Source organism: Macaca fascicularis, chromosome 14, assembly GCF_037993035.2.
Source record: "Macaca fascicularis isolate 582-1 chromosome 14, T2T-MFA8v1.1".
In the NCBI taxonomy this organism is placed as follows: Eukaryota; Metazoa; Chordata; class Mammalia; order Primates; family Cercopithecidae; genus Macaca; species Macaca fascicularis.
The window spans coordinates 56,963,709-57,207,501 of NC_088388.1; the positions used below are offsets into that span (position 1 = coordinate 56,963,709).

Genomic DNA, 243,793 nt, shown 5'->3' on the forward strand with positions numbered 1-243,793 from the left:
GTGATGGGGCTAAGTGCAGTGGCTCATACCTGTAATCTCCGTGCTTTGGCAGACTGAGGCAGGAGAATTGCTGGAGCCCAGGAATTCTAGACCAGCCTGGGTGACATGGTGAGACCCCATCTCTGCAAAAAGTAAAAAATTAGCTGGGTGTGGTGGTGCACATCTGTAGTCCTAGCTACTCGGGAGGCTGAGGTGGGAGGATCACTTGAGCCCAGGAGTTCGAGGCTTCAGGGAGCCATTATTACACCACTGCACTCTAGCCTGGGCGACAATCAAGATCTGTCTGAAGAAAGAAAAAAAAAAAAGAAAGAAAGAAAATAGTGATGGAGTGAGGAGGGACTGAAGGAACAGATGGAAATGAATGGGAGCAGCTCCCCAGAGAGGGCCTGGGCCTGCCTTTCTGTCAGGGGAGCTGCCCAGTATAGTGGTTGGGGAGTCAGGTATCCAGGGACCCCCCCAACCCTCTCCTCCCTCTCCTCTCCTCCCCTCTCTTCCCTCCCCTCCCCTCTCTTCTCCCTCCCACCAATCTCATCCTGTCCTGTTTCATCTCCTTTCTTCCTTTTTCTTCTTTTGAGACAGAATCTCCCTCTGTTGCCCAGGCTGGAATGCAGTGATTTGAACATAGCTTACTGTAGCCTTGACCTTCTGGGCTCAAGTGATCTTTCCACCTCAGCCTCTTGAGCAGCTAGGACCACTATGTGGGCCACTATGCCTGGCTAATTTTTTCAAAACTTTTTTTGTAGAGAAGCCGAGGCAGGCGGATCACCTGAGGCCAGGAGTTTGAGACCAGCCTGGCCAACATGGCAAAACCCCATCTCTACTAAAAATACAAAAATTAGCTGGGCGTGGTGGCGCATGCCTGTAATCCCAGCTACCCAGGAGGCTAAGGCATGAGAATTGCTTGAACCTGGGAGACAGAGGTTGCAGTGAGCTGAGATCATACCTTTGCACTTCAGCCTGGGTGTCAGAGTGAGACTCTGTCTGGAAAAAGAAAAATAATTTGTAGAAATAGAGTCTTGCCATGTTACCCAGGCTGGTCTTGAACTCCTGGGCTCAAGTGATCCTCCCACCTTGGCCTCTCGAAGTGTTGGGATTACAGGCGTGAGCCATCATGCCCAGCGGCTGCTACTTTCTTTGTGTCTGTGAGCTCCTTTAATAGAAAACTACAGAATAGAAAATTATTTTCACCTTTCAACTTTAAATTGGTTCTTTTAGGCCAGGCACCATGGCTCACGCCTATAATCCCAACACTTTGGGAGGCCAAGGCAGGTGGATCACTTGAGGTCAGGAGTTTGAGTCAGCCTGGCCAACATGGTGAAACCCTGTCTCTAGTGAAAATACAAAAATTAGCTGGTCGTGGTGGTGCACGCCTGTAATCTCAGCTACTTGGTAGGCTGAGGCAGGAGAATCGCTTGAACCCGGGAGGCGGAGGTTACAGTGAGCTGAGATTGCGCCATTGCACTCCAGCCTGGGTGACAGAGTGAGATTCTGTCATAAACAAATAGGTAGGTAGGTAGGTAGGTAGGTAGGTAGATAGATAGATAGATAGATAGATAGATAGATAGATAGATAGATAGATTCTTTTAAAAATGTAATATATGGCCAGGCATGGTGGCTCACACCTGTAATCCCAGCACTTTGGGAGGCCAAGGTGGGAGGATCGCTTGAGGCCAGGACTTCAATACCAGCTTGGACAACAAAGTGAGACCTCGTCTCTACAAAAAAAAAAAATTTTACTGGGTGTAGTGGCATCCATCTATAATCCCAGCACTTTGGGAGGCTAAGTGGGGAGGATTGCTTGAGCCCAGGAGTTCAGGGCTGCAGTGAGCTATGATGGTGCCATTGCACTTGAGCCTGAGCAACAGAGTAAGACCCTGTCTCTAAAAATAAAAATTAAAAATATAATGTATGCTTTGCAGTACATTCTTAAAGAATGAAAACCTAACTTTCCCAACACTCAGAGATTTCTACTATTAAAATCTTGGTCCTCTCCTTTCTAGGTCTTTCTCTACACATACAGATATACATATTTATATTGTTTTTCTACCAAAGTAAGATTGTACTATACATACTGTTTTTTATTCTATCTTATTTTTAAATTACATTCACTTTTCTAATTCAGTAACTTTTTATTTTAACTAATACTCAGACCATATTCAGATTTTCCCATAGTCTTAGTCCATTCAGAATGCTATAACAAGATACCTTAGGCTACATAATTTGTAAACAACAAAAATGTATTGCTCACAGTTCTGGAAGCTGGAAAGCCCAAGATTTTGTGTTTGGTGGGGGCCTGTTCTTCATAGGTAGGACCTTCTAGCTGTGTCCTCACTTGGCAGTGGGGGCTAACAGGCTCCCTCAAGCTTCTTTCTTTCTTTCCTTTTTTTTTTTTTTTTTTTTTTTTTTTGAGACAGAGTTTTGTGCTCTTGTCTCCCAGGCTGGAGTACAATGGCATGATCTTAGCTCACTGCAACCTCCGCCTTCCAGGTTCAAGAGATTCTCCTGCCTCAGCCTCCCGAGTAGCTGGGATGACAGGCGCCCACCACCACGCCTGGCTAATTTTTATATTTTTAGTAAGGACGGGGTTTCACCGTGTTGGCCAGGCCGGTCTCGAACTTCTGACCTCAGGTGATCCACCCACCTTGGCCTCCGCAAGTGTTGGGATTACAGGTGTGAGCCACCACGCCTGGCCAAAGCTTCTTTCATAAAGACAGCAATCTTGCTGATGAGGACAGAGCCCTGGTGATCTAATCACCTCCCAGAGGCCCCACTTCTTAATACCATCACCTTGGGGTTAGATTTTCACATGAATTTTAATCATGAAGTTTAATTAGCAATCACACTCATAAAAGCTTATCAGGTCCACCTCCCAAATGTGTCATGAATCGTCCTTCTCCTTACTGTCTTGCTGCCTCCAATACAGCCAAAGTCTTGACCCTCTTTTGCCAGAATGCAGCTTTTATTTCTCAGTGCTGCCTCAGGGTGTTCAGTCTCCCAGGCTGCTGAATGAATGAGCTTTCTAGAATAGTTTAATTATGATACTTCTTTCTAAAAGCTCTTTGCTTTTTTACTGAGGAGTAACACAGTAAAGTACACAAATTTTAAACATATAGCTTAATGGATTTCAGCATTTGCATACATTCCCATAACCACCACTCTGATCAAGATGTGGAACATTTCTAGCATCTCAGAAGGTCGCCTGATGCCTCTTCCCAGACATTATCCACATTCCTATCCCAATCACTCTTGTTATCATTTGTTTTTTCTTTTCTCTTATTATTTTTGTAAAGATGAGGTCCTGCTATGTTTCTCAGGCTGGTCTCAATCTCTTGGTCTCAAGCCATCTTCCTGTGCCTTGGCCTCCCAAAGTTTTGGGATTATAGGCCACTGAACCTGGGCTGTTTTACCTTTTTTTGATCCTCATATTAATGAACCACGAAAGCTCTTTATTGATTCTTCTTTCACAGGATAATTCCACCCTTTGACATGACATTCAGAAGCCTTTGTGATCTGGCTTTTACTTCAGTCCTCCACTCGCACCCTGCCCTTTCTGCCATGCCGAAATTGCGTGTAGCTTATCAACATAGTAGGTGCTTCCATTTTTTGCACTTGATATTCTCTTGCCCTCCTCACTTTATTCCTTGGCAAATTCATCCTTCAAAACTCAGCTCCAGGCAGAATCAAGGCCTTCTCTGCACTCTAGAGGCAACGATTGTTATAGGGAGTTGCTTTTATACCCATAACATTTTTCTCCTGTACTGGTGGCTTTGGGCTTTTGGGAGCCCAGGGATGATGGGGCATTTCCCCCCTAATTAGTTAGTTGAATTTCATACAAGTAATTCATGGTCTTTCTAGAAAAATAGGAAAATAGGAAAAAAATCACCCACAATCCTACCACACAGAGATAATAATTGTTTACATATATACCAAAATATATAGGAATACTTTAAAACAAAAAATACATTCACAAAATACTAAATATTTGATCTACTTTAATCTCCTATTATTGTTGTTTAGTTTGTTCCCCCACCACCACGTATTTAAACTATTGCAGAAATGCTGTGATGAATATCCTTATGCCCATATTTTAGTGCAGTTCCTTGATTATTTTGGGGATTCCTAGAAGTAAAAGGGATGAACATTTTTAAGGGCTTTTGATGTGCTTAGCCAAATTGCCCTCCGGAAAGTCTTTAACCTGTGTACACTTCCACTAGGTGAGGGAGAGTGCCTGTTTCCCGCCATTCTTGCCAAACTAAAAAGAAGGAAGATAATCAGTATTTGCAAATCTGATAAGATAAAAATGGTATTGCATTTCTGTTTTAATTTCCATTTCTTGGATTGCTATGGAGCTTGAATATTTTCTCATATATTTAATGGCCATTTAATTCCTATTTCTTTTATGATTCACATGTTCGTGTATTTATTTCATTTTATTTTTAAATTGACAAAAATTATATATATGATGTACAATGTGCTGTTTTTATTTATATATATATCTAGAATGACTAAGTCAAGCTCATTAACATACATTATCTCACATACGTTTTTTGGGGATGAGAATGCTTAAAATCTATTAGCAATTTTCAAGTATGTGATGTATTGTTATTAACTATAGTTGCCATGATGTACAGTAGATCTCTTGAACTTATTTATTCCTCCTATCTCTCTGAAATTTTGTGTTCTTTTGACCAACATCTCCCCAGTCCCTTCATCCCCTAGCCTCTGGTAACCATTTTACCCTCTGTTTCTGTGAGTTCAACTTTTCTAGATTTGGCATATAAGTGAGATCATGTGGTGGTTCTCTTTCTGTGCCTGGCTTATTTCATTTAACATGGTGTCCTCGGGTTCATCCATGTTGTAGGAAGTGACAAGATTTCCTTCTTTTTTATGGCTGAATAGTATTCCATTGTGTGTATGTAAACCACATTTTCTTTTTTTATTCATCTGCTGATAGACACTCAGGTTGACTCCATATCTTGGCTATTACGAATAATGCTGCAATGAACATGGAAGTGGAGATAGCTCTTTGACATACTGATTTCTTATCCTTTGGATATATGCTCAGTAGTGAGATTGCTGGATCATATGATAGTTCTATTTTTAATTTGTTGAGAAACCTCCATGCTGTTTTCCAGAATGACTATACCAATTTATATGCCCATCAGCCTCCACATCCTTTCCAACACTTGTTATCTTTTGTCGTTTTGGTGGTAGCCATTCTAATAGGTGTGAGGTGTTATCTCATTGTAGTTTTGATTTGCATTTCCCTGATGATTAGTGGTGGTGAACATTTTTTTCATATACCTGTTCGCCATTTGTATGTCTTCTTCTGAAAAATGTCTATTCAGGTCCTTTGTCCATTTTTAATTAAGTTGTTTTCATACTATTGAGTTGATTCCTTATATATTTTGGGTATTAACCCCTTAACAGATCAAGCAGTTTTACATTTTATGTAATGCATTTTACCAACTTTTAAAATATTAAGAACAACTCATATATGCTACGTATATTTTTCACAGTTTGTCTTTTAACTTTGTTTTCCACATACCAAAATTTTTAGTAATTTAATGTAGTGAAGTTTATCAGTCTTTTTCTCTTTTTTTTTTTTGAGACTGGGTATCACTGTGTCACCCAAGCCAGAGTGAGGTGGCACGATCACAGCTCACTGCAGCCTTGACCTCCTGGGCTCAAGTGATCCTCCCACCTCAGCCTCCTGAGGAACTGGGTCCTTGGGCGCGTGCCACCACACCTGGCTAATTTTTGTATTTTTTCTGGAAACGAGGTTTTGCCATGTTGCCCAGGCTGGTCTTGAACTCCTGGGCTCAAGTGATCCTCTTGCCTTGGCCTCCCAACGTGTTGGAATTACAGGCATGAGCCACCGCACCCAGCCTTATCTGTCCTTTTTTTTTTTTTTTTTTTTTTTTTTTTTTGAGATGGCGTCTCCCTCTGTCACCCAGGCTGGAGTACAGTGGGGCGATCTCAGCTCACTGCAACCTCTGCCTCTTGGATTCAAGCAATTCTTCTGCCTCAGCCTCCTGAGTAGCTGGGATTACAGGTGCCTGCCACCACACCCAGATAATTTTTGTATCTTTAGTAGCGATGGGGTTTCACCGTGTGGCCACACTGGTCTCAAACTGCTGACCTCAAGAGATTCGTCCACCTCGGCTTCCCAAACTGCTGGGATTACAGGTATGAGCCACCATGCCCGGCCTTAGCAGTCTCTCTTTTTTTTTGGAGACAGTCTCGCTCTGTTGCCCAGGCTGGAATGGAATGGCGTGATCTCAGCTCACTGCAGCCTCCACCTCCTGGGTTCAAGTGATTCTCATGCCTCAGCCTCCTGAGTAGCTGGGATTACAGGCGTCCGCCACCACGCCCACCTAATTTTTGTATTTTTAGTAGAGACAAGGGTTTTACCATGTTGGTCAGGCTGGTGTTGAACTCCTGATCTCAGATGAGCCACCCGCATTGGCTTCCCAGAGTGTTGGGATTACAGGTGTGAGCCACCGCACCTAGTCTTAACAGTCTTTTAGAGAATATTTTTCCTGTGGTGTCATTCTTGGAAAGGTCTGCTTTCACCAATATTAGATAAATATCTAGTATATATTCTTCTAGCTCTTTTATGATGCTACTTTTTTTTTTTACATTTAAACTTTTTGAATTCTGGCACTCTGAATAAAAACAAAAAGATAAAACATTTAAACCTTTACTCAATCTGGAATTTACTCTATTGTGAAGTAATAATCATTAGTAATAATAATAATGTATTAATAATCTGTTTGGGTTACTATAAAGGAATACCTGAGGCTGGGTAATTTATAAAGAAAACGGATTTATTTGGCTCGTGGTTCTGCAGGCTATACAAGAATCATGGTGCCAGCATCCACTTCTGGTGAGGGCTTCAAGAAGCTTCCAGTCATGGTGGAAGGCAATGGGGAGCCAGCATGTCATATGGCAAGAGAGGAACAAGAGAGAGTGGTGGGGTGCGGGGAGTGCCAGGGCTCTTTTAAACAACCAGATCTCACATGAACTCATAGAGTGAGAACACATTCCTTACTGCAAGGACAGCACCCAGGCATTCATGAGGGATGCAATCCCATGATCCAAATACCTCCCAGTAGGTCCAACTCCAACATTGAAGGTCACTTTTTCAACTTGAGATTTGGAGGGAACACACATCCAAACCATATGAAATAGCGAATGTTTTTGAGTGTATACTAGATGCCAGGTACTAATCTGAATGCTTTGCATGTACTGACTTGTTTAATTCTTTCAACAACCTTAGGATGTAGGTACTGTTATTTTCCCTGTTAGTATCATTATAAATTGACTTGCTGAAGGTTGCCCAGCTAGTAAGCAGCAAAGATAAGATACAGGTTAAGATAGTTGAGTCCCACAGTCCCTGCCCTTATCTACTTTGCTAACTTAATTTTTTCTAAAGAATTGTTCTAATGTCATTTGTTAAGGAATCCATTCTTTCCCCACTGTTTTGAAAATGCCAGCTTTAATCATATGCTAACCAGAGCTCTCTGACTGTTCTGGTGCTAGTGCTACACTGTTTTAATTTGTGTAGATTAGGGACTGTAGTAGTATCTCTTTTTTTCTCTTGAGGTGGAGTCTTGCTCTATCGCCCAGGCTGGAGTGCGTGCAACTTGGACAGGAAAAAAAAATGACATAATTTTCATCCATCCCTGATTGAAATTTAATATTTCTTTCTATTTGAATATAGGCAATAAAACACAGTAGTAATGGCAATATCTGTGATTTAGTCACCCATAGAAATCGTGGATATTTCCCTGGATAAACCCTGGGTTAAGAATCTGCTTTACTTTTTTTTTTCTTGAGGCCATTTTATTTTTGTGTCAAATACCTAAGCAATACCTGATACTCAGTAGACGCACAATAAATATTAATTTAGAAAACAACTTATTTCAAAATATGCACAAAAGTCAGGAGAACTGATTCAGTATCTTGGCTATTATGATGATAGCCATTGTTCCCATCTGTATAATGAACTCCATATATTCTTTGTCTGCTTTAAATATTATTAACATTTTGCCAGTCTTATCTATATCCTCCATTCCTGGACATTATATTATTTACCCAATAATATTTCAGGAAGCATATCTAATAAGAACTTTAAAAATCTATAACCACTCTCTCACATTTAACCAAACCAACAGTAATTCCTTAATATCATCTGTTATTAGGCCATATTTAAATGTACTCAGTTGTCTCAATGTTGTCTGGTATTATTTTTTTAAATGGGAAATTGTTGATTTGGGTTATTTGGTCTTATTTGTAAAACTTAAACATTTAAGTCTCATTTAAAGTTGTTCTTGGACATAATTTAAAGTGAGGTATGTGATGGGTAAATTTCTTCAATATGATCAAAGCTCTAAGAGATATTTCTTTTTCACTTGCTCAAAGAGTCTACTCACCTTGTTACATTGGAGGTAAAAATACTTTTTCTGAGAGTTTTATATGCATCTCTGGACTTTAATTGTGTCCTCTGCAAAACTGGAAGAAATTTGGATTTGCGTCTTCTCTGCCTGCTGAGTTTTTTCTTTTTCTTATGCTTAAAAATATGAGAATGTCATAGTGGTAGTCTCTGGTTGTCGATTTTGTAAATCTTTTATATTCAGAGCAAATCCTTCTATTGTTTTTAGATAGCATTTTTTCTATTAAACTTTAAATTATAGATTTGAGGCCATTTGTTCAAAGACTTTCATCATTTGCAGGGTGGTTCTCTGAGCTGCATTCCTTCTTGTGCTTGTCATCTTGTGCATTCTTTGAATCTGTTTCTTTTATTGAAAAATGTATTTTTGTATTTTATGTCTTTTTCTGATTAGCTTTTTCTGTAGCATCACTTCTGTTTTTATTGCATCCGTCAATTCATTGATTTAGTATGGACCTTATGTTTCTATTTCTTTTGCAGCCAGCACTTGCGTAGTCTGTTTCATCGCCTTGAGAATCAATATCAGCCATTCCGTAAATTTGATGACAAATATTTATTGAGAGCTTACTGTGAGGAAGGCATTCCATTACGGGGATTAGCTTTACTTTTCTTTTCTACCGTAAGCTTTTTCTTTGACTGCTTATACTCTTTTCCTATATATTCATTCTTCTCTGTTTACTGATCTTCCTTTCATAGTTTCAAACTATTTTATTTGTATTGTATTTACTGAGATTTGTGACAAGTTCTTTTAAATATACTATTGAGATCCCACTTTAGGTTCGTTATAAAAAGTAAAGGAATTGAGGTATTATGAATTTTGTGATGGCGACTGTAATTAATGATCACCTAATTATAATCCCCCCATTTTAGGAAGTGACTTTGTATAAGGGAAACGAAATTCCAAATTCCCATTTCATTCTTGTTAAGATTAGCTTGAAGGGAGAGCTTCCCATGATGGGATAATCCTCTCCACTAGGACGTGGTTTGTACCATGTGGGCGTATCTCTGGAGAGCTGGCTCATTGATACTAGAGCCTCAGGTAGAGCAGCAGCTGAATGATTGACTCCGGAGAAGTTTCACTGAGTGCTTAGCAAGTGTGAAGCCCTAAGCCAAAGACTATGAAAGACCCAAAAATTCAGAATCCACATGTATATAGTGAACCTTTAATTCTGTGAAAGACATAGACATTTGGGATGAGTGGCAGGAGACAGTGTGTCCATTGGAACTGTGAGCAAGTAGGTGTCCTGCACAGTAAAGCATTGAGGGCTCATCCTGTGGGATAGGAACATGTCTAAGTCACGAGCCTTATCCTCAGAGAGGCCTAAAACACCTACAGCAAAGAGCTAAGGATTAATATCAAAATACAAGTGGATCATGGAGCAGCTTAGAAATATTTCAGGCTGCCTCTGGTATAAACAGAATGATGAGGGTTTAGAGGTAGAAGAACTGACTATAAGCAGAAGTGTTTAAGGAGGCTGCATGGAGAACAAGGGGCATCATCTTGGCCCTTGGCAGGTTGGCAGGATTTGACTTGGCACAGAAGAGGGAAGCTGTTTTATGAAACCAGGTTCATTTGTTCCCATCTGTAGGTTCTGCCCCCTCCACAAGCAGCCACATCTTGGCTCACTCCTCCCCTCCTCCCCATCGTGATGACTATGAGCCTTCTCTTGGAGTGTCTGCCCAGTGGGCCCTTCAGCCTGGGCGCTGCTTTGGTTTGGATGATACTGTCTTCCACTTGTCTTCTTCCAAGGTTAGATAGTGCCCTGACCTCTGGGGCCAGCAGCCTGTGGGGGGGATCTTCCTTCCGATGTCACCAACCTTACCAACTTCTTGAGTATTGATTCCTTCATACCATGCTCAGCCTTCTGGCTCCTTGCTACTTACTCTCTCAGCGTAGACACTGTCCCCTCCCCCTTTCCCCGGACATAGGCTTCCAGGTTGCAATTCCATGAGTGTTTATAACAAGCCTCAGCAGTACACTTTAGGCCTTGCTGTCCTTATGCCCTCTGGCACGTCCTTGTCTGTTGCTCTGTGGACCATGGTCTCTGGTCTAGAAACCATCCCCTGCAGTGGGGAATGATATACATGGGGACCTTAGAAGGGCTTGTAGGAGCTGAGGCTGTGGGAATAAAGTGTGGGCCCTGATTCTGAAGGGACTTGATTCAGTCCTGAAGGGAAACCGTGTATTTTTGGTTTTTAGACACTCTGTAATTTATTTAATCAGACCTTTATTGAGCACATTTAGGTTATCTTCAGTCTCTTTCTGTTAAAATATAACATTAATTATCCATGAATAAACATAATTTAATGTTAATTTTGATAATGCCACTGTTTTGGTGGGAGAGGCAGATAAGCTAGTAGTCTTCAGACAGGGGATATTTTCTAGATCCTTGACTTTCTGTGTCCCCTTTCCAAAGGCTGATCTGTCTGAGAATACAGTTGCACTCAAGGTGTTTCCTTTCTCAATCACTCTTCTCCCACTTTACAAAAGGAAGACATAGTCATTATTAATCTGGAGTCTTGCTATTTGTGTGCCTGATGTGTGAAAGCCTCCAGATTAACAAGCAAAGGAAAAATTAGGACTATTATTAGGAAAGTGAATGACTGTGAGTAGCAAATCCTTTTCTAAGTCAGATGGTTTCCAATTCTTGCTTTCAACAAAATTGAAGACATTGTCAGTTGGTAGATAATTAAAAATAGTTTTTGATTATAGGTCATGACATGATTTTGATTTGTAATTCTAAATATACTGATATTGCTGTATCAAAATTTATTTCACTTCTCCCATTCAAGTACTAACCAGGCCTGATCCTGCTTAACTTTTGAGATCAGACGAGATGGCACATTCAGGGTAGTATGGCTGTAGACTCTCACTTCTGTTTAGTTATTTATATGAACAAAGTTTCTTGGTGCTTACCACTATAAAAATGAAAAATTAATGCATTTTGAATAAAATTTTACTTTTTATGTTTAATAATGGTACCAATTTCTAAACCAATTATGTTTTGATTGTTTGCATATTAACAATAAAGATAATGAAAACCCAATCCAGAAGAATAATTTTCTTTTTTTTTTTTTTAACATTTACAGATTATAGTCAGGTGGCTCGCACCTGTAATCTCAACACTTTGGAAAGGCGAGGCAGGAGAATCACTTGAGGCCAGTAATTCGAGACCAGCCTGGGCAACAAAGCAAGACTCTGTTCCTACAAAAATAAAAAATAGAAAGAATTAGCTGGGCAATGTGATGGGCATCTGTAGTTCTAGCTACTTGGGAGGCTGAGGCAGGAGGATTGCTTGAGCTCAGGAGTTTGAGGCTGCAGTGAGCTATGATTATGCCACTGCACTCCAGCCTGGGTGACACAGCAAGACCCTGCTGGCTCATGCTTGTAATCCTAGCACTTTGGGAGGCCGAGGTGGGTGGATCACGAGGTCAGGAGATCAAGACCATCCTGGCTAACATGGTGAAACCCCATCTCTACTAAAAATATGAAAAATTAGCCAGGTGTGATGGCAGGTGCCTGTAGTCCCAGCTACTCAGGAGGCTGAGGCAGGAGAATGGCGTGAACCCGGGAGGCGGAGCTTGCAGTGAGCCGTGATTACGCCACTGCACTCCAGCCTGGGCAACAGAGCGAGACCCTGCCTCAAAAAAAAAAAAAATATATATATATATGTGTGTGTGTGTGTGTGTGTGTGTATATATATAATAAATAGGATAAAAATGGAGGTTATAATCATAGCAGAATTTAAAAATTTATGCATTTATATGTATATATGTATAATAATAGATATATTGCAGAGAAATATAGGCTGATCAATAAAAGATTTTGAAGCATAAATATGAGGATAAAATTCTGAAGAGGAAATAAAAGAAGAGTTAACAAAAAGGCATAGTATAAAATGTATGTTTTTTAAATAGATGATCCACTATGACATTTAGAGTCCATTGGATCATTTAGATTCATTTAAGAGAGTAATGTTGTATTTAATTTAAAAATGTAAATATTTATTTACATAAATAACAAGCCTCAGCTTGTTATTAAGATGAGTGACTCTGGCCGGGCATGGTGACTCACGCCTATAATTCCTGCACTTTGGGAGGCTGAGGCGGGCAAATCACATGAGGTCAGGAGTTCAAGACTGACATAGTGAAACCCCATCTCTACAAAAAATACAAAAATTAGCCAGGCGTGGTGGCATGTGCCTGTAATCCCAGCTACTCAGGAGGCTGAGGCAGGAAAATCACTTGAACCCAGGAGGCGGAGGTTGCAGTGAGCCGAGATCACACCACTGCGCTCCAGCCTGGGCAATAGAGTGAGACTCCATCTCAAAAAAAAGAGAGAGAGCAAAGAAGAGCTACTCTAATTTTGGAGCCAAAATTTGGGATCCTTAGGCCAGTACAGGATTTTTTGTCCTGATTTTTGAATTTGCTTACATGAGAAGCCTTTATAGAGTCCTAAACATTAAATCAAACTCAATGTATGTATTTACTAAATCACCCTTACTGTAAAGAATTTAACTATATAAACTTTTTGTGGTCTCAGGAAAGGTAGCACGCGTGACACTTTTCTGGTACAGGGAATTACAGGGAATTCTTTGGCTTTCATGATGTCTCCATCATGAAATAAGTGAAAGACTTGAAATAAGTGCTGTGAGATAAGACTGTGAACAGTCCTGAAAAAAATTGATGACAATTTTTTTCCCATTTGGAACATTTGTTTAGCACAGTGAGAGAGACCTGATGTGGTGTTTGCGCAGGGCAGATTGATTGCACTCCAAGAGGAAACCATAAAGGGTTGAGTCGATACCACACAGAAACACGAGGTGGTGGGATGAGCAGTTTTTCCACATTTTAATATTTTCCGTGATGACACTGAAAGCCTTGCCCTTAGAGAACCCTGAGCCATCTAATAATTCATAACTCCAGACTCTTGAGAGGGAGAAATGCAGGTTTGTACCATTAAATAGATGTCCTGGGCCTTTCCTAAGAGAGGCTGGAAAGGAATTGAGGGCAGTCATCGGAATGTCACCAGCACAGCAAGGTAAGGGACATTGCACAGCTTTGATTCCTTGGGGAACAATCTCTTACTGATATCAGTATTTCCAGCTCCTGTTTTTAAAAAAGTCTCAGAAAAGCCTATCTTTTTTTGGGAGGACAGGAGAGAATCCTGTCAAGGAAGTAATGAGTCAGCACAGGGGACCTACTATGTGCCGTTCACAACTTGATACTTTGATAAACGGATTGTCTCAGACAGGAGGAAATCATGACTCAGAGAGATTATGTAAATCACTGAAGATCCAGGATTTGAACCTTTGTTCATTTGATTCCAGATTTCTTTCTACTACTTTGTGACGCCTTCTTGTGCTGAAATCATGGAGAATGGGGGATACTCCGGATTGAACTGGGGAACTCATGGTATCCAGCTAACTGGCCTGAAAACCCAAGTACCCTTGATCTGGAGGTGTTTGGGGAGAGGAAGAATGATGGTTAGAACAGAGGAATTGAGGAGAAAGACACCAGGAGTTGCTCGGACTGTCTCTGTTTCGTGGAAAGGGAATTTTGTGTCATGGCATCTAGTCTGTGGTGGTGGTTTGGAAGAAGTGGGTCCTGAATTCATCTGTTACCAGTTACCCAATGAAGGAAAATGGGAGAAATGTGGTATATGGGATTTTACAAAACACATTTTTCTTTTATTTTTGAGACATGGCCTTCCTCTGTCACCTAGGCTAGAGTGCAGTGGTACAGTCATAACTCACTGCAGCCTCGACACCCCAGGCTCAAACAATCCTCCTGCCTCAGCCTCCTGAGTAGCTTGGAATACAGGTGTGTGCCACCATGCCTGGATAATAAAAAAAATTTTTTTTTTGTAGAGATGAGGTCCCATTATGCTGCTCAGGCTGGCCTTGAACTCTTGAGCTCAAGCGATCCTCCAACCTTGGTCTCCCAAAGTGCTGGGATTACAGGCGTGAGGCACCTGGCCTCACAAAACACGTTTTGTTTGTTTGTTTGTTTCTTAATTTGGACCAACATAGGAGAAATTTTAAATTTTTTTAGGGAAAGGGACTAAAAACAAAAACCCCAAACCTATTACCATCTTCACAACATGTAAGAAGAGACATTTGCAAACCAAAATAATAAGTTAAAAACAAAGAAAATAGGCTAACAAGACAGCAAAGAAAGGACCTACTTATCTATTTTATAGTAAGGTTAGATTTAAGATGTTTTGAATCATGAAAAATGATAGCATAAGTTTCTTGATATTTGTCAGTTTGGAAATTTTTATTTAGTAGTGCAACATTAAGAGAAGTTTGACTGTAGAGCTTGTTTCATGCTTTTTTGTAAAAATCATAGTTACTGTTGGGAGTCCATTTTGACAGATTTTGATGTAAACAGTATCAACAAGCATTGTAATTTCACTCAATATGGAATATTCTGGTAGATGGCAAGAAGGAGAGTGAGAACAGTTCTTAGGCTTTCAGTTCCGTGGCCAGGCCGGGAAGAAAGCCGGAGTAGCAGCTACTGTATGTGACTGGTGAGGGCTGCAGGAAGGGGCTGCAAGGACCTGTCTGCCCATGCTTTCTATATGGGGTGGGGCTAGAGGCTGCATAGCACCCTTCTTGCCCAATATGAAACAAGTAGGAGTCTATTTGAGAGGGATGCTGTGGATGGTAAAAACTTTCATCATGGCCTGGACTGATATTTAGGAGAGTCCCTCTTGTAAAGGAATTATCCTGTTTGGTTCTCCAAAAAGAGATCTACAGGAGAAGGCACAGACAAAGGCCCCATTATTTTCTCCAGGGCAGCTGTTCATTGCGCTGGTGCTGGGAGGGATGTGGGAAGCTTGCCGGACTCAGGCCTAGGTGCTCAGATGTGGGAGTGTTCCTGCTGTTCAGCCCCATTATTTTCTTCTGAGCCTTTCTTGTGGGGACTTTTTGCAAACTGCATTTTCCTCCAAGCAGCAGAATCTTAGCTTCACCTTTTTTGTGGTCTTGGTGCCCTGGAATTTTGGTGAATGCTGAGTGCCTGGGAACAGATAAGCCTGAAAGCACCTTGGGAACTCCCCAAGTCCCCTCTCTTTTGTCCAAGAGAGTGCCTACCTCTGCCTTTCCAGGGGCCATGCTGGGGGAAGTGTGTGTGTTGGCCTCTCTGGAGAAGGGCATGCTAGCTTCCCTGGCCTGTTTACATTAGTCTCATCCTCGCTGCCCTTGATTACAAATGAGGCATTGGGTGGGGGATTTCCCTGCTTCCAGGGAGGTCATCCCTTCCTTTTATCTGTGCTCTCAATTTTTCCACCTGGGGAAGAGCTGCCTTGAAAAAAACAAAAAACAAAAACAAAACAGAAAAAAACCAAAAAACCAAAACTCCCCTTAGCTTAACTCCTTGTCTCATAGACTGCCCAGTAAGTGGATCAGTTCATAATGAGGAAGCAATTCATCTGTCTCCTGAAATTCCCTTCCCCTGGGTTCTCTTAGGCCTTTTCTCATTCTACTGTCTCTGCTGTAGTTGTCAGCACTCCTTCCTAAGAAAACGAACAGTCTTCCCAGCCCAGAGTCTGGTCTGCTTCTGGGCGCTTCTTGAGCTGAGTGTTGATGCAAGGGTTCCTGGACCTTAGGAATGTGTGCCCTGGCACTTTGAGTAGAATGGAAACTCTTTGAGGTTAAGAGCTCCAAGTTTTTTCCTTCCCTCTTCCCCACTCTGTATGTAATGTCTGTGAGAGGAAGGAGGGGTCACTGGGGAGGGTGACCACTGGTGGCCCAGTTTGCTGATGTGGTCACCTCAGAAGGAGGGAAAGCCTGTTGCCCTAAGCATGGGTAAAAAGGTGGCCTCAGACCTCTTTGCTCTTCTGTGGAACCCCCCTGCCCACCTTTTCTTGTTTCGTTGAACAGTCTTGTTATCAGAGCCTCTGAGAGAACTGAGGGATCCTATTTGAAGCTCTTTCTTAAAGGTTACTGGAAAGTATAAGTGAATTTTACTTGGTGGTAACAACCTTTCCACTCTTTTCACAGATTTCACACCCTTTGGAGAGCTTCTTTCTTGGATAATTCAGGTAGGTTTTTACGTTTTGTTTTTTTAAATCAGTGGACCTATTTCCGTACAGTGACTTCTTCAATTCCCCCAGCAAAGATCCTTGTTCGGGTCCCTTGAATTTCCTCCCAGTTCCACTGATGATGCTCCTGGTTTCCCAGGGCTTCCATCTCACTCCCACAGATTCCTGTCTACCTTATCATGTCTCAAGCTTTATTTCAGCTTCTATTAGGCCAAATTAGTATCCATTCTCTCTCTTTCTTCCTCCTCTTTTCTTCACTGGAAAGTTAATGTTTTGCCTTTGGGCTTTTCTTTCTAAGCTAGGTTTCAGTTCAGACCTTGGTGCTGTTCCTGTGTTATATTACTTCAGCATACATCTGTGTTGTAGGCCTAAGAGTGGTCAGTGCTTCTATGTTGCTATGAGATTTTAGCTCCTTATCCTTTTGATCAAGCTTTGTCTTGGTGAGCACTTTTTGTATCCTTTAAGAATTCCTTTCTCGCCCCAAGGTCATGAAGATAGTCCTCCTAAGTTTTCCGTAAATGCTTTCCCTCTTAGATAATATTCTCATTTAGACCTACAATCCTATCTTTAGATCTCAACCACTTTTTAAACTCGAATTCCTTTGTTCACAGCTTGTCCTCAGTTTAGGATTGCATTTTTCCTCTTTTGTTACCCATCTGCTGGCCTTTGCAGTGGTCTCTTCGGTTTCCCTCTGTGCTGTGCCTACCCAACTCCCACAGTTTTCCTCTCTGGCGTAGGTCACAGAGGAAATATTTAGTTAGTCCCTGCCAAACATTCTGGTTGTGTTGTTTTGCTTAAAAAGACATGCAGTAAACTGTTTTGATTCTTGGTCTTAGTGCTGTAGGGCAGATGTTTCTCCTATAACGGAGGTGTTGTGGTCAGTTGGAAGGAGTGGTGGACGCGAGTTCGGAGAATTGGATTCTAATCCCTACAGTGTTACTAGTTTGTGGTGGGATCTTGCACAAGGCACATTTATATGTCTTAATTTTCTTTTGTTAGAGGGGACCTTATTTCATGATGAAGAAGATAGGACTCTCTGGGTATGAGATGGGAATCCAAAGAGTAAGCCTGGAAGATCCAGGAGAGACTAGACAGGCAAGAGGCAGAGAACCATTACCGTGAGCATCCTTAGTGGAATTGGAAGGGAATTCAGATGACTCCAAACAGATAAAAGTAATATATGTAGTCACTTTGAAAAAGTATAAAACATGGTAAGAAAAACTGATGGAAATTCTCTGACAAGGATCACTTTAGGAGATAACTGCCTATCTATCCCTCAGTGTGCTGCGGGTCCACACCTGTTTGCTGTCACCCTTGGGATGTGGGAGGCGTGGCCTTCTGCGGGTTCAGTTCCAGAATTCTTCCTCCCACCTTCCACCTCCTTCATAAACTCAGGAATATTTGAAACTCAGCCCAGATCTTCACCTGGCTTGGATTTCTCCATCATGTGGAGATTGGTCCTTGGAAGTTGTAGCTTCCAGAGACCTTCGCTATTTGCTAACATGTCCAAGCTCTACATTTATTGATTGTTGGTTCTGTACATGGCTATGTTCAAATTCTTGTGTCCTGAGGATGGTATGATTTGGTTCCAGTAAGGAAGGGGAGGGTATGTGGGGGACCCTGTCATCAAGAACTAAGAAATAAAGGGAAACGGCTGGGCGCAGTGGCTCACGCCTTTAATCCCAGCACTTTGGGAGGCTGAGGTGAGCAGATCATGAGGTCAGGAGTTCGAGACCAGCCTGGCCAACAGAGTGACACCCCATCTCTACTAAAAATACAAAAATTAGCCAGGCATGGTGGCGGGCGCCTGTAGTCCCAGCTACTCGGTAGGCTGAGGCAGGAGAATCACTTGTACCTGGGAGGTGGAGGTTGTGGTGAGCCCAGATCGTGCCACTGCACTCCAGCCTGGGCAACAGAGCAAGACTCCATCTCAAAAAGAAAAAGAAATAAAGGGAAACAACTGAGTAGGTGCCCTTTTGGTGTTCCTGAGAGGCAGGCCTTTGAAGAAGAAATAAAATGGTTTAACTTCTGTCTATGTAATCCCCAGCCCTCCTCCCCAAATACACATACTCAGATCGGCAGAGCTACATTTCTTCCTTATCCCTGTACCCTTCTGAAATGACTGAGATTTAATCAGATCTTGCATAGTTTAGACTTTTTTGTTGTTGTTCCAGTGAAAGATTTGCATTGGCTTCTTCCAGTACAGAATGAGTTGGACAAAGACAGTCTCCAAAGTATTTTGCTGCTCTGTGGTCCTTTGTAAAGCAAAAATTCTCCTAAAGAAGTACTGAGGGCCGGACACGGTGGCCCATGCCTGTAATCCCAGCACTTTGGGAGGCTAAGGTGGACAGATCACTTGATCCCAGGAGTTCGAGACCAGCCTGGACAACATGGTGAAACCCCAGCTCTGTAAGAAATGTAAAAATTAGCCAGGTTTGGTGGTGTGTGCCTATAGTCCCATCCACTGGGGAGGCTGGCTAGGTTTGGTGGTGTGTGCCTATAGTCCCATCCACTGGGGAGGCTGAAGTGGGAGGACCACCTGAGCCCAGGGAGGTCGAGACTGCAGTGAGCTAAGATTATGCCACTGCACTCCAGCCTGGGTGACAGAGTGAGACCCTGTCTCAAAAACAACAGCAAAGTAGCCAGGCGCGGTGGCTCACGCCTGTAATCCAGCACTTTGGGAGGCCGAGGTGGGTGGATCATGAGGTCAGGAGTTTGAGACCAGGCTGGCCAACATGGTGAAACTTCATCTCTACTAAAAATACAAAAATTAGCCAGGTATGGTGTCGCATGCCTGTAATCCCAGCTACTTGGAAGGCTGAGACCGGAGAATTGTTTGAACCCAGGGGGTGGAGGTTGCAGTGAACCGAGATTGCACCACTGCACTCCAGCCTGGGCAACAGAGCAAGACTCCGTCTGAGGAAAAAAAAAAAAGAAGAAGTACAGAAGGATGCTTGTCTTTTCAGGGTTAGTGATGAGGATGAAGATCCATGCTCACCGTTGCTGTGCCCAACCCTGGGAGGCTCTCGCTGCTGAAACTTGCTAGAGAAAGTTTTGGAGCTAAGTAGAATAGTTCTGGGCAGAAGAGTTCCATAATTGATTCCGTATACTTTCAAGTAGGAGTTCTCTGTTATTTTGCAATTCTTTATTTATCTTTGAGCCCCTGTGATACTCACCATGGTTTTTTTTTGTTGTTGTTGTTGTTTTTGTTTTTTTTTTTGAGACAGAGGCTGCTCTGTTGCCCAGGCTGAAGTGCAGTAGCGTGATCTTGGCTCACTGCAAGCTCCACCTCCCGGGTTCACACTATTCTCCTGCCTCAGCCTCCCGAGTAGCTGGGACTACAGGTTCCCAGCTAATTTTTTTTTTTTTTTTTTTTTTTTTTTTTTTTTTTTTTTTGAGACGGAGTCTTGCTCTGCCGCCCAGGCTGGAGTGCAGTGGCCAGATCTCAGCTCACTGCAAGCTCCGCCTCCTGGGTTCACGCCATTCTCCTGCCTCAGCCTCCCGAGTAGCTGGGACTACAGGCGCCCGCCACCGCGCCCGGCTAGTTTTTTGTATTTTTTAGTAGAGACGGGGTTTCACCGTGTTAGCCAGGATGGTCTCGATCTCCCGACCTCGTGATCCGCCCGTCTCGGCCTCCCAAAGTGTTGGGATTACAGGCTTGAGCCACCGCGCCCGGCCCCCAGCTAATTTTTGTATTTTTACTAGAGACGGGGCTTCACCGTGTTAGCCAGGCTGGTCTCCAAATCCTGACCTCCTGATCCGCCAACCTTGGCCTCCCAAAGTGCTGCGATTACAGGCGTGAGCCACTGCGCCCGGCCCTATATTCACCATGTTTTTATGTATTCCATAAGCCCTAACTCCATTGTGACCTGCATCCCTGATGAGGATGCCTCCTACTTTCCTGAGACTGTTAGAGCTAGGTGACATAGAACTCTGGGGTAGTTTCTTTTCTTTAGATAGATTGGTACTCCCAGCCAGCCAGCTCGGGAGAACAGGCAGTGAGCATTCCCCATAGGCTCTGTAGATGTGTTCCTTATGAATGTCAACAATGTCTGGTTGAACTAATAGTTTGATCTGGGGCTGGATAAGAGTTGTGAGCCTGTGTCTGGCATTTGGTATTTTCCCCCATTCTTTGATCTTTAGTTGTCCTAGGCAGGTGACCCAACTGGTGTCTGTCACATGATATCCAGTGTGTCCTCCCTGGCACTCCAGTTCTCAGTACTCACGAACCGGTTGGCTTCTGTATCTCTCACCAATCACAGGTAATTGAGGTCTCCCTCAGGTAAGTGTTCTTCAGATCCTACTCACATCCTCTTTAATCCTCATCTTTCCTTCTCTTTCTGTACTTACGATTTTGCTTAATTGCCTCAGGAAACACCCTCCTTATCCCCTTTCCTCTTTGCCTGTGGGATAAAAGCTAGCTTTGATGATAGCTGGTAAAAGTGTGAAACCAAGAATACTTCTGAAAGGACGGTCAGACATTTGGGAATGAAAGTAGATGGTTTGAAGAATCAGTGCCATCACTATTGTTCTTGAGAATGCTTTTAAAAATCCTTCCAGATATCCATCTTTTAATTAACCTCTCCTTCTTCCAGGACCACAGTTTGAAATATGTAAAAATTATTTATTTATTTTTTGAGTCAGAGTCTTGTTGTGTTACCCAGGTTAGAGTGTGGTGGCGCGATCTCAGCTCACTGCAACCTCTGCTTCTGGGCTCAAGTAATTCTCCCACCTCAGCCTCCCAAGTAGCTGGGACCACAGGCATGTACCACCACGCCCAACTAATTTTTGTTTTTTTGTAGAGATGGGTTTTGCCATGTTGCCCAGACTGGTCTTGAACTCCTGGGCTCAATTGATCTGCCCACCTCAGCCTCCCAAAGTGCTGGGGTTATAAGTGTGAGCCACTGTGCCTGGCCAAAAATGATTTAATTTTATTCCTCTTACATTTTGTTTTATTGCTAGTATTTACAGAGGTATTGTTTTGTGTCTTTATTATGTATAAACAGTATTTCAGCCATGTTGTTCGTTAATGAGCTTGTCTGCACATCTGGCTACCATGTCTGGTGTTGTTTCTGTGGAAAACTGTCTTCAACCTGTAAAGGGCGACTGCCTGAGAAAGGAGCTTTTAGTGAAAACACAGTCTGTTCATCCTCTGGCCCCTGCTGGTGATGTTGCTCTAGAAGAGACTGACTCTATTCCCATCATATGAAGAGGAAGAAAAGTGCTTCCAAGGGCTGTCCGGAGCTAGGTCAGGAAAGCTAGGTCTGTTCTCTTTAGTCTCTAGACTAGAGGAGCTGGAATGTGCCATGCCTAACTTTGCCTAAGCTCTTTTCTTTTTCGCACTATGTATCACACTGGGAAATACTTAAGCTTAACACCCAATGAAGTGTTCCACCACTTTGAAAATCATGATGTAATTATGACAGGATCACATTCTTTAAACATACTGTTTAGTGGGGTTAGTGGAATTGTCTCCTCTGATTTTTGACGAGGAAATAATACATTCTTGTTGCGATGCTATATCAGGCCTTAGGATGGAAAGCGTCTAATTTAAAGCTACGGACCTTTCCTGTAGAATGCATATGCTGCTAATCTACGAAAACTACGAAAACTGAAGAGGTCCCAGTGCACTATGTGTAAACTGCAGCATCTCCTTGTGGAATGAACAGTTCAGGAAAATGGAATGACTTTCCAAACTGTACTAGGTTCCAGGTGACTGAAAATTTCCCGTGAGGGTGGGAAAGCTTATCCAGATGTTCTTGCTTGGGGATCAGTGTGTGTCATCCCATTCCAAAGAAGTACAGTCACAGCTGATTTTATCTTTGTCCTTTCTGTGGTGCCCAGGGATGCTCTTTTTGAGTTCATCTTTGGTCTTGTCTCTCTGAGAAAAGCAGCATGCATTTTGATCTAGGTTTAAACAGTTAAAATCTGTGGCCACAGGGTAAGGTGAAACTAATGGCTCTAAGTAGCCAACTTTTTAACCTTTGCTTCATTGGCACCAGGCTGTGAGTAACTGAACTAACCAGCTGCAGACCCTTATTATGCAATTTTGAGGTGAGGATGGGTGAAATCCTAGGGGCTGGGAGACAGACATGTTTGGCTACCAGAGAGATGACATCAGTTCATTTACTGGTGCTGTGGAGAAAGGGGAGATTCCAGGTGCTTAGCCTTCTTCCTGCATGTGGGGGTGTCCAGAGCCACCCTTAATCCTATTAGCAGCCAAGGCCTTTGCTTGGGAAAAACCGTATTTAACTCTGTGTCTATGTGTTGACATAGGGACATGAAGTTGGAAGGCGTCTTGTGTCTTTGGCTTCCCGAACAAAGCTTTGAAGAACAAACAGACATGTGTCTATATGTGTCTCTGTGTGTATTTGGAGGAAGCACAGGCTTCTGGGAGCTGTGGTACTAACAGTAGGACTGGAAAAAGCCTTATGACCTCTGAAGCATGACTGAGGGAATCGAGCTGGGAGGCATTGGAGCCCATCTGCTCACCAGCTTTGTTGGCCTGTCGGATGTTGGGCTCCCCCTCCGGTTCTTCCCTCCTCCCTCAAGATGTGTTAGAAAACGAAGCCTGCTGCCTGGAAAGCAGGTGACACCAAAGCTTATGCTAAGAGGATCCAACGTCACATCCGCGGACCTGCCTTGGCCTCCCTGTGACTGGATTGCTGCGGGTCTCCCTAAGACCCTTGCTCACACTCAAGTGTAGCTGCTGCTTACTGCAAGCCGTCTGGGGCCAGCCCAGGCTTGTTCTGTCGGGGCCTCTCCCCACCACTGTGTTCTCGCCTCCTGTGGGCTTTCACATACGAGGGCCTTACCATCCCTAAGTTGCCAAAGTCTTTGTTCTGAGAACCCAGTGCCTCCCCTTCAGGGCCCAGGAAGCTGTGGGTGAGCTCTTGGTTTCCTTCTCAGCCGGACACTTCTGGGAAACGATCTGCATTCCTTTCTGCCCAACTCTGCCTCTGGGGCTGTGTGGGGTGTGGCTGCCTCATGCCTCTGTGAGGAGGAATGCTAGCGCAGTTCTGCAGTTCCACTGAGACCAGCCATCGAAGGTAACCGGGAGTTTGAAGGTGGAATTCCCTTTTCTTGCAGTCCTGGAGCCAGGAGCTAGCTTTTCATGGATTGTGATGAGGTGTTGGTTCTTTTTTATTTTTATTTGGAGACGGAGTCTTGCTCTGTTGCCAGGCTGGAGTGTAGTGGCGCAGTCTCGGCTGACTACAACCTTCGCCTCCTGGGTGCAAGTGATTCTCCTGCCTCAGCCTCCTGAGTAGCTGGGACTACAAGTGTGCGCCACCATGCCTGGCTAAATTTTTTATTTTTTAGTAGAGACGGGGTTTCACCATGTTGGCCAGGATGGTCTCGATCTCTTGACCTCGTGATCCACCCACCTTGGCCTCTAATAGTGCTGGGATTACAGGCATGAGCCACTGCGCCTAGCCGAGGTGTTGGTTCTTTTAAAAATTTTCCAACTTGCTTTCCTGTCTCCCTGTCACTCTGGAAGGTGGGGGTAAGGGGTAGGAGGAGAGAGAGTAGGCTTAGTTTGCTGTGATCCATCTTTGGCACTGGAGATGGGTGTGGCAGATACCTTTTGTGAGGAAGGAGCGTAGGGGCAGGGGAGAGAATCTGCCTGTTGGTCTTGGTATAACTGGGCGTCTCCGCAGTCTGGCTGTGTTGACTTTCTGGATGATTTGTGAACGCATCCCCTGGCCCCTGAAGCCAATACCATCCTTACCTGGTTTGAAGTCTTTCAGAGTGCACCCAGCATCATCAGCTCCTGCAAGCAGAAAGGGCCTAAGGGAGCATGAACACACACTCGGTAGAAGTTAAGCCTGATTTTTTAAAATTTAAATTTAAATTTTTAGTTTTTTAGGGAGTGAGTGAGCCCTAGAGAATTAAATTTAATTTCTCCATCATTTTTTTAAGGAGACAGGGTCTTGCTATGTTGCCCAGGCTGGTCTTGAACTCCTGGGCTCAAACGATTCTCCTGCCTCAGCCTCCCAAAGTGCTGGGATTACAGGTGTGAGCCACCCCGCTGTGCCCAACCCAGAAGTTGAGCCTGAGAGGGAGGCTCATTGCCCTGTGTCTACCCAAGGATGTGTGTGTGTGTGTCTGGAAGTGGAGAGTAGGAGTGAATGCATCTAATAAACTGGAGAGGATCTGGAGAGACGATGGTGGGGGCTGACTGTGGGGAGCACAAAAGCTGGGACTTTTGCAGAGGTGTGTTTGCTCCCAAGTGGCCAGAAGCCAGGAGTAGTGGAGAAGGTGGGTTTAGGCATGCTAAGTTATGCTTGCATTGCTGAGTACCTTGGGTATGATGGCCAGGAATGCTTTCCTCTGGGAATTGGGCTGATCTCCTGACAACCCTCCCCATTTTATACCCATTACATACTTATGTGATTCTTACCTATTAGGGAGGTCTTGGGGTCGTGTGTTGTAGAGCAGAGGCTCTGGGTCTGAGAATGGGCTGGTCAGCCAGAGGCTCCACCTCCCAGTGTGTTGGCTGCCTCAAGGATGCCATCCTTCTTTGCAGCTGCCAGTCTTCACTGGTGTCTGTGCCTTGGCAGGATGTAGAGCCCTTCTCATGGGTGCTTTGCCTCTTTGGGGTCTTGAGAACAGATGGGCTTAATTTGAAGCAGATCTCCCTCTAGGACCCAGATCTGAAATACATATTAGACGACGACTACTGGTCTTGGCTTTTCTTCCTTATGTGTCTCTTTCTTCCTTTTATCTTCCCACTACTGTCAGGCACTGTGAGCAGCCGTTGCTGTCACACAGGTGGATCAGAACATGAAGAATGGAGCTAAATAGAACTGTCTGCATGCTGCTTTGATGTGCTCAGGCTCAGTTTCAGAGAAAAGGTGGATTGGAGCCTGTGATGGGGGCTCCTTTCCCCCCACCAGAGTGTGTAAAAGCAGGGAGGAACAGGTGGGAAGGCACTTTAGGAGTTGGGAGGGTGTTAATTCCACCTCTTCTCTCCTTCCTCTGTACCCCGCCATTCCCTGTGAGTTGTCAAGGGCTAGAGAGATAACAAAGATCTTGCTTTCCACTATCAGGCAATGCACCCCTCGCTGAATTTTTCAGCTCCACTGACATTGTGAGGCAAATATTATATAAAGCTTATTTTCTGACATGAGGGAATTTATAAGCTATTGGAGAGACAGTATTTGTTAAACAAGTAGAGAATATCCAAGATCTTAACTGTGTTGGTTTATGGATCATCGATATATTTATAGTTCAGAACAAGAAAGTTGTATCTTATACAACCACAGAAAACTTTTCTTGGAGGAGGCAGGATTTTTCTGGTCTTTAAAGTTGGGCCAACTTTGTAGGGAAAAGAGAGGTGTTCACTCCAGTGTCAGGCAATGATCTACCTTGGAAGGGTAGGTGTGGCAGAGTGAGCAGAGCCAGGGACCTGAGCTCTGGAAGTCCTGCCATTACATAGTTGATGTGAAGTGACGCAGTGAAGGTGGAGTTTTGTGGAAATCTCTCTTGTAGATAGATGAAAATAGGATAATTTTGGAGAGGCCAGAGAAAGGCAGTGAGGAAGCCTGCTAAAGGGCATGGCAGGTCAGCAACAGGAGAGAGGAAGGGGGCGAGTCCTAGAGAATATTCCAGAGTAGACGAGGCAGGACTGACATGAAGGATGAACTTGAGGGGAAAGACAGAAGACGCCGACATTTCTGACCTGTGAGAACTGACCAATACTGACATGTTCTGTTTGCGAAGTACTTGGACTTTTCAAAGCACTTTTTCATTCAGCAAAGCGTTGTCTGGGTTCTTAGAGTTCATCTAATCTGGCTCCGTTTTATGGAAGGGGAGGCTGGGGAAGAAAAGGGAAGCGACTATTCCCAGCGCACACAGCTATTCAGTGGTGGAGCGGGACCCGCCATCTAGGCCTCTCCCTCCTAAGACAATTCTAAGACAACAGCAGCACGGAAGAGAGTGTGCAGTTGGCAGAAAGTCTGTCTGGCTGGATAATGTTAGGTGATAAACCAGTCTCTCTGAGAGCTGAGAGAAACTTATCTTACTTTTTGTCCTCCACTCTTTCTTGCCCCATCCCTGTTTTCCATCTCTGCTTCACGTTCTTGTTGTCTGGTCTAATTAACTTCCTCTGTTGGAGCAGCTTCCCCTCTTGGGTAAACTCAGACATAACCACAGCAAAGCAGCGTGGAATCTTCTGTTAGGTCAGTGTTCCCAGAGATGGTGGCAGCACTCAGCCATCCGGGTCAGAAGCTGGAGTCCTTCTGGAGCCTTGCTCACTTCTGCAGCTGGTCACCTCCCGAGTCCTTGTTTCTTACTAAAAGAGTGCTCGGTCCGCCCTGCTTGTCCCCATTCTCACTGCCCCACACGGCGTGTCCTTGAAAGCAGTGACCCCTCACAGAGTGGGTTCTTGTGGTCTGCATCCTGACCCCCAGCTTCCCTGCAGATGCAGCTGCACCGGAGCCCCTGAAGACAAACCAGGGAAGTGCTGCATCCTGTGGGGCAGGAGGCTTTGCTTTGCCCAGGGCTGGGCTCCTGAATGAATTTTGGTGCAGCCTTAACGGCTGAGTTGTGCTGTGGAAGGTGCACAGCTGTGTCCAGACACTCCTGGAAGAGGAAGTTGAGGTCATGAGGCTGAATTAGGCTTTGTGTGCTCCTTCTAGGTTCTCAGCATTTGTCTGGTCCTTTACTTGCTTTAGATCTCTGCCCTAGCCACTGTAGGCAGGAGCAGCTCTCTTCCAAGAGGTTCCCAAGGTAATAAACTTCATAGTCCCCTGAGTTTAGTCTGAATGGCCTTGGCCTTGGGGTCCATCCCAAGTTCCATAGCCAGCAGTTGGGTCCATGTCTCACATTTTCGTCCTTGTCTCCTCTACACAACATTGCCACAGTCCACCCCCGTCCCCCCTCCCCACCTCCAGTCTGGTGCAATAGGGATTTAAGGAGGAAATGGACTACCTGGATAGTAGAGGAAGGAAGTTTGTGGCTGGCAAATTGTTATTTTATTTGGAAAGTCTATCCCATTCTCTCCCGCCACTCAGAGCAGCAGATTAAGTCAGATGTCGTTGAGCTGTCTCTCTTCCTAGCCATCTTGGATAAAATAGAGGTACAGGCTTCACCCTTCAGAAGCTTGCTGAGACAGTCTTATTTACTAACAACAACAAAACAAAAACCACTTCAAGCCCCCAAATCCCAACCACACAAGTCTCTATCTTTGCCTCTGACAACTCTCGTGTCTCTCTGGGTCTTGGACCCTCTGTGACTTAGTTAAAGCAGTGGTAACTTGGTAACTGTCTTGGGAGCATGCAGAGAGAGTCAAGCCTCAGCTTGCCAAATTTTCCCAGAGTATGCACCCCTTCTTCATCTCCTCTGGGCCTTTTTCTTAGAAGAGCTGTGTCATGCTTTACTGATGGTAGATGCTATCTGCATTGGAGATGAGTGGCTATAATCTTTACTGCCTTCGGGAGGACTGTGAAATCGTTGACTTCCTTTATCTGCTTGGGTTTGAGATGAGCTAGCATCTACCAGTTTTAGCCTCTGGAGTCCCATGGCCTCGTAAGAAGGGAGTGTTCTGCTGGCACGAGCTGTGCGGGGGACAGTTGTCCTTGACCCTTTGTTCTTTTCACTCTGCCTTCCTCCTCTCAGTCGTTCACAGCTCAGCCAACCAGCTAAGTGGGGTGTAGACAGTTGTATCACCCCAGGGTAAGGAGCCCCAGACAGGGAGGGAATAAAGGCTTTCTGAATTCTTTCTTTCCTGCACTTTCAAAAGGCTAAGTGGTGCTCAAGTATGTTCCTTCACATCCCTGAGAGTAATGCTCAGGAATTCCCCCAAATTTGCCACTCTGAGACTTCCAAACAAGCTTCCTCCTGTTTCTGTCCTTCGGGATCTTAAATTGCTTTCTACTCTCCCCGCTCCCTCCACATTCCTCTGCTTTTCCTTTCATCATCTTCCCTTCCTTGCATCCTGGGGTCTAATTGATTTCTCTATCGCACAAGTTGTTCAATGTTGATCTCTAAGTGAATGAACATTCATAAGGACCTCTTTTTACACAAAGGCAAACTAGCTGTCTTCCACATAAACATAGGATGGGCCCAGTGCATGTCTTATTTAGGAAAGGTGCTAATCATTGCATAGAATAGGAACTTCTAAGTTCTTAACCTTGGGGAAAAAGAAGATGGTTTAAAAAATGGCATCTCCTGTAGGATGTTGATGTTTATTTAGTATGACTCATCTGTAGATCAGGGCCGCCTTCCATGTTCCTAGGATAAGAACTGGATATTGAAGGGCCACTGCTCTTCTCTCTCCCCAGGTCCTTAGAAGAAGCATCATAGGGTCCCTTTACAGGAGATAAGCTGGTATGTCTGTATCCCAGCAATCCCCAAAGAAGGTGAAATGCGGCATTCCTACCATGTAATGTTTCGGTTATAGCATTTAAGCCTGAGTCCTTGCTCACAACAGCTATCAGATAACAGCTTAGTATAGGAGGTTAAAGATCCACAAAAATTCACTCTGATAGTTAAAAATATCACTGTGATTCTGCTTGTAGTGAACCGTGGTTTGGGGAGATGATGGGTCAGAATTGTTTGGATTCCTGAGCTGTTCTGTATCCTTGATAAAGCTTGGATGGTCAGAGCCCCGACTGGGGGGTTTTGATGTGACTAGCAGGAGGGACAAAGTGCAGGTCAGGCAGGACCCAGCTGTCTCTTCTTTCTGTGAGTGTTCTTTATTCCCCAGAGATGACTCCATGGGGATGAAAGTGGTAGTTTTCTATCTTCCTGTTCTGCAGGAGAACTTACTACAACCTCATGAAATCAGATGTGTTATCTTACTTCTCAGTTTAAGGGGCTCCAAAAGACTTGATTTCCATTTTTTCTTTCAATATATTTGTCTGAAATGTTATTCACGACTCCATTTGCCCCTGGGACTGCAAATATAGTATATGTCCCCTGGAAACACTTTTGTTCTAACCAGAATGGAGGACGGTAGGACATGAATCTCATTTGATCTGGGCCCTGTGTTTTGTCAGCTAAACTCAGAATCACATTTGCTCACCAGTTGACTCATATTGAACCTTTCCTCAGGTCTTTTTCACTAATAACCATCTTTATCCTGTTGTCTTACAGTATTTTTCTAAGCTTCAGTGTAAAATTACATATTTTACCCTTTAAAAATTTCATCTTGCCGTATTTAACCTGTGGTTTCAGTTTGTGGAGGCTTTTCTCTCTGATGATATCTAGTATATTAATTATCCCTCCCAATTAATTTATCATAAGCATATTTGATAATTGTGTCTTATCCAAGTCAGTGATAAAAAGGGTAACCATAATGGGATCTAGAACAAATGGGAAAAGAAAGGAATATTACAGGCTAACATCTCTGATGGATATAGATGCAAAAATCCTTAACAGAACACTAGCAAATAGAATTCAACAGCACACATTGAGTCTAATAAGACAAAGGTCCAGTATCCAGCATCTATAAGTAACTTAAACAAATTTACAAGGAAAAAAAAAATCCCATTTTTAAAAAGTGGGCAAAGTACATGAACAGACACTTTTCAAAAGAAAACATACATGTGGCCAACAAGCATATGAAAAAAAGCTCAGCATCACCGATCATTAGAGAAATGCAAATCAAAACCACGGTGTGATACCATCTCACACCAGTCAGAATGGCTGTTATTAAAAAGGCAAAAAATTACAGGTGCTGGCAAGGTTGTGGAGAAAAAGGAATATTTATGTAGTGTTGGTGGGAGTGTAAATTAGTTCAACCATTGTGGAAGACAGTGTTGCAATTCCTCAAAGACCTAAAAACAGAAATATCATTCCACCCAGCAGTCCCATTACTGGGTATATACCCAAAGGAATATAAATAATTTGATTATAAGATGCCAGGTGCAGTGGCTTATGCCTGTAATTCCAGCACTTTGGGAGGCCGAGGCAGGCAGATCACTTGAGGTCAGGAGTTCAAGACCAGCCTGGCCAACATGGCGAAACCCTGTCTCTACTAAAAATATATATATATAAAATAGCTGTATGCGGAGCTGCGCACCTGTAGTCCTAGCTACTTGGGAGGCTGAGGCAGGAGAATTGCTTGAATCTGAGAAGTGGTGGCTGCAGCGAGCCAAGATTGTGCCACTGCACTCCAGCCTGGGTGACAAAGCAAGAACCTGTCTCCAAAAAAAAAAAAAAATTGTTTGATTATAAAGATACATGCATATGTATGTTCATTCCAACACTATTCACAATAGCAAAGACATGGAATCAACCTAAATGCCCATCACAGTAGACTGGTTAAAGAAAATGTGGTACATATACACCATAGAATACTATGCAGCCATAAAAAAAGAATGAAATCATGTCCTTTGCAGAAACATGGATGGAGCTGGAGGCCACTATCCTTAGCAAACTAATGCAGGAGCAGAAAACCAAATACCACTTGTTCTCACTTATAAGTGGGAGCTAAACATTGAGTACACATGGACACATAGAGGGGAAGAGCAGGCACCAAGGCCTACTTGAGGGTAAAGGGTGGAAGGAGGGAGAGGATCAGGAAAAATACTAATGAGTACTAGGCTTAACACCTGGGTGATGAAATAATCTGTACAACAAGCCCCCATGACACAAGTTTACCTGTATAAGAAACCTGCACATGCACCCCTGAACTTAAAAGTTAAATTTTTTAAAAAAGAGGCTGGGCATGGTGGCTCACACCTGTAATCCCAGCACTTTGGGAGGCCGAGGTGGGCAGATCACGAGGTCAGGAGATCGAGACCATCCTGGCTAACACAGTGAAACCCTGCCTCTACTGAAAATACAAAAAATTAGCTGGGCGTGGTGGCACATGCCTATAGTCTCAGCTACTCGGGAGCCTGAAGCAGGAGAATTGCTTGAACCCAGGAGGCGGAGGTAGCAGTGAGCTGAGATCATGCCACTGCACTCCAGCCTGGGCGACAGAGCGAGACTCCACCTCAAAAAAAAAAAAAAAAAAGCAGAAGAATGAATTTGAACAGTGGCCTCAAGTCAAAAAAAAGAAGAAAAAGGGTTCATGTACCATGATCAAATGGGATTTATCCCTGGGATGCAAGGATGGTATATTACTCCATTCTCATGCTGCTATAAAGAACTGCCCGAGACTGGGTAATTTAGAAAAGAAAGAGGTTTAATTGACTCACAGTTCCACATGTCTTGGAGGCCTCAGGAAACTTACAATCATGGTGGAAGGCACCTCTTCACAGGGTGGCAGGAGAGAGAATGAGTGTAAGCAGGGGAAATGCCAGGCACTTAGAAAACCATCAGATCTCATGAGCTTCACTCACTATCATGAGAACAGGATGGGGGAAATGGCCCCCATGATCTAATCACTTCCCATTGGATCCCTCCCATGACACCTGGGGATTATGGGAACTACAAAATGAGATTTGGGTGGTGACACAGCCAAACCATACCAGATGGCTCAACATATTCAAATCAATAAATGTGATAAAACAGATGGGATGTGCCTAAACTTCTGGGAGTTCCAGAGTTCCTCTTCCTGGTTAATATTGATTCATTTCATAGCACTGTTTGGACCCAGCTGTCCCGAGTTACCAGTCCATCCAGCTGCCAGTGTATCTCTGATTTTTTTTTTTTTTTTTACAAGATCAAGAGAGATTTTTCTGAAGTCCAGATAAATTATGTCCCTGACATTCTTTGCCATATGTATGTGCATATGTGTGTATTTAAATTTATGATATATATTATATACAAATATATATTGTGTAAATATATATGGCTACTGCTTTTTAAGTCCCCAATCTGTTATTTATGGGTCACTTACTAGCTATTGCTGAGTGTTTTACATGTATTATCTATTTTATTCTCTACAATAATTATATAATAACCTCATTAACTAAAAGTAATGATGTTTCTTGATGCAATTTGTACTTAATCTCCAGGGATCAATGCTTCCTTCTCTGAGTTCTTGTCACTTTTTATATATTCTTTTCTGGAGTTTTGCCTATGATATTGATTAAGAAATATTTTTTGGGCCGGGCGCGGTGGCTCAAACCTGTAATCCCAGCACTTTGGGAGGCCGAGACGGGCGGATCACGCGGTCAGGAGATCGAAACCATCCTGGCTAACACGGTGAAACCCTGTCTCTATTAAGAAATACAAAAAACTAGCCTGGCGAGGTGGCGGGCGCCTGTAGTCCCAGCTACTCGGGAGGCTGAGGCCGGAGAATGGCGTGAACCCGGGAGGCGGAGCTTGCAGTGAGCTGAGATCCGGCCACTGCACTCCAGCCTGGGCGACAGAGCGAGACTCTGTCTCAAAAAAAAAAAAAAAAAAAAAAAAAGAAATATTTTTTGAGCACTTGCTATGTACAAAGAAAGTACTGCATTACAGCCTGTTGGAAATTCAAATATGAATATGCTCAGAAGAGATTACATGTAATTAAAAATGTAAGGGAATGAATAATAGCTTGGTGGGGAAAGGAGGAAAAACAAAAGAACAGTCCTGAGTGTGAATGGAATGCCGAAACTAGCCCACCTGCAGAGTTTAGAAGCCATAGGGATGGTACAGTCCACCTTAGATTCTCATCTCAGAGGTAGGTAGAAAGTATCCAGTTGACTGACAGTTTTAAATCCTATCTCAGTACCTTGTTGGAGTGGCTCTGTGAGTTTGAGGTCAAGGAGGCAGGTTTCGGGAAAGAGTCCACTTTTGAAATCTTTTCTTTAAAAAAATGTTGTTAAACGTTCAGTTATAAGATAAATAAATCCTGGGAATCTAATGTACAACATAGTGACTATAGTTAATACTGTATTGTTTACTTGAAATTTGCCAAGAGAGTAAGTCTTAAGTATCCTCACCTCTCCCCATCACATACACAAAATGGTAACTGTGTATGGTAATAATGAATGTGTAAACTTGATTGTGATAATCGTTTCACAGTGTATTAGTATATCTAATTATGCTGTACATCTTTAGTATATATAACTTTTATCAATCATAACTCATAAAGTTGGAAAAAATTGAGAAATTATTTAAAATATGTAGAATATCTATTTTTATATGTATAATTTAAGTGACCCACCACCTAGCTTAAGAAAGAAAACACTACCATTAACTTTAAAATCTCCTGTGTCCTTACCAATAATTGATTTAATTTAAGAAGATAAAGGTATGTTGAATGGTAGAAAAATAGTTCGCAAGTTTGAGACCAGCCTGGGCAACATGGCAAAATCCCATCTCTACAAAACATAAAAAAATTAGCAGGGTGTGGTGGTGCACACCTGTAGTCCCAGCTACTTGGGAGGCTGCAGTGGGAGGATTGCTTCAGCCTGGGAGGCAGAGGTTGCATTGAGCCAAGATCTTGCCACTGTATTCCAGCCTGGGCAATAGAGCCAGACCTTGTCTCAAAAACAAAACAAAACAAAAAAATCTACAATAGCAACAGTGTAGAATATGTAGAATTTAGTAAAAAGGAAAAAAATTGCTAACATGATTATTGCTTGGTATAAATTTCTTTTTCACTTGCATATGTCTTTACATAGTTATAGCTTTATTATGCATAATTAGCATTGTCTCCCATGCTGATAAAGTCTTTGTAATTGCCATTTAAAGTTAGTTTTTTTTTTTTTTTGAGACAGGATCTCCCTGTGTCTCCTGGGCTAGAGTGCAGTGGCGTGATCACTGCTCATTGCAGCCTCTATCTTCTAGGCTCATGTGATCCTCCCACTTCAACCTCCTGTGTAGCTGGGACTACAGGCTTGTACTAATTTTTTTTAAATTTTTTTTTATTTTTAGTAGAGACGAGGTCTCTATGTTGCCCAGACTGGTCTTGAACTCCTGGTCTCAAGAGATCCTCCCACGTTGGCCTCCCAAAGTGCTGGGATTACTGGTGTGAGCCACTGTGCCCAGCTAGTTAAATTTTAAATAAAAAACCTGTGTTGTAAATTCAGAAAGATACAAAAAGATGTACAGTGAAAAGCAAGTTTTCCTCCCACCCTCTTTTCTCCTTAGAACCCATTGCTGCTACCAGTTTGTGGTTTATAGTAGTCTCTTTTAAATTTTTAAAATTTAATTTAGTTATTTTTTTTTTTTTTTGAGGCTGAGTCTCTGTTGCCCAGGCTGGAATGCAGTGACACAATCTCAGCTCATTGCAATGTCTGCCTCCTGGTTTCAGGCAATTCTCGTGCCTCGGCCTCCTAAGTAGCTGGAATTAAGGCATGCGCCATCATGCCTGGCTAATTTTTGTATTTTTAGTAGAGATGGGGTTTCACCATGTTGGCCAGGCTGGTCTCGAACTCCTGACCTCAAGTGATCCACCCACCTGGCCTCCCAAAGTGCTGGGATTACAGACGTTGAGCCACTGCACCCAGCCATAGTCATCTCTTACAATGGCTGCACAATAGTCCATCTAGTGCAGTTTTTCAGACTAAGGGCCATCATCCATTTTTGGGTCAGGAAATCAGTTTAGTGGGGCTGTATATACTTTGTTTTCTTAATTTCCTAATAACATAGATTAGGATTGAAAATAGCAGAGAGCATCACATATAGTAAAGATAGTGTTGTTTTGAGAAACCTTTTTGGTTCAGTGTTTTACACACACGCAGATACACACACCCTCTCACACATGCGTGTGCTAGATTACAATGTAAACTATTCTTTTTTTTTTTTTTTTTTTTTTTTTTTTGAGATGGAGTCTCGCTCTGTCGCCCAGGCTGGAGTGCAGTGGCCGGATCTCAACTCACTGCAAGCTCCGCCTCCTGGGTTTACGCCATTCTCCTGCCTCAGCCTCCTGAGTAGCTGGGACTACAGGCGCCCGCCACCTCGCCCGGCTAGTTTTTTGTATTTTTAGTAGAGACGGGGTTTCACCGTGTTAGCCAGGATGGTCTCGATCTCCTGACCTTGTGATCCGCCCGTCTCGGCCTCCCAAAGTGCTGGGATGTAAACTATTCTTTATTGGGTTGTTGCAGTTTAAAAAAATACTAATCTAGGAATGACTGATATGGAGGTTGTTTCTAATTTTTAAAATTATTATAAATAATGCTGGAAACAGACATTTATTCTGCATACTTAGGAATTTTCTCTTAGGATACTCTCCCTGAGTGAGGCTACTGAGTCAAAGTCTATGAGCATTTTAATTGATGAGTTACTTTCCAAAAGCCATATCCTATTTACTAGTTAATAAATGTCATCTGTGCTTTGTTTAGCATAGGTTATTTTAATTTTAACACAGACTGTTTTCTATGGGTAATATATGTGATATATATCTTTTTAACAGAAAGGGATGATTTATTAATTTTACCCTCAAGTAATATAAAGTGAACATTTCCCTTTTTACGAAATATTCTTCAACAGCAGTGATTCTCATTCTGGAGGCAACTTTTCTTGGGGGTAGGGTAAATACTTGAGTGCTTCCCAAACTTGAGTCAGTCTTACCTACCTTTATTATTTTCTCCTATAACCACGTACTATATGTACTTTTATTTACTTACCTTTAAATTTGGCTTTTTAAAAACTTTTTACTTTTAAATAATTTTAGACTTAGAGAAAAGTTGCAATGGCAGTACAAATTCTCCTAATCTTGTGTAACTACAGTACAGTGATCAAAACTAAAATTGATACTGATATAGACTTAGTTGGGATTTCACCAGTTTTTCCTATGAAACTCCTTTTTCTGTTCCAGGATGGAATCCAGGATCCCATGTTGCATTTAGTTGCTGTGTCTCCTTAGTCTCCTCTAATCTGTGACAGTTCCTCAGTCTGTCCTTGTTTTTCATGACCCAGGCCCTTTTGCGGAGTACTGATCAGGTATTTTGTAGATTATCCCTTAGGTTGGGTTTACTTGATGTTTTCTCATAATTAGATTAAGGTCATGGATTTGGGAAGAGCACCACAGAGGTGAAATGCCCTTCTCAGCGCATGGTATTGGGGCACATGGTGTCAATATGTCTTATTGCATGTAGTGTTAACGTTGATCACTTGATTAAGGTGATATCTGCCAATTTCTCCACTGTGAGGTTAACTATTTCTGCCTTTGTAATTAATAAATATTCTGGGAGAGATACTTTGAGGTTACACAAATATCCCATTTTTCCTTAAACTCTTTTTTTTTTTTTTTTTTTTGAGACAGGGTCTCACTCTGTCACCCAGGCTCTGGAGTGCAGTGGCTTGATCATGGCTCACTGCAGCCTTGACCTCCTGCTGGGCTCAAGTGATCTTCCCACCTCAGCCTCAAAAGTAGCCAGGCCCACAGGTGTGTGCCACCACACCTGGCTAAGTTTTTTATTTTTTGTAGAGTTAGGGGTTTTGCCACATTGCCCAGGCTGGTCTCAAACTCCTGAGCTCAAGCAATCTTCCCGTCTTGGCCTCTCAGATTGTTGGGATTACAGACTTGAGCCACCAAGCCTGGCCTCTCCTTAAACTTCTACCTGCTATAAAACAATACTAAAAGCAGATAGAAAATGTAACTTCTTTAGTGTTGATCTAATAATGAGATTGGTAATAATGAGGTTAGTAGCTGGCTATCTTTGTTCTTCTATACATTAAAATAATATAAAAGTTTTAAAAATTTTAAAAATGTTTGTCCATATACCACTTATAATCATCTTGTATACACACCCCACCTTGGAAACTCTGGACTACTGTGAGGTGTTAAACATCAAGTGGTCTAGGTTCTGTGGTGACATTGTTAATACCCTTTTTAGTTGGATCAATTGGTTGGTTTTATTAGTTCATTCATTTAAAAATTCATTAATTGTACTTGGTACACAGCCCTAAGCTAGAATTCAGAGTTAAGACATAGTTCTGTCTCTAAAGAACATTACGGCTAGCAGGAGAAATAAGCTGAATGAGCCTTGGTGCAGTCACACAAGGCAATGGGGCATGGTTGGCGCTGGAGTGGCAGCCTGTTCTGAGGAGTACTGGGGGTAGGGCTAGAGAATCAGTCTAGCCAGGGAGAATGAGGGGAGCTAGGATTGAGGAGGTCGACATAGTCTGGGCTCACACTTCCCATAGCCTTGCCCAGATCTTACTCTGAGGGGTACTTCTTTCCCAGGCTCAAGGTATTTTCCTGGGTAGATCATAGAAAAGCAGCTTGAGTCCACATTCCTCTTAATCCCCTATCTCTTACCTTTCCCTCCACTTTGCACCTTGCCTCCCCAGTCCTGAAGCTTTTAATCATGATACGTTAAGGTCATTGTTGAACTCAGAGTTGTGAGCCAGCTAAGCTTGGAAAGCCTATTACTATTATTCGAGACAGAGTCTTGCTCTGTTGCCCACTGGTGTGAGTACAGTGGTGTGATCTCGGCTCACTGCAACCTCAACCTTCTGGGTTCAAGTGATTCTCCCACCTTAGCCTCCTGAGTAGCTGGGATTACAGGCGCCTGCCACCATGCCTGGCTAGTTTGTGTATTTTTAGTAGAGACGAGTTTTGCCGTGTTGCCCAGGCTTGTCTCAAACTCCTGACCTCAAGTGATCCGCCCGCCTTGGCCTCCCAAAGTGCTGGGATTATAGGCGTGCGCCACCACACCTGGCCAGAAAGCCTATTCTAGAAGGATAAAATGGTGCTTTCCTAGGGGGTCTAGGGTATTGCTTCCTTGGTCCACTCTTTCCTGGCCCCAAGCCTATGTTTATGTGGCCCAGTGTTAAAATGCTCCGGCTTAATGAGGAACAGCAGTCAGGGGCCTGTGGATTTGAGAGATTTCAGATAATTGGCTCATATATGAACGTTATCACAGAGACTCCAAGAAACTGGAGCAAGCCATGAGTACCTGTGTCGTGAGTACCTGGACGTCGAGCTTTATACGGACGATTGTGAGCTGAGCAGAGGTGAACTAGGGCTGGATGGTTATCAGACTGAAGGAGAGGGGGCACAACCCAGCGTGAAGGTGTGTGGTAGCTGCTTCACCACAGGGCTGTGGGGTCTAGGCGAATTATAGGCTGAATTCCACACTTCTCTGGTTCAGAGTCTTAAGGTCGTCAGGGGTTGGGTGGTGGTGTAGGAGAGGCAGGGAGAATTAGGTCAGGAGTAAGGACCTGGGAAAACTTCCTATCATAAAACACTAGGACTTGAGCACAGAATGGGTATTTCTCTACCTTCCTAGGAAGTCTGCAAGCCAAATTTGTGTGGCAGCGGCCAACACTATGGAGGTCCTGCCAGATGTGACTTTCAGGTGGAGGGGGCCCAGGATTGCCATCTGGAGGGAGATTTGTTTTGTTGATCTGAAGGCCCTCATAGCACCCAGGTAGAGACTGCTTGATTTGCAGTAGACAGATTGTCTTCCAAGAGAACTTAGGTATTGTCAGGTGTTCAGTATCTGCTTTGTAAAGGCAACTCTGTCTCAGACTTAGGGGTAGGGGTGAGTCTGAGCAAGGACCTCAGCAGGAGCCTCAGTTCTCTTCCAAGTACTTCCCAGGCCATATCCTAATTTCTCCATCCTGTAATTTAGTACCTTTCTTCTCTGTCCAGCCCTCCTTAGGCAGGAAGGCTGAATCTCCCATTTTTTGCTTCCAAAAAAGGCTACTTTTCATTGGTGATGGTCCTCTGTCTGACCTCAAAGCCCCAAGCCCGGGGTTCTGCTGAGAGTTGGATAAAGACTGTAGCCCCTGAAAGCAAGAAGTCTTTCTGCTGCTTTGGACTTACTCAGAAAGCAGTAGGTCTGGCTGACTGCAGTAGAACGATGCAGTAGGACAGTCAAGCCGAAGGATGCTTGAACAGCTAGTCCAGCCCTCTCATGTGGAGGAAAAAGCAAAGGCCCTAAGGGAGACAGGGACTTGCCCAGGATTTTACCATTCCAGAAAGCTGGAAGCCAGGACTGGGCTCCAGCCTGCTAGTTGTCTACTACTGAATTTTAAAAGCTTCCCTCCTTAGCACATTGCCATTCACAGGCAGAAGAGGAAAATTATAAAACTCTTAAGGGCTCTTCCATAAACGGCAGCTAGAACCCAGTGTAGGAGGATTGGTGGAGGGGAGCGTGTTTGATTCCCCATTTTGTTTTTTTGGTTTTTTTTTTTTTGAGACACAGTTTTGCTCTGTCACCCTGACTGGAGTGCAGTGATGTGATGATGTCTCACTGCAGCCTTAACCTCCCAGGCTCAAGCGATCCTCCCACCTCAGCCTCCTGAGTAACTGAGACCACAGGCATGTGCCACTATGCCCAGCCAATTTTTAAAAATTATTTGTAGAGATGGGGTTTCCTTATGTTGCCCAGGCTGGTCTTGAACTCCTGGGCTCAAGCAGTTCTCCTGCCCCAGCCTCCCAAAGTGCTGGGATTACAGGTGTGAGCCACTGTACTTGACCTGATCACCCATTAATTTGGTAGAACTGGATGTTTTCAGTGGGAATACCACTGGACCCCAGTCTGGTGGGCATTAGGAACTAGGCTTCCCAGAGTCATTTGAAATTAGACATCTCCTAGGCATTTTAAGATCCAACCAATAATATTGAAACAACAGCCCGTTTTACTTGAATTTCTTTGATCCCAAAGGAGTGACTTTAAAAGACTTACTCTGTTCCTGTGTTTTCAGGTTCAGAATTTCAGTTGTCTTTAAAGAGACAAGAAAGTACTATAAACCCCTCTCGTGACCTAATCTGGAATCCGATCATCATTTACATATATGTATTTTCTTGTGCAATGTAGGGCCATCCATTCAAATTCCCTCACCTTAGAGAGGAAATAGCTGTTTCTGTTGTTTGGAGAGTCTTTTCAATGATTCATTTATCTCACAGGCACTCATTGCACACATTGAATGAAATACTAAAGGGGGGCCGGGTGCAGTGGCTCACGCCTGTAATCCCAGCACTTTGGGAGGCCGAGGCGGATCACGAGGTCAGGAGATCGAGACCATCCTGGCTAACAAGGTGAAACCCCATCTCTACTAAAAAATACAAAAAATTAGCCGGGTGTGGTTGCGGGTGCCTGTAGTCCCAGCTACTCGGGTGGCTGAGGCAGGAGAATGGCATGAAAACGGGAGGTGGAGTTTACAGTGAGCCGAGATCGCACCACTGCACTCCAGCCTGGGCGACAGAGCGAGACTCCGTCTCAAAAACAAAAACAAAAACAAAAAAAAGACTAAAATGGATACACCTCGAGGAGCTCAGGTCTGTAGGGGAGACAGGTGTGCAAGTAACAGTGATAAAGTGATATCAACACTTTAATAAAGGCATCTTTAAACTGCTGTTGATTTGCAGAAGAGACAAACAGATTCTGTCAGGAGATTGAAAAATATTTTATAGAGGAGGTGATAACTGAGTTGGACTTTGAAGGCAGTAAGATTTTGTTAGTGGGGGAAGGAGAGGCATTCAGATAAAGGTAACAGCATGAGCCATAGAGGGAGGGAGAGGAAAATGCAGGCAGTGTTCAAAGAACCAGGCAGTGTCCTGTGGTTGTGCCTGTAATGGGGTGGTTGGTAGCAGGGGAGGTGTGGGCAAGAGATGAAGCCAGAGGATTTCAGATTTGGGTGGGAGCGTAGGCCAGAAGAGGGAACGCTGGACGTATTCACACTGCTGTTGCTGTTGTTTAGACCTTCATTTTTCCTCCAGACCGTAGTGTTGAAAATTCTTTTTAGTAATAGAACCCCTGTTTTCTGAACTTTTTACACCCATCTCCAAATTATAAAATGTAAGACTTTTTTTTTTTTTAAGTAAAAATGTATTTTTTTTACAATCATAGTGGCCTGCACCATGGGGGGGAGAGGAGGCGTTTTGTCCTCGGAGCTGCTGGCCTGAGAGAACCTTGTCATCGTGGGAGCTGGGCCATTCCTACACAGTGCTCTGGCAATGACCTGGTGGTGGTGGAGGCCTGTGAGTGGGCACTAGTAATGGAAGCAGCTATAAAACCCTGGAGGGCAGCCGCAGGAGAGTGACCAGGAAAGTTCTGGGAAACAAACCACAAGGAGACTTTACAGGAATTTTTGGTTGTGCCCACAGGCAAGGCACATGAGGAAAAGAAATGTAATTATAGTTTGTGAGTCTATGAAAAGAGGCAATGAGTGACATGAAATAGCTGCTCTAAGTTTCTTCTTCCTGTTGGACAGGAAGAAATGGGGCTTTATGCATTTTATTCAGCAGATATTTATTGAGTGCCAGCTGTGAGCTGGGCCCTGCACTTAGTGCAGGGAATATTGGTGGTTAGCAAAATAGTCAAAGTTCGTATCCTAAGGAACTCATGAGGGAAGACTGAGATTAAGCAGATAACTGTACGAATGCATAATTACACAGCATGGTGAGTGCTCTGAAGGATAAGTGTGGGAACCTCATTTAGACTGGACGATTGTGAAAGTCAAGAGACAGGAAAGTCAAGGTGAGGCAAGGTGAGTAAGAACTATCCAGGCAAAGACTGCTTGGGAGGGGAGTGTCCCGGCAACGGGAAACAACCTGGCAAAAATATGACACTTCGGGGGAACTAAAAGCAGTTGTATGTGGCCAGTGCACAGTCAGGGAAGGGCAGGAAATGTGCTGAAAGAAGGCAGGAGGAGAATCACGCTGGGCCTTGTAGGTCCTGGTAAGAAGTTAGATTTTATCCTAAGTGTAGTGGGAAGTCAATGAAGTGTGTTAAGCAGGAAATGACCTGATCTGGTGTAAAGAAAGGTGATTCAGACAGCTCTAATGGCTTTGTGAGGGGAGAGTGGAAGCTGGGGCAATTAGGAGGTTTTTGCAATAATTCAGTTGAGAGATGGGTAGCATCAGGGGTGAAGAAAAGTGGACCGATAAAAGATATATTTTGGAAGTAGAATTGTTTGCAGTTGGGAAATGGATTGGATGTGGGGAAAAAGAAAAAGGGAGAGTCGAGGATGTCTCCAAGGTTTCTGGCACACGTATGCTTGCAGGCCTCTCAGCAGACAGCAGAGAGCTATCTAAGGTTGTCAGATCCTTATCCTTCAGAAAGGTCAGGTAGGATTGGTCTGAATCCAGCCTTGCAGAGGCAGTGGCGGGATTCAACTGTCCCTGGCTCTGCCCAGTTCCAGGAGTATGTACACAGTAGCATCACCCAAGCAGGCATTCCAGTTATCTCACTAATGGGGCCCTTCCTTTGTCCCTTCTTCCAGGACAAGGCCCTAAGGAGCCTCCATAACTCCAGCATGCCACTAGGGGGAGCATGGCCCGCATTCTGGGTCTGGTTTGGAGGGCTTTTTAAGTTTGGATTCCTTCAGGAACTGACTTGTATCAGCTCTAGTACTCAGTCCTGACCCCTTGTCCCTCATACTGCTTAAAAGAATGCCTAGCATATGGTAGGTGCTCAATAAGTGTTAATTGGTGTTACTACTGTATTATTAATATTATCTTATTGTAGAAAGGGGTGGAATCACCTCTTCTTTCTCAGGATGGAGACTGGGCAAGTGGAATGTGCATTTTGAGCATCAGGAGGAGAGCAGAGGGATGCCTTTTGGAAAAGGAAGAGGCGGAATTTTAGTGATTTGATGATACTGCGTTTGCCCTTCTATCTTGTCTTTCTTTGTAGACTTGGGATTCTTCAGCTAGGGCTTGCGTAAGGTTGGGGATTTATAGTGGGTGATTAAGTTCACTCCCTTTGAAGCTCTGATTGCTTCACTAAAGCAGTAGTGCCCCCCATTTAGGATTTGTGCCATTCTGTCATTTCCTGTTGGATTTTATAGCACTTCTCCTACCTTAACTTCTGGTATATATTTACCTTTTAAACTCAAGTCAATTAGAATCTTGTTTTGAGAATATTGTGATACGCTGGAAATTAATAAAAAAAAAAAAACCCACGAGATTCTGCATAGGATGCATTACAGATTCTATCAGGCTGGGTGTGGTGGTACACACCTATATTCCCAGCTACTCAGGAGGCCGAGGTGGGAGGATTGCTTGAGCTCAGGAGTTCAAGACCAGCCTGGGCAACATAGTAAGACCTCATGACAATAAATAAATAAATAACATCAGGACCTTTAGCACTGTTTTTGGGAGCAACATTGGAAAATATCCTTCTTAAGCCTCAGTGTCCTCATCCTGGGGAGGGTATTAACTGTCCCAGTGTTTTTTGTTGGTTTTTGGTGAGGAGTTGCTGAGAGGAGCGAAGTTCTTAGTTCAGTGCCTGACTTGAGAGTGCTTTCAAGGACAGCATCTCTTCCGATGTTCAGCCCCAGCCCTGTCAGTAGACTCTGCAGGTGAAAAGGGGAAGTCACGTGACTTGCCCAGTGGCACGTGGCCCATTACTGGTGGAGTCAGGCACTGCCAAGGTCTTCTGACCCCTGGTGCTGTTGCAACCACTGTGCTTAATGTACTCAAGAGAGTTGAAAGGCTTGGGGATTGTTTCTAGGTTTTATTTCCTGGTTCCGTGACCTGGGGCAAGTAATTTTACTTGTTGTAGAATTGTTTTAAAAAAATCTGTTAAATTAGTATAATAATGCCAGCCCTAACTTTCAGACTTGTCATGTCGAACAGATGAGCCAATATTTTGAGAGTAGTTTAGGAAAGTGTAAGGTCATACATAGCTGTGGGGTAGGGCTGGTGCATCGGGACATTTTATATCTCAGAGATGCTGTCTTAAGGTCTTTAGGCTGAAAGGATGGTAGTCAGTGTATCTCACCACAACTTAACAAGGATGCTCCACCATCCCTTGGGATCCCAGTGTTATCTCATAACCGGTTATCAAAAAGTTGACAGTTTTTGAAATCAGGTGGCAATATACTTTAGTGGAAAGGGTGCTGGACTAGGGGGAACTTGGCTGATTTCTTCTCTTAGTTCTTTGACTGCCTAACTGTATAAGTGCAGATCAAATGTTTAATCTCTCTAAGTCTCAGTTTTTCCATCTATAAAATGGCCATAAGGCCAGTATGCTGGCTTACGCCTGTAATTTCGGTATTTTGGGAGGCTGAGGCAGGAGGATTGCATGAAGCCAGGAGTTCAAAACCAGCCTGGGCAACATAGTGAGACCCTGTCTCTATAAAAATAAAAATTAAAAAAGTAGCCAGGCATGGTGGTGCATGCCTGTAGTCCCAGCTACTTCAGAGGCTGAGGCAGGAGGGTCACATGAGCTGAGGAGTTTGATGATGTAGTAAGCTATGATTGCACCACTGCACTCCAGCTTGGGCAACGGAGCAAGATCCTGTCTCTAAAAGAAATTTAAAAAGATAATAAATAAACTTGAAAAAATGGTCATAAAAATATCTGTGCAGTGTATTTCAAAAGGTTATGAGGATCAAACAAAATGATACATGTAAAAAGAATGTTACAAAGCAGAAATGTATGCTGGGGAGGGGGGAGAGGAAGGGGCAGGATGGGGATGGGGATGGGACTAAACTTAGGGGGCTGCCGTGTCCCAGGGACTGTGCTTATTTTCTGACAGGAGCATTATTATTGCTGACTGTGACAGCAGCTCCCATGAAGCCTGTGCCTTAGCTGCAGACCCTGAGCAGGGCAGAGAGACAAGACTGTATTTGTATCAGGTTTGTCATCTGGGTTGTGACTCTCGACTTGCCCAGGATTCTTTCTGGTCCTGACCGAGTGTCTTTGCTCTCCATTTCAGGAAGATGAGAGACTGCTTAGGCGCCACCACTAGTACCATGAGTCCCTGCACTGGTTAAAGCCATCGCCACAACCTGGACAGGCAGCAAGGTAAGCAGGGAGGCCAGTCCAGGCGAGCTCCTGGGATATGAGTGCATTTCCGCCCCAGTTGTGCCCGGAAAAATCCCAAGTGCACAAACAAGTCAAGGCAGCACATCAGGGTCCCTCCTACCCGAGCTCCAGGACCCAGAGGAAGGGCTGGCTTCCCCTCCAAGCGTTTCAGCTAGCTCCCTCCCCCCCGGCAGCGATTCTTCCAAGTTATAAAAAATGAGACACTGGAGGGGAAGAAAACAAGTCCACTCACTGTCTTCTCCCTTCTCCCCTCTGAGCTGTTCAAGCAAGTTCCCAGGAGCAGTTCAGAGCCTCTGTTGGACTGGAAGGGAGGTAGGAGGAGTGGAATGCGTGCAAAAACTGAGCTGATCAAAAGACAGTGCTGTTTCATGGAAGCCTCCCAGAACTGAGAGAGAGAGAGAGAGAGAGAGAGACAGTGAGAAAGAAAGAAAAAGAGAGCGCCCTTGTGCACGCGCTAGGCCAAGAGCGCGCTGGTGTGCGCGCACCCGCCTAGCGAGGACAGGGTCTCCATGACAACTGGCCTGGCCGGCTAGCAGTGCTCTGCTCACTTGGCTGCGAGCAGCGCCGCGAAAGGTCAGAGGAAGGAGCTGTGGGAAGCTCGCAGCAGGTATCGGAGCTTAAGCCAGTGGATTTGGGGGCCGTGGGCTCCCTAGCCGGCTGTGGTGTGAGAATGGAGTGGGCAGGAAAGCAGCGAGACTTTCAGGTAAGGGCAGCTCCGGGCTGGGATCGTTTGGCCTTCTTTCCTGGCCCTTCTCTCCGGCTGTTTTCTGGGAGGCAGGCGAGTGTCTGTAGTCCCTGCTCGGGGTTTGGGGCTCAGGAATGATGTCATGCTCCAACAGTTGGATTCTATTAGCTTAAGGAGGAGGGAAACAGCGAATTTTCTTGACTTTGCAAATCTAGCTGATCTCACTCTTGCTGAATCTGAGGTGTTTAGACTTCACTCTAAAAAGCATCATTTTACTTTTATTTAGCACAAAGGGACAGGATATTTTTACAGGAAGCATCTTTTATGTGGAAGAAACTGAGTTAACATCACTCCCGTGGTGTTTGTAGTTCTTACAGGGAAACTCCAGTGCCTTTTGAGCCACTTGTTCGCCCTAGTGAACACTGTCTGTTTTGTCTCTTGGTGCTGCTATGTCTGACCTGTAATGGAAAAAAAAAAAGCTAATTAAGCTCAGCGAGGAGCCTGTGGTGAGTTCCAAGTTCCTCTAGAGCATTTATTAGGACAGAGGGATGCCTGAGCTGGGGTTTTGCACACTCTCTTCCAGGCAGCTTGGTAAGAATCAAGCTGTCCTCCCACATTAAAAGGTCGACCACAGACTTTCCTAGGAGGTGGGGGAGGGGGTTGGCTTGGGGTTGGGGGGCCTGCAAACAGGTTTCTCATACAGATGTCCCAGAGTGAGCTGTCAGCGGCAGCTGCTAAGAGCTGGGGGACATGAGGCACTGTAGTTGTGCCGGGTGGATTCCTTTGGTTACATTTTGACCAAATCTCAGGGCACGCAGTGTCCACGCTGTGCACTCCTACACTGATTGTCCGAAGTTTTGGTAAAACTTATTCTGACCTGGAGGAGTGGTACGTGGTGAGCTCAGTGTGGCCTAGGAAAGGAGACCTTCCCAGAAAGGCAGTTTCCTAGGTGGTAGGGTAGTGGGGTTGTCAGTAATATTGTTAGGAGGATGAATGCAGCAAACACTCCCTGCAAGGGAGACCCATCAGGGAATGTGCTTCCACTTGAGCCATGTTATGTCTTAAATTCACTTCTTGGCCTCAGGGAACTTTGCAAATGCCTTTGGTTTCTCTGTGGGATGAGGGAACAGCTGCTGTCCTGGCTCTTCGGTTTTTCTTCTTGAACTTTCTGAACAGAATGTCTTTTGTATTCTGGCAAACAATGAGGGGGCATTCTGATTAACTTCGGGTCAGCTTGCCAATGCAAGCACTGGCCATGTCCCCAGTTCTGGCTCCCTAAATGTGTACACGTATGCATCATGGTTGTGGCCTGAGGGTCCCCAAGGGTGAACTCCATGGCCCTGGACCTCAGATGGGCCACTTCTGAAGTTATTCCTCCTTTTGCTACACTCCAGGGATCCTCTGCTTAGTTGAAACCTACATTTTGCTGGAGGGATGTGGCATAATACTGAGCCAGTGGGCCCTTCAGTTGGCAGTGTAAATCCAGAACCTCAGCCTTCTTTTCTACTTGTGTGTGTAGTTGGAGCTCTTCAATTTTACCATCCCCACATGTGTGAAGAGGGCTAGCAGAGACCCAGTTTCAGGAGTTGGTGCTCTTTCTTTTGGTATAGCAGAAAGATGAATGGATTTGGGTTGCTAGACTTGAGTCGATGGCTAGATTCTGTTCCCATAGGGTGGCCACAGGCAAGTATCTTAACTAATAGGAGCTTCAGATTCTTACCTGTGAGATGGAGGTAATGATAAGAACAACTTCACAGGACTGTTGGAAGGAGCCAGTGGGTTAACTTCCGTGAAAATAGTTAGAAACAAGTCACATCCTATCTAATGTAACATGTTGTGAATTGAAGCTTGAGGAATGACCCAGCCCTCCCTGGAAAGTCACTTTGCCTCTCGGTTCTGGTTCTCTCATTTTATAAAGTGCCGTCTTCCTTTCTGCATTTATAAGTAAACATGAGAAAAATCTGAAAAGACTTCTTCAGGATGTTTAAGGAAACAAATGTTGCTTTCCTTGGGTTGGGTCATTTCGTAAGAGTGACGTTCACTGTAGACCTGGAGCCTCATAGACGATCCTGCAGAGAGGACGCTTTCCTTGGTCACCTGACTCATGTGTTTATATATAGTACAGAGGAGAGGTATTCCAAAAGACCCGTCGCTTTTCCTGTGTCCCATAGCTGCCTGTATTTTTGGCACCATACACTTTAGCAGCTGGAAGAGAGGCTATGAGTGCCAGGCCTGTTTCCCTCGTACAGCTGGGTCCTGCTGGGGAGACTCAGCAGTGGGCAAAGAGGTCTTTCTCCTCCATTCTGGGTTTAGAAGGCAGGGTTCTAACTGGGAGAAAGTGTTATTGCTCTGAAAGACTTCTTGGGAGCTGGGCAGGTCTTTCAGGAACTCGTAAGGCTACAGCTTTTGGGGAAAGAAAGGAAACAAGGAAGTGGGAATTCCAAGGGCAGAGATTCTTGATATGCCGTGGGACTGTGCCAAGGAATGGAAGAGCAGGGGAAGGGAGACTCCAGGCAAGGAGAGTCCCAGGTCTGTCCTCAGTGAGTCGATAGGGCGTATGGCATACTAGAGTGCCTCACCCACAGCCCCAGCTTTACTGTGAGGTGGGGAAAACCTGCCAGCCATGTCCTGGAGTGGTGTCTGGGAAGAAGCCCTTGAGCAGACCCATAGTAGGCAGATTAAAAAAAAAAAACAACAAAAATGAAACAAAGCAAGCAGCTCCCCTTCTAGGTGAGTCATGTCACAACAGCCTCTAAGGCCCGAAGGAGAAGCTGCCCACAGCTTAGATTGGGGCTGCAGCTGTTCCCCACTCCCAGCAGTCCGGCTTCCCGAGCTGAGTCACAAATTGGATCTGTCTGTGTTCCTTAAGGATTAAAAAGTAACATTCCTGTTCTCACTCCCTCTTTCCTCCTTCTTCTACTCCCCTTCCTGTACCTTCTCCCCTTGGGCTTCCTCTCTCTAAAATTAGATATCAGTCACCCAGGGAAGATGAAACTTTGAAATACACTGGAGAACAGGCCAAGGGCACCCTTGGTTCTGCTGGTTCAGCCTCTTTCCCTGGAATGAAGGGCGGGGGTACAGATTCAGGAGGGCAATCCAAGTATCATGGCCCCACTGGTAGCCTAGACCCAAGAGAGGCTGTACCCCACTCCCTGCCGCATCTGATTCTAAGAACTGCTTTACAGGAGGTCCACCTAGCACCTCAGGGAGATGGGAGGGTCTGAGGCCTGGACCTTCTGAAGCACCTTCCTGTGGGGCAAGTGGGACTAAAGGATTGAAGAATATGTCTTCCTTCCTGTCACTCCTCTTAGCTGTTAACTATCATTGCCCTGGAAGTGTCCCCATTTCCACTGTTGGGCCTAAGAGAGTGGTCTGAAGCAGCCAAGCCCAGGGAACACATAGTTGAGGCTGGGGGAAGCCTGGCAGCAGCCCTTCCAAGCTCTGGCTTGGCCTTCCTTCTGTGCCTCTGCTTGGGCTTGGGAGGCGGGTGTGTTTAGGGCAGGCTGTGAGGAGGGGAAGGGAAAATCTGCAGGCAGATAATTGAGTTCTTTGAGTTGGAGGGACCGTGGAAAGTGGAGAAGGGGCCAGGAGGGCATGAAACAAAAAAAAAAAACAAAAAAAAAAAAAACAAAAAAAAAAGACCATCTGGCGTAGTCTGCAGAGATTTGTCTTTAAAGCCTGTGGGAAAACTTGCATTAGTGTGAGCCTTCTCCTGGCAGGCGGGGGCTGGGGAGGCTGGGCATTCGTTTCATCCTGGAGGGGAGGTGCTGTGTGTGTCTGTCTCAGTAGGTGGGTCGGGGGAACTACTGGGTGCATCTGTCTTAGGGGAACATGCCACATAATATTGTGCTGATAGAAAAAACCTGAGGTCTCTATTTCTAACCATAGGCCCCAGAAAGTTCGTGTGTGTGTGTGTGTGTGTGTGTGTGTGTGTGTGTGTGTATGTCTTCTGAAGGGAGAGGAGGGTGTTAAATGAGTCTAGACTACCTTATTGAAGAATTTCTGTAAAGACCACTTCTGTTATTTTTTTGGCTCTGATGTAATGAATATACTGTTGTTGGGGAGGCTGTTGAAACTATCAGTATACTCTTCTCATCTAAAACTGCCTGAATGTTACATTTCACTGTCCTTATAAAAGAGTGAATTATTTGCTGTTAGCGTATGAAGCCTTTTTAACCAAAGCAGAACCTATTCCTACAGGCTTGTCGCGAAACCACCACAGTTTCTCAGAGCTCCAGACTCTTCCTCTGTGTGACCTGTCATCACCAAAGGGGTTGTGTGTGAGCTGGAGATGGACTGTAGGAAATCACATAGTGGATGGAGGATTATTTGGAACTGGGAAAAAATGAGATAAACTGAGGGTTACAGGAGACAAGATCTGAGGCAGGAGGAAGGCTACCGGAAGGAAGCAGGAGTGAGGCGCTGGGCAAGGGGCCCTGGCCGGAAGCAGTTCTCAGGAGCAGCAGATGGTGATTGAGGGAAGGGCTGACCTTGGAGGCCTACACAATTTAGCAGAAGGCCAGACTGCCCTCAGGGCACTCAGGGGTACAGTGTTGTGCAGGCCCTCAGAAGCACTGGAGGGGGTAGGGGTGGCTGGCATTGGGGTTAACACCTCTGTGTTTTGCTTTTGGCTCAGAGGCATCTCTGGCGCCCGTCTATGCAGTGTTGGTCTGTTCACCCATTTAGTCAGTGAATACGGAGTGTCTGGGCCAAGATCTGGGAAGGAACACAGGAGTATCAAGTATGGACCTTACTCCTATCTATGTCATATTATAATAGATGTTGTGTTGTAGTTATTTCTTCCCCTCTCTCCCGAACTCTCAGTGTGATTAAGAGAGAAGCAACACAGACCTGCTGCAGTTCTGAGTTTTGATGGTCGGGTTAATGACCATCTCATGCTCTTAGGCTGGGAAAAAGGAGCAGGATCCAAGAGACTGATTTCAAGCACAATTTGAATGAAGGAAGAGAGCCAACTGAAAGACTGGAAATAGGAGGGTGAGGGTTCTAGGCCTGCGTTGAAGCTTCTCTGACAGTGTCAAAGGATGGGGTATGTGGGAGGGAGTCATAGGAAAGGGGAAATGGGAAAGTTGGAAAGAAACGATCAAGTCAGCTATTTTTAAAACTCTAGTTTTGTTTGAGGAACTGATTTTTGGTGTGCTTGTGACTTGGAACACAGGCTACCTTATGGAGTTCTGACAACTGAGTTTTATAGATTGTTTTCAAATGAACTAGCCTGTGGTATGTTTGTTCAACTCTCAGTGACTCTTAGGTACTGAGTGAGTGCATGGTGCTGCCTTAGAGCAATTCTGATGGAATCATTTGCATTTAATGTGAGTATCTGACATGCAGTGCAGTGCAGTGCAGTGATTAAAAGCTATAGCTCAGGGGTCTTAGAGGCCTAACTTTAGAACCTGACCTTGCTGTGTAACCTTGGGTAGGTTATTTAATCTCTGCGTGCATCAGCCTTCTTTGAGGCATCTGTAGAATGGATGTAATAGTACTTGATAGAGTTGTGGTAAGGATTAAATGAAATGATGCATGTAAATAGGCCAGTGCCTGGTGCATAGTAAATGTTCAGTGCTTTCCAGTATATTATTATCAACTTAGAGCAGCATTTTGAAGAGAGTGGGCTGGTGTCTCTCAATCAGGTTGATGTTACTATGCTGGGAACAAACCAGATTCTTCTTTTAGACGTAGCTGCTGGTTGGGCACAGTGGCTGACATCTGTAATTCCGACACTTTGGTAGGCCGGGGTGGGTGGATCACTTGAGGTCAGTGTTCGAGACCAGCCTGGCCAATATGGTAAAAAGCTGTCTCTACTGAAAATACAAAAACTAGCTAGAAATAGTGGTGTGTATCAGTAATCCCAGCTACTGAGTAGGCTGAGGTAGGAGAACAGCTTGAACCTGGGAGGCGGAGGTTGGAGTGAGCTGAGATCACACCACTGCACTCCAGCTTGGGCGACAGAGCAAGACTTCGTCTCAAAAAAAAAAAAAAAAAAAAAAAAAAGAAGTAGCTGCTATTTTGGATCTGGTTCATCTTTCTGTCAAGACCCCAGGTAGTCTGGTCTGGGGTCTGTGCAGTCCTGGGTGTGTAATAATATGAGATTTCCTAATAACACAAGATTTCCTCCCCACTGCACAAAGCTGCTTGTGTTCAGTTCCTGCCACTTGACAGACAGCTCCCCATGTCTTACGGCTGCTGCATCAGGCAGAAGAATCAAAGAAAGGGCACAGGGGGCCATGGGCAAGGTAAGGAGAGAGAGACAGTTGCTTTGGAAAGTCACCAGCAGCCGAGGAGGACTGCCCTTTCAGACCTGACCCTACATGTTAGGAAGGTACTTGAGAGTGTCCTTTAAGAGGAAGGAGTAGGGGCCAATGATATTTTGAGGACACGGCAGCCGCTCACACTGGAGAAGCCAGAAATCCTGAGTCTGAGGTAGTCTTTGTCAACCCAGCTTCAGAGGTTCAACTCTTTCCTCCTGCTGTGGGATGCTCACCCCTCACAGGCAGGGGAGACCAGTCCATCCGGAACTGCTTCTTGCCTGCCCCTTTCCTGCTGGTCAGCCTAGGTGGGGCCCAAGGTCTTTCTCATTGTGGCGTTGGAGGCCCTTCACAAGCTGCTCTCTGTGCTCCAGACCCTGGCCTCTGCTCCGGCCCTCCTTACCCCTGCTTCCACAAGTACTGCCCTTGTACTCTTCCAGACGCAGCTTAGAGCATAGAATAGGCTTTGCAGCCAGCTCTGAGGGTTCATAGTCTGTTTTTTTCCTCTATCTGTGGACTTCTGGTGAGTTCATCTCTGTAAGCCTCAGTGTTTTCATCTGTAAATTGGGAGTGATAATATTACCCACCTCAAAGGGTTACTGTAAGGTTTCAATGAGTTAATTTACATAAGGCACTCGACTTAGTTCTAGACACAGATATGCTCTCTATAAATGTTAGCTTCTGCTGTTGTTAGTAATCCATCCTTCCTGTGAATTTCTTTGCCTACGTATAGCAGTAGAAAGCCCCAGCCAGGGAGTCAGCAGGTCTGAATTTTGGTTCCAGCTCTGTCTCTAACTTGCTGGGACGATCTTGGGAAGTAACTTGATGTCTCTAGGGTTCAGTCTCCTCTTCCAGAAAGTAGAAGGCATGGATTCAGTGTTCTCATTGACATCCTGACTTGACACTTTTTTTTTTTAAGACAAAGTCTTGCTCAGTTGCCCAGGCTGGAGTGCAGTGGCACGATCTTGGCCCACTGCAGCCTCCGCCTCCCGGGTTCAAGCAATTCTCCTGCCTCAGCCTCCTGAGTAGCTGGGACTACAGGCACATGCCACCACGCCCGGCTAATTTTTGTATTTTTAGTAGAGATGGGGTTTCACCATGTTGGCCAGGCTAGTGGCCAACTCCTGACCTCAAGTGGTCTGCCCGCCTCGGCCTCCTAAAATGCTGGGAGTACAGATGTAAGCCACCGTGCCTGGCCCTGACTTGACTTTTCAAATGTGTATATCTTGTGTTTTCAACTAGATTCCTTGAAGTTGTATGAAATCAAGTATAATATTTTGTACTTTTTATTTCCCCAAATGGCCAACATATATAGTTGGTGCTTAAAAAATATTTGGGTAACTTTTCTTTAACCCCATCAACCAGATTCTAGGGAGCATTTTGACTTGGTTGTCACCACTCAGAGGCTGGAATCTTGTTTTCAGATGTATAGAGCAGTACAAGGAGGCCTCAGCCTTTAGAAAGTAAGAAGGTAGGTTTCTCTTGGTGCTCTGGGAAAATTTTGGTCAACAGATATTTGGGGAACTTATTTGTTCTGCTCTGTAGCCTTAGACCAGCTCTTTGAATAAATATTGCCATCACTGTTTCCTTTTCTCAGTGGGGAAAAGTGCCAGTGTTTTCTGAGCAATCCCCTCTCCTTTAGAGTTTAGGGTGAGCCAGTTGATGCCCAGAGACAAATCTGTGTCTTAGGGGAAGAGCCATCCAATAGGAAAGTAATATTTAGAGCCTGGGCTCTGGGGTCAGATTGGGTTCAAATTCTACCTCTGCCATCTGATAGCTCTGTAACTTTAGACAAGTTACTTGTCCCTGCCACAGTTCCTCTTCTGTAAAAGTGAGGCAGTGGTAGCATTATCTCATAGGGTTTTAACAAAACCTAAGTGCTAAATGTAAAGTGCCTAAAATAGTGCTTCCTGCCTCCTTGCTGAATAAAATGTTTGCAGTTATTGTTATGTTTATTATTCTCTTGTAAACCAAGTAGTGTTTATTCCTTTTTTTTTTTTTTTTTTTTTTTTTTGAGACGGGTCTCGCTCTGCCGCCCAGGCTGGAGTGCAGTGGCCGGATCTCAGCTCACTGCAAGCTCCACCTCCCGGGTTCACGCCATTCTCCTGCCTCAGCCTCCCAAGTAGCTGGGACTACAGGCGCCCGCCACCTCGCCCGGCTAGTTTTTTGTATTTTTTAGTAGAGACGGGGTTTCACCGTGTTAGCCAGGATGGTCTCGATCTCCTGACCTCGTGATCCACCCGTCTCGGCCTCCCAAAGTGCTGGGATTACAGGCTTGAGCCACCGCGCCCGGCCTCCTTTTTTTTTTTTTTTTTTTTTTTCTTGAGACAGTCTCGCTGTCGCCCAGGCTGGAATGCAGTGGCACGATCTCGGCTCACTGCAATTTCCACCTCCTGGGTTCAAGTGATTCTCCTGCCTCAGCCTTCCGAGTAGCTGGGACTACAGGTGTGTACCATCACACCTGGCTAATTTTTGTATTTTTAGCATAGATGGGGTTTCGCCATGTTAGGCAAGCTGATCTTGAACTCCTGACCTCAGATGATCCGTGTGCGTAGGCCTCCCAAAGTGCTGGGATTACAGGTGTGAGCCACCGTGCCCGCGCCCCCGCCCCCCGCCGAGAGAGGGTCTTACTCTGTCACACAGGCTAGAGTGCAGTGGTGTGATATTAGCTCACTGCAACTTCTGCCTCCCTGGCTCAGGCGATCCTCCTACCTCAGCCTCTGAAGTAACAAGTGTGTACCACACCTGGCTGATTTGTATAATTTTATTTTTTAGAGAGATGGGGTTTCTTCATGTTGCCCAGGCTGGTCTCGAACTGAGCTCAAGTGATCTGCCTACCTCGGCTTTCCAAAGTGTTGGGATTACAGGCATGAGCTGCTGCACCCAGCCTCAGCAGTGTTGCAGTCTGCCTGTCTGTCTTTTCTCTTCTTTTTTTTCTTCTCTTTTTTTTTTCAAAGTCTTGCCCTGTCACCCAGGCTAGAGTGCAATGGCATGATCTCGGCTCACTGCAACCTCCACCTCCCAGGTTCAAGTGATTCTCTGGTTTCAGCCTCCCAAGTAGCCACGATTACAGGTGCATGCTGCCATGCCTGGCTAATTTTTTGTATTTTAGTAGAGACGGGGTTTCACCATGTTGCTCAGGCTTGTCTTGAACTCCTGAGCTCAGGCATTCCATCTGCCTCGGCCTCCCAAAGTGCTAGGATTACAGGTGTGAGTCACTGTGCCAGGCAGCCGAGTTTCTTTCTTTGTGGCTTGTCTGTTGGGTTTGTTCTGCTGAGAAATGCGAGGCGATATCCCATTCCTCTGTGTCTTGGGCAGACGGTATCAGCAGAGCAGTGGTAAGCATCCCCCAATCAGCATATAGATCGGAGCTCCTGTACCTTGCTTTTGTAAAGAAATTATAAACCAGAGGAGGAATCTGGCTGAATCAAAAGAGCCTCTAGGCTGAGCGGGCCCTCTCTGAGGAGTAATATGTGTTGTATGAACAACAGGGATAGGGACATGGCAGACCCAGTGTCAAAGAGCAGGATGGGAAGTGGGAAGGCTGACGGGAGGGTGAGGGAGACAGACGGCTCTAGATAGTGAAGAGTGGCGAATGTCTCTGGGCATTTATGGCATTGATACCTTTGGCATCAAGGTAAGTTCCTGGTACTTCATCTTCCCAAGAAATAGCCTGATCCCAGCCCCAGGTGAGACTTGCCCCAGCAGTCTCACTCCTCTTTCAGAGGAGTGGTGGATTGGGATGAGGAGGTTCTAATCTGTTTCTAAAGAGAATGAGTAGCTCCTTATCTGCAAGTGTAATTATAAAGAGATTTTCTTTTGCAACTTCAGGGAACAGGAACTTTTGCTGCCAAATTTAGCAATGTGTTTTAAGTCCCTCAAATCTTCTTTGAGTGCTACCAAAGCCCTGAGCTTTGTTGTTATCTCTTGTTGAAATGCATCCTGGAAAGGTCATATCAACAGTGCCAATTTATGGGCTTGCTGAGCCCAGACAGGCCTAGGGCAGAATGGGGAGTTCCTAAGAGTAGAGGCTTCACAAATTTACTCTTTGAGTGAGGCTGTTTACAATGTAAGGTTATTTTTGCTTTAGAAGACCAAACTCTGTAGATGATGGTCAAACATCCTGTTCTTCAGCTTTTTTACTTCTGCAGGCTCCCACAGGCAGGGGCTGAGATTCGACAGTAGCTCCCTGTAGAACCAGGAGAAGCGCAGCCTCAGTGGTGCATAGAGCTCCCAAAACAGTGCCCCATACTCCTTAGTGGAGATAAGTTTCCTTGGCAGAGTTATGCTGGAATCTCCCTCCCATTTAGTTTATTAGCAATTTGTGACCTAATATGTGTTCTGATAGAGTAATTAAAAGATGGTAAAGGCCGAACACAGTAGCTCACACTTGTAATCCTAACACTTTGGGAGGCCGGGGCAGGAGGATTGCTTGAGGCCAGGAGTTTGAAACCAGCCTGGGCAACATAATGAGACCCCATCTCTGCAAAATGAATGAAATTAGCCAAGCATGGTGGCACATGCCTGTAGTCCCAGCTACTTGGGAGGCTGAGGTAGGAGGATTGCTTGAGCCCTGGAGTTCAAGGTTATAGTGAGCTATGATTGTGCCACTACACTCTAGCCTGGGTGACAGAGCAAGATCCTGTCTCTAAAATAATAATAATAATAATAATAAAAAATGGTGAAGACTGAGGACTGTAGACACTACACATGGAACTTTGTACTTATTTGCAAAGACCTTAGGACAAAAAGGTCTGACTTGTGTGTATATACTTTGTCACTTGGCAGAAAGGAATGCCAGTAGGGAAAGGAAATTAAAGAACTTGAATGACCCCAGCAACTATAAAGGAGTATTCTCTGGGTTTGTGCTTCTGTAGTCCCAGCTGCTCAGGAAGCTGAGGCAGGAGACTGCTTGAGCCCATGAGTTTGAGGCTGTCCTGTGCAATAATCACACCTGTGAATACACACTGCACTCCAGCCTGAGCAACATAGCAAGACACTGTCTCTTAAAAAAAAAAAAAAAAAAAAGGAAAAGAGAAAAAGGAGGATGGTACATGAGTGTGAGAAGAAAAAGAAAATAGCTAGGACATCTGAGACAAGGTTGGCAATGGCAGTGACCTTGGTTTGCCATCTGTGGCTTTGACTCTGGCTGCTATGTTCGGGGAATTGAGGCTTTTGAATCTAGAAAGGAAAGACAATACTGAGGTTTCTTATTTTCTCTGCCTCTCTCCAACCTCCTGATTGACTCACCCCTTTGGGGTGAAACATAAATGGAACACGTAGCACTGTCCTTTCTGAGTCCCTGCCTCTCTGCGTTGGAGTCATCACTGATGCTCAGGGTTTACTCTTGGGTTAGCTGTGCTGGGAGAGCCAGTTGTGAAGATACTGGAGGAAAGAAGAGCTATTGGTTTTGTCAACTCAATTCTAATAAGTGCCCAGGGGGAAGTGGCAGGGATCCAGGTTAAAAAGAAAGCAACCAGGGCAGGGTGCAATGGCTCAGGCCTGTAATCCCAGCACTTTGGGAGGCTGAAGTGGGTGGATTACTTGAGGTCAGGAGTTCAAGACCAGCCTAGCCAACATGGTGAAACTTTGTCTCTAAGTACGAAATTAGCAGGGTGTGGTGGCAGGTTGCCTGTAATCCCAGCTGCTTGGGAGGCTGAGACAGGAGAATTACTTGAACCTGGGAGGCGGAGGTTGCAATGTGTGCAGTGAGCCGAGATCGTGCACTCCAGCCTGGGCAACAAGAGCGAAACTCCGTCTTAAAAAAAAAGCAACCGGAAATTGTTGTTTTATTTAAATCTCGTTAAATGGAAATAGAAAAGCCTTTTTAGTTTCTTTCCCACCCGCTCCAGTTGCAGGACCCACAACTGTTTTTTTCCCTCCATTTAGATGTAGGTGCCTATTCTGCTTCTGTGCCCAGAAGGGTTTTGAAAGCAGTGATATCCAGACTTCTTTTCATCTGAAAAACACCGAAGGCCAGATGTCTACATGGCCTTGCAGGAAGAAGCTGAGCTTCTTCTGGAAAGCTGTAGAAACAAAAAAAGAAGGCAGTGGAGACTGCAACACCTGTGCCATCCTCCTGGGTCCCTGATACCCCTTAATGTTTTGTCAGTTGGGGGGTTGGGATGGCTTTTAGTTTTTGGTGTTCCCCAAAAGTCAATCCTCAATCTGTTCTCTTTTTAATTTACAGTCTTTCCCTGGGCTTCCATCTTCTACTGTCACCAGTTAGAGAAAGAGAAGGAGTATCTAACTCTGCCTCTCTTGCTTCAGAAGCTGAATGTATTTATTCATTCAATAAATATTTATTGAGTATTCCTTCTGTTCTAGGTTTTGTTCTGTATGTGAGGAGGTAGGGATAACTAAGACATTGAAGTCCTTGTTGTCATGGAGCTTAACGCATAGTGAGTGGGGAAGCATTTCAGTAAACAAGGAAACAAATCAATAGATGAGATCAAGATAGTGCTGTGAGCTAGGAAGGAAATAATGGTAATGTAACAGAGTAACAGGGACCTGAGAAGTTAGAGAAGGACTCTGAGAATGACATTTGAACTGTGAACTCAAGGATGAGAAGAAGCTGTGACTGTGCAGATTTGGGGAAAGTTCCTTTCTGGAAAAGGGAACAGCAGTCAAAGCTCCTGAGGTAGGAAAGAGCTTGACATGCAGAAAGGACACCTAGGAGGTCATCATTGTTAGAATATACAGAGCAAGGGGGTGTCGGAGTGGAAGATGTGGCACAACTTGGGATAAGGTATGGAAATTTCAGAGGGAGAGAGAGGAACATTGAATCTGATTGAGAAGAATCAGTAAAAGGAGTATGGTGCTAGGTATGGTGGCTCATGCCTGTAACCCCCACGCTTTGGGAGGCTGAGGCGGGAGGATTGCTGGAACCCAGGAGTTTGAAGCTTCAGTGAGCTATGATCATGCCACTCCAGCCTGGGCAACAGAGCAAGACTCTGTCTCAAATAAAAGAATAGAAGAGAAGAGACAGAGCAATACTCTGTCTCAAAGAAGAGAAGAGAAGAGGGAAGGGGGGAAGGGGAAAGGGGGAAGTGTGGGAAAGAAGGGGGAAGAAAGAAGGGGGAAGAAAGGGGAAGAACGAGGAAGAAGGGGAAGAAGGGGGAAGAAAGGGGAAGAAGGGGTAAGGGGTAAGGGGATAAGAATATGAGGAAACAAAAGGGATCTGGAGTGGGCATAGGCAGTACCTGCTTAGCTAAGGAAGTCGAATTAATATAGTCTGCATACTTCTTGGGATCAAGCACTATGTGTTTTTAAATTATCTGCAGATTTTAGGTTTATGGTAAGACTTTAGTGTAATGCTTACTCTGTTCTAAGCATTGTGTTATACTAGGTGTTTTTATTTCATTGTTTTAGTAAATCCTTAGGATGACCTGTGAGTTAATTTGTTGATGTTGTAACATCTACAGGGACGTGGAGTAGCTAACTTGCTTAAGATATAAATCTAAGGCTGTTGATTCCAAGCATGTGTTCTTGCCACACCTCCACTCTGGTTAGTATATCAAATGCAGCTCTTCCGTGGTTATCTAGAACATCTAATGAGTTTTTTCCTTTGAATCATTATGTGTTATTTATGGTCACATTGTGAATGTTTGCAGAATTGAATGAGGTTTTTTAAAGCTTTCTCTGAAAGGGGTACCTGGTTAAATACTGAGAATGTGAGTCCATATAAATAACTGGGGAGGGTGGGGCTGTGGCAAGACTTGGAAGCAGTTAACCTGAATTACATCTCTTCATCTGGGCAGGAAGAAAATGGCCTTTCTCCTTAATGCTCCGTAAGTAGTTAGATGTCTTAGATTGCAGTTCCCCCTATTGTATAAGAAGATGGAATTTACCTTTGGAAAAAATAAGTAATTTGTCAGTAAACTAGTGTTTGTATATAAACCCTGATTTCCTAGTGTACAGATATCTTCTAGCGTCTTCAAGTTTGTTGGAAATGTTTGAGAAAAGAAATGTATCAGGCCACAACTTTCACTTCTTGGAAATTGAACATTGACTAGTTTCTATGGGTTGTTACTTCTTTTTCTTTTTCGAGATGGATTCTCACTCTGTCACCCAAGCTGGAGTGCAGTGGCATGGTCTTGGCTCACTACAATTGCCGCCTCCCTGGTTAAAGCGATTCTCCTGCCTCAGCCTCCCACATAGCTGGGATTACAGGCATGCGCCACCATGCTTAGCTAATTTTTGTATTTTTGTAGAGATGGGGTTTCACCATGTTGGCCAAGCTGGTCTTGAACTCCTGACCTCAGGTGATCTGCCCGCCTTGGCCTCCCAAAGTGCTGGGATTACAGGCATGAGCCACTGAGCCTGGCCCATACTTCTTTTTCTAAAGGTTTGATCCTGTTTGGATTCTATCAGTAGTGAAGGCCCAGGATTCTGAAATGAAAATGTATGCAGTATTTATAAACTCTCATTCGTTGGTGTTCATGAAATCTGTGGTCAGCCTAATCACCCTGCTTAGATGGAATAGTTTGTGAAGGGCAGAGCAGGGTGAAACTGAATTTCAGATTTAGCATAGATTGCTAGAACATAGAGGAAATTTCTTTGGTAAGTCACTGGATTCTGCTTTCCTGTCTCCCCTTCCCAGTTTGTTTCAGTAACACACTTGCTTCTGAAGGAAAGATAATGTACTTGGGAAAGATTCCTTTAGAGGGTATTGTTCAGATGGTCTTCATCACTGATTCACAATGAGCAGACGTTAAATGGTCATCTGCCATGAGCAGGTACACACAGATGGGTTAGAAGGTGAGGCTGGAAAGACTGGCTAAGGTCAGATCTTTAAGGGATTGAACCATCCAGAAAGCGGAGAATCACTTTCCCCAGGAAGCAGAAAGGAAACACAATTGGATATGGTTTGTGGAAAAGAAAGCTAGGAAACCATGTAGAAAATGGAACTGGAATGGGAGGAAACTTGCCTATTTTATTGGCTGTAACTGGAGGGTGATATTCCAGTCCCTCAAAATTCATTTAGAGCAGAAAGTAAGGGAAGTCTCGGGGCGGGTGGGATCAGAGCTCCAGACTGCAGAGCTTTCAGCTTTCTGGAGCCGTAGAGCAGTGGTTTTCAGACTTGACTGTGCATCAAACTCACCTGGAGAGCTTGTTAACCAATTTAGTAGAAATTTTTTGGTAAAAATTTGCATTTTTAACAAGTTCCGAAGTGATGCTGCTACTGTTGGCTGGGAATCCCACTTTGAGAACCACTGCTTAAGAGGCTTGGCAGCTGAGATGCCAATAAGGGTGTGAGGGTCAGATGTTAATTGGCTTGCTTTCTTTTACTGACCCAGAATTTCATGTCTACAAAGCTTTACTTTAGATGTTCTTAGGTGGCTTACTCTTAAACATCAACAAAGCCTGGTAAAGGTCCATGTTCTCAGTGACTCTCTTCACCAAATCCGTATCACTTCTGGATAAGATTTCCAGGTATGTGCTCGTCTTTGAACAGATGCTTGTCTGATTTTTGGAAAATGCCCATCCTGGGCACTTGATTTCATTAGGATTGGTGATATTTATGCCAGGAAAAGCTTCCCTCCTCCTGTCAGCACTGCTTCTGACTGGCAGGGCTGTTTCAGGGACAGCCAGCATGGGCTGCACAGAGTGTGTTCTGTTGATTAGCCAGATTTACACAGGACATGCCTGGGAGATTATCTCTTTACGCCAGGAGTTGAATTTCAAGGGCAAAGTTCACAGTTGGCAGCCGAAAGGCTGAGAACACCTGGAAGAGGGGAACGGTTTCACTTGACTTTCACTTCCCCAGGCCTCAGTGCCTCTTCCCACAGAGGCTGCGTTTTCTCCTTGTTGCTGCCTGAGCAGGTGACCTTGGGATGGTTCCCACAGAGCAGTGTGGCTCCAGGCACTGCCCTTTGTTGTCTACTTCAGCACCTGTGGCTTCAGGTGAGACACTTGCATTAGTCAATGTCAGCTGCCCCCTCCTCCTTGGCATCATTGTTTCTTGAATTCTTTTCTGGGCTTGCTTCTCTCTTTGCAGGGAAGGCCTTCATTTTCCTTCGTAGTCCGTGACTCACAGGTTTTCCCCGAGCTGTCCTTTTCTTACCTTCTTTCATTAGTTCAGTACAACTGTGGAATTCTGTTTCAGTGTGGGAAGGGATATTACGGGCTGCCTGGCACAGTGCTGCCCAACTTAATCTTTGTAAGGCATACTAGATAAAGGGAGACGGCTACCCGTACGTAGCCTGAGACAACCCTCCCGGGGCTTTTGTAGCCTCAGTGTGGTCCCCAGGGTGGAAGGACCACATGGGTGGGTCCACACAGCTGTCGTCTATTTTGGGGGTACTCGCTGGGAACTTGGATTCAGTCCTGGGTGCCTGGGAGTTGAGAGGTGAGAATACGGAGTGCTCAGGGCGGCAGAGTGAGGACTGGGACACGGGCCTTCTCACCTCTGCTGATTTAGGGCCTTGCTGTGTATGTAACATTGAAACTGTGTTTCAGATCAGCAGGCAGGCATCAAGCCGTCTATCTGGCTAACTTTTGTTTAAGATATTTGTTAAAATAACACAAGCAACACTAGGTCTTCTAAAAACTTTTGCAAAATGGGGAATATGTAAGGCAGAATATGAGCATCTTCTATAAACCCATGCCCCAGAAAAATAGTTATTGTTAACAGTTGGGTAGCACCAGATTTTTTATTTATTTGTATTTTTTATTTATATATTTAAACTAACATCCTTGAGCCATAACAGATTCTTTAAATGATACATTTTTATATACATTGTTTTACACAAAAAGTTTATACTCTTAATTTAAAAAAATGGAAAGTAAAAAGTGTTGGTGAGAATGTAGAGAAGTTAGAACCCTCATAGGTTGTTAGTGGGAGTGTTAGCGGTACAGCTGCAGTGGGAAAGTTTGATTATTCTCCAAAAAGCCCCAAATTACCATATGACCCAGCAATTCCACTCCCAGGTATATGCCCAAAATAATTGAAAACAAGGACTCAGATTCTTGCATGCCAGTGTTCATTGCAGCATTATTCACAGCAGCGAGGTGGAAACAACCCAAGAGTTCACTGACTGATGAATAAACAAAGTGTGTAAACAATGCATAAACAAAATGGATGAACACAGTAATGCAAACTGGACTGTTATTCAGCTGTGAAAGGAAGGAAGTTCTGATGCATACTACAATGTAGATAAACCTTGAAAATGCTGCCCTGACTGAAATAAGCCATATACAAAAGCACAAATATTTTGTGATTCTGCTTATATAAAATATCTAGAAAAGGCAAATTCATAGAGATAGGAAAATAGAGGTAAACCAGGAGCTTGGGGAGAGGGGAGAATGGGGAGTTATTGCTTAATCATTGCAGAGTTTCTGTTTGGAAAAATTTGGGAAATAGTGGTGATGGTTGCACAACATTGTGAACATAGTTAATGCCACTGCATTGTACACTCTTAAATGGGGAATTTTATATACTTTACTGCAATTAAAAAATGGAAAGAAAAGATTATACTGTATTGAAAAACGTGTCACTTGTAATTTACCTAGGATATTTTTCCACCTCAGTATGTGCTTTTAAGGAGCAACATTGCGTTTCTTTAGAGAAATATATCATAATTTATTTAATCAAACCCCTTTTGATGGACAATTGAATTGTTTCTCAGTTGTTCCTATTATATGCAGGACTGTAATGAACAGCAGTATCCAGCTGTCTTTGCCCATGTGTCCTAGTACTTGTATTTTATTTCCTTAGGCAAAATTCCTAGAAGGAAAGATTTGCTGATCAAAGGGTGTGCTCATTATAAATGTTAATAAATATTGCCAAACTGCCTCCCAAGAAGTTGCATCAGTGTACTTCTCATCAGCAGTGTATGGAGGTGCCTCTTTCCACCACACCCTGGCCAACATAGGTGTTACACATCTTTTTACTCTTTGCCAATCTGATAGGTGAAAAAAGATTTCTTATTGTTACTTTATTTAGGATGTCTTTAGTTATTAATGAAATTAGCATCTTTTTATCTTTCTGATAGTTGATTTTATTCCTTTGTAAATTTTCTGCTCAAATACCTTGTTAATTTTTCTGTTTGGTCATTATTCTATCTGGTGGACTTGTGAGAGCTTTTACATACATACTACATCAGGACTCTTTGCCATATGTGTTGCTGATAATTTTTCCCCAATAAAAAATTTTTTTTGACTTTGTTTATGCTGATTATTTGCCTTTCACATGTTTTACATTTTTACTTAGGCAAATATTTTCCTTCAAAGCACTTCCGCCCATCCCCCTTCTTGGCTGTGGAGTTGAATTTTCTGTCATATTTGGAAAAATCTTCACTTGTCAGAATCACAAAAAAAAAGTGGTTCATGTTTTCTTTTAGTGTTTTTATGGTTCCAGTTTTTACATTTAAACTGTAATTAATTTTGCTGTAAGGAGAGAAGTAAGAATTAAATTTTCTTCCCCCTTTTTTTTTTTTTTTTTTGTGTGTGTGTGTGATAGCGTTTCACTCTGTTGCCTAGGCTGGAGTGCAGTGGTGTGATCTTGGCTCACTGCAACCTCTGCCTCCTGGGTTCAAGCGATTCTCCTGCCTCAGCCTCCCAAATAGCTGGGATCACAGGCACCCACCATCATACCCAGCTAATTTTTGTGTTTTTGTAGAGATGGTGTTTCACCATGTTTGCCAGGTTGGTCTTGAACTCCTGACCTCAGGTGATCCACCCGCCTTGGCCTCCCAAAGTGCTGGGATTACAGGCATGAGCCACCGTGCCCAGCAGGAATTAAATTTTGTTGATAAGAAAACCTAAGATAACGTTTTTTTCTATTAAAGTTTTTCTTTATGTAAAATTCTTTTCACTTAAGGATGTACCGTAACAATTAAAAACATTTTCTGTGACTTCTGTGACATTTAAAGTAATTTTTTTTTTTTTTTTTTTTTTTTTTTTGTGACAGGGTCTTGCTGTGTAGCCCAGGCTGGAGTGCAGTGGCATGATCTCAGCTCATGCAACCTCCTCCTCCCAGGTTCAAATGATTCTCATGCCTCAGCCTCCCAAGTAAGTGGGACTACAGGCACATGCCACCACACCCGGCTAATTTTTTGTATTTTTAGTAGAGATTGGGTTTCACTAGTTGACCAGGCTGGTCTTGAACTCCTGACCTCAATTGATCCGCCTGTCTTGGCCTCCCAAATTGCTGGGATTACAAGGTGTGAGCCACTGCACCTGGCTTAGAATATTTCTGATTCAGTTTACAAAAAACAAAAAAACAAAAAGCCTTTAGTGAGAGAGGCAGATTAAAAATTTCACCCGAGTCTTCTGATTCCTAATCCTGTTGTTTGTTTGCTTTCTCTTACTCTAAATACGACACAACCAGGTTTCTTTTATTAATGTTTGGGAATAGTTGCATGAATCCTCTTTGCAAAAGTTTCCAGTGCCTCTTATATGCAATTGTATTGACACGCTGGACCTAGATCTTGTGACATAGAAGCCTCTCCCTTAAAAATTCTACCTGCTTTGATGAGCTCACCCTGGCTGAGGTGGCAGCAGGTGGGCAGCTGGTACTGAGGAGAGGCAGTAGGCCAAAGTCTAAGCAGGTATTAAGACCCGGAAAAGGCGTGGCTTTCGGAGAAGAGCAGCTTGAAAGGTGTGAGGAAATGTAGCTGCTTTGCGAACAGATTCAGGAAGGTTTTTGAAGTAAGAGAAGGAAAAGAAATAATGTTTATTGAGTACCTACTTATGTCCCAGACACTAAGCTAGTCAGGTCCCATCTAACTGTATTTTAAAAGGCAGCTTTTAGTGCTGGATCAACCTAGTGTTGCTGTTCCCAAGGGTTGTGAACTTGCGAACTCAGAAAAGGAAAGTTAGAGTTTAGGAGACCGAGAAAAGCAGGATTTAGAGTGCATCATTTCTGCTCCATCAGCCAGGGGCTTAGACAGAATTTTTTTTTTGAGACAGGGTCTTGCTCTGTTGCACGGGCTAGAGTACAGTGACACTGTCACAGCTCACTGCAGCCTCTACCTCCTGGGCTCAAGTGATCCTCCCACTGCAGCCTCTGGAGAAGCTGAGACCATGGACACGAACCACCATGCTTGGCTAATTTTTAAAATTTTTGTAGAAATGGGGCCTTGCCGTGTTGCCCAGGTTGGTCTTGAACTCTTGGGCTCAAGTGATCCTCTTACCTCAGCCTCCCAAAGTGCTGGGATTACGGGTGTGTGCCACTGTGCCTGGACCAGAAATGTTTTTAGTAGTAATAGGCTAAGTAAGGGAGCAGGAGAAACCACTTCCAATCAGCATACATTCATTAGGCCCCTGCAGGACCAGTGCATAGATACATAGCACTTCCTCATGGGACTTAATAGTTTATTGGACAAGGCATATGAAAAGCCAGTATACTGCTTTGCAATTTATGCTACCCTAGATGTTTCACTGGGAGGAGAGGATTAATTGAGTTACTGGTGGGAGGAGAGTGGGGAAAAGGAGAGCATGGTTTCACAGAGGAAATGGTGCTGGTACAGATTTCGAAGGAGGCATAGTTCTTTTATAAGGAGACAGGGCAGGGAGGGGCATTCCAGGTAGAGGGATTTGCGTGCACAAAGACAGGAGTGAAGCTGTAAGTGTAGAGTGTGCAGGGAGGTCCCAGTTGGTCATGTTTGTTGTCCTTGGCAGGGTAAAGTGAGGAATGTCAAGTTAAGACTCCAGAGACAGGTCTCAGGGCTGGCTGTTGAAAGGCTGGGGTCTTCTTGGGTAGTTTTAGTTAGATAGTGGGGGCCTCAGCCTCCTGAGTAGCTGGGTCTACAGGTATGTGCCACCACACTCTGCTAAATCTGCTAATTTTTTTTTTATTGTTTGTAGAGATGGGGCTCTTGTGTTGCCCAGTTTTAGACACTTCTTATTTCTTAACCTGAATTCACTTTTCACATTATGGATTTGTCTGATTGTTTCTTTGGGGTATTGTTCAGGTTCTTCCTCTCTCCCCTGTGTATTCTATAAACTGTAAATTAGATCTAGAGACCTGATTAGATTTAGGTTAAGCATTTTGGGGAGAAAACAACCCTTTGTAAATGATGCAGCAGATCAGAGGCACATGATGTTTGGCTGGCCCATTATTATTGACGCTAAGTTTGATTACTGGTTAAGGTAGGATCAGCTACATTTCTCCATCGTGAAATTATAGTTTTCATTTTGTCACTAGCAGGTAGTCTGTGTGTGACCTTTAGCATTGTTCCCCATTAATCTTGCACTTAAGTTGTTTTGTTGTTAAACTTTTTATTATGGAAAATAACAAGCATAACCAAAGTAGAGAGAATAGATGACCACTGTTGTGTCCGTTATCCAGCTTCAACCGTTATCTGTAACTATTAACTAATAACTATGACTATTAACATGTGAACTAGCTTGTTTCATTTCTATTCTTGTCCACTACTCTTCCTTTTTTACCACTGAATTTTTTGAAGCAAACTCCAGGCATCATACCATTTCATTCATAAATGCTTCAGAATGTATCTCCGAAAGACCTTGCAGAAGTGTATTGGTTGTATGGTATCTGACTAGCAATTTTTAGGTGTGCTGACAAAGGAATGGAGAATACCATAGTTAGGGCTTTTTAGGTAGGTACAGTGGAAGGAGAAAGGAGCTGTGGATTTGAGATTGATCCATGTATGATGAATCATGGATTCCAACCTGGATTGGCAGAAGGAAAGGCCAGGAGGTGGCTGATATACACTAGGAAAAAGGCTCAAGGGAACAGAGGCCTGACCAAGGTCAAAGAGCAGCTGTCAGGTAGTGAATAGTCAAAAGATAGACAGGAAGGGAAATTGTGGTCAGACAGTAGAGGGCAAGGTTTTGAAATGGGTAGTCCAAGGTTCAGGGTTTGTGCAAAAGTATGGGTGACTCAAGTGGAAGTGGAATTGATGTCAGAGAATCAGTTGTGAGATAAGAGTTTTGAGTGGATCCATCCACATAGCTGTTGAAGTTGCCAGGGTGGAGAGAACGCCCTCGGGGAGAGCCTGGTATGTGTTAGGGCAGGAGATGGTGCATGATTCTGTGAAGAGTTTGAAGACGTGGGGTAGTTGCTTTACTGCAGAGCTGGGGCACTGTGGAATCGGTTGAAAGCTCAGCCAGTGGTGGAAGAAGACAAAGTGAGAAAAATGCAAGACACCCATTTTAAACAGTTTTAAATTTATTGTGCTCTGTTGGACATTGCTGCCCATTGGTTGGAGTGGAGGAAATTAATGAGGTAGGGGGTTGATACTGAAGAGGAAAAGAATTGTGATACATAGGTGGGGTTGAAGCAGGAGCCCTTGAGAGGAGACGCAGTGAACCCCTCTTCCTGTTTTATCTCTGAGGGATCCCTTTGCATAGTAACCCCAGTGCTTTTCTGGTTGGGGTTTGTTTTGGTAGGTAGTAGATCTGCGTTGCATTCTTTACACTTCACTTACAGGGTTTGGATGGGTTGAGTAGAGAAGGGGTGGCTGTCCCTGAGTGAAGCAGTGGTCCAGAGAACCCACCCCAACGTTTTCTTGCTGCTGGTGACCACTTGCCTCTTAAACATCTAGAAAGCCCTTGATGCCCAGGACTAGAGGTAGAATGACCCCTTTTCTGAGCACATCATATTCCAAACTTTGTCTCTTAAACTACCAGGGAAGGCATGCATGTCTCCTAGGTAATAACCATGAAACTTATAGGAAAGAAGCACATTGTAGGTTTCAGAGTTTTGGAGAGCTTTGATTTCCAAAAGTCATGGATTTGTAGATGAGCTAGAAATTAAAGCTTGAAATAATTCTTCTTCTCAAAGATAGTGTCTCTTGAAATAATTCTTTGAGAATGATCATCACTGAAGGAGATGAGATTAAAAGGGAGTTGAGAGAAAAGAAGGCCTACCTGGCCAAATGCCAGCATCTCCTAGATTCTGAAGCAAACAGGAGTCTGTGCCCATGGACACTAGATGTGGGATGATTTCTCACTATCTTGCCAGACACCTGTGTTTAAGGGAGTGACTGACCCACACACTTGCTTACATGTTTTTATGAGTTTTAGTGTTGAGAGAAAAGTTCTTCTCTTAGGCTATGTTTAGAGTTCACTTCCTGCTGAGTTTGCCGGTGTGTGTGCAGTAGAAATGCCAGTTCTGGCCTGGCATGATGGCATGTGCCTGTAGTCCCAGCTGCTCAGCAGGCTGAGGCAGGAGGATCGCTTTGCCCAGGAGTTCAAGTCCAGCCTGGGCAACATAGCATGTCCCTGTCTCTTAAAAAAAAAAAAAAAAAAGAGAAAACTGTCAGCTCTGCTTTACGCATTCTTTTCCTGGAGGATGATGGTAGTTATTTACATATGAATATTGCCTTATAGCATATAGCATATTTTCATATACATTGTTTCTTCAGATTTATATCCTGTCTTCTCAGAAGAGAAAATTGATGTGTCTGGCTGCAGTTGACATAAAAACACCCTACTGTACTTTCCATGGCATAGTAGAAGGAATGAGAATTTTGAAATCAGTCCTGGTTTGAATTCTGGCTCCTCCTTTTACTAGCTATATGACTTGGGCCTTGGTTTTTCTGTTTGGTAAAACAGAATTGGTGACATCTACCTCATAGGATTGCGTTAGAGTATTAAATGAATTAACATAATTAACACCTGGGAACAATGCTTGGCACACAGTAGATAACTGGTAAAGTGAGGCCTTAGTCATGTTAATAACATAGAAAAAGAAATAACATCAGCACCAAAGAAAAGAAGAGCAGGCAGCTGTTCAAATCTTGGTTTTTTTGTTGTTCATTTGTTTTCTTTGAGACATTGTCTTGCTCTGTCACCCAGGCCGGAGTGCAGTGGCAGTCACAGATCACTGCAACCTTGCAGCCTCCACCTCCTGGACTCAAGTGATCCTTCCACCTCAGCTTCCTGAGTAGCCAGGACCCCAGATGTGTACCACCATGCCCAGCTAATTTTTAAACTTTTTGTAGAGACGGGGTCTCGCCATGTTGCCCAGCCTGATGTCAAAGTCCTGGTTTCAAGAGACCTCCCACTTCAGCCTCCCAAAGTGCTGGAATTACAGGCGTGAGCCACTGTGCCTGGCCTTCCTAATCCTGTTCATTAACGTGATTGCTATGAATGGCCTTCTCCTTGGCAGTCAACATACCACTTCCTCAAAGGACAAAGTTTTTTAAATGAGTTTTATATTGTAATGAAATGTATGTGGATATGTAAGGCAATATTGAATGATATAATAGTAATTTTTACTTTTTTTAAAGCAAGAAGTATGTTTTATTTATTTATTTATTTATTTATTTATTTATTTATTTATTTATTGTTTTTACCACTACAGCAACAGTTTCCTTGCTATTTTTATAACCAGTGCTTATGCAGTCTTAGTTTTCTATAGCTCTCATAGAGACTGCAGACAAAATGCAAACGTTTTACATGAAATTGCAACTTAGTGAAAACCACTCTGTCAGGAGCTGAGCTAATGACATCTGTGTAGCTTTCAGGTGACCTGCTAGACAATGGAGCCTAAAATACTCAGGGGCATGGATTTATATCATACCCCTTAGACAGTGTTCCTTAAATATCACTTCTTTCGATGGAATTTGTGAAGAGTTGGACAGTAATTCAAGGCCCCAAGTTCTATAATATCTTCTATACTCTATTCTGTATTTCCAACTAAAGGCAGATCCATAGACTTTGGAAAACAGATGAAAGGATTGACTTCCTACCAGCTAGAAATTGGAGCCAAGTTAGAGCCATGTAACTTGTATTCTTGCTTCTATTAGAACATTGTCTTATTTAATCCTTATACTAGCCCTGGGATGGAAGGGGGCTGACCTAACATTTAGTTCTTTCTTAAGTATTGGGTATTGGCCTTTCCTTCCATGTGCAAATGGGAGGCTGGCTCAGTGCTGAGGGACTGGGTGAAGGATTGCATTCCTCCCTTCTCTTCTCCGTCATCTCTTGGGTCACACATGCTAGGCAGGAGTTGCCCTTTGCCTTATTTGTGTGACTGCTCATGATCTGGAAATGACTGATGTCACTCCTAGATAACACCAACCCTGGGCTTCTGAGGAGTGAAGCCCACATTACAAATCATGGGATTATAGTGACCAAGGAGAGGTTCTAGCTAGTAGGAGGTGATTCTTCCTGAAGGTGAAAAACAGCAGGGTGGGCATTTGATTACCTTCATGAAGTGCTCCTTGGTCTGTATCCTCCTTTTTGGTTAGAGGCAGGAAGAGTGAGGGGAATTTCAGCCACAGGAGAATGTGCGTGTGTGTCATTTTATCCTCTTGTGACTTTTCCTCTTTGCAGCAGTGATCCCAGAAAACAGGAAAAACTGCTTTGATCACAATCAGTTTTTAATGTAAAGAAAAGCTGATGATGGTTTTTCATTGACATAGGGCAAATTCAGGATTTGGGGCCTGGGGATGAAGCTGACTGTGCAAGTGCAGGCAACCAGCTCCTTGGATGAGGTCCAAGTCCAAAAGCCTAGGGGTAAAGGTAAAAGAATGGCTTAATTTGAGTGGACACCTGTGGCATCTCAGATGTTGTACCTTCCATTGGCTTTTTAGCAACTACTCTACCATGTGGCAGCTGTGTTAGAGGGAGTGCTATATCCGGAAAGAAGACACGTGCCAGTAGAATATCCATGCTGCGTCATAGGTTGCCACACAGACGTTACTTTCCTGTTTAGTTTTGTATTTGCCTAAACACAGGATTGGCTTATGATTACCCTCTGGCTTACCAGCCCACTTTTCTCACTCTGTTTCTTTTCTTTTTTTTTTGAGAAAGAGTCTTACTCTGTTGCCCAGGCTAAAGTGCAGTGGCACAATCTCAGCTCACTGCAACCTTTGCCTCCTGGGTTCAAGCCATTCTCCTGCCTCAGCCTCCCAAGTAGCTGGGATTACAGGTGTGTGCCACCACACCCAGCTAATTTTTGTATTTTTAGTAGAGACAAGGTTTCACCATGTTGGCCAGGCTGGTCTCGAACTCCTGACCGCCTGCCTCAGCCTCCGTAAGTGCTGGGATTACAGGCGTGACCCACCCACCTAGCCCTCTGTTTCTTCAGCTTCTCATTATCTCACCAATTCTAGAGAAATAGAGTTGCTGGTTGTGTAGGCTAAACTAAGGCCACTGTGATGTCATTGCTTTTGTCTCCTTTGTCACCCCCTTTTTTTTTTGTTTGTTTTTTTGATACTGGGTCTTGCTCTATTGCCAAGGCTGGAGTGTAGTGACACAGTCACCGCTCACTGCAGCCTCAACTTCCTGGGCTCAAGTGATCCTCCTACCTCAGACTCCCAAGTAGCAGGGACCACAGGCATGCACCTCCATGTCCATGCCTGGCTAATTTTATTTTATTTTTTGGTAGAGATGGGGTCTCCCTGTGTTGTCCAGGCTATTGTTCACCTTCTTTATCATAGTTCAATCCTGAGGGTGTTTCCTTGGCCTTCTGAATGTGTATGAAGGATGGGATCTGAAAAGTCTCCTCCTCTGGGGGCTGATCTTATGACAGACTATGAAGTTCTACCCAAGAATCTTTCCTTCGCTCACACTACACCAAGGTTCTGTGGCAGGTTCAGAATCTGTGAAGTGAGAAATGTATTAAAATTTTAAATGGAATTTGAGAACTGTGTAGTTCTGTCTGTACTCTCTGCCCTTCAGTCACAAACAGCTCTCCAGCTGACCTCCTCCCTCTTGCCTTCTTTGTTCTTGTTGCTGGAAATGCCCAACCTGGGTGAAAACCTATAAGCCTTGCTCTTCCTCCCGGCTCTTTGTTCCGGTAGAGCTTTTGTTATACTTCTGTCTATGATATCTCCCTCTTTTTCTGCTTACCTTTTCCCTTATTTCAAGTAAAACTCATCTGCTATTACCAGATAGTCCTTATTTTCTTTTTGTGTAAAATTAACTAACTTTATTGATTTTTCTAATAAAAGAAATACAGGCTCATTGAGGAATATTTGGACAATAACAAAAAATATTAGGAAGAAAGTAAAAGTCACAGACTCCGTCTCCAAAAAAAAAAAAAAAAAAAAAAAAAAGAAAGTAAAAGTCACATAATCCCCTATAGCACAATTATTGTTAACTTTTGGTGTATCTTGTCCTTTGGGATCTTCTTCATATGTGTTGACATATATTGCTTTTTTCCCCCAAAGTGCCATCATTTTGCACTTATATTTTGTAACCTACTTTTCTGACTAATATTACTTGGATGTATTCCACAGACAGTACATATAGAGCTACTCTATAATGTTTAATGCTGCATAGAATGATATTGTATGGATGAATTGTTATTTAGTTAACCAGACAATGGACTTTTGGATTGTTTCTGTTATTAAAAGCTATGTGGGTCAAAGCAGGAGGATTGCTTGAGGCTAGGAGTTTGAGACCAGCCTGGGCAACATAGTGAGATGGTATTTCTAGAAAAAAGTAAAAAATTAGCTGCTGTGGTGCTACATGCCTGTAGTCCCAGCTTTTCAGGAGGCTGAGGTGGGAGGATCACTTGAACCCAGGAGTTGGAGGCTACGTTGAGCTGTGATTGTGCCACTGCACTCCAATCTGGGCAATAGAGCAAGACCCCATCTCTTTTTTTTTTTAAAAAAAGAAGGTAGGTGGTGGAAAATATCTACATATCTGTGTAACTGTGCCTACTTGTATAACTTCAGGATAGTTATTTCTAGAAGTTTCTAAAAATGGAATCACTGGTTCAAAAGGTATGTAATATACTTAAATTACTTAACGTCTTTTTTGTTGTGGTTGTTGTTTTTGTTTTTTTTTGAGACAGAGTCTCGCACTGTTGCCCAGGCTGGAGTGCAGTGGCGTGATCTCAGCTCACTGCAAGCTCCACCTCCCGTGTTCATGCCGTTCTCCTGCCTCAGCCTCCCGAGTAGCTGGGACTACAGGCGCCCGCCACCACGCCTGGCTAATTTTTTTTGTATTTTTAGTAGAGAAGGGATTTCACTGTGTTAGCCAGGGTGATCTCGATCTCCTGACCTCATGTTCTGCCTGCTTCGGCCTCCCTAAGTGCTGGAATTACAGGCATGAGCCACTGCACCTGGTCAACAATATCTTTTAAAACTTGGAAAAGTATATGGAAAAGTAAAAGGTTAATATAACAAAAATCTATGTACCTATCATCGAAATTTCACAAATATTAGCACTGTACCATATTGGCTTCAGATCTGTTACTTAAATTTTTTAAAAATTTGACAAATATGTACTCATGCTTGGAGGCTCAGGAAAAAATATTGGACAAATGTGACTAAAGCTTTCTGCAGTCCTTTCCTCCTCCTGATACTGATAAAAGCCTCGTTACTGTGCATATCTTATCCTTTTACATACATGTGTCCATAAATAATGTATAGTATTATGTTTTAAAATTTAATACACATGGTACTATTCTTGCAGGCAGCCTTTTGCAGGTTGATTTTTTTTCATTCAAGGTCATTTTAAAAAAGTTTTCACATATAAAATCATTCAGTTTAACTGGTGTACAATGCACCATTACATGGCAGTGAGAAATGGTTAAAGTCTTTCTAATTTTTGTAATTTTTCTAATTCCAGATTACGCTCTATTAGTAGTTGTATGTGTTTACCACCAATGTATATAAGTGTTCATTTCCCCTTATTTTTGCTAACACTTGGAGATACCATGCTTCTCAGTATTTTCTAGAATTTTCATTTTCCCAGTTTATCAAAGAGATTGAGCAATATTTTATTTTCTTTGAATTCTCTGTTTATATCGTTTACTTATTTTTCAGTTGGGTTTTTGTCTTTTTCCTTTAGGAGTTCTTAATATATTCTGATTTTTAATTCCTTGTCAGTTATGTGCTTTGTAATTATTTTCATCCTGTCTGTGGCTTATCTTTTAACTTTGTATGGGTTATCCTTGTGAGGATATGTGTGTGTGTGTATTCCTAAATGTTTTCCATAAAAATTGTACTGGTTTACAGAACACCCAACAGTGTGTGAGAGTGCCCAGCTTGCTACACCCTGCCTGACTCTGAGAATAGTTTTATCATCTTTCCCAGTGTGCTAGACAAAAAGTGGTATTGCCCCTTCTTTGGTGCCTTTTCCTAGAACATTCCTACCTCTTTGGTATAGCCAAAAACTGGCTTTTCCCTGAAGATCTTACTTTCCTTGTGACCCTCTCCAGTGAAGCCACCTCACCTCCTCCCAACTCTCGCTCTGAACTCCCGACGTTGCTTCCAAGCCCTGTCTGGCAGCCTTTCCCATGAGAAGTTAGTCCCTCCTCTGCTCACTCTTGGTGCCCTTACCTGCCTATTGACTTCAAGCTAACTGTTAACAACCTTCTTCATATGTCCTCTTTTTGGCAAAATTAGGATTTGAGGATTCATACTGAGAATCCCTCAATGCTCTGGCCTCACAGTCCCTCTGTCCTTCCAACTCTAAGGACTTTGTCTTCATTCCTCTTCGGGTACCTTTGGCTTTATCACTTGGAGCAGTTTCACTTTTAGGATCCTGAACTTGGAGGTTCCCTTCCCTTCCCCAGTCTCCTGTCTGTTTCCACCTCCCACTCCTTCACTGTCCCCTCCAAGAGCTGGCTCTCCAGCTTTTCTCTGCCTGTGTAGCCTCTTAGCCACCCTGGCCACTGCCTACTGATTTTTCTGTTCAGCCTGAACCTCAAAGGTGGGAATTCTCATCCTGCACTTGCTACTTACCTCAGTTCTCTCTCTCCCTTGTCCCTCCTGTGATCATCAGCCCTCGTGGACCACTTGAACAGATTTTTCTGCCATAGCCCCTAGACCTCTGAGTCTTGCTTCATCTTTCAGAAGCATAATCTCTGACCCATCATTCTTTTCTTTTTTTTTTTTTTTTTTTTTTGAGAGGGAGTCTCGCGCTGTCGCCCAGGCTGGAGTGCAGTGGCCGGATCTCAGCTCACTGCAAGCTCCGCCTCCCGGGTTTGCGCCATTCTCCAGCCTCAGCCTCCCTATAGCTGGGACTACAGGCGCCCGCCACCTCGCCCGGCTAGTTTTTTGTATTTTTTAGTAGAGACGGGGTTTCACTGTGTTAGCCAGGATGGTCTCGATCTCCTGACCTCGTGATCCGCCCATCTCGGCCTCCCAAAGTGCTGGGATTACAGGCTTGAGCCACCGTGCCCGGCCCCCCATCATTCTTTTCTCAGAAAACTTCTGTGATTCCCCAGAGAAAAACTAAGATCTCTAATTTGGCTCTCAAAGGCCTCTTAGAGCCGACATGCCTCTGTCTTTCCAACTCTCTTTCTCCCTGGTCTACTTTGAATTAAACTCCCATCAGACTGACAAACACTTTGTTGTCCTTCATACGTCTTCTGCTTTCCTGCCTCCAAGTCCTTGTGCATGTAGTTCCATCTGTCTGGGAATACCGCTGTATTCTTTTGCCATTTGATCTTCTAGGCCTAGCACAAGGGCCACCCTCTCTGTAAAGGGTTCTTGATCCTTTATTTGGAAGTAATCTCCTTCTACCTAAGCTTCAACATTGTATCTCTCTAATGGCATCTCTCTAGTGGCACTTAATTTCATCTTTCTAATGGCACTTAAAATAGTCTTCCTAGTATTTATGAGGTTCATATGTCTATTGTATTCACCCTACAGAGTGGAAGCTTCTTGAGGATGGACCCATATCTGATGCATTTAGTGTCCCAAACAGTGCTAAGCATATTGGCTTATGCATGGTTGGTGTTCGGTGTGTATTAGCTGATTGAATTCATGACTGTAAGTATGAATGGAAGGAGGAAAGATGGCTTCCAGGAACCATACTTAGAATTTCATACTGCCCCCTTCTCCTTTTCTAGCGAGAAAAGAATCAGACTCACAGCTTGACCCAGGCCAACAGAGGAATAGTTCAAGCTCCTGGCCCACATTGCACCTGGGGGAGCCTGAAGCTTGTCCTACTGTGGGAGCAGGAGCCTTGAGTACCAGGAATTTCAATGGGATGTTTTTGGGTTTAGGGAGTTAGGCTGGCTGCATTCCATGCCGTGCAGGGGAGAGGATTTTGGAGTAGCACAGAAAAAGGAAACCCTGGCTGGGCACGGTGGCTCACGCCTGTAATCCCAGCGCTTTGGGAGGCTGAGGCAGGCGGATCACCTGAGGTCAAGAGTTCGAGATCAGCCTGACCAACATGGAGAAACCCCGTCTCTACTGAAAATGCAAAATATTAGCCGGGTGTGGTGGTGCATGCCTGTAATCCCAGCTACTCAGGAGGCTGAGGCAGGAAAATCACTTGAACCCGGGAGGTAGAGGTTGCAGTGAGCCGAGATTGCACCATTGTACTGCAGCCTGGGCAACAAGAATGAAACTCCATCTCAAAAAAAAAAAAAAAAAAAAAAAAAAAGGGAAGAAGAAGGGAACCCTGAACATGCTCTTGGCAGAGGTAGGTGCAAAGGAACTGGAGAGCATGGTAACCCAGAGGGGAGGGTTTTATTTTTACCAAGTCACGCCACTTTCCTTCCTCCATACCTACTAGGGCTGAGCCTCAGTTGAATGTGAGAAAAACACTATGGGTGTGATATTTGCCGCTCTCTCTGCCTTGGGACCTTGAGTCATAGTCTAACTCTTCATCTCAAACAGTCTTGTGTCTCATTCTGTCCAACTACTGTTTGTCCTTTAGAGCCTGGCTCACATTTCCTCTCCTACAGAAGCCCTGTCCAGAGCTACTCTGTGCCCTCCACCACCCCATTGTCCTGTCTTTCTAGTTTGTGTCCCACACTTGCATTGTTTGCTGTTGTGTCTCATCACCCTACATTTGTCTGTGAGCTCCTCACATGCAAGAATCACATCTCATGTTTTGTTCTCTCAGCTGAAACAAAGTGATGATCAATAATTACTGTCAATGTTATTAGGGAGCCTGCTATTGGAACTTGGAAGATTATCAGTAGCAGAAAAACTGAAGTGGAAATGGAAGGATGTGAAAGTAAAACTTAGTCTGGGCTAGTTCTCCAGAATCTGAGTCTGGGGCGGCACTTCCCTTTCATCTTTACCATGGGTTTCTCGAATTCTGGCTTCTGAAGCTCTGCCTTTCAACAGAAATCAGCATTTAGGCAGGTGAGAGAATCAGGTGTTCAGGGTGTGCCCTTCAGTGAAGAAGAGAGAGAGGTGATGGCCGGCACCCCATGCAGCAGTGACTAATGTGGGGTAAACTGGCACCATGCCTCCCGGCCCCCGGGTACATGGGAGCTGTAGGCACACATGGTAGATTGGAGCTGGAAGGATCATTTACCAGCCCTTCCCGGAGCTGGAAACAGGCGGGGAGCAGCAAGCCAATTGGCAGACTTGCCTTTTCTGCCTTAAAGTACTTTGTTTCTGTTGCTAACAACAGACATGGGGAGTATAAATAAAACACAGACACACAGGCACATAGACACATATGTGGAGACTGAATATTTGAGCTGTCAGGGGCAGGGGGGAGGGTGAATGTGGACGGAGACTGAAAATGTGTAGCTAAGCCTCTCAAGATAATGTGCCCTAGGTGTTCTCTCCAGCCTTGGAGATGGGTGTAGTGTAAGGGGTGGTTGTGTGGGAGGCCCCTCTGAAGGCAGTCAATAGGAAGTGATACGGTGTGGATGCCACAGGCTTCAAAGACTAGGTGCTCATTATGGCTGGATGCAGTCCTCATCAGGCAGACTCTTCCGAGCTAGTTGCTGGTGATCCAAGGGCCAATGGCAACTTCTTTCCTTGTATTCTGCCCTTTGTTTAAGGCTTGACTCATTGATCCCCGTTAGTGCTCACATGTGGTGTACTGGTCAGCAGCTGTTGTGGCCTTTCTGGCTGACCTGAGCTGTACAAGCCAGCATGCCTAAATATGTGACTGTTGTTTGGGGTAAGCTCCTGAAGGATGTGAGCTTCTTTAGTAGAGACTGAGACCCGTTCAGCCTCTCTGGAAAAGATGGTCTTAGTAGGAGGCTGAATAGTTCATGCTATAAAAAGCAACAGCTAAGTCACATGTGAGATAAGCTTATTCAGAGACTTGAGTTTCAGGTAGATTACAGGGAGGATGGATGATGAGGAAGACTGTGAGTCTCTACTGCTGGAATTAGAAGTAGGGATGGGTTAGGTGTTCTCTCTTTTTTTCCCCTGGATTGAACATTATATTCCCTGGTATCTAAGATTACATCAAGAGAGCCTCTCCTGGTTCTGGGAAAAATAATAACTGTATTGATGGGAATTTTAGAGCACTCCCAACGTGCGTAGCTTTGAGCACTTGATTCACAGATTCTCTGACACTTGGGATGATCATCTGATGGTGTGGGCGTTTGGAGTAGCTTAGCTGGTCTCTCTTTTCCATCTTACTGGTTTCTTGGACCATGTGTGATAGGCCTAAGGAATGTCCAACAGGAAGTACCCTTGATCCGTATGAATACCATGTCAGTAATAGTTCCAATCTTCTGGAAACAGTGAGACGCCACTCCAGTCTGAGGGTGAGACATGAAAACTATGTGGGCCTTTTCCCCAGTCATTGATATAGCAGCATTTGTCTCCCCTGAGCAGGGGGAAATGAATTAGGATTACCCTCTGGTTTGAGCTTACAAATCTGTCTTAGGATCTTGTTTTTACTCAGGTAGCCCTCTTGGCTATCCAAGGTGGGGTGCCTGGGGGTTGGCGGCACACTGGAAGCTCACAGCAGCTGCTTCTCTCCAGGCACTGTAACTCACTAGCAGTTTAGGATTAGAGGCATGTATCACATGTGAGGCAGGTATCACATGGCATTTGTTACTACAGGAGTTAAAGGACCAAAGTAAACTTAAATGGGTTACCTATTCTTATAATTTAGATGGTATGCAAGATTATACCTATAGTAGTAGCAAGCCCATCCACTCTCTCATAAGCTTTCTTAAATAAGAGAGGGAAAGGTGGAGTTACTTCTATGGTCTGAGAATTGCAGATTACCCTTTTTCCCTGGAGAGGCCTAAGGGTTGGCTCCCATGTGACCCCCATCATCTCTGTAGTCAAGTGGCATTAGGTCTAGGAACCCCTAAGGAGATATTGTCTCTCTGTTCCCTGGCTTAGAGCAGGGATGTGCGTTTTGTGCCTGGCCCTAAGGAGAGGTAGTTGACTATGGCTGTTATTGAGTGAGGCTGGACCCAGCCTAGCTGATAAAATTCTAAAGCAAGATGGGGCAGTCCAAGGTGGTCACAGAGAATGAAGGTTCTTAGAATAGAATATATTCTAAGCCACTAGGCCCTGGTGGCTTCTTTGAAAGACTGGAGTCTTGAGAGGTAAGAAGACCCCATCTAGCTGGGTTTCATGCGCTTCCCTCACCTTACCTCTGCAAGTGTCACAGCAGGCTGCCTGTGATGTCTGGTGGTTGACTCTGCGCCTGCATGGTTCAGCTGAGCAGGGCAGTTCATGTTGAAGCCCCTCCCACCAGTCAGGAGCCTGTAGGACTGTGTTGTTTTCCTTCCTGTGTCCTCAGTGGCTGGGCTAGTGTCTTGCACAAGGCAGGTGCTTGGTCATTGTTTGTGGATTGAATGGCTTCTCAGCCTGAGCTTCAGGGGACCTTGGCCTGGATCTGGGAACATACTAGGAATTGGATAAGCAGAGAGGAAGGAGAGCACTCCAGGCTGCCAGTGATTTGAGCCGAGAAACATGGGGCAGAAATGGACATGTGGACATGTTTGGAGCAGAAGGTATCCTGCCTGGAGAGAGGTAGGGGTGTGTGTGTGTGTGTGTGTGTGTGTGTGTGTGTGTGTGTGTGTGTGTGTGTGTGTCTGTGTGCATATGTGCATGTGCACGTCTGTGTATCTCTGTGTGGGCAGGTCTGAACCAATTAAGGGAACCTGAGTCTGGTGTGATTGGCAGTTAAGGAGCCCAGAAGAATGATATGATGATACTGACATTCCAGGATGCTTAGTCTGTCGCTTATGAGCAGAGAGGACTGGAGGTAGAAGAATAAAGGGGAGCTTGTAATTCAGTAATACCGTTTAACATTTATATAGTGCCTCCTATGGGCTGGCACTGGATAAAGTGCTTTCTGTATAACCAGAGACCATTGCAGTAAACTAGGTATGAGGTGATAAACTGGAGAAACATTTCAAAGAAGACGACATTGTTTCTTCATATTTGGCTATATTTGGCTCTTATTTGGTTAAAGAAGAAATGGCTCCAAGGACGTCTTCCTCCTGGATCCTGCTTCTGGCAGCTCGTCCTTGAGCATGGGACTGTTACCTCGTCTGGTTGGAGCTGCTGAGATTTTGCATACTCCCTGCCAGGAACCGATGTCCTTGGGCCTCGGCTGGGGTGTGTCCCGAACCCAGCCATCTGGAAGGTCAGAGGAATTAGCCACTAGAATGTGCCCATTAGTGGCTTCGAGGGGTTATAACCTGTCAGTGGAATCTGAAGCCCGGGAACTGCCTCTCTCCCAGGGCTTTTCAGAATTGGAACAGCCTGACTGTTCTAGCACTGACTGCTCCCTTATTTGGACAGTAAATTTTCAGGGTGAGATTGGACTTCTTCTTTGTCTTGGGAGAGTTTTTTTTTTTTTTTAAGTATCTGACATTCTTGTCAGTGATTTTCAAGGAGATAACACGGTATCACAGCTATACCTTTCTTCACCTGATTCCTTTCCTTGGTCTCTAGTCCATCCACTTATAAGACCCAGATGGGGGCCAGGTACAGTGGCTTATGTCTGTAATCCCAGTACTTTGGGAGGTCAAGGCGGGCAGATCACTTGAGGTCAGGAGTTCGAAACCACCCTGGCCAACATGGTGAAACCCCGTCTCTGTTGAAAATACAAAAATTAGCCAGGCATGTTGGTGGGCCCCTGTAATCCCGGCTACTCAGGAGGCTGAGGCAGGAGTGTCGCATGAACCTGGGAGGTGGAAGTTGCAGTGAGCCAAGATCGCGCCATTGCACTGCAGCCTAGGCAACAGAACGAGACTCTGTCTCAAAAAAAGGTGAAAATTTAAAAAAAAATGAAAAAAAAAAAAAAGACCTAGATGGGGTTCCTAGACTGCCCACTCAGCTCAGTCTCTCCAGAGAAGCAAGTAACACCATCATGTAGAAAAGAGGCAAGGTGGCTGAGGCTCTGGGGTCAGGCTTCAGGGCCTGGGGGCAACTTCCTGCCCAGCCTTGAGACATATGTCTTGGTTTTGGGGAACTTGCTGTGCCCCTTGACTTGTGGATTTGTAGTTTATCAGCCCAGCTTCATGTGGGGCCAGGATGGGGAGCAGGGCACAGCCAGGAGTTGGGGTGGTGGTGATGAGATGGTGGATGGTAGTGGTGCTACTGAAGGGGAAGAATCTTCTGTGACAATTTTGAGATTTCCTCTCTGTCAGAAGCCCAACTCTGTCAGCTTCTGGCATTCCTTCTGATGGATCCCTGTAACCCTTAGGAAAGTCATTCAGCTAATGGCAGTGACATTGAATTCTAAGGAAGGCAGGAAGGAGAACATGTTTCTGTCAACAAAGATGTGCTTTCACTAGTCAGAACTTGCTGTCAGGCAGCCTTCAGCCCTTCAGGTGATTACTGTGCTTTGGGATTAAAGTGTCCTGCTGTTTCTGGAACAGGCTGCTAGTCATAAAGACAGGTAGGGCTGAAGGGTAGAGGTAGGGTCCCCAGCTGCAGTTGTCAAGAACCCATCGTGAAGGCTGACTGAGTGAAGAAACTGCTGCTGCCCAGACAAGAAAGCACTTTTAGCAGTGGTAAGTCCTTTGCATGCTCTATCTTACTTAATCTGCACAATAGCACTTCATGGTTGGAACTGTTGTCTCCATTTTACAGATGAGGAAACTGAAGCTTAGAAAGGGTAGGCAACGCATCCAAAGCTTCATAGCTGGTAGAGGCCGAGTTTCATACCCAAATATCAAGCTTTTCCCATTGTTTCTTACAGAGGAAACCATGATAAGCCATTATTTTTCATAAATGTTACATTTTAGAATAGTTTCAGATTTACAGAACAGTTGCAAAGATAGTACAGAGAGTTCCCATAGATCCTGCAAGCCATTAAGTTTTTTTTTTTTTTCTCCTTTTCTGGTCCATTTTATGAGAATTCATTGGGGGTGGGGAACAGATTTGGAACGAGGACTTTTTTTCCAGAGATTCCAACTTGGTGATTTTTTTTCAGCAGGATTATTTGAGCGTCCATCAGACTGTATTATTTCTTCCCCAGTTCTGCTCTGCCTCAGCTCTGCTGGACTGGGCTGGGCCTGGCTTTGACATCTAGTTTCAGAGTCAAATGCCCCACTTTCTGACTCTCTCTCAATAGGGTCAGATGGTAATTGGGTTTCAGAGAGTTAGGAAGGCAGGTAGGTGTGGGGAGGATCTTTAGCAGCTGGAGTTCTGGATACTCTTCTGTCTCCGATGGGGCTATGACAGGGGAGTGTTAATATTTTCAGTTGATGTTTGATGGCATGGAGCCAGAGCCCTCCCGAGGGCCAGAGGCAACGTCTCTGCGGCGAGGCCTGTTTGCTTGGATGCCCTCTTGAGTCTGTCCTTGTATGGTGCCAGAGTGGCTCATGGTGGTCGCTGCTGTGGGCCCTGGCCGTGGTCTGCAAGCAGGCAGGCAGGCTGGCTGGCTGGCTGTAGGCAGGAGAATATCCTTAGGTAGCTGGTGTGCTTTGCTTTGGGTCCCAGGCACATTCTCCATTTAAGGGAAAGGGGTCTGCAATCTTCTTGGCTCTGGGTGTGAATGGGCTGGCCTAAAGTCTGTTCATGGCCTTTGCTGGATGTGCTTTTTCAATGAGATCATTCCAGAGTTACATTCCTATGAAATTATATTTCACTGAAGATGTAAAGCTGGATTTGTGTAAAAGCACTGGCACTAAAACTCAGGGCTCAGAGCTGGGCAGAAATGCGAAGAGGGATAAACAGCTTTTCTTTAGAAGGAGGGGAAGGAAAGACAGAAAGAGAGAGAAAACAGTTGTTAAAGGATTTTGCATTGAAAATTGGTGTGCCGTAAGCATACCCAAGGAGTCGGGATTGCCACTCACCCCTGGAAAGGCAGGCTTGATGTTTGTTGTCCCAGCTGCCTCCCACCCCCAGGCGGTTTGGAGGGAGATGCCCTTGAGGCTTCAGTGTGTAAGGTTGCTGGAACGCTGGAGCCGCCCAGGTGTCTCCTGGTCATGGCACTCAAGGCCTATCCCTGCCTTTCTAGCCTCATTTTGCACCATCCCATATCTAATCTAATCTAATTTCTCTTCCTCTCTCTCAGTTTCCTTCTGTCTCATGCACACACCCACACTGTCACACTCACTCTACTATTAGTATGATACATTGCTACTCACAACACTCCTGACACCAAATGTGTGGGGTTTTTTCTCTTGCATTGGCCAACTTGCCAAACTTGCTGGGCACCAACTGGGGTTTCTTACAATTTAATTCAATTTTGACACTACCTGGAGCTAGCATAATCTCCACAGAGTAAGTAGGGACAAGACTGTTCCCACTTCAGATGCTAATCACAAGCCTGGGCCACCCATACTTTTGACCAACTCACTGTAAAGTTGGAGGGATTGGTTCCCACAACCCCCTCCTCAGGTTTGGTAATTTGCTAGAACGGCTCATAGAACTCAGAAAAACAGTTGACTTACTATTAACCCTACTATTAGTATTATGTTACTATTAGTTTATTATTAAGGATACAACCCAGGAACAGCCAAATGGAAGAGATGTATAGGGCAAAGTTTTGGGAGGGGGTGTATGTGTGTGTGTATATGTTTAGAGCTTCCATTCCCTCTCAGGGTGCACCACCCTCCCAGCACCTTGATGTGTTCACCAACCTGGGAGCTCTCTGAATTCAGAAATTTCAGGTATTTATGGAGGTTTCACTATGTCAGCATGCCATGTTTTGAATGTCCCCTCCAAAACTCATGTTGAAATCTGATTGCCATTGTGATGGTATTAAGAGGTAGGACCCTTCAGAGTGGTTGGGCCATGAGGGCCCAATTAATCATGAATGGATTAATGCTGTCATTGCTAGAGTTCATTTCTGATAAAAACAAGTCCGGCCCCCTCCTGCCCTCTCTCTCTTTTGTGTGTGCTGTTGTGCCCTGCTGCCTTTCTGCTATGGGATGATGCAGCAAGAAGGCCTGCCAGAGTCAGTCATCAATCTTAAGACTTCCCAGCCTCTGGAACCGTAAGAAATAAATCGCCACTTCATTAGCATAAATTCAGGTGTAGTAGAGGGACTTGTTATAAATCACAAAGTAGGCTTCTCTCACCCCCATCCCTTGGGAAATGCCAAGGGTTTTTGAAGCTGTGCCCGGAACTGGGAAGAAGGTGCTGTCTCTCTCTCTCTCTCTCTCTCTCTGTGTGTGTGTATATGTGTGTGTGTGTATATGTGTGTGTGTGTGTGTGTGTGTGTGTGTGTGTGTGTGTATATATGTGTGTGTGTGTGTATATTCCTTATATATAGATATATATTCATTATTATATATATGGAATATGTGTGTATATATATTCCTTATCTCACAGTAACACACATGTGCACACACGTGCGCACACACACACTCACAGCCCCTGCATGCTTGTACTGTGAGATTGTATACCCCATACTCTATATGATTCTGCTTTGTATCCCTGTGTACACACTGTTCCCCATAGCATGGAATGAATGTCCTTTTCTCCCCTTGTCTGCTGAGAGCACTCTAGTTGCTCTAAAACCCATTTTAGCTTTGCCTCCTCAGAAATCTTTTGTGCTGCCTGCTGACGGTTACTTTCTGGCACCTTCGTGCTGTCACCATTCCTTGTGCATCCCGCTGCTCCTGCACATTTCATTTGATAAGTTTTCAAGGAAAAGCCTCTAGTACGGGGCTTAGTAAAGGGTAGGTGCTTGTGAAATGATTGTTGAAGAAAGAAACTAAATGAATGAAGAGTTGGATCTAAGTGAAGGTCATGTACTGCAGGCAGGGCAAACTACGGAAAGGTGTCTAACATGGCATAAGTGCCATCAGAGAGGCTAGGAGATGAGTGTCAGACTGGCAGAAAAGGTGGGGTATGTACTTCCCTGTGCACACAAGTGTGGAGTCGTTCGTGGAGTGGCAAGATAGTCTGTGCAGTGGTGCACACCTGTCATCCCATCTACTTGGGAAGGCTGAGGCAGGAGGATCATTTTAGCCAGGAGTTCAGGGCTGCAGTAGCTATAATGATGCCCCTGCACTCCAGCCTGGGTGACAGAGTAAGACCCTGCTTATAAAAAGGTTTTTAAAGTAAATTAGAAAAAAAAAAAAAAAAGAAAGCCCAGTGAGTTCTGGGTTCCATAGACTGACTATAGGGATTAGGTCTGGACTTACTCAAGGTGAGATGAAACTACTTTCTGAGCAGTCTTTGCAAAATGACAGCAGGATAGAAGGAAAAGAGCTGTAGCTTTGGAATTGAGGATTCTGGGTGGTGGTGATTATACTGTTAGTAATGATAACATAGTCCTAACTATGAGCCAGACAGTATACCAGGCACTTTACATATGTTAATTCATTTATCCTTACAATGTCTCTGTGAAGTAATGACTACTAATTGTTGATTTATGAAGATTGCAGAGCAATTCTGGACCTGGTTCTACTCTTACTAATTGAGTGAACTGAGGGCAAGACGCTTAGCCCTACTGAGCCCCAGCCTCCTCTTTTGTGAAACGGAGAAGATACCTTTTGCATTTAATCTTCTTGGGCTTATTGGTAGAAAGTGTTTTTGAAAAGTATACTCTAAAGTACTTTGCATTGAGGAAGAAGGGAAACTTGCAAAGTAATTGTAGTTTAGATACTGGGCTCGTACTTAATGCAGATGCTGCTCTGAGCATGGGCCACATTTGCACTTCACAGCTACACAAGGTGGGCTACTGGCAATCTCTTTGATTAAATGCCAGGATTTGAGCCGCTGTTAAAAAAATAAAGAAGTCTTTTTTTGCCCCTTTCTTTCTTTTTTATGTTTTGTGGAGATGGAGCCTCACTATGTTACCCAGGCTGGTCTTGAACTCCTGGGTTCAGGTGATCTGCCTGCCTCGGCCTCCCACAGTGCTGAGACTACAGTCATGAGCTACCGCACTTGGCCCAATAAATGAGTTTTATTGGAGCCAAATGTATATGTGAAATGTCATAAGGGACAGATTTTTTGTGCTGAACCAGCCCTTCTTCCCCAGCTAGGGAAATAGTGGTAAAGCTGGGCGGTAGGCATTTGCATGGGGGAGGATTAGGATCAGTGTGGGGCCACTGCAGCAGGTGGCAGAAAGCCTGGCTCAGAGCAGAGGCACAGCCGCTGACTGCAGGGTCCCATGAGCAGGGGGTGTGTGACCCCTTTTTTCTAAGATGAGACACTTATGGGAGTTTTTAGAACCACCGGGTGTGGTGGTTCACACCTGTAATCTCAGCACTTTGGGAGGCCGAGGCGGGTGGATTACTTGAGGTCAAGAGTTCGAGACCAGCCTTGTCACTACTAAAAATACAAAAATTGGACGGGAGTGGTGGTATTTGCCTGTAATCCCAGCTACTCAGGAGGCTGAGGCACGAGAATCACTTGAACCTGGGAAGCGGAGGTTGTGGGGAGCTGAGATTGTGCCACTGCACTCCAGCCTGGGTGACAAAATGAGACTCTGTCTCAAAAAAAAAAAAAAAAAAAAAGAGGTTGCTTTACATTGCTGTTACCTTGGCAACGGAGACTGTGTCCCTCAAAGTGGTCCTCTGCTGGCACTAGATACACAAATGTGTCAGCACTTGGGCTTGGCAGCCATTGCTGAGCCAGGCAGTGAGTGATAAGGGGGATAAAGGGGACATAGGGGGAGTGCCTCCAAGAGCTGCAAGGAGGGGCAGTGTGGCCCTTCTAAGCCACATTTCTACAGTATTCTCTGGAGCTTCTTCGAGCCAAGTGGCTTCCTCCATGAGGTTGCAGCTCACAGTGCCTGCAGGCCTGAGGGTTGCCTGGATTGACCATGATGCCTGAGTGTATAATTATAGGTCACTGAACAGAACCCCTAGTCAGCTACATCCCTCAAAAATGCCTAATTGTAGGCTACAAATATGAAAATATACAAGAGCTTAGAAACATGTCATACCTCATTACAGAGAGCAATGGCATGAGTCAGCTGTGACGTGGGTGGCTTTAGTGTGCTTGGTGAGCATGCTGGCAGGTCCAGAAGAGGGCAGGAGGCACATTCCCCAAGCTTCCTGCAGGGAGATTGAGGACTTTGGGAAAAGGGGGAAGTATAAGCTGTGACCATAGCCTAGCCTGCTAGTCATACCTGCAGTTACACAGTTAAAAGAGTCTGCTCACCTGATGGTAGATTTGATTCCTGTTTGGGAATTGTTTCCTGACCAGTTTACAAACCACATTAGAAAATAGCACATTTGGCCAGGCACGGTTGCTCACACCTGTAATGCCAGCATTTTGGGAGGCAGGAGGGTCATTTAAGGCCAGGAGTTTGAGACCAGCCTGGGCAAAATAGCAAAACCCCTATCTCTACAGAAAATTAAAAGACTTAGCTGGCTGTGGTGGCACGCATCTGTAGTCCCAGCTACTCTGGAGGCTGAGGCAAGAGGATCACTTGAGCCCAAGTTTGAGGCTGCAGTGAGCTATTATTGTGTCACTGCACTCCAGCCTGGGAGACAGAGCAAGACCTAGTCTCTCAATAATAAATAAATAAATAAATAAATAAATAAAAGATCCTTGAGGGAAGTGAGGTCATATATAATACCGTATATTACCTAACTGGGCCATACAGATTTTATTGCTGGATTGAGGGAGCCCACTTTGTCTCCGGGTAGGGAGGGGTACTTGAATAAGTGCCCAGCCTGGTTGCTCTGGTCTGGTCTGGCAGTGCTTTCTCACCGAGAGGCCTCTCCCAGCTCAGAAAGAAGCAACAGCTCGATCTAAATCTCTTTCTTTTGTCCCTCCCTGTCCTCCCAACTCCCCTTGGTGTAGATGAGTCTACACACACCCTTGCTGCCAGTGGCTTGCCATTCCTTTTCTGAGTCACCGCCCTTCATTACCAGATCTCTAGTGGTGATAGTAGAAGGAAGGGTTAATCTGTGGCCCTTGGGGTACTCTTTCCTCCCAGTTTTAAACTTTTTAGTCAACTCTAAGAATGTAGGAATCTCAGTATTGAAAGCGACCTTAGGTGCCACCCATGCCCATCTCAAAGGCAAGGGAATGGACTAACCTTATCTGCCTTTACTGTGGTATTCCCAGCAACTGAGTGGAGTGTGGTAGGGGATGCAAAAAATACTTGCGGAATGAGTGAGTCCCTGTAAATAGCAGCAGCTTCACAAGACCATTGTCATTGCCCCGTTTGTTCATTTTTTTGACGAATATTATGTGCCAGTTCCTTTTAAGTTCTGGAATACTGTGATGAACAACATAGTCCTTGTCCTCTGGAACATATTCTGTAATTGAGAAATAAGGAATTAAAAAGAATTTGTAGTCTCCAGATGGAATTTAAGAATTAAAACTTCTTCCTCATTTTGGCCTCTCTGGGTCTCTCATTTTCTGAGGTCTCTTTGGGGGACCCTAGAAAACACATCTAATCCCTTTTTCACACGAGAGCCTTTCCGGATTCCCAAGCCAGCGATCAGCCTCCCCCTCACAGCCTTCTCTTCTCCAGGTAAACCTCGGTTCCTTCCGCCATTTCTCCTGCGACATGCTTCATTTCTGAGTGCCCTCTCCATTCTGCCCACTGTCCTTAGCATGCAGTCCAAACTGACAGTCTGCCCCTCGGCCAGTTTGGAGTCCACAACAGAATACCACCTCCCACACATTCATTTCCAGGGAGTGTTCCAGCCTGGAGCCTCTCCTTACTCTGGGCTCAGGCGATGGGTGAGGGAAAGAGAAGGTCCTGCCTGGACTTGGCCAGACTGAGAGTATCTTCATATTTGGCCAATCCTGGAATTTGAAATTCTTTTCTTTTGTCTCTTCCCTGCCTCCCCACCATCCTTCCCTTGGTATAGACGAATCTACACACAGCCTTGCTGCCAGAGGCTGCCTTTCCTTTTCTGAGTCACTGCCCTTCGTTACCAGGGAAATTAGCATGAAAAAACGAATTGCAGTTCTATAACTGTATTCTTGTCCTCTGTCACATTCTCCACCCCAGCACCCCCACCTAAAATGACAAAAGTTGAGTCCTGTGACATCACAACAGTTGGCTATTGTGTCAACAACTGTGATGTCACCAACACAGGATTATGACTTCAAGGAAGAATGGAGGGAAGGAGTATAGCTGGCAAGAAACCCCATGGGAAAAAAGAAGATATTTCATACAGGTCTTCACCCAGAAAGCCTGAGTTGACCCTCCAGTGGATGGTCTGTCAGTGGAAGCACTCTCTTTGGTTCCTATCGCTCCCTGTCTCTTTGGATTAATGATTTGGCTTATGGACATTGCCCAAGTCTGAGTGTGCGTGGAAAGCCCCTGCTGGCCAGCAGGCTTCTGGGCTGGCTTTGGGTTTTATTCATGAAGTTGGAGCTGAGTAGAGCTTTTCAGGGAGGGAGTTCAGAGGGGAGCCTGGGAGCCTAGGGTGAGGCTGATGCGGTTGTGCAGGCGCCTGGGCTGAGGGATAACTGGTGTGCAGGCACTGCTGTGCAGGCAGAGGGGGTGTTCTACCAGCCACTCTGGGAAGCCTGAGTGTGCTGCCACAGGCCTGAATGTTGACTCCTGCCCACTTCTGGGGCTGGGTTGGGCCTGCCCTGGGAACTCTTCTTGGCTCCATGAACAGAGACTTAAAAACACCTGCTGCAGAGACTCCCAGACTTTCTTAGTTCATGGGCCTTAGTGTTTCAGTAATTTTTTTTTTTTACAGTGTCCATAGCCCAAAAGAAATACCTAAGTTTTCTTTTTTAAGTAGGTTCGTTTGTTTGTTTATTTGTTTGTTTTTGTATGAAGTCTCACTCTGTCACCCAGGCTGGAGTGCAGTTGGCTCTCTGCAACCTCCGCCTCCCGGGTTCAAGTGATCCTCCTGCCTCAGCCTCCCTAGTAGCTGGGACTACAGGTAAGCACCACCACTCCTGGCTAATTTTTTGTATTTTTAGTAAAGATAGGGTTTCATCATGTTGGCCAGGCTGGTCTCAAACTCCTGACCTCAGGTAATCTACCCGCCTTGGCCTCCCAAAGTACTGGGATTACAGCGGTGAGCCACCATGCCTGGCCTTAAGTAGGTTTAAACAATTAAGTATTTATATCCTAACATCTGAGTAGCCATCTGAAAAAAAATGATATACAGAAATTGAAAGGAAAAATATTTATATTCCATTCTTAAATAACCACAATTACTTACTAATGGAATGTACTAGGTACTGCGTAGCATATCAGACCTTGGAATCAGATTGATTAGTGCCATCCTTATTTCCTGTTCCACATGGCTTTTCACATGGTACTGGCTTTTTTTTTTTTTTTTTTTTTTTTTTGAGACGGAGTCTCGCTCTGTCGCCCAGGCTGGAATGCAGTGGCCAGATCTCAGCTCTCTGCAAGCTCCGCCTCCCGGGTTCACGCCATTCTCCTGCCTCAGCCTCCCAAGTAGCTGGGACTACAGGCGCCCGCCACCTCGCCCGGCTAGTTTTTTGTACTTTTTAGTAGAGACGGGGTTTCACTGTGTTAGCTGGGATGGTCTCAATCTCCTGACCTCGTGATCCGCCCGTCTTGGCCTTCCAAAGTGCTGGGACTACAGGCTTGAGCCACCGCGCCCGGCCGGTACTGGCTTTTTATCACAGCAACTGCTGAAAACCCAGCCTCAGAAAGAAATGACGTCATCAAAAAGAATGTAATGCAGTCTGTTGTTGAAGCTGTGAACTCATGGGGTGTTCAACAAATGTTGAGTGTTGCTCTGTTTCCCTCAAAAATTTAAAATATTTAGCAGCATCCCTGTGAGTTCATCATGGTGCTCTGGGGCACCTCAGCACACAGTCTGTGAAGCACAGACCTGAAACTGCCAAGCAGCACTTGCTCTGTTTAAAGGAGGAAGAAGAGGCAAGTTCTGTGGTCATCATGGCCCTTAAAGGAGTTGGGCAGGTGGATGGACAGACTGTCTTTCTCTGCAGTCTCAGCTCTAGCAGACTGCATTGTTAGGGGGAAGGTCTTTGTTTGACCAGGGGCTGTGTGTGTGAATCCCTTTCTCTAGATGGGGAAGAATGATGATAGGCATCTCTTACGCTTATTTGTTGTTGACTCAGAGCCCTCTGAACTAGACGGCTTAAAGAAAAATGGGATTTTTGACAACCAGAATTCAGGGGCCAGGCATTGGACCTTCTGCTAATATCCTTTTCTAATATTTTTTTTTTATATTTTATTTTTTGAGACAGAGTCTCACTTTGTCACTCAGGCTGGAGTACAATGGTGCGATCTCAGCTTACTGCAACCTCTGCCTCCCACATTCAAGCAATTCTCCTGCCTCAACCTCCCGAGTAGCTGGGATTACAGGTGCCCAACACCATGCCCAGCTAATTTTTGTAGTTTTAGTAGAGATGGGGCTTCACCATGTTGGTCAGGCTGGTCTCGAACTCCTGACCTCCCAAAGTGCTGGGATTACCGGTGTGAGCCACCATGCCCGGCCTCTTTTCTAATTCTTTATCCAGATAGAGAGGGGCTGCAGGGGTGTACTTGGGATGGAGGGTGGCTTCCTGCCACAAGATGTGACAGAGACCAAAGGACTAATGTGCTCTGGTATCACTTCTAGAGCCTCATGCCAACCTTTCCAGACTCTGGGTTCTGCTACTTATGAAACGCTAGGCAAATTACTTAACCTTTCAGCCTCAGCTTCTTCATCCATAAAATAGAGATAATGGCATCTATTTCATGTAGTTGTAACTAAGATTACACAAGCTAAATACATGCATAGAACAAGCAGAGCCTGGCTATATAGGTATGCTTTCTTCTCCTACTTCCAAATTTGAGGAAAAAAGGGCTTTCCTCCAAAAGCAAATTGAGCCCTAATGATCTAAGATCTGCAGTTCCACAGTTACCCTCTACTGCTTCTTTTTTCCTTTTTTTTTTTTTTTTGAGACTGATTCTCGCTCTATTGCCCAGGCTGGAGTGCAGTGGCGCAATCTTGGCTCACTGCAACCTCCACCTCCCAGGTTCAAGTGATTCTCGTGCCTCAACCTCCTGAGTAGCTGGGATTACAGGCACCTGCCTTCATGCCCAGCCAATTTTTGTATTTTTAGTAGAGACGGGGGTTTCACTGTGTTGGCCAGGCTGGTCTCGAACTTCTGACCTCAAGTGATCCACCCACCTCGGCCTCCCAAACTGCTGGGATTCCAGGCTTGAGCCACTGCACCTGGCCTCTCAACTGCTTCTTAATAACTTTGCTCTGTGGATCTAATTTTCCCAAATCTGCTGAGCTCTGTGTCCTGCTTGCTATATTAAAACTTTTTAATGAAGTACATCATACAACACGAACATATACATGTATCCAAGTCAACAAATTTTTACAACCGAACCCATGTAACCAACACTCAGATCAAGAAACAGACTATTATCAATATCCCAGAATCTCCCTCCAGTCTTCCTGACTTCTAATAGCATAGATTTATTTTTGGGTTTTGTTGTTTTCTATAAATAGGCTCATCTAGTGTGTATTTTTGGTTTCTGGCTCTTTTATTCAGAATAATGGAGAGATTTATCCATGTTGTGTGTAGCTGTAGATGTTCATTCTCATTGCTGTATAGTAATCATTATGTAAAATACAAAAATTTACCTTCTCTTCTTCTGATTATGAGCATTTGAGTTTTTAGTTTATAGCCATTATGAATGGTGGTGTTATGCACATTCTCATACTTGTCTTTTAATACGCATGTGTATGCGTTTCTGATGGGTATAAAACTAAGAAAGGAATTGCTGGGTCACGGGGTATACCTATATTTAGTTTTAGTTGTGATACCCAGCGTTATTCCAAAGTGGTAGTATTGATTTACACTTCCTCTGTTAGTGTTTGAGAATTCCAGTTGCTTCACATCCTTGCCAACAATAGGTATTTCTTTTTCATTTTATCCATTCCAGTGGGTATGTTAATAGTATCACATCTCAGTTATAATTTGCATTTTGTTGATGACTAATGAAGTTGGATACCTTTTCATATATCTCTTCACAGTTTGGGTATCCTCTCTGGTGAAGTATCTGTTCTGTTCTTTTGCCATTTTTCTTTTGAGTTGTTTTTTATTTATTTGTAGAAGTTCCTCATATATTCTGGATATGAGTTCTTGGTTGGATGGTCTACTGAGCATATTGTCTTACACTCTGTAGGTTTGCTTTTCACTCTCTTTATGGCATTTGTTAAATGAACAAAGTTCTTATTTAATGTAGTCTAATTTGTCAGTGTTTTTCATTATGGTTATCACTTTTTGTTTCCTTCTAAGAAATTTCTACTTGCTCCAAGATCTTGGCTTTTGCTCATGGTTTTTCTTCTACTTGTTTTTTCTTCTGCCTTTATCTCTTCCAATCCTGCAAGACTCAGCCCAGTGTAATTTCCTGTCTCCTCTAGAAATCCTCCCCAGCATCCATCCTTCCACCTGATTAGATGCCTTTCTCCTCTCTCCCAGAGCTCTGTGTTCATACTTCTATCACAGCTCTTGTTACATTGTACCAGAATCTTTACTTATCCATCTCAGACAGGGTGGGGAGCTGCTCAAGGGCAAGGACCAGAGCATGGCACAGCAGCATGGGGGCCTGGCTGGGAAGGTCCCCTCAAGGGGTTCCAGTAAATAGGTAAATGAAATGCCCTCACCTCTCTCTCTTTCTTTAGTTTTCCTATACTACTTCCCAGCCTTTCTTAACCTGTGTCCTCTTTTAATGAACATAAACATCTTTCACACTCTGGGGAGGCAGGGGGGTGGTGCTCTAGATTGAGAGTCAATTACATTACAGTGTTTCGGGGGGGGGGGCTGAGCAGCAGTGTCCAAAACAGTAGGCATCAGGAAAGGAAGGTGCTGGAATTCATTAAGCTCAGAGAAAGTACCTTTGCAGTGTATAATAGGAAAGCCATTATATATATATATATTTTTTTGAGATGGAGTTTCACTCTTGTTGCCTAGGCTCGAGTGCAATGGCGCGATCTTGGCTCACCGCAACCTCTGCTTCCCGGGTTCAAGCGATTCTCCTGCCTCAGCCTCCCGAGTAGCTGGGATTACAGGCATGCGCCACCATGCCTGGCTGTATTTTGTATTTTTAGTAGAGATGAGATTTCTCTGTGTTGGTCAGACTGGTCTCAAACTCCCAACCTCAGGTGATCCACCTGCCTCGGCCTCCCAAAGTGCTGGGATTACAGGCGTGAGCCACTGGGCGCGGTCTTATAAGCTTTTCAGAGAGCAATTTTAGTTGAGTTATTGGACTGAAGCCACTCCTGCCCAGAATCGTTTGGGTTTTCACAGGGGGAGGCCCCCTTTGGAATTTTCTGAGTGGTTGTGGTTGCTGTAAGTGGGTTAGACCCTTCACTGGGAAGGCCAGAGGGGACTAGAGATGGGCCTGGACTGTGGAGCCCAACCGCTGTTCACCCTATCTAGGGAGGGCTGTTCTAGTTACAGGGTACAGCAGGTGTAAAGGCCCTGGAGTAGGAACTCACCTGGTGTGTTTGAGCGCATGGTAAGTGGACAGTGTGGCTAGAGTGGAGAGAGTGAGGGAGAAAGAGTAGTTGAAATGGGGCCAGAGATATAAAAGGGACACAGACAATGGAGGGCTTTATAAGTCCTTGTAAAGATTTGGGCTTTTACTTTTAGTAATGGGAGCTATGGTTTTGAGAGTTTTGAATAGATGGGGTGACAGGAACCATGATGCTGGTAGGGAGTACATGTGATGGGTGTAGCTCATTGAGGATCTGTTCTTAGTGAAATCAGAAGCAGAGGCAGCTAAAAGAGTGAGGATGAGGGAGGAGGTGTTGAAGCTGAGAGCTGGAGGGAAAGCTAAACCCCAGCCCGGAGACTTCCAGTACCACTGGGCTCTGAGTACCCACTGTTCTTTGTAGATGGCTTCTCATTGGTCTTTGTGTTCTCATTATAGAGGTGGGGTAGTCCCCCTAAGCTATCTGTGGTAAAACGGAGGTATTAGGATTTTACCCAGTGCCTTTAGCTTTTATTATTTCCTAGTCTTCCTTGGAGAAGGTGCAGCTTGTGGATGGTAAGTTTCTTCTAGAGCAGAGGAGGCATCTTGCCATCAGTCAAGTTGAGCTCAGCTAGACCAGAGAGTGTGGGAAGGGTGAGAAGGAGGTCAAGACTTAGAGTCAGGAAGAAGTTGACACTTGAACTGGATATTTAAGAAAGAATGCGGGGCAGGGGACACTGAAGATCAAAGGAGTTAGTTGAACAAAAGCTTGGTGGCATGAACATTCCTGGCATGTGCAGGAAATGTCATCCAGTGAGATGTGGCTGGCCAGAGCAAAGGTGCTGCTGTCGGATAGGACTGTGGCCTCTGGATGGTTGCAATTGCAGGACCCACCACGTTCTCCTTGCCAGAGCGAAAGAGGGCAGTGGTTGGTCCCCAGGAACAGGGTTTTTTTTTATGGATCAGGCTTCCAATCTGCCTTCTTTTTCCAAGTGGTGACAAGACATTGGGCAGAGTAGGTGCCATAGTCTTGACAGAGCTAGGATAAGCCACTTGCTGAAAGGCTGAGTTTCCAGAATGGCAGAAACAGCCATGTCTAGGTTTTTAAAACTATGTGAGAAACAACCAGATTTCCTTTGGCCTGGAATTGCCTAACAAGCCCTCACTCCAATTCAGGCTTTCAGGAAGTATTTAAACCCAGCTTTCAACTTCTGCAGGATCTGCACTGAAGTGGAGAAGGACCATCTGGCAGGAAAAGGGACTGAAATATGGTTGAGGTTGAAAAAGCAGACTTAAAGGGCTTTCTTTGAGGAGGAAGGTTGGGAAAGAGGATGTGGGAATGATAAGTGGACAGTGAAGAGATGGAAAAAGTTCTTTTTTTCTGATTATTATGCAACAACAAAAAATCGTCTTTTCCTGTGGCTAGCTGAGAGAGATTTCAGCCTCACGGGTACCTGTAAAACACCCATCTATCCTCTGACCTCCCAGCAAAACAAATGTTGGTTCCTCTCCACCTGACCAGGCTCGCTATCCCCACCACATTTTTACTTGAAGGGCTTTCTGGACCTGGGGCTGAAATGGAAAAGAGCTAAGGTGTGAAGTGTATAAAAGTAGTGAAGGAGAAAAGGTTTACTATTTTGTAGGGAATGGGACAGTCTTGAGAAAATCCTTCCTGGCACTCTTTTCTTTTCTTTTTTTTATAAAGACAGGGTCTCACGCTGTCACCCAGGCTGGAGTGCAGGGTCATGATTATAGTTCGCTGCAGCCTTGGACTCTTGGGCTCAAGTGATCCTCCCACCTCAGGCTCCAAAGTAGCTGGGGCTACAGGTGTGCATCACCACACCCTGCTAATTTTTTATTTTTAGTGAAGACAGGGTCTCACTTGTTGCCTAGGCTGGTCTTGAACTCCTGGGCTCAAACAGTACTCCTGCCTCTGCCTCCCAAAGTGCTGGGATTACAGGTGAAAGCTCATATTTTTGAGAACCTTGGTTTGGGTACTTACAAGGAACTTAATCTAAGGTTACTGAAGCTTGCAGTGGCTCTGGGTTGTGTGTGCAGGTGGGGGGAAGGGAGAGAATGGAGGCATCACCGAGAAGATAGAAGGAAAGGGGCCATAGCTTTTTCTCAGGTTTTTTCTTAGTCTGTTTCTAGGAGCCCTTTTATCCCTTTGAGAACCAGGCAAGTGGTCGATCAGTTGGGAGGTTAGGCAGGGAGGGGCTGTGCCTTTTGCTTACAGCATTGGTGGGCTTTGCTTATAGCTCTTTCTAGGAAGCAGGGGAGCTTTTCTGCAGGAATTTAGCAGGGGGCCTCGCTGCTTCAGGAAGAACAGGGGCTAATGATGAGGTCGAAGTCTCATGCAGAGAAGGATCATCCTGATTTAGTTGGATTTGTTAAGCTCCTTAGAATCTGAGGGCCAGTATTGGTTGCTGAGACTCTTGGCAGCCCTCCTCTGGGGAGCTGCCAGTCTGTACCTCATGTCCTTGGCCAGGGCCCATGGATGAGGAAAGGTGCAGGAAGGAGTTGGCAAGAAGGTAAAGAGGGTCTGAGGAGGTGTTTGCTGGGCAGGATGAGTAAGCAGGTTGGCCCCAGGGCAGTCAGATGACAGCTGCACACTGTAGGGTCACTGTACTGTCATTGTACTGCTGGCCCTCTCCTGGCTCTCACCATGTTCTCAGAACACACACAAGAGCTCTGTTCCCGTTCCCACCTTCTCTATCCCTTTAGGCCACTGCCTTAACTTTGACTTCCATGTGAGCAGAATTGCTTAGGAGAGTAGTGGAACATAGATGTAGCAGAAATTCTCTCCTGTGGTTGAGAGGTTTCCTATTTTCGGGCGTCTTGACTTCTTACCTCGGCTATAAAGCAGAGTGCTGTGCAATGTTTACGTTACGTTTCCTCTCAGTGGCGACGTTAACCTCAGCAGAATGGGAGGCTTTCCTCCAAATGCTTGCCATTTCTTCCTGTTTGCTCAGGGCTCAGCTGTCTCCTGCTTCAAGAGCAAGGCATGCTGTCACATCCACAATTATGCCTGCAGAAAAGTATCAGACAGACATTTAGAAATGTCACCTAAACAAGGACAGGCTTTTTGCTCTAGGATAGGAACGTTCATTCTTAGAGGTGGGGCACGCCTCAGAAAGAGCTCCCTTCAGAGACTGACCTCTCATGGGTCCCTTCTTGGACCTTTGAGAGAGCCTCTGTGGATAAGGTGATGGGACTGGGTCAGAGGGAGAAGGAGCACTTAGGATGCTAGAGAGAGTTGCCTGGTGAAGGCTGGACTGAGCAAAAGCTGTCAGCCTTCCAGAAGGTCTTTCTTCCTGTGGCAGTAAGGGGAATTGATGGGGGTTTCAAGCAGTCAGGAGGCTTTGCCCTGCACTGCTCCTGCCCAGCCGTCCAGTAGGTTTTGTGTGGCTGTTCCCAATGCCATGCCTCCTAACCCTTCCTGCTGGGACGCAGGCTAGAGAGCTGTGACACTTACCTGCTGCTTGGGAGGTCAGGTTGGAGCCGAGTGGACCAGGTGGAGGCCATGGATGAGGAGGCACAGCACTGCAGTGGAGGGAGCCCGCTGCATCTAACTAGGTCACTTGTGCTCAGCTCTGGCCAACTGTTGTCATACAGGAGAGCACACAGTGATGGCCAATTTTCTCATTTTTCAAAAGGAGCTAGAATCTGAATTTTTCTTTCTATTCACCTGCTTTCTTAAGCTTCACAACTAATTCAAATTATTTAAAAATAAAAGGAAGGCCAAATGAGACATGTTTTTGCTTCTGCAGACCGCAGGTATATGACTTCTGACATAAACTCTTTTTCCCAGGAGTTTAGAAATGAGGAGAAAGCAAGCGAAGGGATCAGGGTGGTTGGCAGGAAGAGTAATTTTAAAATACAGGAAGACGGAGCACACCTGGAGACTGAGGAAATGGCTTAGATGAGCCGTTGGTAATGCTTTCACTGGATCCTGTGGTGTGCGCATTCCTTTGTGGTTGACGGCCAGTGGTTCTCTGTGTGGTGGAAGAAGCTAATGGGATGGGGGGAGGAGGAAGAGGGGCTGAGTGCCCATCTTTTAGTTGCACATAGCTAGGCAGATTCTTGGGAAGATGGTGAGTCATGACCCCACTAAGTCCCTAGAGAACATGCTGTGGGACACACATTTTTGCACTTAAGGGCATATAAGCTTGGTTTAAAGCACTTACTAAAATGCAGATTCCTAGGCCCCAGCCCCACAGATTCCCATTCAGCAGGTGGGGCCTGGGACTCTGCATTTTAAAGCACCCCATCAATGTTAAAAAAAGTAAGTGGACAGTGGAGTGAGACAGAGCTGGGTCTACATTCCTGCTCTATTCCTTCACTAGGTGAGTAACCTTAGTCCAGTCATTTAATTTCTCTGAATTTAAATTTCCTGATCAGAAAAAAAAGAGACTGTACTATCACTACCTTGTAGAATGGTGAGAACTAAATTAGAAGACAGTTGGAGGCAGTACAGGGTCCTGGCCCAGAGCTGGGGCACTGGTGCAGGCCACCTGGGCATAAATCCCTGCCTTGCCCCTTTTTAGCTGTGTGACTTGGAGCAAGCTAGTTAACTGCTCTCTTTCTTGGTTTCCTTGGTAAAGTGTAACTAACCCTGTGAAATATTAATAGTACCCATCTCACAGGGTTGTTAAAGGGTTAAATGACTTAATATACGTGAAGTGCTTGTAACTTTAACTGTTATAATTACGTGTATAAAAAGTCCAGCAGTGTGTCTCATAATAAATGCTCTTTTGCTTTTCCTTAGGTCCCCTTACTGTGGGTAACAGATTAAGGCTTAATTCAAATATCACCTCCTGATGAGGCCTTCCCGGAGTCCACTTTTTACTTTCTCATCTCCCTTCACATTGAGCTTCTCCAGAGCAGGGACTGTGTCTTTCCGTTTTAATATCCTAGTACCTTGCACAGTGCCTGACATAGGGTCAGTGAATGGAATGATAGTACTAGGGAGTCTGAAAGATGACTCACACTTGTGAATGGAGAGGTTGTCTTCCAAATACCTAGGGAAGTGTGATCTGGAAGAACAAACATTTATTAAGCTTCTGTTGCCAGACAGGGAGGTAGATCATGTTGCTATTATGGCTGTTATAGTGACAAAGTGAGTCTTTGACCCTCACTGGAGCAAGGTCACATAACTAGTGGTTGTCAGAAGGCAGGGCTGGACTCAAGGCTGATGTTTTTCCGACTGCCCCTAGGGGCCTGCCACTGTGCCTCTTTGTCTGGATGCAGTTTGTAGAAAAGTTCCAGAGGTACCTTATTCCATTCCTTTCTCTGAATCGTAACTCTTGAGATAGTTGCCTATAATTTGTCAGAGCTGTGTTTTTGAGGAACTTGGGATTGATGGTATACGCTAATTGAACAATTTCCTTTTCTAAACATGCAGTTTCTGCCTGGACTTTGCCATTGATGGGCCTAGGAACTAGCAAAGAAACCTCTCCTCATGCTTGAGTCTCTGCTCCATTCCCATCGGCATTTCCTCTGCTTTAGGAGCATCTTCTCTCCCTGCAGCCTGACTAGCCAGGATATCAGGCTAAAAGCATAGATGAGGGCCTGGGGCTGCTTTTAGGAGGTGGGGAGAAATGGTGTAGCCTAGGAAGCCAGAATGCTGAGAATCCTCAAGCCTGAGCTTCAGGTATAAAGGGTTAACCTGGCCTTCAGCTCCTCAAGTCCCAAATTATTCTCTGATCCTGATAGACCTGGCCCAGAGAGAGCAGTTGGTGGGGAGGTTGGTGAGTAGGCATCTCTGTTTTTCTCATCTCGTGTGCCCTTCTGAGGTTCTCAGCAGTGCTGGCTCAAGATGCCTGAATTCCCAGGCCACTTCTGAGAATGGCAGCTGCACTCTTGGACAAATGTGACTAAGTGTCCCTGTCATGGGCCTGGAGGCAATTTTGTTCTGCTTCTTTCTTGGTTACATCTTCACAGGATTTTTCCTCTTAGCTACCCAGATGTCAGAGTCAACTACATTTCTCTTTCTTAGTAAGCTGGCTCTGTGTTCTCATATACAACTACATGATAGCATTTCAGAGCAGTGAGTCTACCCTCCTAAAAGCAGAAATTCAGGGAAAGAAAGAATATGTTTTTCATCATGTTCTTCTAACATATTTCAGTTTCTGGTCATGCCACAAATCTTTTGCCTTTTCTCCAAGGGCCTGCCCTGGAAGTGATAGAGCAGGTCAAGTGTTGTTTTCATGGATGGCGATGGTTATTGTGACCGTTGCTACAGTTGAAAGCTGATGCTTAGCAAGTTGATTCCTATAGCACTGTGCTTCCTGAGGACCCTGAAAACTGGCCTGATAAAACTTCCAGAGGTTGCCTTTTCTGTCCCTTCTCTGTTGTACATGTAGCCATATGATATGCCAAGCACTTTACTTGGCACTGGGCTGGTGCAGGTAGAGAGTATCTCACTACAGCCAGTGTGCATAGATGCCCTGGGAGCAAGATTGACTTTATCGTCGTCATCATCATCATCACTAGTGTTATGCTGATGAATATAGACTTAAACTTATAGGGCCAAGCATGGTGGCTCATACCTGTAATCCTAGCACTTTGGGAGGCCGAGGCAGGAGGATCACTTGAGACCAGGAGTTCAAGACCAGCCTGGGCAACATAGAGAAACCCCGTCTCTACCAAAAAGAAAAAAGTTAGCTGGACCAACTCCATTTTATGAAGGGTAAAAGTGAGGCTGAGAGTTGGTTTCTTTTTTCCAGAAGCATCTGCCGTATTCACCTTGGAGGGATGTTTCATTGCTGTCACTGTCAGATAATCATCCCCTGCCTACTGGCTGCTTCCTCTCTTTCTGGTTACCATATCACTCCCTATCACCATCACCAAAACCACAACCCTGAGCGCTTAGTAAGCGAAGTTAAAGAAATTAGAGCTAGTACATTTCATCTTGAGATTAGGAAAGAAGTATAAATGGTATCAAGAATTAGGACTTGACTTATTTTTATTATCAGAACCAATCACTTATTTGCACCAAGGTAAGACGGTCTCCAGGATTAAGGTCATCAGTGGCCATAAATAAATATGTTTAACTTTCACATCCAGATATACTTCATTTTGGTCAATGTGATGGAGGATGCCAGTCAGAGGGAGAGAACTGCTGTTGGTGAACTCTTCAGCTTCCGTGATGGTGGTGTTGGCCTAGGCTGTGGTGCACCTGGACATTGGAAATGTGCTTGATGTGTCATTTGTGTTGTTGCTAACACCCATTCTCCAAGGCACTTAAAAAGATTTATTTAGCTCTTAAGTTTTAATGTCTATATTGAGATGTAATTAACATGCTGTAAAATTCATTTATATAATGTAATGGTTTTTAATATATTCACAAGAGTTCTACAACCGTTACCACTATCTAATTCCAGAACATTTTTGTCAACCCAAAAAGAAACCCCATACTCCTATCAGCCATGTCCCATTCTGCCACCCTCAACCAGTGCTAGGCAGCTCCTAGTTTACTTTCTGTCTCTATAGATTTGCCTGTTCTGGACGTTTCACAAGAGGAATCAAGGTTTATTCATGTTGTAGAATGTATCAGTACTTTACTCCTTTTTATGTCTGAATAATATTCAATTGTATTTGATATATACCACATTTTGTTTATCATCAGTTGATGGACATTTGGGTTAGTTCCACATTTTGGCTACTATGAGTAATTCTGTTATGAACATTTATGTACAAGTGATTGTGTGGACATGTATTTTCTTTTCTCCTGAACAGATACCTAGGAGTGGGTCATCCTGGTTTATATGGTAACTCTGAGTATAACTTTTTGAGGAACTACCAAATTGTTTCCAGAGTGGCTGTGCCATTTTACATTTCTACCAGTAAGGAATGAAAGTTCCAATTTCTCTACAGTCTCACTAGCATTTATTTGTTTTTATCTGTCTTTTTTTTGTTATAGCAATCCTAGTGGATGTGAAGTAATATCTCATGTGGTTTTGATTTTTATTTCCCTAATGACTAATGATATTGAGCATTGTTTCATATGCTTATTGGCCAAGTTTATATCTTTGGAGAATTTCTGTTCCAAATCCTTTGTCTAATTTTTAATTGGGTTACTTTTTTATTATTGAGTTGAAAGAATTCTTTATAAATTCCGGATACAAGTTTCTTTTTTTTTTTTTTTTTTTTGAGATGGAGTCTTGCTCCGTGGCCCAGGCTGGAGTGCAGTGGCGCAATCTTGGCTCACCGCAAGCTCCGCCTCCCGGGTTCACGCCTTTCTCCTGCCTCAGCCTCCCGTGTAGCTGGGACTACAGGCGCCCGCCACCGCACCCGGCTAATTTTTTTTTTGTATTTTTAGTAGAGACGGGGTTTCACCGTGGTCTCGATCTCCTGACCTTGTGATCCGCCCGCCTCGGCCTCCCAAAGTGCTGGGATTACAGGCGTGAGCCACCGTGCCCGGCGACAAGTTTCTTAATAGATACATGATTCGCAAAAAATTTCTCCCATTCTTTAGGCTGTCTTTTCACTTTCTTGATGGTATTGCTTACAGCACAAAAGTTCTTTATTTTGACATAATACAATTCATGTCCTTTTTCCTGTGTGTGTGTGTGCGCGCGCGCGCGCGCATGCGTGCTTTTGGTGTTATATCTAAGAAACCATTGCCTAATCCAATGTCGTAAAGATTTACTTCTGTTTTCTTCTAGCTTTGCTTTTGTAATTGTAGCTCTTACATTTAGGGCTATACACATTTTTTTTTTTTTTTTTGAGACGGAGTCTCACGCTGTTGCCCAGGCTGGAGTGCAGTGGCGCGATCTCGGCTCACTGCAGGCTCCGCCTCCTGGGTTCACGCCATTCTCCTGCCTCAGCCTCCTGAGTAGCTAGGACTACAGGCGCGCGCCACCGCGCCCGGCTAATTTTTTGTATTTTTAGTAGAGACGGGGTTTCACTGTGGTCTCGATCTCCTGACCTTGTGATCCGCCCGCCTCGGCCTCCCAAAGTGCTGGGATTACAGGCTTGAGCCACCGCGCCCGGCCACACATTTTTTACTTTATTTTTAAATATGGTATGAAGTGGGGCCCTACTTTATTCTTTTGTATACGGATATCCAGTTTTCTCAGCACAGTTTGTTGAAAAGACTCTTCTTTCCCCATGAATTCTCTTGGCATCCTTATTGAAAATCTGTTGACCATAAATGTAAGGGATTATTTCTGGACTCTGGATTCTGTTGTATTGATCTCCATTTCTATTCTTATGTCAGTACTGCACTGTCTTGGTTACTTGTTAGTATTTTTTTTTTTTATTGGCAACTCAGAGTCTTCTAACCTTGTTCTTCTTTTTCAAGATTGTTTTGGCTGTCCTGTATCCCTTGCATTTCCAAAAAATTTTAGGATCAGCTTGCCAATTTCTGAAAAGAAGCTAGCTGGGATTTTGATGGGTATTCTGTTGAGTCTGTAAATCAATTTAGGGAGAATTGCTATCTTAACAATATTAAATTTTCTGGTCCATGAATATGGTATGTCTTTTCATTTTTTAAGTCTTTAATTTCTTTCAATGATGTTTTATAATTTGCAGTATACATGTCTTGCATTTCTTTTATTTATTTCTAAGTGATTTATTATTTTTGCCACTATTGTTAATGGAATTGTTTTTCTTCATTTCATTTTCAGATTGTTCATTGCTAGTATATAGAAATAAAATTGATTTTTTTTTTTTTTTTTGAGGCAGAGTCTTGCTCTGTTACCCAGGCTGGAGTGCAGTGGTGCAATCTTGGCTTACTGCAACCTCTGCCTCCCAGGTTCAAGTTACTTTCATGCCTCAGCCTCCCAAGTAACTGGGATTACACACATGAACCACCACACTTGGCTAATTTTTATATCTTTAGTAGAGATGGGGTTTTGCCATGTTGGCCAGGCTGGTCTCGAACTCCTGTTCTCAAGGGATCTGCCTGCCTTGGCTTCCGAAAGTGCTGGAATTACAAATGTGAGCCACTGTGCCTGACCCCAAATTGATCTTTAATATTGATTTTGTATCCTGCACACTTACTTGAACTCACTCAGCAGTTTAATAGGTTTTTTAGTGGAATCCTTAGGATTTTCTACATACAAAATCATGCCATTTGCAAATGGAGATAGTTTTACTTCCTTCTTTCCAACCCAAATGTACCCTTAAATTTTAATCTTTGTATTCCTTTTATTACTTGGCATAAAATAGTGTTCCTGAAAGGATAGTGCATTTACCACTGGTGATATATTAGCTAAGAATATATGGTACATGAACAGACATTTTTTACTTTTAAATAGTTAAATACCTTAATGTATGTTACTTTTATTTTAATGGGTATTAGAAAAAATATGATTACCACTTCTAGCTCTCAATTTCATGATGTGTACTCAAATGTTACTTTATCATAATGGTTTTCCCTGAACATCTTATTTAAAGTAAGATACCCTTTCACCACTCCCTTTCCCTCTACTTTGCTTAAGATTTTTCAAATTTAATTTAATTTTATTTTATTTATTTTATTTTTTTTGAGACAGAATAAATAAAATAATTCTGTCTCAGAATTGTCACTCAGGCTGGAGTGCAATGGTGCAATCTTGGCTCACTGCAACCTCCTTCTCCCAGGTTCAAGCAGTTCTCCTGCCTCAGCCTCCCAAGTAGCTGAGATTACAGCTGCCTGCCACCACACCTGGCTGATTTTTAGTAGAAAAGGGGTTTCACCATATTGCCCAGGCTGGTCTGAACTCCTGACCTCAAGTGAACTGCCTGCCTTGGTCTCCCAAAGTGCTGGGATTACAGGCATGAGCCACCACTCCCAGCTCTACCTTGCTTAATTTTTTTTTCATTCCACTTATCATCACCTTACATATTATACACAAAGGTACACTTACTATCACACATGTGATAATTTGTGTGTGCTCATTGTCTGTTTTTCCCCACTGGGATGTAAGCTGCATGAGGTCAGATACTGTATTACTCTTCGCTGGATCACATTTGCCTTGGACATGGGTGCTAGGTAAATATTTGTTGAATTAATAGTTTATTGTTTAGAATAAGGTTACTTTTTTCTTTTTAAGTAAAGGAAGTCGTTTCAAGTATATTCAAGAAAAATATTGAATAGTATGTCAGGAGGTATGCAAATATGGCAAAAACCATGGACTATATAGAATGATAGAGGTTTAGGAAACTCTAACTTAAGGAATGAGGAGAGATGAATGGAGATGGAGTTTCTTGGGCTTGTTTATTTTGTTTTCTGTGAAGTGATGTGATGTTAGCTCACACTCTTCCCTATTCCGGCCAGGGGTTTCTTGGGGGCTCTTAAGCTGTAACACATGGAGTTAAACATTAAGTGAGAAAGCAGTTTCTACCATCTGCCACAGAAACCCTCTTGGCACTTTTGGAGGTCATCTGGAAGATGTTCAAGGTGCTTTTGGCTGCCCATAGAAACTTGGCTTACCGGCATTGTCTTCTTTGCAGGGCTCTGGGTTTGCAGAGAGCCGAAATGACCATGACTGCCAACAAGAATTCCAGCATCACCCACGGAGCCGGGAGCACTAAGGCCCCTCGGGGGACTCTGAGCAGGTGGGTAAGGAAGCACTTGTGGGGCATGGCAGCAAGGGACCTAGGTCCTGGGTGGGATCCCTCCAAAATGTAAGTAGTCATCATCTTGACTGACAGTCATCCAGGTGACTGGTCTAGGCCAGTTCATGCTGACCATTAGGCAGAAGGTATTTTCCAGTTCTATAAGTTTCCATGTAACATAGCAAACAATAACTCTTAAAACAAGCTCTGCTTTGTGCCTAGCATTCCAAGGATGGGGCCAGCAAGAAGCAGCTGATGTTCTTCTGGCTGTAACCTTTTCCCATGGTGGGGAGAGCTGGGGGCCTGTGCCTGAGCTAAGCTGCACTGTAGTGAGGGAGGCTGACCACATTGGACTAAGGGTAGAGAGGCAGTTATGCATATTAGCACAAATTCCAAGCAGTAGCCTAGGCTTTTTATAAGAGTTTAGAGAAACCGTGGATTTTGGAATCATGGATTTGGTTCAAATCCAAGTTCTAATCACTTAACCAAATAGCTCTCAGAATGTTTCCCTGGGCCCTCTAAAATCTTCATTATTTCGTCTATAAAATAATAATAGTAGTTATCTTAGAGAGTTGCTGTGAGGACTAAATGAGATAATATATGTCAATGCTTAGCATTATGGCTGACATAAAGCTACTCAATAAATTTTAACCGCCTTTTGAGGATGAGATCAAAGCTTCTGGAACTCACAGATACACAGATAGATGCACAATACTCTCACCAGGGCTTCTCTGGTCTTGGCCAAGGCTGGACACTGATATCTTAAAAGAACCTTTAGTCTCTTTTATTAAAGCCGTGTACCTTTCGTAGCCCTTTCTGCTGAATGTCAGGTGGACAGATTTGGCTTTTGTGGCCTCTGCCTCTAGGATGGATAACTCTGAGAAGGGTGCTCAGCTTTGGTTTGGTCAGGGCTAGTTCATTCCTGAATATCTGGCTGTGCATTGCTAGGCTGGGTCCAGTAGGGTCTGGTCAGAGGTGGTGGTAAACGTTTGGTTCATTCAGAGCTGGAGTCCAGATATAGTTGGTAGAATAGTGCACGGGATGTAGCCCCTGGGGAGTGACTGTCGTGACGGAGGCAGGGGTTCCTCACACCATACATACAGGACTTTGTCCCAATAGAAACATTCTGGATGGACTATGCCAAACAGGGTTTGATGGACTCTGACTTGTTAAGTACATAAGACCCTGGGACTTAGCCAAGCAAACTGATTATTCGTTTTGCAGCAGCAAGACTGATAGGAACACCGCCTGCCCGGGCAATCCCTCTCATTTAGACTGGGCTTGGTGGCATACCAGCTTCCCTGTACTGAGTGAGGCTGGGAATGGCAAGGAACAGCTTCTTGGGCAAAGCAGGTGGAGAAACTGACCTCCTCCAGAACATGTCGGTGTCCAACGCAGAAACAGGTCGAGGTCTCAGAGTCTTGTGTCCCGTTGCCTGCTCCTGGGAACCACGTTGCTGGGCTCTTGTCGGCCTGGTGGCATTCTTACCATGATTGAGCTGGCAGATGGGGCTGGGAACTAAGGTTCCAATTTTTTAGAGTATCACACTACTGTAGGAGTGAAACAAATATATGTGATTGTGTCATTTTATTCATAATTTTAAAGCAATTATATATTTAGGACCTGACATGGAGATTACCATTCCCAGCAACCCTCAACTCCTTTAAATATTCTTTTTTTTCCTTCTAATTTCCACCATGCAGGAATGGGGTAGAGGGGTGGGAGGGGCAGTATTTACATCAAGTTTCAAAGCCAGCTCAAGACTGCTGACAGATGCTCCAGTTTCTATTTGGAGTAAATGCCTGCCTACTTCTAAGTGTTTTCAGAAATTGCTCTTCCTTTAGCTTCTCAGCATGCTTGCCATCATAACATGCTAGATGGTGTTTGTAAATATCTGAGCCTCAGATGTGCCTAAAAAAAGCACCTTTCCTGTCTCCCTTCTAAGTCTTCGCTTCCTTCCTACCACATTTCTGCTTCTCTTCTTCCCTCCCTCCCTTCTTTCCTGGGAGTCTGGCTTTTGGTGTGAAGTTGCAGGCCTCTGTGGCTAGCAGCACCCTTCTCTCAGAGACTACCCCTGGGGTGTAGGTATTATTTAGACATTGTGATCTGGTGGTTTCTTTCGCTGCCTTCACCCCTGGCCACATCTGGGTGTGTTCTTTGGGCTAAGTAAGGCAGTAAATCACCGGTTCATTTAGGAAGGCATTGTCAGTGAACTCAGAGGGTTCTCCTGGGTGCCAGGCTCTGTGCTGGGCACTGGAGGGCAAAGAGGGATGATCCATTCTCTTTCTCCAAGGTACTTACAACTTGGATTGATGATCTTGGCACCTGAATTTCTTAGTTTGACCTTTCAATAGGTGTTTGGTGGTGACCTGGGGCCCTTTTATAATTGCCAGCACATGAGTCCAAGGAGGAGCCTCCTCGGTGTGACCAGAGCTTTAGCTGGGGAGGGGAGGGGTGTCGGGGCCTTGGAAAGCTGGGCCTTTGACACTCTGGCTACTTTGGGGACCTCCACATCATCCACATGAAGGCAGAGGAACCCAGTGGTTCTAAGAGGTATTTGTGTCCAGCTTTGGGGGAAGAGGGAGGTCTGGGCAAGGAAAACTGGTGGGGGTGGGCAGATGGGGCCCTGTGTAACTGTCACGGTGTGTATTTGAAGGACTGTACCCTTAATTTGCATAAGACTTCACCTGGTGCTGCCACCAAGCCAGTCTGGGTTTAAGACCCTGGATTCCAGTCCCTAGGTTTTCACAGGTGTGTTGCTAATGTATTCCTTTTCCTTTGCAGCTTAGTCTTGATTTGGCAGGAATGTGTAGGAGAAAATCTAAGCCTTTCATGTGACCGCCTCAGTTTTGTTCTTTGCTGTGTCTTGGTCTCCTGGAGCAGGTTTCCTTGTCTTTGCTTTTGTTGATGAGGCCGAATGAACATACTGTTCATCCTTACCTGCCAGATACACTCTCCCCACAGGCTGTTCCCACTTCAGCTCACGAGATATGACTGCCTCCCACTCTGGGGGTCAGGAGTGGGATTCTCAAACCTCTTCTGAATTCTAGAGGTCAGCCTTTACTGTGTTGGTATTGATGACCTGAGGCGGGACTGGAAGCAGGTTGGTAACTTGCAAAAAAGGAAGTATTATGTTTAGAGTTAATTCAGCTGTGTAGATAGGGTGAACTGTGTCACTTACTGCTCTCAGGAGATTTCACTTGTGCAGTAAGACCTGGCAGGCAGCAGGGGCTCTTCTCTGAAGACCTGCTGATTTCCTCCACAGCTTCTTCACTATGAAACTCCAGCACCTGGGTCAGTGCAACTTGCAAATAACAGACTTTATCAGCCTTGAGTTTGAGAACTTCGCTTGTGGTGGGTGCTGAAAATCTGAGTGTCTGTAAGAATATAGAATTCTCGAGGGCAAGGACTTTGATGTCTTTCTGTGTTCCTAGAGCCTGGAACAATGCCTGGCACATAGAAGCCATTAGCTATTTGTCGATTAGTCAACTAGATGGGAGAGCAGCCTCTTAGAGCATAGGCTGTTGTGCTACTTGAATCCTTATAGTACCTTCCTAATGGGTCATCTTAGCTTTGGACTCTGTTTTCATGTAATCTGTAGATCTTAGAAAGGCAGAGGGGGCTTCAGAGCTTCTTCAGTCTAACCCATTTGATTTACAGATTGAGAAACAGAGGCACAGAAAAGAGGAGGTACTCTTTAGGGATACAAAACTAGTAGGAAGAGGAACTCAAGCCTGCCTCTCTTGATCCTTCCGTTATTTTTTTATCCCACCACATTCCCTTCCTATGAGCATTCCTGGGATCTTCCTGCCCCCAAAGTACTGCTGTCCATGATAAAGTCAAACTTAGCCTGGTTTGCAGGGATTTTCATGATCTGACCCTGGTCTTTCCTTCTGCCCAGTAGTTCACTGTTCTCTAGTGCAAACCTTACATTTCTGCCAGTCTGGATGCAACTATTCACCTCTCTCCCAGTGTTTTTCTAGACCACTCAACTAAGACAAATCCCTCTCTCCTCTGCATACACTCAGAATCTTTGGTTCAAAACAGCCAAATGGCACTTATCGTATAGTATCTCATAAAGTGGATGTTTGTGTGGGTCTTATTTCCCCTACTCAGTTGGAACTCTTTGGAGGCCCGATACATTCTCTGTTGGGATGTTAGAGTTGGAAGGGATCTTGAGATATATCTGGCTCATTAACTTACATTACAAATGAGGAACCTGTAAGCCCACACAGCTAATTGGCAGTGGAGCCATAATTTCAACTCATATTTGCAGGTTTTTGTAAAGAGAGTGGCTTCAGTTTGTGATACGGTGAAATCCAGAGATGTCTTGAGGTTCCATGGCCAGTGTAGGCACAAGTTTGGACCCTGTGTCTTACATCAGGGAGAAACCAAGAGCTTAAAGAGAAGAAAAATCTCCTGAGTAGCTGTGGGTAAAGACACTGCTGCAGGGCCTGTCCTGGCCATGGCAGGCCCCCCTCAGGAGGACCTGTGACCTCTGCCCCTGTTACTCAAGATGCTTCCTAGAATCCAACCATGATGCTGTCAGTACAGGTCTGGTTATTTATTGCTACATAACAAATGACCCCAAACTTAGTGGCTTAAAATAATATTTATTTTGTCTACCAATTGCAATTTGGGTAGGGCTCAGCAAGGAAAGCTTGTGTCTGTTCTTTGCAGCATCAGTTAGGGTAGCTTGAAAGTTGTGGGTGACTCAATGGCTAGGGGCTGAAATCATCTGAAGGCTTACATGTGTGACAGTTGATGCTGGTGGTCAGCTGGGACTAAAGCTGGGGAACACCTGCATGTCACCTCCATGCTTGGCAACATGCCTTCATAGCATGATATCTGGGTTCCAAGAGTGAGAATCCCAAGAGAACAAGGCAAAAATGCATGGCATTTTAATGACCTAGCCTCAAAAGTCAGATAGTTTATCTTCTATTGTACTATATTGATTAAGACAGTAACAAAGGGCTGCCTAAATTCAAGAGAACGGAAGATAATTTCTACCACCTGATGAGAGGAATATCAATATCTCTTCATAAGAAGATATGTAGAATGGAATAGGTTGTGGTACCTATTTTTGAAAAATACAGGCTGCCTTCTGATCACAGCAATTCACGTCTTTCCCAGATGCAAAATACACTCAATCTCTCCCCTAAAATCTCAGATCTCATCTTATTCATGGCATCAGCTTGAAGTCTGTTACAATGGAATCTTGTCACCAAAATCAGGTCCAGATAGGGCTGGGTGCAATGGCTCACGCCTATAATCCCAGCACTTGGGGAGGCTGAGGCAGGCAGATCGCTTGAGCCCAGGAGTTTGAGACCAGCCTGGGCAACATGGAAAAACCCTGTCTCTACAAAAAATACAAAAATTAGCTGGATGTGGTGGTACACACCTATAGTCCCAGCTATTCAGGAGGTTGGGGTGGGAGGATCACTTGAGCCTGGGAATTCAAGACCAGCCTGGGCAGCAACATAGTGAAACCCCCTCTCCACCAAAAATAAAAAACGTTGGCTGGGTGTGGTGGTGCATGCCTGTAGTCCCAGCTCCTCTAGAGACTAAGGTGGGAGGATTCTTGAGCCTAGGAGATGGAGGTAGCAGTGAGCCAAGATTGTACTGCACTTCAGCGTGGGAATAGACTGAGACCCTGTCTTTAAAAAAAAAAAAAAATCATGTCCAGATGTAGATGAGATTTTTGGGGTGCAGGATCATTCCTTGTGTACCGCTCCTTAAGTACTGTTTCTCTTGCTGTGAAGACCTGTAACTTAAAGAGAATGTATATCGCTACCCAAAAGACGCTGGTGGGACAGGCCTAGGGTAACCACTGAATATGCTTTTCAAAAAGGGGAAAACAAGAGGTACCCAGCAGTCACTGGTTTGATGTATTTCTTATATTCAGTGGGACAGCTGTTGCTAATTCCTTGACTAGGTGTTGGTTCATTTACCCTGTCTCTAGCTGCACGCTCTGAGCTTTTGATTCTGCCCTCTGACTCTTCTTTTCCATAAAAGCAGCTCATTATTGCAGGTGAGTAGTTTCTCCATCTGCTTCATGCCCATAATACGTTAAGGGCCCAAAGTCTTTTCTTCATTTTGTGCTGTCTCTGCCCATTTTACTCCAAGCTGATATACTTCCTTTAAAAACTTCATGGGTTGGCTGGGCGCAGTGGCTGATGCCTGTAATCCTAACACTTTGGGAGGCCGAGGAGGGGGCTGATCACCTGAGGTCAGGAGTTCAAGACCAGCCTGACCAACATGGAGAAACGCCGTCTCTACTAAAAATATAAAAATTAGCCAGGCGTGGTGGCGTGTGCCTGTAATCCCAGCTACTCAGGAGGCTGAGGCAGGAGAATCGCTCGAACCCATGGGCGGAGGTTGCGGTGAGCTGAGATCATGCCATTGCACTCCAGCCTGGGCAACAAGAACGAAACTCCATCTCAAAAACAAAACAAAACAAAACAAAAAAAAACTTCATGGGTTTCTTACGAATCGTTTTATAATCCATTATAATAGCAAAGAGCACACATACAAATCACTTCAAGATAAGCCCCTTGGCCAGGTGCAGTAGTTCATACCTGTAATGCCAACACTTTGGGAGGCCGAGGTGGGAGGATTGCTTGCACCCAGGAGTTTGAGACCAGCCTGGGTGACATAGTGAGACCCCATCTTTACAAAAAAATAATTAATCAGGCATGGTAATGCACACCTGTAGTTCCAGCTACTCTGGAGGCTGAGGTAGGAGGATCGCTTGAGCCTGGGATGTCAGGGTTGCAGTGAGCCATGATGGAGCCACTGCACACCAGCCTGGGAGCCAGACCTTGTTTCAAAAACAAACAAACAAAAAAAGAACAGATAAGCCCCTCTCTACTTCGATTTGGATTTTTTATGAGATTGCTATGGGACAAAGGTTTTTAAGATTCTTAGGCGCCTTATTGTCTTCAGAGAGGATTTGTAGGACCCAATCAAAAGATACTTAGGAGGCCTTTTGTGTGTCTGTCTGTTCTATGAGGCAATACTTTAAGTAATTTTTTTTGTTTGTTTGTTTTTTTGAGACAGAACCTCACTCTGTCACCCAGGCTGGAGTGCAATGGCGTGATCTCGGCTGACTGCAACCTCTACCTCCCAGATTCCAGCGATTCTCCTGCCTCCGCCTCCCAAGTAGTTGGGATTACAGCCATGCACCACCACGCCCGGCTAATTTTGTGTTTTTAGTAGAGAGGGGTTTTCTCCATATTGGTCATGTTGGTTTTGGGAGGTCTCAAACTCCTGACCTCAGGTGATCCCCCCATCTCGGCCTCCCAAAGTGCTGGGATTACAGGCGTGAGCCACAATCCGGAAGCCATTTCTTTTTTTTTTTTTTTTTTTTGAGGCGGAGTCTCGCTCTGTAGCCCGGACTGGAGTGCAGTGGCCGGATCTCAGCTCACTGCAAGCTCCGCCTCCCGGGTTTACGCCATTCTCCTGCCTCAGCCTCCGAGTAGCTGGGACTACAGGCGCCCGCCACCTCGCCCGGCTAATTTTTTGTATTTTTAGTAGAGACAGGGTTTCACCACGTTAGCCAGGATGGTCTCGATCTCCCGACCTCGTGATCCACCCGCCTCGGCCTCCCAAAGTGCTGGGATTACAGGCGTGAGCCACCGCGCCCGGCCTGGAAGCCATTTCTTAATTTGAGAATTTTTTTCCTGTCCAGAGAGACTGTCAGTGAAAAACAGTTTTATTTTTTGATCCAGCAAGCCCTTTCTCATTTGTAATTCCTTTAAATTTTAACAACGAAACAGCTCCTTCTTAGCTTACCTGTTTTCTCTTTTTTACTCTAGGCAGCTGGAGCAAGTCAGATGGCACCTTCAGCACTTTGCCTGCAAATCTCCTTAGCTAGTTCATCAGATTTATTAGCTATATTTTCTGTTATCTATGTTACCACAGGTGACAGACTTTTCAACACTATAAGGGTTCCCTTTCCTCTAACTTCTAATAACATTTCCTTACTTTCCATTAAGCCCCTACCGACAGCCCAAAAGTCACTGTTTTAAGATTGTTTCAGTAGCATCTCTCTTGCAGGTACCAAAATGTATTCCAGACATCTACTGCCAACCACCCCTCTCAAAAAAAAATTTAATGGCATAAAACAACCATGTTCTTATGCTCCCAGACTCCGTGGATTAGGAATTCAGACAGCACTGCAGGGGTGGCTTGCCCCTGCTCCATGATGTCTGCCTTGGCTTAAAGAGACTTAAAGGCTGGCTGGGCACAGTGGCTCATGTTTGTAATCCCAGCACTTTGGGAGGCTGAGGTGTAAGGATCACTTGAGCCCAGGAGTTCAAGACCAGGCTGGGCAACATAACAAGACCCTGTCTCTATAAAAACTAGTAATAATAATAAAATTAGCCCAGTGTGCTAGAATGCAGCTGTGGTCCCAGCTACTCATGAGGCTGAGGCGGGAGGCTCTCTTGAGCCCAAAAATTCGAGGCTTCAGAGAGCTGAGATCTTGCCACTGCACTGTAGTCTGGCAACAGAGTGGGACACTGTCTCTAAAAATAAATAAATAAATAAAAGACTTCAAGGCTAAGGGCGGCTCAATGGCTAGGGGCTGGTATCACCTGGCAATGTCTTAACCCCACATCAGGGGGATGCTGGCTGTTGCTGGGACTTTACCTGGGACTGGCAGCCAGAACACCTATATGTACCCTTTCCACATGGCCTGGGCTTGCTCCTAGCATGAGAGACGGGAATTAGGAGCTGCTGATTTTTTTAGGCCTGGGCCTGAAAAGTAGCACCACATCACTTGTATTGTATGCTATCAATCAAGCAGTCACAGAGCCCAGGTTTAAGAGGAGGGGTTATTTTGACAGGAGGCATGTCAGAGAATTTGGGGACCACGTTTTAAAACCATCACAAGTGCCATTTGCATGGTTTCCTGGAATTGGATTTGCCTCCCTCTTGGCTTTGTCTAATGCCTGGCTCTGCTTTATACAGTAGCCCAGTCTTTACTGGACTGAGGTACTGGGGATGTTCCTGTCAGGGATCGGTAACCTCAGAGAGGGCTTCTGCAATGTCAGTATTATCTGTCTTCACTTGCCGCTGCTACTTAGAGGGTTCGTCATTCCCTTCCAGAGAAGAACTCAGCAGTCCACTTGGTGCTTTCTTAGAAATCAGCTTGGGGGCAGACAGGCGCGGCTTCCGTAGATTCTTAGATGTGCTTTCTGGAGGTGAAAAGGCAACTCAATTTATGCTGTGACTCTCACTACCTCTCACTTACCCTGACAAGCCGTAGGGACCTGGAGAATCTCTATAGACGGTGGCCTAGATATAGCCCCAGTTGGGGGATGAGGCTGTCCTGGACCCTGTTGGGGACTCGCAACTGTTTGAGATGCTTTTTTTTGGGAGCAAGAAAGCCAAGTTGTGAGTATCACCCTGTCCTTTGACTTTTTCTCAGGACTTTTCTGGAGTGGGATGTCTATGTCTTGTTACTGGGCAAGCTTCTGCTCTAGGCTGGGGAACAAACTCTTGAACTTGCTGACTCAGGTAGCCTTCCTCCTTTTTCTCCTCCTCCACGCTCAGAGTATGGCTTTGGGGTAGCGCAGTGAGAATGCCATCCCCAGAATTGGGGCAGTCACTGGGTGGCAGGAGGATGGTGATACCGCTAAGCCAACAGGGTCCTTAGTTGAGAAGCCCAAGAATGCTGAATGACTGGCCACCTTCCAGGCAGTTTCATTTGAAGCAGGCAAGACATTGCTTAGTAGGGATGGAAGCATTTTGGATACTGAGCCCTGTATAACCTTCACCTGCAGACAGGCTCACTTCATGGCACTCATAACACATCCTGGTACCTCTCAGGCTGTTTCCAGGACTACTAGGACTTTTTCCCAACTAGCTCCAGCTTGGTCCCTTCTTGTTACTAACACATGTAGTAGCCCTATGACCAGAAAAAGCAGAGCAACTTGGAGCATGCCAAGTTCATCAAGAACTAAAGACAGCCTTCCCTCCAAAAAAGTTCCTCGGGGCACCTGACAATACATGGGACATTCCTTAGCACAAATACTTCTTGTGTTACCGAAGAGGGGCCTGTATCGCTAGCCCAGGGATTGGGGCGTGTTCCTATGAGACAGTACCAGAGGGAATATTATGCACTTTAACTCTCACTTTCTGTCTATGTGCATGTGCACACATAACATGATTCTTTTTCTTTTCTTGTTTCTTTTTTAATTTTTGAGACAGGATCTCACTTTGTTGCCCAGGCTAGAGTGCAGTGGTGCAACCATGACTCACTTCGCCTTGACCTCCTGGGCTCAAGGATCCTCTTGCCTCAGCCTCTTGAGTAGCTGGGACCACGGGGGCATGTCATCATACCCAGCTAATTTAAAAAAAATTTTTTTTTTTTTTTGTAGAAATGGAGTTTTACCATATTGGCTAGGCTGGTCTCCAACTCCTGGGCTCAAGTGAAGTGCTGGAATTAGAAGCATGAGCCACCATGCCTGGCCCACAGTACTTTTTCTTTAAATTTATTTCTCTTTCCATACTGTAGCTCATATTCTTTCCATCCTAATTATGTGTCTTACATATTTGTGTGTGTGTGTGTGTGTGCGCGCGCGCATTTATGGTTCTCTGTTTCTTTTAAATATTCTTTGCATTCTCCCCTGCTTTCTTTTATCTGTTCATTTTACTCCATCTCTCCTTAAAATGTTGGTTCTGGCATGTCGCATGCTGCAGTGTTGGCATCCATGCCTGTGTTGAGCGGCAGAACTGGCTGCCTGCTGACAAGGCCATGGCACAAGTGCCCAGTTCCACAGTGCCTGCCTCCCAGGGGCATACTCTGGGATTGTAGAATAACAGAGAGATGATAAGAGAGAACAGCGGTCTTGGGTGTCTGATGGCTGCTTTGTATTTACTTTTAAACATTATTTATTTTACCTTTATGGAATGATTTATAGTGTTCAAACACTGTTAGAGATTTGCATCATCTTAGCCACACAGCTAGTATGTGAGGATACTCAGACTAAGTATTGTCCATGTTGATAGTTAAAAAACCTGAGGCACAGAGAACTTAGAGAGTTTGCCCATGAGCACACCCAGAAAGTGATGGGACCAGGACCCAGCCAGTGTGTAGCTTTCACGCCTAGTGGGAGAGGACTTCGGGGACTGGCGGCAATACTGGACTGCACCGAGTGCTTTGTGTACCTTTCTCTGTTGTTCTTTAGCCCATACACCACAAAGAGAGAGGCGGGGATGTCTGCAGATACAATGTCATGTCCTGAGCAGGCATACAGGAGGCCTAGGTTTTTAACTATTTACATTTTCATTCATTTAGTCACTCAACACAAATAATAATTCCTTTTAAGTTCTAGGCACTTTGCAGGGGATATCAAGATTAACAAGATACTGTTACCACCTTCAGGTGAGCTCACTCATAGTCTAGTAAGGGAGAGGAAACAGTCTGGTGCAATGCAGTGTTATACGTGCCATCGTAGATGTTTTCCCAGTGGAGGCCTCTGCATAAGCCATCTCTACCTGAAAGGGGGTAGGGTGTGAAAAAGCTAAGAGTTTGATGTGCCTAAGGGTGGGATACAGGATTGATATGGAGGGAAAACAATGTGGGGTGATGAAGGGGAAAATAGGCAGGGACCAGCTCATGGGGGGCCTTGTCAGCAATGCCAGTGAATTTGCATTTTATTCTGTAGATATGAGGAGTTTCAAGCATGATCAGCTTTTCATTTTGGAAAGATGTCAGAAGATGAGAGGATGAACCAGAACTGATTGAAGACTGAAGGCAGAAAGAGACCAAAGAAGTAGCAGTAGCAGTAGGGATGGGGAGGAGGGGGACACACCTGGGAGATGTTAGGAAGTAGAATTGATAGGATGTAGTCATCAAGTAGATCAATGGGTTTGGGGAGAGGGCTGGATCCAGATGCTTGAAGCAGGAGGGGAACAAACTCTGACCTTTTCTCCCCTCTTTGGAATGAGTTGGAGAAAATATGCAGCAGTAAAAGCCAGGGGAGGTGGAAGCATAAAGCAACATGGGGATGAGACCGTGAGAGCAGACGTCCAGTGCAGGCACATGGGAAAGAGGGTGCTAGTGTAAGGCCAGCCCTTTTAGATGGGCATTGGGTCCCCATCTCTTCATTGCCTGCTCAAGGATGTTATTTCTGCATTTGTGCCCTCTGTGTCTGCATTGACAACTTTTCCCTCTCTACTGGATCATTCCAATTACGGTTGCAAAGTTGGCATGGTGGTTCACGCCTGCACAGTCCTAGCACTTTGGGAGGCCAAGGCAGGAGGATCACTGGAGGCCAGGATTTCAAGACCTATCTGGGCAACACAGTGAGACCCCCATCTGTGGAAAAAAAAAAATTAGCTGGACGTGGTGGCATGAGCCTGTAATCCCAGCTATTTGTGAGGCTAAAGTGGGAAGATGTCTTGAGTTCAGGATTTTGGGGTTACAGTGAGCTATGTACTCCAGCCTGAGCCACAGAGCAAGACCCTGTAAGAGAGAGAGAGGGAGAGAGAGAAAGGAAGGAGGGAAGGAAGGAAGGAAGGAAGGAAGGAAGGAAGGAAGGAAGGAAGGAAGGAAGGAGGAGGAGAGGGGAGGGGAGGGGAGGGGAGGGGAGGAGAGGAGAGGAGAGGAGAAGCTTCTATTACGCCATATTCTTCTCCAACTACCATCCCATTTCTTTGTTCCTTTTTTAGGAAAACTCTAAAAGAGTTGTCTGAACTCTCTATCTCCACTGCTTCTCCTCCCTTTTTCTTAAATTTTTCCAGTCATACGTCCCTTCCTACCTCTCTACCAAAACCTCTCTTCGTCAGGTCACAGTGACCTCCATGTTTCAAATAATTTCTCAGCCCTTCTCTTACTCAGTTGTTGGCAGGTTTGACTCAGTTGATCACTCCCTGTTTCTTGAGCGTCTCAGGACATCACTCTTCATGATTTTCTTCTTTTCTCACTAAATGCTGTTCTCAGTCGGTCTCCTTGGCTAGTTCTTCTTCCTTGTCCAGACCCCAAAACACTGGAACATACCAGCACTTGGACTTCTCTAGCTACGCTTATGCTCTAGAGGATCTCATTTGGCCACATGGTTTTAAATATTTCTATATGCCACTAATGACTCTTATATTGAAATTTATAACCCAGACTCTATTCTACCAGTGCTCAGGCCAAATATCCTGATGCTGTCCTAGACTTCCCTTTTGTGTGTCTCACTGCTCATCTAACCCATCAGCAAATTGCATTGGCCTAGCCCTCAAAGTAGCTCCGTCTCTACCACTACCCTTCTGATCCCCGTCATCATAATAATGGCTTGTCTGGATTGCTGCAGTGGCCTTCTAAATAGTCTCCTTGTTGCCACCCTGTACCCCTGCCTGTCATCCTCTGATGTAAAGTCAGATCTTGTCACTGTCCTGCTCACAGCCCTTCAAGAGCTTCCTTCTCTTTGAGAGTGTAAGCCCAAGTCTTATCAGTGGCCCATGGGGCCTTCCATGGTGTGGCTTCTGGTGTCTCTCAGGCTCATCTCCAGTCCACACTTCGTTGTTTCCCTGCACTCTGGCCACACAGGCCTCCTTGTTGCCCCTGGAATACAGTAAGCATGTGGTTATCTTTGCCCTACTGCACTTTCTGTCTGGAACATTCCTCCCCTGGATAGACATATTACTCACTTGCTTCGGGTTGTGTTCATGTGTCCCCTGGCAAGAGGGGCTTCCCTGACCTCCCTATGTAAAAGAGCAACTCATCCCCACTGCTCATCTCTGATCCCTTTCCCCTTCTTTATTCTTCTTTATTGGCCCCCAAACCATCTCACAGAGTTGATTTGTTGTCTACTCACTCTAAACAAATAAGGCAACTTCATGTGCCTCCACCAGAATGTAACCTATAGAAAAAGAGACTTTGTCTGTTTTTAGTCTCTGCTGATCCTTTTTTTTTTTCCTCCTTTGAGACAGGGTCTCTCTCTGTTGCCCAGGCTGGAGTGCAGTGGTGCGATTGTGGCTCGCTGCAGCCTTGACCTCCCAGGCTCAAGCAGTCCTCCCACCTTAGCCTAAAACAGTGCCTGGAATAGACTTGGCGCTCAATGTATCTGGTTGAATGGATAGAGAGCCAAAATGTATCTCCGGCCTGCTGGGGTTGCACACTGTGGTCTGGGTGATAGGTGGCTTCCTTTGTTCAGATGCAGAGAAGGCTAGCAAGGAGCTGGCCTAGGAACCAGGAAGAAGTGAAGCTAGAGACTCTCAGTGGCTTGGCTCCCGTGGTGGCATCTGAAGGCAGCCTGGATCCAGGCCCTGCTCTTCTCATGGCCGTGGTCTCCTCTTGTGCAACAGGGGAGAATGATCTTACTTTCCCTCCCAGTCTCAGTTTGAGGAACTAGGAAACAACTAGACAGAGTGGAACTGAAGCCCAGGAATGAGCACTCTCCCCCATCCATGCCAGGGGATGCCACCTGCTGTGTAACTCTTTGTTACGAGGATCCAGACATCCTGACACCTGGCCCCATTGTGTCCCCCTTGAAGCCTCCCTAGTGTTCCCTCTCTAGGTGACAGACTCTCCTGACCCTCCTTCAGCCTGGGAGCAAAGACTGATGGAAGCTGATTCTTAGGGTGGCTGAACTAGCTCCACTTCCAGGGAATGCCCCCATAAGAGCATCAGAGCCTGTAGTAGTGAGAGAGAGATCCAATCCAGACACCATGGAAGCTAAGCTGGCCTGTGGGGAAGTGGGGGAGGAAGGCCAGGGCAGTGGCTCTGCACTGGGATGGGATGGGCCAATGACACGCAGGCGTGGCCTTTCCCACCTGCATCTTTTTACTACTGCCATGGAGCAAATCACCCCAAAACTTAGTGGCTTAACACAGTTGATTGTTTCTCACATTTCTGTGGGTTTTCCGGTGGTTCCTCTGCTGGTTTCCCCTGGGCGCACTCATGTAGCTGTGTCCGGCTGGGTCTGGGTCCAAGGTGGCCTCACTCATGAGTCAGACAGTTGTAGGCTGGCTATTGACAGAGGTGCCTCGGTTACATTCCATGGGACCTCTTGTCCTCTAAAAGACTAGACTGGCTTCCTTATGTGATGGTGGCAGGGCAGCATTCCAGGTGGGTAAAGGGAGAAACTACAAGGCCTCTTGATGCCTCAAGTTTAGAATTTGGACAACTTTTAGTTTCCGCCACCACATTGTATTATACTCAAAGCACATCACCAAGATCAACCCAGATTCGAGGGGCAGAGAAATAGACTTCACCTTTCCATAGCTTGAGCTGCCAAGAATTCATGGCCATATTTGATTTACTCCCCGCCCACCTCCCCCCGCCCCGACAATGTTCAGGATCCATGGACAGTGGCAAACTGACCAAGTTTCCCAGGTGATTACTCTGAAGAGTCAGCCCCATATGAATATTAGTAATTATCAAGCTAAGTTGGAACACTGTGTTAGGCCCCAAGCTCAACGCTTGACAGGTACTATCTCTATTTCTCACAGGGATTCTCTGAGATATGTGATTTTTTTTTTTTTTTTTTTGAGACAGAGTTTCACTCTTGTTGCCCAGGCTGGAGTGCAATGGCATGATCTCGGCTCACTGCAACCTCCGCCTCCTGGGTTCAAGCAATGCTCCTGCCTTAGCCTCCCGAGTCACTGGGATTACAAGTGCTTGCCACCACACTCAGCTAATTTTTATTATTTTTAGTAGAGACGGGGTTTCGCCACGTTGGCCAGGCTAGTCTTGAATTCCTGACCTCAGGTGATTCACCTGTCTCAGCCTCCCAAAATGCCAGGATTACAGGCGTGAGCCACTGCACCCAGCCAAGATACGTGATCTTCCAACACCCATTTTTTATAGTTAAGGAAACTGAGGCTTAGGGAGAGAAGATTACTTGCTCAAAGTCATGAAGCTTATAAGTGGCTACACTGAATCTTGAACACCAAGGCTGTGATGTTCTTACCCTCTGTTGAGACCGACTGGCTAGCCATAACCTGATTAAAAAAAAAAACAAAAAAAAAAACCAGTACTAATGATAATGAGCATTTCACATCCATGGTCTCATTGGCTCAATATGACAACCCTGTGATGTAAAATGTGGAACGGTTTTGAAGAAATGAAACTGGATGTTCAGAGTGTGAGTCCATTGCTAATAAGAGGTAGAATCAGGAACATGCGGACAGATAACAGAGAATTCTACCCTCAAGTGAGAATGTCACACCCAGGAGGGCAGGGCCTTATCTTTATTGTTTACCAGACCTTGGAGTGAGTGACTGGTGCCTTCTCTGTGATGAACCCGGGGCTCCTGGGCTCCAAGTCAGCACGGGCAGCTCCTCTGTGGTGCAGTGCACTGGGCCTGGCCTGTTGGGAGGCCGGGGCAAGGGTAGCACGTGAAGCTATGGGCCCCAGGTCAGCAGTGACACCAAAGACAGGACCTGCAGAGGAAAGGGACAGTTTACTCTCTACTTTATGCTGCATGAGAGGAGAGAAATGAAACCTCAGTTCAAGTGGGGTAGGCATTGAGAGAAAGTTCTTAACCTGTGTAGATTTATTTGTGCTGGAACCACTAAGGGAAGTTATAGAATCATTCTTTCTGAAAGCATGCTGGGATCAGATGGACCAGAGGCCCTGAATCATTTTCCTATCCCAAGGAGCCGTGCCCCACACTACCATAAGTAACAGTGGTTCCATGGACTGGTGAATTCTCTCCTGGGCAGCTGGGAAGACACAGCCCTAGGGAACCACATATCAAAGTGCCTGAGCAGGTGAGGCAGGTATAGTTTAAAAAGGCTTCCCAAGAGATTGTGAGTCTCATTAGGTGCCTGCCATCTCCCAGTAGAATATAAGCTTCATGAGGACATGAATTTATGTCTGCTTTGTTTATTCTTATATCTAGCTCCTAGAACAGGCCTAGCACAGAGTAGGTGCTCACTAAGTATTTGTTGAATGAAGAAACAAATGAAATTGTCCTCTGTCAAATGCATCTTCAGTTGAGAACTAAAACAGAGTCCTTTGTGTAGCACAAGCACTCATTCACTTAGGGGCTAGACTGATGGCCTTTTTGTATTTATGGTTCTATAAAATAAGAGAGACATGAGGCCTCCATCAGTTGTGAGGAAGTTGGGATCTCCCCCCGCCTCAAGCCTGGCGCCTTGCCCTGCCGCTCCCTACCCCAGGGAGTGCCGGGGCTTACTCTGTTCACACCTCCTCACTGAGCAGAGCCTCTTTGGTCATCGGCTTGGCTGGGCACTGCATTTCTCTCATCTGTGCCCATATACACATGGGATGGCTCTTGTTTGACTTGCCCTTTGAAAAACAACTTAAGCATGTTGAGGTTTCCTGTTGATAGGGGGCAGCCAGAGGCCTGTGACCCAGCAGGGAATTGTCAGCCAATCCCTGACTCACCCAAGCTCCAGTTTTCTGTGTGTGAGCAAGCAGTGACAGCAGCCTGGCTCAGGGGCAGCTGGCTGCCTTCCTGTGGATGGCATGGCATTCCGGAGCCTGAGAGGCTAGGCAGCCCAGAGCTGAGGGCCACGGCCTTAGGGTCAGGTAGGCCTTGTACTGTGCAGTGTTGGCAAATCCTGCTGTTTTTGAACTGAAACTGTTTGTAAAGAATTCTGAAAGTTGACAGTGGTTACACTAGTAGACAAGTAGCAAAGTGTGCCCAAGAGGAAGTATGCTCATGGTTCTCTTCAATAAGCTCACCTTTCCCTTCCTTTTGCTGTTCATCGTTCACCGAGCACCTTCCAAACACTGTTTGTCCCTGGGCCTGGAAGAAACCATGGTCTAGTAGGGAAGACCAAGAAGTCCCTTGATACTTACAAGTGCTGTGGCAGGGGTATGCCAAGTGCTGTGGGGATTTCTGTAGAGCTGCCTCAGGGCCCTGGCAGTTCAGAAAGTGGCAGAGGCACTGCTGCTTCTTCAGAGAGGCAGCAGTGTAGTGGAAGTTCATATCCTGGTTTCACTTACCAGCTGAGTGACCTCGGATGAGATATTAAATTTTTCTGTGCCTTAGTGTTTTTTTATTTGTAAAATGAAGACAATAAACATAATAACCTCATAGAATTTTCAGGAAGATTAAATGAATTAACATATGTAAAAACATTTATTCAGAACTGTTCCTGGTATTTGCCAAGATCTGCATGTAGATTTGGAGCTGGGACATGGTGGATGCTTATTGGATGTGATGCCACTGCTGGAGGGTGGAGCTGCTTAAGGAGTTGGTCTCCCCACCCCATTGGCTTCCTCGTTGACAGAGTGGAAAAGACTCTTTCCTGAGGGGCCCTTCTGACCTTTCTGAGGCCCTCAGGGATTCTAATTCTTGTCAGAACCCAACATGAAGGAGTGAGACGTATGTCTAGTAGCAGAAGTCCCAGACAGAGGCTTGTTAAGGGAGTGGTGTTGGAGAACCATCTTGCACCAGTTCACAAGAGCTGATCAGTGGCATCTCTTCTCAACTCCACAGCCAATGACGTCACATTGGTAACTCAGCCAGAGTTGGAATATTTATACTACCAACATTGGCAAGTGCTACCAATCTGCTGTTGCCCCCAGACAGCCGGTTGTTCAAACTTGTTTGGTTTTGGGTTTTTTGGTCCCTTTTCCCCTCTTTTTGCCATACACAGAGTCTCACTATGTTGCCCAGGCTGGTCTTGAACTGCTGAGCTCAAGTGATCTTCTTGCCTCTGCCTCCCTAAGTGCTGGGATTACAGGTGTGAGCCACCACACCTTCTGAGAACTGGTTGTTAAGCATGTCGCAGCACACCGCTGGGCTTTCTGTCCTCCTGTTGGCAGATGTAGACTCTTGGGATACTCTCGCTTGGCACAGAACAGGTGTTTCAGACATTACTCAGGGTGCTTGGGGATGGTTTGGGCAGAGAGGCCTGTTGAGTTTGGCCTGCTGTGATTAAGGAGCTATTGCTCTCCTTGAAGACAACTTTCAAGGTACATTACTTGAATAGAATACTCTTTGAGAGTCCTCCAGGAAAAAGATGCTGAGTTCTGTAGGAATGAAACAGGATGCCCCTGGTTGGTCAGCCACTCACTGCCATTTTTTCTTTTCCTTTGTTTTGTTTTGCCCCCAGGTCTCAGTCAGTCTCTCCACCTCCAGTTCTTTCCCCACCAAGGAGTCCCATCTACCCACTCAGTGATAGTGAAACCTCAGCCTGCAGGTACCCCAGCCACTCCAGCTCCCGGGTGCTCCTCAAGGACCGGCACCCCCCAGCTCCTTCACCCCAGAATCCTCAAGATCCCTCCCCAGATACTTCCCCACCCACCTGTCCCCTCAAGACCGCCAGCTTCGGTTATTTGGACAGAAGCCCTTCGGCGTGCAAGAGAGAAGCCCAGAAGGAGAATGTCCAAGGCGCAGCCCAGGATGTAGCAGGGGTAGCTGCCTGCCTCCCCCTTGCCCAGAGCACACCATTCCCGGGGCCAGCGGCTGGCCCCCGGGGCGTCTTGCTGTCCCGTACCGGTACCCGCGCCCACAGCCTGGGCATCCGGGAGAAGATCTCAGCATGGGAAGGTCGCCGAGAGGCGTCGCCCAGGATGAGCATGTGTGGAGAGAAGCGGGAGGGCTCTGGGGGCGAGTGGGCGGCCAGTGAGGACTGCCCTAGCCTGGGCTGTCCCAGCGTGGTGCCGTCCCCCTGCAGCTCAGAAAAGACCTTTGATTTCAAGGGCCTCCGGAGGATGAGCAGGACCTTCTCCGAGTGCTCCTACCCAGAGACTGAGGAGGAGGGAGAGGCACTCCCTGTCCGGGACTCTTTCTACCGGCTGGAGAAACGGCTGGGCCGGAGTGAGCCCAGCGCCTTCCTCAGGGGGCATGGCAGCAGGAAGGAGAGCTCAGCAGTGCTGAGCCGGATCCAGAAAATTGAACAGGCCCTGAAGGAGCAGCCAGGCCGGGGGCTCCCCCAGCTCCCCAGCAGCTGCTACAGCGTGGACCGGGGGAAAAGGAAGACTGTAACCTTGGGCATCTTGGAGGAGCCGGCAGGGGGCGCGAGTGTGAGCGCTGGCAGCCGGGCAGTCGGAGTGGCTGGAGTTGGCGGGGAGGCGGGCCCACCCCCAGAGAGGGAAGGCAGTGGTTCCACTAAACCCGGGACCCCTGGAAATAGCCCTAGCTCCCAGCGGCTGCCATCGAAGAGTTCCCCTGATCCCGCTGTGAACCCTGTCCCCAAACCCAAGCGCACCTTTGAATACGAGGCTGACAAGAACCCCAAGAGTAAGCCCAGCAATGGTCTACCTCCTTCACCCACACCTGCTGCTCCACCCCCCTTGCCCTCCACCCCAGCCCCGCCTGTCACCCGGAGACCCAAGAAGGACATTCGTGGTCACCGCAAGTCCCAGAGCAGGTAATGCATGCGCCTCCGATGTGTTGTAGCTGAATACCGTGGCTTGCTTTTAAATTTTAAATGGACAGTGCAAGCACAGATTGTAGGGTGGGTCACAATCAGTAGTGCTTCGTAAGCCCTGAAGTACTGAATAATTGTTAGGTGGTAGTTGTGGTAGTGAAAAATGAGATTGTTCTGCTCTTACAAGATACTTGACATGAGTGGGAATGCTTACAGGATACTTGGGACCTGAGTGCTGGTCACTGAAGGTATTGGCTGGATTTGGCCTTTGGGGTAGAGCTGGGCTGTGTCCCGCCCCTGTCGGAGCTTCCTCAGTCCTCTGCTGGGAGTAGGTAAAGCAGGCAGTCCTTTGCAGACTAGTAGGATCTTAGCCTCCCTACCACCTGAAGTACCAGCATTAGAAATTATTTTCTTTGAATGAAGCATTATCTGAATACTGCATTTTGTCATTAACATGGTAGTATCGGCAAATTTAACACAATTCCCTCTCACCTGAGGGCCTCCGGGCCATATATGAACCCTGGGCCTATATCAAGAGGGGATTATTGGGGAGATTGATGAAAAAAGGAGTAAAACAGGAATGAGCCTGTTCCAAGGCTCACGGTGGTTTCCTGGTCAGTCTCAGGATTTCTAACCCCAGATTACCAAGGGCTGTCTCCCCAGTAACTTGGAGCTGGAGCTGTTGGAATTGGTGAAAGCTGGCAGGTGTCTTATTCTCTGAATCAGGGTAGGCTGGGAGTGAGCTTCCTTCAGAATACTCATCCTCCTACATCCTACTGCCTTTCTCATCTAACCCCACGACAGATGGGTATTCAGGTTTGTTTCACTTCTGGGGATTCTTTAGTCTGTCCCCACACTTCAGGCTTCATCTAACATATCCCATCTTATGTATAAACTTTCCTGCCATGTGCAGAAAGGAAGAAATTTCAAAGATTCAGACCCCTGAGCTGGAACAGCCCATGGCTAAGGGTAATCCCATGTTTGAGTCCACCCCAGAATTCTCACTGGCTCTTTAATTCTTAAACGGCCTGCCAGGAGTGTTTGCTTTGTCCTTATTCATCCATTTATATAAACATTCATCTAGAGCCTGCTGTGCACCAAGAGTGTGCTGGTCAAGAGGATGCAGAGGCAAATAGGACATGGTTCTTCCATTCAAGGACTTCGTGGTCTGATGCACAGATAAATTATAGATAATGTCATATGTGCCGTAACTCATGGCAGTGCAGGAGGCCGCAGAGACCCAGAGAAGGGACATCTGAGTTAGATGGGGGAGAGAAGGGAGGCTCCTCATGGAGGGAGTTGCTGAGCTAAATTTAGAAGAGCCAAAAGCAGTTGACTAAGTGACCAAAGGGAGTGGGGGGAGAATTCATCAGCCTGAAGATTTTACACATATTCCACCCCACACTGCATTTATATATAATATATACACACATATACCGTATATGGAGGAGTCCCTTCGTGTGAGAATTAACTTAGCAAACTTAAATCTGTGCTCTTGGAAAAAGAGAAACAGTTCCAGAAGTGCAGTCTGTTCTGTATGCCGTTTCACATGGTGAACACGTTCCATGAGGAGTGGAGATGGTAAGTTTGTGTCTGTTATACCAAGTGTGATTCTTACATTTAATAGACTTTTTTATTTAAAAAAAAAAAATGCAGTCCAGGTGAGGTGGCTCACACCTGCAATCCCAGCACTTTGGGAGGCTAAAATGGGAGGATCATTTAAGACCAGGAGTTCGAGACAGCCTGGGCAACATAATGAGACCCCATCTCTACAAAAAAATTTAAAAATTAGCTGGAGTGTTGGCATGTGCCAGTAGTCCCAGCTACTTGGGAGGCTGAGGAGGGAGGATAGCTTGAGCCTAGGAGGTTGAGGATACAGTGGGTATGATCACACCACTGCACTCTAGCCTGGGCAACAGCACAAGACCTTATCTCTCAAAAAAGTGTGTGTGTGTGTGTGTGTGTGTGTGTGTGTAAAATACAAGCCAAGTGTTTCTTCTGGCATTCAGCCCCCCCAAAAAAAAAAAAATTCCTGGGGAGAAACTATTAGTTTTAATGAGAGATGGCATGTTGGTCCTCAGTATGACACCTTCCTGGGGGATTTTCAAGGATAATTTGACTGAACATGATTTGTGTCTTATTTACTGACTTGAGGGCTACCTGTATACGATGCTGAGTCTACTGTATATGCCAAAGAAAACTTGCTCTCACACTAACTCTGGTCCTGGGCCAACATTTGCAAACCACTGTACTCAGCCATTGGATGTTTATCTAGTTAAGAATCTGGGCCAAAGACAGAAATTTGGGAGTCATCAAGATAGAGATGGTAGATATGGCAATGGCCCATGGATATTTGGTCCCTAGAAAGTGCAGAGTGAGAAAGAGTTTTTAAGACAGAACTCTGAGAGACCCGGACACTTAAAAAGCAAATGGAAAAGGAGAACCCCTCATAAGAGCCTGAAAAGTAGTGGCCAGGAGTTGAAAAGAAAAGTTGAAAGCCAGGAGGGAATGTGTCATAGAGGCACAGGGAGGAGATGCCAATATAAAGAGTGTTCGGTTGTGTTGAGTGCTTGGGGCAGGGCAGGGACAGGCAAGCTAAGAACAAGCTGTAGCCTTCAGGACACTTTTAGCCCTTTCCCTGCACGGTAGGACTCTCAGGAGAAGCTGTTAGGAAACAAGAGAAAAAGGCCTCTATTGGCTGAAAGGTCTGATGGTGCCCGAAAGAAGAGGAGGTGTTCATGGGTGGGAGGAGGGATCCAGTCAGTGCCTTGCCTTCTCTCCCTCCCCAGGAGCCTGTGGGGACTTGCCTTGGAGAGGGAGAAGATGCAGTTGGGGTCTCAGATGAGGGATGTACCTCTCAGATGAAGGAGAGGAGCAGAGAGTGCTGTAGGCTCAGGGAGTCTTAGGAGACAGCAAGCTGTGGTCTTGAAATTGTACAGTAGAGAGGAAGGTTGTCCAAGGGATGGAAAGGAGCAAACTACTAGCTGAAGGGAAGCTGGTCTTGGAAGCAGCTTCTGACTGCAAATTGTCCTCCCAGCTCCACCTTGGCAGTGGTCTTATTTGTTTTAAGGGCTCAGCCCTTCCTGCTTCAACAAACCACCCAGCAACGACTGCTTTTCCAACCCCCTGACAGCCCTGAGTGGGACCCTCCCAGTGTTGAGCCTTCCTACCTGCTTAGTGCAATGGCAGGAGTCCCTGGCTAGGATGCAGATGAGGATGTGAGACCCCAGAGGCAGACCAGGCACTCGATTCCAGTGTAATCACAGACACTTCTCAAGGAGGATATTCTCTAGGGCTTGATGCCAAAATTAATAGTTAACAGCTCAGCCTCTGGAGTGAGACATCGTCTGGGAGAATCATGCCTCTGTCACTTCCATCTCCTCTTTCACAAGATGTCACAATACTGGTGGCACTGTTGTGAAGATTAATGAGATAACACATGTAAAGGTGCATTTGATGCAGCACCTGGAACAGCATACTTTTAAGCTGGGGTAGTTGTTGTTACCTAATATCAGTATTATTCGGGAAAGGCACATTGCAGGCACCCAGGCTGGGGCCTTTCAGACCATCTGTCTCTTAATTTGGATGGTAAGTTTGGACCTGCCTTGATGTTCTTTCAGAAGCTGGCTTTATGAGGAGGGCCTATGGTCTTTGCTATTGCCATGGACATTCCCCAGCAAGGCAGCAGAGATCTGATTCAGCAGGAATGACTCTTGCTCTTGTTATCCACAGAAAATCCTTTGAGTTTGAGGATGCATCCAGTCTCCAGTCCCTGTACCCCTCTTCTCCCACTGAGAATGGTACTGAGAACCAACCCAAGTTTGGATCCAAAAGCACTTTAGAAGAAAATGCCTATGAAGATATTGTGGGTAAGCAATGGCAGAGGTGGCGGCTGGGTCATCTCAGGGGCTACAGAAGAACAGGAACAGGAGGAAACACCTAGATTGACTTCCTTCACTGTGGGCAGGCATGGTCCCACCTTCTGGAACTCCTCCTGGAAATGGGACATCGGGTGAAGCACCTTAGCAAAGACAGAGCAGCTTTGTGATTAAAAGCCTGGCTCTTGAATGAACTGAAATCCAAAGGACCTTTGGGGACACGAGAAGGAGAAAACAACATTATTCCTTTCCTTTATTTTTGGAAGGCTTTGAAGTCCAACAGACCATCTTCCTTAGCTGTGTGTCCTTAAGGCAAATCACTTAACTTTTGTGAAGACTCTGTTTTTCTCTTATAAAGTGATGATGTGACTATATTAGCAACAACAGTAATAGTAATAACATTTTGAGCCGGGCATGGTGGCTCATGCCTGTAATCCCAGCACTTTGGAGGCTGAGGTTGGTGGATCATCTAAGGTCAGGAGTTTGAGACCAGCCTCCGTCTCCACTAAAAATACAAAAAATTAGCTGAGCATGGTGGCGGGCGCCTGTAATCCCAGCTACTAGGGAGGCTAAGGCAGGAGAATCGCTTGAACCCAGGAGACGGAGGTTGCAGGGAGCTGAGATCACGCCATTGCACTCCAGCCTGGGCAACATGAGCGAAACTCCGTCTCAAAAAAAAAAAAAAAAAAAGTAATAATACTTCATAAGGTTGTTGTTAGAATTAAATAAGACTGAGTGTCTGGTGCAGGCCTGCTACCTGGTCAGAGATGGCCATCTTCTTTCTGTGTTCTTATGTGGTGGAAGGGGCAGAGGGAGTTCTCTGGGGTCTCTTTTAAAAGGGCCCTAATTGGTGAAGGCCCTGCACACGTGACCTAATCACCTCCCAGAGGCTTCACCTACAAATGCCAGCACATTGGGGATTAGGTTTCAACATAGGAATTTTGGGGAACACAAACATTCAGTCTGTTGTACAAGCTAAGAAGTTTCATTGCCCTAGTTTCATGGGTGCTGGCAGAAGACATGAGACCCCCGCGTCACAAAGGACTTTATTACTCATGGCATAGCAGGCAGCATGAGCTTCGTGTTCACACGGGTTTCCCCTTGTGCGTAAGTCCCATGGGGCGGTGTGGAGAAGGCCCAGGTGGAAGCTGCAGACACTGCAGGTCCATGTCCCAGCTGGGGAGCCCAAGCGTAGGAAACCCCAGTCTTTTCAGAGACTGCTGGCAAACCTGCCTAACCTTGGTCCTTGGAGAAAACATTACCTTTATCATTCTGGTCAGGAAACAAATCTGCCTCTGCCCTGAAGGGAGATACTCTCTCTGTCTTCCAAGGCTGTTTGCTGTATAAATACCCTTTAAAATATAGTCTGGAACGGTCAGTTCTTCTTGTTCAGAAGAAGGGCAGAAATGCAAGACTCCATTGAGATTTGTCTTCCAACAGGTGGGAAGACATGGTATTGGCAAACTTGTGTTCACGGATCAGACGAAAGATAGATGCTCTAGCTTGGGTTGCATTTGTTTTGTTTTTTTTGTTTGTTTGGCGTTCATTTCAATTCTGTTAGCATCCTCTTCAGTAAGGGGCTTTGATTCTGCTCAGGTGAAGTGTGGGGTCAGTGTTGGTTAGTGGGGAGGAGAGAGGCTGTGTTGCCTGCTGGCTCCCTCTCTGGGCCCCTGTCTTGCCTCTGTCTTAGGCCCTGAATCTGAAGAATGTGCTGTTAGTTAATACATGAGAGAGAGAAGTGGCCCGGGGTAGAGAGAACCCTCCAGATTCTCAGAAGCCTGGAATCTTTTTTTTTTTTTTTTTTGAGATGAAGTCTTACTCTGTCGCCTAGGCTGGAGTGCAGTGGCGCAATCTCAGCTCACTGCAAGCTCCGCCTCCCGGGTTCACGCCATTCTCTTATCTCAGCCTCCCCAGCAGCTGGGACTACAGGTGCCCGCCACCTCGCCCGGCTAGTTTTTCGTATTTTTTAGTAGAGACGGGGTTTCACCGTGTTAGCCAGGATGGTCTCGATCTCCTGACCTCGTGATCCACCCGCCTCGGGCTCCCAAAGTGCTGGGATTACAGGCGTGAGCCACCGCGCCCGGCTGGCTCAGAAGCCTGGAGTCTTATGAAGAGAGGGCCATCTGTTCCCTCATTTGATCTGAGCCATCGGTTTCATAGCTGTTTCCTCGCCACTTGCTGGGCCAGCGTTTCTGGGGAGACAGCAGCCATGCCGGGACCCGCAGGGACACTGCTTTCCCAGGAACAGAGTGTATAGTATGTAGTCACGCAAAACTGGGTCACAGCTGGAAGACTGTAGGAGTGAGGTCCCTAGAACAGCAAAAGAGTTTGGGGAGGGAGGCCCTTTCCCTTATCCCTGGGGAAAAGACAGCTTTGTACCCACAGGCGACCCAGAGCAGAGGTCAAGAGCTAGGGGCATCAGAACCAAAGATCCAGAAGCCAGGTGGGCAGTTAAGGAAGATGCCCCAACTCCAGCCCATACCCCAGTTCTACTCAGCCACCCAAGAGGCAGCCAGTGCTGCTCCTGTATTTCTCACCTCCTTGTGCAATACCAACATCCTGGAGTGGAAGAAAGTCCTCCCGAATGAGTGAGTAGGCAGAGGCCTAGACACACTTGCCCTCCTCTTTCCCTTCTCTCAAACCTGACCTAAGAAGGCCTGGGGAACAGCTCTGTTGGCCAGCTGAGTTCTTCCAAAATTCTGCCCCCCAAACATTGCCCCAAAAAATCCTGAACAGAGCCCTGGATGGTGGAAATTTGGACAGAGAGAAATGGTTGAAGCTGTCCCTTTCTCAAATTATTTCAATTCAGATGATCCAAGAATGTATCCCACAGGAAATCCTTCTCAGAGAATAGAGAATGGGAGGACCACAGGCTTGCCAGCACCCAGCATAGTCAAGGGACATCAGAAAACCACAGTCCTCTCTGCTCACAGCAGCAGCCACACTGGGTGCTCCCAGTGTCCTGGGAGGCAAACTGACACAGTACAGTTTCTGCCAAACTAGAGTGAATGAGAATGTACCCTGCAACAGGAGGTAGGGAGTGGGTGGGGCAACAGAGTGGCCTCCCCACTCATTAGGGAGGACTCTCTTCCACTCTGGGGTTGCATGAGGAGTTAAAAAAATATGGGAGCAGCTTGGCTTCTTCTTGGGTGGCTTAGTACAGCTAGGGGTCAGCGCTGTGTGGGCAAAAGGTAGAGGTAGCTGCTCACCTGGCTTCTGGATCTTTGGAACACCTAAAGGACAAGGAAAGAAGAGAGGGAGAGGATGCGGGAGAAAGGGAGGGGAGCGACCCAAGCACCAGTTTGGGAATACACTACATCGGATGTTTAGGTTTTGCTTTGGCCTCGTGGGGTGGTGGGGGTGGTTTCTGGAGTCTGCAGTTAGGACAGTGCCCTGTGCATGTTTTCCTTTTTTATGTCCCCACAGCAGCCCAATCTGAATTTCTGGGACCTGACTAGGGAGGCCAGAGGGAAATACAGAGGAAAATAGTCCCTTTCTGTTAGATTCTGGTGGGTTTCATTTTCATCCCCTGGGGACAGGCCCGAGAGTTTGGAGCTCCCCACAAGGCTTCAGGGGGTGTCTTATTGCTGAACTCAGAATGGCAGTTTCCCATCTTGCCTCGGACTGATCAGTGGCTTGGACTTCCTGGGAGCCATCTGTCTGGTCTGGGCCCAGCCTGTGCTCTGTGGGGTGAAGGATGACTCTGACCCTGCTGGATCAGGCTCCTGCAGGCATGCAGGGATGGAGCTGTTGGGAGGCAGAGAGCCTAGTGCTCATCTCCATCTTGGGTCCTGGTGATTGGACTGGAGTCCTGTCTGTCAGAGGTGGAGGGCCAGTTGGCCCCAAGACAAACGTGTCTCTCTGTGAGCAGTGGACTCTAATGGGGGTTGTGGGGGGTTTGCTGGCCTCCTGCCTACGCTAGGCATGATTCCTGAGGAGCTGGGGTGGGGTACTCCCAAAATACCGAGGTTTACCCTGCTAACTTGCAGAAAAGGAGTTCGGAAAGAAAGTTACTGCCTTGCTGCTTCCTGGGGCTGCTATTTCTCGCCTGTCCCATCTGACATCTGCCCCTGGAAGATGCTGCTATTCTACAAGGCCTTGTTTGCATTCTGAGCCTGACACTTAAAATGCACCCAAGGAAGCAGCTTGTTAAGGAGTTATGTGGAGTGGCCTCGGCGCCTGAGCTGCATTCCTGCAGATTCCCACTCCCATCAGCTAGCCTGGGCTGAGGGAGCGTTTCCAAGAACTTCAGTGGGATGTAAGCTGGGGACCAGGCCAGTCAGCCTGGACTGCAAAAGCCTTTTGAGCCTCCACTGTCTCTGGTTGCTTCCCTTATTTGCCCCCAGGCTGGGAAACAGTAAGGAGCAGAGGACACCCACTGGGATGGAGGTTGCAGTGGGAAACAAAACAGCCAAGAGGTGCAGCCCAGGGAAGGTGCCGGGGCTGTCGAGAAATGGTGTCAAGTCTTGGAGGGTGGGCAACAGCCGGCCCCTTAGAGGCCCCAATCTGATCTGTTGCTGGGGAGCTGGGCTCTTAGCCTGGCCCTTTCTGTCCTGTGTGAGAGAGGGAAAAAGGCTGAGAACCAGGAGAAACAGCTGGTTGGAACCAGAGGAGGTTGGGGAGGGAAGCTGCAGACCCAGGACCCTAGTGATGGGTGTGGTCCAGGAAGCTTAGGACTGTGTTTGGAGAAATTCTCAGTGCCTATGCGCATATACACACCCCTTTCCTAACTGGTTTTACCAGTTAGGTTGGGGTGGGGGAGTGCTGTATGTGTGGTTAAGACCAAAGGAGTTATGGGGAGGAGTGAAGGGTTGTGGGGAGGAGTGGGAGCAGGGCCCAGAGGGGCTGGATTCTTCCTTTAAGAGGATTAGTGTGACACTTTTGGGCTCTGACAAACCCCTTTTAGAAGAGTGCAAAGCAGAAATTCTTGGTGATGCCTTTGTCCCTTATTTCGTCATCCAAGCTGGGAAAGGTTGAGACCTCTGGCTTCTCCAGCTGGGCTTGATGAGCTGGGGCTGCTGAGGGCCAGGCCTTCAGGGAAGAGGGTCCACCTCTTCATCCCTCTCCAAGGGTTGTGTGGACTGTCCCAAGAAAGCTGTATGGGCAGGAATGCAGGTAGAAATTTGCAATCTGCCGGGCTCCCTGTCTCCCATTCATGCCCCTGCTGAATCTCCCATTCAGCCCTAGCTCCTTTAGCTCTGTCCTCTGTAGGATGTTCTGCGCACCATTTCCCAGCCCACCATCTCCTCCAGCTCTGAGCCATTGCTTTGATATTTATTTGCTCTCAGCTGGTTCAGTTTAGTGGTCCAGGACTCAGGGTCCACTTGTCTCTGTGCGTCTCCATCCCCTGGCCCTCTGTCCACCTAGAGAGATGACTGGGACAATCTATTTGAGACAGCTCCTCCAGGGCAGTCAGGAATGGTCCAGGAAGCTGGGAGTGGCAGATGAGTTAGGGTGGTGAAGGGACCAAGCTGAGGCTGGGGAGGCAGCGTGTGGGCTGGGGCCAGCCATCTATTTGCTGGAGAACTGATTAGTGGCTTTGTTATATCAGAGAGGATGTTAAACATTGCTGGAGAAGAGAGGCTGGCACAAGGGGCTGGGCAGGAGCAGGTCTTCCTGAAATCGAGTTTCCAGAGACAGGACCTATCTTGAGAACCTGCTGTTGCTGGCTGTTTTCCCCTGGGTTGTCAGTGATGTGTACCAGCCTTGTACATCTATTACTTCCCTGGGCCTCAGTATCCTACACCTTTTTCTTGGAGCTTTGAATTTTGTATCAATATTCAAAGCTCTTACTGTAGTGAAAAGAAGGAAGGAAGGAGGGAGTGAGGTGAAGGAAGAAAGGATGGAAAAAAAGAGGGCTAGTCTTGGGACTCATGTCACATACTCAGAAGCCATTGGAAGTTTAGAAAGCTCTATCTAAAGCAGTGGTTCTCAGTGGGGGGACAGCTTCACTCTTCCCTCCCTCCCTTCCTGCCTGCCTCCCTCTCTCTCCCTCCATTCTTCCCTCTGTCCCCCCCAGAGAGCATCTGGCAGTGTCTGGAGACATTTTGGGCTGTTATAGCTAAGGAGATGCTAATGTCTCCTGGTGGATAGAAGCCAAGGTTGCCACTAAACATCCTAAAAATGGACAGGACAGTCTACCATAACAGGAATTACTCAACCCCAAATGTCAGTGGCTTGGAGAAACCCCTGGGATTGGGACAACGCTTCCTATAGGTTGAGGATGATAATAAAGGCCCTGGCTGATCATGCAGCCCAAGGATTTGATGAGCTTGGCATCAGTGTTCTCCCTGCCCTGATGTGGACAGTGATGCTCTGGTCCTGTTTTAGGGGATCAGGAAGACTGTGTCCTGGCATTCTCCCTTCTTAGTCCCCCCACCCCCTCCTCACTCCTGCAGGACATATGTTGCGGAAGGACCAAGAAGTAGAGAATCCATCCCCAACGCCTCCCTAAGTGCCCCACGGTGGGGTAGGCTGGAGAAAACATGCAGGGGGTGCCAGGTTTGCTATTTGGCTTCTTGCGACAGGGCTGCTGGGCCAACTCCGCTTAGTCAGGGCTCTGGAATGGAGACAAGTCATTTTAATAGCATGACTGTGTTACAGGAAAAGGTCTGCTCCATTGCTGGGGACTCTGCTTGGAGTTTGGAATCACTTAATCCATTCCCAAATCCCAGTGACCCATCTTTGACTCATAAGTTTACAGAGATTTATATTACTCCTACTGCAGTCTATTTAGCTGTCACTGAAATCCCTTCTTCACACCTGCCCCCTGACTCTGAAAGAGCATTTCCTAAGTTCATTGTGATTCTGCCTAAGTTGATGCCTCAATGTGGAGGGAGCTCCACTTTGGAATGGACGGATCTGCAAGCATATAGGGGTTGGCTCTTCTCCTGTGCCCTCTCTAGGAAAGCTTCACTCTCGGCAGCCTTTGTTTCTCGTCCTCCAGCTCCTCCTTCTGCCTGCTTCCTGAGGAGTGGGGTCTGAGTTCCTCTGGGGCGTAAGGCACATTCAGACATCTGTAGGACAAGTGTGGGACTCGGTGGTCACCCAGGCTCAATCCTGCTGCTGAGCAGAGGTGCTGGAGTGAGTCCTGCTGTGCAGCAGGAAGATGGGGAAAGGGGTACAGAGAGGGCTGTGTTCTGAGTTCCCCAGGGACCTGTTCACCCCATGGATTCTGCCACCAGGATCAAGCTAGGACTGACCCGGCCCATGTTGTTACTGTGTTTTAGAAAAGGTGTGTGTTGTAGGGGTCGGGGCAGGAGATACAGCTTGTGGAAAGGAGTGCCACTCAACATCTTGAAGGGCAGGGATTGTGTTTTGGACTTCTCTGAGATTTTCTGGTAATGCCAATACAGTGCCCGCTGCCAGAGATTTTAGAACTAGTCCTGAGAAACAAGAACTCCCCTCACCCCCATCCTTTGGCCCAGACGCCTTCCAAGCCTTTCACACCTCCCCTGTGTCACAGCAGGAGAGTTTATTCCAAAAGGGGAGTGTTGATGGTTCTCTTTTTGCTGAGATCAGCGGTAGAGGGAATAGACACACTACAGTAGGAGAGTCATTGAACAGATCATTACCGAACACTTCCTCCTTGCTAATCACTGTTCCGTTCCAAGGTTGCCTCAGTGAACAATGCAAAACCCTGCCCTAAGAGACTTGTTGAATGGCACTGTAGGTGAGAAGGGGGGCCTGGTGAAGCTCTGCTCTCGACAGTTCTGTGAGTTCCTCCATGCCCACCCTCCAAAGTAGGTCCCCAGGGAGATCCCCTGAGCCTTGGGTGAAGGGACAGCCATGACCTGAAAACCCTTCCTACCTTGAACTGTGTTCTTTGGGGTGTTTGCAGCAGAGGGAAAGGAGCCAAGGAAAGACTCTTGGTGCTGGCTTTGTCCTCTGGCTGGGCACAGGCAGGGGTGGCTGAGCCAGTCTTGTGCAATCCCTGAATTTATAAAGCAGAGGCCAGGCTGAGCTGGGCTGGGGGGGGGGTGGGGGGGTGGCGGGGGGCGGGGGGGTGGGCTCTGCTGCTGGACTTGGAGCCAGGATCTGTTTGTAGCCTCCCCACTGCAGACGGGCAGCTGCATGACTCATGAGCTGAGGGGCCAGGCAGAAGCCATTCTCTTTGGTTCACAGGAATTCTGCTTGTTTATTTGTGTGTGTGCGAGTTCGTGTGTTTCCTTCTTCCCTTCTCCCCCTTCTCTAACTCTTCCTCCTCTGCAGGAGATCTGCCCAAGGAGAATCCATATGAGGATGTGGACTTAAAGAACCGAAGAGCAGGACGAAAATCCCAGCAACTGTCTGAGAACTCCTTGGACTCTTTGCACAGGATGTGGAGTCCTCAGGACAGGAAGTACAACAGCCCACCCACACAGGTAACTCAACCCCGACATGGGCCTGTAGGGTTAGCGTGAGGGCCACAGTAGGGGCCTGCCCTTCCAAGGCTTGGGCCCAGCTTCCATTCAGGCTTTTACCCTCACTAGTACTTGATAAAGGAGGTCTCCTCAGCAAAGGGGTCTGCACTCAGGGACATCCACCATATCGAAACCCCTGTGGACAACTGGCACCTGCTCTGAGGGGCATCCTGTCCTATCTTCTTTCCCTTCCTACACAAGCTCTGAGTTGCAAAACTCAGCCAGGAGCCCTTGCAGTCTCCTGTCTGATTATTTATCACCCTGTGGGAAACAGGAAGACAGGGCCTAGTGGGAGTCTTGGCATTCTGCAACTTTGCCAGAAGTCATCTCAGTACTGGCATTAGGGGGCTATTTGTAGGCCCCCAAACCACATTTGGAGAGCCAGACAGATGTCTGTGACACCTGGAGCCACTCCTATGAGAGAGAGTAAGCATGAATCTTTAAGGAATGGATGGGGAGAAGGCAGAATGAGAGGAAAGGTGAACAGCCAAAGGAAGCTCTTGGACTTCAGCTCCTTCTGTCCTTGTCCAGGATGACAAGAGGCAGGTGGAGAGGCTTCTCTGCCCTCCCCAGGTAACTCTAATTATCTTTGCAAATGGAAGGATCTGTATAGCATTGGCCAGATAATATAAAATTGATTTCTTCTGGCTTTGGAATAAGGTGTTTGTTTTTATAAAAGATTTACCCCATAACTGGGAGTGGTGGCTCACGCATGTAATCCCAGCACTTTGGGAGGCCGAGGTGGGCGGATCATCTGACGTCAGGAGTTCGAGACCAGCCTGGCCAGTGAAACTCCATCTCTACTAAAAATACAAACATTAGCCGGGCATGGTGGCGCATGCCTGTAGTTCCAGTTGCTTGGGAGGCTGAGGCAGGAGAATTGCTTGAACCCGGGAGGCGGAGGTTGCAGTAAGCCAAGATCACGCCACTGCACTCCTGCCTGGGTGACAGAGTGAGACTCCATCTCAAAAGAAAAAAAAAAAAAGATTTACCCTCTAATTAGGGCTCTGTTCAAACAGGCTTCCTCTGAGTTTGCATTGCCAGATTGATTGGGTGAGAACAGGAAATTGGGGGCTGTGGAGGAAGGAGGATTTGCTGAAGAGTGAGGAGAGGCAATTCCAGAACCAGACAGTGGTTGGGTGTCTGTGGGATACTTGCCTCCCCACAGGGCCCACAACAAGGATGGTGCCCTTGGCTGAGAGGTCAGCGCACATGGCGAGAGGCAGAGAGTAGATCAGGGCTGGGAAGAGGGCAGTCAGGGCCTTGTGAATGTGGGAGCCAATTCAGTGTGAGGCCTGCCTGGCCCAGCTTTGGTGTTCAGAGCCCAGAGCCCCTGTGTTCTCCATGGGAGCAGTTAGGAGGGCCAGGCTGCAGGATCTCCCAGCCCAGCAGGCTGGCCATTAGGTTATGGCCTCTGCTGTCTGAAACCTTTTAGGATTGGCTAAGGGGCAGAGGTCTGGAAGACTGGCTGCATCACCCAGACCCAGTAATCCTTGTCCCAAAGCTCAGGAGGAGCCCCCAAAATTCCCACTTTGCCTTTTTGTTCCATTCAGATAAGAGCACAGGTGTTTTTAGCCTCTGCTTTCATTTTTTGCTGGCAGTAGTGAAGCTTCCTTTAGGGAAGGCAAGTATCTAATCTAGCCCTGACCTGGCTGATTAGTAGTTAAAGTCTTAAGAGAGAGATGGAAATTCCAGGGCAAGATTGTGGGGAGCCAGGGATACCAGCCCTTGGCCTCTGTGTCCCCATCCCAGCCGAGAGGCACCGGCCAAGGCCTCTGTGGCGAGCCCCTCTCACATGTCCTCTCCCCCATGCCAGCTTTCCCTGAAACCCAACAGCCAGTCCCTGCGCAGTGGGAACTGGTCAGAAAGGAAGAGCCACCGGCTGCCACGATTACCCAAGAGGCACAGCCATGACGACATGCTGCTGCTGGCTCAGCTGAGCCTGCCGTCCTCACCCTCCAGCCTCAACGAAGACAGCCTCAGCACCACCAGCGAGCTGCTGTCTAGCCGCCGGGCCCGCCGCATTCCCAAGGTACCCTCCCCAGAGGCAGCCCACTGGGGCTGGGCAGGTGGGCGGGCAGGCAGCCAGCCTTTTTCTCTCCTTCCTAGCTTCCTTCCTTCCCTAATCTGGACTGCTTCCTCGATTCCCTTTGGATAAATTCTGGGTCTGTGCACTGGCCTCTTTTTCATCTGATTAATTATCCTTTCTTATCGATAAAGATGCGTTAACTGATTCTTGGTGCTCAGATGTTAGAGGAAGGAAAGGCTAGCCAAGGCTCTCCATTAGTAAGTGTGGTGTATGAATTTTGGGGTATCTGCACACATAAGCACTTCCAGGCTTTCAAGGACCTAGGACTCAAACAAGGGTTCTTCCTATAACTCACAGCATTGAAGAGTTTTCAGCAATGATTTTCACACATAGGCAGCCAGGCCCAAATCCCTGGCCCAAAGCAGCAGGATTTAGCCAGATGGTATTTTTAGCCTGCAAACAATGCTTGGGTATATTGGGAATTTAGATTCTTCCTGTCGGGGCCCCAGGTTATGGCCCAGAGGGGAAAAGCTAGAATCCTTGTTCCTGTTATTGCATCTCAGAAGCTCTTTGTCTCAGTTGGTTCAATGACTCTTGGGACCCAGGAGCTACCATCCTGTCTAGTTTGATCACAGTTCCTTCCTCTGGGGAGCTAAGTTTAGTGTCCTTGTGTTGGGGCAGGAGACCACTCCTGGGGGACTAGGTGTATGGAGAGCTACCAGGCATGGCTGGTGAGTCACCACTTGGGGTCGGTTCTGCACCCAAGAACCGGTCCTGGACCCAGCGGGTGCAATGCAGAAATCTTGTACCATTAAGGGCAGGGATGAGCTCCCACTCAGCCTTCTTGGAAGCGGGGCAGCTGGTGTTAAGGTTACCTCACCCGCCCTGCTTTTCTCACCCAGCTTGTCCAAAGAATTAACTCCATTTACAATGCCAAGAGAGGAAAGAAGAGATTAAAAAAGTTGTCTATGTCCAGCATTGAAACAGCATCACTGAGAGGTAGGCTTTGGTGCCGGAGCTGGTTCAGGCGTCTGGGGCCCTTGGGCATTAGGAATGGGAGAGGCATCAATTTGCCTGTGGAGGGTAGAGCCCTGCCAGGAAATGGCCACATAGGAGGGAGGAACAGAGAGGGAAGAAAGGTCTGGGATGGGTTCCTTCAGACTTTGGGCTGTGAGGGCCTTAGTAGGGAGGTGGGTGTGGGAATCGGCTTCTGCAAAAGGAAAGGCCAGACTCACTGAGCATTGCAGTCTGTTTCCCATTTCAAATCTTGGCCCCCTGGAGGCAGGATGCCTGACCATGGGCCCAGAGAAGGTAGAGACCATCCCCTGTGAGAAAAGCTGGGGTGGTAGGGGAGCAGAAAACATTGGCTGTGGGGTCCAGCAAGTATGTACTCTGCTGTTCCTTTTCCAGATGAAAACAGTGAGAGCGAGAGCGACTCTGATGACAGGTTCAAAGGTGAGGCACAGCTCCCACGAGCACAGAAGCTCTCCCAGCAGGGCTGCAGCCTTCTCTGCCGATGCATGTGTGGCTCCAGTGTCCCTAACTGGCCTGATGTGGAGAGGCGACAGACAGGCCAGATACCAGAACAACAGAGCAGGAGCCACAGGGAAGTCTGTCCTTATAGACACGTGAGCTCAGCCCTGTAAGGTTAAATCCAGATGTCTCTCTTTGCCAAATGTAAGGGTGGAGCCCTGCCCAAACTGTCCCAAGCCATTGTCCTTGGGAATTGGGTGCTAGATTTGCCTGGTAAATGCTGTAGATCTCAGCTGGGCGCGGTGGGTCACGCCTGTAATCCCAGCACTTTGGGAGGCCGAGGCGGGCAGATCATGAGGTCAGGAGTTCGAGACCAGCCTGGCTAAGATGGTGAAACCCCATCTTTACTAAAAAAAAAATACAAAAATTAGCCAGGCACGGTGGTGGGCATGTGTAATCCCAGCTACTCGGGAGGCTGAGGCAGGAGAATCACTTGAACCTGGGAGGCAGAGGTTGCAGTGAGCTGACTGAGATCAGGCCACTGCACTCTAGCCTGGGAGACAGAGCAAGACTCCATTTCAAAAAAAAAAAAAAAAAGGTTGTAGATCTGGAGGGTGAGAGATGGGTACAGAAGATTACAAGGACCTCTTCTGGCAAGAAATGTGCCTTAGACTGAAGAAACTGTTTCTCTGGAGGCCCTGCAGCCCCGCCCCCCATCTCCCCTCTCCCCGGAGAGGAGCCTGAAAAGGTTCTGTAGCCTTCACATTCCAGGGTCCTTGGATAAATCTTTGTGCTTTCTCTGCTGGGAAACCCTGCCTAGGCCTTCCTGGATGATTATCCTCTCATCCCCAGGCAAATGGCAAGTAGACTTTGGATGTAGGAGCACGGACAAGGCTCAAGTACTGCTAGGGGCCCAGGGATGAAGCCTTTGTGGATGTTCATGTATTCTGGTCCTTTTGGTACAGGGACAGAGTGGGTGCCAAGATGCATCCCTGGGTTTGCCTGGCCTCGGCAGTCCTCCTGCCCCAGCTCAGTCTCCGGACGCTCCAGGAGGACCAGGCCCGCAGCCTCCTGTGTCAGGGCAGAGTCTTTGTGCAGGGGTCAGCACCTTGTGCCTGCCAGTCCTCCCGCACTGCAAACTGGGGATGGTATCAGACTAGGCTAATGCCCTTAAAAGTGCTCCACAGCGATGGAGCCCTGAGCCAGGGGTAGAGGAGCTAACATAAGGCCTGTGAGGGTCCATTCCCTGATGTGCAACCTGCCTCCAGCCCACACACAGCGCCTGGTCCACATCCAGTCGATGCTGAAGCGCGCGCCCAGCTATCGCACGCTGGAGCTGGAGCTGCTGGAGTGGCAGGAGCGGGAGCTTTTCGAGTACTTTGTGGTGGTGTCCCTCAAGAAGAAGCCATCGCGAAACACCTACCTCCCCGAAGTCTCCTACCAGTTTCCCAAGGTGAGGCCCTCTCTCTCCCAACCTTGCCCATATTTCCCCTCTTCCATCCTCTATCCGCCAGGCCTATTTGGGGAAGGAGAGAGATCTTGTTCGTCATACCTCCTCACCGAGCTGCCACAGCCCTGAACCTGCCTCCTCTCGGCCAGGAGGGAAGACAGGGCTGCAGCGGGGGTGGGTTTGGGCCAGTGCTTGTTCAAAGGATGAGGGCTGAGAGAGAACCCCTCAGTGTGCTTAGAATAAAATCCAAAACGATTGAATACCATACAGTTCACCCACTTAATGTATACAGTTCAGTGTTCGGGTGTATTCACAGAATTGTGCAATCACCACTTACCAATTTTAGAACGTTTTATCAGCCCAGAGAGAAACTCTGCACCCACTAGCTGTCACTCCACACTTCTCCCACTAGCCTGTCTCTCACTCTGCCTTCCCTGCTTGTTGCCAGCCAGCCTGGCCTCCCTCTTCTTCCTCTCACACTCAACCCCTCTCTCTCTGCCATTGCCTCTGCCAGGAATGTGCTTTCTCCAGCTCTTCACATGGCTGCTGGTTCCTTCTCATTTCTCAGGCTCTGCTCAAGTAGGACCTCTTTCAGGAGGTCTGTCCAGACGCCTGCATGGAGCCCCTCCCCTACCCAGCTTGCTCTGTTACATCACCCTGCTTATTATTTATTTATTTATTTGAGACAGAGTTTCACTCTTGTTGCGCAGGCTGGAGTGCAATGGCGCGATCTCGGCTCACTGCAGCCTCTGCCTCCTGGGTTCAAGCGATTCTCCTGCCTCAGCCTCCCAAGTAGCTGGGATTACAGGCATGCGCCACCACTCCTGGCTAATTTTGTATTTTTAGTAGCGATGGGGTTTCTCCATGTTGGTCAGGCTAGTCTCGAACTCTCAACCTCAGGTGATCCGCCCGTCTCGACCTCCCAAAGTGCTGGGATAACAGGCATGAACCACCACGCCTGGCCACCCTGCTTATTTTTTTTTAAGCCCCACTCTGAGATGTTGTGGTTGAGCAGCTCACTCTGCTGACCAGAATGTGCAGGGTCGGGGACCTTGTTCCCTTTGTTTTTCGTCGAGAGCCAAGAGCCCTGGCGCACAGCACTGTGTCAGATGCCATACAGAAAGCACTCCGCTGGCATTTATTGAATGAATGAATGATAACTCAGGGCTCTGTAAGAATTCGGAGTGGGACAACGGTTGCTGAGATCATGCCCACTGGTCAGTGGCATCTAGGGTCCTCGGGAGGAGGGGTTTCTCAGCCACCACCACCTGCCCTCAGGTTCCGTGTCATCTCTTGGTTCCTTCTTCCCTGCAGCTGGACCGACCCACCAAGCAGATGCGAGAGGCAGAGGAAAGGCTCAAAGCCATTCCCCAGTTTTGCTTCCCTGATGCCAAGGACTGGCTCCCTGTGTCAGAGTATAGCAGGTGAGGCCTGGCCTGACCGGAGGGAGGAAGGGGCATAGCCTTCTTTACCCCCATAGCAGTGGGCACCTGAGTGGGGCCTGCTCTAGTCTCATCCTCCTCTCCTACAGCAACCTGGCCCTTCACCCAACCCTGAAGATGACGGTCCCTATTCTTGGGGGCTGTTTCCTAGGTCCTCTCACACCTCCCTGACGCCAGACCTCTCTTTGTTCCAGTGAGACCTTTTCTTTCATGCTGACTGGGGAAGACGGCAGCAGACGCTTTGGCTACTGCAGGCGCTTACTGGTAAGTGAGGCCATTTGGTCCTCGGGCTGGCAGGCAGGGGCTAGGTCAGGGTGTGTGTGTTTGTGTGTGTGTGTGCCCTTCTGCAACTTGAGCTTGTATGAAATCCTATGTTCTGCTCCCTGAGGCCACCCCCAACCCCCTGCCAACACACACATTTTCACAGGTGAGGCCACCCTGGGAGAGCAGGGCTCAGAGTGGTGCTTCTGAGGGGGCCTTAGGATCGGAGATTATCTGGAATAAGGGGAGGGAGTGGGTTTTTGTGTCTTTTTAGTTTTTCTCTACTTTTTCTTCATTTCCCTTGGGATCGTGGGCTCTGATTGCTGGTCTCTGGTTGCAGGATCGAATCACCCCCAGCAGTATGTATATATGCATCAGATTAGGTGAGGGACAACCTTCCTCACCTCCATACCTGGCCAGGCTGTAGTGGGGAGGAGGCCTGTCTGTGGTGTGGTAGGGCTGGAGATTGGGAAGGGACAGTGACATATCTTCTCTGGGAATCTGAGAGAGATACCTTGAATCTAGGGGAAAGGGATTGGGTTTTGAAAATGTTAGCCATTTTGTAAAGAGAAGTCCTTCACCATCTCCATTCCCATTAGTCCTGGGAAATAGATTAGGGTAGAGGCCCACAGCCTGGCCCCTGCTGCACTCCTCGCTTGGAGCACTGGGTTGTTGACAATGTTTTGGGGTTTCCAGGGCTTAGCAAGAGAAAGCCTCCCCAGATACCAGTCTAGGAGTAGATGAAGGGGGCAGGAGCCCTGAAGGAAGGATTTGGGGCTAGTCATTCATTCATTCAGAAACACTTATCATCCCTTATCAGAAGCCCTGACCTATTGAGAGTCAGGCATGTGCTAAAGGCATATAAAGATGAGTTTAACATGGATCTTCTCTCGAGGAACTTTAGATGGCCTGTTACAGGAGATTGGACTTTCAACACAGGAGAGAAAGGCCAAGAGAATAGACATTGTTTAGAACCTGTCACATTCCAAGCTAGATGCTTCAAGTATGTCTTTTTAAAAAAATGATCACAATAGCCCATTATTATCCCTGATCCATAGATTGGGAAGTCAAAACTCAGAGGTAGAATGACTTGCCCAAGGTCACACAGAACCAGAAGGGAAGTCGTTTGTCACCAGTCTGGTACTCTTGGATCACCCCCAGAGGATGGATGGGGAGAGGGGGTGTTGGGAGGTAGAGTGCCCAGGGAGGGGTGAAGGGCATATGCACAGGAGCAATGCCAGGTGGTCAGCCAGGCAGAGGCCAGCAAGCTTCTGGCCGCCTGGGCCTCCTGGGCTTGGAAGGAGTGTTGCGAAGGCTGCCTTTGCTGGAACATAGATGCAGCAGAGCTGCTCCTTTGCAGTGGGGCTGCTGCCCCCAGGGAAGAGCGTGTTTGTCCTGGCGTGCTCAGAGAGGGCCTGGGCTGGGTCCCTGCCAAGGGGGCTGGCACTAGCTCGGCATTCCTGCAGATTGGACACAATGATTCTAACCCAAATCCCACATACTTGATTTAATCACTTGGGGCTTTAGGGGAGGCGGGGGAGAGGGAAAGAGACAGGAGCGAGTTTCAGGCCTAATATGGACAAAAACAGATTCTGCCTTCTCTAGATCTGTGACGTGTGGCCAGCAGGTTTGGAGACTGAAATAGCCCCATCTGCATTTGCTTAGCAGCCTGCATGAGGGGCCAGCACCTGCTGCTCTGCTCCCTCCCGACTCGGACTTGCCAGGCCCTCCAGGCCTCTGAGCCCTGCTGGAGAAGGCACTGAAGCCTGCATGGGGGCTCTGGGCCTGGGAGCTCTCAGTGCCTGTCTCCCCTTCAGCTACCCACCATTTTTTTTTTTTTTTTTTTTTTTTTTTTTGAGACGGAGTTTCACTCTTGTTGCCCAGGCTGGAAGTACAATGGCGTGATCTCAGCTTACCGCAACCTCCACCTCCCGGGATCAAGCAATTCTCCTGCTTTAGCCTCCTAAGTAGCTGGGATTACAGGGATACGCCACCACGCCCGGCTAATTTCGTATTTTTAGTGGAGATGGGATTTCTCCATGTTGGTCAGGCTGGTCTCGAACTCCCAATCTCAGGTGATCCACCTGCCTCGGCCTCCCAAAGTGCTGGAATTACAGGCGTGAACCACCACGCCCAGCCATGCCCACCTTTTAAGTCCTGTTCTTCTTTGTGCTCCTTTACTCCATAGCAAACCTCTACCAATTGTCTTTGTTTCCTTTCCTTCCTGTCAGAAAGCAGCAGGCTTTAGGGGTAAGACAGCCAAACAGGGCCAAAGCAAACTCCTGGCTCCACAGCTTCTAGATAGGTGGTCTTAGGCAATGGCTTAATCTTTTTGAACTCAGTTGCCTCATCTATGAAGGGGATAATAATCCCCGTCTCACAAATCTCTTGTAGAGTTCCAAGTCAGGTATAGCAAATGTTCAATAAATCGTAGCTCCCATCTCTTGTTTTCAGTTTGCTCTCTTACAATGGAGGTGGATCAAGAAAGGGGGAAAAGAACCAAAAAAAGAAGGTTATGCCGAATATGCCCTATGGGGCTAAAAAGCTACAATGGCTTGCTCCTAAGGATGTACCCTAGTCCTTCCCATCTGCTGGGGTCCCAGCCTCAGGGATATGAATCCACCGATCACCCTGTAGCCTCTGCCAAACTGCTTTGCCCTTTGCCAGCCCCTGTCAGCGTCCTCCTGGGAGGAAGGGCAGAGCCTGTGTGGAGTCTGGCAGGAGCCTGGTACCTGGTGCTGGGAGACCCTGCAGAGCTGAGGCCTGTCCTGAGAGTGGTGGCTTTTCCTTCAGGGCCCTGGTTGCAGAGAGGTTTAGAGGAGGCTTAGAGTCTTCCTCCACTAGAAGCGCAGTCCTTACTCCTCAGTTCCCAAGGAAAAGGAGCCAGAAATGGTAATCATGCATTCTCTGTGTCTGTCTCTCTCCTCCTCCTCCTTGTCCTGGCCCAGCCAAGTGGGAAAGGGCCCCGGTTGCCAGAGGTGTACTGTGTCATCAGCCGCCTTGGCTGCTTCGGCTTGTTTTCCAAGGTAAGAGGCTCCGGCAGGCTTCCCTCCCCCTCCCCCAGCTGACAGCTCCCACAGGAGTATCTGCAGCCAGCTCAGATGAGAAAACCACCTGTGAGTGTGAGCAAGCGGGAGACAGAATGCAGGAGCAAGTACCAGTGAGCTCTGTGATGCCCTCCCATTCCCCAGCCTGGCCCTCTACCCAGCCGGCTGGCATTTCCCCAGCTCCTGTGCTGGCAGTGTCTGCCCCTGTCACAGCCCACCCTGGGCCCTGGGCAGAACCAGAGTCCTTGGGGAAGCAGGAGCGCCCAGGGAGCTGACTCTTGGGTGGTATTTCCTTTGCCCAGCTACTCTGCTCTTGGGGACTGAAGCAAGGCCAGTTAAGGAACAGAGGAATCACTGAGTGCCAAGGAAAACGGGAAGGGTAGAGTGTGCAGATCCTGGCAAGACCGCCTTCCCATCTGCCAGCTTCTGGGCCAGCCTGGTCAGATGCTTGGCTGCCCTCTTCTCTGCCAGGAGGGGGGAAGGGCACTGCCCTGACACCCTTCCTCTTTGGGCTGCTGGCGGTGGGCACAGATCCTAGATGAGGTGGAGCGCCGGCGTGGGATCTCCGCGGCATTGGTCTATCCTTTCATGAGAAGTCTCATGGAGTCGCCCTTCCCAGCCCCAGGGAAGACCATCAAAGTGAAGACATTCCTGCCAGGTGCTGGCAATGAGGTAAGGATTTCTGCACCCTCTTCTCTTGGGCTACGGGCTGGGGTGGCAGGAGGACCACACTAGCCAAGGTCATAGTCTTTGAGGGGTGCAGAGCACGGCTCCTCCTTGCTCAACCATGTCAGTGTACCCAATCACAAGGGACCACAACAGCGAACAATAGGAATGTACATGTTGCCCAGCCTTCTGCTCCTCCCAGGGGCCTTCCTTGACCCATTTGGACTAAACTGCATTCCATCTGCCTTCCTTTTGTTCATTCATCGAACAGTTACTGAATGTGTGCCATCTCACAGTCAGAGATTGTGCCAGACCTCAGAGCAGAGTCAGAGTTAGAGGGACACCTCTCTGTCCTCATGAAGTTTGTAGTCTAGTGGGAGATACTGATATTATAGTAAACACTTTTACATATAAATAGATAATTCCTAAATGTGTTACGAGCCAAGTGAAAGCACAGGACCTTATGAGAGTGTGGAACAAGGGTTCTGCTTTAAATTAGGGGCCAGGGAAGGTCTCCTCTGAGAAAGTAACACTTGACCAGAGACCTAAGTGGTGAGTGGGGGCAACTAAATGAAGCAGGAGGAGGGAGACGGAAAGAGAAGGATACGAATGGGAGAAGATTATTCCAAGTAGAGGAACCAGCATCTGCAAAGGCAAAAGTTGGGCAAGTGCATGTGCTGGTCAGAGGGTTGACGGGGTAGGGGTAGGGGAGTGGGTTGGCAGGCAAGAACCCAATCACGATGTCCCTGCTAGGCCAAGTTAAGGATTTGTGGATTTTATCTAAAGCAGGGGTATGATAAGATCTGATATATGTTTTCATTTTATTTTTTTGAGACAGGGTCTCACTCTGCCGCCCATATTGTGCAGTGGTGCTGGAGTGCAGTGGTGCTATCATGGCTCACTGCAGCCTCACCCTCCCAGGCTCAAGCAATTCTCCCACTTCAGCCTCCTGAGTAGCTGGGACTACAAGCGTGCACCACCATACCCAGCTGACTTTTGTATTTTCTATAGAGACAGGGTTTCACCATGTTTCCCAGGCTGGTCTTGAACTCCTGGACTCAAGCAATCCTCCCACCTCTGCCTCCCAAACTGTAGGGACTACAGGCATGAGCCACCTGTGGCCAGCTGATACATGTATTCAGAGCCCACTGTGGCAGCCATGTAGCTAATGGTTGGAGTGAAAACGGGGAGACCAGCAGGGATACTGTTGCGGCACTACAGGCAAGAGATGATGGCAGCTTTGGATTAAGATGTGGTGGAAGAAGGAGGGAAGTAGATGGATTTTAGAATTAGGACCAGTAGCACTTTGTGTTTGATTGGAAATAGGGCGTAGTTGTCACAGAGACTGTAAGGCTGACTCCCAGTTTTCTGGCTGGAGCCCCAGGGTAGATGATGGAGCCATGTACTGAGATGGGAGCTCGTGAAGGAGAAGCAGATAATGAGGAGGAAGAGTCCAAATGTGTACATGTCAAGTTTGAGATGCCCATGAGACCCCCAATAGAAGATATGTAGTAGCAAAGAGTGTAAATAGGGAAGAGAAGAGAGCCCAGTATGGAGTCCTCCTCAGTCCTGGGGAACCCCAACATGCAGAGGCCCTGCAGGAGAGGAGCCACAGCCCTGAAGTTTGAGGAGAGGGGAACACCAGGGGAGGGCTTCGGCTGAGGAGCACCTCAAAAAGGAAGCCATGATCTGAAGCAGGTACCACTAAGAGATCAGGATGAGGTGTGGAAGATCTTGACAAGTGCAGGGCCCAGAAGTTGGGCTGGAGTGAGTTGAGAAGTGATGGGGGTGAGGAAGTGGAAACAGCCTGTGTAGACATCTTCTCAAGATTGCATGGCTGTGGACAAAAATAGGGAAGAGGGCAGCAACTGAAATGTGGAACTAGGGAAGCTTGTTAGGGATGGTTGTTTGTATGCTGGTGGGAATGGCTGCCAGAAGAAGAGGTTCAAGCTACAGGAGGAGGAGGGGCTAACAGAGTGTACTGAGAAGATGTGAGTGTTAGGCTCCATGGAGGGCTTGGCATTTCTTAGGAGAGGAGGTTGTGGCGTAGTAGATTTTGGATTCTCATCTGATGGCTTTGATTTTCTCAAAATAGAAAAGGTCAGACCAGGCACAGTGGCTCATGCTTGTAATCCCAGCACATCGGGAGGCTGAGGTGGGGGGATCACTTGAGGTCCGGAGTTTGAGACCAGCCTGGCCAATATGTTGAAACCCCGTCTCTTCCAAAAATACAAAAAAAAAAAAAAAAATTGCCAGGTGTGGTGGCGCATGCCTGTAATCCTAGCCACTCGGGAGACTGAGGCAGGAGAATCTCTTGAACCTGGGAGGTGAAGGTTGCAGGGAGCCAAGATCGCGCCACTGTACTCCAGCCTGGGTGACAAAGCGAGACTCCATCTCAAAACAAAACAAAACAAACAAACAAACAAAAATATATATATATATAAAAGGTCATTCTTTGAGAGTAAGAGGTGGATGTTGGGTTCTAGGAGAGGGAAGAGTAAATAAATTAGTTGTAGAGAATGGGAGAAGGACTGACCAAAAAAGCATACCAAGCTTGCTGAGCAGTGGCAACTCCTAGCTTGAGGGCTTTCTCCTCGCCTCTTTTCTCCCCTTCATTTAGAGGAACTTTAGGCTTTGTGGTGGCTGTGGGGCACAGGATAGGTGACCCTTCCCTTATAGCCCAGCATCATGCCTGGGATCTCTTCGTGGTCTGGCACTGGCCACCTCACTGGGCTCTCATCTTCTGACTTGATACTTACTCTTCCCTCAACCCTACTTCCTTTTGCCTAGAAGACAATTCCCTTCTTTTCTTTTTGGGGAGTCAAGTACCTTGTGCTCTGAAAGGCTTCCCTGACCCCTCCCCACGCACATGAGCTTGGCTGCCCTCCTAGATGTCCTGCCTGTCCCTGTGCAGATGTTGGTCACACCCACCAGACTCCCAGACTGTTAACTGCTCGGCTCCTTCAGACCCCTGGGCCTGATCTCCTTGAAGGCAGGGATGCATGGAACAAGGCCGGGAGTGGGAGCAGCCTGTGTGAATTCTCAATCCCTGGGGGAAGGGGGAGGGTTGGGCCCCAGGGACAGTAGGGGCTGGGTGCTAGAGAGCAGAGTCTATTGGGCTGCATGCAGGGAGCTTGTGACTTCTGGGGCGGGGACAGGGCCTGGAGCAGGTATAAAGGGCTCTGGCATCATTGTGGTACTTCTTTCCTTGAGCCCACATTCACTGACCATTTGGGGTGTACCCAGCATCTGGCGGATCACCGGGCCTTCCAGGAGTACACCATCAGGTGGGAGAGACAGTGGACACAGACCGCTACTGTACCCTGTGCCCACTTTGCTGCTTCTCTGGGGCCCAGAAGGATGGATGCTGAGTTAGGAATCAGAACGCCTTCACTTGCTTAGACTCTGAGGAACAAATGAGATGATGTGGGTATAAAAACTCCTTGTAAAGCATTACCTTTGATGCCATCGGGCAATGAGAGAGAACTGGTTTCTCACCCTAGTTTTCAGGAGGCCTTCACATCTATGCTGCACACACACGCTGTGGGACCAAGGATGAGGCCAAGCAGACCCCAGGGACAGCTGCTTTGGCACAGCCTGAGCATCAGCAGTTCCTCCTGCCCTCACCACTGGGGTCACTCGCTACCTTCCACCCCCGTGACTGCCCCCAGAGAAGTGGCTCTCTGAGCTGTGGCACTGACCTTGGGAGCCGCCTTTGGAGGAAAGGCGGCTAGGCCTATCCCTGATAAGACAGTCCTGCTTCGTGGCAAGGTTGCAGAATGGCCAGCCCTTTGCTTGTGTTTTCTTTGTGCCTGGCACAGGACTTAGGGTGATGGAGATAAAGGCCAGGATGGCAGGACAAATAGCCTCTGGAAGGAAACTCTTTCTAGCAGGAAAGGGAGGGGGACAGGGCAACAAGGACACTAGCATTGCCTTTCCAGAGGTGGCTGGGATTAGAGTCCTGGGATGCAGAGATGCCTGGAGAGCAGTGGGGTCTAGTCAGAATTAAGTGCTTAGACCTTTGTCTGGGGAGGTGGGCAGGAGGACCCTAGAGATGTGGCTGTGTGGTTCCCTGCTTCTCCCTATCTCTAAGAGCAGTCAGCTCTCCTCTCTTCCTGAGGTCCCGATGGATAGTCCCTCAACTCCTTCCTTCTGGATCCTTCCCCTCTTTCACAGGCAGCCCTCTCACCCACAGCCTGGGTGTTCAAGTGCTATGAGAGCAGAGCTGTAGTCTGAGGGGTGGAGGAGAGGGGTTTACTGCATAGCAGGATAGGCGAGAGACCTGGAAAAGAGCAGGTGGGAAGGGGAAAGCAGCCTCCAGTTGCTTCATGGAGGGCCGGAGGGCAGCACCCACCTGGCTGGCCCAGGCCCACTTTCCCATCGCTCTCCTGCAGGTGTTAGAGCTGCGGCGGCCCATGGACTCACGGCTGGAGCACGTGGACTTTGAGTGCCTTTTTACCTGCCTCAGTGTGCGCCAGCTCATCCGAATCTTTGCCTCGCTGTTGCTGGAGCGCCGGGTCATTTTTGTGGCAGATAAGCTCAGGTAGGGCCCAGCTGGGCAAGGAAGAAGAGGGGAGGGGAAAGCACGCCCACAAGCGAATCAGCAAGTGTTCAGGAGCCTAAGCACTTGCTGGCTGGTGCTGGAGTGGGGCTGTGCGTAGGGAGATAAAGACTAGGTGGAAAGGTAGCACCCCTGTGTGGGTGAGGGAGAAGGGTTTGGGAGCACACAGATGGCGGGATTGAGAACCCTGTGGAGGGCTTGGCCTGAGGGAAGAGGGAGGGACATTTCTTCCTTTGCAACAGCCAAGACTGTGCAGATGGCAGTATATGTACAGGGGAAACGTTAAGAAATTGAGATTTTTGGCGGATGGTTGCATTTCTTCTGGAAGGGGAGGCAAAGCCATCTCAATGGGATGCTGAGTTTAAGGAAAGAGCCGCTGTGAGGAAGGGGCAAGAGCACTGACTGGGGACAGTGTGAGGAGTGCTGAGCCAGCCAGTGAGGGTCCTGTGGAGGGTGTCCCCTGGAGAAGGCGACTGCAGTGGCCCAGGGCTGGGCACTGGGAGGGCTGGGGAGAGGGATGCCATGGGGGCATTGAGGTGCAGAGAGGAGAGTGGGTGAGGAAGGCTGGCCAGCCCACACCAGGAAACGATGTGCAGGGCCTGGAGGTGCCAGGGAAGTGGGGGAGCTGGTTTAGGAGGAGTAAGAAAAAAGCTGGGTGGGTCACAAATCTTGGTCTGAAATGCTGGCATTTAGGACTTTAGAGGTAGAGGTGTCAAGGTCTGGTGGTGGCCATGGGACGGGTGGCAGAAGTGATGGTCACTGGACCTGAGGCATTTTAGGAAGGAAGAAGTGAGAGCTCTTCTAGACAGCCAAGGTTTAAAAAAGAAAAAAGTTTTATGTCAGTGGTGGTTGGGGGGTGACACAGGCAAGGGAGAGTGATACGGCTCCGATGAGTGGAGGAACACTAGGGCTTTTGGTTCTTATGCTGGTTTAGATAAAACGACACGGACACACGTGGGGTCGGTTTTAAGGAGCGGAGAGTTTAATAGGCAAGAAGGAAAGAAGAAAGGCAGAAAGGAGAAGTACAGAGACAGAGGGAGGGAGGCTCCAAAGCCAAGAGAGGGAACCTCAAGTGCTGTGGACACCAGCCAGTTTTATAAGTAGGCTGGAGGAGGCGGTGTTTGATTTGCATAGGGCTTAGGGGATTGGTTTGACCTGGCATGTCACTCATGTAGCCCCCGAAAAAGCTGGTCCTCCCATCCTCACCTTTTAATATGCGAATATAGGGTGCCTGATGTTCTACACACGTGGGAATATGCGGGGCAGCCATGCTGCTAGGCACATGTGGGGGCAAGGGCAAGAAGACAACGGTGAGAATTGCCGTGTTGGGTGGACCCAATTTCTAATGGTCTGTATTTGCATATCAAAGGTTGCCTGCCTGGCTGTAAGAGCCAGGGCTTGCTTTCTAGACAAGAAACGTTTTTGAGCTGCTTTAAAAGAAACGAGGCGGTGGCTCACGCCTGTAATCCCAGCACTTTGGGAGGCCGAGACTGGCAGATCACAAGGTCAAGAGATTGAGACTATCCTGGCCAACATGGTGAAACCCTGTATTAGCTGGGTGTGGTGGCGGGCGCCTGTAGTCCCAGCTACTCAGGAGGCTGAGGCAGGAGAATCGCTTGAATCCGGGAGGTGGAGGTTGCAGTGAGCGGAGATTGTGCCACTGTACTCCAGCCTGGGAGTGAGACTCTGTCTCAAAATAAGTAAATAAATAAAAAATTAAAAATTAAAAAGAAACAAAAACTTTTCCTCTCTGCGTAAAATAATTTCTTAATAACTCCTACAACAACAGGATGGGTTATTGGCAACATGTTACGTATTGTTTTGGTCAAAGAATCCATCCCAAGTAGTGGCTTCTCTAGAGTGGTCATTTGGACATTGATTAAGCCACCTTAATGTCAGGTGCTCAGAGGAGGGCAGTGAAGGAAAATCCCCCTTCTGGTTTGCCCTCCAATAAGTCCTGAATCCCTGGGATATTTCCTTCCGTATATACAGGGAGCAGTTGAGAGGAGCCCAAGAAATGAACTCCCGATTGCCCTCATAGGGACAGGAACCCAGGCCCATCCTCAGCCCAGGAGAAGAAAGGAGGAAGAAAAACCAGAGCTGCTGACTTTTCCATAGAGCGCCAGGGTTTAGAAAGGAAAACTGCCCCTCACTTGTTCCCATCACAGCCTCAGTGCTTCTGTGTCTCGCAGTTCTACGTGTTTTGTGGGCCCATCAGGCCCCTGTGAAGAAATCTAGCCCAACAGCTGGAATGAGCTAGGTACAGCAGCTCCAAGAGGCCCCTCTTGTGTGCCAGCCATGGTCATTGTCAGCCAACAAAGCCCCTGACTGCCCGGCTTTGGTGCCCTGGCCTGGCCTGATCTTAGTGGCCCCTAAGAGAGCCTGGACCATGAGGTTTCTTTTCCTGAAGGTTCTACCCTCTAATGCATGGCTGAGCCTCCTCTTTGCCACCCCGCCCCCCAGCCCAGCTCCCATGGGGCTGTGAATACAGCTATTGTTTCCTGTGGTTGCAGCTGCCTCTGAGCACATTCCAGGACCATTCTGGGAGGGATGATCCCAAGGTCTTGTTCTTGGCCTGGCCGGGTATTCAAGTTCTGCCAATTTGGGGTCTTGGAAAAGATGTCCTTCCTGTTCTGCCTGGGGTCTGCCTCTGGCTGGAGAGGGGAGGGGTAGGTCCAGCCAGCTCATGTTCCGCTGATGATGATTTAGGTTTTCCACAAGTTCTTTGTCCCTCTTGCCTAGTTCTGATGTGGGGTGGGAGAGGGTACCCAGGATCTGCATTCACTGGCCCTAGGGGTTTACAAAACCTCCTGCCTCCTCAGCCATGGGCCCAGTAATGTGCCCCCCAAACCCAAGACAGCCCTTTTCCAGATCTTTGTCAGATGACTGTCCTGCGGGCTGCTGCATACCTTCCTGGCTGTTTGTAAGTGCATTTCCCTGAGAGTAGCACTGTTGTCCCTGAGGCACTACGCAGCGGGAAAGTGGGGGCTTCACCAGTCTGCAGGGTCCCTGAGCCCCATTAGCATTTTTGTTGCACTGGGAGGTTTAGGATCAAAGGCTGTCCTGAGCCTCCAGTGAACTCTAAGGTCCTGGGCCTGGGCTCAGGTGCTCTGTCTCTCTGTCTGTCTGCCCATCAGTACCCTCTCCAGCTGCTCCCACGCGGTGGTGGCCTTGCTCTACCCCTTCTCCTGGCAGCACACCTTCATTCCTGTTCTCCCGGCCTCCATGATTGACATCGTCTGCTGTCCCACCCCCTTCCTGGTTGGCCTGCTCTCCAGCTCCCTCCCCAAACTGAAGGAGCTGCCTGTGGAGGAGGTGGGCCACGGCGGGGAACCAGCTGGGGGGAGGGGTGGAAGGGGAAGCAGGTGCTGGGATCTTACTTGTGGCCCCTCGGCCTCTTCACCAGGCTCTTATCCTTTCTCCCTGGGAGGTCTATCCCCGGCTGGAGTTCTTCCTGTTATCTGACCCTGGGAACCTGGGAGGTCTGGAGGCCTGGCAGAGGGCATTGCGGGACTCATGCCTTGAGCCACTCTGCTAATGACTCCTTTTCTCAGGCGCTGATGGTGAATCTGGGATCTGACCGATTCATCCGACAGGTAAGAGGGTGGGTGCTTGCTAGAATCAGGCTCCTGAGCACCCTGCACCATCACACACACTACTCAACCTTCACAATCTGTTTGTTGAGCTCTCTGGGTTCCATACTGACTCACAGACTAGTCAAGGGTGGGGAGAAGCTAGTCTTGGAATCCTTGACCTCAGCAGGGTCTGCCTTTCCAGTGGCATCATCAGCTTCTGGAAGGCAGTGTGGGAACTTGAAGAACACGGCCTGGGAGTCCACAGACTTGACCACTGGACTTTGCCCGCTTTGAGCCACATGGTCTTAGGCCTCTAAATTCCTCTGAGCTCTAAAGCAGAGGTGGTGACAACACCTGCCTTGAAATGTTGCTGGGGGTTACACAAATAACTATAGATTGTTGTGTAACGTACAGGTTTGCAATGATTGTTGTGAACTACAAAAAGCCTTTGTTAGTCGTGGAAATCCTCCTGGCTCTCTACCAAGGAGCACAACCCAGTGCCTCCCCTATGGAAATGTACTTACTGTCTGTTACACACCAGTGATGGAGCCGAGGACTCCCTGGGTACCAGGCATAGTGATGTGGACACAGAAACAGAGTGTAGAGACTGAAACAGCAGTCTAACTTCATTCCTGAGACACAGGCTGGCCACGGTCCCCCTGCCCCAAGCCAACTGTGCCTCCTACCTAGAGCTGATGATGGAGGAATTGGGGAGACCTAATCAGGAACCCCTGGCTAGTCCTGGTCACAAAGGCCACTGGCTCTACCACCTTTTTTTTTTTTTTTTTTTGAGACAGGGTCTCACGGTCATCCAGGCTGCAGTGCAGTGGTACAATCATGACACTGCAGCCTCGACCTCCCTGAGCTCAGGTGATCCTCCCCACGTCAGCCTCCTAAGTAGCTGGGAGTACAGGTGCATGCTACCATACTTGACTAATTGTTTTTTGTGTGTGTGTTTTACAGATAGAGGGACCTGCTAAATTGCCCAGGCTGGTCTCGAACACCCGCCTAGGCTCAAGTGATCCTCCCGCTCAGCCTCCCAAAGTGTTGGGATTACTGGCATGAGCCACTGTGCCTGGCCCTCTACTACTTTTAATCTCTGTAATCTTGGGCAAGTTTCCTAACCTTTCTGTGCTCCAGTTCCTCATCTTAAAATGAGGTTGATGATAGTTATGAGGGTTATTGGGAGAGATAAATGAGATTACCTACTCAAGCTCTTCTAACAGGTCTTAGCACACAGTAAGAGCTCAGCGTCAGCTATGATTGTCACTGCCTTCTTTCTCCTGCAGATGGACGACGAGGACACATTGTTACCTAGGAAGTTACAGGCAGCTCTGGAGCAGGCTCTGGAGAGGAAGAATGAGCTGATCTCCCAGGACTCCGACAGTGACTCCGACGATGGTGAGGATAGTGCCCGGGCATGGTCAGCTCTGCTCCAGGCTCCCTCTGCTCTGGGTCAGGGCCCCATAGGGCCAGAACTCTGCCTCTGCGCACCAAACCCCTTCTGGCTGATGAGGACCTTGGTCTCACCCTAGCGTCTTTACCCCAGGTGGTTTGGGAAGGAAAACCCAAAGACATGTGGCAACCCCAAAGATACTTTCTGCTGACAGGAAACTAATTATTCCTCCCTCTCAGGCCTTACCTCAAGCCATTGCAGGAGATGAAAGGAACTTCCTCTTCCTTGGAAGCCAGAAAAATCACTTAGGGTGAGGGATATGACAAAAGTGGCGCTCTGGTTTCTACTTTAATTCATCCAGCAATTATGTTTCAATTTCCATGTTCAGAACATAGTTTCTGGCCTTCGGCAGCTTGTAGGCTAGTTACAAGGCCATGGGCACAAGAGAGAAAGCTTCCAGAGGCTGGGTGCAGTGGCTCATGCCTGTAATCCCAGCACTTTGGGAGGCCGAGGCAGGTGGATCACATGAGGTCAGGAGTTCGAGACCAGCCTGGCTAACATGGTGAAACCCCATCTCTACTAAAAATAGAAAAATTAGCTGGGCGTGGTGGTGTGCACCTGTAATCCCAGCTACTTGGGAGGCTGAGGCAAGAGAATTGCTTGAACCTGGGAGGTGGAGGTTGCAGTGAGCTGAGATGGCACCACTGCACTCTAACTTGGGCAACAAGAGTGAAACTCAGTCTCAAAAAGAGCTTCCAGAACAGAATAGTGGTACTGGCTGGAAGTCTTGTTGGGGAGAGGAAGACTACACCAGGTGAAGATTTGAGGAAGGCTTTGCAGGCTCTTGACCTGAACCTCAAAGATTTTCTTTTCCCTTCCAGAATGTAATACCCTCAATGGGTTGGTGTCGGAGGTGTTTATCCGGTTCTTTGTGGAGACCGTTGGGCACTACTCCCTCTTTCTGACACAGAGCGAGAAGGGAGAGAGAGCCTTTCAGCGAGAGGCCTTCCGCAAATCTGTGGCCTCTAAAAGCATCCGCCGCTTTCTTGAGGTTTTTATGGAGTCTCAGATGTTTGCGGGCTTCATCCAAGACAGGGAGCTAAGAAAGTGTCGGGCAAAGGGTAAGGCTTGTTTATCAGCTCTCTTCTCTAATTTTTTCACCCACAGCAGGGCTGAAGAACCAGGCACTATGATGGAAGCTCTTGGACATCAAGCTAGGGCCAGGCCTCTTAACAGCCCTTTACTTCTGTTAGAAACTTCCAAGGGAGCATTCTCCTCCTCCTTCCCAGTCAATGCCTTCACAAGGCTGTGCACAGGCTGAGCCACAGAGCTAGAGATGGGACTCATCTCCGCCTAGGAGCAGCATGCTATTGGTTGCCCACCCCCTACTCAAAGAGAAGGATAGAAGAAAGCCCTTCTATCCAGAGAAAAGGAACAGACTGAGCAATTTTGGGGGTTCTGAGAACCCAGGGGTTGGGAATTCCCTTAGAGAGCACTGGGTCAGCTGTTGTAAATTGGTGGTAGTCTTCATTGAAGGCAGATGGTTATCTCGCTTTTTGCTATTTCATCAGCTCATTTTAGGACTCTCATCTCATCACAATCTTTCTCTCTAACCTCAGGGTTAGTATTTCTTCTGTCCTCTAATACTATCCATTTAGTGTAACAACCTTTTTGGAAAAACATGGTAGAGTTGTCTGAAGGAAGCTAGAGATGTCCACTTGGGGCAGCTCTGAACTGAGAAGCAGCCTCCTCACCCTAGTGCAGCTTGGGAAAGTGCATGGGGAGGCAGGGTGGCAGCAGCGAACCCCAGCAAGATGTCACTAATGATTGCTTTGATGAGCCAGTCTGAATTCTAGTAAGATGCTCCTGCAAATTATCATCCCAGATGCTTGCTTTCTCGTTTTTTGGCATCTGTGCTCCATGGTTCCCTTCATGTAGGCCTCTCCTTCCCTTTCTTTCCTCCAATGACTATTCTCTTCCCTGTGCCTGTTTCTCTTACCCAGGTCTTTTTGAGCAGCGAGTGGAACAGTACTTAGAAGAACTCCCAGACACTGAGCAGAGTGGAATGAATAAGTTTCTCCGAGGTTTGGGTAAGTAGCCTTGTTACTCATGAGATAGATGTTCAGCAAGAAGGAAGGGGCTGGGGGATTTGTGCCCCCAAATACTCTAAATCAGTGTCCACATGTGTTATACTGGGGCTGTAGACAGAACAGGATGTAGACATCCCATAGTGATGAGGTGGTTCTCAGCCAGAATTCCAAGGGCATTTTGCACAGTAATGGTCCTTCAGTATCTGTGGGGGATTGGTTCCAGGATACCCAAAGATACCAAAATCCACAGATGCTCAAGTCCCTTCTATAAAATGGCATAGTATTTGCATATAACCTGTGCACATCCTCCCATATACTTTAGATCATCTTTAGATTACTTATAATACCTAATACAATGTAAACTGTGTTATTTTATTTATTTTATATTTTATTTTATTTTAGAGGCAAGGTCTGGCTCTGTCACTCAGGCTGGAGTGCAGTGGTGCAATCCTACCTCACTGCAGCCTCAAACTCCTGAACTCATGTGATCCTCCCTCCTCCACCTCCTGAGTAGCTGGGACTACAGGCATATGCCATTACGCCTGGCTATTTTTAAAATTTGTTTTGTAGAGATGAGGTCTTGCTGTGTTACCCAGGCTGGTCTCAAACTCCTGGGCTCAAGTAATACTCCCATATTGACCTCCTAAAGTGTTGGGATTACAGGCATTAGCCAGTGCACCCAGCTGTAAATAGATATTATACTGTATTGTTTAGGGAATAATGATGAGGAAAAAAAAAGTCTATATATATTCAGTACAGACACCACCATTCATTTTTCCCCCAAATATCTCTGATCTCCAGTTGGTCGAATCTATAAACATGGAACCCATGAACGCAGGACTCATGGATACGGAGGGCACGCTGTATTTACCATATTGCATACAAAGAGGAATCCCAGGTTCCCACATACATCAGGTCTTTCTGTGTGCGCTCCATCCTGAATGAATATGAAGGCCATGAGAGCCAGTGAGCTTTCCTCTAGACCATAACAGGTCTGCAGACACAGCAGTGCAAGTGCCCTTCCTGCAAAATGCTCCCCTCCCTGCAGGGTGCTCAGCCCGTCAGATCAGAGAATCATAGCATGTTTCTGTTTAAAGAGAAATTGAGACCAAAGAGGTTAAGTGGCTTGCCTAAAACCACACAGCGATTAATACCAGTGCCCTAATTAGAGCTCTCACGTGTTTTCCCTACCCTGGATCAGATCACAGCTGTAATCCAGTCTTCCTAACCCTCTTCCTCTCCCACTAAGAGGGTTATGGCTACAAGGAGGAGAGGGAGTGGAGGTTGGAAGGGATAACACTGAACATTCTCTCTCTTGTCCTCTCTGGCCCACAGGCAACAAAATGAAGTTCCTCCACAAGAAGAATTAAGCCCCCTTCTCAGTAGCAGAGTCCAGTGCCTTGCAGAGCCTGAAGCCTGGAGAGAAGGCCCAGCCTGGGACCCTCTGGGCTGCTGTGGCTCCTCTGCCCCCACAGATCCCATCCTGTAAGCCAGCCCACCTCTGCCTTCATCATATCCCGGGATACTGTTTGTAAATAATCTGCTGTAAGCTTTCTTAACTGTTTTTGTAACAAGCAAAGAGAATATGGTAAATATTTGTATATTCCCAAGGGGCCGGGTGCTTTCCTGTCCTGCCAGAGCATGGATGAAGTTTTGCTGGGTGCTCGTGACTGGCCAGTTTTGTGCAGCTGACTGTCTCAGCCAAACCACTGATCTTCCCTGGAGGCCTTCGGCCTGCCTGCCTGCCTGAGGCCCCTGCTGCCAGTCTCAGGCCCTGGAGAGCAGATGCTGTCTTGTTATGTACAGGAGGACCTTTTAAAAAAACTTGAGTTTCTATTTTTTCCTGGTAGTGCCCATACCCATACCCTCTGTTTTTGAAAGGCAAAGGCCAATCAGTCCCCATTTGCAGCATGGCACCAGGGTCTTAGGCCTAGTCCTCTCATTCCTCCCAGCCTCTGAGATGGTCAGTGTGTCATGGAAAGCCCACCCCCAGCTCTGCCAGTGCTCTCTGGGCCTGGCTCCCAGTCAGTGGTGGCCACGATGCGGTACAGGGCATTCCTCCTTCCCATCTACGGGTGTTCTCAATAAACAGTGTACAGTTGTTTGGGCCCAGAGCCTCATGTGTTCCTTGGCTTTGTTATCTAGAGTTCTCTCTCCTTGGAGTGGGCTGGGACTGGCCAGTCAGAGATGAAACATCATCACACAGGGAACTGAGTACTAGATTAAGGGGTTAGCTTTAGTGTGAGTCACTGACCTCCCCTGAAATGGAGTTCTCCAGCCTAAGTTGCATGACTGGTCTTAAGTTAGAAGATACCCAGTCATTGCAGTAGTTCAGCTTCCCTCAAGTGTTCAGCCTGTGCTTAGGTGTTTCCAGTGATGGAAAGAATGCTCTTTGCCCGTTGGCCCCATTATTAGGTAAATCTTAACATTTTCCTCTTCAGCCTGAAGCCCCTAAGATGTCATTTGAGTGTCCTGACACTGGTGGAGTGAAGCCCAGCCAATGCTAACGCAGGCTTGGGCATAGCCCTGACCCACTCCCTGTGACTCTTCCATGTCACTCTGTGAATCATTTTTCCATTGGAACCCTAGGTTTTCATACAGAAAGTACTGCTACATTCCACAGAAGAAGAAGGAGAGGAACAAGGTGGGAAATAAGGATGGTTTAGGCTTTTCACCCACCAAGGCCTTGGGAGAGCAGAGACTTTGCAAACTCCCAAGTGAGGCATTAAGCTGCAACCGTTTTCCTTGGTATTGTGGTTGGGTCTGACAGGATTTGAACCATGAGTAAAGTTTTCCTGTCCTTCCACCCTTGTTGAGAGATGATCCCATCCTAAGTTTCCTTCCCCTCTTCCCTCTCCCCATCTCCACTGAGGCCTGCGCAGGCCTCAACCTGTCCATGGTTTGGGCCTGCTGTCAGCCTCACAGAATAAAGTAGAGGGTTTGTCTTCTGGGAAGGCGAAGTCATTTTCTGGCTCTGCCATTTGCCAGGACTAGGACAGGGATTGAAGCCTCGCGAGTCTTCAGTTCGGATCAAGAGAAAAGACGGATTACAACCAGAAGACTCAGAGTGGGATGTAGTTCCCTCCAGAACTCGTCGCTCTTAACTCAGCCTGGGCTTAGGATAGTCACAGAAGCAGATTCCTTAATAAGAAAAATACAGGCCGGGCGTGGTGGTTCATGCCTGTAATCCTAGCACTTTGAGAGGCTGAGGTGGGTGGATCACGAGGTCAGGAGTTCAAGACCAGCCTGGCCAACATGGTGAAGCCTCATCTCTACTAGATACAAAAAATTCGCCGGGTATGGTGGTGCATGCCTGTAATCCCAGCTACTGGGAGATTGAGGCAGGAGAATCGCTTGAACCCAGGAGGCAGAGGTTGCAGTGAGCCGAGATCGTGCCATTGTACTCCAGCCTGGGCGCAGGACGAGGCTGTCTCAAAAAAAAAAAAAGAAAAATACAGATTTAATTCCTAAAAGGTACATGCGCTCTCTCTCTTTCCCTTCCTCCCCCATTCTCCTCCACCCTTCCTTTTCAGCATGGCTCCAAATAACCTTTAGACATGCGATCAGATCACAAGATGTGTATGTGTAAAATGTTTTTTAAAATTTGCATTAATGGGATCTCACTGTGTTGCCCAGGCTAGTCTCAAACTCCTGGGCTCAAGCAGTCCTCCTGAAGTGCTGGGATTACAGGAATGAACCACCACATCCGGCCTTATTCATAAATTTTGCCACTTTTACATATCTTTAAAATATAGTATGCCCTTACGTGAATACCAGAGCGGTATGTCTACCCGCTACTGTGGCTGCAGCTCTGGTCCCAATCCAGAAAATCAGTACTTGCATATAATGGCTTAGAATAGGCTGCAAGGGCCCATAGAGTGATTGCCATAGCCAAGGCACAGCAGCCTTATGGGGAGAGGAGGGTGTGGACAGTGGGCCTGGCTTGGGGTTTACAAAAAGTATTCAGGGCTTCTTTCCACGTTCTTTCACATGATCTCAGGGCTTCTTTCCACGTTCTTTCACATGATCTCTGGACCTCTAAACCAATGATTTTCAACCCTATCAGATCCAACAGTTTAGTTTTAATAGCAAATACTTTAATTCCCTCCACTACCCTGAAATGAAATTCAAACATAAGCTACTGAAATATACCTTAACTGTAATATAAAAGGGCAGAAATAAATATTTTGTTATATTTAAATATGTAAATGCTTGTGCACAACTGTACTAGAAGAGATAATCACATGCCTACACTGTACACAGAATTACTGTGAATGCAACAGCTACATATGCAGATGGAAAAAAGTGTTGTATCAGCAACTCAGATCCTACTGAGTAGTTATTGGTGAGTTTTCTGAAATGAACAATTTTTGGGAATGTTCTGAACAAAACAAAGTATGAGCTTCCCCTGATTTAAACAGTAGTTAGAATCCTAGGAAACTGAGAAGTATATGAAAACTGCAAAAACAAAAAACAAACCAACTTTTGGAGTTATATGTAAATGAAGTTAGATTGTAAGTTCAATTTTTCTTTATTGTGTAGGACTAGCTCATCCATTCCAAGATATTTAGCATCCCTGGTCACTTCCCCTCCATGACTGTAACAAAAATGCCCCAATGTGGCCAGGTGTAGTGGCTCATGCTTACAATCCCAGCACTTTGGGAGGCCAAGGCAGGAGGATCATTTGAGCTCAGGAGTTTGAGACCAGCCTGGGCAACACAGTAAAGACCCCACTTCTATTAATTAAAACAAACAAACAAACAAAAATCACTGTTTCCAAAACACTCCCGTAAAAGATGGTATTGTGGCCACTGACAGCAAGTGTCCTTAAACAGTGGCTTTCTGACAATACTGGGGCAATTGCTCAGGGATAACAGTGCTATCTCCTCTACCAGGGAAGTCCCCTCACCTGTAGGAGTGTCAGCTCTCCTCTATTCTGCAATTAAGTTCTTTTAATGCAGGGCAGGCTGCTTCATTACACTGTTCTAAATGCTCTGATAAACTGTAGTCTTGAAATAAGTATTCTGGGCTTTTTAAAAAGCAGTATTTTGAAGAATTGCCCTTAAACAGTATTAGTCAAACTCTGGTTCACATTGGAATCTGTGGAATTAGGGCCCATCTTAGTCCATTTTGTGTCGCTATAACAGAATACCTGGAACTGGGTAATTGATAAAGAAAAAAGATTTATGTGGCTTATGATTCTGATGGCTGAAAAGTTAAAGATTGGGCAGCTGTACTTGAGGAGGGCCTCACGCTGTTTCAACTCACAGCAGAAAGCAGAAGGGGGGCTGGGCATGTGCAAAGAGATCAGGTAGGGGTAGTAAGAGAGGAAGCAAGAGAAACTGAGGAAGCCAGACGCCTTTTAAACAACCTGCTTTCCATTCCCAGCAGAGTGAGAACTCACTCAGCCCCACAGGAGAACATTAATCTATTTGTGAGAGATCTACCTCCATGATCTAAACACCTCCCAATAGGCTCCACCTTCCAACACTGCCCATACCAGGGGCCAAATTTAAAACCACATCCAAATCATATCACGACCCAAGAAAATAAGTGTGATTACAGTTACAGCTCAAATTTTTGTTAAAATATCTTTTCACATGTATACTTATAACCCACTTTGTACCCAAAATGACTTACAGGGATACACAAACGAGGTTATTTGAAACAACGTAAAGTGGGAATGAGAGGAAAATAAAAATTGGGATGTAAAATAGAGCCAGGAATTAAATATACACTTTAACCTACATTCTTGCTAGGGGCGCTACACAAAATACGTTTCTAGAGCCAGATGATGTGGTGTGCATTCCAAAACAAATTTATTTGCCTGTGAAGGTGGGGGTGTAATTTAAAAGGCCATGAAAACTCTCGAAAGAGAAAATACTACTTTTCAGCATTGGCAAATTCTGGTAGTTTTTTTTTTTTCCTCTCAAGATATTTTTCTCCATTTATATTGGCTCTCAACATGAAAATATGCATTGGGTTGAACACAAAACAAACAGCACCAAAACATACTTCGTCTCCCTCATTTCCCTAAACTCCCAAGAGGAAATTCCTTTTGTTTTGTTTCCAGAACATTTCCATCCGTGTACAAGCACTTTCTTTTTTAGCCCAAAGTGCCCTTGAACGTGGCTGACGCTCATTACCTTTTAGACAATTGAGACAAATTCTGGAGGTTCCCATCTTGAAGATTTACGCAAAGGCCACGCCTCCCGTTCTTAAACGCACCCTAATCGGTGCTGGAAGTGCGGCGAGGTTGGCCATTCCTCCGCTTGGAAGGGGACCCACGGCCGCCCAGGGACCAGGGGTGGAGTTGAACATCCCGCCTCTCCAGGGGAGCTATCTGCACTCGCTCACCACTGGCTGGCGCCACCCTTACCGGAAGTGGCCAAGCGAGGCCGGTCTCCTCCGTGCTTCTTCCAGTCTGGGACGCGGGGAAGTCATCATCTCCGGAAGTAGAAGCTAGTCACCGGAAGTGGCTCTCAGGGGCCGACCTGAGACCCAAGCTGCGGTCTGTGTTGTAGGGACGCCACTGCGGTTGGGTCCTGCTGACTGATGAAAGCAGCCGATGGAGCCACCAGGCGGGAGCTGCGGAGCTTCCGCCCGCGCTTTCGACTTGCAGTCCGTCCCTGGGCTGTCTGCTCTTGGGCTAGTTAGCCGCTAAGTAGGGTCTAGTAGTACATTTAATTGAAAGCTCGCCTGATTTAGCTGTCCTAGACGAGCACTGCTTGTGCAAATGATGTGGCAGACATTTGTCATAAAATCAAGTTGCACCTGCAGCTCCCAAGTTTGAACGCAACTACATTTAAGGCATATATACATTAGACCAGAGATTGTATCCTTTGCAATGCAAGCTTTAGCCAGCCACTAGAGATCGCCAGTGTGAGCCTCTATGAACACAGCAGGCTATTCAAACTTGGCAGTCATGAAAATATTTTAGTAAATGCGAGTTCGAGAAAGCACTGGAATCGGTGGACTTAGGGTTCAAAACTTTTCATCTGTTCCTCATCACATAAAACTAAGTTTTTAGAAGTTACTAGCTGTAGCTTCTGGTGAGTGAACAAGCCAGCAATGAAATCAGTGTTTCTTTCCCAGGCCAGAGGATCGGATGGCCTAACAATGATCTCCTGGGGAAGGTAGCCATTAAGGGACTAGCGATCTTTCCCCCCAAACTCTGCTTCCTTCCATGTCTCATCATTTTGTGATCAGCCCACTACAATTCTGTCTCCAAGTCCTGTCCATTATGTCGTCTGAATCGTACCTTTTCCATACTCCCATTTTCTTGGTTCTGCCTTCAGCCTCCCATTGTAGCTGTCCTTTACAGCCCAGTCAGAGTAATCTTTCTCTTCACCATAGCACTTCCCGTTTGCCTAACCTTCCCAAACCAGTTTCCCGAACCAGTATTCCCTCTGCTTGGACCAATTTCCCACTGACAATCACATGAAGGCCAATTGACTCCATCTGCTCCCATAATAGTTTGCACTTGTTACTAAGTCAAACACAAAAATTAAGTGCATGGCTTCCATTTTAATCTATACAATCCTCAGGTAGGCACTTTCACCTAAATTTTAAAGATGAGGAAATTGGGACTAAAAGTCACACAGGTATTGGGTGGAGACCAAATTATTTAGTCTTTAATTCATCATTAACTACTGACCACTTATTGTGGGATCCTTGAATTCAGGTTCCATATTAAAAGTCCTCTATGGGCTCTAATGGAGAACTTTTACTTTTTTGAGACTGAGTTTCACTCTTGTTAGAGTGGAATGGCAGGCTAGAGTGCAATGGCACGATCTCGGCTCACCGTGACCTATGCCTCCTGGGTTCAAGAGATTCTCCTGGCTTAGCCTCCCAAGTAGCTGGGATTACAGGCATGTGGCACCACGCCCGGCTAATTTTGTGTCTTTACTAGAGACAAGATTTCTCCAGGTTGGTCAGGCTGGTCTGGAGAGTCCCTATTTCTAACCTCCTCCAGCACAACAGAAGATACAAGCCAAATGATACATTTGCTTAAAATTGTCCAGCTGAATCAAGGTTTCACTACTGCTTGTAATTCTATCCTATTCTTATGTAAGCCAATTCAGTGTTTCTCTGTGCCTTGTATTTGATCCCCAACATCCTCTAAAGGTTATCCTGACAGATATGTCCCATAGACAACCATGGTTCTCGGCTTATGCATATTATGACCCCACAGAAAACCTCCACTAACTAAAACCCAGGAGTCTAAGTGCCGTCTTATTTGCCTAATTTTAGACTGCATTATTTTGGGTCAAAAAAAGTTCAAAATCACAAGAAGAATCATAAAACTGTAGCAAATTATAATTTACCCTAAGATCTATGAGGATCTTATTTGTAAACATGCATTGGTCACCATCAGTTTTCCAACAGCAAGAAACACAAATCCTAGAAAAACTTATTTCAATTTCTGGTCTTCAGGATTTCCAAATTTTCTCGATACATTTCAGACTAGAAGAAAAATTAACCATCTCAAACCCACTTTGACATACAGAAAAGCCCTGGCATATTGAAATTGCAGATTGCTGGACCCCCATCTCCAGACTCTGATTCATCACATTCAAAATATAACAAGAATTTCGATCAAGATTAAGGAGCCATGGCCGGGTGTGGTGGCTCACACCTATAATCCCAGGACTTTTGGAGGCCAAGGTGGACAGATCACTTGAGGTTAGGAGTTAAGAAACCAGCATGGCCAACATGGTGAAACCCCAGCTCTACTGAAAATACAAAAATTAGTTGGGCATGGTAGCAGGTGCCTGTAATCCCAGTTAGTCAGGAAGCTGACACAGGAAAACTGCTTGAACCTGGGAGCTGAGATCATGCCACTGCATTCCAGCCTGGCAAGAGAGACTCCGTTTAAAAAAAAGGGGGGCCAAGAGGAAAAACCTTGGGCTGAGGAATTAAGTCCTAAAGGACCACCTCATTCCTATCACACTGCCCTTCTTTAGAATGTGAACCATTAAAAATGGAATCTTTCCTTTTGAGCCCCATCGAACAATTAGGGTACATTCTCCCATTCACTGTAAAATTCAGAATACAATACATGCAGACCTTTCAGTGATCAACAGGTATCATTCTGACTTTATAAACAGAAATGTTTCACTGGCCAATGCCTGTGTTGGTCTTATCTTTACCATATACTTTCTGAGGGAAGTCAGCAGAGGAACGCATGTCTTCATACCCTAAGTACTAGAACCTGGGCTCCCAATGCACACAGGATGTAGAGATGCCACTGAAGAACCTATACTCACACCACAAAGAAAAAGTAGTCAGCATTTAATGAATCTCCCTCCACGTGGCTTCAAGCCACCAGGACACAGGCCCCCCCAACACCCTTAATCTTCTCCTCAGCTCTTCTGCTGAAGAATTTGGCCTTCACGATGACAGGCTGCTTTGGGAGCTTTCCCTTTCCCAGAACTTTGTAGTAGCCCTGGAAGAACAGAGAAAAAAGTTTACAATACACTGTAGCAGGTACCTACTGCGTGATGGGTATGAGGAAAGACTGCCAGCCCACTTTCTAAATCCCTAGGCAGGGTATGTATGTTTCTGATCTGGGCACTAATGGGGGCACCAACTGCCCCCACCAGTGAATCAAGACCAGAAGATTCTCTTCGAGTACTCTAGCACACCAGGACAAGAGTTGTGTCAGGATGTGACTCTAGTCTCGGCAAAGCATAAGCCTCCTCCTGCTCAAAAACCCCCTGCTAAGCAAAAGAAGACAACCACCTTCCTGACCACTAAAACTACTCAATGGACATTAAATAGGCTGGGAAGTCAATTTAAAGCGCCCCTAGGGTTCTGGCCTCTTAAGATTATCTCCATATTCATGAGAGTTAAGACTAACACAGGGACCAGAACCCCCCACCAAGGACAGACAAAATATATCTGTTTTAGGGGAAAATCTCTTCAGATAATGTACAGCACTGAATATCGATGGAACGTATTAGGATTCTATTATCTGGGGAACATGAAGGGCCAAGAGCTGTGCTCGATCAGAACCAGCTATAGTTCAAGCACGAAATGCAAACCTGATACAACCTGGGCAGTGACAGTAGGCACTGTTACTGACAGGGAAATACCTATGATAATTCTACCACAGGAAGAATCGATGTCTGGTAGGTAACTGGGAAGTACAGGTTTTAAGATTAAGCCAGAGTTTTTGTAAGGGAAGGTATGGAAGTATAGAAAAACATCCAATTAACTTACCGATCGCACCACATCAATGATGGGAGCAGCCCCAGTCTTGTTTTTAGCAGCATTCACCCGTGTCTGCTCACTGACCAAAGTCCACAATTTGTCAAGGTTGACAGTTGGACAGAAGCTCTGGTTCCTCTTTAAGTGGTAATGCCTCATACCAACTTTCCCAAAGTAGCCTGGGTGGCTAGGAAGAGATAACAACCACCTTCATACACACTCCAATTAAGATGCTATGTTTATCATCTTTATAGTTACCTCCCCCATTACAGTGTAAATTGTTCACTGATGTAGAGCAGTGTCAGGCACATGATACATCTGTTGACTTAAACAACGGTTTTAAAAACCACCAAAGACTATCATGAGGAAAAGGCTAGTCTTATTTCCTGGAACCAGGATAAACCACTCACAATGTTAGAGGCAGGGCTGAGACTAAAATTCAAGCCACATAACAGCACTCTATGGAAAATCGACATACTCCTATAATAAAGGTCTTCCGAATAGCCAAAATTTATCATCCACTAGTTTGTGAGTAGGTGAATGTGAAGCATGTCTCTAACCTGGTGACTGACTGTGCCATAAGGCCCACAGCCAGTGAATAAGATCAGCAGTTACTCTCCGAGGACTCTAGCACACTCAGGCAATAGCCGATACCCAAGCGTGACTCTAGCCTCGATGACAGGTTCTCAGTTCACACGAAGTGTTAACTTGGTAAAAAAACAGCAGTAGGCAAGGCTTGCTTCTAAACTTTTTGTTTAAGCCAGCCCTCTCTCTGCCCCTACCTCCCAAGCTGTGTCAAAAGCAGTCCAAGGACACTTACTATTTGTCGAAGTTGATCCGGTGGTGATGCAGACCACCAGCATTACCGCGGCCTCCGGGGTGCTTCCGGTGCTTGCCTGCAGGAATACAAAGCTACATGGGGCCGGTGTGATGGCTCATGCCTGTAATCCCAGCACTTTAGGAGGCCGAGGCGGGCGGATCACCTGAGGTTAGGAGTTCGAGACCAGCCTGGCCAACACAGAGAAACCCCCGACTCTATTAAAAATAGAAAAACTAGCCGGACGTGGTGGCGCACACCTGTAATACCAGCTACTGAGGCAGAAGAATCGCTTGAGCCGAGATTTCGCCACTGCACTCCAGCCTGGGCGACAGTGATCAGTCTTTCCCCCTCGCCCCCCCCAAAAAAGCTACATGCACCACACAGCCTTCTCATGCCACTCAATACTTCCTCGTACAAAAGCCGAGCGTTTCCCCAGACGTCTGTGTCCCGCTTACGCTGTTCCTACCCTACCGATGCCGGTTTCAGCAATGCGATTACTTCAGGATTCCGGGTGAAACATCTTTTCAGGTTCCACATCACAGCATTCCCACAGTACTCCACGTCTTCAACTAACCTAACACCGTGCCTGCTCAATTCCTATTACTCCACTGATGTGAAATTCCTTAGAACTGGACTACTACAGGATCCTCAGAAAAAAACCAACAGCTGTCCAACTTGACCCCACAAAAAGGTCTTATTCTTATAGGCTACCGATCTCCAGACTAGCTAAGCACCCGAAGAGAGCCCAAGGCCCACCCCGAAGGGAAGCCGGCACTCACCTATGCGGCCGTGGCCGTGGCTCACGTGGCCCCGAAGTTTCCGGGTCTTCCTCAGTCTGGATGGCTGTGTGGAAAAAGCTTGGTGGTAAGGCCTAAGGAATTAGGGGCAGGGGGCGATGCCTGCCAGCTGTGAGATGGGCCTGTAAGCCTGTGGATCAAGGACCCAACTAATTGAGCGTTCGGTAAAGCTGAGGGTACCGATCGGCCTAGGGCCGTGCTCACCACGGTAGCGCCGGAGGCCGCGTGTCCTAGAGATCTGAACCGCGGGCCTAACAGACGGCTCCGGGAGCACCGCCCCGCGCCCGCGCCCGCGCCGGCCACCCTGCCCTGCAGGCGGCCATGCGCAGCCTGGAAGCCCCGACCATGGTAGAGAGTGGATGACTAGGGGCAATGGGAATGAGCTTAGGAGTCCCCGCCGGCAAGGAAGAGGAGGCAAGAAGCGAAACACCTACCATGTCGGCAGCCCAGACGAAAAAGGAAGGCCTTCGCCAAGTCTCGCGAGGTATCGGGCACGGGGGGCGGGGCCAAGTGCCTCACTTCCGGTCACAGAGGCCGGGCTTCGGGCGGGGCCTCTTGGTCTCGCGGGATTGCGCGTCTCCTAGTCGCCTCTTCGGAGTGGTGATACCCTTCACAAAATCTTGTGGTGGGGGTGAACGGTCTCGGTGAAGCCGGCTGTGACAGGCTCGGAAGACGAGAACTGTTGAAGAATCGGGGCTAGGTGTGCTGTACTGCACGCCGCCCATGCCTGCTTGAGCCGGCCCCTTTTCTGGCGCCTGGACCAGGGAACCGCCTAAGCCGACCCTAAGGGCCTCGGTATCAAGCTCCTCACCAAATGCGCCAGCCCTGAGCCGCCCCGCGCGCCTCCCCAGTTCTTAGTGGTTTGCTCGGTGCTGGTGAGAGTGGCGGCTGGTTTGTCTCCCGGCCGCAGTGCGGAACCGCGAGGCCCTGTTTAATCCTCAGTATGGCCAACTGGTGTCTCGCTCCGTTTTCTGAAGCTCGGGCGGCTCCCGAAATGCCTCCTCCCGCTCACACTCCTGAGTGGGCACTCCGGCTTCCTTTCTCTTTTGCCCTTCTGCTATCATTTGGTTGTCCTCTCAGGTTTGAGCAACTTAAATCGGTTCAGGGACTTAGATGCCTGGTTGCTTTATGGTTCTTTTAATGCAGATATTGTAAATACTTTTTCTAAATGCCACATTTAGGCCAGGCGCGGTGGCTTACACCTGTAGTCCCAACACTTTCGGAGGTCGCGGCGCGAGGATTGCTTGAGGCGAGTAGTTCAACAACAGCCTGGGCAACATAGTGAGACCCTTGTCTCTACATACAAAAGTAAATAAGTAAAAATAAATGCTGTTTTTGAATTTTCTCCAGAATCTACATAACACGCCTGTGACCCTTTCCTGGACACAATGCAGACATAGTTCCTCGCTTCCCCACCTGTACCACCGTACAATCTAGTACAGCCCTTATGTAATTTATTGACCTACATTTGTCTTCCCTACTAGACCTAATTCCTTATGTGGTCAAGGACGGTTTTCTTTTATCCACACTCCACTAGTGATTGTTGAGTGAATAAATGAACTTACCCTCACCTCCCTGTCTTCGCTAATAGCAGCGTGTCTTCTCTCTTAAGTCGGTTACTTCAGCCAGTGTTCAAGATCCCATCCCCTCGCTAGTCTATTAATAGATCCCATGGGAAAAATGAAATAAATTTTTAAAATCCCATCCCCTCAGTTATTCCCTGTGTGTATGTGTGAGCGTGAGTGTGTATTTATTTATATTTCTCTTGCCCCCTTCAGCTAAAATATAAAAATATCCAAAATTCTGGCCGGGCGCGGTGGCTCACGCCTGTAATCCCAGCACTTTGGAAGGCCAACGCGGGCGGATTACGAGGTCAGGAGATCGAGACCATCCTGACTAACACGGTGAAACCCCGTCTGTACTGAAAATACAAAAAATTAGCCGGGCGAGGTGGCGGGTGCCTGTAGTCCCAGCTACTCGGGAGGCTGAGGCAGGAGAATGGCGTGAACCGGGAAGGTGGAGCTTGCAGTGAGCCGAGATCACGCCACTGCACTCCAGCCTGGGCGACAGAGCCAGACTCGATCTCAAAAAAAAAAAAAAAATCCAAAATTCTCCCATGTCCTTGCCCTTTCCTTTACAGCCAAGCTCCCCAAAAGAGTAGTCTACAAATCCTGCCCATTTGCACCTTCCCATCCATTGTTCTCTGCAATCTAGCTCACAGCCTGTGACTGCAATGAAATTGCTCTTTCTAATGCCATTAATGAACCAATTGCCAAATTGGACTCTTCCTATTCTTGATACCACTTGTTCTTTCTGTTGTACTTTAATCTGTTGACGTCTTTTTCTAGAGAAAGTCTTGCCTTCCTCCTGCTCTTTGGTTACTTCTCAGTCTTCTTTTCAGATTCTTCCAGCGTTGTCCACCATTTAAATGTTGATGTTCCTCAGCCTTCTGTCCTTGTCCTTATGTTTTCACAGTATATGGTCTTCTTGGGTGGCTTCAATTCACATCCTTATTGCTGAGCTCCACATCCATATGGTCACTTAATTACTGGTTACTATTCCTTGGACATTCTACAGACAAAGTAAACATATCCAAAGAACTCAATCTTCACTGCTCACTGGTGCCTTCTCCTTTATTCTCTGTCTTGGTGAGTAGCACCATTGTCCACCTAGATAATGAAAATTGTCCCCAAACCTTCTCTTCTTCTGCTGCACTGTCACCCTATCCTTTTGTTTCTGTTCTATCTCTCCAATGTGCTTCCTCTGTTTAAGCCTTAGTGCCCCTGCCTTCATTCAGGCCCGCATCATATCTCTTATCTGGAGTTTACAACACCTTCCTTTGTTCACTCTGCCTGCCTTCTAACCCTCCTCCAATCTCTGTATCCTTCACATCTCCACCAGGTTAGTATTCCAAAAACATGACTTCCATTCTTTTACTTACTTGATCAAAAAGTTCAATAGCTCCTTATGACCAACAGAATATAGCCCACTTGCCTTTCCAACCTTACCTCAGCCTCTCCCTTACACAAGCTTTCTACTGCAGCCATGTTTGGTATATCCCATCTGCATTTTTGCCTTTGCTCATGCTGTTTCCCATCCCGGAGTGCCTATCCTCTTCCTGACCATGTGTCCTGAATCTTCCTCAACCTTTAAGGTCCACCTTATATTCTGTTTCTTCCCAGAACACTTCAGTCTACAAGGATAACAACCAACATTTTCAGAGCACTTGGCAGTTTACAAAATGCATCTGCCTGAAGGCACAGCACTACCAGCCTCATTTTATGCGTGTGAAAACTGAAGCACAGAAGAATTGGGTGACTTGTCAGACGCTGCATAGGTGGTCAGCTACAGAGCCTGGGCGTAGCCTTTAGTCTTCTCTCTCCAGATCTCCTGCTTTTACCTCAGTGACCAGTCCCTCTCTGACCTCACAGCATTATGGTCTTCATCCCTCCATCAACCTTAATCACATACTGCATGTGACCAGTAGGAAAGGGGTCTTGAGAGTAGGAGGTGAGATCAAAGAAGAGATCATCCTCTATTTGACATCAAAACTGGCCAGTAAGTGCACAAGAAATGAGCTGGGTTACCTGGAACCTAACCTTGGGAAGATGATCTGTCAATGCAGGTAAGCTGGGCAGAGCCTTGGGAATGGAAGGGAACCATCAGGGGTATTAGAGCTGGGGCCTGCAATGAGGACCACCACTACAAGGAGTTGGGGTAGGGTTCTAGGTGCTGAGACACTCCTCCTGGATAGTTCGCCAGGTTCCTTGGTTATGGAGGAGCTACATCCTGTCCCTCAGGCCACCCGGCTGAACAGAAGACCTCCCAGAGTGGACCCAGCACTCCCCGTTGGGTTCTGTGCTCACCTAACATTCTTCTTATCAATGGTTTGATCTGGTTGTAGAGGGAGTACCCTGGGTAGTTATCTGGCTCTATCCAGTTTTCTATCCAGCTCCCTCTCCTTCAAAAGGCAACCACATGACTTAAACACACAACTCATGTGGGGTTTGTTCAGTGTGTGTCACTTTTCCTAGGTGGACAGAGGTCTGAGAGAGCAGACAAAGCTGAGTTCTCTGTCTGCAAAGTGGAGTAGCAGCCAGATATTTGGCATTAGGGGACCTGTCCCTCCCAACTGGGCACATGGGACATGACCTTTGGCCATGACTCCTGAGAGGTGTCCTTCTCTGTGACATCTCTTCTGAAGTACAGCATAGCTTTGTGACATCTCAGGCATCTGGGCTTCCTCAGAGTGTGAGGGCCTCAGAAAATACCTCTGAAATGAATGGAAGAGATGATACCAGGCAGCATCCTGGTGAAGCAGGCAAGTGTGCTGATTTTTTGCTGCGCCGGGCCTCTCTCCAGGTGGCCTTGGGAACACATCATCACCCTGAAGAAGGCCCTGGTGATCCCTCTTCCTTTCTCTCTTTGCTGGGTTCCTGAATTCGACATCAGTCCTTCAGATAGCAGCAACATCCTGGATGGATCCAGCTCTGTTTTCTTGCTCTCCATCTTTAGATATGGACATTTGGAAATACTATGATCTGTTTTCTTTTTTAAGTAGAGCACTGTTAATCAAGATGGGAAGAAGCAGTGTTTCTGCTTTTTTTCCAAGTGAGAATTAGAGAAAAACTCAGAAATCCCAATTTATTTCAGAAAGACTTGAAAAAGTATACATAATAGATAGTACAACAGTAAAAAAAATTCTGAAAAAAATTTAAGTATAAGCAACTCAAATCATTCCACCCTATGGTGCTGTTTTCTGAGTATTACCTTTCAACCCTTGTATACGTGGAGACATAGCTGTCTGCAAAGCTGATGATCATAGTATACAAATCCTTTTGTATTCTGCTTTTTATTTAATACCATGGCAGTTTTTCGTATCACTAGCCAGTCTTCATGGTTATTTTTAACAGCTGAAGAGTAATTTATTTTCAGCATATACTACCATTTATTAAGCCACTTTCTTGTGTGTTTTGTTTTTTAAAAAAAATCTTACTGTATTCTTTGCTGTTAGAGACAATGATGGAATGAGCATTTGTATATAATATTTTCTTCTCCTGTTGAATAACTTGTCTAGGATAAATTCCCAGGAGTGAGACTGCTGGATTATATGGTATGAACATTTTTGTGATTCATTTTATGTTACTATATATTTTTTCCAAAAGGATTGTGCCAATTTATTCACCAGCAATATGTAGTTTCCAGTTTCATTTTAACCTCCCTAGCCTTGGGGGTTTTTGTTTGCCTTTATCAGTAGTTTTTGATATATGGCATTTAGGGGAAATCCATAAGATCAGGCGGGGTTTTCTTCAGCACAAAGTAAAAATAATCTAATTGGAAGATTAGGGATTTTTAGGAGTCTTTCTATCCAGTGTTGGATAGATTGTTCTACATGGCAATTATATTCCTAAAGCTTTGTTGGAAACTAGGGTGGAAAACCGTGCTGCCATTAAACTCAGAGTAACAAAACATGAAAAGAGAAATTCTAGAGTCTTTGAGAACAGTTTATACAATAGCAGAAAAAAGAAGTTACGTATTTGGGTTTTCATTTAATTTCAGAGGATAAAATTAATGGAAAGAACACAGAAACTTGGGTTCATTGCCTAGTTCTGTTTTTGTTGTTGTTGTTGTTGTTGTTGTTTTTAAAGATAGGGTCTTGTATGTGGCCCAGGCTGGTCTCAAACTGCTAGCCTCAAGCAGCCCTCCTACCTCGACCTCCCAAAGCACTGGGATTACAGGCGTGACCATCACACCCAGTCTCCTAGTTCTGTTTTTACTAACTGAATTGTATTGAACAAATAGCATATTCTCTTTGAATCTGTTTTCTTGTCTGTATAATGAAAAAATGATGAGATTAATTCATTCATTTTATAAATATTAATTGAGTGTATACTGTGTTCCTGCACTAGGTGTCAGGCAAGTGAAGGGCAGGTACAATTGTGAATAGGGAAGGGCAAAAGTCCTTCCCTAAGACTATGTCTAAGACATACATTAAACAAGCAAACAAATAATGTATCATAAATAACACAGCCTAGCAAAGAGTAGGTACTCTCATTACCTACTCTTTCTCCCTAAAATAAGTGTTATTTTTATGATAATTTGTTCTGTACCCCTCATGCAAACTGTCTTTGAAATTCTTATTGCCAGTGTGATGTGGAATGACTTGTTCCGTCATTCCTTGGCAAGCTTAGGGTACTCCAGTCAATATTTTCCTTTTCTTAAATACAGATGTGGTAAGATGTTAAAAGGAGGTGGTTTGTGGCAAGGTAATGTCTTAAAATTTAACTTTTTACCAACATTTTAAAATTTAAATAAAAATAAGAATTTCTGGGGTTTTGGAAAACTAAGATTTGGAGACACTAGACCCACATTCTTTTAAGTAAAGCACTTTATTCATATAGATTGCCCAGCCCCTGTAGGCATTTGAATTTACTATCTTGGTGTAAGTATAGTCTTCCAAACTCTGTCCCCTCCACTCTTCTAGGTCAAGGGAGATAAGAAGGAGAGGGAAGAACTAATTTATGATGAAAGCAGCCACAGAAAGGGGGCAGAAATGGGGTCATTTGACCCTTCCTCTTCTCAAATCAGAAACTCATTGCGTGGATGTGCCTTTAAATTAAACTTTTACTTTCGTGGAGTAACTTCAATGGCTTTCTAAGACATAAATGAGATGCTTGCTTCTTTATATTCTTACCCTGTGTAGTACTTGCTCGTGGTGGAAAGCCATGATACCTCCCTGAATTCCCAGGATTGTGATGCAAGGTCTAATGCAGTAGTTCTCAAAGTGTGATCTGTAGACCCTATGGGGTCGGGGGTCCCTGAGATCATTTCAGGGGGTCCACAGGTCAAAACAATTTTAATAATAAAGCTAACGTGTTATTTGATCTTTTCACTGGTTGACATTTGCACTGATGCCAAAGCAATGTTGTATAAAACTGCTGATGTTTTGGGCACCGAACTGGAACAAAACATTATATTCTTTACCACTAGGCATCTGCCGGTAGTAGTAGTAGTAGTAGTAGTAGTAGGCATCTGCCGGTAGTAGTAGTAGTAGTAGAAGAAGGAGGAGGAAGAGGAAGAGGAAGAGGAAGAGAGTTTACCTGAAGAATGTCCATCAATGATGAAGTGGTAACAATTTTTATTAAATCTCAATCTTAAATTCTAAAGTACTTTTTTAGATTTCTTTTTTATATTCTGTGTGAAGAAAAAGTGTTCCTGCTACATATCAAAGTGAGAAACTGTGCTTGTGCTATTGACTTGCAAGTTAAACTAGCCTTTTAAAAAATGAAACATCACAGACAGGTGTGGTGGCTGACACCTGTAATCTTTGGGAGGCCGAGGCAGGTGAATCACGAGGTCTGGAGATCGAGACCATCCTGGCCAACATGGTAAAACCCCGTCTCTACTAAAAATACAGAAATTACCTGGGCGTGGTGGTGTATGCCTGTAATCCTAGCTACTTAGGAGGCTGAGGCAGGAGAATCACTTGAACCAGGGAGTCGGAGGTTGCAGTGAACCAAGATCACACCACTGCACTCCAGCCTGATGACAGGGCGAGACTCCATCTAATAAATAAATAAATAAATAAATAAAAATAAAAAATGAAACATCAGTATTACACGAAAGGACAACTGGCAGGCGGGGCACGGTGGCTCATGCCTATAATCCCAGCACTTTGGGAGACCAAGGCGGGTAGATCACCTGAGGTTGGGAGTTCAAGATCAACCTGACCAACATGGAGAAATCATGTCTCTACTAAAAATACAAAATTAGCAGGGTGTGGCAGTGCATGCTTGTAATCCCAGCTGCTTGGGAGGCTGACGCAGGAGAATCACTTGAACCTGGGAGGCGGAGGTTGCAGTGAGCCAAAATCATGCCATTGCACACTCCAGCCATGGCAACAAGAGCAAAACTCTATCTCAAAATAACAACAACAACAACAACAACAACAACAACAAAAAACAATAACTGGCAGACAAACTGTGGTTAATCAGACATGGGAATTTGTCAGATATTTTCTCAAAAGTGAAATGACAGTATTTGTTGCCAATGATAAAATTCAAGCGTTCAAGCACAAGTTAGAATTCTGGTACAGTTTTTGGTGCCTCCCTGAGTTTGGCAGCTTCTCAATACTTAAAGAAATTTCTGATGAGATTAGAGGTGATTCTAAAGAATGTGATTTTTTTGTTATTGTGTAATGTGTCGATATTTGGAACATCTGCTTAAGTCATTGAACTGGTATTTTCCAAATGACCAATGCTTGGTGTTAAAAAATTATGCCTGGGGAAAAGAGTAGTTCAAAGAGCAAGATCAGCAGATTTTAATATAACAGAAATAGAAAAGTTTGGTTCAGAGTCTACATTATAAATAACATTTAAGAAACTACTACCACTTGTTGAATTTTGGTGTGGTATCAAAGAATATCCACAATTACCTGATAAGGCTATTAAAGTACTCCTATCTTTTCCAGCTATATGTCTGTGTGAGACTGGATTTTCCTCATATACTATAAACAAAAGAACATATAACAGATTGACTGCAGAAGCAGGTATGGGAATCCAGCTGTCTTCTATTAAGCCAGATGTTAAAGAGTTTGGCGCATATGAGAAACAGTGTGACTCTTCTCATTAAATTAATTTTTATGAAAGAAGTTAATTTTGTTTTAGGCTGGGTGCAGCTTGCTCACGCCTATAATCCCAGCACTTTGGGAGGCCAATGTGGAGGATCACTTGAGGCCAGGAGTTTGAGACCAGCTTGGGCTACATAGCAAGACCTGGTCTCTACAAAAATAAAAATAAAAATAAAATAGTTGGGTGTGGTGGCACATGCCTGCAGTGCTAGCTGCCTAGGAGGCTGAAGCAAGAAGTTTGCTTGAGCTCAGAAGTTTGAGGCTGCAGTGAACTTCGCACGACTGCCCTCCAGCCTAGGCAACAGAGCAAAACCCTGTCTTAAAAAATAAATATATAAATAAATAAAAGGAAAAAAAAAAGAAATAGTTATTTTTTCCTATAAAGTATGTTATTTGTGTTAACATATAGCAGGTTTATTATGTTATGAAAATTAGTGTTTTAAAATTTTCTCAGCTTTAACTTCTAATGTGGTAAATAGCAATAGATATAACTCACATAAATAAACTCTCTTTGGAGTCTTCAATAAGTAAACATACGTAAAGGGGTTCCCAAGACCAAAAAGTTTGAGAACTACCGGCCCACTGAAAGAAACTCAGGCATACTTGAACTTCTAATAGAGACTGTCCTTGTCTCTAATCATGCTGCTGCTATGGCTGTTTTCTGCTAAATAATTCCCAGAAGGAATTAGAAGTGCACATCTATCTATGGCTTTATGTAGCGGCATCTTTCTGGACCCCAGGCAACCTGGCCTCTCCCAGCCCCATCACCCTTCCTCCTTCCTGAAGGCTTGTCTCCTAAAGACTTCATACTGGGGTGAAATTTTTCTCAAACTTGCATAATTACCGAGACCCAGATTTGAATTAAATGATTTGTATTTTGTTTCTTAAATAAGTACAAATATAAAACTAGGTACAACTTCCTTTGGCCTTTAGTTTTTATACAACTATAAAACTGAATACAGTTTATAAATTATAAAAAACTATAAAGTCATCAAATTAATAATATTAATTTCACATGTACTTGATGTTTTTCTAAAGTAAACTATCATTAAGACTTAAACGTGGTGCTCACTCTTGTAGCTAAGTTCAGCAAACATATGCCACAATGATGATGGCTCAATTTTCTCACTTCCTTTCTCTGTTCCAAGCACTGTAAAACATGCATCATTTTGTGCCACAATGTCGTTTAGACTTCAAGTGGCAAGAATACATTATTTGTGTATTAAGTCTGCTCCTCTCTCAGCTCATTAACCTGAGACAAGTAAAACTGCCTGGTGTGTACTAGATCCTAGGCTCTTAACACTACCCCCAAAATCATATTGTGGTAGATATGTAAATAATCCAGACTATACTTTTTAAAACTTTATTATCACAATGAAACACTCGTTTTAAAAAATTAGAGGACAGAACTCATGAAAATATGTGTGTGGACCTCAGCTTGAGAACATTTCACTAATTAAGAGCATGGGCCAAGTGTGGTGGCTCACACTTGTAATTCCAGCACTTTGGGAGGCCAAGGCAGGCAGATCACTTGAGTCCAGGAGTTTGAGACCAGCCTGGGCAACGTGGTGAAACTCTGTCTACTAAAAATACAAAAAATTAGCCACGTGTGGTGGCATGCACCTGTCATCCCAGTTACCTGTGAGTCTGAGGTGGGATGAAGTGGGAGGATCACTTGAGCCTGGGGAAGTCAAGGCTGCAGTGAGCTGTGACTGTGCCACTGCACTCTAGCCTGGGCCACAGAGTGAGACCCTGTCTCAAAAAAAAAAAAAAAAGGCTGGAGTCCCGAAACAGACTGACTTGGATTTGAATTTGGACTCTGCCATTTGCCATCTGTTTTTGTGCGTGACCCAACCTCTCTAAGCCTCTTTCCTCAGCCTGTCCCTCTTGGTTTTATTTAATTTGTAAAAGTGTCTTAACCCCTTTGAAATACAGTATGTAAAGTGCCTGTCATAAACTTGTCAATAATGCAGTTTTCTTCCTTTTTCCAAAATTAAAACTTAGGTCAAGCTTGCCTACCAATAAGGAGAGGCACAGGTCTGGGACACTTTTGAAGGGTTTGTTTGCCTTCAAACAAAAGCAGACACCTCCAGACTTTGTTTTCCACGGCAGAGATGGCTGGACTCTCTTTTTGGTCCCAGGTGAGGAACTGTGGCTGAGGCATGAGCCTCCAGCTCTGGGGAGGAACATGGCCTGGACTTTTGAGGCCTTGTTCTCCGAGGCCCCTCTGGCCTGTACAAGATTTTTTTCTGCCCAAAAGAAATAGATCACTCTGCTTTGTGCTTCACTTACAGGGAGTGGAGCTGGCTCGCTCTACACGCTGCTTCTCACCTTAGCATATCAGTGGAAAAGCCCTGGTTCTGGGCATAGGCATGGCTGTGGACATGGGCATGAGCTTTATGGGGCTGCCATTAGTTGGCCAGAAACCCTGCCCTAAGAGTGGACAGATTGAGGCCGTGGTAATGACCTGGTCATTGTGCCCTCACGACCTGCCAGGTGTGGGCCCTCGTCTCCTATCCTGCCAGCATTTGCTCTGTAAGGACTGCTTCCAGGGCTTGATACAGGAGCTAGGGCAGATTGCCAAGGCTCATGAGACTGTTGCAGATGGTAAGTACAAAGGACCACAAGTTCACTTCCCACTACATAACAGGTCTCTTCCTGTTTCATAGGAACTGAATTTCAGGTGTAGAAAGAATCAGAATTTAAATGCCCAAGGGACACTCATTGCTGAAAGCAATCTTTGGGGGAATCTGTGAGACAGAGCGAATCCTCTTGATGCCTAATATATCTGTTTTGTAAGCTGGAACTTTTCATGTTTGGGATTTCCTTAAATTGGTGGCAGACTAAGAAGCCTGGGAAGGTTTTGATTCAAAGTTTGGCTGCCTTCCCAGATGCAGAGGAGGTGTTCTGACTCACTAAAACTCCAAGGCAGAGAGAGAATGACTGGCCTCCTAGGATTAGTCAGGAACAGATTTTGAATAGAATCATACTGACTAGTGAACTATTCAGTATTTAAGCTGCTGCCCAGCAGGGAGGAGCCTGTGTCTTGCTCCAGAATGTCACGTTTCCTAGGAAACAGTCTCATTGGGAACTGTGCAGTCACTGGAGATGGGAACCGCGTGCCTTCATTTTACTATTCTAGCACAGGACATGTCACAGAGGCACAGTGAGTATCCATTGAATGAAATTATGCAGTGAGAAAGTCAAATAAGTTAGCAACACTTAGAAATATTGTGTTGATCTTTTCTGTTTGTTTTGTTCTCTGCAGTATTTCCCAAGTGATTTGAAACATGAATCTAGGCTCTCTGTGAGGCATTATAGCACTAGTTAAAAATGGGGACTTCCAAAGTGCTGGGATGACAGGCGTGAGCCACCGCACCTGGCCCACACTCTTAATTAGTGAAATGTTCTCAAGCTGGTCCACACACATATTTTCATGAGTTCTGTCCAATAATTTTTTAAAACGAGTGTTTCATTGTGATAATAAAGTTTTAAAAAGTGTTGTCTGGATTATCTACATATTTAAGCCCTCTGAACCCATGTGCAAGCTATCTTGCCTCTCAGAGTCTGCTGAGAGTTTGGAGTACAGGAGAGAGATGATCTATTTTGATTTTTTTACATTAATATATGATTTTTAAACATAAACTTAGTTTTTCCTTAATCTTAATTTTAATTAACAAATCTTATTCTCTTTATAAGTGGCATAAATTTTAACAATGCCATTTAAAGGGCCTTTGATTAATATGTGAACTTATTTACAAATTTTGTTAATATTGGCTTTTATAAAATAAAATGTAATTTATATTCTTTGTAAGTACTCCAGTTATCTAGCAAATAGGCATTCCTAATTACTTAAAGAACTCTTGAAAATCCAGTGAGTTAAATGTATAAATATGGTGAATCACAAATATATCTTAAAAGTTCCAGCATTATAGAAAACCAAATACTTCATGTTCTCACTTATAAGTGGGAACTGAAGATTGAGTACATATGGACACAGAGATGGGGATAGCAGATACTGGGACCTACTTGAGGGTGGAGGGTGGGAGGAGAGTGAGGGTCAAAAAACTACATATCAGGCCTTGTGCGGTGGCTCATGCCTATAATCCTAGCACTTTGGGAGGCTGAGGTGGGCAGATCATCTGAGGTCAGGAGTTCGAGACCAGCCTGGGCAACATGGTGAAACCCCGTCTGTACTAAAAATGCAAAAATTAGCTGGACATGGTGGCACGTGCCTATAGTCCCAGCTACTTGGGAGGCTGAGGCATGAGAATCACTTGAACCCAGGAGGTGGAAGTTGCAATGAGCCAAGATCACACCACTGCATGCCAGCCTGGGTGACAGAGTGAGACTTTGTCTCAAAAAAAAAAAAAAAAAAAAAAATCAAAACAAGACAAAACAAAAAACTACCCATCAGGTACTGTGATTATTACCTGGGTGATGAAATAATCTATACACCAAACCCCCCATGACACACAATGTACCTATATAACAAACCTAAGTATGTACCCCTGAACCTAAAATAAAACTTAAAAGAAACAAATGAGGTGGTCAGGTTTGGTTCAGTTCCAGTGCCGAAGGGCAGAGGAGAGGGTTGATTTCTATGTTAGTGCCTCAGGCTTCATGCTGTGTTACTTAACAATCTTTGATCCTGGCCCCACAGCCCTTGGACAGACCTGGCGCCTGAGTGATAGGTGGCTGCCATTGGGGGCTATGAATAAAATCCCAAAAAGAGGGTTTTTTTTGTTTGTTTGTTTTGTTTTTTTGTTTTTTTGTTTTTTGAGACAGTGTCTCGCTCTGTCGCCCAGGCTGGAGTGCAGTGGTGCGATCTCGGCTCACTGCAGCCTCTGCCTCCTGAGGTCAAGTGATTCTTCTGCCTCAGCCTCCCAAATAGCTGGGACTACAGGCACGTGCCACCACACCCAGCTAATTTTTGTATTTTTAGTAGAGACAGGGTTTCACCATGTTGGCCAGGCTGGTTTTGAACTCCTGACCTCAAGTGACCTGCCTGCCTCGGCCTCCCAAAGTGCTGGGATTACAGGCGTGAGCCACTGCACATGGTCCTAAAGGAGTTTTGTTAAAATCATGTTGGACAATGAGGATGCAAGGTATTCGGTACCATTGATTTCAGCAGTATTGACAGTATGAAGGATGGTGCCTGTGACTTTACCATAATTCTTCAGTAATGGTAAATAGCACTGTTGGTATTAGCAGCAATAAGAGATGGCAGTCTCAATACATCAACATAAGGCAGTCTGTGCTTTGGACCAAATGACATTGGGCCTCTGCAGCAGTGGTGGCACCTTTTGCTAGCTTTGGTGATGGTGCCCTTCCTGACTATAGGGATTTAAAGATAGTCACAATACTTTTCTGCCACCCATCCCACCAAGAGGTGAAGTCTATTTCTGTTTCCCCTGAATCTGTATTGGTCCTATGACTTACTTTAACCACTGGAATGTGGCAGAAATATTGCTGTGTAACTTCAAAAGCTGGGCCTCAGGAGATCTGCAATGTCTAAGTTTGCTGGTTGGAATATGCCATCTTGGAATCCAGTCTCCATGCTGTGAGTAAGCCCAAGCAGTCACATGGAGAGTAGAACTGAGGTTTCTGCCTGACAACCAATACCAGTTGCTAGCCATGAGTGAGGCTGTTTTGGACTGGGCCATATCCCAGATGACATCACTGAAGCCCAAGAACTACTCAGTCAACCCGTGAATCACTGAAAGTAATAAACTTCTGATGTTTTAAGCCATGAAAAAAAGGTTCCAGCATTGTTGGGTTAATATCTATAATATAAAAAGAACTCCTACAACTCAACAATAAAAAAAAAAAAGCCCTGATTTTAAAATGGGCAAAAGATTTGAATATACATTTCTCCAAAGATGAAGTACAAATAACCAATAAGCCCAAGAAAAAATACTCAACATCACTAATCACTAGGGAAATGCAAATCAAAACCATGATGAGAAACCACCTCATGCCTATTAGGATGGCTATCAAACAAACCAAAAAAAATCGCAGAAAATAATAGATGTTGACAAGAATGTAGAGAAATTGGAATACTTGTGCACTGTTGGAGGGAATATAATACAGTGTGGCTGCTGTGGAAAATATGGTAGTTCCACAGAAAATTAAAAATCAAATTATCATATGATCCAGTAATTCCACTTTTGGATATATGCTTAAAAGAATTTAAAGTAGGGACTTGAAGAGATATTTGTACACTCATGTTTCTAGCAGCATTATTTGCAATAGCCAAAAGGTAGAAGTAACCCAAGTGTTAATCAACAAATGAATGGATAAACAAAATGTAGTATGTACATATAGTGGAATATTATTCAGCTTTAATAAGGAAGGAAGTTCTGACACATGCTACAACATGGATGAAGCTTTAGGACATTATGCTAAATGAGGTAAGCCTGTTATAAAAGGGCAAGTACTGTATGATTCCAGTTACGTGAGATATTTAGAGTAGTTACGTGAGATATTTAGATATTTAGAGATATTAGCTTCATAGAGATAGAAACTAGAAAGGTGATTTCTAGGGACTGGGGGAATGGGGAGTTGTCGTTTGATGGGTATAGAGTTTCAGTTTGCCCATTTTTTTAATGGGGTTATCATTTGTTATTGTCGAATTGTAGAAGTTCCTTACACATTCTGGATACCTATCTCTTATTAGATATATGATTTGCAAATATTTTCTCCCATTCCGTGAGTTGCTTTTTCATTCTGTTGATAGTGTCCTGGGATGCACAAAGTTTTAAATTTTCATGAAGTCCAACTTATCTATGTTTTTTATTGTTGTTGTCTGTGCTTTTGGTGTCACATTCAAGAAATCATTGCCAAATCCAATGTCACAAATATTTTCCCCTTTGTTTTCTTCTAGGAGTTTTATAGTTTTAGCTCTTAAGTTCAGGTCTTTGATCTCACTTAAGGTTTTTAACGTGAACGAATTATGCATGTGTCAAGGCTGTGTGACTCTAAAAGGAGAACATTAAATTAATATATATAGGCTGGGTGCTGTGGTGGCTCACGCCTGTAATCCCAGCACTTTGAGAGGCCAAGGCAGGTGGATCACCTGAGGTCAGGAGTTCAAGACCAGCCTGGCTAACATGGCGAAACCCTGTCTCTACTAAAAATACAAAAAAAAAGTTGCTGAGTTTGATGGCAGGTGCCAGTGGTGGCAGACACTAGCTACTCGGGAGGCTCAGGCAGGAGAACCACTTGAACCCAGGAAGTGGAGGTTGCAGTGAGCTGAAATCGCACCACTACACTCCAGCCTGGGCGACAGAGTGAGACTCCATCTGTCTCTCTTTATATATATGACAGTTACCTGGATCATAATATTTGTTGCCGAGTTATTCTAATTGCAATGAAGAATAAAAACCAAAAGCTTTGGTGTCAGTATATTTGGCCATCTGAGTGTCATTCCTGATCTGCCTGCCATTACTAGTTGTGTAAAAACCAAGAGGTTTTTTTTTTTGCCTGTAAAATGAGGTTAATGGTGATAGTTACTAACTCATAGGACTGTTGTGAAGATTATATGAGGACATATACATAAAGCCTTCTGTACTATGCCTCATTTATAGAAAGTAAGAAATGTTAAAAAAAATGCTGTTATTAGAACTTAAGAAGATGTAAATAGGGGAAAAAAGCCTGTTAGATGGAAACATGCTTAATTTGGAACCAGAGAGGCAGTTTCTCATATAATATGTGTACTATGTGGCATCTTATATTCCTTTCTTTTTTTTTTTTTTTTTTTTTTTGGAGGCGGAGTTTTGCTCTTGTTGCCCAGATTGGAGGGCAATGGCGTGATCTTGGCTCACTGGAACCTCCGCCTCCCGGGTTCGAGCAATTCTCCTCCCTCAGCCTCCCGAGTAGCTAGAATTACAGGTGCCAACCACCATGCCCAGCTAATTTTTTTTATTTTTAGTAAAGACGGGATTTCGCCATATTGGCCAGGCTGGTCTGGAACTCCTGACCTCTGGTGATCCGCCCACCTCAGCCTCCCCAAGTGCGGGGATTACAGGAGTGAGCCACTGTGTCTGGCTTCTTATATTCTTTAGTAGGTCTGATGGTCTGGCTAGGCCATGGTTACCTTCCACATTTGCATTTATGGGTAAAAAGTTGAATAAACTTCCTCTTTTTTTATTTTTTTGAGACGGAGTCTTGCTCTGTTATCCAGGCTGGAGTGCAGTGGTGAGATCTTGGCTCACTGCAAGCTCTGCCTCCCGGGTTCATGCCTTTCTCCTGCCTCAGCCTCCCGAGTAGCTGGGACTACAGGCGCCCGCCACCACACCTGGCTAATTTTTTTGTATTTTTTAGTAGAGACAGGGTTTCACCGTGTTAGCCAGGATGATCTCGATCTCCTGATTAATGATCTGCCCGCCTCGGCCTCCCAAAGTGCTGGGATTACAGGTGTGAGCCACCGCGTCTGGCCTAACTTCCTCTTTATTACTTGGAACTATTAAGAGGACCCTATGTGGTGTGGTATTTGTTGGTTTGTATGTCTGTCTCTCCCTCATGGATATTTATTGACTACTATGTGCCAGGCTGTATGGCATTTAGGGTACAGAGATGAAAAGACAGAGCCCGCCGGGCGCGGTGGCTCAAGCCTGTAATCCCAGCACTTTGGGAGGCCGAGACGGGCGGATCATGAGGTCAGGAGATCGAGACCATCCTGGCTAACCCAGTGAAACCCCGTGTCTACTAAAAAATACAAAAAATTAGCCGGGCGTGGTGGCGGGCGCCTGTAGTCCCAGCTACGCGGTAGGCTGAGGCAGGAGAATGGCTTGAACCCAGGAGGCGGAGCTTGCAGTGAGCTGAGATCAGGCCACTGCACTCCAGCCTGGGCGACGCAGCGAGACTCCGTCTCAAAAAAAAAAAAAAAAATAAAAATAAAAAAAAAAAAGAAAAGACAGAGCCCTTGACTTCAAGGAGCTCATAGTCTATGAATGACAGCCAGATAAACAGGTGATAATAATACAGTGAGGAGCAGATTGTTTAAAGTTCAAGTAAAGGATCAATAACTCTGGTAAGTTCTCCATGTACTAGGACTGGCAGATATCAGTTGCCCACTGAATATTTTCTGAAGGATCAAAAGAATGGCTCCCAAATCAGCTGTCTGATGAAAGGCAGAGCTGTCACCTATCTCTGGCTAGCCTAGTGAAATACCCAATACCTGAACTTAGATTTCTGGTCTGTAGTTTGAGAAGCCATGTTTGGAGAGAGTTTTTAGTAAAGTCACTTTGTCCAGCAGAGTAGGAACACGGGCTTTCCGGAAAGTTTATCCTCTTTCTGTGAATCTGGGCAGAAATCTGTATTTTTTTTTTTTTTTTTTTAAAGTAAAATGTGGGAGCCGGTAGAGGGATGGCAGGGGAGGCGGATAGAGGCTGAGGAATAAACAGTTTCCTAGCTTCAATGCCTCCAACCGCATGGAGCCACACTGCATGGGGCCAAGTTCATTTCTGTAAACCTGTTTCTCCTGCTTCCTGGGCAGAGCCGAGCAGTTGCTATGTTGAATGGAAGAAGGGCTGTGCCTGGGCTCAGGGTCTGTCGATCTGGTTTTTGGCTCTAGTTCCTCCCCAGGCCTGTACTCCTGCTCTGGGGCTTGGAACTGAGGGGATAGCATGAGGTAGGCATCTTCCTATTCATCCAGATGGTGCCTTTCAGGTCTGTAACCCTGCAACCCAACACAGAACATGATGCAGGAGAGGAGGTCTTAAGTGAATATTTATTGAATAAATGACTTAATTAATAAAGCCTGGGTAGAAGGCTTTTTTCACTTGTGATACAGTCCCTTTTTGTCCTTCAAGTGGGAGGTACAAAACACATTTATCAAGCACTTAACTGGTTGGCAGACACTGTAGAGGCATTATCTTTTGTAAACTCCATAGCAGCCTTATAAAGGGGGTATTAGTACTCCCATTTTATAGATGAAAAATATGGGGATAGGATACTTATAGACAACTACTTGGGATATTTATTAACAACTACTGCCTGGTAAGGTCAAATTCAGGTTCACCTGTCTTCAAAGCTTGTGATCAACATCGTGGCACTTTGCTCAGGGGGAGAGTCCACACTCAGTTAGAATACCAAACTGATGAGGAGATTCATGGAGAATCTTTGAAGAAAGAACAAACTCTGCAGCCTGAGCCAGCAAATATAAATATTTTTTAATTAAAAAAGTTTTTAACTGACATGTAAAACTATGTATTTACAGTGTACAACATGATGTTTTGAAGTATAAATACATTGCAGAATGACTAAATCTAGCCAGTTAACATACACATCACCTCACATAATTATCATTTTGGTGGTGAGAACACTTTACATCCATTCTCCTGGCATCTTTCAAGCATACAATATATTATTAACCACACTTATCATGCAGTACAATTAATCTCTTGAACTTATTCCTGCTATCTAACTTGGATTTTTGTATCCTTTGACCAACATCTCCCTAACTACCCTTGCCCCCTGCCAACGACTCTAGACCCTGGTAGCTGCTTTTATACTGTCCACTTTTATGAGATCAGTTTTTTTAGATTCCACATGAGTGAGCTTATACAGTATTTGTCTTTCTGTGCCTGGCTTATTTCACTTACAATGTGCTGTAGATACAACCATGTTGTCACAAATGACAGGTTTTCCTCTTCTTTTTTTTTTTTTACTGGTTGAATAGTATAGTGTGTATATATATATATCACATTTTCTTTATCCATTCATCAGTAGACACAGGTTGATTCCCTGTCCTAGCTATTGTGAATAATACAGCTATGAACATGGGAGTGCAGGTATGTCTCTGACATGCTGATTTCATTTTCTTTGGAAATACAGTAGTCCCCCTGCATCCAAGGTTTTGCTTTTCAAGTTTTTAGTTACTCACGGCCTGAAAATATTAAGAGATTTTGTGGGGGGTGGAGGGGGAAAGACAGAGAGAGAGCGAGCGAGCACAGAGGCTGCATTCATGTTGCTTTTATTACAGTATATTCTTATAATTGTTCTATTTTATTATTAGTTATTGTTAATCTCTTACTTTGCCTAATTTACAAAGTAAACTTTATCATAGCTATGTATGCACAGGAAAAATATTGTGTATATAGGGTTTGGTACTATTCACTGTTTCAGGCATCTTGGAATGTACCCTCCATGAATAAGGGGGGACTACTGTATACTCAGTATTTGAATTGCTGGATCAAGCGCAAATCTTTAATTAATACAGCCACAGCTGAGTTGAGATTCTCCCCAGCAACTAGAAAAATGGGTCTGCATCACCTCTCAGGCACTGAGGAGACCAGCTGGGCAAGATCTTCAAAAGCTAATGATGGAGACCAGAGCAAAGTTAGGAGTGTGGTGAGAATACAGTGGCTTAGCCATGCAGTGCGATGGCTGGGTACAGAAATGCCAGCTATTGAAATTGGATTTTCTCAGTCAATGAGAATATGTACTTGGGGCTATTTGCTTTTGTGGCTAATTAAAAATGGTCCCAGGTCAAATTCTATCTGGAAAGTTGGCCATTGAGTACCAAAATGATACTTTAAGTAAATGTAGTAAGCTCTGAAGGGAGCTAACATCCCTGAAACTAACTCTTACCATATGCTGGCTCTGTCTTCAGGGTTCTCAGGGTTGCTGTGGTTTTATTTGTCATTTTAGGAAAGGGAAGAGGGAATTAATTGGATATTTCCTTCCCCATGCGAGGAAAAGGAACAGTACTTATTTTTTCTCTTCAAATCAATTAAAAGACAAATCATGGCTGGAAGACTTTGATACTGAGATGCAGATTCCAGAATCTACTTGTTTAGTATCTTATTTTTCCCATTTTCAAAGTTGGGGATGTAGCTGGAAGTCACAGACCCTAGAGCTCACCTGGACTCTAGCACTAATAGACTGGGCAATCCTAGGCCCTTTCTGGCTTTCAGGGCTAGACCTAATGAGATTTAACAACACCAAATTACTACTGTAGCCCCATGCTTCTTGAAGCTAGTGAAGGGTGACAGCATCCCCCAAACACTACTAATGCTGAAAGGAGGAGCAATCATGGTCCCTCGTTGGACAGGCCTTGGGACTTTAGGAATATCCAAAGAGAGGGAACTGATGCAAGATGCTACAACCTTAGAGTCAGAGAGGGAAATGATGCTTATTTTAATGAGCAGCTCAGCTGGAGGGGCTCTGATGGTCTTGGGTGGGAATGGGAGGCAGGGGGTGAGATCTCAGCTATAGGAGCCTGGGAGGTGGGTGACTATTCTTTGCTCATTCCAGGTGCTGCAGTGTGTCCAGCCTTTTGAGGTCTGTTGTGGGCAGTGACTCAAGTCTCCCAGGTGGAGGGCAGTCTACTGAGCTGGGTGTGCAGCAGGTATAGAAGCTGAAGCCCGGAGCCCTATCAGTGGAGTGGCTTTTTAGTTCATGAACAGTTTCCTTACCTTAATTAGCTCTCTAGGGCCCTGGGAGTAGCACTGGCACTCCAGAACAGGACCCATTACTGGGAGAGCAATTCCCCCAGTAATGGAAAGGAGGCAGGCTGTGTTTTGAGGGAGGTGCTTGCTGCTGCCAGTGCTGCTTGGAACTAGATTTGCTGAGGGAACAGATTTGCTGAGGGAGGGAGCTCGAGATGGCTGTGATGGATGGATGAGATCTTCGAGGGGCCTCTTGTCTGCTGGAACTTTCTGATTTAAGGGGGAGCAGTTAAGGTTGAGTGCTGTGGAGGCCAGGAGGCAGGGAAGGCCCTTAAACTCCAACCCCTCACTGCATAGATGAAGCATCAGGAGTCCAGGAAGGGCTAGGATCCTGCTGAAAACCACATGATCGGTCACTTGCAGAGCCAGGAAAAAAACCCAACTCCCTTGCCTGACAGTCCAGGGCTTTCCTGGACTTGAGGGCCAGTAGAAACTACATACCCAGAATAGGATGCTGCCCTTGGTTCCCCAACTCTGTCTCTCTCTCCAGGCCCAGCTGGAAAAGGGATCAGTGGCTTAGCATGGAGCATGTCAGTGCATCAGTTTTTGCACTGACTAAGATTTGGGATGAAAATAGACAGAGGTGCTACCTGGGTCAGTGAGGGTCTATCAAATGAAATGAGCCCAGACTTCATCCTACCTGTACTTTTTGCATTATACTGTGGGTACTTTCTTGGCACAGAAAGCCTGTTTCACAGCCAGGTGGTTCCTAGGAGCATGGGCTCTGAAGGCTATGGATCATGCATCCATCTCCAGCCCCAGCCAGTCACCTGGCTTTCATAGCCAGATTCTGACTCTTGGCTCAGATTGGCTGTCTGGCTCTTCCTCACAGTCCCTGGATACCTGCCTGACCTCAGCTTATTCCCTATTCTTTCCAATAGTGATATTTTTCCTGACCTCACTTCACTTATTGCCACTGTGGTTATGCTCTAGCTTTGACCCTGATCACTCCCTCTGACTCCGGGACTGCACTTCTAGCTACCCAAAGGCTTCCAGTTGCTTGCAGTTTAAAATGGATACTTAGCACTTGAGGAGGCCAAGAGGGGAGGATCTCTTGAGGTCAGGAGTTCAAAACCAGCCTGGGCAACAGAGTAAGGCCCTGTCTCTACAAAAAATAGAAAATGAAAAATAAATTAGCTGGGTGCACACCTGTAGTCCCAGCTGCTTGGGAGGCTGAGGCTGCAGTGAGCCATAATCATGCCACCACACTCCAGCCCGAGTGGCAGAATGAAACGCTGTCTCAAAATAAACAAAAAAAACCAAAGACAAACAAACAAGAAAAAAACAAATTCATACTGGCCCAGTGAGAAGAACGACTGGAGGAGATAGGACTGGATACAGGAAGACCTGCTGTACTACTGCAGTTGTCCAGGCCATTGGTTCCTGATTGCTGGGCTTTGAACCAGTGCTGGTCTGAATGCCTAAGAATTGTTTGTGATGCTTGCTAAAAATACAGATTCCCAGTCCCACATCCACACACAAAAGATTTGGGTTTGGTAGATTCAGAATTTCTAACAAGCTCTCCAGATTTGGGCATCACTGGTCCAGGCAAGGCAGAATGAAGCCTGATCTTAAGAGGGCAAGGAGGCCGGGCGCGGTGGCTCACGCCTGTAATCCCTGCACTTTGGGAGGCCGAGGCGGGCGGATCACGAGGTCAGGAGATCGAGACCATCCTGGCTAACACGGTGAAACCCCGTCTCTACTAAAATACAAAAAATTAGCCGGGCGCGGTGGCGGGCGCCTATAGTCCCAGCTACTCGGAGGCTGAGGCAGGAGAATGGCCAGAACCCGGGAGGCGGAGCTTGCAGTGAGCCGAGATGGTGCCACGGCACTCCAGCCTGGGCGACAGAGTGAAGACTCCGCCTCAAAAAAAAAAAAAAAAAAAAAAAAAAAAGGGCAAGGATGCCAGAGAAAGGAAGGCATAGATAACATGGGATTTGGCCACTGCTCTCTTCCTCCTGTTACCTACCTCTGTTCATGACAGCCCTCCACTTGACTCTTTGTTCTTCACACACTACCACTAGCCCCAACATCCTAATTTGCTTATGTCCTGTCAGTTCTCTTTGAAATGAGTCTTCTGTTGCTTTTTTCCATTTCTACCCTCATTTAGGGTCCCATTAATGCTCAACTACCCTGACCTCCCTGTGTCCAGTCCATCAAGATAATCATAAAGCCCAGCTCAGTCACTCTCCAGAAGCTTTTTGGGCTGCCTTTTATTTTAGGATGAAGGTCAAGCTCTTGAGCTTAGCATTCAGTTTCCTTCAGGAGCTTACTCTCCTGCCAGTCTTTCCAAGCATATCCCTGCCACTCCCCCTCATCTGGTTGCTCTGTGCTTTTGAAATTGTGCTGTACTTGTAGCCTTGCCCCATCCTAATGTCTCCTCCAGTCAACCCTGTTCATCCTTCCCTTTTTTCCTCTCTGCTTGTGTGTGACTGGATCTTCCTGGTGGGTAGAGTTAGCTGCCAAGGGAGAACCCCCATGACCTTTTTGCATCATAAATGTGTGTCTTCTCCATCCGAAGTCCTAATCCTCTGCTTGTGACGGACAATTGGTCACTATGGCAACTGACTGTGACGTCACAGGATAAGGACTTCAGGTGAAGTGGCAGGAGCAGGTGAGTATGTAGGAGACAGATTTCAATGTCTGTTGAAGGCCCCCCCACACCCTCCTTCAGTGCCGGGGGCATGGAGGGATATCTTGGGCTCCTGCTGTTTTTTAAAATGATGCGGTGAGAGTGTGTGCCTGGCATCTGCGTGCTGCAGCAGTGTGGGGCTGACAGAGTGTGTCAACTTGAGCTCTGGCTGTGCAGGCACCGCTGCTGCGTGAGCCTGTTATTCCATTCTGGATTGCTATTTTGATACCCAGATTGCATCATTCTTCCTACGTATAAACAGGGGGTCCCCAGAGCCCTGCAGCTACTCACTTCTCCACCAACACTGTTGTTGTGATGAGCTCTATTTAAATGAGCTGCCGGATCGGGGCAGGTTCCAGCCACACATGAGCACTGTCATTTTGGGGAACATGGAGGGCTGAAGGATTTTTGGATGGAGTCCTAAAAGGCTGAGAGTGCTGTCTCCCGAGCTGTGCAGAGAGCGACAGAGCTAGTTCCTGAAAGTTGAAAATGTCGTTTTCTTCCTTCTGAGCTTCTATTCCAAGGCACCCAGAGGATTAGGAAGGAGATGCAGCTAGGAAAAGAGTCGCCTCTTTGAGGTCTCCCTCTTGCTGTTCAGTTTGGGAAAATTGCTGCAGAGCCTTCAAGATAAACAGAAACAGGAGGAGTCAACCAAGCTCTTTCCTGCAGGAGTATCTCAGGTGAGCTAGAGAAATGCAGCCCCGGCTGAGGATGCGTCAGAGAAAGGAGAGGATCCAGGCTGCTCCCCTTACCCTATCCAGTATCCATTCCCGGAGGCTTAGGCCTTGCAGCCCGGCTGGCTACAGCATGCAGGGTGGGTGTTCCTGGGCGCTTGGTAAGCACCATCCTCTGGACCTGTGGTGGTCTCACCTGTCGCTCCTCTGACTTCTATCCCAGGTGTTGCTCTAATCACGGCATCAGGGCCACCGGTAAGCCTGCTGGCAGCTGGGGCAGAAGCAGTAGTCACTTTAGGGGTAACTTGGATAAAAATTTGTCTTTCTAGCAGGGACTGGGTATTTGGGGATGGGGTGCAACATGTTTCTTGAAGGTGGTGCTGCTCTGAGTGGTGGGTTGGAGGATGCCTTCAGGGGCTGTGTGGTGGGGGCCTTAGCTGGTGCTAAGTAGACTGGGGCTGCCCAGGGGTGGGAGGGCAGAACTGTTAGTGAGGATGTCCAGCCTGCCAGAGGATACAACTAGAGTGTTTTTTCTCATTGCTTAGCGTCTGACAGAGGCATAGGGAGGTAGAGAATCTTACCTGTGGCTACAGAGGTAATTAGGGACTGCTTAGTGGTTCACAGTATCACCTATGTTATACAAGGGCCATGTGATTTTAGCTAAGCTCCTCCCTGTCTTTGGGCCTCCATGTCATCATCTGCGTGGTGGGCAATTGCCTGGATGAACAGTGAAGCTCTGTCCCGCTTTGGGTCTACAGGTTGGAACTAGCAGAGGAGCATCAGGCTCCTCCAGTGGATGCTATTGCTCTGTTGGGATCAGAGCTTGGACCCCAGCTTCTAGTTGCCTGGAGCCCTGGGCAAGAGCTGTGGAATGAAGGGCTTCCTAACACTCAGAGGATTGCTTAGCATTGGTCTCAGGCTTGTGTGACGTATGTGTTCTCGCTTGGTGACCTAAGCTGACCCGATACCAGCTTTCTGAGACCTCTTTGGGATTTCTCTCCTCCCCTACCTCCCTGGTGTCCATGTTGCCTTGGCCCTGCTGTTCATGTCTGAAAGGTAGACTACCCAGTGTGGGCCCAACTTCCTTGCTGCCTCACTAAGGAGCACCTCTGGTGTCTGTGACTTCCTGATTCTGGAGACAGAAGCCCCACATCTCATGGGGGATAATCATGTGGACTTGGGGCCCTGTCTCTATATTTCTCAGAATCAGTGTTCTTGTATGTGAAATACAAGAGTAGAAATACAAGAAATACAAGGCTGTCGTTTGAATAATAATTAACCAAATAAAATAGAAAAAAGCATGATATCTAAATAATATTTTATGTACAATGTGATTTAAATATGTATTTATAACTAAATTAATATTAAATATTGTTAAATAGATGTTTGGTTATACACAGCTCTAAGAGTTGATATATACGCTCAGTGCATGTTCTAGGTCCCAGCAGCAGTCCTTGTAGTGCCAAACCTCAGGCTGCACTCTAGGTCTGCTTATGGGTCCTGCAGTTGAGCTGGGAGTCTGGCTCCCAACTCAGTGCCAATCCCCAGGTACAGGAGTATCAGGTCACTACCTGTCTGTTGGGAATCTGCCCTATTCTCTGCCAGAGGGGAACTACATCACAGCTGAATTCAGAGTCTTTCTTAACTTCTTAGTCTCTTTTTATTACTATTATTATTATACTTTAAGTTCTAGGGTACCGTGCAGGTTTGTTACATATGTATACATGTGCCATGTTGGTGTGCTGTACCTATTATTAAAACTCGTCATTTACATTAGGTAAATGACAAGTTAATGGGTGCAGCTGGGTGAGCATGCCTTTCTCAGTTGCATGATATAGGAGACAGCTATCAGACTCAGCCACAGGGGAGGGGGTGCTCTCTCTTAGGTGCTGTGTCTCAAACTTGGTTGTACATTGTTTTCACCTGGGGAATTTTTTACACATGTAAAGTGCCTGGTTCAGAGAGTGGTGGTGTACAGATGAAAATGTGTCCCACACCTCTCAAGGACCAGAAGTGTTTGTACTTGTGACAGATGGACTAAATGTCCTCCACTTTCAGAGCTGCTCTCCTAGGCTCCTAAGTTCTCAGGAGCACCTCTGGTGTCTGTGACTTCCTGATTCTGGAGGCAGAAGCCCCACATCTCATGGGGGATAATCATGTGGACTTGGGGCCCTGTCTGTATATTTCTCAGAATCAGTGTTCTTGTATGTGAAATACAAGAGTAGGGCTGTCGTTTGAATAATAATTAACCAAATAAAATGGAAAAAAGCATGATATCTAAATAATATTTTATGTACAATGTGATTTAAATATGTATTTATAACTAAATTAATATTAAATATTGTTAAGTAGATGTTTGGTTATACACAGCTCTAAGAGTTGATATATGCCAATTGTCTAAAGTAAAACTTTACTTTGATATCTTCATTGAAAGATGGAGAATCTCTTTAAAAAAAATAAAAAGTCAAGGTTGACACAGCTTGATGGGGTTAGGGACCTTCTGAGGGAAGAGAAGAATTTCTGGACAAAGGTGTTGTGACACAAAGAGAGCGCATGTCCTTTGGGTCCACTCTGGGGCCCGCAGCCTCCCTGGGACAGTGCCTGCACCACTGTGATGATTCTCCATCTCTGCTCTTTGCTGCACAGCCCCTCTTGGAGGGCTAATCTCTTAAATCCAGGCTTTCTTTCAACTACAAGCTTGTTCCCTGACTTTCTGACAAGGATGATAGCCAGGGTGCTATTTGGCTCTCTGTTCCTTCCCATCTTGCCCAGGATAATATTTCTTTTTCTTTAATTTCTTTTTTAATTTTTAATTTTTTTTTTTTTTTTTTTGAGGCAGAGTCTCACTCTGTCACCCAGGCTGGAGTGCAGTGGCGCAATCACGGCTCACTGCAAGCTCCGCCTCCTAGCTTCAAGCAATTGTCCTGCCTTGGCCTCCCGAGGCTGGGATTACAGGGTGCTCCCCACCACGCCTGGCTAATTTTTGTGTTTTTAGTAGAGACTGGGTTTTGCTATATTGGCCAAGCTGGTCTCAAACTCCTGACCTCAGATGATCCTCCTGTCTTGGCATCCCAAAGTGTTGGGATTACAGGTGTGAGCCACCGGGTCTGGCTTCCAGGAGAAAAAAACGCCTGGCTGCTGTAGGCAGAGTAAATGGGTTGGATAATTTGTACTTCCCTACATTCCTATTCCCCTCATTTTAATGGTGTAGAAAGTAAGATAATTGCTTGAACCCAGGAGGCAGAGGTTGCAGTGAGCCGAGATTGTGCCACTGCAGTCCACCCTGGGTGACAGAGCGAAACTCCATCTCAAAAAAAAAGAAAAAAAAAAAAAAAAGAAAAAAGAAAAAAGAAAAAAAAAAAAAAGGAAATGCAGTCCTCATTTACCATCATCGACTAGATTCTTAGAAACTGTGATTTTAAGCAAAACAATGTACAGCAGGTCCTTAAGTAAACATCCTTTTGTTATAACATTGATGAAAAAAAAAAACAGTTTCATTTTACGTCATCATGCTTAAAGTTGACGTTTCCAAGAACCTATCAGTGATGTTAAGTGAGGACTTACTCTATAATTCAATCTGCTAAAAACCAGGTAATATCCTTTAATACCAACTGTGGTTTATTTTTGTATACAGACATATGAACAGGTATTTGAAAGGCAATGTGATATTTGTTGTACTAGAAGGATGTTCAGGGTGCTGTGGGAACCCAGAAGAGGGACTAATTAACTAATCCTGGGGGAAATTAACCCTGCTTCTCAAAGGTGGAACATTTGAACAGGTATGAAAAGATGAATAGGAGTTTATCTGAAAAGGAGAGGGGCAAGAAAGAGTATTTCAGGAAGAGGAAACAGCATTTTTCACAGACACAGAGTCAGGCAAAAGTTTGGTGTATTCAAGAAATAGCAGAGATATTGGGCATGGCAAAAACACAGGGTGTATGGCAGGCAAAGCTAAAGATGAGATTAGAGAGAGGTAAGGTTAATTTGCAAAGGGCATTGAATGCCAAGCTGAGGACTTTGGCTTTAAGGCCAAGGGAGCAGAGGATGTGTGATGAGGCCTTCTTTGACCTATTAAGTTCTTTCTCTTTTTTCATTCTGCTCATGAGGCCATGTTACAGTGACTGATGTTTGGGCATCTGGTACCAGGGAAGTCTTGTGGATGTTGTTTTCAATGATTAGAGCAGCATTTCTGTCCTGGGCGTAGAGGAGGAGGCCTCCCCAGGGTGAACCAAGTGGAAGGGAGGGACAGTAGCCTTATTCCCCTGGATGATGTCACCTGTGGAGAGCATCCTTCTCCACCTCTGGCCTTTGTTCTTGACAGGCGGGAGAATATGCAGGACATTCCAGATGCAATCCTGTCATTAACACTCATGGCTCTGCAAAGACTCAGAAAGTTTTTCTTTCTTCCTTTTTTTTTTTCTGTTGGGGTGAGGGAGTAAACTATTATTTTTCATGATTTTGTGGATTTTGATTTTCCCGGGATGTATCAATTAGCTTTTACTGCATAACAAGCCACCTCTAAACTTGGTAGTTAAAATAACTAAACTTTATTTAGTTTATGATTCTACAGTTTGGCTGTTTGGGCTGGGATTCTCTGGGTAATTCTTCTGGTTTGGCCTGGGCTTAAATAATTATGACTGTGTTCACTCTTGCGTCTGTGTTCAGCTAGTGTGTTAGCTGGGGCTAGCTAGTCTATGATGGCCTCAGGTGGGATGCCTGAGACAACTGAGATCTCTCTCTGCATGCTCTCTCATCTTCCAGCAATCTCAATGCCAGGTTAGATTTTTCACATGGCAGTCTTAGAGTTCTAAGAACAAGAGCAGAATTATATAAGGCCACTGAGGCCTAGGCTTGGAGAACTTGTCACTTTTGCTGCATTCTGTTGGCCAAAGAAAGTCACAAGGTGAGCTTAGATTCAAAGGGTGAAGGGTCCTACCTCTTTTAAAAATTAAAAACTCATCACTGACTTGAAGCTCATGGAGAGTCTTACCTTTTAATGGTAGGATTTCAAGGGTATGGATGCAGGGAAGGGAAGAATTTGTGGCCATTTTTTGAATCTACCAGTCAAACTAACTTTCATCACCAGAGAGTTGATAATTGAGTTTATTGCATTACTGTGAATAGGATATGAGGAATCTTTTGACTCCAAAGTCAACATTCATGGAGGACCATGTGATTTCTGAAGTTTTATCTAATTTAATCTGCACAGCAACTCTTATTTTGCCTATTTTACATATGAAGAAAGTGGGGCACAGAGCAATTAAGTGAGATTGTTTTGCCCAAGGTCATTGGCTGGTAAACCTGGTATTTGGGCTTACATTTGTCTGACTATAAGTCTGGAGCAGCTGCCATTATATCCATCTTCCATATTTTGAAGAGATGAGACAGAGGAGATTGTAGCAGGACTGCTGCATTCACTGCCATAGCCAACCCCTTTCCAGATCACCCTCATCCCTGGACACAGGTACCTTGCCCTACTCCAGAGGCTCATTTTATTGTTCTCAGTAGGTTGACTGCTCTTGGGGTGGGCCAGCAGAATCACTGTGGTGTCCAGGGTGGGAGTCTTTTGCTGCTTTTATGGTCCAGAAGCCCACTATGCTGAAGAATGTGTTAGAGATGGATATATTTCTCTGGGGAGAGATTGTAGGTCAAGCTGTTCATAGGTAAAATATACATATATATGTTGCATCCAACATGGACTATGGGGAGAGAGCCCTCCAAAAGACCTCTGAGCCTCAGAGACAGACTGGTATATGCTGTCAAGAGAAAAATACCTCCTAGATGAGCAGGCAGAGAGGGCTTGCCTTTCTCTGACTAAAGCCTTCTGGAAGCTGTAGCTTTGAGATCTTCCAAATCATCCTGCTATGTGGTAACTGTAATGACCTGGAGCTGTGCCTCTAACTAAACTGACTCCCTGGATCTTGGCTAGTGATGGGAGCTGTGCTCTCAGGGATGTGGAATGAGGAATGGGAGCAGCAAGAAGGCACCTGATTGTCAGAACCAAAGCAGGGCTGGGCCTGTAGTAGCATGGCTTATGGGGTGGGGAGGAAGGTAGGACCAGGTAAAGACAAGAATGTGAGGAGACCAGTTTGTCTGTAGGGAAGGCCCCAATGGGATGGTGATGTTCAGGGTACCCACATAGTAAATGCAGGCTATGGCATCAAATGTAGTTCATTTTGGCAGACATGGGTATTGCCACGTATCTTGGTGTTGTGTATTAGAAAGCCCCATGTCCAGGCCTTAGGTATAATCAGCCATGTTGCTCTGACTCTGCTATCTTTCTTTCTTGCACAGAGCTCATCTTCTGTCCTGGGTGTGAACAAGTATATCTTACCAGGGATGTAACTGAACATTTTTTTCTGCAGTGTGTTCCTACTGAGCAACCCAAGATGGCCAGGGTAAGTCAGGGCAAGGAAAGAAGCAGCTGATCTGTTTCTGAAATCTGTGAGGCCCCTGTCCATAAGTCTGTCTATCACTCTATATGATTTGTTACTTCTCTTTCAGTTTTCCTAATCATCCATCCATCCATCTAGAAGAAAATAAAAATGCATGAGTTGGGGAAAAACAATGAGGGGGTTTCTATTAAGTGAAAATTACTGACTTTTTTTAGTATCAATCCCTTTAGCAGAAGGTGAGTGTAAGTTAAGGTATATTAAGAGTTGCTTACTGTATATATAATTATTTTTTTCTCTCTTACAGCTCTTACTGAAAAATACCAGTACTGGGCTTTTGTTTTATTTTTTTATTATCCTGAGTTGAAATTCATATACCAGCCTAGATTAAATGGGTTTATTAATCTTGCCTGTATTTACCAACTATCGCCTTTTTCCTGAATTTCTTAAATTTTTTATCACTTACTGGCTGGCAGCCCTTCTGTTCCTCTTTCCACTAGGGTATCCTTGTCATCTAAATTAGTAAATTGCTAATTTACTAATTTACTTACTTGTTCCTGTGACTGATTTGTGTTGAATGTCTCACATGTGCCAGGCCCTGTGCTGGATATTAGGGAGATAGACCCATATACTCTACCTTCAAGGAATTCATAGTTTAATTAGTAAAACTTTCAGAATTCACATCAGTTTGGTGGCCTCTGTGATTCAGGCACAGATAGGCCAACTTTTCCAAATCTCCCCTTCTCTTGATGTTTTATATCGGCCCTGGCAAGATATTTGCTTACCAAATGAATGAACATTTGGACTGGGAGAGGCCTAGATACCCTCAGATCAGGCAGAACCCAGGTGTGGGAGCGCAAGTCTGAACGCTGGTCTGTACTTGCCCTTTCTTGGCTGCATTTGACCATCTTGCTGTGTAATCCCATATGTGGGCCTTCTCCTCTCTGAAGCATTCCTCTCTGAATTTCCTGCTTTTGCCAGTGCTTGCCCTCTAAATTTTCCTCCCTTGTCTGCCTGGTGAACCTACTTGTCATTCAGTATCCAGCTCTAATGTTTCCTTTTTGTAAAACTTTTCCTAGCCACTCCTAGACTGAGTTCCTGGAAGGCTTCCTTTGCTTCCTTTGCATATGTTGCATCCTTTTTATTACAGCATTACTCAGTTAATGCGTACCATCCTGTGTGCTATGGATAGCGTGAGGTCAGATCCTTGGCTTATGCATCTAGGTATCCTTAGCTTCAGCACAGGACTTGTGTGAACAGCCCCTGAGACAGCTGCTGCTGCTGCTGCTCCTCCTCCTCCCTCCCTCCCTCCTTCCTTCCCTCCTTTCCTTCCTCCTCTTCTTTCTCCTCCTTCCCCTCCTCCTACTCTTCCTCCTCTTCCTCCTCCTACTCTTCCTCCTCCTCCTGCTCCTTTTCCTTCTTCCTTCTCCTTCTCCTTCTTCCTTCTCCTCCTTTTCTGAGGCAGGGTCTTCCTCTGTTGCCCAGGCTGGAGTGTAGTGGTATGATCTTGGCTCACTGCAGTCTTGACCTCCTGAGCTCAAGCGATCTTCCCACCTCAGTCTCCCTAGTAGCTGGGACTACAGGCATGTGCCACCACTCCTGGCTAATTTTTGTACTTTTTGTAGAGATGGGGTCTCACTATGTTGCCCAAGCTGGTCTGAAACTCCTGGGCTCAAGCAATCCTCCTGCCTTGGCCTCCCAAAGTGCTGGGGTTACAGGTGTGAGCCACCATGCCTGACGTAGCCACTGTTCTTTTGGTCACAAAGGATGCTTCCTTTCACAAGCCCCGGCATGTTACTCCCAGACAGCTCTGCAAAACAGACTACACTCCAAAATAGTGAAGGAATAGGCCTGCAGGACCCCTGTCTTTAGAGTACTTGCCACTTGTGGAGGCAGACCCAAATGAGGATCATGTCAGTAACTCCAGAACTCTCTGCTTCCAGAACTGCTCCGAGTGCAAGGAGAAGAGGGCAGCACATATCCTCTGCACCTACTGCAATCGCTGGCTATGCAGCTCTTGCACAGAGGAACACCGACACAGCCCTGTCTCTGGGGGCCCGTTCTTTCCTCGGGCCCAGAAGGGATCTCTAGGTACCAATTCCACCTCTCCTCGCCCACTCCTGTGCCCTAAAGCAGGGCTGAACCCTAAGATCCCTGGAGAATAGCTCTTCGATCTTGTTTCCTTGCTGGGGGAGAAGGTAGGGACAGTCTCAGAGCCTTTCCCAAAGGAAGTCTCCTTCAGAGTCAAAGGGGTGACTCACTCCTGTCCCTCCCTGTGGGGGGTGGGGTGGATGAGTATGGATGAAATGGTATAGGGAGGAAGGTGTTGGATTATTGTGGAAGCTAGCTGAGCTCCCTGCCTTTCACCTCTAGAGCAATCATGCCACCTTTCTAATTTATTTACTTGATTAACTTAGTCTGGATCAGGGCTTGTTCGTTTGTCTATCCAGCACCATCTGTTTTATTTTATTTTTATTTTTTTTGAGATGGAGTCTCATTCTGTCACCCAGGCTGGGGTGCAGTGGCACGATCTCGGCTCACTGCAACCTCCACTTCTTGGGTTCAAGTAATTCTCCTGCTTCAGCCTCCCGAGTAGCTGGGATTACAGGCACGCGCCACCACGCCCAGCTAATGTTTGTATTTTTAGTAGAGATGGGGTTTTGCCATGTTGGCCAGCCTGGTCTTGAACCCCTGACCTCAGGTGATCCGCCCACCTTGGCCTCCCAAAGTGCTGGCATTACAGGCGTGAGCCACTGTGCCCAGCCACCATCTGTTTTAAATGACACTCTTCTTGAAAGTCTTTTCTCAAGGCCCTTGAATTGTGAAAGGGGTTCTACATCTGTCAAATCCACAGGAACCAGAGTTCATGATCCATGAGATCTAGCCTGGAGCCTGGCAAGGCTGGGTAGCTGGTTTCAGCTCTGTTAAAAACAGAATCCTGATTAATGAACAGGTTGAGGTTAATTGTGAAGGATTCATTATTTTGCAGGAGATCTATGTGCAGTAGTAGCAAGTGCCTTCCTCAGCCTGTGGCAGGTAGTGGGATGCTCAGGCTTGATGGTGTGCTATTTCTGGACAACTGGGCAAATCCAGCCAAGCTAAGCCCAAAATCCTCCTTGTGCCCCTGGAGAGTCATCTCCTGTTTGTACCACTTCTCCCAAGCTCTGTGTTTCTGCAGTGTCCTCTGAAGGCGGAGGGCTGTGCAGCAAATCTTAAACTGAGAGGTCTGTCTAACTGAGCAAGAGAAGCCCACTTTCTCTGTCTTCTCTGGCAGGAGTGAATAGTGGTCCCGGAGACTTCACCTTGTATTGTCCTCTACACACACAGGAAGTACTCAAGCTATTCTGCGAGACATGTGATATGCTCACTTGCCATAGCTGCCTGATGGTGGAACACAAAGAACACAGGTGGGGCTGACAGATTGCCTGAAATGGGCTGGAGAGGGCTCTGGATTTCTTACTTTCAAGAGCTCTGGGGCTCCCCATGCATCAAAATCTTCTCCCTGCCCAAGCCAACCTACAGCCCCTGGGCTGAAGTTTTTCCCTGCTCCTGTTGTGGTACTTCCCTGGAAAAGGCCTAATGGGCCAAGAGCCTATGGTGCCTTAGACTTTCACTAGAAGTCATCACAGCCTCCATGGGTCTGGCTGAGACAATCCCCTGTGGAGATTCCCGCTTAGTTGGCATGCTCAAAGTAGGACTCAGCCCTTCTCAGCTTTTTCTCTGCCTCATCCCCCAGGTGCAGACATGTTGAAGAAGTTTTGCAAAACCAGAGGATGCTTCTGGAAAGTGTGACTACACAGGTGGCACATAAGAAATCCAGTCTACAGACATCTGCAAAGCAAATTGAGGACAGGTAGCACAGGCTAGTGCCTTGCCGGTGCTGGAAATGCTGTGTTCCTGCACACCCGGGATTCCGACAACAGGCTATCAGATGTAGTGCCTGTGAAGAGGAACTGTGGTTAAGCAGATGTGGGCATATGTCCTAGAAGGCATATGTCTTGGCCTTAGAGGTCTCAGGGCCAAGGCGGGATCATTAAGTCAGCACTTGGTAACTGAGACCAAGCTAGGTCAGGATGATCAGAGTGAGTCTGGGTCAAAGCATACATGTTATGAACTAGCCAGAAGTTGGTGCTTGAGAACAAGGGTACCAAGCAGACACTAGGGACGAGAGTGCTGCTTATTATGAGGGTGGAACAAACCAGGGGCAATCTGCGCTTTATCACCCCTTTCCCTGTGTGTTCTCTATTCATCTACAAATCACATGAAATCATTGGTATTTTACATAGGAAGAGGAAGTGGTAGGTGCTGAGAGCACCTCATGTGGCAGGCACTGCATTGGGTATCATGTATGCATTATTTTATTCAGTTCTTGCCATTCTTTCAGTCAGGGATTATCTCCATTTTACTGATGAGGAGACTGAGGTTCATAGAGGTTAGGTAACTTATTTGAGATCACACAACTAGCCAGTGACTGTGCTGGGTTTAGACGCTGGGTCTGTGGTGACTTCAAAGCCCATGCTTTTTAAATTTTTAAAAATAGCTTTACTGAGATATAATGTACATATCATAAAATTATTCTTTTTAAATGTATAATTCAGTGGCCTTTAGTATATTCACAGAATTGTGCAACCATACATAATTACTGTCTACTTTTAAAACATTTTCATCCCCCCAAAAAGAAGCCACATTAATATAAACATTATTATATGTTTATAATAAATATTATATAATATGTTTATTATTTATTATATAATTATATAATGTTTATTATCTAATATGTTATTATGCCAATAGTGTAAGTATTATTAGTCACTCTCCATTCCCCCAACACCTCCCAGCCCTCAGAAACCACTAGTCTGCTTTTTGTGTATTTTTGCCTCATGGTGACATTTATTGGAGCATCCTCCTTTTAAAGACAACAAATTACAATAAATCATTCCCATACTTTCTCTTTTGGTCCTACCTCTAGTGCTGTGTCAACTGGGGGCTATTGGGTTGACCTGGGTGTAGACTTGAGGTTTACCTAGAGAAAACCAAACTGAACTTTGATCAAGTGGGGCTCAGGTGTACAAAAGGTGGGGTGGTGGAGGAAGGCTCTTTTTTTTTGTATTTGGTGTCTGCTAGGCCCTGATCTCAGTAGGCAGCCTCCAAGTTGCTTCTTATGTTTGCTGTCTCTTAGTCTTCATATAGTCCATGAGGAAAGCTTACCATGGCTTGTCCCATTGTGTTTACAGGATTTTTGAAGTGAAGCATCAGCATAGGAAGGTGGAAAACCAGATCAAAATGGCCAAGATGGTTCTGATGAATGAGCTGAACAAACAGGCCAATGGGCTAATAGAGGAATTAGAGGTATGTATAGACAGATGGATCAGATGGATGGGTTCAGAAACCATCCACAGATCAAGCTAGTCCCAGGACCGAGGGAAGCCTAGGCTGTAATTCAGATATGCAGCTTCCATAGCTCTCTCCTGCTCCCTGTATTTTAAAATGTCAGCCTAATTTTGGGAGGGTGGCTCATGAAGGGCTAGAAAATCAGGTCAAGCTGATCTTTGATGCTCTGTCTCTTAGGCAGCTTCCATCCTTAATTGCACAGGGTTATAATCTTGGAAGAGAAAGTCATGAAACAAACTACCTTCTTCACTAATCTATGTCCAAGAGATATAGACATTTATTCATTTCCTCTTTCATTTATTACCCAGTCCATATGTGCACCATAAAATCTCCCACCAACTCCCCCTCCCCTTTTCTATCAGCCAGCATCCCATGACAACACTCTGCCCTACTGTCCTCTCAGAGGGGTAGTCTCATCTGATTCCATCAGTGACATACACAGGCCACCAGACTTCCCAAGCAGGTGGATTACAGTCCAATAACTGTCTTCTCTCTGTACCCAGGGGATTACTAATGAGAGAAAGCGGAAGCTGGAACAGCAGTTACAGAGCATCATGGTTCTCAACCGTCAGTTTGAGCATGTGCAGAATTTCATCAACTGGGCTGTCTGCAGCAAAACCAGCGTCCCTTTTCTTTTCAGCAAAGAGCTGGTAAGAGGAATCTCCCAACTCCTCAGCCTGTTCTTGAAGCTTATCAGAGCATCCCCTTTGTCACAGGGGCAATGAGGTGGTCCTTGGAAGTGCCTTTTCTTTTTAGGATGGAAGGAGGAATAAAATAGCAGCTCCATCCATCCTTCAAATTCAATCACTGCTTTTGGGTTAGTAAGTAAACACCATCTTTCACCAAATCCCATAGTGCAAAGAGGACACAGGTGCTGAAATGGTCCTGCCCTCCCAATGGTAGCTCAGTTGGGAAAGTCTGTAGCTTTTTGTCATAGGTCACTGGTTCAGACATTACCCTGGACATGAGTAGTGTGCTAGGCATCTCATAGAAAGTTACTGGGGTTTACGTGGGGGTCTGAAAGAAAAGGAGTTGGAGGTAAGGTTGAAGTATTAGGCTTGAGAGGACGGCAGCACCCAGGAGAGGGAGCAAGAATTTTGAGAGAAGTTGATGGAGTTTATATTTGAATACTTTGAGTCTAAGGTGCCTATAGTGCATCCAAAACCAACTCCAAGCTACCTACCATTAAAAAGCTGTTCTAATATATGGGTGTGGAAGTCAGAAGAAAAGTTGGTTTTGTAGAAGGAGATATAGGAGTCACCAGGAAATCAGTGGTATCACCTTGCAAGAGTGTGTGGAGCAAGAAGAGAGAAAGTTGGGAACCCAGGGAATACCATCGTTTTCAGCATAGACAGAGGAAGATGATGAGTGGAGGAGAGTGAGACGCACTAGTCAGAGGTTGGAAGCAAAACAGAGTGTGGTACACAGAAACGAACAGTTTCCAATTTTAAGTGACCCGTTTGGCAATGCTGCATGGGTGAAAGACGATGAATAGTGAAGAGCAGCCTCGAGATCTGGGAATCAGGCTATCTTCTGAAAGAAGCTCCAGCTAAGTAGAAGGGTCAAAAGCTAGAATGAGGAGACTGAGGATGGGTGGTGAGGAAGTAGAGACAGAAATGAAAAGAAGAAAAATAAAAACATAGCCTGAGAAGACAGTGAGTTGGGGGAAACATTTTTTAAGCTTGGAAAACATTTGCACACATGTATGTGGTAGAAGAGGTTGAAGATAGAGAGGAGGGGTGTGTGGTGGGGTAAGTACACTGAGAAAGCAGGAGGAAGGATATAGAGTGAACTGGTTGACCTTAAACACAAGGGCAGTCCCTTCTGAGATGGGAGGACAGGAAGGGACAATGCTGTAGTTAAGTTTGAGGGTAGAAGGGATACAAGTTTGGGGTAATTTATCCTTTATGGTGTCTTTTTTTTCTCTGTGAAATAGGAGGTGATAATAAGAGGGTTAAAACATTGGTAAGTAGCACCAAAGTGAAGATTTTAAATGGTCATTGAGTGCAGTGGAAGAGAAAGATGACAAGAAGTGACAAGAGAAAGGGCTGAGGGGTGCTGCTGAAATTAATAATCACTGAAGTGGCCCCAGGTAACATGGCTTTGGTATGACTGGATTACCTAAGAGTAGGAGTTGGCGATGGGGAGGGAATTAGGACACTAGTGATATCATTACTGTAAATGACAGGAAGCTGGGGAGTCCTGTGGACTGAAGGAGCAGGGCTTGGAGAGGTTGAAGAACATACTCTGAAAGAGCATGAACTTGTTATGACCAGAGTGGGTTGTTGGAGTTTAAAGGTCTCATAGGTAGAATGGTTGTAAATGATTAATAGGGTCTAGGTATGGTGACTAAACTGAAAACAAGGTGGTTGCCATGCAAGAGATCAACGAAATAAGAGGCTAAGATGTTAGTTGGGACATTAGTTAACCAGAGGATGGCAGGGTAAGTTGGACACTTGCCAAAGCCCTGGATAAATAGGAGAGTTAGTGATGAGAAATAGATGAAAGTGATGGGAGAGGAAGAGGGCTATTGTGTAGGACAGAAGGGTGTTTTACCTGCAAATGGAAGTACAGCAATGGGGAGCTCAGAAAATGCCTGCCCCCACTAGGCTCTTAAATTGAGGTGATGGTAGAATGAATGGAGCACCAGTCGATGTCATGAGTGAGAATGACAAATCACTTGAGGCCTGAAAAGATAAGAATGTAGGAGTTCCAGGCCGGGTGCAGTGGCTCACACCTGTAATTCCAGCATTTTGGGAGGCTGAGGCAGGCCGATCACGAGGTCAGGAGATTGAGACGATCCTGGCTAACACGGTGAAACCCCGTCTCTACTAAACAAAATACAAAAAATTAGCTGGGTGTGGTGGTGAGCGCCTGTAGTCCCAGCAACTCAGGAGGCTGAGGCTGGAGAATGGAGTGAACCTGGGAGGCGAAGCTTGCAGTGAGCTGAGATCGTGCCACTGCACTCCAGCCTGGGCAACAGAGTGAGATTCGGTCTCAATAAAATAAAATAAAATAAAAGACTGTAGGTTCCAGAAGTCTTGATAAGAGGAAAGGGATCAGCTGGGAGGATGGGCAGGTGCTAAGGTGCAAGAGAATGAGAATATGGAGGATGACCAGAGGTTAAACAGCCATGACTTTGATCCTTTCAGCTTGTCCAAAGAGTAAGGGAAGGGGAGTTGTCATTTAGGTGCAAGATGCCCAAATAAATGACCTTTGGTGCTGTTGTCAGATTGTGTTTCAGATGCAGCGATTGCTGGAGACAAGTTGTAACACAGATCCTGGCTCCCCTTGGAGTATCAGATTCACCTGGGAGCCTAACTTCTGGACCAAGCAGCTAGCTTCTCTTGGTGAGCTTGGACCCACCCACCCAGGCCTACCCACCCTTTGGGCTTTGACCTAATTACTTACCTTACTGGGTAGGTCAGCATATGCCTAAGAAAAAGCACTCCCTGGGACTGCCAGTGGTCTTGGAATCATTCAGCAAACTTTTTTTCTTTTTTTTTTTTCTGAGGGGGAAGAGGAGAAAATGAGGAATTTAAATAACAGTGGCAATATAGGACTTTGTATCAGGACCAGTTGAAATCTGAGTTTACCATTCTGTGTAAATGTCCTGTTACCTTGGTTTTATTGCTGAGAAGGAGACAAGACAGTCACCCTGCTCTCTAGAATGCTGTATGGCAGTACAGATGAATGTGTGTCTCTGTGGTCACACAAAGGTATACATGTGTGGGCACAAGCAGGGGTATCTCAGCAACAGTGAAATTGCGTGTGCATGTTTGTGTTACACAGACATATCCTTTTGAGTTGAGATATAAGCAGATAATTCATGGCCTTGTGCATTTTTCTTCCCTGCTGCAAACATTTGCTGGCATTCAGTCTTTAGGCAGAATGTAGGCAGCTTGAAGTTGTGCCTGTGTTGACAGCCTAACGAGTTTGTTAAACTGATGGCCAGCTGCTGCCTTCATTTGAGGCTGTTAATCTTATTGAAAATTTGTTGAACTTGGCAAAGTGACAAATGATATGTAGGTTTATTTCTTTTCTTCCCTCTTTCCTTTGATTTAACTCAGCAGACCTTTGATAGGCACCTACTCTTGTTTAGGCCCCAGGCTGAGTACCAAAGAACCAATGGTGAATAAAACATATTTTCCTTAAGGAGCTCAGACTTCCTCTAAGTAAGCCTCATCAAAATAATGAGATGAAGGAGTCATTAGACTGAGTTAGCCATAGATCTACTTGTGCACAAGGGACCTAGAGACCTCAGGGGGTGGTGCTGGTACCTGGCACTGACCTGGTGTATTAGTCCATTCTTGTATTACTGTGAAGAAATACCTGAGACTGGGTAATTTATAAAGAAAAGAGGTTTAATTGGCTCATGATTCTGCAGGATGTACAGGAAGTATGATCCTGGAATCTGCTCGGCTTCTGGGGCGGCCTCAGGAAACTTACAGTCATGGCGGAAGGTGAAGATGCCCATCACATGGACAGAGCAGCAAGAAACAGAGCAAGGGGGGAGGTGTTACACACTTTTAAACAATCAGATCTCACGAGAACTCTATCACAAGAACAGCACCAAAGGGATGGTACTAAACCATTCATGAGGGATCTGCCCCCATGATCCAGTCATCTCTTACCAGTCGCCACTTCCAAAACTGGGGATTACAATTCAACACGAGATTTGGGTGGGGACACAGCTCCAAACCATATTACCTGGTATTAGAGCTTCCCCACTCTAATCTCTTGATCCAGTCATCTCTTACCAGTCGCCACTTCCAAAACTGGGGATTACAATTCAACACGAGATTTGGGTGGGGACACAGCTCCAAACCATATTACCTGGTATTAGAGCTTCCCCACTCTCTTCCATCCTGCTTGCTCAACACAGTTCCCCACGCCTGTATCTGGGAACTTGTTCATTGGTCCCAGGCATGACTTTCTACCCTTTGCTACTTTCTGGCATACTTCCTCCCCACCCCAAAGTTGATTCTTTTTGTCAGAGTCTGATTGGGCTGTTCTGTTGAAAAAAAAAATAAGTGCTATTTGAGAGAGCTTATGGTTTCCCTAGTGGGATAGAAACAGAATCAGGGCTGAGCATCTGGTAAAAACTGAGCTAATTTCTCAAATATCCTAGGCCCCCAAAGCAGGTCCATACAGGTGCTATTACTGGCAGCATTCTAGACTGAGTCTAGGATATCAAGGGTTGAATTTCCTAATCTCTGTGCCTGGTACAGAGATTGTCGAATGAGGTTCTTTTGTCCCAGGAGCAGGAAGTAGCAAGGTGGGAGCAACTTGAAAAACTTGAAAAACTCTCTATTCTGCATTTTCAGGCTGCATAACTACTGAAGGTGGACAACTGTCCCGGGCAGATGCTCCTGCTTATGGAGGCTTACAGGGGCCATCACCCTTTTATCAAAGCCACCAGTCTCCAGTGGCTCAGCAAGAGGCTCTTAGCCACCCCTCTCACAAGTTCCAGTCTCCAGCAGTGTGCTCCTCATCTGTGTGCTGCTCCCACTGCTCCCCAGTCTCGCCTTCCCTCAAAGGCCAGGTCCCCCCACCCAGCATGCACCCAGCCCACAACTTTAGGCAGCCCTCTGAGATGGTGCCCCAGCAGCTGGGGTCTCTGCAGTGCTCTGCCCTGCTGCTCAGGGAGAAGGAGCTGGCCTGCAGCCCTCATCCACCAAAGCTGCTGCAGCCCTGGCTGGAAACCCAGCCCCCTGTGGAGCAGGAGAGCACATCCCAGCGGCTGGGGCAGCAGCTGACTTCCCAGCCCGTGTGCATTGTCCCCCCACAGGATGTTCAGCAAGGAACCCATGCCCAGCCCACCTTACAGACACCCTCTATCCAAGTCCAGTTTGGCCACAACCAGAAGCTGAAGCTCAGTCACTTTCAGCAGCAGCCACAGCAGCAGCTACCACCTCCACCACCTCCCCTCCCCGCTCCCCCACAGCAGCCACACCCACCTCTACCTCCATCCCAGCATCTGGCTTCTAGTCAGCACGAGAGCCCTCCTGGGCCTGCCTGTTCTCAGAATGTGGACATAATGCATCACAAGTTTGAGCTGGAGGAAATGCAGAAGGACTTGGAGCTTCTTCTCCAGGCTCAACAGCCCAGCTTGCAACTGAGTCAGACCAAATCTCCTCAGCATCTTCAGCAAACCATTGTGGGGCAGATCAACTACATCGTGAGGCAGCCAGCACCTGTTCAGTCCCAGAGCCAGGAGGAGACCCTGCAGGTAAGCATCAGGGTGGCTTGGCATACATATTCTGCCCATCCTAGGATCACTCACAGAACACAGCCTCCCCACATTTTAGCTTGTGGCCCTCTCTCTACAATGAAGACGGGGAAAATATTTTATGTGGCTGCCACAACCCGGAGCTGGCTACCTTAGGATATGAATCAATGGAATTGTTGGGTGAGTGGTCTGCAGGGATGTTCTGCAGAGGTAGATGAGCAGCTGAGACACAGAGATGTCTTGAAGATGAGCTCTTGGAGGCCTCTCTGTCCACCCACCTACTAGCTTACTGAAACAAGGCAGCACAGGAATACAGTTTCTGCACCTTAGGGCTGCCTTGAGCTCAGCCCTCACATTTCAAGACTACCCTGGACTCAATCTCCCACCTCAGAAAAGCTCCAGAGAGCGTAGTATCCAGTCCCAACTTAGATCTAGGCTCAGTACTCTCCAGAGTAGCTTGGCTTAGCCCTGTCTTCTTGGATGACAGTAGGGACCCTGCCCACCAATGGTACCTTCTGAGCTATGCTGAACTCCTACCAGTGCCAGAGCAGAAGAGAGGCTGTCTCTTACCTTGTCATCTGCCTAGCTCCCTTGCCGGACCTTATGAATCCCAGACAGGGGGAAGGGCTGAGCTTAAGGAGCAGAGTGAGGGTCCATGTTAGATGCTGGCAGGCAGCACTTTTATAATATTGCACAGATATAGACTTAAACTTTTTTACTTCTACTAAGCTGGGTATGTTTTATTTGCACCATATCATTTATCCTATCGACAATGTTGTTTGGTAGGCATTACCATCTGTGCTTTATAGGTATGTAAGTGGGAGTTAGAGAAGCCTAGCAGTTTGTCTACATATCATACAACGTCAAGAGGTAGAGCTAAGACTTGGATTCTGGTCTGCTGACATTTCTGTAACGCCACAGAAGTCTTCTTCTTTCCATAGGAGGATATTGGATGCTGCTCCTCTTTTTTCTCAGCTAAAAGACAGTTGAAGAGGTGCAGTTTGGACCCCTGGGATCTTTGCTGCATTTCACATCTTCATTCTTAGCTCTTGATTTTCTTTTTTTTCCCCCAGAACCTCCTGTTCTATCCTCTTCTCTCTACCTTTCTCTCACTTTTTCTATAGTGGTGTCCCCTTTAAATCTGTAATCACATTTATATCTTCAAAGCAGCTTTACAGATTTTTACTTTATTATAGAATCTAAGGCCTCACATTTATGCTTCAGTACTGACAACTTCAGATCATGCTTCAATGTCTTCCCCTGAGGCCCAGTTCTTTTGAGGAGATATAGAATAATCCGTGTGATGGCAGAGAAGGGTCTAGGGTTCATAGAGGGCCACAAGCTAAAATGTAAGTCAAAACTAGGTTATGATTGCTAAAGTGAATATCACAAAATTAGCTCAGAATTCTTGGTTTGGGTTCCATCCTAAGACTTTCACATTAGCATATAGTCTTTGGAAGAGTTGGGATAAGAGTATTTTTCTTTTTGGAAAACATTTAAGCAGTACACAATGTGTAGGTGGTGACGATGGGCAGGGCAGGGTGAGCACTAGCCTTTGCTGCCACTGCTGCTGCTGCTGCTGCTACACTCTCTGCAGTCAAACCTACCCAAGTTCTTATTTTCTTCTCCAGGGTACAGATGAGCCCCCAGCATCTGAGGGCTCAAAGCGGGCTCTCTCTCTTGACAAGAATACTGCTGCTGCCTTGCCCCAGGCGTCTGGGGAAGAAACCCCTCTTGGTGTCCCCCCAGTGGACAGCACCATCCAGCACTCCTCTCCAAATGTGGTGAGAAAGGTACTAAAGGAGCCTGTTTTCCCTGACCACATGGGACCCACTGCCAGCCAAGACCCCAGGCACTTGGAGGAGGAGGATAAGGTGGGGGGAGGAGCATCCCTGTTCCATCCCTGGACCCTACACGGCCCTGATTCATGCCTTCTGCCCTAGTGAGTCAGCAATGTAGATCTTCCTCCTCCCCATTTCCACTCCCCCATTCACACTTAAAATGGGGCCTCCTGGGCTTCATGCAGAGTGTAAGGGGGAAGGGAAAGAAAGCCAATTTATTGAACATGTCCTCTGTCCTCTGTGCTTAGAACCGTGTGTGCTGCTTCACCAGCATTATCTCACCTTGCCTCCAACAGTTGTGGAAGTGAGCATCCCCATTGTATAACTAAGGAAACAGAAGTCCAGGGCCATACAGCTAGTAGAAGAGACAGCTGAGGTTTATTTAAAATGAGATCAGTTAGAATCCAAAGCTTGAACTTTTCTCTCTACAATGAAGATGGGGAAAATATTTTTTGTGGCTGCCACAACCCGGAGCTGGCTACCTTAGGATATGAATCAATGGAATTGTTGGGTGAGTGGTCTGCAGGGATGTTCTGCAGAGGTAGATGAGCAGCTGAGACACAGAGATGTCTTGAAGATGAGCTCTTGGAGGCCTCTCTGTCCACCCACCTACTAGCTTACTGAAAGCGTTCGCTTACCCTGGACATAACCCAGAACCCTCAACTATCTATTCTCACCTCTGCCCCTTCACCCCCAACCCCTGTCATACCTCTAGCAGGAGCCTCAGTGCTGTGCCATATCCTCCACCCATTCCTCCTAGTGTCCCTTGGCCCTGTTTCACTTACCCTATTGCCTTCTCTGGCCTGGTGCCCTCAACTCTCCAGTGCCTCCACTCCGGCCTGGACTTGAAGTTCTGTCAGGTGTTCTGAACTCTCCCAGCCTGTACCCTTGGCCCTGTAGCATCCCTCTGGCCCTGCAGCCCAGCTATGCTGGCTGCTCAGTGTACCTACCCCTCACCAACTTTCCCTAGCTGTACCATCACAGTGCATGTCTTAGATCAGTCAGTCTCAGTGACACTTGAGGACAGTTTAGAAAAAAGAAGGGATGGCAAAAATGAAATGTCAACTTGGAAATTGCTGGTAACTCTTGAGGCTTTTTGTCTGTGCCTATCTTACCCTGTTGAAAATGGCTTGGCGTAGAGGCCCTTGAGGTACTCTATATTGGCCCTTTGTGGCTCTTAGATGTTTAACTTCTTGTATTTGGGCCAGCCACCTAACTATTCATTCATTTATTTAATCATTTAATGCACACACACACACACACACACACACACACACACACACATTAATCTCCAAGTATGTGCCCCATATTCTACTAGGTGCCAGGCATACATTGGTGAATAAGATAGTCAGTCCCATGCTGGAGAGTACAATCTGGTGGAAGAGACAGTTAAGCAACAATAATAAACTGTGGTAAAGTGCTATAATAGTCATTGGGGTACACCCCAATGGAGTACCTAGCTCTGGGAGAGGGGGCTGTTGATGGACGACTTCTTAGAGGACATTATTCTAAGCTGAAATTTCGAAGAGGAGAAGTTGGGCTAGTGAAGGGTAGAGGGGTAGAACAAATAGTCGAAAGGAATGGCAACTAGGAAGCTTCAGAAGTGAGAGAAAGCCTGGGGCAGTTAGGGGGGCTTCAGATAATTTGTAATTTGGTTGATAGGATCATGAGACACACTGGGGAATGGGATAGATTGAGACCAGAGGAGCTGTAAGGCCTTGTAAATTATGCTTTGGGGTTGGGATTCAGTCTTGGGGGATGTGAGGAGTAAGTGAAGGACTTCCAGAAAGGAGGGATATGGTTTGAATTAAGTTTGAAAGATCACTTTAGCTGTGGTAAGGGAGACCAGAATAGTACAGAGGAGAAACAGGAGGCTTAATGAAATCAATAATAATAGGAATGAAGAGGAAGCAAAGATTTCAAGAGATATCAGATCACAGGAGTTTTAGCCTCAGTGTCTGATTGATGATAGGTAAGGCAGAGAAAATCCTTTGGCTTAACACCCAGGTGTTTTCCCATGTTCCCATCCCAGTGGATCTGTCTTGACCCACTGGAATGGGAGCATGGGAAAAAGAGCATATTTAGGGGAAGAAGTTAAGTTTTGAATTATTGATATTCTTTTGTGGAAGACACATTACAAGATGACCTGAAGGCAGCTAGCTCTAGATGTCAGTAGTTCAGAAGCAAGCATGAGAATTGCTGTAACTGCCCGAAGGGTTCTTCTTGCCTGCTGCACAAATGAAGACCATGGCATTGCAGTAGAGAAAGAGTTTAGTTAATGTGAGGCTGGGATTTTTCAAAGGCAGTTTGGGGAAGGGGTGGAGGTGGCTAGAAATGGGTGCTTGCTGCTGATTGGTTGGGATGAAAATGAAATCATGGGTTAAAGCTGTTTGCTTGAGCTGAGTTGCTTCTGGATGGGGCCGTAGGAGTGGAATTGATGGATCTAGATGAAGTCATGGATGTCAGACATGCAGAAAACTTGAAAAGATATCTCAAAAGGCCAATCTACAATAGGCCCAGGAATGATTAGGGGAAAGGCAAGAGGTGGGGATGGGTAGGTTAGATCAGATCTTTTTCACTGTCATAATTTGCTCATTGATATAATTTTTGCAAAGGTGGTTTCATTGCCAGTGCTCGGTTGTAGTGGAAGCCATGCAGAAAATGCTGCTTCTCATTTGCTGAGGTTCAGTTCTGTTCCTATACACAGAGCAGAGGAAAGGAGCTGAGCCACATACATGCATGGAGTCAGTGCTGCCTGTGTGAGTGGCCCACAGGGTTCCCTGAGCAGCAAGGGGTGCTGCCCTCTTGTGTGGCTGCAAGTTGGCAGTGGGGTTAGCAAAGGTCCTAGAAACTCTAACTTCTCATTTTGAGCTTCTCCTGCCCCTTATTAAAAGGGGCTCCTGTAGAGGTTTGGAGGGACAGATGGCCTGGCATTCTTCACGTGTTTCATAGACTTTTCATGGCTTGAACTCCCAGAAAAAGGACCCTCAAATTTGTCATCCTGGCTTAGAGGAACCTTTGGATCGGCAGAGAGAGATCAACCCTGACAGTGAGAGCCACTGGTTGTCTACAAAACTACTGCAATAAGGAAAAGGATTTTCTTTTTGAGGAAATCTGTTGTCTTGGAGCTGGGGTTGGGCAGGGTGGAGGGTGTGAAGCTCAAGGATAGCAAACAACATTCTGAGCTTTTTACCATTGAGTGATAATATTTTGTATAGTATTGTTCTAATTTTTTCATAGGTTTTTACATGGATTATTTCATTTTATCTCTTTATCCTAGCGATACTATGAGGAAGCCACTTTCTTATTTCCCTTTGAAAGATGTGGAAACTGAGACACAGAGAGGTTAAGTGACCCACCTAAGAGTTATACAGCCAACCCATTGGGCAATGTTAGGGCCAGACCACAGGTCCTTGACAGCTCTGTGTTCAATGACTAGGTTAAATTGCTTCCCTTTCTGCACTGCAGTGTGACGTCTCACCTGCTGAATTTTCCTGTCTTTACAATCCTTGAAGTAGCCTGAGGCTTTGCTGGGGAGAGGTCTTAGGACCAGCCTAGTTTGATATTGGTTGTTTTATCTGGTAAAGGTGTTTTGTCCTCCAGCCCACTCCCAGCCTGTGCTGGCCTGTGAGTGCCAGGAAAGTCAAAAGAATCTATCTGAAAGTCACGGACCAGAAGAACCTGTGGCACCATGCACGTTTCTGTGAGTTCTACACTGACTGTTTATCTGTGTACAAGTACCTTGGAGCTGGTGCTTTGTGAGCCAATGGTGGAAACAGGTTGCTGCTGAAAATGAGATGTGAAAGTTCTGGAATGGGTTTTCTAGTGGCTTGAGCTCTGCAACCCCTTTTGAATGAATTTTGGTATTTGTCTGGCACCAGCTGTTGCCTAAACTTCCTAATCTTGGTTCAGTCACTCTGAAAGAAAGACCATGGCTACAACCCTACCACAGCAACCCTTACATCTCAGGTGAAGCTGGGAGACATTCTGATGCCTTCATTTTATGCTTCTGAACCAGTCAACTGCTGAAAAATACACACAATCCTTTCTTCAAGGGAGTTGGCTGGGTGCGGTGGCTCACGCCTATAATCCCAGCACTTTGGGAGGCTGAGACAGGCAGATTGCTTGAGCTCAACAGCTTGAGACCAGCCTGGGCAACATGGTGAAACCCCGTTTCTACAAAAAAAAAAAAATGCAAGAAAATTAGCCAGGCGTGGTGGTGCATGCCTGTGGTCCCAGCTACTCAGGAGGTTAAGGCATGAGAATTGCTTGAGCCTGGGAGGCAGAAGTTGTAGTGAGCCGAGATAGCGCCACTGCATTCCAACTTGGGCAACAGAGCGAGATTGTCTCAAAAAAATGAAAAGCTCTCATGGAGTCAAAGCTGTAGGCATCACAGAAAGCCCTATCTGAGTCCCAGTTCACCTGCAAGAGGGACCTTTCTTCTGCTGCTCGTAACATAGCCCCGGATCTTCAAGAGAGGACTTCGAGGCCACCAGCGTGCTATTCATGGCTTAGAAGCCTGAGATGTATTTCCAGTAAATGATACAGAAGCAGTAGGCATTCCTGTGATGCAGATTATTAAGAGTGATACAGAGGAGTAAAGGATAATGATCAGGCAGATAGTATTTATACCATTATCAAAGCATTTTGATGCCCGATCTCTTAATTTGAGTCTTATAAAAACTCAGTGAGATTTACATTAACCTGTGTAGGAGGAAATTAAAACCCAGAGCTGGACAATGACTTGCTTAAACTCATTAAACCCTGGTAACTGTGAGTAAATACCAGGCATCCTGCCTCCATAGTCTCCAAAGCTACTGCTATGGATCAGATTGTGGGTCCTCAACCTCAGGGACAATCTTTTCCTCATAGCCTAGCCAGGACAGCAGCATTTGCTCAGAATGTTCCTGGGACCTGGTGAAGCTTTCTTAGGGCACAGCCTGCGTTCTGGTCAGCATCTGCAGAATTGTATGCTCTTTCTACTCAGGAGTCAGACCAAACACTCCCCAAGTCTGGCTCCTGAACTTAGCACACTCTAAGAAGCTTGTCTCCTTAGTTCTATCCTGATTTCATTCTCCATCCAAACCTAAGATTTTTGTCTGGGTCTCCTGGCCCATGAGAAAACAGGTCCTTGCTCCTATCTGTTTAATAAGACAGAATAGTGTATAAAGTGTTTTATAAGTACTCCCATTCAAAATGATTTTTTTTTTTTTTGAGATGGAGTTTCACTCTTGTTGACCAGGCTGGAGTGCAATGGTGCGATCTCGGCTCACCACAACCTCTGCCTCTCAGATTCAAGTGATTCTCCCGCCTCAGCCTCCTGAGTAGCTGGGATTACAGGCATGTGCCACCATGCCTGGCTAATTTTGTATTCAAAATAATGTTTTTAAGTCAGTTTCCTACACTGGCCTGGGCAAAATACCTTTGACCAAATTCTCCTGAGTCTCCAAGGCTTGGGGTTTGAGGGTTCTACTCATCTGCCTTTCACTTCAGACTTACTAGAATCCGCTTACTCGTTTCCTCTTTCTTCTATCTCAGATTCTGGGATCCTTTTTGCTTTTTCTGTCCTCCCTGGATTATCAGGGCACTGGGCACTTTTCACTTCTCTCTTCACCACCCATGAACCTTTTCTCATTTGACTTCACTAAGTTATCATATATCTGCATGGTTACATCCATAGTGACAGCCTTAATAAGTACAAGAGCTTTCTGTTGAGGTGGAGGAAACAAGGGCAACAACTTTGCCATTAAAAATCAACATGTGAGGGCCAGGCACAGTGGCTTATGCTTGTAATCCCACATTTTGAGAGGCTGAGGCAGGTGGATCACTTGAGGTCAGGATTTCAAGACCAGCAGCCTGGCCAATATGGTGAAACCCCATCTCTACTAAAAATACAAAAATTGGCTGGGCATGGTGGCAGGCACCTGTAATCCCAGCTACTTGGGAGGCTGAGGCAGGAGAATCACTTGAACTTAGGAGGCTGAGAGGTTACAGTGAGCTGAGATCGCCTGACTGCATTGCAGCCTGGCCCACAGAGCAATAATCCGTCTCAAATAAATAAATAAATAAAAATCAACATGTGAAATTGCTTACTAGAAAAGTTACTCCCTTCCTCAGCCATCTGATTCTGTTGTTTCAAGATCTGCTACTGTTAAACCAGTTTACTTAATCTTGAAGTTGTTAAAGCATTCCTTTTTTTTTCTTTTCTTTTTTTGAGATGAAGTCTCACTCTGTCACCCAGGCTGGAGTGCAGTGGCATGATCTCAGCTCACTGCAACCTCCACCTCCCGGATTCAAGCAATTCTCCTGCCTCAGCCTTCTGAGTAGCTGAGACTACAGGCATGTGCCACCACACCCAGCTAATTTTTGTATTTTTAGTAGAGATGGGGTTTCACCATGTGCAGGCTGGTCTCAAACTCCTGACCTCAGGTGATCTGCCTAGTGCATTCACGTATTTTGAGTATTTAATTCACAAATCTGTTTCCCTCTCTCTTGTTTCCTTAGCTAGAGTGAAGGCCTTCAGTGTGTTTCCAAGACACAACTCCCAAATCTTTGGTCCCTTTTTCTATTGCATATTTACACAGTAGTCAGTTTCTGATGACTTTAACCGTCAGAACAAAAATCTGAAGCCAGAAGTGACCAGGCAAAGCTTTGGAACAGCAGCAAAAACAGCCATCACAAAACCCATGCATTATATTCTGTAGGAGATCATAAACTCATATGTGGATATCTAGCCAGTGTTCTTGATCTAGCAAGCTTAAATATATGGTTTTCTTGGGAAAATTTTAGTTTAACTACATTATAGTAGTAAGCAGAGTAGAAGCGGAGAGTCAAGATTTCTATGAGGGTAGATAACAAGGGAGAAGACAAGAAACATCACTTGGAAAAGTGTCACGGTATGAGGTCATTCACTGAGAGAACAAGCTAAGCCCTACGTTCTTAGAAGTTCCTGAAAGCATCACTGAATTACTTATTGGTTCATCAAAATTCCTTGATATCACTAAGAAATGGTCTCCTTAGGCTTCTTATGCTCTGTTTAATAAGACAGAAGAGTGTGTAAAGTGTTTTAGAAGTATTCCCATTCGAAATAATGTTTTTAAGCCAATTGCATTTTGTTGTTGAAAGAGGTATGCTTCAGATAACTGGAAAATTTATGTGGAACACCACCCTATCTGCACTACTTTATCCCCAGCAATGTTATCTTGCTGTGAGAACCTGAAATTTATATTAAACTCAGGGCATGTGCACTAAGTGTCTGTTTATTGATTTCTCAGTCATTTCTTACTAGGGCACTAGCTTTCTAGCTACTGGCACAGAATCAAGACCAGCCAGCCTGTTTTCAAGGCTGGTCCCAGATTCCTAGTCTTGGACCTGTATGAGCTTGGGAAATCTGGGTAACCACTCTGTGTCTCAATTTCCCTTCCTGTTAAAATGAAAGAGCAATGTTTTCTCTAAATTTTGACAATACCATGTGGCAATCATTAGAAAATAATGTCAACACATTGAACTCTAGAAACACATTTGGGTGGTAAGAGTGAGGAGAGAGAGAGGGCAGCAAGTAACAGAGCACAGGTCAAGCAGAGTTCAGGTTAGATAGGTGCAGGGTCACATAGGTGACTAGTAGCAGAGGTGGAAAGTCAGACAATTCAGGGAGGTCATAGATCAGGCAAGTTGTCAAGTCAGGTGGTAAAGACAGGTAGGTTAAATAGGTTAACTGAATCCATTAAATTAATAGGTGAAGTAATTTCAGATAAGTCAGGCAGGTGGCAAACAAAGATGAGACAAAAAAACAGGCAAGAAGAGGAAAGGGACAGGGATGGGAACACACAGTTTGGCGGAAGGGAAACGAGGAGCGAGATGAGATGCTAGTTAAGGGACATAAGACGGAGCCTCTGTAGGCTCAGGGTTGTTTCTCTTCATCCTCCAAAGATGACCTGAGCTAATTATCAGAGTGAATGTGTTTTGGCATTTTGACTCTTCCTCTCTGAACTAGAAAATAGTTTATTTTCAGTTGTGAATCTCAAAATATACCTTTTCCTTCATGAAATCTGGAGGTTTTGTATGTGAAGATGAAGTCAAGGTGTCAGTTACATAGTTGACAGCCTAGAAACCTCAGTGATACCCTCTGCATACTTTATAGCTAGAAATACATGTTTGCTCCTGTCATTTGACTCTGAACAATCCTGGGGTCTAGAGGGTGGGTGGTATCATCTCCGTTGATAAGTGAGCTCCCTTCTGCATGGGAGACACCAAGTGTCAGACAACCTGGCCATGTTCTCAAGCCCTTTTCCAATCCCATCATGCTCTCGAGAAATGCTTCCTCTCCTCCCAGGCCCTGGAGACTCAGCCTGCTTTCCTTGCTCTGAAAGTTGGCCCTACCCTTGCCCCAAACCCATCTTGTAGCACTGGCAACAGACTAGGATGGAAGTTCTCAAATCTTCTTTTACTTTTTGTACATGAAATAAGTATCTTTTGTTTTAATATTTTACAACCCTTTAGAGAGCTGATATAGTATAAAAATAACGAACACATAGCATATATAGGTTTTGGAAATGCCATTATTTCTGTATAGCCTGTAAAAATGGGGTTGGGCTGGCTTTCTCACAGCACTTTCTCTGAGTCCCTTCCTCCGTGGAAGTTTTCCACGTTCTTGTTACTACTACCAGAGCTTCACCCCATCTCCTGATAGCATTGGCCTCCTTGAGATTGGCTGTGGTTGTGAGAAGGAAAGAAATCAGTCAAGTATGCAATATCTTGGGATGTATTGCTGACCTCGTATTGTCTTCTGGGTATTACAGGACCAGGTTCATCAGGTTCACCTCAAAATAAACTGCCATGGAGTTTCTGCAATTTTTCCACAGTTCAGTCTGCATGTCTTCTTCTCCCCTATCATTATGTTAACTCACATATGCAATAGGTAATTAGGACAGGAGAGCTGATTTCCCACGAATATGATCTCTACCCCTAATCTGGGAAGTTTTGTCCTTGGGGATTTTATCTTGTGCATATCTTGTGAGATATGGCACCTGACCATTATTATTTGGGTGGTCTCGTGTGGATTTTAGTGCTCTTAATGCTTGGCAACAAGGATCTATCTAAGAAGAGACATCTATATAATTCTCAATATCCAGCATGGGTAGATTAAATGAACGCCACAATCGCACTAAACATACATGTCAAATAGGGGAAAGGGGAAAGAATCCAGAGCAAAGGATTAGGCTGTCATATATTGCAAAATGGAATGAAATAGTCACTGGGTATTCTTGTTCATAGATAAGGAAATATAGAATATTAGAAAACTATGGTAGTGCATAACCAGGACAACAAGGAGACGTTAAGGAATGCAGGCCTGGGCATGTTTGAGATAGTCATTGATTTTTGGCCTTGGTCCCTTAAGCTGGGCTTCATTCCTAGTTTGCCCAATTTGGTTTAAATATTCTTTCCACCTTGCTTCTCTTCAACCTTTCTTATCTTGGCACTTAGACTGTGGAGGAAATTGAAGGTTTTTAAAAACTTGAACACTATTAAACTACTAAGGAAAATATAAAGAGCATACTTTGGAGAGATAAACAAAAGATATTTAACTCATCTGTGTTTAAAATTAAGAATAGAAAATATAAGCCTACTAAAGCAGTTAAATAATAAGGGAAAGAGGTAGGGAAAGAAGAGAAAGAGATGATAAAAGAAAGCAGGACAGAAAGAGAGAGAAGGAGCTCATGAGAGAGAGGGGGAGAGAGGAGAAGAGAGGGAAGGAAAAGAAATAGAATAGAATATGACAGATAGTGAAGGGGAGTAAGCCCAGAGACGTATAGAGGGAGACAAGTCAAAATTAAGTTGTAGCTTTGGTACCGAAGATCTGGATTCTTTTTATTTATTTATTATTGTTATTATTATTATTATTATTATTTTTGAGACAGGGTCTTGCTCTGTTGCCCAGGCTGGAGTGTAGTGGCACAATCTTGGCTCACTGCAGCCTCAACCTCCTGGGTTCAAGCAATCCTCCCACCTTAGCCTCCAGAGAATCTGGGATCACAGGCCCATGCCAGCATGCCTGCCTAATTTTTCTATCATTTGTGGAGATGGGGTTTCACCATATTGCCTATGCTGGTTTTGAACTCTTGGGCTCAAGCAATCTGCCTGCTTCGGCCTCCCAAAGTGCTGGGATTGCAGGTGTGAGCCACAATGCCCGACCAAGGTCTGGATTCTAAATCTATAAAAAATCTACATCAAATCTATTTAATGATAGAATATTGAAAGGATCCTCTGAGATCAGGAATGAGACTAGAATGGCTACTATCACTGCTTCTATTCAATATTGTACTGGAGGTCTTAGCTAGTGGAGTGAGGCAAGAAAAACAAATGTAAAGAAAAAAGAAAATAGATTTACCATTCAGGATGGGCGTGGTGATTCATGCTTGTAATCCCAGCACTTTGGGAAGCTAAGGTGGGAAGATAGCTTGAGCCTAGGAGTTCAAGACCAGCCCGGGCAACATAGCAAGACCCTGTCTCTACAAAAACAAAAAATAAAAGTTAGCTGGATGTGGTGTTATGCGCCTGTAGTCCTAGCTACTCTGGAGGCTGAGGTGGGAGGATTGCGTACTTGAGCTTGGGAGGTCAAGGCTGCAGTGAGCTGTGGTTGTGCCAGTGCACTCCAGCCTGGGTGACACAGCAAGACTCTGCCTGGAAATACAAAACAAAAACTTACTATTCATGGATGGGCATGATTTGTGTGCACAGAAGATCCAAGACAAAATCCCAGAATGACTTTAGCAAGGTCTATACAAAGTCAATATTCAAAAATTAATTGTATTTCTATATACAATACACAAACAATAAAGAGAAATGGAAATCTATAAAATTATGTTTTACAATAATATGAAAAAACTTAAGATGCCCTTCTGAGCCTCATCTTTGTCAAGTGTAAAATTAGGTCTGCAGCAATAATAATAACAATAAAAATAATAGCAGCAGCAGTAAAAACAACTGGGGTTTATTGAGCATCTACAGTATGCCAGATATTGTTCTAAATGTTCACATGGATTGTTTCTTTTAACCTTTAATGGTTATTGTGAGGATTAAATAAAGTAATATATGTAAAACATTTAGCAAATTGCCTTGCACATAATAAATTCTTCATAAACTTTAGCTGTATAAAAATAATCATTATTTTAGAGAGACTCATTGACTAAGTTGTCAGTAGACCTAAGCTGCTGTTCATTTGGCTAAAGATTTGTAGAATAAACAGTCCTGTATTAGTGTTGTTTTGAAATTTTAAATAGCTCATTAATTCATTTATTCATCCAGACGCTGCTCTTGGGTCTAGGAATACAGTGAGTAAGCAAAATAGATAAAAATCCACACCCTAATGGAGTTTCCACTTTAGTAGGGGAAACAGACATTAATCAAATGATATCACAGATTGTGGTATGAGGCTGAAAGTATAAGTACAAGGCATATGAGAGCATAAAAGCGGGAACCTGGTCTGGACTAGAGAATGAAAGAAGGCTTTCTGGCAAAAAATGTTAGTTGAGCTGAGTTCTGAAGGATAAGTGGAACAGGGCAGGGCTAAGAGAATCCTCTATGCAGAGAAAGCAGTTCCTCTGAAGCGGGTGAGGATAGTGGGTGGAGGGAGAGCTTGGTATGTTTCAGGAACTGGAAAAAATGAGTGACGAGTTCAGAGAATGAGGAGAGGGTTATTGAATGAGCTATGGCTACAAAGGAGGACAGAGGGACAGGTCATCAGGGCCTCGGGAGTCTTGTTAAGAATTTTTGCAGTTATTCTAAGAAGAATGGAGTGCACTGCGGGGTTTTATGAAAAGAAATGATGTGATTGGATCCGTGTTTTGAAAATATTTCTCCATTGAAGAGGCTACTACTGTTGTCTAGGGAGATGTAAAAGTAGGTTAGGCTAGGGCACCATCAGCAGAGGGAAGAATTAGTGGGTATATTTGAGAGATGTTTAAGGGGTAGAATTGATGGGGCTTGATATTAGCTTGGGTGTGGCAGGAGGGGTGCTTCACTGATGCCTCCTTCATAGGATCTGACTTGCAGATCTGGATGACTAGGAGTGGCTTTCACTGAGATGAGGACAGTCTTCATGGCAAAACAGCTTTAGTAACTATATTGAGACTTGAGAATGTATTTGAAGTATTTATTTTCCTGTGAAAATTTGAATGGGAAAAGAAATGACAGATTCAAGACACTGATTTTGGAAACTTAGGTAGATATGCCTAATCCCCATTTTCTCTTTGTTTTTCAAAAGATGTGAAATTGTTATATATTTAGTCTTCTTTTTAAAGGGCAAGGATATGAAACTTATACATTCCTGAAGGTTATATTTAGAGCCACTCTCCCTCATTTTCCCCAAATCTGTCTCTTCAATCTGAAAAATGGAATGGATTCAGTACAGAAATCTATGTCTTCAACTTCTTTTTATAAACCTTTTACATCTCTTCTCCTCAGATGTAAGAAAATAATTTTGGAGTCAGAACATTACTGCCTTATCCAATGATCATACGGATTGGGTGATATTAAGATTTAGGTGCTTTGAAGTTCTCTGCCTCTGGTTTGGAATATCTTTGGCAGGTATACTAGGGCCAGAAAAGACCTCCAAATATCTTGGTTAAAGCCTACATCAAATGCTAGTAGTGCTTGGAGTTGATCTAAACAAGCCCATAAGAAGGCCCCGGAGTTGACCCAGGTTCCCCAGGACTGATTGGAACTTTCTGATCCTTGGCATTCTCTCAAAGAAGATCTGAGGCTGATAAGAGTTTGAACTTTCTCAATCCCCTGCTACTTTTGTATAGCAGAAACTATTCTATAGCACTCCTTGACGGAAAGAGAAGCCGCTGGTGGTATAGTCAGAGGGGAATTTGAAATTAGAGGGCAGTCCCACAACCTGACCCTTTGCTTAGGTACAGGACTAGGGTGAGGGATGTGGCTGACTGTGTGTGTGTGTGTGTGTGTGTGTGTGTGTGTGTGTGTGTGTGTACATGCCTCAGGTCAGGCAATAAGTTCTCTTTCTCACTCTTGCTCTCTCTCTCTCTCTCACTCACACACACACACACACACACACACACACACACACACACACACACAGTCCTCTGCTTGTGCCTCTCTCTGTGTGTCATAGCCTAGCAGCCTCCTTGGTTTCAGGAAGAGGAACAGGGCTTCATTCATTGCCTGAGTTCCTGGCACCTACCAGACTCTGAAGCCAGAGTGGAATTGGAGCATGGGAGCTCCTGTAGGTTGGGTCCCCCTTCTTCCTCCCTCCATTCCCAGCTAGCAGCCTGACTCTACCCCTTATCTCTGTTCCCACAGCACTCTACCTCGGTGAGCATCATGGGCTTTTCCAACACTCTGGAGATGGAGTTGTCATCTACCAGGTTGGAGAGGCCCCTAGAGCCACAGATCCAGAGTGTGAGCAGCCTGACATCTGGCGCCCCCCTGGCAGTACCAAGCCTGCTGAGTGCTTCCCCCAAAACGGTGTCCAGCCTGACAAGTGTTCAAAACCAGGCCATGCCCAGCCTGACAACCAGTCACCTACAGACTGTGCCCAGTCTTGTGCATAGTACATTCCAGTCCATGCCCAACCTGATGAGTGACTCTTCTCAGGCTATGGCAAGCCTGGCAAATGATCACCCTCAGGCTGGGCCCAGCCTAATGTCTGGTCACACCCAAGCTGTGCCAAGTCTGGCAACTTGTCCTCTGCAGAGCATTCCTCCAGTTTCTGACATGCAGCCAGAAACTGGGTCCAGCTCCAGTTCTGGCCGAACTTCAGGGAGCCTGTGCCCTGGAGATGGGGCTGATCCCTCCCTGGGGAATGCTCTGTGTAAGGTAAGTCCTGGGGAAATGCTATTCAAACTTCCTTTGCTCATCAATGGGCAAAAGATTGGCCACTGGGACCCTTATTCTGACCTTAGCTTAACAGTTCTGAGACCACTAATGACAACCATGTCTGAGTTCTTTGATTCTTGTTGGTATTTCTCTTTTGAAAGATGGAAAGTGAGGATTCCGCTTGCTTCACTGACTCACTGGGGCAAGGTTCCATAGCCCCTGGTCTGGATGCTTCCAAGGACTTGACTATCCCCTCAGAACTGGAGGAGCCAATTAACCTCTCTGTGAAGAAACCACCACTGGCACCAGTGGTCAGCACATCTACAGCTCTGCAGCAGTACCGGAACCCAAAAGGTGAGACTCAAGCAGCCTGCCCTTCGTGTTGGCCACAGAGTTGAGCAGATGGACTCAGCACTTCTAGGTGAGATAGAGGCCAGCAGACAAGCTCTAAGCTGGGGAAACAGTGCATCTCTCTGAGGTTGAATTTACTTCTCTCCTCCAGAACTGTCTTAGTAACACCTGTTCTGCTTCCCTCACCATGGCCATGGCTGATCTAGGCATGGCCAGGACTTATTCTCTTTGTAACACTCCCCAGGCAAAGAGTCCTGGGGGTCTGCATTATACCTAGGGGGAAACAGAACTCAGCCCAGGAGGGCTAGCCTTGACAAAATGTTATAGGGAAAAGAGCATGTCTGACTTTGGAGTCCAATAGATGGAAGTTAGGAAACCAGTTCTCTCTCCCTCTGATTCTTGGTAAGATACCTAACCTCCCTCAACTGATTTCTTTCTCTCTAAATGGGGCTAATTGCACCTACTTCATAGGCTGCTGGGACCAATAACCATAGTGAAATCATTTGATAACTTACTCTGAATAGTAAGGATTTTCCTGGTACCTGACAGTAATGTGGATTTGTGTTGTGCTTCGTAGTGAAGGGAATTTGGACCATTGGAGATTGGTTCTGATTCACTTCTCAGCTACCCATGCCCTTTCTCCAACCAGGCTAGGCTAAGTTTGTTCTTCTGTGGAAGGTGAGGGCTAGTTGGGAAGTCAGGAAGTGACTCCCTGATGATCATTTGGGACTTTTTTCGTTCAATGTATGATGCGTGTTTAATTTGTAATGATTAGTCTGTTTCCTATACGTGTAATAAATGAAAATGAAAGACATAATTTTTCTCCTCTTTTTTTCACACTGACTGAAAGGCCAACTGAAAAATTATTGGTTCTTATTACACATAATAATGTAACTGCGTTTTATGCAGTTAAACATTTTAGACCCTGCTTGCCCATGTACAGTGCCTAGGACCGTGCCTGGTGCTGAATGGATGCTAGTTCCATCCTTTTGCCCCACGACTGCCTCCATAGACTGCCTACTCAGGGGAGAACTCCCTGGGAGCCTCTTTTCCATGGAGTGTGAGCTGGATTCTTAAGCACTGCTGGAATCCCAGCACTTGGCTGACAGGGCATAGGCTGGACAAAAAGACTCCTCAGAGGAGGCAACACTGGTGTACTGAGAACAAGTGATTTCTGAGCTCATCTTGAAGGTGAGAAACTGGCCCATCAGTGCCTGACCCAATACTCACCCATAGGCAGCCTCTGAGTGTTACTTGTGTTCATCTTTTTAAAAGAAGGTGGCTTCCTCCTCTCAAGAAGGAGATCCATGGCAGACTTGTTACCACTATGAATGACTATAGTGTAGATAACTACTGTATGACGGGTGTGTGGCCAAAGGTATGAATAGCAGATATAAGTGGAAGGTATGCATGACAGGGTTTGTTGCCACAAATGTGTGTCACAGGTATTTATCTGTCTTTTGCCTTAGAGTGTGAGAATTTTGAACAAGGAGCCCTAGAGCTGGATGCAAAGGAGAACAAGAGCATCAGGTAACAGCCTCCTGACTAATCTCCCTCCCATCCATGATTTCACATCCTGAGATGTTGGCACAGGGAGGAAGCATCCTTGATGAATTAACTGCAAGTGAAAGAAATTTGCCTGCAACTGTCTTCTTCAACCCCTCAACCTTCAAGTGGATGTCTGGGATGGTTGTGGGAGGATGTCCTGGTTCCTGCACCATGAGGCATGTGCTCTGGGTGCAGTCCTTGCACTTCAGGGAGCTCCTGTCTTTGACCAGGACTACACCAAAGGGCTTCCCAATGGCTGACAGGGCCTGGCCATGCAGAGCTGGGCCAGGAAAGGGCAGAATGTGGACCTGCAGAGTCCACATTCAGAGTCCAGTTCTGAGAGGATCTGGAGTAGCAATTCAGCTGGGGATTGTATTAGTCAGTGTTCTCTTGAGGCATAGAACTAGTAGGATATATATATAAAACTTTATTAAGTATTAATTTACATGATCACTGGGTCCCACAATAGGCTGTCTGCAAGCTTGAGGAGCAAGGAGACCCAGTCTGAGTCTCAAAACTGAAGAGCTTGGAGTCTGATGTTCAAGGGCAGGAGTGTCTAGCACAGGAGAAAGATATAGCCGGGAGGCTAGGCCAGTCTCTCCTTTTCATGTTTTTCTGCCTGCTTTATATTTGCTGGCAGCTGATTAGATGGTGCCCACCCAATTAAGGGTGGGTCTGCTTTCCCCAGCCCACTGACTCAAATGTTAATCTCCTTTGGCAATGCCCTCACAGATACACCCAGGATCAATACTTTGTATCCTTCAATCCAATCAAGTTGACACTCAGTATTAATCATCACAGGGATCATGGATGTTTCTGACTTAAAGGTTGGGAACAGAGGAGGATCCCACCAAGACCCCGGGGTGTCTATCTTGCTGCAGAGCCTTCAACAGCGAGCATAAGATTCCCTATGTGCGACTGGAGCGACTCAAGATCTGTGCTGCCTCCTCAGGAGAGATGCCTGTGTTCAAGCTGAAGCCACAGAAGAATGATCAGGATGGAAGCTTCCTGCTGATCATCGAGTGTGGTACTGAGTCCTCCAGCATGTCCATTAAGGTACCACTTTGCTCTGCCTTGGCCTTAAACCCTGGCCCAGCCTAAGAGCTTATTCTTTCTGTTACTGCCAGAATTCTGACTCTGGGACCTTTCCTGAGTCTCTGATGGAGCTGCAGCTCCACCAGACGTTGTCCCCTGCTGCAAGGGGCCTGTGAGATGCATATTAGGAGTGAGGTGTCCCAGCATTCATGGGGCTTGCTTGCTTGGGGTCCTGGAATAAGTGGCTCTCATGTAGGCACGCAGGGCCTGCCAGTCCCTCCCTCCCCTCCCTCGAGAGCTTGTTGGTTCTGTGCTCTGGCTGCCCAGACTTACTTCTTCCCCAAGGTCAGCCAGGACAGACTGTCTGAGGCCACCCAGGCTCCAGGTCTGGGGGGAAGAAAGGTCACTGTCACTTCTCTGGCTGGGCAGCGGCCATCAGAAGTGGAGGGCACATCTCCTGAAGAACATAGACTCATTCCTCGAACCCCAGGAGCCAAGAAGGGCCCCCCAGCTCCAATAGAGAATGAGGACTTCTGTGCTGTTTGCCTCAATGGCGGAGAGTTGCTGTGCTGTGACCATTGCCCCAAAGTGTTCCACCTATCCTGCCATGTACCAGCCTTGCTCAGCTTCCCAGGGTGAGTCATGCCAGTCCAGGACCATCACCTGGCTAGTAGGGTTACCTTCCAGGGATGATTATTCCAGGCCAGGCCCACAGAGTTCCCAGGATGGGCTTAGTCCCCTCTTCTGGACCTGCTTTTTGCGGGTCTGTGAGTTAATGGGCCTGGGTATCTTCTGCACACAGATAGGTGGATGTTTGACATTTAGTTGACTTCCTTTCCACCTCTTTTCTCACCTTCTTCTTGCATGTGGATTTGTGCCTATACTACTAATCCCAGTCTCCCCTAACCCCTGTTTTTCTAGATTCACTAAACTCTGAGTTACTGAATTTCTTCCAAGCCTGTGGCTAGGAAGCCATTTCTTACATGGAAAGGCCAGGGACTCAGCTTCCCATGCCTGCCATAGGGCAGAGGGAGAGGGAAGGGTGCTCTGGGCAATGTGCTGAGTCCTAACATGGCCTCACCTGCCCCTGCAGGGGAGAGTGGGTGTGTACCTTGTGCCGCAGCCTGACCCAGCCCGAGATGGAGTACGACTGTGAGAATGCCCGCTATAACCAGCCTGGAATGCGGGCATCTCCTGGCCTAAGCATGTATGACCAGAAGGTAGGGAGGAGTCTTTGGAAGCAAGGTTCCCTGCCTTTAGCAGCCCCCTTCTGCCTACAGGGTCTGAGGGCTTTCAGAGGGGATGAGGGGCTTTTCTGGATACCTTTCTTTGTGCTATGCCTGACAACTTGGCCCAGGGGTGTTTGGATGATTTTCCTTCTCCCAGAAGTTTTCCTCTGGCTTGGGAACCTGAATTGCACCTTAGTATGGCAGCTGGCACCCTGTGGGACAGAGCCAGGGAGTTATCAGGGTCAGCATCTTTTTTTTTTTTTTTTTTGAGACGGAGTCTCGCTTTGTCGCCTAGGCTGGAGTGCAGTGGCGCGATCTCCACTCACTGCAAGCTCCGCCTCCCAGGTTCACGCCATTCTCCTGCCTCAGCCTCCCATGTAGCTAGGACTACAGGCGCCCACCACCACGCCCAGCTAATTTTTGTATTTTTAGTAGAGACGGAGAGGGTCAGCATCTTTAGTTCATACTGAGGTGAGACCAGAACAAAGTAACTCTGTTGCCAATTCTGATTTTGCAGAAGTGTGAGAAGCTGGTATTGTCCTTGTGCTGCAATAACCTCAGCCTGCCCTTCCATGAACCTGTCAGTCCCCTGGTAAGGAAGGCCATGCTGTTTCTGCCTGCTATTGTCTTTTCTGCTCAGAGGGCCCAGGCCTTGGGGCAGGAGCATCATGGTTCCCAGGTTGGGCTCAGAGCATGGCCACTGGAAGTAGTGACAATATTAACTTGTGGATAGTCCAGGGGACTATACGAGGTCCTACATGGCCATTCCAGCCTCCCCCAACACAACTGCTACTGTATCAGATCTGACTTGACAGGTGACACATTCCTCCTTTTCCCTTTCTCTTTGTCTTCTTTCTCCATCCTTTTCTTCCTGCTGCTCATCATTCCTCCTCCTCTTCTTTCACTTATATTCCAACTCATTCTCCATTTCTTCTTCCTTCTTATCCACACCTCCATTTCTTCTCTCACCCCCTTTGCCTCCTTCTCCTCATGTCTCCTCCCTCAAGGCCCGGCATTATTACCAGATTATCAAGAGGCCCATGGACCTGTCAATCATCCGGAGGAAGCTGCAAAAGAAGGACCCGGCTCACTATACCACCCCAGAGGAGGTGGTATCAGATGTGCGCCTCATGTTCTGGAACTGTGCTAAGTTCAATTATGTATGTCTTGCCTGTTTTCCCTATCTCATATTTCCCTGCAACCCCAGGACTGTCATGGGTGGGTAGCGGTGGGAGTTAGGTTTGGTCTGGGCTGCCATGAGGACTGGGGAGCAGATTCTGGGGGCCTGCTGTGGTGAGTGTTTAAAAGCTCTCTCCCACACTCAGGCCTTAGCATGGACTCAGGAAAAAGGGGAGGTACTAGTGACTGGCCATCTGTGGATACCTATTGGGGTCAGTTCTGCCTTAAGAGCTGCTACCAAACTAGTTTTCCTGAGTCCTCGGAGAAAAATGTCAAGTTCCAGACACCTCAGGAGACCCCGCCAGGCTTTGTGCTCTGTGTAGCTCTTGGGGGACCTGGAAGAGATGGACTAGTAGAAAAGGGCTAGACCATCAGACCATCACTGCTCTCCTCCCCCCATCAGCCTGACTCTGAGGTTGCAGAGGCTGGCCGCTGCCTGGAAGTGTTCTTTGAGGGCTGGTTGAAGGAGATCTACCCGGAGAAACGGTTTGCTCAGCCAAGGCAGGAGGACTCAGACTCTGAGGAGGTGTCTAGTGAGAGCGGATGTTCCACTCCCCAGGGCTTCCCGTGGCCTCCCTACGTGCAGGAGGGCATCCAACCCAAGAGGCGGCGACGACATATGGTAAAGAGTTACTGCCAGCCGGCAGCAGGTGGGTGGTGATCAGGCAAGCAGAGGGGCACCCAAGCAGCAACCTAAGGCGAAGCTGTTCGGGTGGCGCAAAAAATAATGATGACAATGAACCCCCACTTCCAGCCCCTTAGCCCCTAAGGAAGGCAGGGCAGTGCAGGGCTCATCAATGCCAGTTACTCACAAGACTTGAAATTCAGAAAGGTACCTGTCCCTGCCCAGGGTAACCCAGCATTTAGCAGCAGACCTGGGCTGAGAAACCAGTTGTCCTGATTCCCAGTTTGGTGCTAGCTACACTACACTGTGACTGTGATGCCCCTAAGGAGGGAATTACCTGGTCTTAGTGCCTGGTTTCTATTTGGGTTTGAGGGAGAGAGGAAGGGATCTTTCTTAGCCCCTTGGTGTAGCTAAGGAAGGAAAGGTATTGCGTGCAGCAGAGAGAGCTCTTCTGATCTTTGGGCTGGTCCCACCTGTGTAGACCAGAAACGTCCATTCAGTGCTGTTTAATTCCACTGAAATGTTTTGCCTGCCTACTGTGTGCCAGGGTCTGACCAGCCATCCCCAGTTGTTTACCATACTTAGCATACAATGTTTAGTGGCTTCAGTAAGTTTTACTGCTGCGTTCCTGGGGTAGAATAAAATACTTTGACTCTGCAGAACTGCAATCTTGACATAGCCTTTTCATGTTAATAAATCCTACATTTGGCTACTTTAATTCCAAATATGTATTTTTCTTTCAGGAGAATGAAAGAGCAAAGAGAATGTCATTTCGCCTGGCCAACAGCATCTCTCAGGTGTGACAGCCAAAAGGAGACTGGGCACTCTGGCAGCTGTTGTCCCATCCTGTTGACCATTCCTCCCCATCTCGCAGTTTATCCTCTTCAGAATGTGGATGGTAGATGAGTCTCATTGAACTGTATAGTGCTCTTCTTTGCCATTTGCATCTACAGCATTTGTTTGGGAGCCATAGTGCATCCACTACAGAGAAGATTTCAGTAATAAACAGGAAAGAGGAGGGTATTTATTATTACCAGAGTAATCAGATGTATAGGCTGCACTTGACAGGACCACACCTGGTTAGGCTTGGGAGGACCTACTTTCCTTAGTGAATTTTTTTCTGCCTAGGAAAGCAGACCTGTCTCACCTTTTAGTGTCCAGGGCTCAGGAGCCATGTATATATCTGAACTCCTCCTGGGCTCAGAAGTGGGTAAAAGAAGGGAGAGAGGTTTAGACATATGGTAGGACTGTGATCCCTGGCCCAGCACAGCCAAAGACTATCACTGTTTGCCTTTGCTTGTCCTGTCTGGACAGAGGCACCTGCCATGTGCACACTAGTGGAGGCTTCTAGAGGCCGTAGGTCTCAATTTGTGCCTATTTGGGTTCTAATGGTTTTCAGGGTATTTGTTTTGCATACTCACTTTCCTGATGTTGACTTAGGTGGCTGCTGTGAAAATGCTGTGGATGGTATGACATTCTTGATTGAGCTGGGTGGCTCTGCAGAGACCACTTACAACTTCTGGTTCAGACTTCACTTACGGACTTAGAAAGATGTCCACTTGAGAGCCCGCCCTCTGTGCTACTTACTCTGGGCTAATTGCACTTCTTTAGGGTGAGAACCCGCCTTCCTAGAAGTGACTGTTGGTGCTTCTCAGTGGTCATACCCTTTATCATCCTCATTCAGAGGTCTGGATCTTGAGTTCTGCTTGTAAATACTGTGAGGCAGCTGCTGTCTGCTTCAGGTCCAGAGTTCCATGGGTGGAGAGAATAACCCACAACCAGCTCACTCCTCTGCGCCTCTCCTCCTGCTTAGAGATTCTAGTTCTCAACCTCTCCAAGTTCATAAGCCAAAGATCAGAAGTGAGTCTTCTGACTACCCCACCTCGAGGCTGTCTACATCCCCCCAAAAGCCAACACTTTACTGGCAGCCCTTTTTGTTGGAGGTTAAAGAAGGCCTCAGGGACCAACAGGGGCTAGATCTAGACATTCCTGGGGGAAGTTTGTCTAAGGTGGACAGGGGGAAAAATCAAGAGGCAAAAAGCCAGTGTGCTTTGGTGACCATGAAGCAACCTCAGAGCCTTAGTTCTCCTGGAATGCAGAGAGAAGCATTCTGGAAGCCATGGGAACAGGCACTCAAGGCTGCATCCTGAATGGATCTGCATGGTCCTCGCAGGGTGTTTGTGAGGATACTGGAGGTCAGGCTACCTCCCAAGCAAGGGCTTGGTTGAGAGGGAACCCATTGCTCGTATTGTTGGGGGAGTTATGAACCTGATATGTCAGTGGCCAGGACTGAGATGGCTCTCCCTGGTCCTGTCATTCCATGGCTAATTTCAGGGGAGTCTAAAGTCATGGATTTGTTTCTGCTAAGAGATGAAGTTCAAGGATGTTCTTGTTTGCAGGGCCTTCACTAATGAGCAATTTTTTTGAAAATTAGAAAACATTTCTTCTCTCTTTGTGAGTTGTTGGTATTGCTCATTTCCTTCTCTACCCAACCTCAGAGATCATCTTCACTTTAAAGCAAACCATGCCCCTTGGCTTGCCACTCTTTCAGCAGCACATGCCACGTTCTCCTAAGCAGATGGGCTTCCGTGATCCCGTTTTCTAGTTTGGGGTAACTAAGTCTTCAATGCTTTACTAGTCCGGCAGTCTTTGGACTTAGGCTTCTGCCCTTTGAGACTCACATGACTTTCTGGTTTGGGATCTGGTCAATTCCCTTTAAATTTTCGAATCTTCTTCTATGTTCAGTTGGCTTGGCAAAGTCCCCTCTGTTCTCGTGTCACTAATTCCTGCTCTAGGTCGTCTTTCCTTTGTGCAGCCCACATTCCCACCATCCCTGTGAGCTTTGTTGTACTTGGTGTTGGGCAGCCGGTGAGTGTTGTGACAGGCTCAGACTTGATCCTTCCTCAGGACCAACTGGAGACCACAAATTTAAAGCAGAAATGCCTGTTAAAAACTTGGCTTTCCTTATATCAGTGAGGCTTCCAGCTTGGATGTGGCCTCTTGGGCTCAAGGATCAGCTTGCTGGGCCAGGGGCATCTTAGTAATGTGCTGGAGAGACACATGCTCCCTTCTCATCATAGAGAGCCTGCATGCTGAGAGGCTCCCTTGAGACACCTGCCTCTCCCTGGCTTTTCCCTTAGACCTAGCCACCAGAGTTTTGAGTCACGGTTTTGTTTTGTTTTTTCATGAAAAACCAGAACATGACTTAGAAATTAGAAAAGAAAAGAAAAAAAAAAAATCCTGCTAGCCAAGTGACTGTCTGCAGGGGCTCTTCATTAACATTTGGGCTGATCCTGCTTTTGACTTATTCCCATAATGGCCCAGTTTGGAAGTCTGCCAAGTCCTTTTGTTCTTGACAACATCGTGCAGTGGAAATATGGTGAGTTCTAGATTCTTATGGGACAGCATGCGGTTCTATAGGAAAAATTGGCTTCTTGGGTGTGCTGAGAAATAAGACAGTAAAGTGGCTTCAGTTGATGCAAAGGGGATTTTAGTTAAAAATTGGTTCAGGATTTTAAAATTTTATTTTATTTTTTGGCCAGGCGCGGTGGCTCTTGCCTGTAATCCCAGCACTTTGGGAGGCTGAGGTGGGTGGATCACCTAAGGACAGGAGTTCAAGACCAGCCTGGCCAACGTAGTGAAACCTTGTTTCTATTAAAAATACAAATATCAGCCAGGTGTGATGGCACGTGCCTGTAATCCCAGCTACTTGGGAGGCTGAGGCAGGAGAATTGCTTGAATCTGGGAGGTGAATGTTGCAGTGAGCTGAGATTGTGCCATTGTACTCCAACCTGGGCAACAGAACGAGACTGTGTCTCAAAAAAAAAAAAAAAAAAAAAAAAAAATTGGTTCACGGTGAACTTGCAGAGCACTCTTCCACAGAACATGGGTAGGTTAGCCCTGCCTGACTTCTAGCAATTTCTAACCATACACCTTGCCTGCCTCTAGTACCCCTACCTGAGTGGCAGCCACCAGACCCTCCATAGGCTCTGTTCCATGGCAGTCCTTGCCATCCAGCCCGGCGGGCTCTGGCTCCCTCCCTGTACCCATTTTTAGCAACAGCCTGGCTCCTAAGACCAAGGCACCTCCTTGTTTGTTCCTGGGCTCTGTTCTGCTCCCTGTCTCACTCCATGGAGTCACTTATAGTTTTCCTTTCTGAACTCCTGAACTGAGCCTTTGCTCCTTCTGGATCGCCACCTCCTGGGCTTCTTCTCCCTTCCTCAGTACTGCCAACATTGCTCTGCTCCTTCAGTCCATTTCCATGACATCAGCCCTCTCTCTCCTCTTCTTGTCTTTTAGCTTTCTCCTGGACTTCTTCTTCTCCCCAGCATGAACTCAGAGCCTATCACACCCTATCACACACTGATGTTTTTATCAGCATCCTGAACTTTCTCATGCCCTTCAACTTCTCTCTTTTTTTTTTTTTTAGAGAGAGTCTCGCTCTGTCACCCAGGCTGGATTGCAGTGGCATGATCTCGGCTCATTGCTACCTCTGCCTCCTGGGCTCAGGTGATCCTCCCATCTCAGCCCCCTGAGTAGCTGGGACTACAGGTGCATGCCATCATGCCTGGCTGATTTTTCTACTTTAGGTAGAGATGGAGTTTTGCCATATTGCTCAAGCTGGTATCAACACTCCTGGGCTCACGTGATCTGCCTCCCTTGGCCTCCCAAAGTGCTGGGATTACAGGCATAAGCCACTGCGCCAGTCCTATCCCCTTCAATTTTTGCTAAAACTATAAGCCATTCTCCATTTTCGTCATCATCCTATTTGCTGCTTCCACCTCCTGGGCTGCTAAGCATGACAGATTCACAGTTGGCAGCCTTAGTTGAGCTCTCAGTATTGACTGGAAGTTCAACTTGTTGTGACCCTTTTTTTCCCCCAGCCATGCCTCCATCTTTGCCCTCCGCAAATGACTGAGCTCACTGTCTACTTCACAGAAGAGAGCCCCTAAAGCAAGACCTTCCTTGCCCGTTGCTCCTCTCTCCCCTCTCATTCATCTGTGTCTGTAACTCTCCCCATCCCCTCCGTTCTTGCTCCTATTTAGTTCTGTCTGTCTTGAATACTGTTGTATGTCCTCCAAGACTGCTCCCTCGCTTAGTTCACTGCTCCCACTCCCTGGAGTCTCCAGCCTCTGTCTCCACTGGTTACCTCCACACAGCCTGCAAACAAGTTCTCCCCAAGATTAAAACAGCATTTCTCAGAGTCTGTTACCCCTTACACATTTTCCTTGTTAGCCAAGTTACTTTAAAAAAGAAGCTTTTTAAACTGATTCTTCCTCAGCTTTTCTTCAGCCCTCTACACTTTTTCATAAAAGTCACCAGTGACTGCCCAGTTGCCAAATAGAATGAACACCTTTCAGTGCTCAGCTGTCTTGACCTCTCTGCAGCATTTCACCCCACCCACCAACCCTCGGTGAAACAACCTCCTCCCTTAGCTTTTATGACACCACAAGTCTCTGGATTCTCAGAGAATCCAAAAAAACAAGTCTCTGGATTCTCTCCTCTTAGTCTCAGCCCACACAGGCTGAGCCATCCTTGAAACCTAGACAGGGGGAAATGTCTGTGGCTGTTTGTGGTCTCTTCTTTTCAGGAGTTGGGTAGGCAGGAAGAATTACAGCTGCTCCTGCTTCCTCTGTCTGTCTATTTCCTGCGTCCCTTCCTTTTCCTGAACTCAGTTCTCCTCATGCCAAGCATGTTTATGAGCTCCTGCTGGGAGGACAGCATCTGTGAGTCCTTCCCTCTGTCTCTCCCAGACGACACAGATATTTTAGCCATGTTTGCTAAGAGACCCCATCTAAGTCAGCCCGAGGGTGTGGATTAGGTTTTATAGCATCCAGGCTGCAGTCTGGCTAAACTGGATTACCATACTGGTGGGCAGCTCCTCGCCATGATCCTGCACCAGTTAGAGCCTGCTGCAATTGAGAAGGAGTCTGGGATTGTGGTAAGACATGTTTCCATGCACGTCAGTGCTGCTAACCAGGGGGAGAACCTGGCAGGGTGGGTGTCTGCTGCTACCATTGGGATGGAGGGAGACTAGGGAGTGTGGTGGCTCCTCCTTTGCTGGGGCTCAGATGGAGTCAGCATGACTCCCTATATCAGGGCCTTTTCCACCTGTGCTGATCACCACCAGCTGCTTGCTCCAGTTGTTTCTGGAGTTGGAGGCAGCTATTGGTTGCTTTCTTGGAGGTAAGGAGGTACATACTAGAAAGATACCTGATTTGAGAGTCTGAACACCAAAATTTTTGGCTCTTTCTATTATGAACTGTATGACCTTGGATACAGTTTCCTCATCTATAAAGTTGTAGTGGAAGAATGGCTGAGAACAGTGATCTCTCAGCTCTCCAGCTGTAAAGATGTTAATTATGACTTTGACTCTAAAGATCAGGCCACATAAGGAACAGGGGAATTCCAGGGGTAGGACACAGCTGGGGGA

At 46.0% G+C, this 243,793-nt stretch overlaps 3 protein-coding genes, 1 long non-coding RNA gene and 2 other non-coding genes across 24 annotated transcripts; 2 read left to right on the forward strand and 4 right to left on the reverse strand.

Annotated features, from left to right (window-relative positions):
- The first annotated feature begins 45,604 nt into the window (after window positions 1-45,604).
- On the forward strand, window positions 45,605-163,596 carry DENND2B (DENN domain containing 2B). Of its 14 annotated transcripts, XM_065528591.1 has the most exons (21): window positions 45,605-45,763; window positions 64,922-65,022; window positions 106,819-106,923; window positions 125,953-127,212; window positions 130,945-131,081; window positions 139,302-139,453; window positions 141,309-141,524; window positions 142,424-142,520; window positions 142,932-142,976; window positions 144,263-144,447; window positions 145,759-145,868; window positions 146,081-146,150; window positions 149,096-149,173; window positions 149,726-149,866; window positions 154,255-154,403; window positions 157,559-157,736; window positions 157,976-158,017; window positions 159,286-159,397; window positions 160,274-160,513; window positions 161,396-161,482; window positions 162,818-163,596. In XM_065528591.1, exons 2-21 carry the CDS (start codon window positions 64,958-64,960, stop codon window positions 162,850-162,852), a joined length of 3,504 nt encoding a protein of 1,167 aa, XP_065384663.1. In that variant the 5' UTR covers window positions 45,605-45,763; window positions 64,922-64,957; the 3' UTR covers window positions 162,853-163,596. The 14 variants fall into 14 exon arrangements, 12 of the variants coding, with proteins under 12 accessions (XP_065384663.1, XP_073870502.1, XP_005578733.3 ...); XR_012423410.1 differs by lacking the exon at window positions 64,922-65,022 and having other exon boundaries at window positions 157,527-157,736; XM_074014401.1 differs by lacking the exon at window positions 125,953-127,212.
- Window positions 162,327-167,924, reverse strand: LOC141408480 (uncharacterized). The gene is made up of 2 exons (XR_012423413.1): window positions 167,629-167,924; window positions 162,327-164,909 (listed from the first exon to the last, which is right to left on the reverse strand). It is a non-coding gene; the product is annotated as an uncharacterized lncRNA (long non-coding RNA).
- Window positions 167,925-168,989: 1,065 nt separating this feature from the next.
- Window positions 168,990-173,771, reverse strand: RPL27A (ribosomal protein L27a). The gene is made up of 5 exons (XM_045371467.2): window positions 173,746-173,771; window positions 173,294-173,357; window positions 172,515-172,590; window positions 171,707-171,881; window positions 168,990-170,930 (listed from the first exon to the last, which is right to left on the reverse strand). The coding sequence occupies exons 1-5, from the start codon at window positions 173,746-173,748 to the stop codon at window positions 170,802-170,804; spliced, it is 447 nt and encodes a 148-aa protein (XP_045227402.1). The 5' UTR covers window positions 173,749-173,771; the 3' UTR covers window positions 168,990-170,801.
- On the reverse strand, window positions 171,039-171,169 carry LOC123568930 (small nucleolar RNA SNORA3/SNORA45 family). The gene has a single exon (XR_006692481.1). It is a non-coding gene; the product is annotated as a small nucleolar RNA SNORA3/SNORA45 family (small nucleolar RNA).
- LOC123568931 (small nucleolar RNA SNORA3/SNORA45 family) lies at window positions 172,242-172,371 on the reverse strand. The gene has a single exon (XR_006692482.1). It is a non-coding gene; the product is annotated as a small nucleolar RNA SNORA3/SNORA45 family (small nucleolar RNA).
- Window positions 173,772-175,552: 1,781 nt separating the features above from the next.
- On the forward strand, window positions 175,553-239,809 carry TRIM66 (tripartite motif containing 66). Of its 6 annotated transcripts, XM_074014397.1 has the most exons (21): window positions 175,553-175,959; window positions 176,494-176,936; window positions 203,996-204,099; window positions 206,037-206,184; window positions 207,368-207,500; window positions 207,830-207,946; window positions 209,328-209,442; window positions 209,988-210,134; window positions 212,717-212,834; window positions 214,812-215,716; window positions 217,348-217,509; window positions 230,878-231,393; window positions 231,555-231,747; window positions 233,214-233,274; window positions 234,174-234,348; window positions 234,757-234,962; window positions 235,421-235,547; window positions 236,074-236,148; window positions 236,564-236,716; window positions 237,139-237,357; window positions 238,104-239,809. In XM_074014397.1, the coding sequence occupies exons 3-21, from the start codon at window positions 204,091-204,093 to the stop codon at window positions 238,161-238,163; spliced, it is 3,639 nt and encodes a 1,212-aa protein (XP_073870498.1). In that variant the 5' UTR covers window positions 175,553-175,959; window positions 176,494-176,936; window positions 203,996-204,090; the 3' UTR covers window positions 238,164-239,809. The 6 variants fall into 6 exon arrangements, with proteins under 6 accessions (XP_073870498.1, XP_073870496.1, XP_065384661.1 ...); XM_074014395.1 differs by lacking the exon at window positions 175,553-175,959 and having other exon boundaries at window positions 176,800-176,936; window positions 234,673-234,962; XM_065528589.2 differs by lacking the exons at window positions 175,553-175,959; window positions 176,494-176,936 and adding an exon at window positions 183,951-184,081 and having other exon boundaries at window positions 234,673-234,962.
- Window positions 239,810-243,793: the final 3,984 nt, after the last annotated feature.

What these genes read in the sequence shown, in the direction of transcription:
- DENND2B (XM_065528591.1), top strand. Translation starts at nt 64,958, where the DNA reads ATGATCTCAGCTCATGCAACCTCCTCCTCCCAGGTTCAAATGATTCTC. An exon ending in ACAACAGCCCACCCACACAG is followed by an intron (nt 139,454 to 141,308) that starts GTAACTCAACCC and finishes CCCCCATGCCAG; the next exon opens with CTTTCCCTGAAACCCAACAG. An exon ending in TGAAACAGCATCACTGAGAG is followed by an intron (nt 142,521 to 142,931) that starts GTAGGCTTTGGT and finishes TTCCTTTTCCAG; the next exon opens with ATGAAAACAGTGAGAGCGAG.
- RPL27A (XM_045371467.2), bottom strand. An exon ending in CCACGGCCACGGCCGCATAG is followed by an intron (nt 172,591 to 173,293) that starts GTGAGTGCCGGC and finishes GTATTCCTGCAG; the next exon opens with GCAAGCACCGGAAGCACCCC. An exon ending in CGGATCAACTTCGACAAATA is followed by an intron (nt 171,882 to 172,514) that starts GTAAGTGTCCTT and finishes ATCTCTTCCTAG; the next exon opens with CCACCCAGGCTACTTTGGGA.
- TRIM66 (XM_074014395.1), top strand. An exon ending in TTCTTTTCAGCAAAGAGCTG is followed by an intron (nt 210,135 to 212,716) that starts GTAAGAGGAATC and finishes TGCTGTTGTCAG; the next exon opens with ATTGTGTTTCAGATGCAGCG. An exon ending in TGGGGAATGCTCTGTGTAAG is followed by an intron (nt 231,394 to 231,554) that starts GTAAGTCCTGGG and finishes CTCTTTTGAAAG; the next exon opens with ATGGAAAGTGAGGATTCCGC.